Source organism: Rhea pennata, chromosome 9 (assembly GCF_028389875.1).
Source record: "Rhea pennata isolate bPtePen1 chromosome 9, bPtePen1.pri, whole genome shotgun sequence".
Classification (NCBI taxonomy): Eukaryota; Metazoa; Chordata; class Aves; order Rheiformes; family Rheidae; genus Rhea; species Rhea pennata.
In genome coordinates this window covers 27,803,647-28,092,004 of record NC_084671.1, presented here as the reverse complement: position 1 = coordinate 28,092,004, position 288,358 = coordinate 27,803,647, and the positions used below count along the sequence as shown (strand labels likewise).

The 288,358-nt window shown below is 44.7% G+C and overlaps 3 protein-coding genes across 7 annotated transcripts; 1 reads left to right on the top strand and 2 right to left on the bottom strand.

The window, feature by feature from the left end:
• The first annotated feature begins 53,350 nt into the window (after positions 1 to 53,350).
• CLDN18 (claudin 18) lies at positions 53,351 to 71,824 on the top strand. 2 transcript variants are annotated; one of them, XM_062582974.1, is made up of 5 exons: positions 53,351 to 53,570; positions 68,404 to 68,568; positions 70,336 to 70,441; positions 70,899 to 71,009; positions 71,647 to 71,824. In XM_062582974.1, exons 1-5 carry the CDS (start codon positions 53,351 to 53,353, stop codon positions 71,822 to 71,824), a joined length of 780 nt encoding a protein of 259 aa, XP_062438958.1. The 2 variants fall into 2 exon arrangements, with proteins under 2 accessions (XP_062438958.1, XP_062438957.1); XM_062582973.1 differs by lacking the exon at positions 53,351 to 53,570 and adding an exon at positions 62,966 to 63,185.
• Positions 71,825 to 80,299: 8,475 nt separating this feature from the next.
• Positions 80,300 to 97,823, bottom strand: DZIP1L (DAZ interacting zinc finger protein 1 like). 4 transcript variants are annotated; one of them, XM_062582640.1, is made up of 16 exons: positions 97,799 to 97,823; positions 92,850 to 93,404; positions 91,878 to 91,962; positions 91,492 to 91,622; positions 90,912 to 91,073; positions 90,447 to 90,584; positions 89,790 to 89,852; positions 89,180 to 89,320; positions 87,856 to 87,886; positions 86,925 to 86,975; positions 86,665 to 86,798; positions 85,169 to 85,328; positions 84,202 to 84,427; positions 83,225 to 83,400; positions 82,635 to 82,774; positions 80,300 to 81,552 (listed from the first exon to the last, which is right to left on the bottom strand). In XM_062582640.1, exons 2-16 carry the CDS (start codon positions 93,351 to 93,353, stop codon positions 81,382 to 81,384), a joined length of 2,313 nt encoding a protein of 770 aa, XP_062438624.1. In that variant the 5' UTR covers positions 93,354 to 93,404; positions 97,799 to 97,823; the 3' UTR covers positions 80,300 to 81,381. The 4 variants fall into 4 exon arrangements, with proteins under 4 accessions (XP_062438624.1, XP_062438621.1, XP_062438623.1 ...); XM_062582637.1 differs by lacking the exon at positions 97,799 to 97,823 and adding an exon at positions 94,442 to 94,587; XM_062582639.1 differs by lacking the exon at positions 97,799 to 97,823 and adding an exon at positions 94,442 to 94,587 and having other exon boundaries at positions 85,184 to 85,328.
• Positions 97,824 to 99,719: 1,896 nt separating this feature from the next.
• A4GNT (alpha-1,4-N-acetylglucosaminyltransferase) lies at positions 99,720 to 273,458 on the bottom strand. The gene is given in 7 exon segments (XM_062583090.1): positions 99,720 to 100,331; positions 101,315 to 101,764; positions 102,197 to 102,372; positions 102,471 to 102,536; positions 102,693 to 102,765; positions 102,767 to 102,789; positions 273,419 to 273,458. Coding segments are annotated over 7 exon segments (1,440 nt in total).
• Positions 273,459 to 288,358: the final 14,900 nt, after the last annotated feature.

Below are 288,358 nucleotides of genomic sequence, written 5' to 3'. Positions count from 1 at the left end.
GGATTTCCAGGGTGTATTGCTGCTTGCCCAGCAAGTATTGCCATGATGGCTGGAGGCCATGTCCACCCTCTTTCAAACAATAAGATGGGATTGCAGAGATGGAGGCAGATCTATAGCTTCTGTGGGTTAGCTGAACAAAAGGGAGGGAAGACTTGTGCTTCTAGGTGAATTCCACCACAGCAAGATGTGTTTTATTATCTATAGCTATTGAAAAGTGCCTACATGACACTAGTTGTCTAGGCTCCTTCTGTACTCCACTGAGGGACAAAAACAGCTTCAGCTTTACTCTTTCAGGGGACTGCAAACCTCAGGGGAGGACAAACCACCGCTGGTAGCACCAGTATCCCCTGTTGCTGAAGCAAGAAGTCTAGATGATAAGTTTGGGTGAAACACCTCATTTTTTAAATGGCTACAACAGGTAAAATGACTTTGCACTTCTGTGTTATTTGGTTGACTAAAAATGTAAAATTTCAGTGGTGTTCTTGGTTAAAAAGATGGTGCGCAGAGAGAAACAATAAGAAAGATTAGATACTTGCTTTTGACTTTTTTTGTTCTTTATTCTGATAAAACATTTCAGAATTGTATTACAAACACTAGCTTGTGAAATTACAAGCAAAAGAAAAGAAAATCTCTACCTGCTAATGAGAAAGCTTGACCAAAATTGTGGAGTGAGTAGGCGTCCTTTCAGCAGGAATACAAAACTATTTCAATTTGGAGCTGGTTAAAAAACCCAAAACCAAACAAACCAACCAACCAAACAAAAGCAATTAAATCAAGAAGAAGCACTTCATGCCGGTCTGTTACAAGTGGAGCCTGGGAATTGTCCAGGATGGAGGTGACATGCCAGCCATCTTACAGTATGTTAGTTAAGAAATACAGTTTAAGAAAGGTTTTTATGTCTGTCAGGGAGACTTTGAGGAAGTTCCAAGTTAGTCTTCAAATCGTGCCCGGAGGGAGCTGCTTGTTATGTCATTGTCCCAGAGAAGAGTCTGCTGCCCAGGTGAATGTGTTTGGTTTAGTGGAGCTTTTAAACTGCAAGCAACTGAATATCTGCAACTTAGATAACTACTAAAAAGACATTTGAAGAGGTGCAAGGTGCAAGAGTTAAGAGATCTTGACTTGGAGTTAAAGACAGATCCCATAATATCATTCCTGAGTTATCTCTTTGTATCTTTTCTTTGAGTCTTCTATCTTTGTCATCATTTGTTTAAAGTAAGGTAGAGGAGATTGCTCTAAATCGTGTAACATTATCAGTACATTACTATTACATTTTCCTGGACAGAGAACTAAAAATTAAGTCTACTTGTTTCTGACAGCAGAAGTAAGTGAAATGTTCCTGATCCAGTCTTTTATTTAACAAAAATATGGCCTATGAACTGGAGAGGTCCCTAGCTGCCGTGTGAAACCTGGGCAACCACCTTCAGCAAGACCTGGAGCACTGCTGGGTGCTGGAGAAGTCCGGCACTCACAGCTCCATGGTCAAGACCTTACAAGGGGCTATGGGAGGATGCTTCCTGAGGCCATCTTGCCAAGTCTTTACACTTATCCATAAGTTACTCAGGGGGATGAAGCTAATGGAAGGACACTGATTTCTACTCAGATCATGGCTGACCAAGTAGAGTAGAGATAGAATATTTCCTAATTACAAAACTGTAGAGATATTAGCACCAGAGAATATTAGTTAGTACCTATTTCATTCCTGATGTGAAGAGGGACTTGACTTTTTTTTAAGAATCATGTGTTGGGCTTTTCTTCAAACACTGTGGACAGCATTTGTTGTCCCATCATCACAGGAAAGCTGTTGCAGGATGGACAGAGGTTCCAGAAAAATATCATGTGGAGGCAGAGTGCAAAGGGTGGGAGTGAAACAATCCCTTTGTGAAAGGGACCAGATATGGATGGGTGACCGAAATATATAAAATAACAAAAGGCCTAGGGGAGAGACGACTTCATTTCCTAATGCAAAAACTAGTGGAGAATCAATGAAATCTGAAAGGTGGGTAATTCAGAAACAATCGGAGAAAATAGCTTTGTGCAATGACAGTCAAACCAGGGGTGTCCTTTGCACAAAGAGCTACTGAGGACAAGAATTGAGGAAGATCTGAAAGGCGATGCAATAATTGTATGCAGATTAAGAACTATCAATGCTTGCAACAATAATTGATTTAGGAAGGTGAAGGTGAGGATGTACTAAGGCCCCAGTCTCCCTAATTATTGGAGACCTTTAACTATACCCTCACATTGAGGCTATGAAATCAGGGTCTGGAGAGGAGATAAACACAGCACTGCTGGGTCTCTTGCACTACCTCCTAAAACTAGCCTTTGGACAGGGTCCTCCATTCAGACAGGCAACATGACAACCTATATTTCAATAGCACCTTCCAGACATATCAGGATTTGCTTGAGGACTGTGCTCAGGTGGGAGGAAAGGGATATTTGCAATATTCCCCAACAAGACAAAGCCCTTGCAGAGATTTGCACAATACAGCCTTGCTTACAGACTGCTTTAGAGTCTGACAAAACTCTGTGGTTTAATTGAGAGACGTATGTATCTACCCAAGCACATGCAGCCAGGAAGGATGCTGGTTTTCATGCCATCCTAATCTGCATATTGAGCGTGCATAAATCCTCCTTGCATGCACACGGGAGACCTAACCGGGGGAACATCACAGAGAATCACAGCAAGTCACAGTCCTCTCCTGTCTCCCCAGCATGCACACACCCACACATATTTGAATGCAGGATTTTCTGCAGGTATTAAGTTCCTCTGGGTTTATCTGAGAGCAGACTGCTCTAGTTAAAATAACACTGTGCAGCAGAACAGAAAATAAGATGTCACGGCAAACTAAACATCTTCACTTTCGCAACATACTAAAAAGCTCTTGGGTGAGTAGAGATGGGCTGGCAGCAAAGGGACCATGCAGCTCTTCCTGGCCCCTTGATGTGTGGGTTTAAGCAGTTGTGCATTTCTATCTTGTCATCGTTCACAGGGAAGAGCTGGGTGAAATGGGTATAGGCCTATTATATCATCTAGGACATCTTTAATTTTTGTCACTAAATACTCTTCATTTGCAGTAACATCTTATTTTCTGTTCCACTGCACAATTTTATTCTAACTGAGGTGCTTTATTTCTGAATAAAGTTTGAAGAATGCTCTAGCTTGCTTTCTAATAAGAAAGGCTTTGGAAACTCTGATTTTATTTATTGGTTCATTTTATTTCCTGTTCTTTTTCTACCATGTTTAGTATGACTGAGTGACCAATTCAATAAAAAATGGAAAACTTGTTTGGCTTGTGTAATAAAGCAGATCAGGTTACTGAAGGCTCTGTATTATGTTTTCAATATTCTTTACAAAATACAGATTTGAAATAGAGATATGCTGAATAAGATGGGTTGCTGATATTTCATTTCACTTCATATTATTGCTATGAATAGGAACAGTCACTATATCTTCTGAGACATCCACAGGGAATATGCTCTTGGGAATAGCCGTGTCGTTCCCTGTTAATACAAAATAGAGCCTAGGAAGCTGTCCTTTCCGATCTCTGGAAGGCTCAGACATCTGGGGATGAGACCACAAGATATCTGGGGCAGCAGTTGCCATCTGCAACATGCTCTGTGCAATGCCTGGCATGATGGCCCCATCCTTCCTGCTCTTGGGATGGAATAACACTATTGCTGCCAACTGCAGCTCCCCTTACAGTATAGGATGCGGCTCATCCCATTTCCACTAATCCATTTCCACTACCAAGGAAGGAAACCCCATGATGTCTAAATAGCATACTTCGGCCAATAAATATCGCCTCTCTGCATGTGTGCATAATGCAGGCCCATACAAAACATATTTTGCTGAGAAGCCCATTCCAGCTTATCAAAGCTCCTGCATGCTCACAACTCTCCTTCCTTACACAACACTCAGGTTATTTTCCTTTTGTTGCACTAATGCTGAACATCGAGTGCAGCAGTCGCTTGTGTACAAGGGGGAAGGAAAGCACTGAGGAAAAACGGGAAGGACAGAGGGCTGTTATCTCCTTGTAAGAGGTTCTGCACCGAGATGCGCCTCTGCAGAAACGGTACCACCTTGGTAGTGGAGTGCTAGTGATACATAAGATAGCGAGGAGCCTGTTTTCATCTCCTTTTTCATGGGGTTTGGCTAAGGTGGAGCGTGGGTACGAAACAATCTTACTTCTGCACAAGAGTTTTGGGGGATTCATAGCCAGGAGTTTTCTGCCCCGCTCCGGTGGTAGTACGATGTAGCACTACTCTGTGCAGGTAAAAAGTTCAGCAGCTTGTGGAGAAAATGTTATCCCCCAGCAGCTGCTCATGAATTCTTATGTGCCAGCAGCAGTGCATGAACCACTCTTTGTTGTAAGATAAAATCTGACAGAAAAGCATAGCTGCTGACAGAAAAATCTGATGCAATTAAGTTTCTGTGCACAGCTCATAAACTTTGATATGGCAAATAATGGCTAAAATTGATCTTAAATCCAGTATTAAAAAAGAAATACCCAAACCCCCCACGTTCCACCAAATCGACTCCAGGTATCCCATCTAAGCCAACTTTGTACAGGCATGTCATGTTTTTCTTTCAAAAAGAAATACTAGTCAACACCGAAAAAATAGGACATTGTGGATAAATTCCAGGCAAAAGCAAATTTCTAATACTAGATATTAACAAAATTAATTCTGGAGAAAAAATGGAAGATGATATAGAGTAGTCCTGAGAAATTTTTTCTTGGAAAAGTCACGTAAATTAAAGGTAAAGCCAATACCATATGCTTGATTTTATCACCATTTTAGATCACAACTTTAACTGGGAAGTTGCTGCCAGACACCTTTATTTCTCTCCTGCCTTTGCATCTTTCCTTTGGAGGTAGATTAAGGGTTATTTAATACATATTAAAATTCCTACTCCTTTTCTTGTCAGCACAAACAGTACAAATTCCCATTGATACCGGTTGTCTCAAATGGGGTAGCACAGGTCTGGAGCCTACTATAGTCCTTTGCCCTGAGCAGCAGCTTCTAATACAATCCAGGTGAATGTCAGTATTTGTAGAATAAGCTACTCTAAAATTGAAGAGAGGCAACAAACAAAGGCAAAAATGAATAAAGGTGACCTTAAAGCATTAAAGTTGACTAAACTGCTAACAAAATGAAAGCAAAAAAAACAACGATAAAACCATATGCAGGAGCAATCTGAGCCAGAGAAGGAACACAAGACTCCTTGGCTCTGTGCATGCAAAATGTAGGAGAGTTTTATTTCGAGTCCAGCGTGCCTAGAGTCAAGCAATCGCCATATCACCCCATCGCTGAGAGGTAGAAACAGACACCTGAGCAAAATCTGCCTGCAAAGAGGAATTTCCTTAGACACTGCACTTTGGAGATGCCAAATGATCCTATTACAGACTTATCAAAGCAGTGGGGATTAGTAGAGATAAAACAACTTTCAGTACTGGTCTCTCCCTTTCTTTGCTCTTTTGTTTGTCTAAATAGCTGTTTTGGTGAGTGCAGAGAAATAATAGGAGGCAATTATTGCTTCATGTAATGTTCCATGTTTGGTTTTGTAATCCTTCAGTTCAGTTTATTTTCATTTTAAGCAAAAAAGTTCCCCCTGGAATATTATAATCGCCTTTTAGCTTTCCACTGTTCTCTTCCTCCGAAAGGGCTCCTGGCTTTGTATGCACCTGATGGCAACGCAAGGTTAGCGGCATCCCCAGGGCCCTGGGCATTGAATGCCCGTTGTCTGGGCTGCAGCACCGAGGAGATCTGTCGCTGCCTGACACAAAGCAGCAGGAACAAATCCACTCGGCAGGGCCAGCACAGCAAGCCCCTTGGCTGGCCTCCCCTCCTTGGTGTCCGTGGCTCCGCTCCTTTCACCTTCAGGAGCCCAGAGATGGATTTTGAAAGGTGTGGAAGAGCCCAGTGGAGCAGAGGCAACCAGAGGGCTTTTCAAAAGCAGCTTTTCAAAAGCAGGTTTTCAACGCCTTTGAAAATCTGACCTTATCTGAGCTTTTAATCAGCTTTTAGACCCTGAAAATTTCTATCCATCCTCTCCTTAGTAGGTGATCTTTTCTCAAATCTTCTTAGGCAGATCTAATGTGGGGTTCATTTACACTTTCCTCTGTGTTGTTGCCTTGTCCCTCCAGCCTCCCTTTAAAGAGAACATGGAAATCTCCAAAAAGTGTTGCAGTCCCCAGTACGCCACTAAGGGGGGCTACTGAAGTCCTGAGCTACAGGAGCTGCCCTGTACCCCGTAAACCTCTATCACACATTTCTGCAGGTAGCAGGAAAGATGAAAATGGCAGGGGGAAATCAGCTTTTTCTATTGAATGTTTCCCTGGAGGCTGAATCAGTCCCTTTACCAGGAGCCTCAGGAGGCAGGATGAAGCAGAAGGTATCCTAGTAGATTTAAATGCTGGTGCTATAACACGTTTCATATCTGTTGATAAAGCAGCCTGAGACAAGCCCACGAATGGAGCTACTGACTTCGGCATGATCAGTTTAGAGTGAATGTGAAAGAGCACAAAGCTTGCGAAAAAGTCAGGACTGACAAGAACAGACTTGGACCCTCATGAAATCTCATCTTCACTCCAGAGAGAAGTCATAACACACCTGCTGCCTCCTAGAAGCAGATGGTCCACATGTAGGAGAGCAGGCAGAGAGACAGCCCCGGCCTAGGTTAGTGTAAGGACTTGTTGAGTAATGCACACCATGGAAAGGGAAAAGCAGTTATGGGACAAACTAAGACAATGGGAGAAACTGCCAGAAGGGGAATATCAGGAGCTCCCACTGGGTGAGGAACATCAAAAGACTGAAAGGGAGTCACTGACCGAGCCCAAAGTTACCAAATATAGGTGTAAAGTCAGCAAAAATACGTTCAATAGGGAAAGAATAAATGGGGCAGATTATTTATTTGGGAAGCAGGGGCAAGGGCAACAAGAGAGTATAAGGTGACACAACTCATGCCATCAGGCTGTTGTGAGAGGTCCCTGCAGGCAGCTCCAGCTCTGCTCATTACAACAGGCAACCACCCTGCTGCTCAGACCCTACTGTGCATGTCTGAGAGGTGCCCAAGGTCAGGTCCTCTGGGATGCTCTCACTGATGCCAGTGAGAGCCACATCTCATAGGGGATGGGATGAGGACAGGCAGAACCATGCTAGCACCTCATGGTCAAGCTGGTCGTTACCCAGTCCAGATGAGGAGCACATTGTAATAACGAGCTGCAGGGAAATGTGACTCCTCTGAGGTTACTACCAGACTATGGCATAGAAAGGAGTCAGAAACTGTTGGAGCAGTGGACTTCCCAGAAAAGGAGAAGGCTGTTTTCTCCTTGCTGCTGTGGCAAGGCTACCTGTGAATCAAGGTATTTGGCATTACATGGGCTCTTCAGGCCATGCTCCCTCCTTGAACAAAACTGCCGCCTTAAGCGAAATTGTGTGAGTGTTAGAAAGCGTGAAAGAATTTAGCTAATGATACTGTCCAGGATAAGCAAACAAAATGGATCCAGACTTACACCAGTATTAACTGTACTAAACTATCTGCAAAAGAACATGATGAAATCTTCATCCTTCTCCTCAGGTCAGCACAAACTTGATCTAAAACAACCACAGAGAGCCCCTCCTGAACAGCAAAACTCCATATTTTTAAGGGCATTTTCCTAGACAGTGAGCAGATTTGGTCTTATCCCACTCTGATAAAACAGCAAAGCTTAAAGAGATATAGGCTTGTTTAAGAGCATGCTCAAGTATTTTGCCAAATACTGCAGGGAAGTATCTTGTAGGACACTCTCAAGGGGAACAGTTTCCAATGCACAATCCTCTTCTGAGTCACAGAGAAGATCCCAGTATGAGAGTAATCCCAATGTGTTGAGATGCTCCTAGCCCCAATCATCACTAAAAAAAAATGACTCAACATTCGCACAGCCAGAAACCATTTGTACAAATTATTGTGGATGTTTTCATGGATTTTCCAGGAAAATCTTTCTTCTAGTAAATACTTCCTGTGTTTTGGACTTGGTTATCTCTTTTTTTTTTTTGACTTGTTTGTTTTTTCCCTCCTCAGTCATTCCATTGTTTCCATCCCATTAGTTCCTATCCAAATTAATGTTCATTTTTTACTATAAATATATTTGCATATGTATGGAAAGTTTAATGTACTACTGTTGATTAGTAGTGCCTACAGAAATGTGGAGTCCTTTCTTTTTGCTTTGTTGATTGCCCAGGTATATACCAGTTAGGCTTTAATTCTTGATATTTCTCCAAAGCCACGCTCTGCTTTTAGAAACAGGGTAGATGCATCCTTTGTAGCTTCCCTTCTACAAATACGTTCCTAAGGGATGTTCTTTTGCTGATGCTGCCTGATAAAGTATATACTTTTGAAGTACATTACATTCTGAGAAATTGCTACTTTGGACCAAAATGGATAAAGTATCTCCTGTTTTATCTCTCCGTTTTTCAAGGCCCTAAAGAGGTGAAGTATCACTGAAGAGCTGTTCAGTGACCCTATAGTCAGAATTAGCAGATTGCAAGGTATATATTGCAAGGTATATTGCATATTTAGGTTTCTCTAGTGTCATACAGATGAATGATTGTAATCACAAGAATATTTGCATGACCTTGGGTTGTCAAGGTTTAAATATAAGGCCATGGGCAGTTTTGCAGAAGCCAGAAAGGAAGGACATGCTCTTTGCTGGCTCAAGGCCTTTTGAACAGAGATGGTAGGGATGGTGGACAGAGAACAAATGAAGGTGTCAAGGATGGAAGATGATACGTGGTCATGAGGGAAACAGAGATTTGTTTCTTGGTGCTCCTATTCACCTTCAAAGTAGTACAGTTCACTCTCCACACCCCTCTTGCAGCTTGGTCTTGGGAACGACCAAACCAAAAAAGTGCATCTGAGGAGACACGAGTTTTAGCAATTTGAGGGCTTCCTTTCTGTGCCTGCTCTCAGAGATGGGGTGCAGGCTGGATTTCCCCTTCGCTGCCACTCAGTCTATATTTGGCCTGATGCAAAGAGAGTCCAAGCACTTGTCCTACGAACACCAGGCCATTCCTACCTGCTTACACCACGATTTGAGAAAAGCATCACTCCTTAAGGAAAACCGCTTACAGACTGTAACTTCAGCGCGCAAATGCTCCAACAGACATAGAACGTAAGCGCGTGCTTCAGTGTTTTGCAGAGCTGAAAGGGAAAACTGCTCTTCCACTTCCTATTTTAAAATATGAATTGCAGCTTGCTTGTTAAGCCTGGAGTGTCATTGTTTCATTAACACAAGTTAGTTTGTCTGGCTCCTTAAATCCCGCACCTGTTATTGGGGAATTACATGCACTAGCACTTAGCGTTGGCTTGGTGGGCTTTCTCTTCTCTCTCGCGTGCGCTGACTGCAGTAAACGAACCCAGGCGCCTGGTGTAAGTGTTCATAGCGGATTAAACACCAAGCCTTAACCGATACTTACTGACGACGGCTTTCACAGAAAAGAGAGGACAGGTGACAATATTCCAGAAATATACATAATAAAGCTTTGGAGAAGTGTGCTTGGGAGATGGCGCGGGGGGGGAAGGGAGATGGACAAAATAATGCATAATTCACAAGGTAAATTAATCAGTCCTCTTTCCTCTGCCTGTTGCAATTATATTGAACATGAGTAATCGCCAGGTTACTATTTTTTATTATTATTATTTTTCCTACAGAAGGCTAAACAGTGGAGAAGGTGATATTTTAGTGGGGAAGAACTGAAAGCCGCAGCTACATTTAGAGTGGTGCCTAACCAAGATTTCTATCTTGTTGTGTTTTCATTGTGGAAAGGGCCTTTTTTATTTCTTTCTCTCTCTCTCTCTCTTTTTTTTTAATTCTTTCCCCTTTAGATTGGTGGAGAGTTGTGCAAAAGGAGGGCGGGGGTTGGTGCGCGTTAGAGCAGAGAGATTGGGTAAAATTATTTTCCTTCATGCTTGGCTAGGCCTCAGTGTGAAAAAGGGGACCCAGCTTAGGGCTGGTGGGAGATTGCAGATAAAAGCAGCTTCATTTCTGACTGACCTTCCATGCGTTCTGCCCTGCCGTGGGGAAGGCGGGGGAAGGAACAATGAGAGCCACCTCGAGAAAAGCCAGCGGCGAATACCTAGGCCTTGGGCTGGTGAAACGAAGTGGGAAAAACAAAAGCGCGAGGCAGGGAATCGCCTTGAAAGGCTTTCTATAGCCCGCAGAAGAAGAGAGCCCACTGAGTGGGCAGCAGACGGCTGCCGATAAGCGGACACCAGCGGGGATGTGGTGCCCCGGGGCAAGCGGAGAACCCCTGGGACTTATGTAAGCTCCATGCTGCTGTCTCTCCACCAGAGCCTTTGTCCCATGCCTGTTGAAGCAGTAGAATAATCCCAGGTTCTGGATTTAGCATAAGACTTTGTGTGACACCCAGCACCCATTAACAGGGATAGATGCAGGCTCGAAACACATGCGTGATCAACTTGCTCACCTGAACTCTGCACTCTGAGACCCTTGGGGAAACACATCTGTTTTATATCTTAGGAGAACACAGACTTCTTTGGATTGCATTGGATGTGGTTTGAATGGGACAAAGTGGCATTGAAGGATGCAGAGCACAGCTGGTCCTACTTGGCCCAGGTGGAGGGAGCTCACAGACAAGACAGTGCCCTAGCCAATGTGCTCAAATAGAGCCTTAGCAAGGCTAAGTCTTTGGACTGAGGGCATCATGGATGCTGGGTACAGGGGGAAACCTTTCCTGGGAGAAAGATGTTTTCTGTTGTGTGCCTGGGGGGGAGGGATGGGGGGTTTCTTGTAGACAGGCCTGAGGTAGTCACACATTTATATATATATATACATCTGACAACCTAATTTTCTCTTCTATTCATAGGTTAAGACTGATCTGAAAAACTTCTATGGGAGGGTGTGGTAGCTGTTATCTGAGCTGGATGATATTTTATTAGGTTGAACGGTCTGTACCAAAGATTGCTTGAGACAGGCTATAATTAACCTAAGGGTGAACAACCTGCTCACTACAAAAAATTGGCCTGGACCTTTTGGGTCCCAGCCTATTGTTGGCTTGAACAGTTTGGGAAACTGTTATAATCTCCTGCATTCAGATGAGTAGCCTGGGTACTCTGTGGTGTCAAATCTCAGCACTATATTTCTCCTCATATCCCTTGACCAGCTGGGGTGATGTTCCTAGTAGGAAAGGAGAGAAGGGCTACTAGGCAAAGAACAGGGCTGGCTGCAGGCTCCTGGATTGTAGCACCCTGATGATGAGGGCAAATCATATTGCTCTTGCTTTGCTCTTTTCCTCACTTCAGTAATTGCTGTGAACAACTCAAAACGCAGCTCTGCCCTTGCACTCTTGTGATAATTGTATGGTGGGACTCACTCAGTGATTTCCTTATCAAGTGCCTTTAGATTACATTGCAGAAAGCTCTTGCCCCCAATTCTAGGCTTGTTTTTCCATTTTGCATAATGCCCCCAGCACCTGGAGGCCCTGATAGCAATTTCAAGCCCTCACTGATGGTAGCATAGCCCTGAGATCAATGGCTGGCAGCATGCCTGCAAACTCAGTTAATTCTAATTAGACCAGTGCTAATAGTATTATTGAGCTCTTTAGCACCTCTCTCTGTAGGTTGCTTGTGTGCATCTGCAATTTTTAAAGGGAGCAAGAGGGGGAAGTTTCAGAGATTTGCATGGAGAAAGGTCTGGATCTTACAGGAAAGCTTAAAGGCAAGTACAAAATATATCAGCAGAGTGACTGTCCCTGTGCACCATCTCTAAAACAGAGTTGAGATAGTGACTGAAATTCCTCCTAATGTAAAATTAAATGCCCCCCCCCCCCGCCCACACACACACACACACTCCCCTGCTCCTTTTAGCTTACATTTCCACTGGCATAAGAGGCTCTTCAGATCTCAGATCTGCTTTGTGAAGTGTCTGTGCTCAGGTCTCAGTTTCACTGAACTGCTGAAGATATCTTCCAGGCTTCCAGTTGCCGGTGTAGTCATGCCAATAGGTGCTAGACAGCTGCAAAATTCCCCGCAACTTCTGCACTGCAATAGACTGGACAGCCAGCAGTGATGACTAGTTCAATTAGATCAGAAGGTCTCTAATTTGACAATGGACTTCTTCTTAGGTGACCCTGTGTTATGGGGGGAAGAGGAAAATACTTTTGCTTTGTTCGTAAATACGGCTGACAATCGGGAGCTTATTTCCTGATTTTTTCTTTGAAATGCCACTGGTAGTTGAGCAATTAGCTCCCTGGGAAACTTTGGGTTGTTGCTTCCATAACACTTGGTGAAATATTATAACTTTAAAGAAATAACATTAACATCAGATACATTTCAATTATAGTCCAAGCTGAAGCTTTTCCAAGAAACACTACTGTCTTTCCTTCAAAAGGCTTGTGTGTGAAAATAGCTAAATGATACGGGATCTCAGGCAAAAGGCCTCATACATGCTGTTTTCTGTACGCAGAATACAAAGTGTAACCTTCCTGCTGTTCCTCCTCAGTGCTTTTCCAGCAACCACCAGCCTTCTGACTGACTTCTTGTTTGACCATCACAAACTGGGTGTTCAGCTTGTAGGGGTCTTCTAAGCTGAAACAGGGTTTGGAGGAAGTTTGCCAAGCAACCTGCCCAATCACTTGGGGCTACAAGGAGGTCCAGATGTACAGCTAGATCTTCTTCCCCAAGGAGCTCTGTTCTGATGAGCTGGGAAGCCCTGGCGTATGAGCCCTCACGGTTGTTAGATGAGGGACTTGCTGTTTCTTGGCTCCTGGCTCTTTGACTCTGAAAGGCAGCCCTGAGTTCTACAAGCATCTCTTACTGCTTCAGAGCATCCTGTCCCTGACATCAGGAGAAGACAAGGACAGCCCAGTGAGTCCTCTGGAGATAGCAGGTGTGGAGTAAAAATGCTTCCTTTCCCTTTAAAAAAATAGAGTAGAGATTTATGCTTTTTCAGAGAGGAAATTCCACCTGCCAGTCTGCCTTCTCAGGCCTCCTCTCTGCAAAGTACTTCAGCACATCCCCAGTTTGAATCTCATGAGTTATCCTCCTGACTGACTTCAGTCAGATGACTCATATATTTTTGTGCTGGTCACATCCTTCAGGGTCCTGCTGAATTGAATGGAGTCTTTCCTTTCCATCAGCTCAAGGATGAAGAATCAGAGCTAGTGTCAAGTAAATGGCTGGTTCTTGAACATTTCACCATCCCACCCTTGATACCTGCCTGCTGCATAAGCTCATGTCAAAATGTTCTGTTTTGAAAGTTGCATTAGAGCTTTGTTTAACAGAGAGGTACACAGACATGCTAGGTACTTTATAATGTTTCAAAGGGAAAACAGTTTAAGTTCTTCTTTTGCTTAAAAAGAAATGTTTTCTCAATTTCTTGTTAACCTCTCCCTGCCTGGGTGGAGGAAATACTCCTACACCCTTGAGTTTACCTAAATCTTTACAGAGCACACTGTTTTTATTCCCAGACTTTAACTATGAGGAGCAGTGTTAAAAGAGAGCCTTGGTTTCAGTTTAGGTTATAGAGACAGACTCTTCTTTCTGTCTTGTGTTAAAGCTGATGGACTTCATCAGATACAGGACCCTGGTACAACCAGGAGCAAGCTGCAACACCAGGGCAAACCTATCTTGCCTTTTGCATTGTCAGCACCAGAAAAACATCAAATACACTGCTAGGGCCTAGACCTGTTTTTTATTAGACTATAAACTAGAATCAAAAACTCCTCAAGCTAGAGAACCTGTAGTGAGACAGAAGGTGATAAAAAAGATTTATACGTTCATGTACTCCTACCCACCTTCCTCCATGCTTTCTCTCTGTCCAGTTGCTTAGTGGCTTATTAGGCGGCATGAAACTCTTCACATGGGTTTTGGAAAAAAATCTTTATCACCTCTGAGTCTAGGTCTGTGTCTGCACCCTCAGTTTGCAAGAACATCCCTGCTGGGGGGTTGGACTAGATGATCTCCAGAGGTCCCTGCCAAACTCTACCATTCTGGGATCCCCATCTCATCCCAGGTACAGGTCTCTGCTGACTAGAGCCCACTCTCTCCCTGTGTGGCTGGGAGAAGTAAGGATGAATCTATATGTTCATGGTTCTTGCTTTCCTCTCCTGCCCTAAGCTTCATAAGGGATATTTTGGCTGTATTCTCTTCATTTTACTGTAGGTCTTTAGTATCCTCTAGGAAGCTTGGTGCACAACCTCACCCATCTCCTTGCAGACAGTATATTTTCCCCCTTATTCCTCTTGGGCTTGTCTTGGTTAAGGTCTCTGTGATCAAGGCTGCACATGAAATACTGAGCAGCCACAGACTAAATTTCCTTTACTGTTTCTACGTAAGGAAACTATGCAAATGTGTTCTCCTTACATCCCTTTCCACCAAAGGAAAGCACTGGACTCTAGATGTATCTAGGAGAGGGATTTTGCCGTATGTATCTGTTCCAGTCTTGTTTCTTTAAGGACCTGTAGACAAATAGGAGTTTGCCTCATGCCCTGTATAAGCTGAGCAGACCATGACAGGTTTTGAGACATGGCAGCAGGGCAAATGCTGTGGCCCTGCTCTTGTTCTCCCTTAGCTTTTGCCATCCTGTAAAGCTGGGCCCTCTCCTGCAACTGAAGTGTCCAAGACAACCTCTGAGAGCTCTGACGAGGAGCCTGCAGGATCACCATAGTTCATGGTGGGTTGTTACAGCCTCAGCTGACCCGTGTAGCAAGCTGACATGTTGCACTGACCCAAGTGCAGCCTGTATTTTGATGGAAGCAGTTTTCGAGATAGATACTCGGGCCTGAACTGTAGGCTTGACGATTCTCTTGACTAAAAGAAGACATCCAGACTTAATCTGGACACTTCCTGGACTGCAGATAGAGCACTGGAAATGCTTTCTGCTCCTAGGTAGCAGAAAGCTACAGGAGGTGACTGGACCTAAGCTAAACTGAGTGAAGGTTAACTAGGCTGTTGTGTTTTCCCATCATATTCCCTTTATTCTCTTTAATAACATTCTACTGCCCTGTTCCTATGCACCACAAGTCCTATCTAATATCAGGAAAGCCTTCTAGCTAACATAGTTTTCAAATTAAAAAAAAAAAATTACTTGTTATCCGTCCAATTTCTATGAGAGGAAATTCTATTAAATCCCCAGAAGAAAGTGCATTATAGCTGTACTTTCAGAAGCAGACCCTTGAATAAACTTTTTTAGTTATTTCACATAACTTCCATTATGACTGTCATTATGAAGCAGATGAACATTTTCTTGAACAATTAGATGCGGGTGTGTGGAATAAAGAGTATAGTTCGCCTGAGATCATTGAAACCTATCTGTTTGGGTGATTCATTTTCTTCCAACTAGGCTGCCCATAATAAGCTTTTCTTCTCTGGCTTTGTCTTGTTTCCCATTTCAGTCAGCCACAATGCCTGAAGAATTGAAAGAATGTCTTTCCCCATGTCCTTGTGCTGTGACTGAACTTGGAAAACAAAAAAATAAAATATTTTTTTAAAAAGCAGAAAAGAAGAGGAGGAAGAAGAGAAAGAACAGATTAAAAATAAAACAAGTACCATTCCTTATGGTGACAGTAACTTAGGGCACAAGGGCCTTGAGAAACAGTGTGGAGAAAAGAATGGAAGATGAACTCTTTCTATTCTGAATTGGAACTGAAAATGCATCTGGGCACATAAAAGACGGCAGAATATCAGTCATATCAGCCTAGCAGTCGTACTAGGTGGAGCCACATGCAGGCATGAGGGTATACAGAAAACCTCGTCTCCTACTTCTCTATTTCAGCAAGCTCATGTTTGGAAAGTGCTGCTGGTGACCTCGTGGAAAATCAAATCCAGCAATCCAGTACATGTGTATGCAACAATCACTTAACAACAGGTACTCAGGGCTGAGCCCGCGAAAAGAAAAACTAGAACAGGTCTATAAAGATCTGCATAAATGCAAGTCATCCTCTGTATATGTTTTCTGTGCCCCAACCTCACCATGTAATCTGAGCTCTCCAGGTGGGATTGCTCATAGTAGTATGAAGAGCTTGTAGACACAGCTAGGCTCCGAGGGCTGGGTATTCAGCTCAACACTTTGCTTAGACCATTATTTACTGGACAGCTTTTCTGTTGAGCTGATCACAGCATGGCTGAGATTCACCATCGGGATGGGAATGATCTCCGCCAAAGCCTTCACGAGAGCTGGACGGTGTTACCACCTTCCACTGGCAAGGAGGAGAAGCACAGAGAGCACTGAAAAATCACTCGTTAATTTGCAGTGCCCACCCTGTCGCTATCAGGACCCGACTTTAAAATTTTAGTAATGTTTTTTGATTTCTCCTGCTGAGTCAGCATGTGTGAACGTGCAAACTTGAAGCACAGCTCCCACAGCAGCCAGGAGCACTTCTGTAAGTCAGTGTGACATCTCTGCAAGCTCCTCTGAGTCTGCAGGTCAGCCGCTGAGCACTACAGGCTTCAGCCAGGGAGTGAGGCAGGGATGTGGATCCGTTAATATACATAGCACCGAGCTCCCTCAGCAGGCTCCGAAGTCTGTCCTGGTAAAGGTGTCAATAACCCCATCGCTTCCTCAACATGACTCCATCTTCCTAAGGGCAACAGCTTTATCCTGCATGAGTAAGTGCAGCTTGCTCCTCCTGTACCTCATAGACCCCTCTAGCATAGACCCCTTTATCCATGAATTTCAGGCGGATAAAGCCCGAGTTTCCCCACCTTGATCGCTATACGGCTGTGTCTTGCAGCACGCTGTTAAATCACAGCTGCATCTCACGCTGAATCTTGGCATGTTTCAGGAGTGGGCGTCATGATTCTCCCCTTTGGAGAGCTTGTAAAGCAGAAGATGTTTTGTCCTGCACAAATATGTCTGGATAATAAGAAACTACTGATAATACACACAGATTCGCTAAGGATGTAGTCACTTCATGAGCAAGTGGGTTCATAGAGGGCTAAAGCCTTGTTACCAGTGTTCATCCAAAATTCAACATAAGTCCACTAGGCAGTCTCTTACTGTTTTACCTCTTTTTGCAAGGAAGACAACAGCATTATGGCTAAAATTCATGTCTAGTGGACAAGTCTTTAAGAGTTCATTTCCTGCGGTGGTTATCACATAAGTCCCTACGCAGCAACCTGATATTTAGCCTGCACTGCTGCAAACGATATGGTAATCTCCTGGCCACCTTGAAGAATGCTTTGTATATCAGTTTGCAACTCAATAAATTGCTGAAGAGTCTAAGAAAATAAAAAGCATTCTTTAGTTCTTTTTAAGCAGCAGAAGCAGCTGACTTGGGGTCTGCCCTGGGCTTCTTGTGGATATATATTAGCAGGGAATGAATTGAATGGAAGCTACTGGAGAATGTGCGGCAGGGGAAAATGTTTTTATAAGAAAAAGAAATGGCAAAAACTTAGGGGAGAAAGCAGAGAATGTGAAACCTTGAACTGAGCCTCTTCAAGGGGGCGGGGGGGGGGGGGGGGATGAAAAAAGAAAAAAGTGCCCGCTTGAATAATAGACTAACTAGCAACCTTGAACATATATGGTGTGCATAATAAGAGTGAAACAAAAGAATCTCTGAATACGAGGCATTCTTAGACTAGAGAATAATAATCACAAGTGGCAAAAATTTTTTTAATGGAAGACATATAACATAATAGAAGTAATGAGGACCTGAACCAGCTTGAGATGGGAGACAAACGACTGAAGGGGTTTAGCAATAGCCTTGGCTAGTGAACGGCCTAGTTACAGCTTGCAGCAAATAGAAGAAAGCCAAGATTTTCTTTCTACTCCTGAAATATTTTCTTAATGTTTTGTTATTTTCTTTGTCTACCTGTAAACACAACTTCCTTTGCAGACTGCTGGCCAGATTTGAAAGGGGGATTTTTCACAGCTCTGTTATCTGCTATCTACCCATACAGTATTTTCTCTGTCCTCTTTATAACGGAGGCTGGCTCTAGCAAAGGGACCTGTGATGCTTTGGGCTATTCCTTGGCATTACTGGGTTGAAATCAATTAATGCTGGCTGGGGATGTGGTTCCACACTCACTCCTGGGCTAAATGGATCTGGAATGGTCAATGGGTGTAGCAGGTCCCACTGATGTGGACCGTGTCCCAGAGCTGAGGACTGGAGTCATGCCATTTTTTCACATGTCATTACAAACATCCGTGCCGAGGATCTTCACGAGGACACTACTCCAAATGTGGACACGAGGACTGACACCTCATGCCCAACTATGATCTCTTCGGAGTACCCAAATGCATGGTCTTTGAATGAAGGCCAGGACAAGGGAGAAAAATAATTACATTTTTTAAAATGTACTGCCCGGGACAGAAAAGTGGTAATGCTCCCAGTTCATTACTAGCACTCTCCATAGGTGGTGGGAACTAGTATGTATCACTTTGAAGTAGCAAGAGCTCCTGTACCGCTTTGCAGTCTGTTACTCTAGCTCATCTGAGAGGTGGCAACTCCTTAAGCTAGCTTGATGACTTGTGTGTTATCCATGTAGTGCTCTTTTTTTTTTTTTTTTTTTTTTTTCCTATTCTGAGCACACATTAACCCAGTGCACACCTAAAGGTAAAGTCTCTTCCCAGACAGTACTTTCTCAGCCTCTTTTTCACTTTGAATATGCACGTTGCAGAATATTTGACCCTAATAGTGCAATACCTTACATTTTTCTTGACCAGATCCTATTTTTGCCTGTACTGCTAGTGCTGTAGCCTCTTTGTCACAGTCATTCATGGCTGCTCCTGATTCATCCTGAATACTTCCAAAAGAAATGGCCTTTAGAGCTAGTTGCTCTGCTCAGGGCTTCCCTCGTCTCTGCAGAGCTTTTGTCCATGGCTTTCGTGCTAGACTTCCCCACTAGTAACTTGTCATGCCCTGTGCACCTCTCTGCTGCTCCCAGCACTAAGTGCTGCTCCCTGAGCCTTGGCTATAACATGGTCACTACCCAGCATCGTCACAAGTGAGCTGGCTCTGCTGCCTCCCAGCTCTTTCACTGCTCCCAGGATGAGAGCATCTGAGAACAAATGTTTGTGTCCATGCTGGGGGAGAAGGAACTTTTCTGGAGCTCTGTGCCATGGAAGTGGATGGCACCATTTATGTGCTTGCAGTTTGCTGCATTTCTGTCCAGACCTTGATGATGCAAACCTGCACTAGAAGCTGCTTATGAAGGAGTTCCTAGGACCAGCTATCTCTTCCCTTTCCAACCCTGGCTGAAGCCACTGATTAATGCCATGAGAACAGAAACCTCTCAGCCACACTGATACGGCTTCAGATGGAGCCTTGAGAAGCCAGGGGGGTTAGCTTTTTGGTGGGTTTCCATCCTACAAGGACGTCTTTTCAGTGCCAGATCCTTCTGACAGAGAATCCATTCCTTCACATAGCCCAGCAGGTCCTACCAGGTTCCTCTCTGCCTGGCTCCTACTGCTTTGTGGATCCTTGTGTTGTCCTCATTTTTCACACCACAAAAGATTAAAGATAATACTAATACTAATAACATAAAAACGCCCTTCTGAGAATGGCCTACCGGCTGGTATTATGCCGTATAAAGACTCTGTGAAATAGCTTGGGTAATTTACACTCATTAGGAGGAGAATGCAGTAGATTAAAGGTAGCAAGGGTGAATAGCTTCCCATTTTTGTCAAACTTGCCTAACCTTTTATTCACCTGCTGAAGCCATTATTTTATAATAATAAAAAAGAGGAGAAAGAGCCTTGCATGAACTTGGAGAGAAAGGGAGAGAGTGCAAGCTGGAAGCTATTTTCTCAAGAGAGAGAGAAATGCAGCACTATAGATTAAAGGTGAAAAGACAGCCCTCATTTAAATCAATCCACCTCTCCGAAGCATATTTATTCACAGATTAATTAGAGTTGCAAATGAAAATGATCTGGTTGGTGGGAACATTATTGAGGCCTTTAAAGTGCGGGAGTGAAGATTAAAAGGAAGCACACTTACCCTTTCCTTATGATCTAAAGAGGAGATCAAAAGAGTTGGTGTCAAATTAACAGCCCTGATGATTTCTCTCTTCTTCTAGTCCTTCGTTTATTATCTAAGGCTCATGTTGATACATGCAGGATGAAGACCTGCTTTCCTGAGCTGCTGGTGCATGAAGTGTGTAGGGTCCTTTTGACAATTCTGATCAGTTAGGAAGGTCCAGTGGTAGCTAAGCAGGGATGTAGGAAATATGTGTGTGTGCAGGAGAGGGAAGTATCAAAGATTTGGCTGTCAAATTAAATGGAAAGTGGAAAATTTTCATCTCACCTATTAGGATGCTGTAGGAAAATTTGGGGGCTGCAGTAACATTGGACAACTAAGCTGCAGATTAATTTACCCAACCTGTGGTTGAAATATGTTTAATTGAATGGCCCAGCCCCTTATGGAGCTGTGGGAATTGCTGTTATAGAAGGAAGTATGCTTTTATTTGGCATAAAAGGAGAGGAGGCAGATTCAGCCCTTGCAAGAGTCTACCAAGAGCAAGATGAATCCAGGAAAGGAAGGGAAAACCATTCAGCTCTTTTGGAAGAGGAAGTCAGAGGTGAATTAGCACCAGCAAAGACCATAGCCCTGTTGCTGAGTCTAAACATACGCTCACGGTGGCAGTGTTAAGAGACATATATGTACAGCAGCAGCAAAGCTGCTAGATGAGGAGCTTTGGCGAGACTCACCAAACAAATACCAAGAAACACATAAAGCCCTTCTGTGAGCAAGCAGAGGACCCCGGGAAAGCTGAGGAATACAATACCAGACCTCTCAGGAGCAGAGCTGGGTGACAACACAGGGCTCCTAGGGAGTATCCCAACATAGTCCATCACACCCAAACTTCTTGCCTGTTGCATTGCAGGTGCTTACTGATGGAAAAAGTCAACAACTGTGTTTGGTAGAAGAGGGAATGATTTGCTCTGCTGAAGACTTGGCACTAAGTTGAATATGTAGGAGAGGGAGATGCATTACTGAGTGTTGTATCATTAAAAAAAAAAAAAAAAGGAAAGAAGGTCCTAGTTCTTTCAAGTTGCAGCCACTAAAGTGTTGACAAAGCAAGGCAAATGCTTCCCTTACTTATTCTGTATCTTCTCAATACAGTTTACTGATGCACAGGATAGTGACTCTGAAATCTCCCATCACTTCCTGGATGGACAGACTGACTAGATTATGGCTAACTTATTAGATATTTGGCAGGGCGATACTCACTCTCAAGGAAAGATTTCATCTTCCTTCTCATTTTCTTAGTGCAAATGGGCCTTGTACTTTGCAGCAAGCACATGTGCCAGCTCTGTCTGAGATCATAAAGGTGAATTAAGGGACACCTGAAGATCGGAAAGTGAAGATCAGGAAATTTTCCTTTTCCTCTCCTCATCTGCTCCCTGGAGCATGTTATCAACTTGAAAAACTCCTAATACAAGAGCAAGCAAGTTTATACCCAGCTCTCTGCAACCACTGACTTGAAAATAGCTCAAGAATCATCTCAGAAGAACCAGAAAATAAATTCCCCTTTTGAAGATTTTCAGAGCAAAAGATATGTTCATTTTAATATCATATTAGAGAAAAACAAAGAATAAAAAAATTATGGCTTGTTCCACAGTTAACTTTAAAAATGAAGACAAAGGAGCAAGAAAGGTTATACTGAGAACATTTCCCCTAAGCATGTCACATCTATTTTCTGAATTTTGAAAGCTGAAAAAACAACATTGCCTATATTCTTGTTTTTTTACATGGTGACATCACCTGCTAGGCTCTCCCGCTATAGACTGGCTCTACTTTGATATTTTGGATTTGTCCCCACTTACCCAGTAGTGTAGACAAAGCTCAGGGTTGTCCAACGGGCTAGTCCCCAAATAACTGAGGTCTCTGTCACTCTACCAGCATGCCAAAATATTATAGATACTGCAGATGTAGCATAAATGTATTTATTATGGTACTGCATCATTTTTTCTAAGCCTTATTAAAAAGGACAAATGAGAAAGGGAAAACCAGCTGAATCTTCTGTTCGTCTGAAATCAGTGTGAGCATCACAGAATGGCCCTGAAGCACTTATAGGGAGGAGGAAAAGCAGCAGCCAGACGTATTTACTCTCTCTTTCTGAAGCCAGACAAAGGCTTTCATTAAGGACGGCTGTTTGAGCAGCTTCCTCACGCTCACTATCTAATAACTGGGCTGACCAGCACTCCAGGAGAAGACCACACATAAGATGAAGGGAGACACAGCCCAGCTGGCTCAGCTGTGCTGCAACAGCACATTGTGTCTTAGAGATTGGTCCTGCTTTTGGGTGCAAGAAGTTGAGTCCTTGCTTAGCTAGGAATGAGTGAGGTTTAGCTGGTGGTTCAACACCAGCTGCAAGGGTTGGTAGTCTTGTTGCACTGAGGGAAAGGATTCAAGCCAGCTATGTCCTTACACCGAGGTGCATCCAAATATGTCCAGATGTACTGGTTCATCATCCTTTTTTTTTTCTTTTGCTGGGGAAACATGCAGTCTCTCTTCTACAGTAAGAGGGGATGGCTGCTCTCTTGAAAACCAGCCCCGAGAGGTATTTGGTGACAGGCAAGTCAATCTCGCTCCGCTTCTAACAGTTGGGCCTATGTTCAGAGCATGTCATGCCCCGCACTCTTGAAGTTTAATGCTTTATCCTGATGCAATTTGAAGTGGGAGGCATGTAAGCTAGGAACGGGATGGCACATTTGACACTAGATAGCCAATGTGGCACTTGTCATGAACATTACAAATGGATGCACACAGATTATGCATTCAATAACCTCTGCTTTGACTCAGGGTCATAGCTAGCAGTGTCAACAGATGTGAGTAAGGCAGCACCAGGGAACAATCTTGCAACACAGTGGCACAGGACAGCTTATTTCTGCACAGTTGAGGTCTCCCTACTGTTCCCTGAGAGCAAAGCTGAGCATGCGTCCACTCTAGATGCACGTAATCCCTGGCTTGCTGCACACAAATGAGATGTCACAGTGATGTGCTCAAGATGGTCCTTAATGATAGCAAGAGAGTTGGTAGCATGCCGTGGGACAAAGCATGGGGCATGAGGCCTTCTGCAAACCTATCGCCTTTCTGCTTTTCCTTGAGCAAGCAGAGCTAGGTTATCCTGGGCTCCTGTCTACCCTGGGAGGACAAGTCCTGCTGAGGTGCTGGTGTCTGGAAGAGGATTTAGCTGGGAAGGAAATTGGGGAACAAAATACTGCAGGCAAGGGCTGACTCCACCGCAGGAGTCCTGGCTGCCCCGGGGCAGGCTGAGCGGTGAGCGATGCTCCAACCAGGCACGCGTCCTAGAAAGCAACCGACTCAGGCCGAGGGATTGTTCCACCTATTCCTCCGTTACCGTGCCTTTCGGTGTTAATTTGCCTGGGTTACCTCGGGGGGTTTGGCATGTCCACGTATACTCAGATTTTGCTTGCAATTGAGTCCTTCCGTCGCCACAGACGCTCTCATTCTCCCACTCTCCCTGGCGGGAACAATAAGGATTCGCTGCAGGGAGGGAGGGCTGACTCTAGGTTTTATTTAACCTCCTGCTTTATTTTCTGTTTCCCTGTCAATCTCTGTCCTCTCCTGCCTAGTCAGGAGAAGTACCACCTGCCTCTCACCCACCGTAAGTGTGGTATGCTCTGCTTCCCGTTGGCCACATCAAGCTGCAAATGCAAGCCAGGGGGGCTCGGGCACCGTGGGCCCTGCATATTTTGGAAACTGTGTTTTGGCCGTGCCAAAAGTTGGCTTGAAGAGTCTGAGAAAGGACTCGAGACGCCTGCCCCAGACTGCGTGGGTTCAGCCAGACTTCCTCCTCTCTATTGTAAGGCAAGCAGACACTGCAAGTGTTGTGACAAGCATTTTGCTAATGGAGCCAGATCCTTCTTGAACTCTTCCTCATGGCCAAAACCTTCTGTACGTTCAGAACAGTCCAGCCATGAAGATTTCTGTGGAAGGGGTCAACTCCGGCCAGAGTTAGCAACTTGGAAATCTTTCTGTAATGGCTGAAATAACATTTTCAATTTAAAATAGCCAATTTTCTCCTTGAAACAGAGTTTGCATTTGGATGCAAATGAGAAACTTAATGAGGATTTTTGTTTTACTCTAAATATTGTTTCTGGTTTGTGAAAACAAAGCACCTGTGAATGAAGCCAACATTTGTGTCAGTTTTTCTGTTCTTAGTTTGGTTGTGAGTTTGACCTGTCCTGGTAAGGCGAATATTTTGCATCTAAAATATGTAAATGGAAGGAGAGATTTGTTCTCGTCCCAGCTCTGCTGACAGGTTCCAGGGTGCTTTCAGATGCTCCCTTGAATTGATGATTTCTAGGTCAAGGAGAGTGTTATGGGTTTTTGACTCTGTCTGTCTTCTGCTAATCGCTGTCAGCCCAGAGATTTATGCACTGACACTGACAGTGGATGTGGTCTCTTTTATTAGGAATTTGCACACCAGATAGTGAATGGTATGTTGGGGTGTAACGCATGGGAGTTTTTATAGGATAGACTACAGATACTCTGTGAAGCTATGACAATATTTCTGTTTTTAATGGAAGCCCACAAAATGAAAAATTGTTATTTTTCTTTAAATAAATGCATTTACATAAATGTTTTCTTTTGGTATCTTTTATGAGAAGTTGTCCTGTTTATTGCCCAGCCTCTGTAGATGCATGTGTCTGCATATGTTCCTCATACATGTTCAGTGCACGTAACCTGGTCCTGTGTTGTGAATGGGGAGGGAACTTGCTAATTCAGGGGATCTCCAACTATACTGTAGTATGTTTGTATGTATGGTCATTCATGCGCTGCAGATCTCTAGACTTGAGCAGCAAAACATCTGTTTGCATCCTGTTTTCCTTTTCTATGATGGAGGGAAAACATACAGTCATAGAAGAAATACAACATTGTCGAGATAGCCAGAACAAACCACGGCACCCAAATGACATCTTTCACTAGACCAGGAGATGGTGGATCGCTTTGTAATCTTTAGGCTAACATTCAGGTATATTTAAAAACATAACCCCTAGGAAATCAAATGTCTTCATTTCTTTTGATTTTGTCATGACAAAGACCATATACATCGAATTTCATTTTTTCCTTTTTCTGTCTGACGAATGTGATGATTCAAAGGATCATAATAAACTTCCTGATTTTTGAAGTATGCTCAAACATAGAATTAGATCAGAGTTACAGAAATAAAATGACCCAGAAATGGAAAAGAATGCTCCTTATGCACCTGTCATGATTTTTTCTGTTTGTGAACTTCAAAGTAAATTATTTTCAAGGAGTATCCCATTTGTTGTTGTTAACAATGAAAAGTAGCAAAGACCTGTTCTTTTCTTTGCCCTTTGTGTATGCTCAGAGGTTTGAAACATATGCATGTGCCTCCCTTGGGCTAAGTTCCCATCTGGTAACTGGGATTTTCAAGTCTGCCTGGTTCCACGTGTCTCCCTCATCTCATCTTCTGCATCAACCAAATGCATCCTTGGACCCCAGATTGCTTCATCCTCTCCATTCCTTTCTCTCCTGTAATTTAGTACTGCTTGCTAGTAAAAACACGGGAGTGCAGGAGGCATTATCTGCAAGTTCTCTCTTTAAAATGGCCTGAACAAATCAAACTGAACCAATTTGTGTGCTTAAGGAAAACTTTCACAACGGTTTTGGACTAGGGAACTGTGACCTGGAGTAATGGAGTAACACAAAATGTGTGGTATGGGATTATAATGTTTGTACTCCTCTACTTTCTTGATAAAAACTCCACGTCATGCCTCAGCCAGCCTTGCTATGCGCTAGATTAAGAGTCCGTCCCAGAGAGGGGATCCTACAGCTTTACGCCTTTATTGGAGCTGCTTCTTTGCCTTTTGTGGTGGAAACCTGGTGCAGAGTATTGTCATCTTCAGCAGGTCGAAGGACATCGGAGAAAAAGGCTTTTACATGGCGCAAGCTCAGACAGACTCTTCCTTTACCTTGTGGGTCACAGATGTGCAGGATGAGCTCTCTCATGTCTTCTCTTCAATCAGAGGTCTCCTGGCTGTGATTTGCAGGCAGAACTGTTTGATTAAATTAAAGGGCGGCAGACTCCGTTTGCGGCACTGGAAGCTCTGTGCTCAAAGGCATGGGACACAAGCAAATTTTGCTGGCGTCTGCTGTTGGGCAAGTGACTTTCAACGATAAGTAGTTGCATGTGATGGTATGTGCTGGGAAAGAGTGTAGACAGGCATCGAGTGAGTCAAAACAACTCAATCATTAAGTCACCCCAGCTTGCTAGATTTATTATCAGATCCCTGAATTTTAAATTGGCTAAAACAACCAAACACAACGAGCAAACCCACAGTTCGTTAGTTTGCCACCACCGGCTGCCATCATTGTCTGCACGACATCTGAAAACATCCCATCCTGGTCTGGTGTGTTTGTGGGCCACAGGATGGACAGATGTAAAAAAAAAAAACCCACAGATTCCTCCAATCACCCTTTGAAAGCTCCTGAGCGTTGCAAGTATTGCAGAGCTTTGGTTAATGGACACTCCCTTAGTTTCTCCTCCCCCCACCCCATGTACCACAATTGATTGCAGCGAGATTACGATGCCATTAAAATTCACTCTGCCCATAAACTAACGCTGTGGAAAATGCTGACGTTTATAGCAGCTCCTACAAGAGACATATTTCAGGATGAAAGTGAGTCCTAATGCAAGAACTTTATTTAGGTAAAACAACATCCAGGAAGGGGGGAGAGGAGTAGGAGAGGTGGTGGCAATTGCAGAGAATTTTATTTCTTTCAACTAATGGGTATACGGATGCTAAATTTAAAAGACATTTTTAATAAATCTATTGGCCTTTGACAAAATCAATCCAAACCCCATAAACCAAGAAGTCACCCACTTGGTATTAATGAGGCTACATTTGCATTTATTTTTCCTTTACACTAGACAAACCATTAATTTCGTGTTTATGCTTCCTTTGAAGTCTGAATGCTTGTAGATAGATGGCCACATCAAGTCTCCTGCTGCTACATTAATATTTTGCTATAAATGATAAATTTGACCATTTTCTACAACACCCCTTTTTTCTTTAAGAAAGCTGAGAAAATGCGAGCAATAAGTCTTAAGCCCCTGAAAGCTTAGCTGTTTTTTTAAATACTCTGCAGTCATTGATTATTAAAGCAGTCATAGCTTTAACTTTGGTTGCATTTGATGGCATCCAGCATTTTGCTGCTGTAAATTGAGAGATGTTCATTAACCAATCAGGAATGCTCTTTTGGCAAATCATCTTTCATTTGACTGATGCAAAAACTGGGCAACCAAGTCACCTCTGCTTCACCCCATCTCTGGCCTCGGAAAGTCTCTCATTGCTTCTTCTGGTTGTTTCTGTGCAAGTAAAGCGCACTGCTGTCCCCGGCAGAAGGATAGCAAAGGTGCCGTCTGCCAATTTTGTGGTAGTTCACACTTATTTTGCGCTATTTCCTTGGGAGTGCTCTGTTGCCTGTGTATTTCTTTGGGACTGACCAGAACAAGCAGTTCTCTAAAACACTGGGTCCTAGAAAGAAAAGGAAAGCCTTTCTGAATAACCTATGTGAACCTAGGACAACCTATAGGAGGGAGCTTTAACTCCCACAAGAACCCTGGGAGTGCACAAGTCTCAGGAGTTTGGATCGTTCTCTCAAAACACAGTTCCAGATCCAGAGAAGGGCAGGTTTTGGTGATACTCCATGTCCCTGATCCCAAGGATGGTTTTCACAAACCCAGGATGGGCAAATTAGACCTCTCTCACATAGGGTGGAACAGCCAAGAGTGAAGGTCCCCACAGCCAGTACACGGGGTGGTGGTAGGGAAAGCCTGAATGAATCTATAGGAAACACCTAAGCAAGGTCTAGAGAGATGGTGACTCTCTAATGGAGGCATTTTCCTGTAGCCCAGAATAAGGATACTTATTCTGTTCTAAGAATGGTATTCGCATCCCAGACACCTTCCTGAGTACAGGTAGGTGGGCTGCTGAAACATTGCAGAAGGTACGTTCCTTTTTACACCGTTTCAATGGGACGGGTAGGGGTGTCCAGCTGTCCTCCACCCCACCACCCAGAAGGTTATGCCTTATTCTGAGAAACTTCTAGGAATCCGAGTCCTCTCAAACCTGAGAAGTGGGCTAGGCTTCCTTGATTGGTATGTGAAATGCAGGTGCTGCTAGCACTGAGTGGAGACAGCCACAGTTGCTGTGATTTGAGCTGAACTCAGTGTTATGTGTGTGGAGAAAGCACAGCCTAGATATGTCTGTGAGGCCAGCACATTGGAAAATATGCCCAAAAGGAGGCCAAACATGTGGCCCCCCAGCTGGCCAGTCCTTGTATGAGGGCAGAACTTCTGTGCACGTGCTATGGCACAGATTTAGGTGCTAGCAGACACTTGACTGCCCAAAGAGAGCTTTTGTGGTCTATGTTTCTTCATAAAGGTGCCTAAAGTCTTCTTCCTCATTAGCAGTTTTCAGGTCTGTCTTCCACCTGTCACTCCTTGCTCTTCAAGCAAAGCATCTAGCTGGGCAACTGCAGGGCGTATGGAAAGAGGCAGTGACGCGCTCCGGTGCTTTTGTCAGGCAGACAGAGCCCAGCATTTCAGGAAGTCCTACTGCCGCAATGACACTCAGTTTTCCCATGGGGTAGATTGTGAGAGGCAGGTTCAGGAGGCTGAGCCTTGTCTGGCTCCCAGCCTCGACTGGGCTGAGCAGCAGCAAACCTTAGAGTGAGGCATGATGCTTTCCTGTACTAACCTTCACCTTCATCATCAAACACAGAGGATGCCAAAAACTGCAGAAACCGTGTGCCTGCTGTGACCTGGGGGTTCTCTTCCCTTCCCAAGTCCTCCAGCAGCACATTCCTGGCACATGCTCCTTTTCAGCTCTACCCAAACTGCCAAAGCCCAGACAGACTTCCACTGCTGCTGTGTCCCCCAAAGGTCTGGGGATGCAAAAACCACTCTGGACACAGGGATGACTGGTGATACACAATCAGACTGTGGTGCTAAGGGCTCCTTGAATGCCTGACTATTCCCCTTTTCATAATGCACATATACAAAGATGCTATCTTCTGTGGGCGGTGTAATGTCCGCAGGTCTCCCAGCGCCTTACAGGGTGAAGGAAGCTGCTTGTTTCCCACGTTGACCTGATCATGAATGCTCTGGGTACATGATTTCTAAAAAAGAGGTGGAAACCTAAGCATAAATTAGTGAATTAAATATTACCTTTTTGTTTATTTTTTATGATGCATCATATATAGCCATGCTGGAGGTAGATTTCATATAACACATTTATTTTTTTTGCCAGAAGGAGTTCATGGAGGAGGGAAGAGATGTTATATCAATAGGGGAATGACTATCGACACTTGCTGCTACGAAGTGCCTTTATGTGCTTTCAGATATGCCCTGGGTAGCTTAGTGCCTGAGTCATCTCAAGCTCTACCAGTAGCCTGGGTATGGAGGTGTGAACTGATCTTTGGAGAGCAATAGTAAAAAGACCTACATGTTGGATGTGCAAGTTACACTCACCCTGGCCTTTTCTTTTTTTATTTTATTTTTTAATAAAAAAAATATTCTTACTTCTGCAGATATTGTAAAGTTCAGCCCATTAGGATTCAGACTTCCTTTCCTTACATACCTGGGAAGGATTTTATAGTCTAGGCCATGACTGGGAAGTAGGTAGACAGTAGGTGGCCACCTTAGGAGGAAAGTAATGAGTTCATTTAAATGACTGTACCTATTAGGAAGGAAGTGCAGGAGAGCCACTGAGCTGGATGGGCTCCTGCCTTGCTCTCCCCCACCAGCCTGTCTGCAACGGTAAATATTTTTCCATCTGGAGAAACCCATTCCCAGCTCCCATGTGCCACAGGTGGGTAAGGGGAGTCTGTCCTGCAGCCAGGAAGGATGTTTCTCCGTGCTTGCTGTGACGTTTTTCTTTTCCTGTCTCTTGTTTCTTGTTTTGTGGCTTACGCAGTATGGCAGTCTGACACATCCTTTCCTAAGTGTTAGCTTATTTAATTCAGGAAGTCTGCCTTAAAAACCTTGAGACATACTTTTCGCAGTTGTTTAATAATTTCTCGTCATTCAGCTTCAGTCATCATTCAGCCCAGTGTTTGGACTGGAAAGGTGCACAAGTCTAAGCTCCACCTCAAACCAGTTGAATGAGAAACATACTTAAAAAAGAAGTAATGCCTAGATTCAAGCCAGTAAAGGATATGATGTTTCAGAAATAACACTGATCTAATGAAATTTCTGTTTAAGTTTGCCATCTTGGGCAGCAGCCCTGATAAAAACAGCCCTAAGGCAGATTTTGTGCCATTGAATCTCTCCCAGCATTGGAAGAGTCATGCCCAGGAGAAGTTCAGCTTTGAGCCCTGCTCCAGCCCACCCTTCTCTTCTGCCTGCCACCCTGCCAGCTGCTTGCCTACTGAAAACAGTGGATGTCTTCTGGATATATCCATGGCATTATCCCTTCCCTGGCAAGTATGAGCAAGCGAATGTGGTAGGCACTTCTCATCAATAATTAGAAATGAAAGCAAGCGTGAAACAAGTGTGAGCTATTCTCATGAAAAACTGAAACCCAAATGGGCATTTCGGAAACTAGCATCCACTTTTAATTTCAAATTAATTTTTAACTAGCATCCGCTTTTAATTTCAAATTTTTGCCTGTTATTTTTCTTTGAAAAAAGGAAAGTGTATGTCTAGTACCTGAGGGGTGGGTTCTCCTATGCTGCACTTCTCACTGCCATTAATGTCTCCTCTTGTGCCACAGCGATGCCGATGTCAAAAAGCGGCTGAATGTGACAGGCAGTCTGAGCACTGGGGATCCCTCCTACCCCTTCCTGAAGAGCTGTGCTCACAGTCTGGGGAAGGGAGTTTAGATGAGGAGGAGAGATTTCCCCGTAGCCCTCAAAATCTGCCTCTGAGCCAGGCTAGGTTTGTAGCCACAAAACAAAGGAATGCTCCCAAGCCACAAAAACAAAAGCAAAGATAAAGCGCAGACAATTTTAATGGCGGTGGTTTATTAATTATGGTTTTAATGGTTTTGTTGCACCTTGGACCTGGTAACTTGTCTTGCCCAGGGGCAATTCAACATGCTTGGAATAACCAACCCTGCATGAGTAAATCGTTCATTTTTACCTCTGGCCATCCTCTCCAAGTTATCCCTGTCTACTACTCCTGCAAGTCTGTTTATAAAAGGATGTAGTTAGCAGCACTACCACAACTTTAAGCTTCTGCCAGAGCAATAACCTGTATTAGTCAGAGAAAAAGCAGATCCAGATTGGTGGCCATTGGTCCTCGATCAATATTCTACCCATTTAAAAAAATTTAAAAGAACTTAAATAGAACCTTAATAGAACCTAAAAAGGTGATCTACAGTATGACACAGAGGCCAATACTCACTAGGATAGGACACTGGAATATTACTTACTTCTTCGCAGATTATTTGCATGGAGAGGACATGACCGATAACCTTGTCATTACATGATTCACTATCAAATCTTGGGGCCTGGATTTAAGCTGCTTCATTGCCAAAGTAATCATTCATTTACTCCTTGATATACCAGTAACTGCTTTTCTTATTCCGTTTACCCCCTGTAGCCAGCATCTAGTTGCCTAAGGAAACTTAGAAATGGGGGAGCTTTAATGTAATTCAGGAGGACACAACGTCTTTGCCCTGCTTCCACCGCAAATCTCTGACACAAAGATAACAGAGAATTTCTAATAAGACCAAACCTTTATTCTCCTCGTTCATCAGATTAAATTCTCCTTGAATAAGCCAACGTCTCTTCTGCAGAACCTTTCACGCTAAAAGGCCCAGTGCTCCTGGGTCCTTGTCAGCTGGGGCTGCTCTTGTGAATCAAGTGAAGTGGCCTTGCAAAGCCAGAGGTGAAAATGGTTTTGAGATCCCACGTGTTGTATGCTTTCTTTGGTCTTGCCTTAGGATCCCTGCCCAAGAAAAAGCCACTTTCGGACTCTAGTGCCTCAAATTTTCCCATCTCATCGTGATTGCCACTAGCTTCTGGTGGCCTGGGCTTCCCACTATCTGTCCCAGATACATCTCCATGAGTTATTACGATGAATAACTCAGCACCATGGAGTTCTCTGGCTATTTCTGCTGGAGAGGAGACAAGCTGCCGTGTCCTGCCCTACCTTTCCAACAGGAGTAAGAGAGATGGAAATGAACGAGAAAAGGGAGAGAAGAAGAGGAAACAGAGACACAAAGACCGTCAGTTTGATAGAAAAGGAAAATAGTACAGCCTAGTTTAATAGCTGCCCTCTATTCTGCATTACAATATGCTGAGAGTTTCAGACTGGACACATTGTTGCTGGAATCAAGGCAGAAATTTATTTTCAGCCATTCATTCATAACTGTTATGTTTAAAAAAGAAAAGAAGAGAGAGAAGGTGGAGGAAACAAAAATAAATACAAAAAGAGAAATGTTAACATGTGTGGCTCAGAATGTATACAGCAGACAAAGCTCTGCTTGTTCTTCAACAATGTCTTTGAAAAGCAGGTGTCATAGCAGCTGTACAAGGTTAAAGCACAGGGACCATTATGTACAAAATGAGTGAGTCTTTATCCAGAGTCTGCTTCAGCTCTTAAGAATGTGCTTCCTATTGTGCCAGTGTTTGCTGGAAGGACTCCATATATACAATGGAGAAATTTTTCATTCTCACCTTCCCCCATCCAAATCTACAGTTATGGATATAATACAGACCTCTGGCATTCAAGGTCCTCATTGCCCTACGCTTCTGAAACAAAAGCTATTGTGCTACACCACGAAAGTCTGCCTGCGGCAGAATAAAGCTGTTCAGCAGTGGACCCTGAGAGAGTATTTGTGAGGCTCTCTCTAAAGTTAAAATCCTGGTGAAAACAAAACGCTTCCAATTAAAACTGTTTTTTTTTTTCATTTTGTTTTGTGTTTTTGGTTTCCTTTTCTCCCTCTCCCTCTCTTGGAGATATTCAGAGAGATGCTCATACAAAAAGGCAAGTGACCTGTCCTTGCTTTCATTCTCAAAGGAGAAGAGGCAGAAGAGGGAAAGAGAAGCAATGCAAAAAAAAAAAAAAAAAAAAAAAACAAAAAACAAAAAACAAAAAACAACAACAGACCAGGACATATCCCACTGCTTACTGGGAAGATGATAGGCTGACGTACTCTGAAATGCAGGACTTGAGGCTCAGCAGCTACCTTTTTGGGCAATAAGCACACTGTGTAATGGGAGAAGCATCCTGTTTTCAAAGCTTTTCAAGCATGTTTGCCATACAGCTCCAGTCTCTCACATCCAGCATGCCTCAGCTCTCCTACCTGGAAAATTATATATAGTCCCTATCTTAAATAAATCCTTGCCCAGGCCTATATTTTAGATATAACATTATAATTAGGTATAGAGAAGCAAAGAGCTGTTAGCTCTTCCTAATGCCTGAAGTTAAGAGCAAGTTTTCTACTCATGTCCCAGACTGACCTTGCCATAAAAGAAGCCGTCAAAATATGGGCAACTGAGCACATAGTGAAGCAGTAGAAGAGATATGTGTTTACAATGCTGGAACTACTGCTTGAGGCTATTGGGACAGACTCACTCCCTTACTTGAGAGACATTATCCCTGTTGGATTACCAAATTCCTCTTTCCATGGGACGTTTCCATGCTTGTGGCATTATACTCTATGAGTTGCATAGCCTTCTTGAATGCTGTAAGCATTGGTATGGAACAGGTAATCAAGATCTGTATCCTCCATGGCTCAAATTGCTGAGGTTTATAGAAGTATCCTGTTTTTTAGACTGGAGAGGGACACTAAAATGGAGGGAAAAATAGTTTGGTCTTGTTTTTTTCTGTATCTCATTATTTTCTACATTACGTTTTACACTCAGTCCATTCCTAATGAGGGCATCTGGTCCAAGGAGCTGGGCAAGAGAAGCTTTGACTTAATACTTTTTGCAAGCCAGTGCAAGCATATCTCTGTGTAAGCAATGTCTTCTCAAAATCACTGCCGAGTTTATTACTGACACCAGTGTGCAGCAGAAGTCATTACATCCAGGACACAAAAATGGCTGAACCGGAACCGAATTGAGCATCAGGACCCCAGTCCCCGCACTACTGGAGCTTACAAAGTCTGGAGTCACTCCTCTTCCATCCTTTGGCACTTAGTCTGCAGCTCAGATGCCAGCTGGGAGAAGTGACAGGATCCGCAGGGAAGCCTCCTGCTCTGGGCTTCTTTTCAGTGCAGTCCCCTCAGGTGACTTTCCCTACAATATCAATATGGTTTTCATCTGGATCTGCTCAAATTCCCTGCGCTGTCCCTGCTTACGATGTTGTTAGTGCTGAGAGGAGCACACTTGATCAGGCGCAGGTGTTGCACGCTAGTGCACGCTAGTGGCTAAGCTTTGTGCATGTGCGTTGCTGGGTATCATCCAGCTGATACCTAAATTAGCTATCATCTGCTCTTTTAGTTACTAGGCTGTGAAATTATAAACTAAAGGTAACAAGGGGAAGGGTAAAGAGATAGGGGAAGAAAGAGTGATTTAAAAGTCAATGGCCATCACTTTCCCCAAGATATCTGACATAACATACACCATAATATTTCTGTACCAACCAAAACAAGGCAGTGAGGGTAAGAGCGCTTGGGATGTCGGGGTAAATACACTGCCACAGCAGCCTCAGGGTGTGTAGATGAGCAGTTACAGCCCTGCAAGTGAAAGGCAAGCATCAAAACTGCAGTTGGGAGGGCCCTGAGCATTACACAGGTTACAGCACCCTGAAACATCACTTGACTTCTCTTATTCTCCGCTCTGTCTTCAACAGGGAGGAACCAAATGCAGGTCTTTGTCTCTGGACATGTTTTGTCTCCTGATCATCAGCAGACTGCTTTTTTTTGATATACCCTTGCACAGAGTAATCCATTCCAGTGTCCTAACTTTTCAAAGCAGTACCTGGCCTTTTAAAGTTTAAGAGTTTTGAATCTGTGTTTTTGAGTTTGTATTTGAGTTTATACTGAACATGTTCAAGAACTGATTTAATCACAAATCAATTTGTTTTAACACTTTGCCTTGCAAATGCTTTAGAAAATCCAGTGAAGGACCCTGCTTCCAAACCATTAGAAGCACTTGACCCTCCAGCTGTAAGTTCCTGAATGTGTTTTTTATATATTGCATTTCAATTACCTGGATGCTTATTAAATGTTACTTGTAGGAAGCAGCTTCATTCACTGCCCCTTTATGCAGTGCTCTTCAGAATGGCAGTTCTACTCCCACTTTGATTTTCCTTTGGCGCTGGTATTAGCTGTGATGTAAATAAGATTGTTTGTGAGTTAACAGAGTAAGTCAGCAGAGAGGCCGCTGGAGTGGGAATGGGGAAACCTAAGCTTCAGTCCTGCTCTGCACAAGCCACTGTGTTTTTTAGGGGGGGGCAATAAGCAAAGAGACACTCACTTGTAGAAGAGATTTGAAAGTCTGTGAAGAAAAATACTGCATAATACCATATATAAGTTCATTTTTCAAGCTTTCAAATTCACTGAGGTTATTAGGCACGATATAATAAAAATGCAGGCAGGAGACAGCCTTACGGCCGGCTTCACCTGGCATCTAGCTCCTTGAGTGGGGTGGGAGGCCAGAAGTGACAATAATAATAAATTTTGTGACATAAATAAAAAAAAGGAGGATGAGAGGAGAGAAAAGAAAGATCCCAAAAGGTCTTTCAAGCTGCAGCATGACCTCAGCAGCTGTCTACCGTTAGCCCATCAGCACAACAGCATTAGCTCAGGTCCAGCCGTGGTGCTTTCTGCCTCTTACCTGACCGTTAGGGGATGGAGGAGGGAGTGGGTGCAGTCTAGCGGGTGTTGTGGTAGGTGACAGGGGAGAAAGACAGAAGCGTTTGTGACGAGGTGGGTGGGCACAGGCGACTGATCTTCTTGCTTTGTCAATTCTGCTGAAATAACTTGATCATCACCTACTGAAATAACTTTAGAGTAGATAGAAGATGGTAATACACAATGAGAGGTTATAACAGAATGGAAATGATGGTAGACATCATGCTGTACCATCTGCACCCAGCGGGGTGTCACAAGTGGGTCAGTCCCACTGGAGAAGCAGAAAACAGCTCAAGAAAGACAAGGGAGTTGTCAGTTAGCTGATTAGTACTGAGCATGCCCTTGGGTGGTCTTGTCCATGCGTTTCAGCGATGAGCCCAGGGGATGAATTAATGGCAGGCTTGGGAGGTGGAGGGATGTCACAGCTCAGATGCCACACATGGAGATGTTCCAAGTAGGAGAAAAAATCTTTTGCACCAAGGTGCAGGGGCAGTAACTGTATTGCCCGTGTCTTCTTAAAGACAAACTTCCTCTCATCATTCCCCTTTCAAGGAAATGTTCATAATGAAATTATAACATGGAAGGGTTCACAAGCAGTGTTTTCTGCCTCTTTGGAAATAGTAGCTGGGCAGTATCACCTTTCTCATAAGATACTTAGATTCACTGTTCTTGTATGGCTTGAAGGCAAAGGGAGAAATGGAGCTAGAAAAGCAAGCTGATGTAAGGAAATGAGCTAATGAAGTGAGATCACAAAGTGTGCAACCCCAGCCAGTTATATCTTTCTCTCTAGTTACCTTGGTAACTGTGTAATGATATAATGTTGCTTAGTTCTGTATCCTTCAAGTAAAAGAAGCTCGAAGTACGCACCAATGGCAAAAATATTGGTAAGATGTCGTATTCATCTGCAAAACATAACAATTAACTTACAGACTCACACGATACTGCATCTGAGGGGAAACTGCATCTCCCCTAAAGCCTGGATAAAATGACTTCCGTATGTCTATGAGCCAGCAATTTGGTACATCTTTTGATGGGATTTCTTAGGGCCAAATCAAAGGTATCACAGTAGGACCACTTTTTTCAGTGACGCAGTTCGTAGAATCTCTGTATCCTTTTAGTCTTAGGCCTTTCTGCTGGAGATAATGTTGGTTAGAGATAGATATGGACTCCTGTTTAGTAGAAACAGGACTTAAATTACATTTGAATGGTGCTGGATTTCTGTGACAAGGAGTTGAAAAAATTACCAGCTCACAGTCATGTAGAAACCACTCTCACAGCTGATAAAATTGGCTTGACATCAATATTGAGTCTGCGCAGATTTGGATCCACTGGCTGCCTGTCACGCCATTGGCAAGGAGTGTTACTCACCAGTGGAAGCCTGAACGAGTTAGAGGCTGTGGTGGGTTTATTCTTTCTCCCGTGTCCTGCTATCGAGCAATTGCTTCTCTCAAAGGGAGAAGAAGAGAGCTACTGTGTTCTATCTACTTCCCCCATCATTCTTCTGGTTCCATGTCCACACAAGACCACTAGATAAGATGATCTGGGTGGTCAGTATGGGGGAACAGACCTCTGTGCGGCCACCCTACCTAACCAACTACCAGCTCTTGCCCTTGTGTCCCTCCTTCTTCTCAGTCTCATTTGTTTCCTTGGTGGCCCTGGACTTGGGGGTAACTTTGCCATAAACTGCTGCTGTACTGGACAAGCACAGTGTTTTTGGAGCACAGTGCTGCCCATACTAGATGGGACCACACTACTAACCACAACACAAAAGTCAAGCAGGAGTTTGCTCACTTCAGCAGGCATGAGTTACAAAGTGCAGGCCCTCCATCAGGTTGACAGATACTCCTCAGGAAGTGTACTAAAGCATTTGTTGTCTCCCTGCCTCTCCTCCCAGGCTCCAAAGGTGCTGCAGCTTGACATTTTCTGCCTGCTACAGCTACAGATCACTGGAGAGCATTGAGAAAGGAGGAGGTACAAAATTCTGCAGGTCCCAGGAAATGTGGCTTTCCAGCACCAGCTGTGCTCTCAGATTACACTTTCTTTGCTTGGCTTCTCTCTCAGCCCTGAGCTCAATGAGGACAATGTAGTCCCAGGAGTACTACGTACAGACGTACTGTCATTTATAGGCATGGGACATGGAAATTCCCCATCCCACTCAAGGTCTGGGGCTACTACTGTAACACAGCCCCCCACACCTGTGGGAGCATGACCCCCTGCCCCCAGCCTTGTGCAGAAGAAGCAGCCCTGTTTGCTGCTGGAGGCTTTCTGAAGAAGTTTTGCTCACAGGTGAATGCTAGTAACCTTCAGGGGGAAGCAGATTTCTTTTTTGCTAAAGAGACTAAGACACATGATGCACAAGAAGAGAAGGAAATAAAAAGGAGTATCAACGCTGTTAACCTAGAAGCATTCACGAGCGTATTAGGAAGCCGTCCCTCAAATCTGCTACAAAGCTTACACCAAGGTGGACTGTGGAGTCCAGCCAGTGGCAAATCCACAACCTAACAGTCCTGAAAAGTCCTGTCGGGATCCTTTGTCGATAAACTCTGCAGGTAGCCATTTGAACTCCTGTAATCCCCAGGACACTGAAACCGTAAGACAGTCCCAGAGCCTCATTCTCAAAAGGGAACAATTTCCTTGGTCTCTTTACAAAACCTGCAGCAAACAATTAAAATGAAAGGCACTGCTTAAGTCTAGACATAAGTCACAGCTTTAAACGATGCATTCTGCCAGTTGCCTGAATATCATCTACTCAAATTCACTGCCCAGACCTGCCTTTGCTAAGTATGCAGAGGAAAAGCTTTCCTCCCTCTGTACTCCTGCAGACCCACTTTGAAGACCGTTGGCTGCTTTTTGCATGCCACCTCATCCTAACCAGGATCCTCCCGGTCACTTCCAGATACCCTCTTACCCCATGGCAGCTCTGGGTGAGAAAACCCTTCCAGATTTGACTGGGGAAAAGCAATCATTGAATTGTCTTGTTTTTTATCACTCACATTAACGTTTGTCTCTTTTGGCCCATCTACTTGTTGCTCTCCGGGAGCAATGAATAAGGGCACTATTCCAAATTTCTAGCTCTTCTCGGCTAGGCAGTGGATGACATCTGGGTGCTGTTTCCTATCTGAGTAGAGAATAGGGATTGAACTGGAAGATGCAAAGGAGATAGGAAAAATGGGCCAAAGGAGTCCATTTATCTATCCTAAGCGTTATCTCCTCATACATTTAGGCAAAGTGTCAGGGGCCTCAAGGGGGATCACAGAGGACTTCACTGAGATGACCAAACCTGTCTTCAGAAAAAGCGCATGGTTTGCCTTTTTCAATACTGAGAAGCAGCTGAAAAAGAAAAGCCATCAAACAAACAAGCCAACTTTCTAGCTGCATGTTAGTTTAGGAGGTCACCGTGGGAGATCTGCATGTGTAATTTATATCTTAGTTCGCTGAGTGAACTATGAAAGTGAAATCAGGCAAAGAATTACCTCAGGCTCACCAAAACCATGGAAAAAATTAACAACTCAACAGTGTTTTTTTTCCCTAAACTATATATTATTTAAATTGCATGGAAGTAAATGTCAAGCTGAAATTTTGAAGTCAGATATAAAAATCAGAATATTTTGCTTTGCAAATATCTAAACAAAGCATTTCATTTTTTTTTTTGTAATGGGACTCATTAGCCCAGATTTCAGATATGTGAGTGCCTTAACTTTAAAGTTCCTAAATCACTGATGTTTGTGGTTTCCCCCCTTTAGAGCGGCAGCAGGCTTCATCTCTCAGGCTTGATCACATCGTCGCGAAGGGAGTATCCTCATTTCCGCACACTCCAGGACATTTGCATGGAGCTGCCCCTTTGAACTGTCCATAGAGCTTGTGAGTTTTGCAGCGCTCCTGACACCAATGATCTCTTTTTCAAAGGAAGGAAGGAGTAGTTTGACTTCTCCATCCATATAACTGGCTCAGACGACTCTTCTTAAACCAGGCTACAAAACTCCCAGGGCTACCAATCTCTGTGCTGAGCTGGTTGCCTGCGACTGCTGTCTGTCTTCAGATGAAAGCACTGTAAAGCAACAGCACATGGAAAGGAGCTCATGCGAATCAAGCACCGCTATTGCACTAATAAACTTGTGGCTGAAAGATGGTCCCTGCCTTTGAGAGCAGAGTCAAGGGACGTCAGAGAGAATAACGGGCAGGAGGAGCAGGAGGCTATTTTTATATTACAGTGCCCTGAGCAGGTTTTCAAGAGGCCCAGCTGTGTGTTCAGGTACTTTATAGCTAACCAGCCACCCAGCCATTTTTGACTAGCGGAGCCCTACATGTCAATAAAAAGGAGGGAATACAAAGAAGAGCAACAACGAACCTGAAATGAGCTGGAAAGACAGAAAAGCCTAAGTATGTAAAGCTTGGCTAACCAGTGCCTGAGGCAGATATGCCTCCTTGGGCCAGCAAAAAACAGCCAGCCATGATAGCCTGAGAGCCCTTGTCGAAGGCACTGGTGCTCCTCAAGCAAACCTGCCATCAATGACCCGAGGAACAGGCTTTGACGAGGGCCAGGACAGGAAAAAAAAAAAAAAAAAAAAAAAAAAAAAAAAAAAAAAAAAAGAAGAAGAAGAAGGAAAAAAAAGAAAGAAAAAGGGAAAATTCCCATTTGGGAGTCCAGATACCCAGGAACAACCTAGAGAAGAAAAACCAGCTGGTGAGGGGAGCAGCGAGAAGGAGAGGCGTGGACAAGGTGACCGAAAGGCCCTTATATGTATATGAATATATACATTTATTTATTTATTTTATCTGAGGTTAGTGACACTGCAGTGTCTCAGATGAGGTAGCAGAGTTCTCCTACCAATTAACCATCCAGCCCTTCGCAACGTGCCCTTGAGAGGTGTAGGAAACTCATGTGCCACGGGGCGCAGGACACGTGCATGGGCACTGCTGTCCTTTATGTTCATACCATCTCCTTGAAACACCAGAGCAGGCCTCTGCAGAAAATTCCTTCAGACAATAAAACGGTTCAATTTACTGCCTATAATAGAGAAAGTCCATCCCAGAAGCACAAAAATAATTCGGGACAGGACTGGAGCCGGAGGCCATCGGCGAGTTTCTGCTGCCATCCTGTGGTCACGGTACAAGTTGCTTGCCGTGTGAAATCTCTGTGTCAAAGCAGGAGTTGATGTGAACACGGTGGGAGGCAGGTGTTCCTCATGTCCCCCCCCAAGGTAGCAGTCTGCACCTGCGCCAGCATGGGGTTGGGTGCTGCTTCTTTTCGCCCTGCCACTGTGATCGCCCCACCATTCACACACCAGTGCTAAATGCTGGTTTCCCCAAGCGTGCGAGTTCCTAAAAACTTTTTTTTCCCTTTTTTCCTTTCCTTTTTTTTTTTTTTTTTTTTTTTTTTTTTTTTTTTTGTAGAAGTTGCCCTCTGGGTTTAGATCTGCATGGTTAATCTGTGCACTCTCTACCACCACGATGTTACTTTCTTCAAGCTAGATATGCTCCCATGGCTTCAAAAGCAGCAGATCTGTGAATGCCCCAATGATCACAGAGCTCCCTATAAAATAAAATAGGGTAAAACAGGGTCAGGGCTCTCTCAGGATAATGCAAGGACAGGTTAAAACACTCTAGTAAACCGCGTGTTTGAGGTCTGCTCTGAACCCCTTGTGCAGCATGTCCAGGTCCTCCGTCGTGCTGCAGACCTGCAGGGTGCAGGTTTGCCATGCTGAGCATCAGGAGCAGGGCTGGATGTGGCCCTGTGCCACCTGGACCAGTGTGCCGGTGAGTGCTGGCTGCCCAGAGGCTGGGGTCAAAGCAGGAGAAGGCTCTCCTGCAGACTGCGCATCACATAAAAATTAATAAGTCAAATGTCTATGCACTGCTGTGAAAACACAAAGCTTTGTAAATATGTTTGATATTGCCAGTAGAAATATTTATAGACCTTTCTTTCTCTTTAAAGTAATTGACTCACATTACACTAAACCTTTGTCACTGCTTTGAATGCGATCATTTTTAACAGCTTCACTACCTACTGTATCAGAAGCAGCTTGAGAAAGGCATGTACATGAGAAGGAGGAGAAGAAAACAGCTTCACTGATCAGTGGGAACGCCAAAGAGAAAACTGGAGCTTTACTCTGGTTTGCCTAAGCAAGAGGAGGAGGGGGGAGAAAGGCCACTTTGAAGAGAACAGGCCAATACTCTAGAAAAAACTTGAAATTCCTATTCGAGGGAGGAGATTCGGCCAATACAAAATGCAGTAATTTGGCACTCCTATCTTTTTCTGAAGAGTCCAGCCCCCACAGCACCCAGGAAAGCTGCGACGTATTTCAGCCCGTATTCTGCCAATAACACAGTTTGAGGCGTCCTCTCTTACTTGGATTACCAGAGCTTTGACTCACTGCCACCTGTCTGTCTTCTTATCATTGCTGCTTTCAGGAAAGGTGTTCTGCTTTCGTCTCCAGATAGCTTAAATCCTCTCTCACTTCGTGTATATTTGGAGGTGTCTTAATTTTCCAGAAGGTTGAGTCACAGAGTCTAGGTGAAACGCACCCCTGAGACCTTCCTGGTCTTTTCTAGAGCTCCCTGAGCTCTCCAGCGTGGAAACTCAGGACTTGCTTTCTCATAGTATCTTCGTTATGTCCTGTTAGAATAGGACTATGAGACAAGTCTAAATAATACTGAGCTCCTGCAGCCAGCTCCATTTTGGAGCACAGGTGAGAGTCACCAAAATGACTCTTTAACACATAGTGTCATTTTTGGAGAATGAAAGTGTACCAGAGATTCCTGAAACCAGTAAATCAGATGATACATATAATAAGCAATTCTCAAAGACTCCTTTTCCACTCCAAATTTTCTCCAGTTCTTCCAGAAAAAAAGTGCCTGAGCTGGCCTAGAGTGCTGAGAGAGCTATCAGAGAGCAGCCTTTTTTGCAGGAATCAAAACACCTTTAAAAATCTGCTTTACCACTTTTTAAAGGCCTAAAGCAGGATTTCAAACTCAAGGCTAAGGCAGAGTCGGAGCTAGCAAGCTAATTCACTAACTTTCAAGTAGGCACCTTCAGTGCTCTCAGAAAGGCAACCAATATATCACTTTACTTCTTAGGTCTTAAAGCCTCTCTTGCATTTTAGCAGTAGGCATGTATTAGACATTCCCTGACTCTGAAATGAGGGGTCGTACAGCTTTCCATTAATTACATTACTTAGAAATATCTATTCTTCATGCCAGAACTATATTCCAGCTCCGTTTCTACTGTTTTTTTCAACAAAGTCTACCTAAAAACTGACTTGAAAAAAGATCTATAAATAGAAAAATGGGTCTTTTTCAAAAAGAGAATGTCAACTTTCCTTGGAAGAGCAAGAGACAGCAGCAAAGGATACAGACAAGGCGAAAGTAAGGAGAAAAAAAGTTTTATTTTTCTCAAGTGAAACTGAACTTCGCGACTTCATCATTCAGCTACAGGTAAGGTCAACAGAGAAATCTGAAGACTTTTTTAGCAAAAAAATCATCAGTCATGCTGACTAATATATAAAAATGTGAGTCTTTGCCAGAAACTGAAGCAGTGGCAGTTGTTTTGGTCATGCAGGGAAAATGAAGGTCTTTTGTGCAGGGGATTGGGAAGCAAAGGATCTGCAAGTACTAATGGGCTGGAGACTTATTTTCCTTCCTTACAAGGAAGGTCCTGTGCCATATGGGCGCTTGCTAGCAACACAGCTATCCCTTCGGAGTTTCTGGACTGTGTAGAAAGCTGTCTCAAGGAGGGAGAAAAGAAAATCTGAAGTCTTAATGGCTATGCACAAGATGATATGACAGTTTATTAATCACACTTTCTCCCTAGCATTGCCTGGACTTTGCTGAAACCTTGCAGGGACATCTGTCCTTATTTCTTACATGCCGTGTCTTCCTCCTTTATTCAACGTAAAATCCAGGAGAAATCTCCTCCTTGATTCTTTCATTCTACCCAGAGCAATATAATATGGGACTGAAAGGCACCTTGAAAGGTCTTCTAGTCTGGCCCACATGGACTTTCTTGGAAGTAGGAAATAAACACAAGGAAAAAAAATAAAAGAGGATGATACAGAAGACTGTCCAAGGCACTTTCTGCTCCCAAATGTAGAGGAACATTGCCAAGGTAAATTTTGTCTTTCCAAAGAAATTGCAGACAGACACAATTGTTTTCCTCCAGTGCTAGGCTTTATGTCTTGGGAAAGCTGGGGCTGTATTATTTGCAAGCACAATTCCTGGATTTCCAGAGGGAATCTGTTGGTGTCAAAGCAATGAGAAGAAAACAAAGGCTTGGAGAAGAAAGACTTGAAATAGTGTTAGTGACAGATGTGTCTGAGCCTTTAGATTTTTGCCACAAAATCTGAGGCAGGAATTTACCATCTGTTTGGGCTTTAGATGTTAAAAATCTCCTCCCTTTCTCCCCCCTGTAAAATTAATTGCTGCTGGACTAGTGTTCTTATGTGTAAGAAGAGACAAGACTAGCATGTGCATGGATGGTAATTCAGTAAATCACCCACGTGTGCCTGTCCAGCTTCTGCTGAATAGCATCCAGCTGTATGACACCATACGATGCAGAAGTGATTGGAAATGGTGAGGGACGTCGGTCGGTATGGAGTTGGCACAGGAGTAGGTCAGAAGAGCTGGTGCATGTCATGCCAACACTGGTTTCCTTCAGATTACCTCGGGTCACCTGCCCAGTAACACCTCCACCTCTCCAGCCTTCTTACTTTGGAAAATGTCTGTGTTACGAAGGGTCACTTGGAGATAAAAGGGAGTTTACCAAGAAGGATTAAGACTGGAGTTGAAGTCTGAGAATATGATGGCTGACTGGGGCTAAGTGGAGTTTTGTCAGTGGTAGGAGTGATCAAGAGGGTGAAATACACTGTGCTTCTGTCAGACCACGAGGACCTATGGCAGAGAGACAGCTACTGCATCACTGGATCACACTAACGAAAACAGATACCATTAGATGGAGAGAAATGCTATCCTGTGCCTTCTGCGAAGAAGAGAGAAAGCCACTTTGCATCATACAACCATGGAACAGGAGCATCGTCCTTACAAGGACACTCAGTGTCAGCTCTGCTTATGCCATAGTGAGGGCAATAGGTCTCACCTAGGGCATAGGTGGAATAGGTCTGCTCAGGTTTCTCTGCAACCTCTGTGCAACCTGGTGCTCTCGACAGTGGGTCAATTAAACAGTGCAGCATTTGCTTCTATCGCTTTATACAGAGAAATCATTAATGACATCTTAAATATGTAAGTAAAGCTGATGATTGCTTTGTGGCTCAAAATAGTCTTTAAACTTGCCCTGGTTCATCAGGTGAATGGCGTTTGCACTGATTGCAGCCAATTTCACTGATTTGAACAGCAAATTTCTCTGAAGGATAAGGCTACCTTTCACAGGCTGAAAACCTTCTCATGGATTACTTTCAGCACAGAAATAAATGAAGGCAGCAGGATTCAGTACACTACATTGCCTTGGATTGTTTTGGAAGTAGTGTGCATCCTCACCTCTGAAGTCCTTGTGCATGTAGAATACTTATTGACCTTTTAAAAGAAGCACTCTTTGACTGAAGACTGTAGGAATTGTGTGTGTATCACAACATATATGCCAGAGATCATTGTTCTCTTCTGCTCTTAACCTTCACTCTTCCTGGCTTTTAAGTACCTCTATACACAACCTCACAACCTCAGCATTTTATCAGCATGGGGGAATGGATCTGCATCTAGTTATAAAAGAAAACATTGATGTACTGCAGAGGGAGTGCTGAAGTTGAGCAATAAATATGATGCAAGTATTAGAGGATATGATTCATGAAGTGAGATTAAGGAATAAGTCCCATATCACCCAAAAGAAAAATTACAAAAGAGAAACTTATGATAACTGTATACAAATGGTGGAATGGAAATAGCACAAAGTGATCAAGAAATTGCTTAAGGTGGGAAAAAAGGGGCTTAATGATCCAAACCTGGAAAAGAAAGGGAACCTAAGTTGGTTTTAAGAAAGAGCATCAATTTATAGAGAAGGATCTTATGAAATGGTGTTGTGTGTTTGTGGGAGCTCTTCCCCAGGAACCACTCCCACCTCTGTTATCAGGAATACCTCTGTGCCTTGGTTCATAACACTCAGCCATGCTGAGAAGGTTTCCATCACCACTCAGAGCCACCGTGTCAAGCCTAACTAGATCAATTGTTTCGGGCAAAGCTTAAATTCTTAGTTGTATGGCTCTAACTCCAGGAGAGCATCACTATGCAGGAAAGTATTTAATTGCACAGTTAACTTTAAGCACACACTTAGCCTGTATTTGTGTCAGTGAAACAAGCTATCCTGCATCTGCAATCTATTGCTTGGCCTTCCTTGCTCACAAAAGTCTCTGCCTGGGGTCCCAAACAAAGCTCACTGGGCCTTCTTCCTCCAGGGACTTGATTCAAGCCTATGCTCAATCTTTAACAAAATTACAGAAGAAGTATTAGCAAAAGACACTTGCCAGCTAGATTCATAAACGTATCTAGGTGCCAAATACCTATTTGGGTACCCCAGGTCCTGAGATGGGAGCTCACATAGTGCTCAGTTCACTCTTTCTCTAAACCCACTCCTGCGTTGCAGGGTGTCACTGCTTCATTCTGCAGTGACTTGTGAAAGGTGAAAATGCTTAACCTTTCTTCTAACCTTCATTTGCTTGGGCTGGCAGGCCTGAATCCTTCCCCTCACCTGTCCAGGGCCAGTCAGGATGGCGCTGGGTCAGAGGGTTCTGCTTTGCAGCTAGGCATCTCCAGTCTTCGTGTGCCTGGCTACAGCGAGGCACATGGGCTCCTCGTCAGAAACAACATCCATCCATCCATTACCATCAGTAGGTGATTCCTTCTCTTATAAAATCCACACACAGATACTTGTAAAAGCCACATTTACTAATGCAACAGGGTTATTGAGCATGATGAGTGTAGTTTCACTGCTTCTAGGAAACAGGGTTGAGAAGTTGCATGAAGTTCATCCTTCCTGAGAAGCTGGTCTCCTTGCTTAGCCACCTAGAAGGAAGCATGACAGCAGAGCCATGAACCTATGGAGGGAAACTGATCCTTGCTGCTCCTCTGAGTCTTTCCTTGAGGACACGGATAGTGCGAAGTTGCAGATGCTGCTCTCACCGTGGGGGAAAAAAAACAAAAACATACAGAGCAGCTCTACTGCCTGCATCCTGTTGGGCAGAGAATCCATTCTTATTCTTCTCCTCATGAGTCAGCTCCTCCCACCCAGTCCTCCCTAGCTATTTGGAAGAACGTACACTATGAAAAACTTCCTGCTGTGCCCAGCTTCTCTAGGATGAAGCCTACTACACTTTCGCACGTTATAGGCTATCCCTTAATAGAAGAAATTATTTCCTGATGTGGCTTATCTAAATCTGATGGTAGCTTTCTCTCTCACTTGGTGACTAACACTCCTGGGTCAAACTCAGCAGCAGTGGACATGGGCAAGTAGCAACATCTTGGATTTCTCTAACCTGCACCTGTATTCTTTTACAGGTAATGAAGTACCAAAATCTATTTTTCAGATATGTGGCTAAACTGAAAAATCAGGAAAAATCATTTTTGGCTGGGCTGATGCATTTCACCTCAATCTCAGGTGGTTATTTTTCAGGGGAGGGTTATTTTCTTTCCCTTTCTTTTCCTCTTTCTATTTTCTGTATTTCCCTGTAAGTAAACAGAGATGTCATTTTGAAGAGAAAAGTATAAAATTTTCACTTTGCAAAATCTGAATATGAAAACCTTGAATTCCTTCTCCCCAAACCACTACTGCTGAGGAAAGCTGTCCTGAGTTTGTCTGCAGTCTCACTCACCCGAATTCTGCATTTTCTTGGGAGATATTTTTTTTGCAAAAATCCACCCCCCCCCAAAAAAAAAAAATCCCTCCAGCTCCCCAAATCCAAACATATTTCTAAATGACACTTACACTGCTGCTGTGCCTAGCCCGGAAAACGGCTAACCCGCCTTTTTACTTGGCCATATCATGTTTCTAGGGAGCAGTGGAGGCCTGTACTACTTTTCAAGCTTGTTTTTATTGACCTCTGGCAAGTACTGCAAGCGCTGTGCCTGCCAGTTAATCTCCTTCACTATGCACCAGTTCAGTGAGGTTGAGATGGAGGGATACAAACAAACACATTATTAGCATGTTTTTTGCCTCTTAGTGGGTAGAAAAATGCAACATTCTTTTGGCACAGTGGTACTTTTTTCCTCTTAAAAAAAAAAGAGGAAAGAGGACTTTAATTGAAGCCTGCAATGTTGTATAAATGGAAGATCTAAGTTTTAATTGAAAAATAATTATAACCACTTAATCATTTTAAATGAGGGCTGTAATTGCAGTCAGTTCATAATAGCCAAATACAGACACTTAGATTCCTGCAATAAAGCAGGGATGGTACAGCTTGATTTGCTAATAGCTCTTCCACTTCTCTCCTCTTTTGTCTCAAAGATTAATTCAGGCAAGGGCTATTAGTGCCGTTAATTGGTTCTGCAATTTAGACCTTGTGCTTGTGAATGAGTGACTGATGCAGACCTATCAGCCAATAATGTGAACACTTTGTCAATGTGTTTCTCATTGTCCAGCTGCCTATAACTCCCTCGGCCGTTCTCCCGCCACCCAACCATGGCTCCCCAGGGGGATCAAGAAGAGTGGCCTCCTTTGGGGTGAGGGATTCACTTAGCTTTAGATAGGTCAACTAGATGTCTTTGAAATTACAGCTCGGCTTATGAATAAAATAATTAGTCATTCAAGGCGTCCTCCTTGGCAGGGACAAATCCTGTATTCGGGAGAAATCTACTCTTGCCGTGACGGAGGAGGGAGGTTCAGTGGGACTGTGAAGACTGGCAAGGGGACATGGAAGTTGGATTGTGAAACCTGGCAAGAGGACACAGAAGTCACAGTGTCAGACAAAGCACAGACCCTGCTGGGCTCAACTGTGCTGGCCGAAAAGGGGCTGATGGCCCTAGGTCAGCTGTGTATGGTCCCACAAGGAGTCTCCTTGCTTGGAACTGTAGTGATGACTAAAGCCTGCCAGAATAACCAGGACTTAGCAAGCCTGGTTTACTCTGCTCTGAAGCAGACAGTAACTTTCCCTCCAGCAGTTGTGGCATCTGAGATGGACAGTGGGAACAGGCGGCAGGCACAGCTGGGTGGACTTCAGCTCACAAGAGCAGCTTGTGGCATCATACATATTCAGGCCCTTAGGAGAAACACCTGGGAAAAGTCTTTGCCCAAGTTGTATCCATTTCATGGGAGATGAACTGACTGAGAAGAGACTTGACCATTTAGTCTTTACTGGAAATAGCCATAATTTTAGGCCCAACACAAGCTGGGCCCATAGGTCCCAGTGCCCTGCTCCCTTCAGCTTTCCTGCTCTGTTTATTTTTAAACTGATCTTCTTCCAAAAGTCTTTTTATCTTAAACTTTTATTTAGTTTACTCTTTTAATCATTATATAAATTATTATTAATTTATCACATTTTATTAATGCAAAACTGTAATATATATGTATTCCATTATTTATATTTACTACTTATTTATCTTTTTTATGGATATTGTGAGGTAGTTTCACAAAAAAATGACTGCCACGTAGACTAATTGAAAATCACATTGTTGAAGATAGTGTTGATACTATTTTCCTTTTGTGCTGATTTCTCAGTACAAGGAAAGTTTTCTTGGTTCCACTTCAAGCAGCAAGAAAAGAGGAGGAACTAGAGCCAGCCAGCTCCCTGCTGAGCGTATGGGCCAATGTCAGCCAGTAGTCATTAGACTCTCTTCCCAAGGTCCATCTGAGCGTACAGTCCTGAAAAGAGGCAACAACATGGCTGGAACCTCTCCATATGTCTCTTCATCTGATACCTTACATCACATCAGGGCCTTTAACTCCTGTAGAGAGACAAATTCTAGCTCACCCCCTCGCTGTAACATCTCCTTCAACTTCAGCATCTCTTATCCTTCCTCCTAAGCTATTACTGTGGAAATTTCACTTGGGTTGGATGCTCAGGGAAAGCTATGAAAATGGGGGTACCCCTACGCTGAGTACCATCCTGCCTGGCCTAGTCCCCTTCAGAGAAGGAGAGTGTAAACAAAATCAAACCATTGCTGAGATTTGGTAGTACCTGCAGAGTTAGTCCATGGATATTTATAGACATATCTTTATGCTTTAATTATATTTGTAGTATGTGTGTATATGTGTACAGCTATGTATTCATAAATTACGAATCTGTTGTAGTTCTTTTCATCCTGAGAGGAGTAAGGACACTGTGAGATCTTTGACCCTGTGGAGGTACTTTCATCTCCTCATGTTTTTTTCATATCAGAGGTTACAGCTCCTCAGAGGAGTTCAGACCACCATTTTAGTTTTTAGAAACCAAAATGTCTTGGTTTTATGGAAGAAATCCAGCAGGTGTAGGGGAAAGGTTAGCATGGACTTAATTTTTCTGGTTGAAGCTATAAAATTAAGTAACAAAAAAAAAAAAAAAAAAAAAAAAAAAAAAAAAAAGAAAAGAAAAAAAGAAAGAAAGAAAAGCCACTCTTAATCCTTTTTCCTTTCTTGCTTATTTAAATCTGCCCCTTCACAATGAAAAAATTCTGCTAATTAAAAGTACCTGTATTTCATAGCAAATCTCATTATACTGGTGTTCACTGGAGGGTGAACCAATCCTTTCTCCTGGACTCTGCTCTAGGAAAACCAAAATCCAGGGATAAGTTCTTATGGCAAACCTAAGTGGGATTATGTGTTTTGTTTCAATAGTGGGAAACCAAGTAGGAATCACTCCAATGAGAGGCACTGTAAAAGGTGGGCAGAGGAGGAGAAACAGCAAGAGGAAGAGCTGAGGCTGATGTTTGATTCTCCTAGAACGACCCAGAAGAGAACCGTGGATTGCACTTCAAGCGTGTGAAATAGCTGTTAAAGTTACTGGTGAATTTTCAATGGGGAAAGTAAGTGGTACTCTCATGTCAAGTTTGTAGGTTTAGGTGGTTGAAGGAGTTCAGTCCTTGATTCTTTTCACCGTGAAACACTGTCAGCAGATAAAACTGTCTTTTTGGTTACAGCTGTGAAATTTCTCTTTGTGAATGATGCTATCCACAGACTGGGCTTGATTCTTATGACTGCTTAAACTGGCAGAGTCACTGAAAGAAATGGAGCGATGATGTAGCTAAAATCTGTCCCTTAGCATGCACATAGCATTTTACACCCAGGGATCAAAACATATCGAGTGAACATGTTTTCTCAGGCCTCAAAGACTGATCAGATGCAAGGCAAATCCACCCTTTTACTTAATTTATACAAAATAATTCCCGGCTGTCATGAGTCTTTCCCGTCGCCAGGTAATCCTGGTTGTGACAAACACAGTTGAGTGTGTTTGCACTCTCATTTTAGGCTCTATATTTAGCTATGTGGTACCAGGAAAGCTTTCTGTGATTAAGCTATGTTGACTGATACCGAAAGTAATTACAGCCACAACGTGCAGACGGTGAGGTGTGTCACTGAGACTAGGTATCACTATGTCTATACAGGGTCCAGGAGTGAGAGTGAATTATGAAACTGAATGTGAATCAACAATACTGTTCCTTTGGGAAATAAAAAAGAGAAGAGAAAAAAAAAAAGGTAATATGATAAAATGTTTAAATAGGAAGACTTTTTATGAGGCATGCAAAGTCATCTTTTCTGTTTTATGTTTACTTTTCATGAACAATGTGGCTTAGTTAAAGTTCAAAAAATGAAGTATGAGAACAAAAGTTGAGAAACCGTGACCTGCCAGGAAAGACTAAAAGAAAGGATGTTGTTCTGCATGGAGGGAGAAAAGAAGGAAATGGGGACAGAATAATCTTCAGACAAGCAAAAGCCACTGCAGAGGTGTAAAGAAAAATCTCATCCTCCGCAGCATTTTATTAATCCTATACACAGAGGTCAATGACATAATGGGATAAATTGTCCTATACAAGGGTGGAATCTCTGTCGCTGACATTCTCCGAAGGCTGGTTAGGGTTTAATGAGAAATGGTGTTGCTCTTCTTTGGGTGTGGAAATGAACTGAATCACTTTACAAGATGCAACACAGAAACAAACCCGCTAGGACCCAACTACAATGTTCAAACATTAGTTTGGATCTTCTTCAAAGCAGTTGGCTTTGTAGAGAAGCCACACAATGCACAAGATCAGGCTTCTGAGAGGGACCTGATGTCCCTTGAGCAAGGGTGAATTTAGGCAGATGTAGCTAGTTGTCACTTTTTCATGCTTCTTGATGACTTTCTGCTACCCAAACCTCACCCCACTGGGCTCTACTTTTTCTGAAGGCCCCTGTCTAGACCATCCATGTGCACTGTGTGAGTCTGAAACAGTGCTTATCTCTGTTTATTCTCCAACTGCAGATAGGTGAACATCCATGGAAAGTTGGGATAGGAGGGAAGCACTGAGGGATGCAGCAGAACAATCAAGAAAGATATTCCACAAAGTGATGTTCTGGGACAAAATCAGGTCTCTTAGGTGTTCTTGTCTCACAGTAATATGTAGTCACATATCTGCCTTATCCTTACTGTTGCTGTCCACCTAAATCAAGTCTAAATTCATATTTGGACAAGGGAGAAAAAGTGAATGAAGATAGATTTTTGCACCTTCTTTTTTTTCCCTTGGGCTATCTGCCAGACTTGACCAGAGAGTAAAATAAACCCCCTAGGTTCTGTTCACAGCAAATCGCTGGGTCACATCATTCATTTGTTCACAACTGCTGCCCTTCCTGTGGCTTTCTAAGCTGAACTCACCAAGTAACAAGATCCACCTGCACGTTTACCCCTGCAGTGCACGATCCTTTGCTATGAACTATCCTTCATTATATGCTATCCTTTGCTTAAAGGTTTCAGTCAAGCTGGGTAGGAGAGGCAGCAAGAGTGAGTAATTTGGACCACAGTTGCCCAGGGTAATGCAACATGGAGCACAGGTCCCCAGGGAAAGCCAGGCTGGGCTGGGAGTGTGCCTAATTAGTTTGATGAGGTGCCACTCTTTTCTGGCCACGTTGAGCCTGGTCCTGGATTCAGTGCAATCGCTTGTAGCTCCAAAGAGGATGGTTTGTAAAACGTTTTGTCCTACATATTTGTAAATGTCCTCCAGATAGAGGCATGCTAATAAATGCCTCCCCAGTTGGCTCAAAAGCATCATCTCTGCTGAAAAAGGATTAGCCTCTTTGCAATTTTTGTCTGTTGCATCCGATTTAAGCCTTTCTGGGCTGGGCCTTCTGAAGCATGCAGTCTCTTCTGCAGAAGCTCTCCCCCGGCTGCTTTGGAGGAATCCATCGGTCTCCCTCTGCCCCTGAACCTGCTGCAGCTGGCTGCACCTCTGCGTTGAGGGAAAAGGTAAACAGAAAAGCAAGGCGTTCACGCCATGTGTGACAAACGGCTCTTGGTACCGAGCAAGAAAAATTATCTCACCGAAACAGATAAAGGGAACAGAGTAGGTTTGTACGGCACAGGCGAGACCTCTCCTAACTCCCGTCCATGACGTAGGCAGCACCTCTAGCTAAAAGTCCTTTCTGCCCTGGCCGCATGCCTCAGACCTGATTCGTGGAGTGGTTTGTGTGTGCCTAGGACCTGCCCAGACAGCAACCCACGGCCATGTCTGTGACGATATGCCAGTCCATGGGCTTCGTGGTGTCGGCTTTAGGAATAGGAGGCATGATAGCATCAACGTGCATGGACCAGTGGAGCACCCAAGATCTGTACAATAACCCAGTGACAGCTGTATTTAACTACCAGGGCCTGTGGCGCACGTGCGTCAGGGAGAGCTCCGGCTTCACCGAGTGCCGCGGTTACTTCACCATCCTTGGGCTGCCAGGTAGGCACTGTCGGACACAGTAAGGGCAAAGAGGTGGGAGGGCAGTCTGCTGGATGCCAAAGGCCTACTATCCCTCAATCTCTATCAAGAAAAAAAACATGTGTGCATGGTGGCAACGGGTGATTTTTGGTGCTGAGCTGGGAATCTGAGTTTTGACCAAGGGGACTTGCTGCTCAGGAGCAGGTACCCAACCTCTCTGAAGGACAAGCCGCTTAAAGGTGCCCTCATGTAGCCCGGCCTTTCCACTGCGATTCAGCGCAGATCATCAGAGCTGCTTAGGCGTTCAGTGTCCGAGCTGTTGTCTAGGCCCTCCGTACACCCAGAGGAGACAGATTGCTCCCTAAGAAGATTCATTCACCTTGCCACAGTAGAACAGCAATCTTGGGTGTCTGCTGTCACCCCAGCTACACGGCTGTATGTGGCTTTTTGGCAGAAGCCACTAGTATGCTGGGCATCACAGAGGATCCTTTTCAAAGAGGATGTGTCACAGTTCAGCTCGCTGTATTTCTGTATGGGCTAACAACACCAGACTGATTTCTCCCTAATTCTCCTTTGGTTCCAGTGTCTTTCCCATAGAAATAGTTCTAGCCTGGTTGTGCCTAGCGTATCTAGAGGTACAAACAATTAGGTTATAACAGGATTATCTGGACTCCTTTCTTGCTTTAATACACTGAGAAAAAGAGCTCATAGACTATCGTATCCATCTATTCTCTATGCTTTGACACAGCAAGAATGGAGGGAAGAAGTCAATTTTATCAGCAAATCAGTGCGTAACTTCTGAAAAATAGCATTTCCAGAGCACACAGAAATAGGCATTGTGCACAAAAATTGCTTCTCTCACAGGTAGTCTATCTCTGCACAAATCAAACCAGTATAACCCAAAGCAGGTGTCGCCTAAGACACCAGTACAAGGACTATCATATCCTGGGCAGTATTACCACATCAGTCATCTCTATATGCTCGCTCCCACCTGGCCTCTGGTGTTGGCTCTGCCGCAGCCTCCCCGGCAGGTGCCCTGCAGGGTTTGTCCCTGAGCATCTTCCATGCATTTGCAGGAGCTGTGGCTTTGAACGCTCTCGGTTGGTTCACACAAAGCCCTGGGACGAGGCTTGCGCTTCCCCTATCTCCTAGAAGGACATGGGCCTGATCCTGCCTGAGGGCCCACCTGTGCTATCTTTAGCAAAATCTAGGGGTTGTAACAGGTACAAGTGGATGCAGGGCACCACCTGAAGAGGAACAGGATGTTGCATTCACACACAGCTATGGCAATTAGCAAAGCTGACCAACTTCACAAAGGGAAAACGCGAGAGATGGTGGATAGGATAGATCAGCAAAACTGGACGCTAGCAGCTTAATTGCTTATTGATAAAGAGATTAAAGTTACCATATGAGTAAAGTACCGCAGTGTAAAGAGGAGATCTCCCCCCTGCCACACACACTCTCTCATCACGTATGGCAGGGCTTCCTGAGTTCTTGAGCTCTGAAAGCTTAAAATTAAGGCAAATTCAATTGTGCAGAAGGAGCAATTGTAACTTTTCAACTGCTCTTCTCTGGAAACTACTTCAGCCTTTGAAGAAACCAGGAGAATACCCGAGGGTTTTGTTCGCTTGTTTGTTTCAAAACACATCTGTCACTAGAGAAAAGACATTTTTTTGCAACTGCCAGTCCCCCTGACTACCCACCCCCAAGCTGGTGTCTGTATGGTGAGTATTCCTTTCTGAGAGTGGAAGTACACAGCAATTGCGCGTGGAAGGATCTCGTTCATCTATCAGACCTGTGGGAAGAGGTGGGTCTGTCCCACCTAGGCTCGGCAGAAAGCCGCCCACCGAAATCCAGCGCTCTCGGCGCCTTCCGTCTAGCCGGGGACAGAAACAGGCATCCCAAACTCGATGCCCGGATTTCTAATAAACTTGTCATCTTAGAGGGTCAAAAGATTTAACGGGTGAATTACTGCGTGCGATTTGCTGGGCTTGATGCGGTCGCCGACAAAAAGCCTGAAGAATAAAGAACAACTCTTTAAAATAACGGTGGGTGGGATCCTGCCCCCCTCACCCTGAGGCTGCTGTCAAAACCCCGGTAGCGTTGGAGGGCCGGTGCCTTCCCCACTGGTGTGTCTATATATGATTATTTATGTGCTTTTGTGCTGACCAGCTCAACGCTGTGGCCAGTGCTATCAGCACTGCCCTGTAAAGAGAGGTGGATTTTCTTCTTACAGGACTTGCTTTTTTTAAGTCACTCTGTTGCTATGCTTCCCCCCCTTTTCCCTCCTGTTATATATTGTCTGACACTTCCAGTCTCTGGAGAAACTGGTACAAAAGTAAGCTCCCCACTGCTGTGCCATCTAGATTGACTCAGTCTCCTCAATTCTTCTGCTCCTACAGGCATTCTCCCCCCCCTACTAGTGAAGGGCAACTACATCCCAACCAAAAAGGCAAAAAAGGTGCTAAAAATCAAATTATTAATTTGAAAAGATAGTATTTAAGCAGATCATCCCAGTGTTTATTTTAACCATGCCGCACCCTGATCTCCATTAAAACCCCCTTGCTAACCACATCATAGTTAATGGTTTGTCAGTTTTTCCATTATAAACTCCTATTTATTATTCTGACAATAGCAATTTATATTGGGAACAATAGTGCCGGAGTGAATAAAAATAATAGGAGTCTAGCAAAGCATCTAGGTGACCTGAGTACATCAATGAAGTTTTGGGTTCGGAGGGTTTGGTTTTTTTTTCTGCAGTCCCTCACTCCCATAGCAAAGATCAAATTTGCCTTGCCTATCATCTATCTTCAATTTAGTTGGGAATTTTAATTTCAAATAAATTGAGGAAAAATCAAGATAATAGATGAAAATGAGAAATAACACAGGTAGTTTATGGCTCTCACCTTAGCTGCTCAGCTATAAGCAGTCATTTGATGGTGAAATATATCACTTGAGAACTAGACCCACTTGTTCTGATTTTGCTCTCGCTTATTAATTTTTGTCGCTTGCTTTGGTGTGTAGGCAGACCTCACTCTGATTGTCTGGAGGACACGATCTGAATTTGAACATCCAAATAATAAAGAAATAGCAATAGCTAAGCAATGGCAAAGCTGGTAGTTTTACCTATTACTGAAGTCGCAAGACACTTTCTGTTAAAAGGAACATTTTTCAGTTGCTTATAACTTTGCTGAACTACAATAACATGGGCGATAATTTTCCTGTCATCTGCCTTGGTCTCTTTTTTCTTTTTTCAGACCTCTTCAGCTAGATCAGTTCATTCATTTTTGAAAGCGCCTTTTGTCCACAAACCAAAACCTCTTATAACCCTTTCAGAGAGGCTGAGGCATCTCCCAGTTCTAGGGCAAAAGGCTGGGGACTTAAAATATTAGAATATTTTAGCTATCGTAACAGCAAACTTATGAAAATCAGAGTGCACCGTGCTAAACTTCCATAATCGGTAACTCTCGGTGGCCGTACAAGCTTTCATGCTTTTCGCACGCTTGGGGAGTTCAGTGAAACTTGTGATAAACCCTATTTACACTCTGGTGGCTGCTTTGCAATCAGTCTGGGAAGGGTGGAAGAGGTATCGTGTCGCAGCAACACGGCAGTGTGTGTACAAGGGGTGTTGTGGGGTATGCGTTGCTAAAGGGGTCAGTGTTAAACAGGCCATGGAAATGCAGGCGTGAAGGTTCAGACGTTTGCAGAGGGCAATTGTTTTCACTTATGCTGGTGTAAGGTAGCAGAGCTGAGTACATCTTCTCAGAGGAGAAGCCATGTCTTGAAAGCCTCAGTGTACGATTCCCTGGATTTTCTTTCTGCTCTATTAATGATGCTCTGATGAAGCTTTTTCTTTGATGCAACTGATGCACGTTTTGCCGCGTAGCCGTAGTAAAACTCTCGGTCTGGGGATATGGGACATGAGATGGCCCCCTGGCCAAGGAAACGCATCATCTCTACTCCCTGGAACTGCTTTTTGCTAGAAGTATGTAAGGGCAGAGACTGGTAATTGCCGTGTCATGATCCCCAACAGGCCATGGCTGCGGCAGAGTTTCTTCAAAGCTCTGCTTGCTTGATGCTTAAAATCCTTTAACCTAGTCAGTTCAGCTCCTAGTTTTGAAATGTCTGCAGGCAACTGCTGTAACCTGCTTAAAATCTTTCAGGACTAGCCTTGCATATGGGCAGGTTTAGCGCCCAGGCAGGCTGGGGACCCAACACAACCTATCCTGGGAGGCCACATGGGGTTTGTACCTACAGTGGGAGCTGAAGGAGTTGTAGTGACAGGGCAAGAGACCCTTAGAGGAGCTCTATGGCTCTATTCTCAGTGGCCATGGAAAACTGGTGCTTGGGATGCAGAGAGGTGGCAGAGAATCCAGAGGCCACTGTCTCATGCATTTACACCATGAAAGGACTAGAGGTATGAAAGAATAATCCTAAAGAATGTGGCCTGAGGACCAGAAGACGAGCAAAGTGGAGGAAGTAGCAACAGACTGTGGAGATATGGGGCTGGGCTACAGCTCAAGGACACGTGGGGAAGGAAGCAGCTCTACACATTAAACCTCTGCCGAGGGAAACCCCTCTGGACTACCAGAGAACCAGTTATTGCCAAATCTGAAAGAGGACTTAAAAATACCAAAATATTCTGGATTTATTATGTGACTCTGAGCTGGCATACCATTAGGGCCATCACAATCTCTGTGCTCTATGAGCCCCCTAAAAAGGACCACCTTTGCTCTATAAAACTGCAACCCCTAAATTAACACTTTCTGGAGGTGAATAGGTTAGAGTAGGGCTGAGCTGGAACTGGGTGATACCATGATCCCTTTTCCCTGCAGAGTTTTATAAAGCCCAGCCAGTCCTATGGCTACTGTGGGCTGGTAGCTCTCCACGCTTTCCTGGAGGCTGTGATCATCATAGCAATGGAAAGAGAGAAAGAGAGGAGGGTGTACTTTATTTCAGTTTGGACAAGCTGGAAATGACTTGCAGGATGTGAGCTATATTTGCAATTTAGAAAGTAAATATGAGCAGTAGGTGATTTTTATGGGAGAGGCAGTGATAACATTCAGGAGCTGCAGTGGGCCCCATGAACAATTTTGAGATAATACAGAGTTGACGCCTGGGTAGATAATGCAGGTATGAGCTGAAATAAAGGTTGCAGAGGGGAGTAGTCACAAAATATCCTTCCTTTCTCCAATCTGGGCAAATCCCTAAAGATGTTCCTGTACAGAGTGGAACCAGCCCTGCTTTCTGCTCCTTGATGAGAAACCAAGGATGGTGTCTGTGGAAGCTTTGAGTCCCCAGTATTTACAAATATGATGCTAATCAGAGCATAAAAAATGGCAAGCAGCATTATGCTGGGCTAGCTGGATAGCACTTTTGACAATGCACTTAGGGATGAGCAAATATAAACTCCTACAAAATGCAATAATCCTTCAAAGACAGCAGTGCCTGGAGTGCTGAAGTCTGCTGGGTGTTCATTTGCTGCTTAGCTAAAGATCTGCCGCATGACCCTTATTACTAAAGATGCTTGCTCAGCTCCACTTTCTGAGGAAGCAAGAACAGCCATGTGGTTGGAGGTGAAGGAGGATAAATTAACCACTGGGTTAGTTAATCATGTTCAGAGACATGGTTAAATTTACCCCCCTAAAATCAAAGACGGATTGGTTCTTCTGTGCTTTCTCACAACCCTGGAGACTGTTGGTGGTATGTTTGGGTTCCTCTACCGTGCATGGGGATTTTTGATGCCCCTCAATAAGAGGGACACGGGGGAAGTGGGAAGCCCCATCAGCAGGAGGAAACTATACCCCTGAGGAAAGCAAGATAGCGCTGCCTAGATAGCAGACTGCTGGCTCAGGACATGATTAGAGATAGAAATGTTTCACATCTGTACCTTGTGTTGCTGGACGTGGCATATTTATGCTGCTGGGAAGTGTGGGAAGTTGGATAAATCTTTCATTCAAAATACTATTTATTGTCCAGTTTTGAGCCATTATGCTTGTATGGAGAAGTCACTGCTGATAGGGACCAACGTGAGTGCAGAGGGATGGAAGAGAGACTGCAAAAGCTCAAAAGACTAAGCCTGAGAAGGGAAGAAACACGTTGCTTTGCAAAGGGAAAAAAGAGGAGGAAGTTTAAAGGCAAGGAAGGAAAGCACTAGGGAAGGAAATAAGACACAGCAGTCAGACAGAGTGGAGAGGAGGCTTGCTGGGGGGCCAGGTTGATGCGGAGGGTGAGCAAGGGGGTGTGCAGAGGATTGCACCCAGATATGCAGATTTTTCATGACTCAGACAAAATATGTCATCTAGAGGATTATCCTGCTTCCAGGCCTGAATCAAGGAGCTTGAGAGTGTGAAAGCCTGGTGAAATGATGGTGGAGGGAAAAGAAGGAGAAGCGGATCTCTCTGTTGACTTGAAGAGCTGCTCCAGCTGATATCACATCTGATATCAGCAGAGGGTTCAAAGGAAAGAAGAAGTTATTCCCCTTCTGGCGAAGCAAACACCTGGGCAGAGTGCACAGGAAGGCCACTTCAGCAGGGAACAGGGGCCAGGACCCATACGTCAGGGGTTTCTTGCCTGAGTTAGTCCCAGATCATAGGTCTCATGGAGAAAGCACCATCCTCCTGAAATGTGCTGCTCCCCTGGGCCAAGACAAACAATCACCTCAACTTTCATTTCCTTTCCTACCTCCTCTCAGTCCAGTTATTATAATGGTTTGGTTTGGTTTGGTCACACCTGAAGAGGCCTGAACAACCTGAAGCAATTGTGGAGCATGTTTTCATACAATTTTCAAACTGTTCGATTTAGGAGAAAAACAGTAGTCATTTAAAAAGTGCCCTTACCTTTGAGGGATAAAGACTTTTTGGAAAATAATATGTTCGTTCTTTTCATTCCCCGCTCCCTTTATTTCCTCACGGTTTATTTTTAACTGTAACCAGTTCCTGGACCCATTTTTCGTGCAGCCCTGTGAGCAGTTGTATACAAATGCTGCGAGGTGAGACTAGCCCTGGAAGCTGGGGTTACATCCCAGAGGAATATCCCTGGGACAAGGTTTGAAGAAGTCTAGCCTGGTAACAGAGTAATGTGGTCTCTTGCCACTAGATGGCAAGAAGATAAGCCCTGGAGCATGGTTGAAGAAAGAAAGGAGTCCTTCAAAGTTGTTGGGGAGCTTTGTGGCTTGAGTGCAATCAGCCTTTCCGAACTGGAGGCTCTCCTTCCTCCCAGTACCAGAATCTCCATCTGCAACAGGCTGTTGGGCAGCAAAGTATGGGAGAGAGACTTGTCCATACTACCTATTCTAGGACTGGCTGCTCTCCAGGCTTCTCAGTCCTCCCCAATCCTGCTTCTTCAAAGTGAATCATCTGAGACATAGTATATTTATAAGTATGCCCTTTTCCTAGCCTAGCCTGTGCTTTAGCAGAGCAGCTGCTATCATCTCTGGGTTTTGAGGGCTCAATTCTCTACTTTTGTCCACATTATTAATTTTGCTAGTATCTTCTGACCTTTAGATATGTTGGAATTAGTCCTTCCGCTGGTGTGAACTTGCAAAAATCAATGGAATTGGGTAAATCTGATAAAATTACTGGAAGCAAAGACAATTAGTACCCGATCCAGGAGGACTTCTGTGGCTGTGATTTGTGGCCCTGCACTACACACTTGAATTGTCTTGGCTGCTACAGCAGGAGATTGCAGAGACTAGCATGAAGGGATTTCTGTTCGCTGCCTGTCAGCTCACTGCACAGCAGAAGCTGCCAAGTGTTGGGGCTTGGACCAGTGAAGCAAACTGTTCTCATCTTATAAATTTGGGCCTTGAAGGGGGTTAGTTTTCTCCAGTTTTGCCCTTCTGTATACCCAACCTTTGTCAAATACAGAATATATTATGCTTCAGTGCTATAGGACCCAGTAAGTCTTGAAGATATGTCCCAGGTGGTCATTCTCCAGAACATAGACAAAACAGTCAATACATAACTCTGCTGTAACTCATCCATCCGCAGAAATCAGCCTCACCTCCCTTCTTGGTAGCTTTCACACTGCTTCATAATAAGGTGATCGTATTGACTGTGTCTGTGGCACAGAAAGGTATCAGGATTGGATAAAGCAGGAATTTGTTTCTAGGTCAGGGTTGAAGTAAATCAGTTGGAACAGTGTATTAGATCAGAATTGATGAGCGTGAAGTATGGAAGGTCCTTGTAACTCACTGTACTGCACTGGCAGAGCAGCATGGCAAATTTATATTGCTCCCACAAGCTCAGCACTTCTCTGCTGTGAAAGAGATAATTAATTTCCTAATTCTTACAGCCCCCATCCTGTTTCACAGACCACAGCTGCCACCCCCAGACAGTGTAAGCAAACACCTGTAAAAAGGCATTTTCTGACCTGCCTCTGCACCCTCTCTTCCCTGCTCCCCTCTGCTATGCACACCACAAACATCTGCAGGTGCCTCTCCTCATGTTGCTGTGTGGGTTTCCCTGGGGCTGCGTGATGGATGACACGGACGTAGGTGGGAGGAGACGAGGTCTCCTGCTTAGCTGTGTGGGTGAGTTGGTAAAGGAGCAATTCCTTATCAGGAGGAGTCTCCACAGGGACTAACTTGGACCTCCAACCTGTTGTCCTCTGGCTATTGCTTTATCTTAGGTTGCGAGAGGTTTACTAGGTCATTTTGAGACTCTTGGATTAGTGCCTGGGGGTGTGCATCAAGGCAGCCTTGGCTGCACTTTCCCGGCAATGCTGGGGGCAGGAGCAAGAAGAGGGGAGGAATGGCCCCTGTTTGTTCCCTTGGGTGCTGTGAGGACTGAGCTGGTGCCCCTACAAAGCAAGGACTAGGGAGGTCCTCCCTCTCCTGGGGTTAGAAGTGTCCCCTGTCTTGGCCTCATGGCAGATTTGCTCCCACTTTGTGGAAGTGGTCGGAGAAGTGCCAGGGCCAAGGAAGTGGTGAGCTGGGTTAGAGCATTGGTGCCCTGAGGAAAGGAGGATGCTGCAGCAAAAAGTTGTGTCTGTGAAGATGGTGAGGAGTTCCCCTGTGAACAAAATGCTTTCCTCTCCTTCCACTCAGGAGCATTCGTAACATGCCAAGCATGCAGGCTAAGTCTAGCAGACATCTAAGTATTTGGAGAGGTGGGAAGGCGCATGTTCCAAGTGGGTTGCCCAACACTTGACCAAGTGTGGCTGTTTAGCTGGGGAAGGACAAGCACTTCTAAAGGACAAAGGCTCATATCTCTGGCCCAACCAGCACGAACCTACCCAGCGAGAGTGAAACTGGACTATCTTGCAAAAACACTTTGAGCAAACAAACTACTCAGTGGAAATGATCTGATAAGAGCTGCTGCATTTTCTGGTGGCTCAGTCAAGAGGACTTCAGTGTTCTCATTAGGTCTACAGCTTCATCAGGGCCGTCACCTCCTCTCTTTGGGGGAGACACCATGTCCACAACAGTCTGTCAGGTAATGGGGTTCATCGTGTCGTCGCTAGGCATTGCGGGGTGCATCGTGTCCACGGCCATGGATATGTGGAGCACGCAGGACTTGTATGACAACCCAGTCACAGCCGTCTTCCAATATCAGGGACTGTGGAGGAGCTGCGTGAAGCAGAGCTCTGGCTTTACAGAGTGCCGGCCTTATTTCACCATTCTCGGGCTGCCAGGTAGGGGCAAAAGATGCATCGGGTCGAACCCGGGAGCTCTCCTGTAATTCTGTACAGCTTTCATCAAAAAGCAGGAGCAGGTATCTTAAAGCACTTTGCAAGGAATAAAATTTCCAGGGCACTCAGTGTATGAGCGTAAAAATATGTGCATATTTGTTACCAAAATAATACCTTTACGCGGTAGAGATTACAACTTGGAGCATGTGTATGTGATCTCTGGATGAGTGTCACAGGTTCAGCTCCGTTGCTGGCATAAATCAGCACAGCTCCATTGATGTTGGGTGACTGAGGATGTTTAAAACCTGTAAATTCTGTCCCTTTGGATCTAAACACAAGGAAAACAGCTGCATGTAATTATTGTGTTGTTATTAGAATAATGGCTTCTACAGAAACCAGCTGAATTATTATATTCCCCAAAGAGAAAAAGATCTTCTTAATTTTTGCATTGAAGAAATCTGCTTTTGAACAGTGTGTGTAGGAAGGGCTGGAAGGATAAGAAATTTTCTTTCACTTTACATTACCCAGGGAGTTTTTGTGGTTGCAGTATTAGGTTGCGGAAGGGTTTTATTTTCTGGTTTGCTTACTATTTCCTGCAGCACTCTGTGAAGTAGCACCCGCTCTTTAGAAAAGAGCCATCTCTCCCACCCCATTGCACGTATTACCGGGGGTCCTAGGATGCTCTCTTGCTTGTGGGACCCCAGGGGTGAGGGCAATGCCCAGCCTGACTCGCCACGTCTCCCTCCAGCCTGCGCCATGCCAGCGAGCGAGAACCGCGGCTTAGAGAGCGTTTCTCACTCTTTGCGCGTAGGTGCCGCCACGTTCAAGCAACTGCTGGTGAACGGAGGCCTTTCGCCTCTGTTGATGGGTGCAGAGGGGAGCGCGGAGGTGGGTTTCCAGCTCCAGTGTCCTCACAGATGCTCACCTCTCTTGGCTCCCGCGAGGCACGTTGGGGGCTTTGCGGAAGACGAACATGTTGGCTGAGGTTTACGCTTTCGGGGAAAGGGCTGTGACCATCCTGAGGGGAGTGAAGGAATAAATGTGTTTGTGTGTAGCCGGCTTCAGGACTGCTAGGCAACTTTCTGCTCATTTTGAAGAATAAAAAAAATGTTTGAAGGCACCTCTCCTACAGTCCCTTTTGTTTTAAAGAAAAAATATGAATATATTTTAATGAATATATATATATATATATATATACACATGTCAATGAATATATATATATGTCCTTATAATGTTGTGTGTAGGTGACTGTATTTTAAAGGATCAATGAAGCAATGATTTGATGTCATTTTGATGTTAATTTATCACTATTAAGATTATGCTTTTTATGTTACTTCTAAGTTATATAGTAATACAGAAATACACAAAACATTGGGGGCAGGTTTAGCTCAGTTGGTTAGAGCATGGTGCTGCTAATGCCAAGGTCGCGGGTCCAATCCCTGTACGGGCTACACTGAGGGTTGGACTAGATGATCTCCAGAGGTCTCTTCCAACCTCACTATTCTATGATTCACAGACATTTTTTATTGTGTCATGGAGATGTTCTACCAGTTTTATTTTACTTACGTGTCCATTTAGTTGGTAAGTATCCTGAAAGATAAAGAGGGAATGTCCTAGCTTGAATTTCATAATTTAAAAAAAAATTGCCCTTTTTTACCCCTAAACTTTCTAAGTTCCATTAATCATGACTGGACATAAAGTTATATTTCCACCTTTGAATTTTGTATTAGCAACAGATACATGAGTGATGTTAGTTTAGATGAATTTATATTGCTTTATTTCACTCACCTCTCACTACTCACAGCAACACTGACGGAAAAGAGAGCTCTGCAGTTTCATTTAGGCCTCAAAAACATAGTGATGCAAACTATGGTTTCAGATCACTGAAGTTTATTTTGATGAATGTGATTGCACAGATACAGTTTTCCATGCACATCATCCCTTATGTGTATGGAAATCAGGTGTGCAAAATGAGCAGCCATATGAGTGCAGATATCGAGCGTAGACACACTTCATATCTCATGCAAAATATGCATGCAAAGATGTGCAGGCAGTTTCTGTGCTTGACTTTAATGATAGGGCTGTATACTACTCTGTGCTCCTAATGCAAATTTTTTTCCTTAGTAAAACTTCTCCTATTCTGCTGGTCTGAGACCTTCTACTCTTTCCTTCTAGGGCAGACTGCTGGCCTTTGAAAAGTAGCTCTGTTCAGAGGGCTTTTGATCACTGCCAAAATTCATTTCAAAACTGCAGTACTCCTTTTCCAAACTGCTCTCGCCTTCCGTTCCACAAGCCAGATGAAGAGCCGTTAAAGCCACAGGAGAGCTGGGAGCACTTTCCTCCACTCGCTTGTCTCTTCGTGGAGATGGCGCATAAGTTAGCCTTGGGGCATCGACGTCCCACGGCGTGCCAATGGCTACTTTGCACATTGTGCCCCACTGTCTCCCTCTCCTATTCCCCTGTCTGCAGAGGGCAGAGCCCTCCTTTTCCATGGAGAACTGCCATGCTTTGACTTTGGCACTCCAAGCGCTGGGAACATCTCTGTTCAGCAGCCCACAATATCTCTGTGAAGTCTTAAGGGTTGCTTCTTCTTGAACAAGACCATCATTGTGATGGCACCTAGGAACCCTAAGATCAGTGGGAAGCATCCCAGGAAAGAAAGATTGTCTTGGGGACAGATCCTGATAGCTACAGGACCTTCTATCCCAATCCATAGTATCTTACACTGCCCTGAAGTATCCCTCTCCTGCCCTCCCTGAAACCAAAGCAAATGGAAAGAAACTTAAGCAACTGTAACAGCAAATGTGAATTGTGATTTTTCTCCTCTTTGCAGGTTCCTATTTTGCATCAGGTGCAGCACAAACACCCTTTGAGGGCTGATAAGACATATCCGTCAGCTTCTTTTTCTCCGATGAAAAATAACTAATGAGCTTGCACCTGGGGGCTGATGAATGAGAGATTGAAAATCCCAGGCTCGTTAGCATTTGTTATCAGCTGATAAGGGCAAATTGAGTCATAAGAGTAGCAGCCCCGATGGGACTACCAGAGGGGAGAAAGCAGTGCAGTCCCAGCCTATGGGACAGTAAAATGTTGACTTCCCATGCGTCGTGGTGAGCAGCAGTGAGACCCCACATGGTTGCGGTTCTTGCAGTCACCCCATGGAGCAAGGACAGCCCACGCTGAGTGCTGGGTTCCCAGCCCCCACTCTTGCCCTCCTGAGGAAGGAGGGTTTATAAATGGTTCCTTTCTCCCTCCCCACGCAATGCCAGCGCAGCAGCCCTTGAAATACTTTTGACTGCCCCGTTCCCATCTCTGTGCCCGCGCCGCCGCCTTCCTGTCTCTGCGCAGGCCACGCGCATAGGCACGGATAAGAAGAGTCTGGAGACAACGTTAGGTTGCAGGCAAGATAGGATATGTGCCATCTTATTAAAAAACCACCTTGGTATTCAAATGCCTGGCCTGTTCGCTTCACTTTTTTCACATTTAAAAGGTGCAAGTTTCCCTTTGCTTTTTCTCCTACTGCTCTACTCCAGCTAAGAGGACTCTGGAGGGTTATTGCTACGTTAGGACTGATTGACAGCAGCACTCAGCTCCCGTGGGTGCTATCCACCAGCTTCACAACCCACCTCCAACCAGGCATTCCCGTCTTGTTGGCAGGCTGCTAAATAGATTCAGGGCTGGGATATTTGTATGTCATATTAGTGCACATGTACAGATGTATACCAGACTAATATTATAAATAGCCACACAAAGGACATGCAAAGCCTTTGCCGAAGCTTTGCTGATGCCCTTCAGCATATGCGCTGTGTTCAGCGAGGTGATTTCTCTTCTGCTCCATGTACTTTATTGTAAAGGAGGAACAGACAGGACTCCACTTCAAGTCACACAGCTGTTAGAAATTATATGGATAGCTGGGTGGCACTTTCTGCTTTCAGTGCCCAGTGGAAGAAAAGAAAATAGCAGCTTTCCCGGTCATTTCAGTTATAAAATAAATGATGCTTTTTTAAACCAATCAGCCCAGCAATAATGTAACGATAGTGTAAGGCTTATATCTCTGAGTAGTGAGGACACATCACACAGAATTTGTCTTCCACTGGAAATTCAGATGTTTCTAGAACGCAGTTTAGGAGCAACAGAATGATGGAGTCTGGCTTCCTCCGTATTTCTGTCACTTGGCTGAACTTTTTAATGAATTTTTATACGTTTCACTGTGAAACGTGTTTCTTTTCCACATGAGACTTTCTTCTCTTAGAGAAATCTGACACTGATATGCAAGCTGCCACCTTTGACTGCAGCCAAGTCAATAGGTTAGTATTAGTAACAAACTCCAGAGTTCGAAATGTTTCAGACTCGCTGTCTTTCCCTTTCTGAAGTTTGGTTGAAATCAGCCTGGGAACTGGAAGTTACGGGCGAAGCAGAGACGCACATGAATATAGAGACGGATGGAATGAACACACATACTTAAAAACAAAGCTAAAGAAAGCAAGTTTCTATTCCACTTGGAAGTGTAGAGAGAACACTTCAATATGTCCAGCAATAAGTACGTGTTTCATAGCCTGGGATATCTGAAATGTTTTAATGAAGAATTTGAAATACTCTTAAAATGTTAAATATCCCCTTTCACCCAGAGAATGAATCTGAATATCAGTATCTTAAGCTAACTTAGACTTTTACCTTAACTCACGCTCAATACGAAGAGTTCCAGCTTTTGCACATTATAAAAGTCACGACTCCTCCACTCCCATGAGAGTGATGCTGTTTCATTTTGAGAAGTGCCAGAGAAGGACCCACAAACATGGTTCACACTTCACACATCCACTTCCTCGGCTTTTGGCTGAGCAAATCATGGCTTGTGCTGATGAGCATTTACAAAAAATTACGTTTAAGCCTTGAAAGAAGGCAGCTTTTTGGGACGTTGAGACCAACAGTTGGTCTTGTGCAGGTGCCCCAGATAAGGCTGAGAGTAGGCCTGTTTTACATGGGATGGGCTCTGCCTTCAGTAAAACAAGTGCAAAGCTTTTTGGGGGATAGGAGATAAAAATACTTTTTCGCGAGAAATAATCTTTAAAAATCTGGAAAAAAATCCAGGGAAGAAGCATTGCCTTTGAAAAAACATCCTGAGGGGAAGTCCTCCAACAGCTGCGACTGTATTTCAGCCTTCCAGGCTCTGGTGAATCTCGGTTTAGTTGCTAAGCATGGCTCTTGTCACTTTGTTTTGCAGCAATGTTCCAGGCAGTGAGGGCCCTCATGATTGTGGGCATTGTCCTGGGTATCCTTGGCCTCCTTGTGTGCATTTTTGCTCTAAAATGCATCCGTATCGGCAACATGGAAGACTCTGCAAAAGCCAACATGACTCTGACCTCCGGCATCATGTTTATTGTTGCTGGTAAGTGAATGGTGTCCTGTCTCTCATGTACAATTGAACCGAGGAATTGAAGATTGGGCAAATCTTCATGTACTTCCTGTCATAGGTAGCAGATGCTCTGGAGCAACTCAAAGCAATGCTGCTTGGGTAAAGTTATTGGCCTTTACCTTAAAGCCTGGCTCCTGGGATCAAGTGATTCTATGAGAATTTCTACCTCTGTTTAGTAAAAGTAAACCAAAAGTTTGTAGTCTTCATTTCTGAGGGCTAAAAATGCAGAGGCCTGAAAAAACAAATTGCAGATAAAAAAGAAATTAGATCATTTTCTGTGTGTGTTATTATTAAGAATCATAGCATAATTTATTTATCCAAAATAGTTGTTTTATGAAGAGTGTCAGGATTTACTTATAATCATTTTATTAAGACTTTCAGGGTTTTAGTAGCCTAGTTTATAATTTTTTGGTACTTTGGGTTATCAGGGAGGGTATATGAACGCTCGGTATCTCCCAGCTACCTCTAAACTGCAAATGCTTAAGAACATCACTTACGGATTTTCCCAGAATTTATTTTAGATAAATAATCATACCCTCTTGTAGGCAAGTGGAATGTCCCTATTTAAAATCGTTGTATTTGAGCAGCACTTACCGGCGTTGGGTTATCAGACATACAACGCACAATTCAAGATGTACAAGCTAGACGGAAGGACACATATGCAGCGAAGCTTTGATTTTGCACTTAAAATCTATCATTTTACTGATTTGAATCAGTGAATAAGTTGGCCAACAAGAATATTTGAAAGTGCCATCCACACTTTCCCAGAAGGTGGCTGAAAACATAGATGACACTTGGGATGGGACATCCCTTGGCCAGCTTCACCTACTTCCAAATGAGGTCCTTAGTCTCAGCTAGGTGAGGAGTTAGGTACCTGGAAGTCTTGAGCAGGGTACCTACATGACATGACCTTTAGCTGTGTTTTGCACCTCCTGCCACACTTATGGTAGACCCACAGTTGACTTCAAATGTTCACAGGGACGTTTGGTTTCCTTCCTTTCAGCCCTAGCAGGCACACAGCACTTCACAGCACTGTTCTGCCCTTCACAAGAGTGACCCTGCTGCACTCTCTCATATCCATTCCTCTATGCATCAGTGACCTCCATGTGCATGATCACACAGCTAAATTGAGCAATAGTGAAATATCGAACAATAATGCTACTTTTACAGGCTTGTTATTGCAAGGAATTAAAGTGACCGTCTGTACAGATGGAAGGTAGAAGATCCTGCCTCTTAGATCTTTCAGCTGCCAGCAGACCCAGGCAGACTTTACTACTTCATTTAGCTTTCGAGTTGTGAACCAGAGATATCTCCTCTTCCCTGTGATGAGAAGTGTGCATTCATACTCAAAATATATATATATATTTCTGGATATGGAATCTTTCTTTCACATTTTTCACTGTGAAACAAATCTGGAGAACTCAACTATTAGGTTTTTCCAGCAGCTGAAAGACTCTACTTGCTAAACTCATTTTCTGTGACAAAATACATCACTAGAAAGACCTTTACTGGTCTGATTTGGGATTTTATAGTTTAACATTTTATTCTTGCTGCGGGAAAGTAAATGTATGGAAATCTAGGCAGAAACATGAATACACTGTTGCTTCCTGTTTTTCCTGAACATACCATGTCAGATCACAAAGCGGTGTATCACTCATCTTTTTCAGAGCTGTAACTTGCTTCCCCAAAGTTCAAGGTGGTTGTTTGTGGGTCTCAGACTGCCCTTCTCTCTGATCACAGGTCTGTGTGCCATCACTGGAGTGTCTGTGTTTGCCAACATGTTGGTGACAAACTTCTGGATGTCCACTGCCAACATGTACCAGGGAATGCAGAACATCCAGATGAGGTGGGTTATTCCTCTAGCTCATGGTAATCCACAGTGTGAGATTTCCCTTAGGGCTGGGGCAGGCTGCAGGCAAGGCTGGTGAAAGAAAAACAGACTTTGTGTGCAAACTAGTTTGGACAGAGGATTTGGGATATTTATGGAGTCACTTCCTTATCTGTGCTGGAGATAAAGACAAATTTTCCAACAAAATTGACTGAGATCTCTCTGTTCACACAGCTAAAGCAAGGAAATAGAGAACCTCTCTCCATCTAAGACAAATCCGTACATGGGCCTGCCCTCACAGGAACTTCTGCAGGGCCAGAGGGAGAGTGGGGGGAGAAATGTGCAGCAGAGAGGGCAGCATGGTGGAGCTAGAAACCCTTTGAAGTGCCAAGAGTGCCAATTTTCAAAGCATCTCAGATGAAACTTCCTGAAACCTTATCACGGCACTAACCAGACATATCTCCCTGTTTTACAGGTACACTTTTGGCTCAGCCTTGTTTGTTGGCTGGGTATCGGGAGGCCTGGCCCTCATCGGAGGTATTATGATGTGCCTTGCTTGCCGAGGGCTCATTCCAGAAGAATCCCAGTAAGTCCATCCATGCTAGACATCGAAAGGTGTTATGTGAAGCCATGGGCATCAGGAGCATAGACAGCATACAGCCACTGACCCATGCGTAATACCCAGGTTGCAAAAGTTATCATGATACCTGTGCGCCCAGAACGATACATCTGTTTCGGGGGTCATCAATGAGTGTTTCTCTTTCCTGACTTGCACAACAAATTGAGGGAGCACTTCTAAAATCTAGTGAATGATTCTAAAATTTACAGCCAGTGTGTTTGCTGGCTAAATCAAGCCTGTTAATTGCAGCTTAGATGATTGCAAATTGCGTAGCAGATCATCAGCGGGAGCAAGTTGCTGCAGCTGAACAATGACTTACATCAGCGAGGGCTTTGTACACCACCATATTTGATTATTGCAAGCGGGTGCTTCACTCAGCTCAGGATTTATTCGTGGCAAAATAAGTGGAAGTCTATGCACTACATTGAAAGACGCTGTTGCAGCCTGTCTATGGAGAGTTGGCTCTGAGGTCTTTCAGTGGTTCCAAGTGCTAACACAGTACAAACCTGCTTCAAATCCAGCAGCAAACAGGAACGCAGGGGCCAATGCTTCAGGCTGTTACAGAGCCCCCAGTAGCTGATGCCATTTTTTATTTCTCTTTCAGTTACAAGGCAGTGTCCTACAACGCGTCGGGAAGGAACATCTCCTACAGAACTGGACCATACAAGGTTGGGTCTGGTTACGAACCTGAGGTAAAGACTAGAAAAGGTGCAGGATATGAAGAAGCTGCTCGAAGCGAGGACGGAAGACGCTCATACCCTTCAAAATACGACTATGTTTAGTAGTCTTCCTAGGCTAGAGATGTGCTATCTTTTATAGAACATTTTTCAGTACTGAAACGAAAAGTGTATGCAAAGCAGCCTGTAAATAGGATTGTGTTTGCTGTTGTGTTTCCCTTACTCCAAAGCAATATTTTAACTGGTTATGAACACTGCTTTTACTTGACTGCTCACTGATATGCCCAGCATGAGGAAGTTTGTAACAAAAGTCACATCTTCTTGTGCTCTTAGGGTAGAACAGTTTGCTCATATTTCAAATATGAACTTCAATAGCCAGCGCCAGGATTCTGCCTTGTGTCATTTCCTAGTTCTTCTAATAGATTTGGATTCCCATTTCGTAACAGCTCAGAAGGAGTTAGTAGTTATATGGAAATCCATTGCAGACACTTAGATGTCTGTGACTGAAAACAAGAGAGTGAGATAGCGTATAAAAAAGAAGTTAAACCAAAATTATTGTGCTGCCTTGTTAAAATGGTCAAGTGCTTCTACAGCACAACAGATGATAAATACTTAAGACCAGTGTGTAAAAGCAATACTACCCCCACACCTTTTCATGCAATTGCGTAACGTCATCCTCTACTTTCTCGGAGCTTAGAGAGGTGAACACTCTCTTGTGACCTCGGTGTCCTTCGTTCATCAGAAAAAGCAATGCTTTGCTGAAATGGTGGTGTATCTTTGCTCTTGTTTTGCCATCTGATCTTATCACAGCAGGCTGAATAGCAAAAGTAATCATCAGGTAGTCTCCTCTATTATTTTCATGTGTATTTTAAGTAAATCCAGGTGTCTCCTGAGTGTGGCCAGTGCATATAGATCCTGTAGTGACAGGATTTTCTTCCCCAGCCACTATCTCTATGCAGATACATCTTTGCTTTGCTGGTTGTTGTATGACGCTCATCTGCTGTGATATTTAAGCTGATTTATGTTACTTAGACATTTGTTATTACCCGTGACACCAAAGTGTATTTATTTCTTCTGATCTCATCAGGGAATATACATAATCCATTGTTATTACTATGCTTGATATTTGCTGTAATAGCTGAAAACCTCTGTGTGCTACTGGTGTTCCTGCAGATGTCATCTTTAATGAAGCTAGAAGAATTTCTCATTTAGAATTAATTAGAGTTACATCTGGAGCAGAAATCCCGGGGAGCATTAGTTTTCTTGTGTTAATTCTTCCCCAAATTATGTGAATATTAACTCTTCAATGGCACACTGCCTCTTCTAGCCAATCCACCCAAGAAGATGTGTATTTGAAGGTGAAGGATGGGAGGGGCGTGCTGTGCACTGCATTAGCCAGCCCTCCCACCTAGTTCCAGGGCACATTCTAGTGAAGCTCTCAAAAATGCCTGTTTGCAGAGTGCTGGGTACTGAGGAATAAGATAAATAGAGAAAAAAAGTTCCAAAACCTCTGAAGTAGCCATTTTGATAGATGTATGCAAAGGATTTTTGCTTCTCTTGCTGTAGTAAGTTCCCTGCAGGATTTCACCAGTACTATTGGTCTGGAGAAACACTGATTTTCCCTTAAGTGCATTCACATTCTAGAGAGATCAGAAGTTAGAGATGAACATTTCCCCAGAGTTTGATCTTTGCTGCCTAGCAAGCATCTCCTGTGGCTTGTGTGAATAGCAGGGGCTGGCCGTCCTGCTCAACACCAGCGCTCTCAGTCAGCACCGAACTGCACCCACCAGCTGTACTGTACCCACCATCCATTGCCACCAGTTCTCCACCCGCAGGTGGAGATGCAGCTCCAGCATGAGTCCAGGAGATGAGGAGACTCTGTCCTGGGGCATGTCAGTGACAGGATGAAGGAACACATGGTGTGGAATAGCACAGGTGGCAAGCGGGCAATGCTGGGGGTCGATGGGTCAGAGAAGACAGCCACCATGTAGAGTTCTGTGAAGAGCTTCCTTTCTCACAAAGGGTTGGTCCCACCTTGGTCTGGCCACCCCAGTTGAATCACTACTGCTGTTGATGTGAGGGCCAGTCCCTCCCTTCAGGAGAACCTGACCATTTTATAAAAGACAACAGCTTAGTTGTGCAGTTCTAAATGATCTACAAAAAATAAAATAAATAAAAAAATCTATTCAATGGGTTTTTCCCCATTTCTCAGTAAAGATGTAGCTTTTCTGCCCTTTTTTTGCATGCTGGATTTACTTTATTTTGTTTTATTTTGGTCTTTTTGGTTTGTTTATTTTTTGTACTTGAATATTAAAAAAGGAAAAGTCTTTAAGACTCAAAATCACTGTTTTCATTTGTTCTTTCCTCGTCATCAACAGAAGCCACAAATTTGCCTGGATTCTGCAGTTTCTTGGGAGTGCTATGGACAAGCATGGGTGGCTGAGGGGAAGTTTTTTTTTCCCCCCTTTATAAACTATGAAAAACAATATAATTTATAATGTCAGATTTTTCCAGAATTTCTTTTCTGCTTCTTTGTTTTTCATTTTGCAAAGTCAGTTTTCTTTAGAGAGGGTGCTATGAATACTGTAAGAATACTGTCCAGGATCATCTTTATATTAGAAAGAGCTGGTATAGATCCTGGAGTGCGTATCAAAATCTGCCATCTCAGCTTCCAGAAGCTTAATAACTTAACGATTGGATCAGATCCCGGTAGGTGTCAGTTTAAAATCCAGAATAATGCTGCAAGAAATCTAAAAGTCTTAATGTAGCCCATCACCCGGACAATAAAACATGTTCATACCTTCTATTAAAAAGCAGTAAGTCATCTATTCATGGATGGCTCTTTCGCCCTGTAAGCACATGGAGATCCCGCAACACAAACCATGAGAGGTTTCTGCTGCTAGGGGAGCTGCAGATGGCTGCTAGGTCCCATTATGGCTTGGATTTTCCAGCTGAAAAATCAAGGAATTACCACCTATTATGCTGGAAATCGCAAGTTATAACCTCCAAATAATTAGTTTGACCCTTTCATCTGTCAATTACTGGTAAGGATCACCCTTTTTTAACTACTAGAAACAATCAAGCTCTCATTTTTCTACCATTAGTGATAATCTTAGACAGAAATAATATCAGAAGAGAAGTTAAATAAGCGTCAGGAGACCCCAACTCACTGAGGCAATGAAATCACAGATCCTTGCTCAGAAAACATTAAGTTTGTATTTAAAAATATGCAAGCAAACTTTTTCCCTGAGCTCGCTGGGCTTACTGAGAAGGAAAGTTAGGCAAGCATGTGGGCCTTTTGGGGTCTGGGGCCACTCTAGTTGGTTCAACATCTGCTTGACTTTCAAGGTAGTTATTAAATACTTCTAAATGCTTCACTGTTCTTAGGAGAGCAAAAAAAAAAAAAAAATCGCTGGTATGCTCTCACTCCTGCCAGCTTCCACTGGAAAGCGACTGAAAAGCATGGGAATGTTTAATTTAGATAGGAAACACATAAGTGGTGGTTATGTAGAGGTACACAGGTTAACGAATAATACAGAAAGCTAGAAAATTTTGAAATACGGGCTTCTGAGTGCATTAGAACAAAAGGGGACACGCACAAAATCACAAGGGAACATCTTTGAAAGTTATGTTTTCTTTTTATGCAGCAGAAACACTCTGACAAACTCGCTGAACTGACTCTCTCTCAGTTTCACTTAGGTGTGAGTGAGCGTAGAGATAACCAGACTGCAGGCCGGAACACTACGGAGAAAGGCAGGGAGCCGAAGCAGAGCTGTATCCAGGAATTTCACACGAGTGAATAAAAGCAAACAGGAGCAGAGGCCGTGGCCAAGCAAGGCCATTTGTAGAGATGAAAAGCTGCCCTGGAGATCAGAGTTATCTGAAGTTATTTCCTGGGTTCAGCTGCTGATTTGTACCGTGGTGAAGGGGTCCATCACCCGGAGGATGCCGTAGGGTTACGGTCCTTGCTGCGTCCAGAGCCCTGTGTTTAGTGCTAAGCACCCGCCGCATGGACACGAGAAACACCAGGACATACAAACTGCCAGGGGAGCGCCCCGAAGCCACCCACTCAAAACACAGCCTCAATACCCCGTGTTGTGCCTGGCTCCCTGACCAGGGCTGCAGGGAGGCACCACCTTGCCCCAGAGTGGGAATTTAGGCTCTGAAATCTGGCACTGATGCCAAACGGAGCTGCTCAGAGGAGAGCTGCACAGCTTTTACCCAGCCGCCCAGCGGGAAGCACACTCGCGGAGCATGCAGGGCCCCATCGAGGCACTGCAGAACAAACCTCTCACCACCCCGCTTTGCCGTCTGGTTCCACTTTGGGAGCGGTAGTTAGATATTTTCCGGGCCAAACTGCGGAGGGGGGCATGAGCAGGATGTGCTAGCTTGCTGGTTCGAGCATTTGTACAGCAATAATCAGCTCCTAGTCCCAGACTTTACTCAACCAAATGCTTCCATGGGCACAACTCTTCCAGATCCCTTGGCCGCTGATGATAAATCAGATGTTTCCTCCTAGGTTGTCACTAGTGAAGGAGGGAAGACCTCCTTCCAATTACTTTGCCTCTATAGGCATTGAACTGGAGGGCAAAAGACCAATTTGGTAGCTCCTGAAGGGCTGAGAGAGGAGAGTCAGGGAAATTTTGGTTAAACTTTCATGTGCACAGCCCTTCTGAAAGGGTTTTGTTTCCATAAATTTGATCATCCAGTGAAAATATATATACTGTTTCAGGGCAGCTAATTAAATATAGTCTTGTCTAATAAAACACATGGTGAAAAGCTTGAGTGCATTATCTCCCAGTAGAGCTCTATATATGTTCTTTCTGAGCTTCTGGAACATTTATAACTACTTGAGAGCATGGCAGATTTGCATGGACTTTGACCAAGGGAAGCAAAGACCCGTATCAGAAGCTACAAATTGGACTATGAGATAAGAACTCTCCTGAAATCTATATGCAATTAAAAGCCCAATCTTCCTTCCTATAGTGACAAGGTTATTGCTTTTATATAGCTGAACAGAGATGAATGAGTCTACGGATTAATAGCACTAAGATTTATGACACTGTGCTTGCCCCAAATATTATGGGAGAATAGCTTTCTGGGTGAGATATTCCAGCTGAATAAATTTGATAGGATTTTTCTTTTCCTTTTTTTTTCTTCAGCTGTGTATTATTTGGGAGAATCGTGCTCCATTCAGAGATCATTAGTGTTGTGCTTTGATTAGCTGCTAATTGTCCTACACACACTCATGCTTTATAAAAGTACAATCAATAGATCCAGTTTTACAAAGATAAATGTCATTGAGAAAAAAACAAAATGCAAAACACCTTCTTTTGAACTGCATTAGACTCCAGTGATACTGCACTCCGGGCAAAGGCTTGGCTCACCGATCTCGCTGGAGTTGTGCCGCTTTGTCCCCCATGGGAAATGGGTCGTTAATACATCCCATGTATATCCTAAATGGTAGGACCGTAGCTTACAATGTCTGTAATCTGGAAGCTAACTGAGCAGAGGTCAGCTAGATTAGCATTAGCCAGGCCTTAGGTTTCTCTTGGACCCTTTCATTTGTCATGGTAGTGCAAATAGGTACTCTGCAGATAGGAACCCGATTTCTGTGATTTCTCTTTCTTAAGTTGGCCAGTTCCTTATGTTTCTGATTCTGAACGTGTTTTCCTGTTCCCTCTGGAGAGGGGATGAAGCAAGGGGAGACATTTTTTTTAGTGAGAGACACTAGGTTTTAGGAAAAACTTCACAACATGGAAGAAATCTGGCCAGGCTTGTAGAGCCTTTATCAGGCCCACACTGCCCTTATGTGAAGAAGTATCATGTGGTAAGCTATGTCCAAAGTCAAATAAATCACCGTTCCATCATAGCTGTGATGGAGCAGTAAAAGAGAGTAGGGTCCTAGGTCCTATGGGCCAATATGGCAAGTAAGCAGCAGGATTTTGAACACCTGCTTGCAGATGTCTAGCAGAGCTGTGACTTCACTGAAGTGAAAACAAGGTCAAAAATTTAGGTGGTGAAAAATCAAGCCTTTTTAGTTTGCAGGAACCTAAGGGAGCAGTTTGGTAATGAGAGGAGCAGGATTGCATGACCAGGGGAGTCACAGGTCAGGGCAGAGAGGTGAGGACAGTGCTGCTTGCAGTGGAGGAAATATAAAACTGAGGCACGAGGCACGCCCTGGTTAAGGTACAGGTACTGACCGCACATATCCAGGCCCCGGTACACCAAATCATGCAGTGATGCTAGAGTTTTAATTTCCATCGTTTAATGAAACTATGTTTTTTTTAACCCTTCAGGAAAGGTCTCTGTGTGTTAAGGAACGTGGAGGAGTCTTTCCAAGCGCCAGCACCTGGGAGGGCTTCAGGTCTTTTCTGACAATTCAAGTAGGCATCTGAGTTTTGAGCATGGCTTAGTGCCTCCACCCTCATGCAACCAGCTGTATCCTGGTGCTGAGCCCTCCCCCCCCCCCCCCCCCAAAAAAAAAAAAATCTACTCTCTTTCATAGATTCAACCTAGCTCTCACCACTCTCACTGTGACCATCTAGCACGCAACAGCCATGGTGCACAGTAACTCCATGGCAGTGGGCAGGATTTGACCTACATCCAGCAGAAACGGTGGAGGAACAGGTGCAAAGGCACGAGAGAGCAGAGAGGTAGTTTCAGGCCCCGCGAGGTAGTGACGGACACAGCAGGGTAGGGGCAGGCCACGTGCATCACTGCTTCGTGGCACCCGTGGTTTGCACAGGCCGTCCCTGTTCATGGCAGCGCTGCCTTCTTGCCTCCGCATTGCTTTTGCTGTTAACAAAGTCACGTTGGCTCGTGTTGTTGCAGCATCTCGTCTTTACAGAGAGAAGCAAATTCATTTTGGACTCAGCTTTTGTTCGACAATGGGAGAACTCCCATGGGAGAAGCTGAATTTGTTTTCTTAATGCTGTTACAAATAAATCTTTGTGCAAAGGAATTATCAGGACACCTGTCTGTCTATTTACGCTCGACTCCAAGTGAGAGCCCCCCGCTTCTGACTTTCTCTTCCACTGCACACTTTAAACTGGCTTTGTTTTGTTTGGCTTTGTTTTTTAATTCCCTCGGACGCAGTAATCCGTCTGCTAGGGGAGCTTCCCTTCTGTTCTCCGCTGCTTCTTCATTGTGTAGCATGTCAAGAGCACTCAGCAATGCTAACGGGCACTAGCCTAGCGACGGGCACCCTGTGATGTAGCCCAATTTGGCATCATCAAGTAAAGGTTAAAAAACACAGCACCGTAAGGGATAAAAAAGAAGGTTCTTTTCTGGAGAAGGATTCCATAAAAAAAAAAAAAAAATTGTCTAAAATCTTCCTTTCTGACAGAGGGAAGGCAAGAGCACTTGATGCAAAAGCCCTGCTTCCCTGCTCATGGAGCTGGTGGCTTTGGAAGCTCTTCTCCCCCACCTCTTTTCCTCTCTGACACAATGTCTGGAGACATAGCCTGTCACCTGGGATAGCCCAAGCGCCTTACTGAATCTTTACGGCTCTCCTGCACCCACAGTGCATTTTCTGAGGTGTACCTAGCTGCAGCTTGTAGCACATGGGGAGCAAGTTTCTCCAGTTTGCTGGCTCAAAATGTCCTATTTGAAACAAAAATGACTTGTCAGTATATCTATTCATATATTCAGAGTTAATCACTTCCTGCTCAAATAAATTAAACTCAGTCAAAGCTTAGCAATATAAAATAAGCTGTGGCAGTCTCTGATATGCAGTGACCCTCTTCTAAATCTCCTAAAACCCACCAGACACTGGTGTTCATCTTTAGCCCAAAAACTCTGACCAGTTGCAGCTTTCAGGAAGAAAAACAGTAAAATCAGACTACCAGACTGTGCTTTTAAAGAGGCACCAGGCAATGCTTGCGGAGCTGGGTGTCGCTTCCCAAAGTCCCATACCATCATTCGGTCCCCGCTGAAGGACATTGCGACCTGTAGGCACGCTCAGTTAGCATAGCCCGAGCTCCCCCCCAGGGCTCATGGATTAACAGGAGACAGTGGAGGACGCAGGCGGCCGAGGGATGCAAGCGGGAGATGGGGCTGAGGCTCGTGCTTATCCTCATGCTGCCTCCCATGACACCAGCAACAAGTCCAGAGACAAAAATCAGCAATAGGGGAAACCCAGGCTCTGAACCTGGTAGGGCACTTGTTCTGCCTGTCTCTTAGCAGAAGGCTGACAGGCATTTTCAGAGTTTCCCCAAACTCAGGAGACGTTTTTCTTCACCTTTTTCTGGTGTTTTTTGCTCATATCTGGGCTCTCAGTTGAGTGCATGAAGCTGACTGCAGCAGCTAGCTTTTCGTCACCCCTACGCACAGAAGAGGTGAACACTCCTTCCCCCCCCAAGCCTGTACTATATATATATATATATATATATATATATATATATATATATATATCAGTACAAGGTCCAGATACCCCTTCCAGCAGCCTGAAGAGGGTGAACCATATTTTTTTTTTTTAAAAAAAAGAAAAGACATTGATGAATCAATCCAGTTTCAGTTAATTTCTTAAAATCAGTATTCGTTATGATCAACACTAACGAAAAAGAAAAATGTCTTTTAAATTATATTGTATTGTAAACTTAATGAATAACACAAATCAGTCAGAGTTCTTATTTAAAACTGAAAGACTGAAGTGGAAAGATTCCCTTTCAAAGTTTCGAGGTATGCAGTATATGGAGACATACTATATATACAGAGCACACACGTGGACGCATACATACACAGGGATGTGTGCATATACATTTATGCGTATCTGCAGTCACCTATCTGGAAGGCACTTTGGCCATTCAGTGAAGTGAAATGAATTCACTTTGCTGTTCTGCTCAGCAGTGGCTGGCCTTTCTGGCCCGTAACATTAAATTCCCCACAAACATGAAGTTTTAGCCAATGCTAGGGTGGGTTGTGAAGTGTCAGGAAAAAAAAAAAAATCGCACCGTTGTATTTTTCAAACTTACAAACTTTTGGCCTCTGTAAGGATCCAGATTGTCTCATGCACAGCTACAAATGTAAAAAATAGAGAGATTTAGGAAAACGCACTTCATTTATATGGATAAATGCTATAAGTAGAACCTGACTGATGTGATGCCTATAATCAAACAGGCAAATAATCAGCTTTTGGATAGGACTCTGCTTGATGGACGGTTTAAAAAAAATGAAATAGGCACATTCAAGGGTCAGGCTGTGACCACGGTGGAGAACAGGGACAGCAAGAGCTATCTCAACAGCCAGTGAGAGCTGCTGGTGCTCTCCAGGCTCGTGGCACCCTACGACGGGCTCTGTGCCGTGTTATAACTCATGCAGACACGTGCACAAGGGGAAGGCAGAAATCGCTGCTGCTCTCCTGGTCACAAAGCCCTTGGTTGGAACGACAGCACCTGGCCAGGGAGGATGCAAACCTTGTGTCTCTTGAGAAGCCCCAATATTGGGGTAATTTGCTTTCAACCTGGAAAGAGAAACTGCTGCAGCCCGGGCAGCAGCCGGCGGAGGCTGCCGAGCGGTGGCTGCCTGTTCCTGGTCTTGTGGCACCATCAAGTGGCTGCTGGCTCCTGCGGAGGACTGTCATTTCTCCTCCTGTGTCACCTTGCAGCGAGGCTCCCCAGGGCAATGGGGCAGTCCTGCCAGTGGGGCGGGGGGGGTGGAAATCACCAACCCCTGGTCCCCGCACTGCCCGAGCTCCAGGCGCTGGTGACGGGGGAACCTGCCGAATCGCAGCCGAGCCTCGCCGCCGGCCGTCGCCGGCCCTCCGGCGGCTCCCGGGGTGCCACGAGGTCCTCCAGGGAGGATGTATCCAGGTCAGTGATGTCCTCCACAACCTGGATGGGGAACGTGAGGGAGATGTGGTGAGGGGAACGGCAGTGTCAGGCCACACGTGGCATTTGCACCCAGAGCCCCGTACGAGTGAGTCGAAAGCAACTGGAATTTGTGCTGCCTTTTTTGCTGGGTTTTTTTTTTTTTTTTTTTTTTTTGCAGGTCAGAGGCTGCACAGAGCTGGCAGCTTGGGTGCCCAGGGATGGGCTGTGGGTGCAGGGGCCCAAGGGTGGACGCAGGAAGGGATGAGCTGCTTCACTGCTTTTCTGGGGCTATTTCCTGATTTATCTCATGATGCATCTGTGTGACAACCAGATGCACCAGGTTTAGTGCCCTTCATTCTAACTTTTCGTAATTCTTACATTGGTCAGACCCATTCTCTGTTTTTCTCTGAATTGCAACTTGTTCCACAAATGTCATGCTTTCTTTTCTCTTTTCTTTTCTTAAAAAGAAATTTGCTAGAGGAAGGCCCAAAATTTCATTCTCACTGCAATGAAAAAAAAAATTTTTTTGTTTTTGTACTGGGCCTTTCTTGGGTGAAGTCCTTCTCCTTTTTTTCCTCCCTAAAAAAGCAATTTGATTCCAACACTGCCATTACTTTAATTACATCAACTCTCCCCCATAAATTGAGGTTACATTTAAGTCCTGGTTTAGTAATTTAATAATTTCACCATTGCATCGCTCCAATTATCTCTGCATTTGTTCCAGAGACCTTTTCACATTTTGGTTCTCTAGCATTTACTGTTGTTCTTCCAATTGCATGAATCCTGATTTTTCCTGAAGGGGGTCACTGGACCCTCTTTGGCTAGGGGAAGGACATTTCTGTTGCTGGAGAAAGGGGCCAAGCATCACGTCTCTGTCACTGCCTGAACTCCTTGCTGCACAGACTGTGTCCTATGACACTATGCTAAGAAAGGGGAAAACATTTTTTTTTCTCTAAAATTGTGTTAAAAAGCATCACTGTGTCTAAATCTAAATCCAGATCTTCAAGGCTCATTGGGAAAGGGGGTGGTTGTGAAGGCAAGCATTTTACTATGGATGTCCTCAGGCTTTCCCCCCCGCCTCTCTCTGTTGTTTTGGGTAGTACCTGCAGTTTCTTGGTGGGCTGGCTGGCTTTGGGGGACCCAGAGCTTCTCTCAGGGAAGAGTTTCACACCCCCGGCTGGTTTCCGTGCTGTTGTGTCCAGGCGTCTCTCCAAGACCTTCACCACGGCAGACACAGTTGTCCCTGCACAGGGCACAGAAGGTTAAAATGGGAGCCCTGGAGCCAGACAATCACACAGCGAGTCCTGCTCAGCACAGTTCAGCTGCTACCCACCACCGCTGGTGGGAAGGGGTGGTGTCGCAGGCCTCCAGGCAGGGCCAGAAGTTGCCAAAGGATAAAGCTACCAGCACCTCTTCACCAGTCCTAGCACGAGGATAGAGAATTTAGACTTCTCCCTCTTCAGCCCCAGCAATAAAGTGACACAGTGGCACCAGAAGTACCATCCAGGCCTGTCCCTGCAGAGTTGTCCTGACATTAAAACAGCCACCCATCATGGGCCCAGAGTGCAGAGCACATTGAGACCACGTGCCCACAGCCATGGCACTGACCACAGCAGAGATGGCTGGAGGCGCCATTCAAATTAATGGGCAGTTATTAGGCATGACCTACAGCAGTTGCTATGACCAGCAGTACCTGGGCCAGCTGTTTCCTCTGGTGAATCCAGGGCAGACTCATCAGATTCGGTGTCATCATCTGGCATCATTTTTGAGGGCATTTGTTCTTTCTGCGTGCTCGTGGGAGGTCTCAGCTTCGTGGGGGACAGGCCAGCCTGCTCCCATCCCAGTGTCACTTCTGAGCGGGCACGTGGGCTGCAGCAGGGTGCACAGAGAGAGATGGGTCAGCTGGGGCTGTATCCCACACAGCTGGGGCTGGAGGGCTCAGACTCAAGGCAGGCAGGGCACCCAGCTCTTGGACACTGCACACAGCAGGAGACAAGTGCTCATCACCAGACCCACAACACAGAGGGGAAAAAAACTAGACCTGTTGCCTCTAGTACCTCCAGCCACCAGCTCCTGCACTGGATACGTGGAAGTCCTGTGACAGTCTGGGGGCTGTAATGATCTGTCCTCAAGCAGGGCATTGCATGGAGATGCATCCTGTTTCTTGCTGCCACGGACAAATCAGTCGCACCTGCCTACTGCAAGCTCTTTCCTTCTGGCCTCTCCAACAGATACTCAAACCCAAGTTCACATACCTGCCTTGTGTTTAGACCTTGCTTGGGTTGAGTTTAAGACCTATATCTGGCTTCCTCTTTCCTCCTGGAGTAAAGTAGTAATTCTTTCTTCACCTGTTCTCCCAAAACCCAAGAGAATTTCCTCATCCCCTCAAAGCCTAACACAAGCGTAAAACGCCCCATGTTTACCTCCAGCACTACAGGGTGGGATACAAAACTTAAGGTCTGACTTTACTGGGTTGCATGAGTCAGCCCAAAGGGGCAGGGAAACTCCTTTTCCAAACAGATCTTTCTAAGGTGTCACATCACCCACTAGTCAGCAGTTCCCGGGAACATTTGTGTTTGTATAGCACCTAGCACAGCTTGGGCCAGGCTTGTGACTAAGGGTCCTGGGCTCTCACACCCAAAGGAGACCAAAGGAGACAGTGGGACTCACCTTGGCTGTGGGACAGGTCCCAGGTGAGGGTTTGCTGGGTTGCTGGCCTTAAGGGTCTGGGTGGTCCTTGGGAGTGTCCCTGGAGAGCTGTGGGGGGTGCGGGCTCTGCTCCGAGGAGCCGGCCGGGGGGCTGCTGAGGCCCCAGGCTGTAGTGCAGCTAGCTTCACCACAGGCTGCGAAGATGGTGGTGACCAGCGAAGTGGCCAGGGGCTCTTTTGGCTTTTAACTGTAAGGTGATATTAAGAGCAAGAAAAAATCGTTACCTACCACCGGTCTTGTGCGTGCAGCTCCTGGGGGAGCCACGCTACCCACCTGGCCTGAGGAAGCAACACTGGGTAGGAAAAAGGGAGAAAAAAGGATATGCAGAACAACGCTGAAGAGGATCCCCTGGCTCAGAATCTCCTGGGGGCCCCTTGGGCAGGGCCACACCACCCCCCTGCCCTTGCAGGCTGACAGACTGACTCTCCCCAGAGACACGCAGACAGACAAAGCCCCTGCCCAAGCTATTCAAGCAGCTCAGAATGGGAAGGGAGAAAAAGCAGGCTTAGGTAGACCTTTCCCACCACTCAACAGTCTGCTGGTAATCCTTGCAAAGCATCCCGTTCTTACGGGACCAGTTGGACTCTGTGACTTTTTGTAACCTCATTTCTTAGTGGCAAAATGACTCTCATTAAGTGTGAGCTTTTGGGTAGGTTAGGGATCTTTTAGGGGTCATCTTTGGGAAAGATGATATCTTTTGACCATGAAAGGCCAGCCCAGGCAGGGTCAGTAATGCAAAGAGCAGTTGCAAAGACTTATATCACCCTAAATGCCCTTTGCTGCCCTTTCTCCATCTCACTGCCCCACTGGCTGAGGGAACGGCAGCCCGCAGCCATGGGTAGATGGGGTCATGCAGCCCCTCTCTACATTTCTAGAAAGAACAGGAGATCACTTCACCTGAGATGACAGAGCTGTGCAGTGAAATTACCGTTGGGCTTCTCACTTTGCCTGACTTTCCACATGACTGCTCGGATTAACTTGTCCCTCAAGTGGAGGAGCTCTGGAAACCTCTCAGCCTTCTGCTGCTGCTGAATTCTGACCAGAGTTTGGAGGTTTTTGTAGGTCTGAGTTGAGATCCCCTTGGCAACCTAAAGCAGAGGGTAGCTGAGGGGCTTGACGTTGTTCTCCCACAGCATTATACACTGAAACATGCCCTCACCACCACTTCCCCTATCACACGAGCTTTCTGCAAGCTCCAAGCCCACTGAACCCACCTGAGCTGAGAAAGGTTGCAACAGGCCCAATACCGACCCTGTCCTTAGTACAGATGCTCTTATCCCATGCAAACAGGCTACTAAGAGGCTTTAGTCCTCTGCTTGCAAAGCCCTCCTCTGCTTTGGTAAATGACCACTGAGCAGTAAATCCAGCTATTTCAGGCAATTTCTAGCCTACAGAGTAAGTGCAAGCATGTCCACTTGGGAGGTATTTATAGCTCCAGCAGGTTTTGCGACTGTGAATATCCTGGGGCAGTAGAGATGTGAAATGATGAGAAAGTGAAGGAGGGTTGTATGCCTCTGGATCTGTTTTAAGATGTTTTAAGATACCTCAGATGCTCCTGACTCTCACAAATGCCCACCTCAGCCTTCCCTAATAACATGCTAGGGGAAGGAGGGGAAAGCCAGGGCCACAGCCTGTGTAAAATGAACCCAGGAGCACTCAGTTTCACTCTGGTCTCCTGTCAGAGGCTTTCACTCCTTAAAAGCACCTGCAGGAAACTATCACACAAGGAGTCATTAATTCACTCCTTTTTCTTTGTGCCTTCAGGACCTGCAAATCCCAATGGACAGAACACAAGCGCTGCCTTGCTCAGAAACATTGTCTGAGGGAGCAAGGGGTAGACGCTTAGGTCTTCAGCAGAGGTGCAGCCATGCGTGCTCACTGCTTTTGCACCAGCTCTGCGAGGTGCTAGGTGGTGGTGTTGCATCGCTAGGAGCTCAGGGAGACTTGCAGGAGATACTATTTAATATACTCGGCATGAAAAGGGCTTGGACTGTAAAAGTCCCCTTGAAATCCCCATGATACAGACTACTGTGCCCTTACGAACCCTCGTTTTACAAGGCATTTTCCTGAAAGACAGCAAGGCCTGGTTTATTTAGCATATGAATAACTGCTTGCAAAAAGGACTTGCTGGAGAGAGAGCTGTAACTGGCTTGAGCAGGAGGCAAGGTGGTGATACAGTCACACTCCTTGAGCAGAGACAGGAGCACCACATTGTATTGCCTGTGCCGTTGCTGCGTGGTTTGAGTTCCACCTTGCTATTTGCCTGCAACTATTCCGGACAGGGATTGTTTTACTACCTATTAGTGCAGGAAAAAAAAAAAAAAAAAAAAAAAAAAAAAAAAAAAGGCAGTCCAGAGTAGTCTTTATCTCGATGTACCCACTCAGGCCTGGCATTTCAGGATTGCAGTGCAAAAGCAGGCTTACCTTCCTCACACCCATGCTCTCCAGCTTCTCCTCCAACATCTCCTCCAGGATGGGCCGAAACTGCTTCAGGAGGTTGGGGTTTCTCCGAAGAGCTTCCAGGAGCCTCTGCTTCCCATGCAGGATATCCTCTGTGTCTGCAGTAAAACAAGGCCTGGGGAGTCAAGTGCTGACACCAGTGCAGTGATGTGCCCCAGCCTGCCAGGGAGGAGGCTGATGGGTCCCTTCAGCCCTTTGAGGACAGGGGTCCCACCAGTACCCACCTTCTTCTGATGACTCTTTTGCAGTCGCCACTTTGGGTGCTTCCCGGGTCACTGCACAGACAGAAAGGAGTCAGTGAGGGCTGAGAGAGAAACCAAGGGCCTGATGTGGGAGCAGACTTGGATCTCCAGCTTGTTCTTCATATAAGCAAAGAGCAGACACAGCTGTATCTTGGGGACCCAGCACTGGCTCGGGCCTGGTTACAAGCCCTTGGAGAACGTCCCTGAGGGAAACCTATTGGTGCTCGCAAACAGCCCTCTGCCACCCCTTGGGTCTGGAACGAGCAATACACCTGTTGGGTATTTTCTGTTAGGAGGGAAAAAAAGAAAAAAGCCTTAGAGATGCTTTTTTTTTTTTTTTTTTTTTTTTTTTTTTCCTGAAAAGTAGCAGACAGCAGCATCACACATCTGGGTTTGCTGCTGTGCTGCAGACATCACGGAGCTGAGAAGTCCCTGGGTTCTTATCCTGGCTCTTGATTAGAGAAAGCCCAGATAAACGAAGAAACCACAGTGTGTTTTGACTCCCTATTTTCATGCAAATAACTACTGGCATCATTTTGAAGGAGGCAGCAAGGGAAGGAAGAGGTCATTCATTTGTTGCGAGCTCCTGATTGAAATCCAACTCCTTTGGGGTATGTCTACAATGCAAAAGGCACCCGAGAGAGTTAGTTTTCTGCTAGTGAGCCAATTCTGTGGTCTGTGCTGTCGCAGCTGATATTAAAGGGTCTGGAAGAAGCTGCTCCAGGGTCACGTGGGTAGACGTACAGCCAGCTCCCTGCAACAGACACAGCATGTTTTCCTCACTTACTTGCCTGAACCAGCGAAGATATTGTAGATGGACAGCAAGAAGACAGTGTCTTCTGAATGGCTAGTGGCAACTACGGAAAATTTATCTAGCCCCAAACCGATTCACCTTAAAATAAATCATCATTACCTTCAGGTTTGCTTGCAGACAGCAGCTTTATCTGTAAAGAAATAGGCTAGGCATCATTCAAAGATCAGTTCTTTGTAATCTGGGGGTAACTTATCCTCTCTCAGTGGAATATTGCTGTTAAAAGCACCACGAAAGGAGAAAAAAAATAGTTCTATGACAAACAGAAGCACCAGGATAAAAGACTTTTTTTTTTTTTTTTTTTTTTTTTTTTTTGCTGAGACCACAATATAGCTTGTTCCTAGACAGACTCCCTGTTACCAGTGAGAAAGACCAGCTTCAGCTCTGTCCAACTGGTCAAGCCGAGTCAAAGACAATCCCATCAGCAGCCACAGTATGGGCATATGCATGAGAGCAGAGGCCTAAATTGGTCAAATACATCCACCAAATAACTTTTTCCTTGCAAACGAAGCGTACCTCCAAGGGGTCAGCCTAGGTTCTTCCTTTTCCCATAATGCAAATACTAGCACAGTGGATGCCGTCCTGTTACACCCACACATTATTCACAGGTCGGATAAAGACTAAACTATGCTCCAAATCACAACATGAAGTGTTGCGCTGGTGATCCAGCACCCTGGCGGCATGGTTCCTTTTGGCCAATATTCAAGTAACGTTTTGTGCTTAATGAGTGGGAGATAGACCCCAAAGTAGCAGAACATTATGCAATGAGCTTGAAGTAAGGCATAGGCTTAACTAAGTGTTTTAAGCCTGCTTAGAGTTAAAGAAACAAGTTCTGCTTAAATATTCTGATGAATCAAAATTCCCCACTTCTAGCCCCCACTCTATTTTAGCCTGAGCATTTTCGGGCTGTGAAGAAACCTGCAGAAACCTTCTTTATCTGGCAGGAGACTGAGACAAAGAAAGGGAGGCACAAGGATGGCGAAAAAGGAGAGTCAAGAAACGGGAAGAGGGATAAGTAAGGTGTACAATCCAGGCACTGCCTGGGGGTCCCTGCTGGGAAGCCCAGCACTAAGTCAGGAAAATACATCCAACATGTTTTTTTCTGACCATACTACATGTGTTGAACCTGCTTTTAGGGTCAGGCAGACTGGGTGGGGAGTGGAGTGCATTTCCCCGCTGACGGAGACAGCCTGGATGGATGGATCAAGCATCCTGGTATCACCAAGTCAGAGCCCATTCCAGGCCTGCCAGTATATATAACTGCCCACCATTTCCTGACACGATCTCTCCACCTTTCATCACCTTTCATTTCTCCAAGTTATGTTCCCAGATGGATGTGAGCAGCTTACATGAACATAACACCCAGGTCCTACAGGCAGGAGACACCACATACTGTAGCCAGGGTTGGAGCAATATTGCTACATACCATTTTCTCCTGTGACTTAATGACCTCAGTCTGGTCTCTAAGCCGGGCGCTGAGCGTGTCCATTTCCTGACGGAAGTGGTCTGTAACTGCCTGGTGGTCCTGGAACAGTGTGGCACGGAGCTTCTCGTTCTCGTTCTTCAGCTGAGAGGAATGAAAAGGGAACAAGAAGAGTTTAAGATGCTGAAATTAGCATCTTAACTGGGGAAACCAGTTGGGAAAACTGGGGAAACTCTTTAGGTTTTTGTTCATTGTTGAATTGCTAAAGCAACCTGAGGCCTGTTGGCAGACTCCTAGTGCTCTCTTTTCCCTCTGGATCACAACTCAATGTAAGTCTGAGTAGAACCTGACCTACAACTGCTGTTAGGGGCAGCACCCAGCAGTTATGGGGACATGTCCTCCCAAAGGCAACCATGACCTTGCAGAAGATGTACAGCTGACCTTGTGTCAGCAAGCTTGTGTCTTCTCATCAGCTGCAATTGGATATAGGTCCTCTTTCTCTGAGGAGACCTAATATCTCTGGGGTTTGGAGCTAAGATGGAGAAAAAGCAGGGAAGAGTCCAAGCCTTAGAGACCAAGCCCAGGAGCTCACAAGGAGGCTCGTGGCACTTACCTGGGCCTCCTGAGCCAGGTGTTCCCTCCGCAGCTCCTTCAGCTTCTGCTTCCACTCATCCCTCTGCCAAATTAAACACAAAGCTGTTTCCCTTCTCAGTCCACAGGCTGTGGGCTCCTCACTAACGGGGGCACCCAAACATGTCCATGCTTTGAGAAATCTAACTTTCCTTCAGGTCCTGGAGGACCTTCTGGCACTGTAATGGCAGTGCTGGGGAGCCTCAGAGCTGTCGCAGGCTTTTCCCAACCTTTTTGGTGTTCAGAGGCACCAAATGTGTTGAAGCTCCTGCTGCTTTAGCCCTTATAGAGGGAGATAATCAATACACAGCGGAGGAAATTTTTTTTTCTCTGGTACTTGAAATGCTTTTCCACATGGTGAGCTTCTGTAGAGATGGATTTCCTTGCAGGAAGCAGGTTCACCTGGGACTGGATCATGCCCTCTATACTCTTCAGGTCCCATGTTTGGGCTCAGTATGTCAGGTGCTGTCATTTAGTAGGAACTCATATGCTGGTCCCTTTTGCTAGCTGAACCCAAGTCGAGACTTCTGCTGATGCACACACTAGCAGATGTGCACAGAGGTGCACGAACACAGGTCCATCACCATCGAAATGCACCCCTGAGGGAGCATAACGAAGACACCTGCAATCCACTCCTCACCTGCACGTCCATCTTCTCTCGTACGTCCCGTAGCTCTGCCTGGGTCACGGCCCAGTGATGCTTCTCCTTGTAGTCATCATCCTGCAGGGTCCCCAGGTTGGACACTGTCACGTTTCTGGCCTGCAGCTCCTGCAGTTTCTGTAGTAGGAAGAAGAAGCAGCTGTTGGTGCCTCAGTGGGCTAAGGAGGGGAAGCAGCACAAGTGCTGCTCCTCCCACTTTGGGCAACCACTGCCTCTTTCCCCAAATCCCAGCGATGCACCAGGAGCATGGAAGGGAGGTTTCTCTGGGCTGTGAAATTGAGAAGCTGAAGCGAGAGCCTGTGGGGACCAGGTAGGGCAGCAAGCTTAGATGTCCCCAATGCTCTGCACCTCTCAACAAGACATGCACGAGGCTGGGTCATGTGCCCTGAGGCAAACTACGTCTCTTCCTCTGCTGTAGGATCTCACACCAGCACACTTGCTCACCCCTTCCACGGCACTGCTCCTGCTGGCGATGTCCTTGAATTCGGTGAGGAACAGCTGCCTCAAGCCATCCAGCTCTTGGTGGAGCTTTGTCCTCTCCTCCTCTTTCCACCTTTCAAAATCTCTTCTGCCCTCCTCTTCTCTCTGACGAGCTTTCTCTGTTTCCTAAAGGGAATGGTGGGGAGGGGGGAGAATCAGAGTTGGACATTTCCTGGCTGCAGAGCAGAAGCAGCAAGGCTGGGACACGGTTTGGGGCTTCTGCCTCAGCTTCAGTGATAGGAGCACCGACAACCTCAATACCCCAGTCACTGCTCGGAACTTAGACCGTGCCTGCACACCAAAGGAAGGTTAAGGTAGTACATCCTTCCACGGGCAGGCACTCCTACCTGTGTGTAACAGTGCTTATTTCCACATAACATTTCCCACGGGAATTTTCTGGGCAATATTTCCAAAGAAAATGATTCCCACTATAAAAAAAATTTTCGCTATATTTTTCATTTGTGCTTTAAAATTGCCCCACGTTCTCTCTCATCTCCTTCCTCCTCCCTCCTTCTTTTCCAAACAGTCAGCAACGCCCGCGCACCCGTACGTGCTCCCGGCGCAGTTTCTCCGCGTCTCTCTCCGCTTCCAGGCGCTGCTGCGTCTCCCTCAGTTTCACTTTCAGCTCCTGAATCTCATCCTCCATTTGCTCCACCTGCTTCTTCTGCTGCCTCTCTGCAAAGCCGAGGGAAACAGGGGCATGCTGAAAAGGGCATGCTTGCAAGGTCCTACTGCTGCGATTTTGCTTTGAGGGGCAAGGAGGGAAAAAATAATCTAATAAATGTTCACGGAAATACAGAAATGGGAACAGCACGATGTAAGCAGCTGCATTTAAACCCCCACAGTCACTCTCTATTTTCCAGCATCCACATCCGATAGGGAAAACCCTCCCATTAACAAAGTGAAGGGAGAAATTCTGCCTGTGCTCACCAGCCTCACTGGCTTCAGCGTGTCTGCGCTGAACATGGGCTTGGAGGAAGGAGTAGTTCACGAAGGCTTTATCGCAGAGCTGGCACTGGGGAGAGAAAGCAAGCCAGTGAGAGGACTTGCATCTGCAGACAGAAGCACTCCTCATGTCCCTGACCTAAGGGAAACAGGATTATTCTGCTAGTTTAAAGCGAAAGGGGAGATCCTAAGAGACTCGCCTAACACAGTAGCGGTATATTAGATCGCAGCTGTTAAGAGTGGCTCCTTCCTAAAGTCTAAGGACCACCAAACCCAGGAGCTTCTGGAAATCTTTCATAGGGCTGGAGGGTGTTTAAAGTCTCCCTGCCACGAGATGGCCTCCAGGACACAAGAATGTTTTAAGATCTCCCTCTGCACCCTCCTTCCTCAGTGATCTGGGCTGTTCTGACTACCTGCAGCTGACTTAGCGCTTCCCCAAAAAAGGAAACTTCCCTCTTGGCCAGCAAGGACTTTGCAATCACCATGAAGCTGCCACAGAGCAAACCCAGAGCAGATGTGATAAACGGGGAACTGGGAAAGCAGCAGGGCTGGCCACATTTTTCCTGGGGTCAAGGTGACCCGTGAAAAGCCCCCTTCTTTGGGCAGCAGCAGGTGCTCAGCTGGTTGCAGGTTTCAGGCAAAGCAAGCCTCGAGTTACCTGCAACATTGCTGGGCAGGAGAGGTGGGGTCCTGACGTGAGTCAGTGCAGGTAGCCAGCAGCAACCTTTCCCAGTAACTGCTTTGGTACCGGACTGACTTTATGCTCCACTAGCTGTAGTTTTATGGCCCTTACTGTTCCGTACACTCAGCTGGGCCATGAAACTTGTCTGATCCTGGCAACCCTCTGAGAGTCCAAAGACACCAGTGGGTTACAGATGCAGTGAGGAGCCTTGGGATGAGTTTTACAGCGGCTTTCCAAGACCCACAGGGACCCACTATCCCTTTTCCGCCGTGCACCTTGTGGTAGCTGTTAGCCCCAGCTTGCAAGAGGAGCTGCTGGGTGGCGATCAGCTTCTTGCGCCTCCTACTCTCCTCCTTCACCCCCCTGAGCTCCTCCGCCTGCCTCGCTGCCTCCTGCTTTGCACGGGTCAGCTCGTCGAGGGCAGCCTGGAGGCGCCCAGCCTGCAGGGTCAGCGCGGCGCTCAGGCTCTCCTGGCAGTGCAGCAGGTACTCGATGCTCAGCTGGGCCATCTTGAGCACCTTCAGCAGGACGGGGTCGACGGGCTGCCCGCAGGACGGGCACCGCTCCGAGTCCAGGTTGCAGAAGGTGACGCCGGCAATGTGCTCCTGGAGCGTGGCCACATCCAGCTCCCGGGCCACGCGCTCCACGTCGATGGCGCTGAACCGCCGCCAGTCCACGCTGGCCCGCCGGGGCTGGAACTGGAAGGGGCGGACTCCCACCAGACCGGCCAACGCGGCACCATCGGTGGCAGAGGGCAGTGGGGTGCCACAGCCTGGCATTGCCGGGGTGCCAGGCGGATGTGGCGGGTGGAAAGTATCTGCAAAAAAGGGCTGGAAAGCAAGAAGGATGCATTACAGCAAGCTGACTCCACCAGCCTGCACACACCTGCAGCATCATAGAACTTCTCAGAGCACATCCTACGTGAGAAAAAAAAACCAAAAAAATACCCTTCCTTTTCCTTCTTTATTCCTTCTTCTAACTTTTTCTTCAAATGAACAGAAACACCCATATTCCCCTTAAAGTAAGTTCTTGTTTTGTCTGCAAATTAAAATACCTTTCAGCTAGCCCTGCTGATATCCAGTCTTACTGGCTTACCTGCCTGCGGTTATGTCTAAAGTTTGTACCAACCCTTCTGTATTCAGCACCTACGGAAAACATTGAGGTTTCTAAATACGCTGTTAGTAGCGTAATAAATTGAATAATATCAAATCTGCTGGCCTGCGAGCCATGTCTGCATGCATATCCACGCAACAAACAGAGATACGGAGCATCTGTTCAACTCATTTCCCGCCCCCACCCCGAAAAATGGCATGCATAGCCCCACACTAAAATTTTGGCACATACTTGGTGCATAAATGGGTCAGTCTGCACATGCATGTATATGCTACAGCTGTATTACATGCTAGAGATCTCCTTATGCAAAATGGTATCTATTGTTTTTGCCAAATTTGGGGGGAAAAAAAAACTCTACCAGTTTATTGGTGTATTGCAATCAGAAGAATAACTAGAAGTCAATGAATACTAGTGATACTGCTTCTACTTTTTGCTTGTTTCCCTAGCTGTGCCCGAAACCATAATTACATAAGCATATTTAAACTGTACCATTTTAAACCTCTAACTGGCTCTATATGTGTCGTAGGCTGTGTAATGAGGACGTTGTCTAGAGGACGCTGTGAAATGCAGTTCAACTGAGAGCAAGCATCAGGCTTCTCTGAGTTAGTCTAGCTCCCCGTTTGCAGCTGCCCACCACGTGCTGATTTTCTGGCTGCTACCCCTACCTTTAGGCAGCTTTTTAGAAAATGCATAGCTTTTTAAAAATGCTTAGCTTTATTTAAAAAAAAATGCTCTTTGCTGGAAGGCTGCTTACCATGCTTTCGGGCGAGCCCGGCCGGGGCGCGGAGCAGAGCGGCCGCGCGCGGCCGGGTGCGCAGGGCGTTACTAGGTGTGCTGTGTACCGCAGCAACGCGCCTCCCCCGCCGGCCCGCGGCCGCACACGCGCGCTTTCCAGCGCCTTTTAGCTCTCCGCCCAACTTCTTCCTTTGCCTTTGCTCTCTTCTTTCCTTGCCTCAGCCCTGCAGGATGCAAGAAAGCCTTGGCGCCGGGCTGCCCTGCAAATCGGTTGTAGCTGCGCCCACGCCGCAGGGATGCCCAGCGCAAACGCGCTGCGAGCCTTCGGGAGCAGCTGCGCATCAGGGGGACACCGAGCTTAACCCTGGCTTTGCTTTAGGCTTTGGTTCGTTTTTCATCTTTTCTTTTGTATACCTAGAAAACACCCCATCAACAAGATCCTTCCCCAGTTTAAAAAAAAAAAATACTCAGGATCAGAGCTTCTACTCATGGTAAGGACAGGTTCACAACCCTGAGCTTCAAAATCCTGTTTGAACTCCTCTTGTATAGCCAGTAATTCTATCCAGAAAGGTCATTATTATTAATATTGCAGGTGATACACCTTTAGCAGCACTGTACTGTCTAACAACTCAAGTCATTGCATCAGATAAAGTCAACTGCATATATATATATATATATATATATATATATATGCATATAAAATTTGGGTATGTACCTATGTATGTATATAGGTGCCCAAATACATACAGAGAGAGAGACTCGTGGCTACAGGTTGCATAAATCTGCTAGGTCCTGCCACTCCGGGCAGGAGGTTTCCCTTGCAGCGCTGGGACCCCGGAGCCCTGGCCGGCAGCCCAGGGTGAACCCGGTCCGGGCAGCAGGCTGCTACGCAGAGCGGTGCAGCACTCTGTTTACTCACACGCCGTGAAACAGAAACTTCCAGGGAAAGCCTCTACGCCAGGGTTATCAGCTTCCTGCTGCTGCAGCTGCCTAGGGAGGAAACGGGACGGTTCCCATCTGGCAGAGAGAGCCACGGGCCTCCAAAGCTGTCCAGGCTGCACAATACTGATTTGCTCTTTCATGGGAAAACCTTGAGGAGTATCATATATGCAAATGCATATGTACCTTCCTGATGGATAGGGACAGGATCCACTCAGAGCGTAAATCCAGCACATCAGGGCTGGGCTGAATTTGCCATAGGAGAATTTGTCATGTGAGTTAGCTGCTCTTGGAAGGGTTATCCTATGGGGCAGCCCACGAAGGGAGATCCCACATCCCACCTCTCTGCTGCTGTCTGGAGTCAGGTCCTTAGCCAGGATCCCAGAACTGCTAGGGGGATATGCAATTTTATAAACCCTGCCCTGGGCAGGGTTGCCAGCTGACCTTGGAGCACCTTCCAGCACAGATCCTTCCTGCCATGGGCTGGCAAAGCAGAGGAGGAATCTACCTTTTGGAATAAAGCAGGAGGCATAAGAGCTAAACCTTTAGGCAAGTCCTAGCTGGGGAACCAGCCCTGCTCTGGCTGCAGTTCCACCCCCCTCTCCCCCAAGCAACCACCTCGCTCTCTGCCAGAGCACAAATTAAAGTCCCCTAACGACTTACTGCATGCCCCCAGGGCAGGTGCCATTGCACAACCTCGTTAATATTAACAACTTCTTCATGCACCAAAGGCAGTGGCATTTACCTCAGCCATCATCGCAGCCTTGTGGCTTTGCAGCGTGGCAGAGAACATCCTGTTGCCTGGCGTGTTTTCCCCTCCATTTTCTTCCAACACTTTCATGCATGGTGCCATGTATAACACCTAAGTCAGTGCCACCACGGCTTCAGTAGGACTTTGGTTGACACAATAAAACCAAAGCATCAGACAACCTGGGAACCTAGTTCCAAAGTTTTATTTCTTCTCTTCAGTTCTTACTTGAATATGCTCAGCTGGTGTAAATCAGTAAATGCATTTTGACTTCCATGGTGCAATGTTAATTTACTTCAGCTGACATGAAGGAGCTGTTGGGAAAAGGCTTCCCCATCACAGACAAGGGAAATTTGGCTATGACCTTCACTAGGACTAAGATTTTACTCGTATATGGTGAGGGCAGCAGCTTTGAGGGATACAGAGTCCATCATAAAGGTAGCAACCAGTACCAGGCAGAGTAACCTAAAGTTCAGGGAGCTCAGATACAACATTTCCACCCCACTGTGCAAAAAATGAGCTCCATCAAAATGCTGATAGAGCTGGCTTTCAGAAACTGTGATGAGCTTTCGTATCCCAGACTGGCAAACAGGTTAGGGGGCTGAAATAGTGCATGTCCTCATGACGAAAAAGCTGAAGACCAGTGTTTTTCCTGGGCTCCCTAGGAAGTAAACTTCAGCCCTTTCTTTGCAAAGGAAACTGTTTTCTATAAGGGCGGTTGGCTGGCAAAAGGGTCACCCTAAAGCTCCAGCCCTGCACTCAGCAGGGAGCCATGCAGCACAGAGACTTGCTGCTCTGGTGCAGCAGTGCAGGCAATCGTCAGGTGGAGGAGACACAGGTGGGATGCCAACTTCTCAACATCCCCAGCAGAAACCAGGCAGCGGAGGGATGCCAGGACGTTTGCTCTACCAGTTAACAGCTGTCGCGTGGTCCTCTTCTTTGCGACTCACAGCCTCCGGCAGGGAAATCTCATCCCTTTCCCATTTTCTCCCACCCTTCTCCACCTCCACCTTGAGGCCTCCCTCGCCTGTTTGAACATTTCATGGACTTCTTCACTCCCTACAAAGTGCCTCAGTTCACCTCATTGCCAGCATCCTTCTGCTCCCTTGCTTATTTGGGAGTTTGCAAATGTTGGGAAACGCCCTACCATGGAGCAGAGAGGTGTCAGGAGACCTGGACTCCTTGTGCGCAAACTGCGTGGGCAGCTTCCCTAGCTCCTCCGCACCCTGAATGACAGCAGCCTTCACCTCTCCCCCTTTCTCGGCCTCTCCTCTCACCAAAATCTGGTGTTCCCGACAGCAACATCGCTTTCAGCCTGGCTGCTGGGACTCGCTCTGAGTAGCAATGTCTTTCTCAGACAGATGCAGGGAGAACCTCCTCGCTTGAGAGCAGCGCTGAGACCGGCTGTGCTTATTGCTGGAGTCACTGGCGTTTTACTGCACGTCCCCACCGCGTACGCAGCCAAGGGAGAGCAGGCAGCCTGGGCACGACCAGCCCGCTAGGCAGATGACAGAGGAGCTAATACGTAACCAAGCAGAGCCTCGGAAATGCTTCTCTGCTGAGCTAATGCGAAAAGAAACCTCAAACAGTTCAAGTCGAAACACTTCCCCCAGCACTGTCCCTCCCTTGCATAGACACTGCCTTCATTTTCCCAGCTCTAGCAGGAGCAGAAAAGATGAAAATACTTACTTCTTCCCAGAGGGAGCAACTGCAGAGAGTCTACAAGGACAAGACCGATGAACGTGGACGGTCAGAAGTGGCTCAAAGCAGCCAGAGGGGCTGTCCAGAGCTGTGTGCGCAGCAGGGAGGGCTCTCCAGGCTGTAACCCTACACTCCTTCCCGCTATCTCCCCCCTGCCCCGGGAAATTCAAAGCCGTCCAGAAAAAGCTGCTCACGAGGCCAGATTCAGGAGAAACCTGCCTTCCTGCTAACGTAGCGCGCAGCAAAACCAAACCTCCGCGGGCAGCACCCCGGGGGGAACCCACCCCCCTCCCCCCCCCCCAAGAGAGAAGGGGCAAAATCCTCCCCCTGCGCCACACTGTTGGTCTGACAACCTGAAACACTCGGCCGGGCCCCGGTTGCCCTCACGCCGTTGCAGTTCGACTGACTTTGGCGGGGTTACTCAGGCTGACGCGGGGCTGGAGGGAGAGTCGCGTCCCGGCGCGGCGTTCAGCGCTCGTGGACCCGCTGTGTGCAGAAGGCTTCCTTTTTCCAGTTAATCTTGCCGTAATTTCTAGCCGCAGAAAGGAGGCTGCGGATTGCAGCATGCTCATTAGCCGCTGTATTTACAAAAGATAGCATTGTGCAGATGGCAAACATTTGATGACGGACTACCAATCCACCCCCACCTTTCTGCTCCCAGCTCCAGGCTTATAAACAGCTGTCGAGACAGGCTCGGAAGGGATTCGTAAATTGAGCTTTTCAAGGGTTTAGGTGGATTTGCACTGCAACGCTGGAGCCAGCAGAAGCCTGCAGGAATGCTGACACTCAGCAAACTGTCCAGGACAGGCACCTTCTGGGTGTGGGAAAGGAAAATACCAGAGAGAGGGAAGGAGAATAGACGTAAAAAAGAAAACACAGGCAAGGAGTGGTGCGTCAGAGAACCCAAAAGGGAGATAAGAAGGCAGCATAGGTGGCACAGCCAGCTGAGGGTGACTGGGGCTGTTGCTGGGCTGTTGCACCGTATTTTCAAAGGTATTAGACATCCATTTATTGCACAGGGAACTTTGGAGGGTCAGTCCTGCCATCTTCTTGGTGTCTCAGCACTTCCTCTCCAACGGAGGGTAAAAAGGGAAATGTGACTCTTCATTTCTGTGCCAGGGAGGTCAGGAGATAACAGGAGACAGACAGGGCTGACTCCTGAGGATGGAGAAATGCAGGCCCTTCCTGGAAGAAGCTAAAGTCAAAGTGCAGGAGGAAAAGCTTTTTTAAAAATAACAATCATTTTCCAGAGGAAGGCAGGGGGAAGGAATTTCAGAGGCATGGTGGTTTATTAACCATATTATTTTTACTTACATTTGTAAGGTCCCTCTCAAAAACGTAGGGTGTAAAACAAGGTTTGTGTTAGAAAAAAAAAGAGCCTGTCTTAATGAAAAGACAGTAGCAGTTTGGGCTGTGTATGTCATCCAGACGCTGCTATACCCTTGCGTTACACTTGCATTATACTTGCATTGGAGTCCTCAGTTAAGCCCAAGGCTTGTTGTGTTTGGGACTTTTGATGAAATGCATAGCTGCCAATAGTGCAAAGGGGTGCAGTGGTGCTTCTGAATGTCCTGTCAGGAGATTGTGCATCTCCTTGGAACTTTTTCCTTTAAAAAGCTCACCAGAAATGCCTGTAAGTCCCTTTGATTCAGTAAGGGTTGGTCTACAAACAGCTATAAGAAAACAGAACTGAATTTCCAAAACCACTCAGGCAAAGGAGTCCTTAATGTGACGTCAGATGGATACCCACCACCATTCTGCGTATGCTCCTCAGCATCCTAAGGCAACAAGGAGAGAGGTTATGAAGGGTCTCTACCACTGAACAGGCTGCTGCTACCAATGGTCACAATGTGTTATCGCTCCAGGACGGGGGAGGGCTGGAAGGATCATCCTGCTTTCCTATGTCACATCAAGCAGAGGCTTTATACTGTGTGAACTCTCTCTCTTCTGTTCTTTGAATCAAATCCTTGTATGTTGTGGGGCAGTATGTTTTGTACAGTTTTTCTGCCAGTGTATTGCTCCCCGCAACTACTGCTTTCTGGTTATTGTTCATGAAGTTCCACAAGTGCAGTGCATAGGAGTGGTTGAAATTAGGGCTTTTGTCCCACACCTCATAGTACTTTCTCCAGGCTGGGTACGGGATGGGATAGAAACGTTGGGGATTTAAGAAGGAGATGTTCTGGCAGCTGTGATCCTCAAGGCCCACAAAATCTGTGAGATTACAGATGGCTTTCAGCATCCTTGTCATTAAAAAGGGCCCCTGGTTGCCCCAAATTTTCCCATTGTACTTTAGAACAAAATTCCTCATGCAGTTCCAAATAAATCTGTGATAGGAAGGAAAGCCAAAGATCCCATTGCTGGAGAACTGAGACTTCTGTGCTGCCAGGAAGCTTGCCTCTGGAATAGGCCTGATGGAGATGACATCCGTGTCCATGTAGATCCCCCCGTATTTCCAAATGAGTGCCAGTCTGCTGGCATCAGAACTGATGTGAACCCAGTTCTTCTCCTGCTCTGGGTTTATCTGCAAGAGTCGGAGATGTGAAATGGTGATGCTGCTGACAGAGAACTGCATCCTCCTGTCCAGTTAACTGCATTGTAAAACTGAACTGAACTGAATGCCTATAAATGTCAGCGGCAGCCTTTTCTTTTCACAGCTATTAAATTTTATTGGAATAAGATAATGGGAGAGCTCAGAACAATGATTTTGTAAATATAAATGAATGTAGGAACATTTAATGGTTTTTTGAGGAAACTCAAAATGTTAAATCAATAACGCTATGAATCATGGGCTGCTATTTCAGCGTGACACAACCCATTTAACACACTCACTGCCTCATCACTCACAGCTCTTTGAAACAGGCTGAAGGGCTTTCACTCGCTTTGTTTCTATCATCTGCTGCAAATTTTTCTTAGGAGTTGCAGGAGCTTGAAGAAAATACGCCTTCAGTGCTTGCTCTGCACAGAGATGGGGCAGAACAACCTTCCCAAACCGTTCTTGCAAGCAATTTGCAAAGAACTTATTTTCTAGGTGGAGCTTGAAAGCTCCCACCCCTGGTTTTGCCCATCGTCTTTGTGAAAATTGAAATCGCTCTTCCATCTAATCTAGTATAGGCTTTATCAGTGTGTGGCAGCATTAACAAGCACTCAGAGGACTTGGACAGCGCATTTTGTTAAACAAGTATCTGTTGAATAAGTGATTAATATGATGACTGATGTTTTATCAAAATATGTACGTAGTCTATTTTTACCAGTGTTGTGTTTGCCAAAGATTTGATTCTCCAGATAGTGGAGAATCAAAATACTGATATGAAAAAATACTGATAATGTGTTCAGCAAAAAGATATATGAGTGTATTGCAACATATGGCAAAAATGGTTCTATTCTGAACCAAATAAAATGAAAGCGACTGCAATTTAGTATAGCTGGGCAAACTCTCTATGTCTGTTCTCCTCCTTTCGCTTTAAGCCTGCTTCAGAGCCATTTTCCCCGAATTATAACTCTCACCTGGTTGTACCACTGGAGCAGAGGGGTGTCCTTGAAGAGAGTTTCCATCTGGAGGGGGAAAATGAAGACATTGTTCATAGATGATAAAAGCGAGAAGGCGGTGTAGCTGGAGTTTGAGTCCAACGCTGTTTCGTTATTAAGTCCTTTCATGAAAAGGATGATGGGCCTGTCAGGGTAAATCCTGGCAGCAGATTCCACAGAGCAGGAAACCAGTGGAGGGGGCTCCAGGCGCTCCGTGGTCTCCAGAAAGATGATGCTTTTACCAAGGCTCAGAACCTGCTCAGGTGTCAGGAAGTGCTTGGACAGAGGGATACAGGAGAAGATGCAGCCTGACAGCAAGGATATCTCATACAAAATGCCAGAGACGAAGAAGAAGCAGAGGCATATCTGGATTTTCTTCATCATTCTTGTTTTCCTTTGGCCTTTGAAGTTGTGCCTTAGACATGTATACTGCGGAGAGACAAGGAAGAGCAAAAAGCTGACATCAGTGTGACAGTTTATCAGGGCTGGGAAATGACAGGACAGGGTTTCAGACAACATAGTATGAAGGTGGAAGGTGGCTTTGCCTCCAAGCCAGCGCTGAGGCTCAAATCTTTCCTCCCCAGGACAAGGCTGGTGAGGGGGTCAAGGCACAGTGAAGCTAAGTCTCATGCAGGATGCAAGTGCTCGTGTCCCTCTTGTCTCCACCTCCTTATCCCGATCATGGGAAATAAAAGAGGGGAATAAAGAAGGCACTTGATGTGCCTTGAAGAAGGGACGCAGGCCTACGTCTAATGGCATAGCTACACCGTCATTGGTTTTGCAGAGACAAGAGGGTTAAGGGCAAGAGTGGGGAGAGCAAGGCAAGGCTGTCTAGTCACGTTCAGGCAAGGACCACCGTACCTTCTCCTGTGGCAAGCTGTTACAGCAAGTGGCTCCCAAATACCATGCCATTGCGTCCTCAGGTGCCCATCGAGGAGCAGGAGGTGTCCAGACGATTTCACTGCCAAATCGTGATGTGCTTACGGAATTATATGGCTCCAGAGCTGTGAGTGCTGATGAGGGGGAGGTAGCGATCGCTGTTTTGGATGTCTCAGCAAAAGGGAGCGTCAGCCTGTTGGCACCTACTTCTGTTTTTCTCAGTCCACCTCCAGTCTGCTCACACCTCAATCCTCACCCTGAAGGCTGAGAGGGACTCGGATCCTGCAGTTATGGGGGTTGCAGAAGTACCAGAAAGAGGCAGCTATAAGGACAGAAAGTGGCTTATGTGTTTTTGCACCAGTGAAGAATGTAGGCGGTACCTGGGTTGTACTTCTGACAAACGCACATTTCTAGCTCAATTTTTTGCCACCATGGTGGCAATTAGGTGGTCACAGAGGCTTCTTTGATGCCCAGCAACCCGATGAAGACGCTAAAACCCTTTGGAGCCCACAAAGGGACTTCTGAAGGTAAGAAGGACAGCTAGGAGACCAATGCACAGAGCAAAACTGGTTCTGCTGCAGTCAGATAGTCCCAGATAGGTTTTGCTCAGTCCCAGATAGGGTTTGAGACTAATGCAACTCACCTGAAGGGGTGAAGCAAGGAAAAGTTTTAGGCAAGATTCATCCAGCACATCCATTGGTCTGGCCCAGTTCGTCGCTCCTGGACTCGCCGTGACCCAAGACCTTATGGCACTAGGAAGTCAGGAGTTCCTGCAGGTGAGAGGCAGGATCAAGTCTTATCAGCATTATGCTCTTTGACAAGCTTGTAAGGAAAATCCTTCTTGAAATGTCACTTGGTTGCATTGCACCAGCCCATATTTGTTCCTCAGATTGGCCCGGTCTGGTGATCCAGGCTCCAAAAGCAGGGAGATGCTTTGAATGACAACCCAAAGTCCGAGTGACACCCTGAAAATGTTTAAAGCCTAGTTAATGGAAGGGAATGGAAGGCGCTACAGTTCTGTGTGCTCAGTTTTTTAATGAGACACATTGCCACGAAACCTGGTCAGAATACAGGTAAGTCGACAGCATAGCAGACCCCACGGACTGTCCCCTGGAAGTGCTTAGCATGTGCTTGAAACTGTGGCAGCTTCTGATCCATTTTTATGAGCCTGATCTCATTGAATTAAATATTAAAAGCAATGATTGTTCCCATCAGTACAGCTTTCCAAGCTGCATAGAAAATTTGGCTGTTTTCCGTTGCCACAGCATACAGATTTTCTCATTACGCCCCAGGCTCCTGTGATAGCATGGGAGAAAATGGCAGGGTTAATTTTTTTGTTTACTTCTCTTTTTTCTCATTTTTCCAACACTCTACAGAGGAGCCTCTGCCCTTGCTATAACAGCCAACCTCCTGTCACCAGGGCCTCCCTTCAGATATCGAATTTGGACAGAGAGCTGGAACAGAGAGCAAATACAAAGAGTTTGGAAATTACTTGTTCTTGGGCCTCCAGATAAAGCAGAACAGGCTGCAGAGCACAACAACCCTAGCAGCCTTTAGGTGCAATAGAAAGACCAGTTACTGAGCCTAATGGTGAGACTGAGCATAAGAGGGTACAGGAAACAGCAGAAGAAACAAAATTAAACTCAATTTCATTATTCGAAATGTAAAATTTTCTTCCAGGTTCCCTGTTTCTCTCTTTCTCAGTCACATGCCTCCAACATATTTCTGGTTCTTTTAAGATTAAATAAAAATAAAAAAGTTGCTTCCTTGTAGTCCCTCATCAATCTCAACTTGGCCAGTTCTTCATTATTATTTTTCCCAGATCCCAGCTCTGACCTATACTGGGTCCATCACTGCTCCTGTGTTGTTCCAGGGAAGCTACGGGACTGGAGCACCCTCCCTGTATTCCCTGCAGTTTTAAAACCTTGATGCCACGCTCTTGGCTCTATTTGCTTGAAGCAGAAAACCAAGGGTTTGCTTTCATTAGAAACAGAAACATTAGAATATTCCCATTACTGGATTAATATTTCTTCTTTGATGGCCTAAAGATCTGATGTCTCAATTCTTTATGAGGAGCTAGCCAAGCTGTGGTTGCAATAGTCGTTCAAATTTAAAACAGTCCAGAAGGCATTTTATTTGCAAATTGTGGAGAGAGAGTAAGTAGACACTCCAACAGATATCAGCTCTGTGTACGACATTGTGAAGAAAAACGTGAATCTTCATCGTCTTATTCTGGGAAATTGTTTTGCTTGGTTGGTTTTCCAAAACCACTACGTAGTGAGTTATGAATTCTCATCACATTTGACCTGGAGGCTGCTGTTATCAAAATGTTCACTTCCCTGCTCAAGTTAAAAGGACTGCAGAACTGCATGTTAAAAATAAATCCCAGGCATTGAATAGATTACCCTGCCGAGTGGGTTGCTTTTTGGATGCTGCAGACAGCATGCTGGCTTGATGGCCCTCCTTGTAAAGATATTTCTTTTCTCTGGGCAATTTCAGTATTTCAAGTGCAGTATGAAAATGGGTGGGAGACTACAAGCAAGATTACTACGAATGCCGGTGCGTTACAGCACTGTCAGTGCTGTGTGATAATTCCTCCGAGTCGCCCGCAAGACATGAGGTGAGGGAAGGTAGAGCAGGATTTTTTCAGCAAACGGCACTGGAGCATGTCGATGAGGCTGCTTGAGTGCTTTGTCAGGGTGCAAAGGGATCCAGCAGAGCAACCCGCATCTCGCCAGCCCCTCGATCCATGGAGGAATCTTCCCCAAGTCTGGCCAGACAAGACTCAGCTATCACCTAATCCTCATCTGCACGGTTCCTGGGCATCCCTCGAAAGTTCTTATTCAAAACAGAGATTCTCCCACTCTTGCCTGTCCCCGATAGCTTTCCTTTGAGAACAGAAACTTTGTGGAAAGAGCCTGAAAGATTCGGTGGGTTTTGCATTTGGGTTTGCATTCATCAGACTTGGTGGCTGTCCTTATTTCTCCCAGCAGAGCATGAGCCCAAGGCGGTCTCCATTTATAATGCGCATGGCACCACTTGAACCTGCACAGGCATACTTTCATGTCCTTACCGAAATTGCTCAAGTAAATTACAGCTACAATCAAGTTAGTGCACGTGCCTGTACTTCAAAGCCAGCTTCATTCCAGATTTAGCACCAGGCATATTTGGAAACCTTTGTCAAATGGGAAACCTCTAGACTATAACATATGCATCGCACAGTGTAATTAACGCAGCTGGTTAAACCACAGCAAAGAATGCAAGCGAAGGGGCTTCCTACTGCACCGTTTTTGTTTGCCTTCCGATTCTATAACCTGACACATTTATAGATAAATCAAAACTCACCTCTTGGCCAGAAAAGCCAGGCAAAGCGTGCAGTCTGTTGGGATGCAAAACCAAGCTGAACCGCACTGGAAAATATCCACAGCCAGCAGAGAGTCCTTTGCTAGTGCCTGAGAAGTGGCACTGCCTCTCCACTACCTTTTCATCTGCCAGGGCTTGGAGCAAACTCATGGCTTGCTCTCCACCAGCTCTGGTGTTTGCACTCGTGGTGTGCTGAGATAACGCCAAGGAAGCAGCTAGTGCTGCATTTCCAAAGGTGCAGGAATACAGAGGCACGCATGCCTCGACTGCAGCAAGGTCTTTCGGATCGGCAAGCACAAGCCCCAGCACTTTGCAAGTGTAACGAGATACTGGTGGGACTGAGCCAAGTGGGCATCACAAGGTGGACTGCTTGCAGCTTTTGGGGTGCTATTTTCCCTTGTGTCTGCAGGTATTTAAAGAGTATTTGGCCTTTTTGCTTTGTATCTAGAACTGAGCTTAGGGATGATGCTCTCTTTGCCCTACAGAAAGACTTTGGTGGAGCATCATGCAATGCTATCAATACTTCCAAGGAAGGCTTGGCAACAGGGCCTTCCACACAAATACATCCCAGATGACACATAACCTTAACAGACTAATGAGGTCAGATACCTGCCCAGCTCCTGGTTACAGATCATTCAGGCAGGCAGGTTCAGTGACAGGGCAGAGCCCCTGGCTGTTCCCACAGCCTGTCCTCAGTACATGGTGGAGGACACCCTAGGTGGCACAGGAGCATGATCAAGCACCCCAGGGCTGGGGCAAGCCACGTCAGATTGCCAGGATCCCCCCAGGGCTTTCCCAGCACTGTGATCTAGCAGGTTTGAGCTCATCTCTGTCAGCATGCTCAGAGTTTATTTAATCCAAGTGGCACTTTACTATTAGCCTAAAAGCGTTAACTGCCTGTATAGCTGGGCTTAATGAAGATTAATTCACTGTGGAAACATGAAGGATCAGCCAAACTACTTTTACTCTGAATGAAAAGGCTGTGGAGATTGGCATGTTTAACTCATTGCTGCTAAATAGACTCAGTTTGTTTGGACACTGAGCGTGTCTGTGTTGACATTTCAGGAGAGACCTCCGAAACCCTTCAGGAGGACAGCAGCAGCTCATTAACTTGCAGTAAGCGCCCAGTGCTGGGATAGCCCTGTTGGAAGCAGAAAGTGTAATGGAGATGTGGAGCTGCGGTGCCATGGTCCCCCTGCTCCACTGCACTTGCAATTCTGAATGGTCCCCATCTCCCCTCCACTGTCCTGGACTTGCAAGGGGAGGTCATCCGCTTCATAGCTGCTCCTGAGCGCTGCTTGCACCCTATGCCTTTAGCTGAGCTGCACTAGCACTGCAAGGTGCAAGGAGACCAGAGCACCCGTTGGGGCAGCGCTGCAAAACCCCTACTCGCGGTCACCCCCGGCATTTCTGGGCCAGCGCACAGCTCTGCTCTGGCTCTCTGCAGCTCCCCTCCAGCGCCTTTGCCTCTTCTCCTGCCGACTTGGGGAAAGGATGCGTGTCGGGGCAGATCTACTAGCAAGGCTGGAAGGTTTGTGCAGCCAAGCGGCTGCCAATGGCCCTGCACGTTGCACGAAAGGGTTTCAGCAGAACCAGCCACTCTGTGACACCAGAATCTTCCCCCAGCAAGGACCAAAACAGGGGTAGTGAAGCATGCAGGTAAGGATGGCCTATTTGCCACCCGGAATATCCATCTCTATCCACCACTAGCAATTGCATCTTGCCCAGCTGATCCTCTCCACAGTTGCTGGTGGTGCAACGACAGTGGAGGGGAAGGCAGCAAAACGTCGGTTTGCCTTAAAAATCAGCCACCTGATCTGCCGGGGTGTGCCCGTTTGCTCTGCTTCTCGCCAGCTCTCGGGCACCCCACCTTGCCCAGCCTCTGGGAGCAAAGCGTTGAGGGCCTGCCCCCAGCTTTGTTTGTGCTCCCAGGTACATGTTTCCTGCTGCAGAAAGCTCGCGGAGGATGTAAAACTGGTTAATGTTGCCGCAGCGAGGTAAAGCAAACAGTTCCCATGGAAAGCTATCTAGATATTCTAGGCCTAATCAGCAGATAATGTCCTGGGCAAAAATGCAAGGAGGGCTCGAATTACAAAAAAATTCCTCCGGCAATGACGTCGGCAAGGAGCCCTGACAGACACGCCTCAGTTCTCCTCTGGAAGGAATCAGAAATACCTAGGTGGGCATATTTGCTTCACCAAACGCTTCGCCAGGCCCATATTTTTCAATTTAATCTGCAAGGAAATAGGATGATATGCGTGCAGACCCTGGAGCAGCGAGTTCCTCCAGATATGAATACTGTCCTTTCTTGGTGCACATATGTAGTGTCTGCCCAGCCTACAGAATACATTTATATGGGGGCATGCACAGAAACAGATGGCATCTACTATTAAAAGTTTCATCTCAGCTTTTATCTTGCACAGCGCTGGCCAAAGATGAAAGCGTCCCCATACTACACCGATTCACTAATCACCTCGATGCGCCACTGAGCCACCTGGCCCCGGAGTTAGAAGAGGAATTTCTTATGCACCCCACCGCTGCAAGAAGGGACGATGTCAAATTATAGCCCGGAGCTTTGCATATCACCGGACTGATGAGGGAAACAGTTATTTCAGATTCGGATAAGTACGAGCACGCGAAGGCTTTTCCGCGAGCGCAGGTGCGTCAGCCAGCAGCACGCACGCAGCGGCAGCACGCCGGGCAGGTGCAGGTCCGTGCACAGCTGGAGTTAGCAGGACGGAGACGGCACCGTGGCCGCTACGAGACGGCACAGAGGATGGTGGGGGAGATGGAGCGGCCAGGACAACAGTCAACATGACCCCAATTAATTGCCACAGAAAAAACGAAATGCGCTCAGGGCTCAGCTTGCAGGAGAGAGACGAACACACTGAATGCGGTGGCTGCATAGGAATACATCCTACACTACCCATAATCTTGGGTAGGGAGCATTTAGGAAAACATTTTAAAGCAAAAATAGGGTTATTTGTCTCAGGTCATTCTTCTATCTACCCACTGCACCTCTCTGTAGACTTTATAGGCAGGATTTGTTAGGGCTCTGCTCTCTTAAATAGGGATCTTTGTACTAAAAATCTGCTTTTTCGGACTTGGTTCATCCTGTCGCTCAGCAAAATGCCACGCTAATTGAGGTAAACCTCTTTGCACCCCGTTCTCTACCTGCTGCTGTTAGGATCCTGTCAGCTTCCAGCATCTTGCTGTGCCTCTGCTCCTTTCTCCTACTCCAGGGTGCAACGGGGCAGAAACCGCTGCGATGGCCTGACCACCAACCCAGCACATGAACCCAAGGTTGGAAAGCCAGTCAGAAAGGCACTGGGATGATTGTGCGGGCCCGAGAGAGCTGGCATCCACACAGCAGGGAGCATGGTGCCTGCTGAGCTAGGGCTGCAGGCACCGAGATGCTCTGGAGGATGGTGCACCGCCAAGTTAGTCACGCTGAGATCCCTGCATGCCTCACACCCATGTGCACACACACACACACACAAAATAAATAAAGAAATAAAACGGAGTGTCTGAAATCCTGGTCCTGCTCTGCATTGCTCTCTAGAGAAGCCCATTTCTTGCTTCCCAGAGCAATGGGAATCCATGGGCTGACATTGGCTCAGGTCCCTCTGCCTCTCCAAGGTCTTGGCAGCTGAGCCAAGAGCGATAAAATCACCCCACAACCACCACCACGGGGCCATATAAACAGCCTGTAGCAAACCAGGGCCCCAGATCCAGAGGTTCCAGCCCCCAGCAAGGTGGACTAGCCCAAAAGTCATGCTTCCTCCTCACTCCTCCATGCATCCAGCAAATTCTAAGCAACATTTTAGCCATGTCGCATACTGCCTGGCAGGCATGGGAAACTCACCATAGTTATCAGAAGAACTTTTGCCCAGCTTTGCCCCATAGCCTACCTGCTCAGTTTTGGCTCAAATGCAATGTTGGTCACTTCTAGTAGTTTATCCAGCATCTTGCACTACACACATTCAGCATCTGATACATGATTCATTTTTATCCTGAGCTTGGCAATCAGCTTTGATTTTGCTCCACAAAATGCTAAACACATTTGCTCTGGAGATCTCCTCCAAAAAGAGAGGTGCATTGGTCTGTCTGCCTGAGGATGCTGCAGCAGTGGCTGAACACTGCTCTATGCAAACCCACCAGCCTTCGTTCTGGATTTGGGAGTAGTAACATTGGGCTTCATATTCAAAAGGATGATTTTTTCACCTGTTCAGAATGGAAAAGTCAGGGCCTGAATGCCCCACATGGGCACTGGCCTTCCCAGTTGCAGTTTAAAACAGAACATTTCTGTACATACTCTCAGCACTGCCAAGAACAGGTTATTAAATAGTATTAAATAACAGCTTGTTTCCTAACATTTACCAAAGGCATTGTACCTTCTAAGGTCTGTGCCTGTGACCACTGCCAAGTATAGAGGTTAGATAACTTCCTTAGCACCTTATCAGGCATTCACACTTCCCATGTCTTCTTGAACAAAGACAGTCTTTCAAAATGAGTCAACATATGCTGTCATTTGCGTAAATGGCAACAAAAACTTCTTTCTAGAAAATTTTAGCCCTACTGACAGCCATCTCGGGACGTTATGATACTTAAAATCTGGAAACGGTATTGTCATATTCCTGTAATATTGCCGAAGGCTCTCAAAGGCAGAGAGCCCAGCTGTGCAGGCAGCTGTTCCTGGATAGCCTCCCACTGCACAGCCAGCAGGCTGACCAGAGGAGATGCCAACGGGTGATTGGTTGTCCTCGTGCAGCTGAAGCCCTGGAGGGATCAGGGAGAGAGCACGATCCCTTTGAAACTGCTACACCATCCAAGTTCTGTTTTGAACAAGTGGGAGACGTGACTTAAGGCTCTTTAGCTGTATAACCACCTGATATTTCTTTACAGGCTTCTCCAGCTCTTGGGTTTGATGTTTCATGTAGGGAAAAAAAGACAACAATGCATATTGTTTCTTGGTTATGTCACTCCGGTGCCCTTCGTTTGGGAGCTGTGTTTGGTGGTCCACGGCCAGTAGAGCAGCAGGAAGTGAGAGCTCTTCTCCCTTATGAACTGGTGAAACCCTCCTTTCCTATTCTATCACTCTGACAATAGCATATGGTTTCACAGGGCACTAGTCTGCAATGAGCTTTCTATTCCACATAGTCCACAGCAGAACGAGGGCTTAAGGTTTAAAGGAACAACTGAAGGTGGAAGGGACCTCTGGAGGTCTCTCATTCAACCCTCTGCTCAAAGCTGGGCCAACGTTACCTTGCCCAACTGGGCTTTGACTAGTCCAATGGATTGAGATACCCTGACCTCTCTGAGTTCCTGCACCACAGCTTCACCACCCTCATGATTAATAGCTTTTCCTTATACCTGATGGGAGATTTCCTTGCTTTTCACCATGTTGTTGTGCACTTCTGAAAACAGTCTGTCTCTGTTTTCCCTATAAACTCCATTAAATAGTGGTAGATAGCTTTCCTTTTCTGGGCTGAACAAACTCAAGTCCCTCAGCCTCTCCTTGCACATCATGTGCTTCATAATCATCCTGGTGGCCTTCCACAATACCTTCTCTGGTTTGCAAACATCATTCTTTTACTTCGATGTGGGCCAAAACTGGATGCACTATCCAACTAGGGCTTCACAAGTGGTGAGAGAAGGAGAAGAAACAATTCCCCTGACTTGCTGGCAAGGTCTTGCTAATGCAGCCCCATACAAGGTTGTCCTTCTTTGCCCCTAGGTGCCTTTCTGTGAGTAAGGCCTCTGGAGGACCAGCGGGATTTTTCACTAATACAGAGAGAAATGCACATGGATTTGCTCTTATTCCCTTCAAACACTAATCTCGTTAAGCATCTCACTTGCTGTTGTGAATTGCTGGCATGCATAAACATTGCAATTTACTAAAAGCTTGACTTTTTTTTTAGAGTTATGCCAGTTTTGTAAAAATCACATTTGGTCCTTCTGAGCGACAGAGAAATTATGAAATAATGCTTTCTTAGTCTACCAAAAATCAATAGCTGTTGCTTCGGAAACATTAAACTGCTTATAGCTTATGAGCTTTTGGACAGCGAAGGAGTGAAGCTCGTATCACTTTGTCTGTAAACAGAGAGACTCAGAGTTACACCTCCCAGAGGTGAGCTTGTCGGTCAATTCAGTGGAAGGCAGGGCAGTAGGGACTGAAATACGGAGGAAAAAAAAATCGGAGAAAGGAATGCAGGGAGCTGAATTGTGCCAAGTCACAAGCTATTGTGAAGCAATGTATTTGTGCTTAAATGTTTCCATATTTATATTTCTAATGGTTGTAATGTTCATAGAGCTTTAGTGATAAAGTAAGCAGAATAATTAAAAAGGCAGTTGTCATATCTGCCGTAATAGAAGCGTTTACTTTTATATGCCCAGTTTTACTTTGTTAAGCTTTCTGGAACTCACCAGCTCCTGATGATATCACGCTCTGCAAATGCATGTGCATTATTATAGCCTTCCTTCATTTTAATTTAAACAGCCTATACGTTATTAATTTATATATCTTAAGTTAGTTCCCTAAAATCCTGATACGATTTTAACTGCTTTTCAGTATTGGAAAGCCTTTTTTAAAAAAAACCCAAAATTATTCACTGAAGAAATGCTATTGTCAGCTCTGCATAGAACAGGACAGTTTTGTTAGAGGCCACACAGCCTCATCTGGATCCCTGGAAAAGTGATGGGGCAGCTCACCCTGAAAGCCATTTCCAAGCATATGAAGGATAAGAAGGCAATCAGTAGTAGTCAGCATGGATCCACAAAAGGGAAAGCTGGGTAGGTGACAGAGATGAGGGAGAGCAATGCCTGTTTTTTGTCAAAAGCCTTCAGGAAGGCTTTTGACACTGTCTCCCATAACATCATCATAGGCAAGATGAAGAAGTACAAGTTAAATAAGCAGACAGTGGAGTGGATTAAGAGGTGACTGAATGGTAGAGCTCAGAGGGTTGGGATCAGTGGCACAAAGTGTAGTTGGAGGTCAGTAGCTAGCACTATCCCCCAGCCCCCAAATACTGTTCAACGTACTCATCAATGACCTGGATGAAGGGACAGAGTGCACCCTCAGCAAGTTTGCTGATACACAACTGGGAGGAGTGGCTGATACAGCAGAGGGCTGTGCTGCCGTTCAGATGGACTTCAACAGGCTGGAGAGCTGGGCAGAGAGGAACCTCGCAAAGTTCAACAAAGGCAAGTGCAGAGTCCTGCACCTGGAGAGGACTAACCTCAAGCACCAGTACAGGCTGGGGGCTGACCCGCCAGAAAGCAGCTGTGCAGTGAAGGACCTGGGGGTCCTGGTGAATGACAAGTGACCATGAGCCAGCAATGTGCCCCTGTGGCAGAGAAGGCCAGCAGTATCCTGGGCTGCATTATGAAGAACGTTGCAAGTAGGATGAGGGAGGTGATCCTTCCCCTCTCCTCAGCCCTGCTGAGGCCACCCCTGGAGTGGGTCCAGTTCTGTGCTCCCCAATATAAGAGAGAGACAGGGAGTTACTGAAGTGAGGCCAGAGAAGGGCTACTAAGGTGATGAAGGGACTGGAGCACTTCTCCTGTGGGGAAGGGCTGAGAGAGGAGGGACTGTGCAGCCTGAAGAAGAGAAGATGGAGGGGGGGATCTTATCAATGTGTATAAATATCCGAAGGGAGAGCATAAACAGGACGAGGCCAGATTCTTTTAAGTGGCCCCAGTGACAGGACGAGAGGCAAAGGGCACAAACTGAAAGCAGTTCCATCTGAGCATAAGGATAGACTTTCTGAGCATCCCCTATCTAAGGATAGACTGAGCTTTGGAACAGCTTGACCAAAGAGGTTGTGGAGTCTTGCTCCTTAGAGATATTCAAAAATTGTCCGGATGAGATCCTGGGCAAAGTGCTCTAGGTGACCCTGCTTGAGCAGGAGGGTTGGACTAGATGATCTCCAAAGGTCTCTTCCAACCTTAACCATTCTGCGATTCTTTGCTTTTAAGTCTGGCATTACATAGTACAGGGTTTTTAAAAAGCTGTATCGGAAGGCAAACACCATTAGACCTTTTAGGCCTCACTTGGCAAAAATCATTTTCTAAAAATCTCCCTCCCATTAAAACCAGTTCCATTACCTCTAACCAGAACCAGTGTAAACTACCAGTTTAACACACTACAAATGATATTTTAGTCACTGCAGTTCAGGTTATGCCAATCCTGCAGTCCCTGCAAGGCAGAAGTCCCTAAGAAACAGAGTCCATCAGCTCCTCACACGCCATTAGTATCCAAGCAGGGTAACCGAGAGCAAATCCCTCCAGGTCCTACCATTACTGCACGCATTATTTTGCTGGATGTCAAGGTTTCTATACCCAAACATCTCCCCTGCTCTGGCCTTGAAGAGACATGTTGGAGAACAGTAGAACTCCAGGCAAGAGATCGCTGGGCCTCCAAGAAAACCTCCTCTCCTGTGTCACAAGCCAGCTCAAATTCCCACAGCTTTTTATAATAGGATAACAAAATTCCTAAATGCTCTGCCAGCACAGCAGCCTGAGCAGGCTGATCTGCCCGGAGCTGAACCCCCGCTCTGCCGTGACCTCCAAGTGCTCTGCTCCATAAGGGATGGAGTAGCTGAAGCTATCTCCTGAATAACATCAGCAAGACAACACTGCCTGCACACTGTGAGTAGGCATGCCTGATCTAACTGCTGTCACTGCTACAGGGTGGATCAAAAGGCACAGCAGGGACAGACTCTGCAATGTGCCCCTGGCATATAAACCGTTCCCGACATGATGCAGTTACTGCCTAGGGCTTATATTTGCTTCCAGCAGTCTCCTCTCCAAACTCCTAGGATGACCCAGGCACCAGGAGCTGAACAGTGATGGATGCACTTTTGGAATAAGTGCATTTGAAATTCGCAGCAGAAGTCTATCAGAAAATCACACTTGATTTTATTACCATTTTGCAGAGAGACAGCTTCTGCATTCATCAGACTTATATTTCAAAAATAATAAATGTTGTTATTATTATTATTGGAATGAATTTCTCCATTATGTACTGAGTGATTGTAAGTACTTGTGCCTCCAGCACAGGCACCACCTAAAGAATAATGCAAGCAAATAATATTTTTGTTGTTGTTGCCACAGGGCTTTTTTTTAAGTGAGAAAGGTAATAACCAGAACAACAGCAACAATCATAATAGAAATAAAGTCATTATGAGGTTGTGTACAACACTACTAGTTTCTTCAGGTACATTTAGTTTTGGGTGTATGACTCACGCTTCTCTCTCAGAGTTTTCTTGATTGCTTGGAGCTCTGCCTCTAATAACAGCTTCACACTTTCTGCCTGCTTTATCCTATGTACAGAGGCAGGAAAGCAAAACAAATCTCAGGAGAATGGCCTCCTGATCCAAAGATTGCAAAGGAGGATGACAAAGTTATTTGCTTCAGATCCTGGAAACTTCCACTACAAAGCCCTTATCGATGACTATTTGCCTATTCATTGCTATGCTGTGTTTGTGCCTTTTTGACTAGTTAGCTATAACACGTACTACTTCGGAGGTGAGGCTTTCGCTGCTCCTGAGTGACTTCAGTACTGTAGCTTTTATTCTCACACCAGGTCCATAAAATGCTATGCACTGACATAGAGCAGAAGAGACAAGATGAACCAACTACCCATAAACTATGCACTTGCAAGCTAAATCTAGGCAGCTTGTGGATAGAGTTGATCAGCCATGAGAGATGGCTTTCTTCCAACTAACTGAAGGCCTGATCACCATCTGATAATGACAGAAAAGAAGGCAGAGGGGGATGCAGAGCTGCTCAGGAAGCTGGGGAGGCACTTTGAGAACCCCATGGTGCCATAGCTGCTGGCCTAGCAGAGCCCAGGTATCCCCTACCATCTGAGCAAGGCTTGTGGCAGAAGTAACTAATCGTTCTTCATCCCAGTCACTTGCTCCCCATTGCAACTGGTGAGTCCCGGCACTCTGTCCCTGCTAGCCACCATTCTGACTTCTCTTTTTTCCTGGGAACAACACAGTGCCCCCCTCCAAGGAGCTGCCACAGCACTGTATACAGAAAGTTAGTAAAATGCAAGAGTTTCCCAGAGGGCATATCTAGCTATCAGCAAATTTTGACATTCGTCCAATGGGAAGGATTAAAAAAAGAGGGGATCCCACCATGCCAAAATGCAACATTTGGTTGAGAATCTGCCAGAGCCTAACTAGGTGACAGCTGGGATAGCTGCATTCTCCAGTTTTTTTAAGCATTCACAGTGCCAAAGAGGATGCCAAGATGATGCCATCATTGTGAGCATCTTTAGCTCCCCAGCCTATGAGACCAAATATACATCAATGGCTGAGTCAGTCAGAGAGCACATATATCGCAAGTGCTGGGTAAGATCTAAATTTATAGCCCCAGTATGATGGCAAGTTAGTCTACTGCCACGGTACAATACCCTCAGCATATTACTATTCAAAATTCAGGATTTTTCCCCTCAATATTTTGTAATAATTCTGCAAGGAATATTTGCTGGAACCAGTCATTTCCATTTTACCTTAACTCCAGTCATATCATGTCATTATCTGATGGGAAAAATTAGAATTACATTTTGACAGATAAAATTCATGGGGCACTTGCCCTCATTTCTCTCTTCTGGTGACCTGCGGGTCCATGAGGTCAGAAACAGTACGACACGTTTCCGTGAGCAGTACTCTGTGCTAGCATGTTTATAGGACCACTCCCAAGGATAAGAATGTTTTTTCCAACTACCTGGGAGCTGCAGAGGTGTAGCTCAGACCCTATCTGTCCTGCATACAGCTTGCACCACCTGCTTTTGTGTTCTGCCCCTAACATACGGAGACAGCATGAGATATCTATAGGAGTCCACTGGCCTGCAGTAACTCCGGCCAGTCATCCTTTTTCTGAAGATTATGCTTAGACTCAGAAGCCCTTGATTTGCTGAAGCTGAAGGCTAACAAGTGGTTCATGGATTAGAATGAGAAGAGTGGCTTTGGGACGGAAAGAGGATTCCTCACAAGAGAAAGGGACTCCACGTGTTTCCCAAAGGATGCACCTTTTGGGTTTGAGGCTGGCACAACATCAGGACAAGCTCTAAGCTAAGAAATCCAGGGGAAAGTCTGGGAGAACCTCATGTAATCTCCTTTCTTGAAGTTAGCACGTAATAAGAGGCGAGCCCTGGAGGAATGCCAGATGTGGGCTGATAGACCATGAAAAAGAAAGTGCTGACATGGATAAGAGCAATAATTGAGCAAAAGGAAAAATTAGTGAAAAGCTCTCTCTAATGAAGTGAAGAAACCAGATATAATCAATATGATATAGCTGAAAGGCTGCCTGCTAAAATTGTCAAACTTCACCAGATCTCGTGCCGTTCTCTCAAGCTAGGCCCAGCTTTCTCTGAACTCAGCACTTCTTAAAGGTCTTGCTTGCCCCAGGCTGCCAGTTACTCCATCAATCCTAAACAGCTTCTCCAAGCTTCCCAGAAAACTGTGGCCAGAGGCTTCACTTACCCAATCCCATTTACCAGGTTGCTGTGTCACAAGGAGGACTGTGAAAGGGGAGAGGATGTTGCTTTCAACTTGCTTTTAATAGAAGAGCTGGCCATAAAAAATAACTAGTGGGGGCACAATGTCCCAAGGGGAAAGCAGAGACTTCTAATGAATCTTTTGGATTGGATGACACTGACTGGCCAAAAAGCAAACAGATTATAAGGAAAGCAAGGGAAGGCAAGGAAGGTAAAAAAACACGAGCTAGCCAGCTACGGATGTGTTAACCTATCTTTAGTTATACATAAGATTGTAGGACAAATTCTGAAGGAAACATTAATTAAAGGCACTGAGAAAAATAAGATAAAGTGCAACATAGGTTTACCAAAGGCAGGTTGTGCCAGACTATGCTGACATCTTCCTTTGATAAGATAATTGGTTTTCCAGACAAGGGAAATTTGGTAGATCTAATCTATCTAGAGTTCAATAAAGCATTTGATATGGTGCCGCATGGGAAATTATTAGTGAAGCTGGAGAAAATGAGAATTAGCAGAAGAACTCTAAAGTGGAGAAAATAGCGGCTAGTAGAGAGGCAGCAACAGGATCATCACAGGAAAGCAGGAACTGGGGAGATATTTATGATGGGTGCCTCAAAAACTCCGATTTGACCAATTAAGGGCCTTCCACCTCTGGCCTTGGCACAACATTGGGAGCAGATGTTTGCTGACTTTCTTTTGAAGGGCTGGGATTTTCTGCAGGGTGACTCACGAGCCTTTGGAGCTTGCGACCTTGAACACTGTTTGTGGGAGCATCAGTGCAGACTTTGTAGAGATTCACCTGCACCATGAGGTGGCAATGTTGTTCCACCAAAGAGCATCTCATTTTCTCTTCACATCTTCCAGCACCAGTTCGCAGTGTCTGGACACATTTTAGTACGTAGTCTGAGAAATATCAGTGACTGCAACTGTGAACCGCCACTGCCAGAAGAAGCGAAGTCGGTTCCCGCATGGCTCAGGACAGGCAGTCATTTCTGGAAAGTGAAAAGATGCAGGTGACACAGGAAGGGAATATGTTTAAATATGTCGGGTGAGAAACAAAACATTGTTATTTTCATCACATACCCAGTCCAAACAACCTTTCCTGGTTTGCAAAAAAAGGAGGAGACATTATTTTATACAGTAATAAAATCTGTTTATGCCTCCCCTAAATTTTTAGCTTAGATTACAACCAAATACCACCTGATCTATTCAAACTGAAATCAGCCTTTAATCTTAATAATTCTTTATCATCTTTTCAAACCTTAAGAAACAGTAGGCAATGTGTTTGTGCTAAGTATTAACCAGCTGGATTTAGATTTCTCTGGAATGTATCTAACTTTAAAAAATGTAAAATGCAATGTAAAACAAGAAATTGGATAGGGCCAAGAAATGCTTTGGATTGCATTCTCTCCCCACACATCACTGCTAATCGCTCCAGCTCCACCTTCTTTCTCAAAATGAAAGCTAAAGAATGTACAATAAATCTTTGCTTAAAAAATTTGCAAAATTCGGTACCTACACAGAGGTGACCTTCCCTGTCTGCTCTAGGCTAAACATTTCTAGTGGCTCTGGAAGGGTGGACTGATACAAACTGGTTGCAAAACTCTTCTAACTGGCCTATTAGACAAGATTTCAAAGCTGGTTTCACACCAGCAAAGCAACACAAAGCAGATGGTTTGAGGCTCTTTCTATGTACTGTAAACATTTTAATTCAAAGTAGAGCAGAGAAGATCCAGCAGTCGAGACAGGACACCTAATAGGAAAACCATCCAATACCAGTTTGTACCTGCGGTGTGATGGAGAACTAGCCAAGGGTAGGCCTGCCACAGAAATTCCTTCTTCTGTTTAATCCCTTAAAAAGAATTTGAAAGAGCTCATTATTCCTCAAAATTACAACAAATCTGTTAGCTTTAATAGGTTTTCAGAGTTTTTTTTAAGTTTTGAAGTTGTCAAACGACCTCTTTCAGAGAAAGGTGAGCTTTCGCAGCCCGCTGCAACCCTTTGCTCAATTATTAGCCATTATGATGGCTCCTAAATATGGAAATTGATGTATTATTATTTTCTACACTTGTTTCCTTTGTTAGTACTGCTGAAATCACTTCTTTGCCATTATTAGCCTACATAGTGAAATGGCTTCTCTCTCCCTTTCACTTTATAGATACCCAGGATTTTTTTTTTTAAGGTCATCTATTACTAAATTATGGATTAGAGTTGTGAGAGGAAGGGCTGGTAGTCCCAATCTCTTTTTATAGTAGTCTTGCAAAAGGCTGGCACCAGCTGGTCTAAATTAGTGTGGATCCAGTGGTGTAAATCAGGGTGTATTCATTTGAACACAGCTGTGATTATTTTTCCCAGCTGAGTGTTTGACAGTGGCTTTTTCTGGTAGAAGGTCTTGCCCTGCTAATCATCTTTTGGGCTTATCAGGAAACCTGTGGTGCTGAGCCCTCTGGGCTTGCAGGATGCAAGCTTCTTCCCCTGTACTGAGAAGAAAGGAAAGGTGCGGGGGGGATCCTGAAGGTGGTAGTATTTCCACTGCTAACCATGAGCAAGCCTACTGCTAGCAGTAAAGAAAAATCATCTAAGAAAAAGGACAGTGCAGACCTGGAGGTGCGAAGCCAAGGTGGATCACTGAGCTGGGGAGGTGACATTTTTTTTCAGGTTCATAGTTTGTAAGGGAAGATCAGAGGAGACTGGGTCTTGGTTCGGCATAAGAGATCTTTTTCAGTCCCAGATGTGGGTGAGGGCTGCAGTGGGGTATTTCAGAGAGCGCTCCTCCACGAGGCTGTAGGAAGCTGCAGACCCAGCTTGCCTGGGCTGAGTTCACCCACAGGCCGTCCTCAAGGACAGTGGTGTTGCTCTGAGGAGGTATCAGTGCTCCTCTCCTGAGGAGATGGGGCTCCAACAGGAAGCAGGAATCCCTTGCACATCTTGCAGTTCTGAGCCTGCTGACTTGGGGGGTGGGGAGGGCTGAGCATCATCTAGCAGCAGGGTGAGCCCCAAGAAAATGAGGACCATTAGACTGCAGGGTCTGTTGCCACCAGAGAGTTTCTGAAAGGACTCGATTTTGTTTTGTCCAACCTTGCCAGGGCCATAGCCCAGCAAGCAAGTCTCTTTGGTGAGGTGTTCCATTTGTGTGCCTTCTTGTAAACACTTTTCCCCTCTTGTAATCTACCTGAAAGATGAACCTTTGGCAGCATAGGCTTGACTGATCCTTGAGCAATGGGAGTCTTTGTGAGCATTTGGTCTCTGCCTTCCACGTGTTCTCCTGTAGGAGCAAATATTGGCTTTGTAAACCCTTTGGAGCTGGCTCTATACACCCTGCAGCACCTCCTTACACCTGGAGCGCTGGGCAAATCACAAATGCGGTTGTGCTCATATCACTTCTGTTGTCAGCATGTTCCATACTGGGGCCCTGCTGCAACTAAACACAGTTTTAGAGCTCCTCTCCTATATAATCATAATAAAAGGAGTGAGATCTTGACCCCTGACAACTTTCTGTGACCTCATCATTGAGAAACCATGCCCAAAACACTGTATTAAACTAGAAGGGAACATAAATCTAGGAGGAAGTAATGAAGACCCTTAGGGCCACAGTTCTCCATAGCTGTCTTGTTAACGTGATCTAGGAAAGACAGAAGGCCTTTAAAAGAAAAAAAAAGTAGAGGTAATAAATGACTCATCAAAGAGGGAGACAGAATATTGTCAAGGAAGATCTTCAGCATGGGCTAAAGTATTAAAGAGCATTATGTCGATCACAACTAAGCACCAGTATTAAGCAGACCAGGGGGCCAGTTACCCCTCCAAAACTCTAGTGACCTTCGAGGCCCATCCAAAATCGGAAGCTTCATTAAGGCAATGAAATGTCCTATCCTGTGATCCATCCCTCTTCTCCATGTCAAAAATAGAGCAGAAATGAAAGCCCTTTTGTTTTTGTTTTCATGCCAGAAGGGAATGAACAGCTTGTGAGCAGTGTGATATCACGGTCTCTCACTCATTTAAAAGGCCTGAGATCAATATTTTATGAGAGACAGGAGAACTTTCAAAGGCTCCCAAGATGGTTAGAACAGAGGGCTGAGGTGTGAAAAGCTGCCTGTGGGGTTTGTATACCCAGTTCTGATTCAAATGGTTGGAAATCTGGAATCAAATACAACTGATAGCAGAGACATCATGGCTCTTGCTGCCTCCCCAGATATTTTGGTGTTAGAACCTTCAAGGGCAACAAAAAAGGTCAGGGTGTTCTGTAGATAAAACTAGGCTCTGCCTAGTCCAGGCTTTTCCTGAAGCTGGAGAAGTGGCTCAAAAACTTTTGGTGAGGAAGGTTACCACGGCACTTCAGCTTTGGATTCACCTGTCACCTCTGTACCTGGGCTATTCTCAGGATCGGGATGGTCTGCTCAGGAAGTCTGGGTGACCATGGCCATCTGCTCATGGATCACAGCAAAACAGTATTAGACGCAGCATTGAGTCTCAGGATCCCAAACTTACATGTCCTTGCTCTTGACCATACAAAATGACTGGCAGATGGATGGAAACATTGTGTGGGAGGATAGAGAGACAGGTAATGACTTTTAAAACAGTTTCCCAGCCTGCTGCTTTGTCACTGTTCTCAGATGTTAGAGGACACGATTTAGCTTTCTAGGTAACACAGGCACTAATTCCCTCTAGAATTGTATTTTGGCCGTTTACAATGACATCTCTGTCCCCTCTCCCACCAAAGATCCCGCACGTACCAGGAACCAGGTGAGTTCCCGTTCTGTTCGCATGCCAGTTAGGACTAAGTACCAAGAATGGATTAAATCTCAACACCAGCGACCTCAGGAGCCCTGGCACCAGGCTGTGTCCCTCGCTAATCCTGTTCACTATTAATTTGTTATCCCATTAACACCTTGCATGTGTCTTTCGCTCACCGGTGTGCTATCCTGCGAGACTTCTGGGGATCTTGTAATATGGTATTTTGCTGTTAAGAGTGTAAGCCGCAAACTCTTCTCATCTTTGCCTAGAAATCCCTTGATAGAAAAAAAAAAGAAAAAGAAAAACACTGCTTTGTTTCTTTCAGTCAATACTATCCATTAAGATCTGTGTCTAACAGCTCCGAGTCCAAGTGAATAACTGAATGAGCTGCCTCCTGCTCTCTTAAACCTCTGGAAACAGTAAATGCTCTTCTAAAAAGAACAATTTGGTATTTCTGCCCTGTCTAGACGAGGTGGGGGGGGCAGTTTTCTTCTCTGATGTATGAAAACAAAATTGCTCATGATTTTCATAGAGCGTGACAAAGGGCAAAAGGAAAGATGCCCCCACTTCTTTAGTGAGCTGAACAGCAGCGGGAAGTCATCACCTGGTGTAAATCTCCCCTCCCTGGTTTTCGTGCTCTGGCTTGTCGTACTTTGTGGGAAGCGCGAGGTGTAAAATCTCATGGATCAGGCCGTCGGTGGGGGAAATCTGTGCAGTTTCCCGTGCTTTGGAGGGGACTGTCGGTGGAGCCTAGCCGTGCCACGCTGCCCGGGAGGTGTGAATCGTGGCGCTGCAGGGGAATTACAGGAACGTCGTTCCCCGTGTACCTCCGGGAACGTTTCTCCGAGCGCAGTCACCTCCTGGCAGTCTACAGGGGCTATCCCAGCAGTGCCCAGAGCCCCAGAAGTGGGCCAGGATCCTGCTGTGCTGTACCCACATGGAAGGGAAAAGGTTTCTGACCCCAGATCAGCTCAGCTGAAGCCTCAGGAGCATTTTCCCAGGAGCACTGCTAGGCTACATAGGCACAGCAGTAACAGACAGCAACAAGCTCCAGGCACCTGCGATACCAACGCATAACCTCATGCTCACAGTGATCAGACCTACCTTACTCTGGTTCAGGCTTCCCCTCATTAGCCCCACTTTCAGAGCCTCACAATTAGAAACATTTTTCAGATTTCCATGTTACATCTATGCAAGTCCAGTTTATACACAATTGTACCAATTAGTACAGGTGCAATCAATACTGTGCAATCAAAAGTAGTATCAGCATCAACACCCCTCTTCTTTTGGGAACCCAGAGCCAAAATATCTGCCTTAAGCAGGGAACCTGACAGCAGACCAGGTTTTTAGTCTAGGATAACAAATCTTTGATGTGATCCTACCACGAAACCACAAATGCAATCCTCAAATATACTAGAAGAGGAATTTCTGATAGAGGTAGGCAAATGTTCAAACACTGGACAGACAGGACACCCTCTGAAATGGAGTGTGTTTCCCTGCCAACATTTGAGAAACTCCATCTAGAACAGGCTTGGAAAGGGCTATGAGAGTGATGAGAGAAACGCAGAGAGTGTTTGAAGAGAAGAGCTTGGGGCCTAGAGAAACGTATTTGCTCAGCAGTACCTGCTGCAGTGTTTCTCAAAACATGCGGAGATACAAAATGGTTTTGCCTTCCCATCTGCCGTGCCAAAGAGCGTGCCACCGAGTTAACAGTAACTGAATGTGCTTGTGAAAGTGATCTGTGTTTATTATTGATTTGAAGGTTCATCGGTTAGCGTTAACGTGATCAAAACTTTATTATTCCAGCAATCGATCCCTGCTTTGTTTGTGAACTTTACCCAATTGATATACATTAAAAAGTTTAGTAGCATTGATGAGGTTTAAATCAGGAGCTGTAGATGGAGAAGAAAAAGAGGCTGCTTATAATACAAAGCTTCTGGCACTGCAGTGTCTCAGCAGCATCTAGCAGGGGGACCTTGCAGGCAGGTACTGCTCTAATGACCTTGGGTGCTTCCCTGTCTGCTGTGCCAAGACCTGGGGCAGGGCTTTGGCCTCCAGCCCTCATGCATTTAGCACACCGTGGGAAGCCCAGCTGCATGCAGCCTTCACAGGCCAGGCAGTTTAGGACTTATAGCCTGGACAGGCTAATGATCTCCTGGGCTCGTGAAGCGCCCTAATCAGGGCCCCCTAATCCGCCTCTCTTTCACCAAGTCAGATTGGCACAAGCCAGGTTTCCCGTTGAACATGTACAACTGCCAGCCAGTCAAGACTCTTGCTTCATGTTATCCCAGTGTATCTCTCCTGCTTGAGTCCAAAATGTCATCAGCTTAGGGGTGATCCTGGCTGACACAGCCTGACATAAGGAGGAGGAAGTCTGCTAGTGAGCCACAGCTGAAATCATTTGTAGTCCTACAGAAATCCTAGCCACCATAGTGGCTTAGGACTAAGATCAACAAGCTCTTGGCTACTTTGCCTCCATGAGAAGGTCCCCACTCCTCTGTCTGACGTTTTCCTAGTCATCCTGGAGCAGAAAAAACCCTTGGAGAAGACACAGATCTGAAACAAAATCCGGTAGTTCATCTTACGGCTAGATGCAAACTGAAAAGGGACACCAAAAATTTCATTACTTCAAGATGAGAAGTCCTGAAACCCTTTCCATGGCAATGAAACCAAAGTGGCTTTTGGGGGTTTTGTGGGTCATTTTCACATTTCTTACTATTCCCTCTGCAAAGCCGGCTTCAGCTGTTGTTTTAGTCTCATTTGGTCTTCTTGTTTTGGTTTCACATGGGCTATTCTAGGCTGGTTCTGGCTACACATCCATCTGCTGCTTGTTTAAAACACTCCCTCATCTGCAGCTACTGGAGAGGGTTGAACATGGGAATTTTGGTGCTGAAGGTTGGCCAAGACGGCCTGAGGTGAAGGGCCCCTACTAGGTATTTATCCTCTGGGCACACAAACCTGGAAATGCTGTGCTCCAGCTGCCGCCCTGACAAAATCAAGGGCCACAAATGGCCCCCTTCCTACAGGTGCTATTTAGAAATGATTCTCCCTCTTTACATCCAGGCACACGTTTTCCCTTAGATCCGATGAAGATGCACGTACCCGCTCCGCACAGCCCTTTCCTGGCTTCGAAGGGTCTGCAGGTGGGCAGAGCCTGCCCTCATCGCATGGCATCCTGATACACAACATTGGCCTAGCATTTCTCAAATCTGAGCCTGCGTCATCCTCAGGCAGAGGACTTCATCTTCTGGAGTAACCCCTTCGCTTTGTCTCTGATGGGTGTCCAGGCAGGAGTAAAAAAATATTAAATGGCTTTAGGGAAAAAAAAAGTCATACATATGTATATGTGTGTGTGTGTGTGTGTGTGTATACACATATATATTACCAAAAAGCATCCTGATTAAAACCGATTTTATAGCAGGATGTGAGCTGCAGCTGGAGTCAGCATCTGATTTGCTGGCCCCTGCTCTCACCAAACTACTTGTATATTACTCACAGTTGTAAATTGCTTTGAGATTTCTGGAAGACATTACAGAGGATAAAACCCCATTTCTATGCACTCCTTTTAAATGCCCCCATGTAAAATCTATTAACATTCAGAGGGATGCATGGGGATGAAAGGCAGCGAAAAAAAAAATATCGCTGAGTGTATGCAGTACCCCAAGCTCCATGCAATTTTACCTGAAAATGAAGCTTTTGTCAGACTCTTTTCTCCACGGGGCTTTTCCATTCCCTGATGTAATCTGAACATTTTACTATTTGTGTCATTACTGAACAAAGGGGTGAAAATGTGATTTTTTTTTTAAATTAAAGGGTCTTCTCCCTCCCCCCCCCCCCCCGAAACGGTGAAGGAATATCAAATTATGGCCTGACAAGGTACACTTATGAAAGAGAATCACCACAATACAGCAGATCTATATCTTATCTCTCTATGAAACTGCATGTCTGTGCAGCAGCATTGTAACAGATTTCAGCCTAGCATAAATTCGTAGCATTGCGGAGTCTAAATAGGAAGCTTATTGGAGCCTAAATTGCAAGTGAACTATGTATGAACCAATTTCAATACTAATGAGCTGTTAGCCACGCAGCCACCGAATATTAGCAAGAGGTTGCCGTTCAGATTATGGGGTGCCGCTCTTCCTTCAATGCAAGCACCAAAACTGCGTTAACCTTTAGCCGGAGCGGGGATGGGACGGAAGGGAGACGCGGTTCACCTGCTCACCGCGGCCAGAGCCGTCCCGAGGCAGCGGGAGAAGCAGGCGACGGGTCCCTGACAGCAAAGAGCGGCCAAAGTTGGATCGTCCGCTGCTGCTGTCCATCCTCACCCCATGAAGAAGCAACAGGCTGCCGGGCATGCTCTTCCACTTCTTGTGTTCTTTGGTCTGAAATCTAAGAATTAAATTCTCAACAGAAGGGAAGAGGGTTGCCGCACTGCTTGAAAACCCAATTTTCTCATCAAAATTTGTTTTGACAGAACTTTTTCTTTTTGCTCTGATGTTATGGAGGATCTTCAAAGTCTCAGGCATGCACCTGAGGAGTGCGGCTAGCTAAGGGCACTGCTCTTATTTAATATGAAATACATGTTTCTCCTTCCTAATGCTGTCTCCTTGAGCCTCAAGTCTTTGCATATTTTTAATTGGTGGGTTTTATTTTTATGTTGCTTTCATGATATATCCTTCGAGTGATTCTTTCCGATAGGAAATATTTTTAACAAATATTTTTTCAGACGACAGTTGGATTACTTGCTCTAGTGTTCATAAATAGCATTTCTCGATAATAAGGTTGCATATATGGTTTAACAGAGAGAGATGTTGATTTATGATAACATTAACCGTGTACGTGAACTTACATTTGAGACTGATAAATACAAGTCTTTAATATGCGCATGCATCATTTTTATGTTTCTTTTACAAAGAGGCTTTGAGTTGTGTGCATATTATAAAATTATACTGAAAAGAATGTCTGTAGTCTGGATGGGAGTTAAGACTGTTGAGCGGTAATGAAATACGCATTTTCTTGTATATCGTGTGCAGGTTTGTTATGGGAGCAGTATAAAATTTATGATATCCTGAACTATTCGTTTTCATGGTTTTCGAGAACTTGAGCCTTGCAAATGCTGTTACCGATAACTATCTAAGCAGTTGTTAGTTTGCAACTTTAACTGTTTCTTTTTTAATGGTTGAGTTTTATTGCTATTGTAATTAGTAAATTAGAATATTTTCCAATTTTGTGTTGTTTCTCCCTCATGTTTTTAGCCTAGATTCTTAAGAAAATGAGGTTGGCTCCGTCACACTGGCTGGTTCTCTCTCAGTTATCTCCCCTAGCCCTTTCTAAGCTGTGGCCTATTCCAACCAATTTGTGATGTGCAGAGGACGTCTCTAAGATAAGCAAGGTCCTGCAAGCTTTGGGAAAACTGGCAACTGGGTAGAGGAGAGATTTCAACAACTGCCACCAGTAGAAGGGAGGCAGAATTTGGCCCCCATGCGCTGGATTTGGTAGCAGCTGGCTGGCCAAAGCAGCCTGAAAGAACTGGTCAGCAAAATTACTTCTGCAGCTGCTTTCTAATTAAGACATTTAGGAGAGAATAAAAATGAAGTCCTCTTTCAAGTCACAACAAAGCTGCAAACAATGTTAATGGAGAAAGTTTGTGCTAGTATCGGGGAAAGAGCAATTAAATTAGGGGCGATCAAATGTTTAAGTGCAATCATTCTTCATCCGCCCATGCAATCTGCTCCTCTCTGAAACCCTATTTTTGCTTTTTGCTTCCACTCCTTTTTGCCTCTCTTTCTCTTTCTTCCTGGCTTTGTCTCTATCCTTTCTTTTCTCCCTCTATTTTTGTTCAGTGACCTGCAGTCCCTCCTCACTTCTTACTTTGAGCATCTCATCCACTTCTCTTCATACGACCACATTTAGTCTAGCAACAGAGAGCTTAGGGGGACGTTTAAGCATCGTTCTGCTTAGGAGTTGGTACTTCCAAGTGACTGGCCGATGAAGACCGCTCACGTGTGAGCGTTATCATTTCAGACTCTCTGCAAACTCAGACAGGCAGCCCTGCCACAAATACGTGCTGCTTCCAGCTGAGCATGGGCCCCATGGAGTGCTGGTGGAAAAGACAAATGAGAGCTGAGCACCTGCAAAGCCTGCCTGGGCAATCACAGTGTGATTTGTTCTGGATACAGCTGGTGGGACAAACATCCCACTAAATGCCTTCTTAAAAGGCATTATTTTAAAATAAGTGCTTAGTGGGGCTGCTACATCATGAAAGCAAAGAGGCAGCTCATTCGCAGTGCTCAGAATGGCTTTAGTGCCAGCATGCTTCACTCCTGGTGCGTCTGACACAGCCACATCCAGCCACACAACCATCACGCTGGTCCCTCAGCAGATATCCTCATCCCAGCTCAGTAGGTGGACCCCTTTCAGCCTTGAAGATCTCACTTGGGAAGGGAGCAAACGGGCAACACTCATTTCTGTTCCACATCATGAGTTAGGGCCCAGATGCAAGGGCTCAGGACTTTGAACTCGGCCTCCCTGAGGAGACATTAAGGAGCCTATCAACATGGCTTGGTACTTCAAACCGTTGCCCTCATAAGCCCTCAGCATTTTCACAGGGAGAGGAATGACTAATGAGCTGCATAACCGCCAAGAGGCACAGCAGCAGGAGGGAGAGGAGGTTTCTCCAGGTGCAGGGAGGTGGGAAGACCCAAATCACCATGTTTTCTGATACCATTTTTGGTGGGCACAGAAGGATGCTTTCACATTATAACCAAGGCCCTTCTAGAGAGCCCCAAGGTGTGTTCAGATACAAGTAACATCTGATGCAGTACCACATTAAAAAAAAAAATCTTTAAAAAAAAATGTATAAATACTAAGAGGTAAAAATATTATAGCATGAGTCAGACCTTTACTGCTAAACAGGAAACCAAGTACTCATTACTGCTAAAGCCTTTCAGATGAAAGCAGCATCCCTGTGGCACTGCAGGGTTGGATGTAGATATATGGTCAAACCCAGAAAGCTGAGAATTGAAAAATCAGCGGAGAAAGGTCAGGCTGGGAGAGAGGCGAGGTGAGGTGCTAGAAGCACTGGGATTTGGTAAGTCTTTCTTCTGTTGCCATTCTCAATAAAAACTAATAAAACCATGCAAAAAGCTGCACAGTTTTGCTTAGGATGTTTAGGTTCGTATTACTCAGTAAGATTGCTCTTTACTTAAGAGGGCGAACCACCGATTCCCTTCTAGTTTAGGGTGAAAGTTTCCATAAGCTATCTGCATGCTTGCTACTTAAAGACAAATTTCCTTAAGCATTCATCAGATATGATGATTTATTAGTTTAAGGAGAAATTAAACTATTTTCTAGGTCAACTTTTACACTAGTTTCTTACGTGCTGTGGGTCATATGCACATACGTAGCTTCAGCTCTCCATAGTCTGCTCATTGAATGTACCATTGGGGATATTTTTGATGATGAACTATCCCACTCTAAAATGAGAGGACATTAGACAGGTAAGAAATCACCCATGAGAGGCACTAATCTTTCACAACCCTACGGTGCCTAGGCCTCCACCCAAACCGAAATACCTCTTTCAGAAGGAAGGCTTATGAATACATCTTCCCCTAAGCCCAGTTTGCAGCAGCACTGACCTCCCAAAGGCCTGTTGAAGAGCTGCCACGGGCTCTAGCACAAGTTAGAATGGAAAGTAAATTGATACCTGTGGTCTGGAGCTGGCTCAGAGATAAGAAAGCCTTTCCTGGCTGTCCTGGAGAACGGATGCTCTAGTAGCGTGCCTATTGCACTCTCTCACACTCCAGTTACATCTGCGTTTCTTGCCAGGAGCACAGTTGTCTGTTCTTCTTCTCTACTCTAATCCTCCATCTTATTTTTTAAATTATTCCCAAGTGGTATAACTGGGGAACATCCTCTGCTCAAGGGGCACCCTCTGTATACACTGGCCTTGTTTTTGATATGCTGCTCCAGGCAACATGGAAGTACCTGTGAAATGCAACTGGTAAGTAGGTTTTTCAGATACTTTTTTAGAAGCACATTAATCCAAGAAGAAAATTTGGGATTTTATTTATTTATTTATTTTTAACTAATCACTGGGTTCCAGCTCCCAAAATATACCACAACTTGTCATTTGAAGAGGGTTGGGAAATGAATGGAGCACTGATCACAATTAGTACAAAGTAATTTAAAATTATTTGAAGGGCTTTCATAACATGAAGTGTTCCAATAATTTGTAATTACTTAATGTTTCACCTGCTCTGAATCCCATTTACTTCCCAAATCAAGCCCTTGAAGGGATTTGAAGTGGCACATTTCAAAATGAACAGGGCAACCTGGAGTAGCTGCTAATTCTAGAAGCACTTGTGGTGCTCCTGCATATCAACTAGGGTTTTTTTTTTGGATGCAATCCCCAAATGGTCACTTAAAGATTACCTCCCAAGGTGGGTGGGAAAGAGTTAGGAAATGCTTGGGGAATGTGAATGCAAGCAGGATCAACGTCTCATCGCACAGTGGCCGTGGAAGCAGCAGCAAGCATGGGAGATGTGCTCTCAGGACCACCTCAAAAGAAGGTGGTGCATGTTGAGCTTGTGAAAGCTGGAGGAAAGCCACCAGAAGAACAGAAGAGTCCAGGTAGTGATTTGTCAGACCAGTGTGAACATTATGCAGTCACCCATCCGCAGATGGGGATATTCCTTCTCCAGGACTCCCACATCTACCACTACCAGACCAATGTACAAACAGTGGTGCCTCGTGTTTTTGGCCACAGTAACTCCAGGGTGCCACAGCTGACACCAGAGATCATAGGCAGCCCTTGGAAACTTTCTTATGCATCTGAAGAAACCTCTTTGTTGATTTCTTCTCCCATTTGTGCCTGTCTCCAGCGCTCAGGAGAGTGGGACTTAGAGATTTTTATCTTGAAGAGTTTTCACTCTCATTGTAAGCATAATCAAAAGGTGAAGCACATTTAATGCAGCCAACTGTTACACAGCAATGCTTCAGTCTACAGATTAAGATCACCTTCACAGAGCACAACCCAAGTCCTTCCAGACGGCCTGTGCTGCAGAGGACAGACCCGTGCGAGCTCCCAGTTTTAGCCTTTTGTCTTAGAGATGGCCCCAAAACAAGCAGAAAATTCTGACTTGAGCCAGTCACAAGCCATAAATCTCAGGACATGAAAGATAACCCAAAGATCACAGACTGAGGGAAAGAGCAGTCATGTACTCACGATACAAGCTGACCAGCTCTGAAAACACCCCTATGTAGTGCTTTCTCTGGAGAATGGAGACTATTCTGTCAGGTTCAACGTAGCATTCGTGGAAGATGCCATTTCCAACGTGGCAGACTCTTCAGAGACATTTTAGCAGCAGGACTAACAGAAGAATATTGTTTTTCCTCCAGGATCACCTAGAGTACGGACAAAAGCTTGAAGGGATGCCCAGCCACTGAAGACGTCAGGCTGCAACCTGAACAAACCATCAGATCAGAGGGCTCCGTCTGAAGAGCTCCCCGACATTTACAAAGAAAAGATGTTCTGCCTTTACTTCAGCCTGGTAAACAACGCAGAATTAGCTACTGTAGCTGCTTTCCTGAAAACGCTTCTTTTTACCTTAAAGGCAAAAAGTGCCTTTGAACAAGGAGGAAAGAGGGGGCAAGAAAGGTTCTACAGGGACCTGTGACAAAAGAGCTAAATCACAGACACTAGCAGCCCTGAGGGTGCTAATGAAGGGGCTCGTTAGCTCCCCAGTTACGCCTAAGTAGCTAATTAGGAAGAGCTGCTATAAAAGCTTGCAGCCCAGGGCTAGGTGGTTCTGGGAGAAGTGAGCAGCAGGAGAGGTGCTTAGGAGGCCTTTGGGCAGGGATTTGGGGTCTTAGGGGAAGGGTTTTTTTAATTAGCCTTTGTCTAATTAGCATGGGGGGTTGGGAGGGGCCTTGTTGTGGGTGAGCACTTTCCAGGCACCCTATCCATCAGAGGTGCAGCTCTGAGCAGGGGGCCTTGGCCTAATGTGGCCCTAGGTAGAGAGAGCTGAAGTTGGGGTTGGGTGAAAGGGGCTGCACGAGGGGACTATCCTGAGCCATGCAGAGGGAAGCTGCCACCATGCTGGTCTGGTCTCATTGCAGGCTATAAAACCCTTTGAACAGACCTGACGTGATGAAAAAACCTGGTGGGGACAAGGTGCGGGCTCCCCAAGGTGGATGTGAGAGTAGTGGGCAGAGAGGCAGCTCCGTAAGGACAAATTGTTCCTGTAGATTCACCAAGAGCAAAAACTTCCCCAGAAGCATTAGCACTGATGGCAAATATTCAGAACGATAAATAAAAGGGCCCATAGATGCTGAAATCCTCTAAAAAGGGGGGGCAAACCAAGGAGAAAAGGGGACTGCAGGTCGTATCACGTGCATTTGTCTGGTCAAGTGGGAACAAATGCTCTGCAGCCTGGTGTGAGCCCTCCTGGGGAAGGAAAACCAGAGTCACCAGGTTTAGGAAAGGGGGGGGGGCAAGTATGGAAAATCTGGAGGTGTGGAGCTGAGAGCGAGGCCAGGGAGGGACTGCGGAGAAATCAGACAAATAACGCGCGGGCTACGTGAGCAGCATGCGGACGAAGTCAGGTGGTGGCTCCAGACGCTGCCGTAGAGGAGACGGGGAGAGGGAAGGAGTCCGCCTCGCGCCGTGCATGCACAGAGTCAGCAGATGTGCAGCGGAGGGGAGTGGATGCACTCGTCTGCCTACCCTCTCTGCGTTTTAATGGTGCTGTTATCGCTTAGTTCACCTTCTGAAATGATATTAGCAGTATTTCTTCTCTAAGTGATGTTGCTGAGGTCAGGGAGTGCACAGCACTGATTTGTTCCAGCGTGGCAGACGCACCCACTGACAGCGAGGGAACGGGCGGCGGGGGCTGCCTTGTAGCAGGCTCCCTTGCAAAATGTTTATGCACACCATCATGAGAAGAAAGCCATAAAGGGATTAAATGAATACACACTTAAAACTTTATATGGGATATATTAATGTTATAGCTTGCTATTGTGCTTTGGTTTTGCTAAAGTGAAAAAAAAAAGGATTAAAAAAAAAAGCTATTCAGCTTCAAAGTATCCTCTGAGTCAAACTTCTTGCCTCATAAATTATTCTTAGCTAAACCTCACATCAAAGAAAGGAATACACGTTTGTAGCTTGAATGGGAGGTGGAAAAAAAATCCTCTAAATTTTTCTCAGCTAAACTTCAGCACTAGAGAGAGAATTAACGTTTTTCAGTGAGCTCCACAATCTTGCCTGTCTGGACTTAGGGTTGAAACAGCTGCTCGGAGGTATCAGAAAGTCCCTTGTATCCTGTATTGCCTTAGACCTATGCTGGCCCAGACCCTGTGGGGGAAATAGACTCTATCTTCAAAGTGCAACTGGTTCTTTAAAAAATCTGGGTTGAGAAATGACACCTTTGGGAACACTCTGCTACAGACTAGTTGTACTTATTACAGCAAGTTAGCGGCCCAGGAGAGAAAATTTCCTCCTATGACGTTGGCTATTTTTACCAGCTCTGTGAACACACCTGGGCTTAGACTTCCTACAATTTGCACCAAAGGTGACTTATGGCTTTTAGGTAGCATCTGCAGGCTGCAAAATCTCCTGGGGAGAGAAAGATGGACAGAAACTTGGCCATGGAGCCATGCAAGGTGGCCTGGCCTTGTGCTGACCACAGGACTTGTTTTGAGGGGAAGAGATCCTGCCATGCTAGCTGGGAAGGTGGGAGGGATGTGGCGTCTGGTATCTAAGGAGGGAAGCGTTGGTTGTTTTGCACCAGGGAGGTGTTTTGAAAGCTGGGTATAAGAATCAATGTGCTGCAGTGCAGCATGAAAGGCACCTCAGCTCTTGATGGTTTCATGCGAAGAGCCGGCCGCCCATGCAGGCTGCGTCTGGGACATCCATCTGTCTCCTTCACGCTCAGAGGCAACGGGACTGGCACATACAGCCGCAGCCCATAAAACAACTGGAAGCAGCTGTGGCATTTAAATAGTCTCTTGTGCTTGCAGTGACAGTGCTGGTGCCTCTTTGGCCTTTGGAGAAGAAGGATGTGATGCTGCAGTTGCTTCTGCACACACCTCCTCCCCCCCTCCCCAGCAAAAAGTTTGGAGTTTGGAGTAGGGATATGAAATGCTTCAGGGGAGGAGAAGTGTAAAGGATTTAGAGCGAAGACTTTCTCCTTCCTCTGCAAGAATAACACAAGACCTACCCAGCAGAGAAATGCCAAGGCTTTATAGCAGCCTGAATTTCACTCTGCCTTCGGGTGATATTCGGACTGGCTTTCTACCTTCCTGCACATACCAGGAAAAGGGAAATGGCTTCAGTCATGTTTCATTAAACTCAAATTTAGGTTCTGCTCCCTTCATGGCCTTCTGGGAGAGCTCAGCCGCCTCAGCAGGCTCCCGCGCCTCTCACCAAATCCGCTTTGTTTGGAAAGACTAGGGAAGTTAGGTCCACACTGAAGCCATGCATGGCCCTGCGCACTCTTGGTGTGATGAGACCTGAACGTGTCTGCAAATGCAGCAAAGCGACAAAGCAAACGAGGAATCTGGTCCCACCGCGCAGCCCGGCTCGCGGGAACGCAAAGCCGCCGCTCGGCCGAACAGCTCCGCAAACGCGGCACGAACCGAGGGCCGGGCAAACGGATCCTGCGCAAACAAACACGAACTGTGGCATGTGCACAGAAGAAAATCGCCTCCTCTCGTTTCCAGATGAAATGCAAAAGCTTTAATGAGTGTGACGAGAGAGGGCAAATATTTGCGCTGATGAGCTCAAGTAGGCAAATAAGCCAGGCATTTAACAAATGAGGCAAACATCATGCGCAAGCTCTAATTCAAAAGCAAGATTGTATTTTGGGTCTGGGTCTCCCAAAACTGCTCTGTTCATTCTGCAAACTTGTGCAAAACGTATGCTTTTCCAAAGAGCAAGGACATTCAATTAAGTCTGTACAAACACCCATGGCATTAGCAACCCGAAATTGGGATGGAAAAAGAAACGAGTTCTCATTAGATCTGCAGTCACATTAGATTAATTTTTGCCTCTTTGGTAAGCTGAGACCAACTTTCCCGTTCTCATGCTGCGGAAGTTGCATATTTCAGCAGCAGCTCAATGCCCTTCAGCCCATGGTAACTACCTCTGTGATCAGCCTCTCATGACAAAAAAGTACTTTTGAAACAGCAAAAGTCCTTACAAAAGGTCGAGTAAACAGGGCTTGATCTTTTTATACGTTCCACAGGTTCAGCTGGAGCAGAGGAGGATTGCTGGTGCACGGGCTGGGGGAGTTGCACCCAGTCGAAGCCTTTGCACTGCTCTCATTTGTCTTCCTGCCCTGTCCTTCTCCTTGCCAGGCTTTCCTCTCCCCCGTGGAGGTCTGGGAAGGGGCTCATGTCCTGCCAAGGATGCCCTAAAGCCAATGGGTGCTGTTGGTTGGGGCTATCTGCAAGGGTTTTGGCCCTTGGGCAGTTAACGAAGCTTTGCTGCCCCGTCGGAGCACGGCACAGCCGCACAGGGAAGTCCAACGTGGGCAGGAAGCGAGTCGTAACCAGGTGCGGGGGTCAAGCCCCAGGCTAACCAGCAATTCGGTCAAGAGACCCGTCCTCGGGCTCTCCCCCTGCCGTCCCACGGCTCCCAGCGAGCCACAGCGCCCACTGCTCCCTGCAGAATCACTTTGAGCAGCCCGGGAATGAGAACTATTGATTAGCGGGCATTACAAGCTCATTTAAACAGATGGGCTTTTAGGAGTGAATTAAAGGAAGTGTGGAACTAGGAAAGCATGAAAAATGTATATGATTCCTTGAGCTAATCACAGCAATAACGCATGTTTACTGACAAGGCTTTCTTCACATAAAGAACAACCCCCATTTATCCAATTTATCCATTTATCTGGAAAGCAGATATCACAGTAAACAACGACTTGCAGGCAAGTCCACAGCAATAAATCAGCATTTTTCTGAGCGGTAAGTAGAACGACAGGCCTCAGCGTAACAGCTTCGTATCTCGAGCAGAAATTACTCAACGATGAAATATAAAAGGGTGCTAGCAGCCCTTGCTCCTGGTGGGCACTGAATTTTACTTAGGTTTCTTCCTCATTATCCATGCCAACACCAGGCTCCGAGTTAAAAATATTATCTTCACTTTGTTTTAACTGAAGATCTTACTCCAGCTGAATATCCCCATTGCTTATAAGAAATAACAGTATATTCTTATTACTTTTCATGATATCCTTCACAATCAAATCACTTCTCGTTCTTCTCTCTAGGCTAAACAACTTTAGTGCGTGTGATGCCTCTCTGCATCGTATTGTTCCGGTTAATTATTTTTTCTGGCTGCCAAGAAACTAGCAAACAGAAAGGGAGCAAGTGAGTGGAAAAAAAAAAAAGAGTGAAAATTTGACATGGTTGCAAAAATATTTACTCTCTTTTCATAAGAGATAGCTAGTGTGTTTTAGTATTTCTATGTTCAGTAGAGGAAAGCAATTTCTGCTTATAATTAAACGCTTAGATAGAGTCTGCATTCGAGTTTGCCTTCCATAAAATGGGAAGGCAATTAATGGCTTGCATTAATGCTATTTGTCTCTCTCTTCTTGCACATCCACCTGACAGGATAACAGTCTATTACTAGGAGGAGATACCTGTTTAGGTCAAAAGGATATGTTTTTAGGAAAATAAGTTTCGAGTCCAAGCCTGTTGGTGATCTATATTTGCTGTCCCTATCATATACTGGAAGATTCATTAACAGGAGATAGGAAAGGGAGAACCAGGGTGGGAGAAGCAGTAAAAAGACTATTTATTATCTCAGCAACGTGAAAAACATCTCAATAGATTGGTTTCCATTAGAAAGAGCAAAGAAAATTCATCAGTTCTTGTTTTTAATAGTGGTGTCCATTGCATTGCTGGAGACAGCCAACAATTTCCTCTCCTCATCAATTTTGATTATGAATTCTCATCTGGATTTAGAGGCCAATTTTTGAAAGAAATGTTTGCCCACAGGACAGGAAATGTCGGTTTGACCTGAGAGCTGTTCTTCACTGGCTGTCCTTCGGGTGCTCTTTGCTTCAGCTAGCTGGAACCAGTCTTTTCAAATTAATTACAACACCATATATCATCCGCTCCCACTTTTTTTCTATCACAAACATCATACTGCCATATGCCAATGAGCAGCACACACCTTCTGGTGAGCTTTTTGGCAGTTTGGGGGCCTCTTAAGCAGAACACATGAGAGCATTTAGCAAGCTCCATTTCACCATAAAGGGTGTTCTTGGGTAGCATTTGTACATAAGCATGTTGTTGATGCTCCCAAAGTGCCAGTCTTGCCAGATGTGTAATGGGGAAAGCTTCTGCTAATGCTCCAGCTTCCCATCAGGATGCTATTTTGGCTCAGGAGGTGAGTGACTGAGGGTATGTATCAGTCCTTTGAGCGTGCGCAACCAAAATGCTTGCTGGCCTGCCTGGGAGGTCTAGGAGCACAAGAAAGTCTTAATGCTGATGAGAAAACCACAGCTCCCAAGCCACGAGCACTTCCTCAGCTAGATGACCTAGTGAAAGCTTAAACAGTTGTAATGAGTGGATTAGAGCAATTTCCTGAGAAATACAAGTAGGTATTGCTGAAAACCTCATAGTATGGGCTCCGTGACAGGTCCCAGCTAAATAAGAGGCTGACTAGCTAGAAAGATTTTTGGGGTAGAAATCAAAGGGCAGTTCTGACGGAGGAAATACCACCACTGGGAGGGTGTCCTCCTTCATGGCAGCAGAGAAAACTCGTGGGAGAGTGCCTTGAACATGTCTGCATCCTGGAGCTCGGAATATGTAAACATTTGAAGTGCCTTGGGTTAGGATCTGGACACTGTGTGGTAAACATATCTTGGAGCTATCTGCTGAACAGGAAGGATAAACCAAATAAAGGGCAAAGGATCAGCCAGAGAAAGCAAAGCCAGGATTTTCACAAGTGTCTGTCCACCTGGGTGTCTTAGGTATCAGATCTCTCTGCAATTTCAGTGCGACTGGTTCAAAGCACAGCTCCAGCAGACCTCATTTAAAATTGGAAAAGCTCAGCATTTCGGTGGGCACAGAGGTGGATATCCTCATGCTGCATGCACAGCTGGAGCCCTCTGAAAGCTGAATATCCAATTACAGGTAGTTTTCTGTGGAGAAAAGCCTGTTCACATCTAGAAAGTAAGAAGATGGCTTTGTAGGACGAGTCCCTCCAGAAATGCTTCTCTCACATTGTGCTGGCTAAGGAAGGAGCCTAGATAACTTCATTTCTTACTTCTGAATATTTTGTTATATCACTCTCTCTTCAGGTAGCATGTGTGCTTAGGAAGTCAGCAAATAGGAGGTGGGAAGAGCAGCTTCTAATGCATAGAGCTATGCCCCCTTTCCAATGCATCCCCCTGAGCCAACAGAAAGAAAACAGGAGAAGGTAATTTTTCTTCCCTGCAGACCAGTCCCTGGAGGAAGAGAGAGAGATTTCTCTGCCAGGTCTCCCCAGTCCTTGCAATGGCGGAGGGATCCCAAGCTCAGGTCCATCCTCGCAGCGTGAGGCCCAGTGTGCTGCCCCATCCTGTTTCTCCCATATTCCTTCATTCCATCCCAGCTTCTGTCTGTGCTATGGAAAATGCTCTTCATCCCCAGCTGTGCTCTTTGACTTCCTTCTCCCCTCTCCAACCTCATGCCCCGCTGCCGTCTCCCAAACCACCTCTGAACCCTTTCCACCTCCAACCCACCTCGAATCCTTCATCCTTCAGCCCCTTCTCCCTCATTCTGGTTCTTGCATCGTTTTTCTTCTCCGGGTATAACCCAGCCGCTGAAGTTTTAGCTTCCCATCTCCAACAACTCTATACAATGGGCATTTAAAACTGACATCTTCAGTAGCTATTGATTTTGACTAAATTTGTGTGAATTTCCCTGGGGACACCAAGAGACTTTCCTTGACTTCAACTGTTCTGCCAAAATATCATGTTTTTTTCTTTTCACCTGGGAGCATAGAAACTTCTCAAGGTTGTAAAATTGTTTAAATATGACAGACAAAAAACCAAGTTTTTGCTTACTTCATTTTTCAAGAGAAGTTGAATCCTGCTAGGAACCCAGCCAAAGAAGTTTCAGTCCAAAGAATTAAAATCCAGCAAAATTATAGGCAAATTTTTATAAAGGAGAAAACTGTAACTAGAAGTACTGGTTCCTGCCCTATGTAAGGAGCAGTAATGATAGCGTTCCAGATATTGCTCTCATTAGCTTTTTGTCTCTCAGAAATAAGCATATAAAATTATTTGTTATGAAGATACATTTAGAAACTAAGAATTCTGAATTTACTATTATTATTATATATTATTCATATTATGACAACACCCTAAGTTTGCTCGGCACTGTACAGAAAGAGAGGGAGATAAAGCCTCTAACCCAAAGAGACTTCTAAATAAATGGAAATAAGGTTTGAATCTGTGCATGTGTGGCATGTGTGTGTGTGTAGTTTTTAAGTATTACTGAAGAAATTGTGGGAGAAAAATTGAATTATACATCAGCTTATGCACCAACAGAAAAAAATGGGTAAGTCTGCATGCTCTTGATAACATTTTAATAATTTACAAACTCGGATTTCACCCTAGGAGTGACTTTCATTAGCAGTAAGAAATCCTGTGACTGTAAACACAGCTGGAAGTAAGGAGGAAATAACAGCTAAGATTCAGTACAGGGAGAGGGAGCCAGTCTGAGCGTGTTATAGTTTGGGGGCCAAATTTGCCTTTGGCAAAAGCAGGGTGATAGTGATGATGGACTTGCACCATCACATGTAACATGGTGGGTCCAACCCAGAGCCCAGGGCTCCTGCCCGGGGCTCCTGCCCATGGTGAGGAGGATCTAGTGGAGGATTATTCGTGACTCTTACACCTGAGTCATATTTTGCAGCATGAGCAGCACTGTCTTCTGCAGAGCTGGAGAAGGTGACAGTGGTTCCCTGCAAGAGCCACAGAGCCAGAGTTCCTGAGATATCTGGGAGGGCTTATTGCTAGATGCCATGAACTTAAGCAAAGCGTTGATCTGACTAAAGTCCTCGCTGCCTGCTGTAGAGTGGGATGCGCTTTCTTGTCCCTGTTGACTTTGAGATCCCTTTCTCACCACTGATCTCCTTGGCACAACTTCCTGAGAGCTCTCCTGAACGGACAGCACAGGGCAAGAGCCAATCTCCAGGCTTCCTGGATGGGCAGCAGCATAGTACAACCTCGTCTGCAAGCTGCTGAAAGCACCTTGAAACTTCAGCATTGTGCCTTTCCTGCATCACTGCAAACTTCAGTGCCAGCAGGGAAAACGGTGACAAAAACAACGTCATACTTCTAGCTTTCCACTGGCTGCATGCTTGTAATATTGCGGTGCTTGGAAGTACCATGGGAACTGTGAAAACAACACCAACCCTCATGAATCTCTCTGTGATTATTTTTCACTTTTTTTTGTCTTTCAAACCACTTTTGTATGAATTCCTTGGCCCAGGGGAGACTGTGGGACCTACATTTCTGCTTGTCAGAGGACAAAGAGGGGCTGTGAACTTGGGAAGCTGTGTGAAAAAAAACAGCCCTGCCACAAAGTTAACCTTACTGCTTCTTTTTCTGGGCTGTTTCTACCCTTGCAAGTGGTTTCCAGCTCACCTTAGGGCAGTGGCATTGAGGGACACCACCAGGGTTTGGGGAACCTGGCAACGCCTGGGCGCAGGATTTGAAAAGCCAGCAGGGCAGCCCGGCCAGAAGATTTGGATGCCAAAGGCAGAGCATGCCGAGACATGGCAGTGTGCTCTCGTCTTGCCTGACTACCTGCAAGACAGCGTCCAGATCGCCTGGGCCCTCCGAAAGACACATCCTGCTGAGAGCAGACAGCAGGTATTTTTATTCAGACAATGCTTTGTTATAGAATACCTTCTGTAAAAGCCACCTTGGCAGCGTGAGCAGGGCGCCAGGGCCTGCTTTCAGGTTTACCAAGGGTTTCTTTCTGCCTCTATATTAATATGCTCAGGGGTCACACCGAAATTCATTTGTTTATCCTGCTTGATAGTTCCTTATGCTTGTTCCAGGAACGTCACTGGAGCTCTTCCAGGAATGGGAGGCTGCTCAGGTGGTTGCCAAATGAAACCCACTGTCCCTTACTTTGTCTTCCCAAGGAGGCTATGGAAAAGCATCCCTTGGACAAGTAGGGACCAATAGCGTCCCTTGGAAATGGGGCTTTTCATGCCCAGCAGAAAGGCTGTTTGTTGCACTCATTCAAAATGGCCCCTGCAATGAGGCCCTAATATCCCAGTAGGCAGAGTTGCCCTCCTGGGTGATGGACTCAGAGACTGGGGCCCCAAACTCAGGAGAGTGCTGGGAGATGGGAAAGATGAAGACAACTTGGAGAAGGAGCTGGTGGGAGCCCAGCTAGGAGAGGAGACAACACCAGGGAAGGAACAAAAAGGGTAGCAAGGAAGAGCATCACCACGGTGGGAGAAGGGTGTCTTTTGGGGATGACCCTGCCTTGGAGACTCCTGCCTGTGCCTCCTGCTCCAGCCCTCATGGCTCACTCTCCCCTGGGCTGATCGGCTTGACAGTGTGCAGGATTTCAGGCTGTGGAAGCCACTAGATGTCAGGGTTACTCTGCCACAGCCATGACGCATGCCAGATGTGTGCACAGTTGGCCTCACCTGGGAGGAAGCTGGAAAAGAGGTCCTGTGCCTGAGTCCCCGACCCCCTCCTCCCCGAAAGGGCGGCAAGGTCAAGGCAAAATGCAGGAGCAGGAGGGCACACCAGGAGTGAGGGGAAAACCTGTAGGAAAGGGGCATGAAGACATTGTCCCCTTGCTTGCTTAGGCATTTGCATCCTCCGGCAGCTATTTGCTGGGTGCTTCTTGAACCACAAGGCATGGTTTGGTTCATTCAGTGAATGTCGGACCATTGACATTGCTGAAACAGCCTCCCCAAGCAGTCAAAAGCCTGTCCCTGGAGTCATCAGTACCTTAAAAATTGGCTGCCAGTGATTTCCTGGACAGATAAAACCATTTACAGCCAGCCTTGATTTGGATTAGCTGATGGCCATATGTCAAGCCATCACTTGAATCCCACCTCTGCATTGACTGAGACTGTGAACGTGTTAACTGCTCAGTCCCCAACTCTCCTGTCCTGATCCTTGGCCAGAAACATGTTTCAATTCAGTATCACTCAGCCCTTAAAATCACCCTCCTTCTCCCTAAAAGTTTCAACACCAAAATCTACTTTTTGGAGGGAGAAAAATTTGGAAACAGCTCATATTTTATTAAGATCACCAAGTTTTTTTAGCCTAAAATAATGTAAAATATGGCTTTTAGGTGAAACTGCACAATTTTCTGAAAAGTGAAAGTTGTTTTAGTAGATTTATTCTAATATTGTAAGCCGAGTTTGTCTCATAAATAGGGATTACAAAAACTCATTTTAATGTATTAGAAACTAAGGGTAGTTAGTTCTTCATTATAAACAGGAGAATGCAGCAGTGGCAGCTTAAATGATTGAGACTTTTTTTCCCTGTGGAAATCTGTTTGCCAAAATTGCAGTTAAATAGCGGATATATGAATATCCAAGCTTCAGTAGATCAGATGCTCAGCTAGTTCTTGACCTTGCTTCTCACAACCATTAGGAACCAGATACTTTAGAAAATGGTACCAGACCCTCAATATTTAGATATTCTGCTGCCCCACCTTAAGGTTCATCCTAACCTATGCAAGAGTAGCAAACTGGGGGTATGCGGTATCATATCACTTCCAAAACCTTTTCAGCCATAACTATTATAACTGTGGACTTGTAACTATCCATTTAACGCCTGAACTTTCTTAATCTTGTAGCGTTCTTGGGCTGAATGATTTTCTGTGGGAAGAAATCCCACAAACTAATTGTGCTGTATATGAACATTTATTTTCCTTTATCAGTCTGAATTTTCTACCTTTATGGGAAAGAGGATTATTTATTAGGGAAAAATAACTCTATAGCTTTTTGTAGTTATAGCTTCTAAGATCACCTTCGCACTGAAGAAATCAACAATTAAAGTCAGCTCTGAGTTACATCACTACTTAGTCATGATAGATATGCAATTTCATAGTTTTCATTATAGCAAATAGGCACCAAAGTACATCAATAAAGTATATAATGTGAAGGCATACTGATAAAAGTACGCTATTAGATTCATTAGTGCTAATCAGAAGAAAAGCATCTATGGTTATTCATTAATAATATTCAGTAAAAAAAAGCAGTTTCTTAGGGTGAATGATTTTCAGTGATATGGGATCACTGAAAAAGAGTTTAAAAGCAAATATCAGACCTGCCTCATTCACTGAGCACTGCCACTAAAGGGAAAAAAAAAAAAAAACTTTGGATGAGATCATACAATTAATATTTCTATTACGGATAAGGGCAAGGAAGAGAATATATTGGCAGCAGAGGAGATAGTGTAAGCAACAGAGAAGACAGCAAAGATATAGATGAACATTTCTTTTAGTGAGTACATGATATGCACTGTTTTACAACTACAGCATTGACCAGTGGATCTCTTGAGCAAAAAGACGTGGATGCTGGAGATGCAGACATTGATGGAGGAAAGACCTGGGACCTCCTGGTACGTGGAAGAAAATGAAGGTTAAGAGAACAACTCCAGATATGTGGATAGGACTTGGGGACAGCAGCTCTCCTCTCCCCCATGAATGACAAGCCTGTGAGAACAAAGCATTACTCCTAAAAGAAGACTTTATATAAGTCCCTCCCACCTCCCCTTTCCATTTCTTGCCTTTATCTCCATGCTCGCCTTTAGTGCACAGAGGAGAAAGCCAGGTGGGTGAAGATATGGCAAGTGGCAGAAGAAAAGCAGGGGAGATGAACAGTGAGGAGGTGCTACAGATGAGTACTGATAAGCAGAGCACTTCAGTAAATGAGGTAGGTGGTAAAAGAATTTCACCTGACCCAGTAAGAATATTGCACAGATGGCCAGGAATAAGCAGCTGAAATCTCTGCGTGCTATTCCAAGGAAAATAAAATAAAGCATCCTGAAATCTTGATGCAGGGTTTGATGGGGAACGTGAATGAGGCATCAAACATCATAGGATGGGAACACAGGTATCAAGGAACTGGTATCGTTTAGGAGAGACAGATTAAGGGTGAGAGGGCAATAGGAGTGCCACCAGGAACCACCATTGTGGGAGACCAGTTTCTCAGGTCTTGGCTAGAGGTCAGATGAGGTCATCAGTAAAGCCAGATATCTGTGGATGTGACAAGACGGTTTCATCAAATAGGCTTTGATTCAACTGTTCATTAATATTTTAGACTTGGCTTCTGTTAATGAATTAATTTTAGAAGATAATGTGGTGACTTACTATGAGAAAGTATTTTGAAATTGAAGGGAAAGAAAATAAAGGTAGATATCTCTCAAATTCGCAAGGGCAAACTTGGGGAACTCCAGGAAACTTGTTAGCAACTTGCTGAAAACTATGGGGGCCTAAAAGTTAGAAGGCAGTCGAAAGATATCTGACAAGTAAAGGGGAAAATATGTCTGTAAAAAAAATTAAATATGAAAGGATGGCTAACTATCTCTAAAAATACATTAGCAATAATACATTAGCAATAAGCTGAGAACATACGTAAGGGATAGAGTAAAGACTGGCCATCAAAGAGAGGTATTATATAGAGTTCAGGAAATGAAGAGAGAAAATGAAAACTGTGAAATTCAAACTGAACTGGAACTTAGAAAATATATTAAAACCTCTAACAAAAGGCTCTCTCTAGAGCCTCAACTCTTCCTTGTTCTTTCCTTGTGTAGCTGGAGATTGTAGCTAATCCAGTTTTGACCAAAATGAAAATGAATGTGTTTCTAGGGATTATGTTGAAGACTGGGATAAATGTAGAATGGCTAACAGGGACGCAGGAGCAGAAATGAGATGGGAGCAGAATCAAAACTCATTCAGAGTGGGTGAAGGTGGGAGAGGGGACTGTGACACTGCGAACAGTCTCCAGCCTGAATCCTCCTGGATCCTTCCCACAGTTTTGCAGGTCTCCCAGTAAGGACTGGCTGTCCACCTGGTGGGAGTATCACCTAAAGATGCAAAGACAGTTTCTGTGTGTAAGAAAGAGAAAATTGCAACTACAGGCGCGATATTCTGAACACACTCGTATGCAAGATTGTAGAACAGGTAAGGAAGTAAAATTGAAGATTTTGAACACATGGAAAATCAAGGATAAAAAGATCAAGCCATGAGTCTATTCAAGCTAGGATGTCTTCTAAACATAAGGGATTTTCTAAGTAGATCAAAGTAAGCCGGGCACTGGTGCAAGATTAGAGGTAATACTGCATGTGGAGTTGCTGCTCATGAAGGAGAGCATACAAGATTGGATAATGTGGCAGCAATGACTATCCATAACCCCCACACATGGCTTGCTTTTGAACTCTCCATTTGTAATGACAGCCGGCTGTGTCTGACATGGCAGTGAGTCACTAGCAGCCGAGGACTTCCACTAGATTTTGGGCTTTAGCATTTCTATGCAGTACATGATACCTTTTGGCATCGTAAGGGAGGACACCACACGTTCCTATGTTTACAGGCAAATTGCCTTATCCTCCAGGGCATTACTTTTTCTAATAGTATGGGTCTGAACATAGCAAAACGTACCCCTGAAATTAAAGTGGGATTTCATTTGTATCTTCTCAGAATGGCAACAAAGGTCTATTCTCCTGCTTCTGCTCTGACATGGGCCCCCAACAAGGAGACGGGGGTCTACATGCAATGCTCAGCTCTGCCATCCAGCTTGGCTGCCCTTTGGCAAATCGGCCCATAGCTCTGCTTTCCAGGGGAGAGTAACACTACTTCATCTGCACAGATCACAGGAAGGTATTACCTTGCTCTGCGTGTACATGTGTCATCTGGCATCATGGTGATTTGATCTTGGAGCCTGTTGGCCTAATCACAATGAGACAAGTAGATGTTGGCAGAAGCAAGGCAGCTCTGATCAAAAGAGCATACAGAATTTAGCCAGACTGCAGGATTTTTTGTGGTATGGACAAATATTGACTGAGGTTGCTTCCAGCAGCCTCCTTTCTTAATAGATGCTCTAAAATTGAACACTAGCAGTGACAAACTGGTGCAATTACTCACCATGTTACTAATCACACCATTTCCCTCCCTCCGTTATTGATTTTGGAAACATTATTTGAAAAGGAAAAAAAAAAAAATCCTTCATTGCCTTTAATACCTAAATGGAAATCTAATCCTTCTTCCATCTACCATCCTCTCTCTGCATTTATTTTCAAGACACATTTTGATTGTTTTGTTTACTACTGACTGTGTTTATGATTATTTTAATAGAAAGTGTTATGTGATACATTTTGTATGAAGGTCACTGCTTAGATATTCTCAATAGATGCTTTATTCTAGCAGCACTAATTTAAAACGAATTCATGCCAGCCTCTTGCAGGGGGTTCTCTCCATTTCCAGATGGGGGTCCCGTTGTAATCCGACATTAGCAATGTGCTGAATAAATAACATTATCTGCTGCAGTATTTAGCAGTCACTGCAAATAGTATAAAGGCCACTGTGAAGTTGCTGAGGCCTATCATTTCACCCAGAGGTTAATATACTGTCAATAAACAGGGACACAAACAATGCTTGTGAGCAGTTGGCTCACCAGAAGCCTGAGATGCAGTAAATGGAAGATTTCATCTTTTCTGCAGCTGCATAAATACTCATGTGCGCCTTAGGCGTTCCCCTTCTCCCTGTGCCAAGTGCTGAACAACCTCCACAACATCGGACCTTGCTAATAGAGGATCTAATCTGGCTTTCTGAAGTACTCATTTCTCCCAAAAGAATCACTCTTGTTTTGCTGAAATCATCGTGTATTTACTTGTGTGTTGTGCAGGTCTTTCGCAGCTGTGAAGATAACAGCCAGAGAAGAGCTAACCAATCTCCACAGGAGTTTCAATAGACTTTGTGAGGACCCGGGCCAACCAGGAAAAGGGAGAAAGTCTGTACAGGCAGAATCTTCTCCTTACATCTTAGCATATCATAGTCTGTTTGGATGAAGGATCTATTTTAAAGAGAAATTCTGAGCCAGGTAATGCTCTCTCCAGTCACTCCCCCAGATTCCAACTACAGAAATTTCATGGTCTGTATACAATTTCTCTCTATTTAGCAGCCCTTCATGGGTTCATCAACCATAAGCTTGCCCCTCTGTCCTTGAGTCCATGCAGACCCTTAGCAGTCACCATATCCTATGATGCTGACAACATGCAGGGGAAACCATGTCCTTCTGTTCGTCTGAACCACCTTCTACTATCTTCTTTTGGTATCTACTTGTTCCTCTATGGCAACGGGGGCTTTTCCAGGCAAATCAGTGACTTTGTGGCTCAAGCTGTTGTGGAAAACTTTGCACAGTCTTTTCTCTGCTCCAGCATAACTCTCTTGTTCATTACTCTAGATATGCAATAGGAGGAATCTTGATGGTAGCTGTCTCGCAGGTGTGTATGTCTTTGATTCCTGTTGGAAATGGCTGAATCCAAACTGCCTTTGGACATTTCGTGATGTTTTTCTTTCTTTCTTTCTGGGAACTGGCCATTGAAGGGCTCTGGGCTTGGTTCCCAACTCCTGGTTATGATTAGATGCTCTGCAGCTCAACATTGGCAAAGGAAGAGATCCCTCCAGCTTCCCTCTCCCCTCCCCCCCCCCAGCTATTATTGTTTGGTTTAGAATGGTCTGGGATCCATTACATGAAGAAAAAATCACAGATAATAAAAAAACAGCTCCTAATTATTTTTATGCAGCCTGGCTTCCCTTTCAACAAAACACAACCAGAACTATTTTTCCAAAAATTCCAGGGGAACAGACAAACATAAATGCTTGACTTTTCTATAGACTGCATGCTTTGTTCTCAATGTATCAGGAGACATCACAATTGTCTCTGCATTCATCATCTTTTATTCTTACCACCTGCTAATACATGCAGCCATACCTGGACTGAATTTTTGGCTGTTGAGTAATTTTCTTTTTTCCTGTTATTCTGTTCTATAGCTCCATGCTATGCTTTGTGGTTCATTTTCTCCAAGAAGGACATTCTCATTTCAATATTCTGCAACACGGCCTCTAGAATGTAAGCAGTCTTTAAAACCAAAGGAAAAAGGAGCTGGGAAAAGCAAACCTTCCAATTTATCTTAGCCATACCAGAATTTGTTCCTCCTCTAATACATAGCCAGTAAGGTTGGCAGATGTCAGAGGCACTTCCTCCCAAAGAAAAGATGTACATAGATACAACTGGGAAGGAAAAGCATCCCTAGGACTCTTCAGAAATTAGCTGCCAAAACTAGCATTTTATAATTTTTTATGCGAACAATAGAAGCACGTAGAGTAAAAATGTATCTGCTATATGATCCTATTCTATCATGTTTGGGGCAGGATGGGGAAAAGAGAAGCCCAATATTCACAGCAGAAAAGGTCCCTCTGGCACTTGGCACTTCACCCAGGAATGAGAAGATGCAACTCTCAGCATGCAATCTTGGCTGAAGCATCTAGTTACAGCCCCTCCATTTTTTTTCCTCTATAATGGAGATAATAAATGACTCATGCTTCCTCATCCTTCATAAAGGCTTTGGATGAGGGACTGCCACTATCTAGCATTTAACTTTTCATGCCCAAACTGACAGGTGAATCTCTTCAGACTTTGTCTCGAGCCAGTAGTAAGGGGAGTCTCTTTTTGACTCCAGCTCTGAGCCATTCCCAGGAAGACTCCATCTCTCTCCAATGAGCAGAGGTCCAACTCAGGCACTTCAGGTTGGATATCCAAAGTAAACTTTGTGAATGCATTCATGGGCAATTGGCAAAGAGGGCTCCAGACACTGCTTCAATCTTGGAAGCGGAAAAGACCATTTCTTACACCATTCCTACAAGCACAGATGGGATCTGCAACCTGAAATCTAGATTTCACTGACCTTAACTTGAATCATCCAGATTGACATTTTGCATACTACGATTCCTCCTATCAACTGCTCACATTCCAAAAAAACTGTGCTTTTTAGAACAGCCAGATGATGCTTTTGAAAACAGGAGCACAAGCTACACCTCTAACATGAAAACATACTTTTCGTGTGTGTATGTGTGTGTGTGCGTGTGGCTTCTCAGGGACCACCCATCCCTGGGAGGTGTTAATGCTTGTTCCGGTGCAGGGCAGCTGGTTCTCAGCCTTCCCCTGTGTTAACAGACTAATGGCAGAATCTGAAGGACCACACAATACGTTATGAACACATTGTGCAGAGCATCTCATCTCAGGTGCAAAATTCACTCTCTCAGGTACACTCCTGCTGTGACTTACATATGACTTTCTTCACAGCCTGTGAAGGCTAGGAATAAGTGAGTCAAAGCAAGTCTTTGTCCCAGAAGCCTTGGAGGAGACACCAAACAAAAAATGAGACTCACCCCAAGAACCTACAAGTGTGAGCAAGCATTCAATGAACACACTAACATCATTCCCAAAGCCATACTCACCTCTCCCCAACTGCAACAGCCAGCACATGAGCCTGCATCCAAGGGGAAAAGGAATCCACAGTGGGACAAATCTGCCTTTGGAAGCAGGATGATATTCTTTGTTACTTGTGACATGTCCAACATTAAGAGCTTTGAGAAAGAGACTCACTGTATGTGTTCAGTGTCTGATATTAAAACTCAAGGACCTGATGCAAATGAACTAATCAACTGCAGTCCACTCTGTGAGGATAAAGATGTTGGTCCATAATCCCTCACACTGTCTCCTGTCCTTTCAGTTGGACTCATCCTTGCTGCCAACCCGTGACTAAAGCTGAGTCTCACAGAAGCAGTCCGCGCATCAGGCAGTGGTTGCAATTGGCCAAGCACATGAATGTGGCAGGCTCTAGCTCAGCCCCTCTGCACCAGCCCTTCTCCATAGGCATGCCTCCTCAAGAAGAATGATTATGCCTGCTGCCTGGGTGAGCAGCTGTGTTCCTAATGCCAATTATGCTATCTCGTATTTCCACAAATAAAGCAAGCTATTATCTCATTTGTTTGGTTTCCCTTCCAGATAAATGTATTTGTTCCACATCCTGAAAAGACTTGAGAGTTTGCAGATGCACCTGCAAACACAAATTGAGCCTATTCTGACTTCTGGGCGAGCCTGGTTATATAAGAGGACTTCAGAACAAACTGTGCTCAGTCTTTCTTTGTCATTGACACATGGCAAAACTGCTAAAAAATAGAGAAGGTAAATACCACGGTGAGAAACTGTCTCTGCGCAGTTTTCAAACTGGACATAAAAAGTGCTTATTTTTAAGCATGGTTGAGGAAACACTATTTTAAAATGAAAAATCCTAGTTTCACTAGGAAGGTTTCACTAGATTTCTGTTTTCCATGGAAATCTATGTAAAAGGCATTAGGTGCTTTGTCTTTTGCTTGGAGCAAAGTGCCCCTTGGAAGACCCCTTAAGTACCAATTGTGAAAATGCCCTAGCTCTGTTTGGTTTGCCCTTTCAGGAGTTTTATTCGGTGGAAGATAAAGCAAAAATTGGTTATATGAAACTGTACCCTTATTTCTGTATATACAAATGATTTCCTGGAGAACTCATTCATTAGCTATCAGTGAATGCTACCACTGCAGATTTTGTTCTCTACTCTAGCCACAGCCTTGTGCCGTATACAGTACATACTGTTTTGATACCTGATTTAAATAGGTCAGGTATGCCTTAGAAGACCATTTTCAAGCAGATATTCACAGATCAAATCTGTGTTCTCTTATGCATGGACCTCTTATGCTTATTGAGAAAGCTCCTTTCTTAAATAGTTACAGTAAAATTGAAGCATCTGTAGATTTTTTTTTTTGGTATAAAATAGCTTTTTTTTCCAGAAGAGAGAAATACAGCTCCCTTTGAAAATAAGGGGATGTGCATGTAAAAGGTTGAACTATTCAGGAAACTATTTAGATTTAATAACAATTAGTTAAAGACATGAAGAAAGACTTAATACTGTTTAATCTTGCAGGCACAGCAAGCTCTTTTCTAAGACTGGTATCTATCACTCTGGATTTCTAACTATTTATATGGTCCCAGTTATTATACTAAGATGAAGACCCACACAGATCTGAGTATTTGTACATTCAAGCTGTCAATAGTAATGTAGGCGAGATTTATCACTGACAGGTGCCTGAAAAATAGAGCCTCAGAGAGTCCAAGAAAACATAAGGAGCTTGTCATAGGACAGTTTGTCTCTTGATTTCTGCTCTAGCAATCAACTCATTCTAGGAGGACAAGAAGATCTGGGATCATCTCCTTCCAACCTGTGAGCACCAACAAAGCTCTCTGTAAGCATAATCCCACTGACAGAGTAAGAGAAACTGTTTGAGTATGGCAATGTGGAGCCGCAAGCTTCTTAAACAAAATAGTAGTTCAGAAAGCTTTACAGAAGCTCATTCTAATGATTTACAAACAAAATAAAAAACCATTTCCTACCATCTGTACTCTTTCTAATCCAAAGTACTTTTCTTGATTTACGTCATAGCCAAATTCTTTCAGCAACCTGTATTTCACACTCCTCCTTGAGCTCAGCTCCCTAATCAGGAGGCTGCCAGGAGCCTTTGATGATGTGCTTCCTTCTCACAATCCTTTGCAAGATAGAGAAGTCTCTCCCTGCCCATCCAAGACAGTAGCATTAGCTACTTCTGAAACGGCAAGCTACCATGACGTTGACACCGCCACCCAGTAGAAGTACTGTCCTGTGCTGAAGAGTGCAGAGGTTTTTTTCTGTGGGCCAGCTCCAGCTTTCTGTCCACTCAGCACATGGTGCTTTAGCTTTACCTATCCTCCACAGGGAACCATCATTCAATCCTCACCATGGATTTTCCCCAGCCTAACTCATCACTTAGCTAACAACATTGGCCTTCGTAGTTCTGGGCATCGGGGTGCTATTTCATGTTTTTCTCACTTCTGCCTTTTAAGCTGCACCTACTGGCCTGTCTGGTGAAAGGCCTTAAACGACTGCTGCCTCAAGTATTTGCTAAACAGAGGCTCTTCCCTTCCAAAGCTACTATGGTACTTGGAAAACTCAGAGAGATGTTAAATGAAGGTCTCTCATCACCTCTGTGTCATGCTGAGTTCTCTGCAACTGAACTGCTCCAGATGAGTTATCTAGGGAGTGAATTACCAAAGCATCCACATGTATATTTGGTCACTAGGGCACTGGCAACAGGAAGCCTCTTTTTTTTGGCATCTGGACTGTAACTCATGCTGGCATAGATTCAGAAAGCTTTTCTTTTTGACATTATCTTCATAACATTCACGGAAGATTAAATCCTTTATAAACTTCAGTCAACTTCCCAAATTCTAATTGCTCCTTCTTTAAGGCCTCTATGTACTGTTTTGCCTGCAAGATACTTAGCACACAATAAATTGAAAACAGTACTTAAAGTCAAGGTTAAGTCATCATCAGATAAACTTATTGTTAGATAATCATACATCTTGTATTGTTAGAAGAATATATATACAGATATATTCATGCTTCATATCCTGCACTTCATGTCATGACATTTACAGTCATTTCAACTAGGGCCATTAAAAGAGAGCCCATGTGAGTAGTATTTCTTTACAAAAGACCATCAATGAAAAGGAAAAACACAGGAAATCAAAATCAAACATTCTCTCCACAAGAATGATAAAACAAACATGAGAAAGAGCAAGAAGAAAGTCCCTTTGATTTACAGGACTCTGCCCTTGAGAAATGAACAGATAAACTTTATCAATGGCTACAGCCTGTTATGTGGCTTTAAAGGAGATTTTAAAGATAACTGGAAATGCAACATATTCTTCAGTAAGACTCATTCCAGCTACTTCAATTCTCTTTTGAAAGTAATTCATACAGCTAAAATATGCATAAAATATTAGGATTGTCCACTGAGGACTGCAGGCTTTTGGCAATTACACAACTCACTATCCCCTTGCAGCCTCACATTGGCCTTCAGCTTGAATTCACCAAACACAATCTTTGCTCAGTGACCGAGTCCTTCCTCCTTTTGTCAGCTCCTTCTTCAGATACTTCTCCATTGAATGAATGTTAAGGTTGGCTCCCACTTGCCTTTCCTCAGAGTAGCTGATTTCAAGGACAGATGGTCAGTGGTTTTGAATATTTTACATCTTTCTTTGTGTTATTTGCTGCAGATTCTTTTCTGCCTTTTCTGTGGAGGTTTTCACAATGGACAAGGGCTGTTGGAGTTATCTCTACAAGTCCTAGCACAACTTGGAGGGATTAGAGGTAGGGAATAAAAAGTAGATGAAAACCAGCTCAGCTTTGAGCTCATTTGAGATGCCATTTTCAGGCAGCAAAGAAACTAAGATGGAGGGTTTCCATTTCCCATAGAGATGCCCAGGGTCATTTGAAGAGTATCTGGCTTGAGTATCCACCCTGGCTGATGAAAGCCACTCTAGAAGGGCGTATGTCTTTCATAAGTCCTGTATCATATTTCCCAACCCTGTGTGGACATCTCAGGTATGCTCAGGTATCTCCTATAGCACTGGGAGATGTGGCTGAGGGTAGAATATCAAAGGAAGAAGTTGTGTGGGATGGGAACTATCCTCTGCAAATGTCTACAGCAGGATTCAAATCCGGAACCTCTGGTCGCACCACACAGGTGTTTTCACCTGCAGTGCAGTTATTAGGTCCCACTGGAATATGTTGTTACCCTGTTCTGCCTGAGAAGACACCTGGTATAGGGTTCAACTCACAAATTTAAACTCTTACATTAGGTGCTCACATGTGAACAAAGCATCCAAGTTCATACTGAAGTCAATGGAGATAGAGGTCTCAACTCACATGCCTGCCTGTTGGCACCCCATGAGATGCACAAGGGCAGCATGGGCTGACAGATATGGCCCAGGACCTCTGAAAACCTATGCCCTTCTGGAGCTGCTGCTGGAGGTCAGGCAGGGTGTTGTCACAGATCTCAGTGCTGAAGGCACTACATCTAACCCAGTAAAACTCAGGGAGTCTAGAAAGCCCTCTGTTCCCCCCGAGGTAAGTATGTGATTAGCAGATTTGCTCTCCAGACTAATCTTTAGTATTTACCACAACTCCTTTGATTGCGATGAGCGCTCAGCTTCCCATCCACACTGCTTTTGCACCAAGCCACACTGCTTTTGCGCTGAAAATCCAATGCTCTGCATTTCTGTACGTGGATATTTGTAGTATGTCTCAAGGTGGCCACGCACAGAGTAGAGTACAGTTCAAGCTTTGTGCCCAGGAGCTCTGTTCTTGGCTCCTGATGTCTTCACAGACATTACTGGAGAACTTTTCCCACTAGTATCCTTCTAGCAACAGCTTCTTGTCCTTTTTTTGCCCACCTTTTCAAAAGGATTCTAGTTACATGCATTCCTGAGTCATTAAAATACAGAAAAAGACATTTACAAAGATGGAATCATGAAAAGAAATGCAGTCAATGCTGAAGCGTTTGTGCAGTGGCGTACAGCCAAAGGCAATTAGTAAGCGACATGAATCTTTCTTGCTCGCCACTCAACCATGTGCAAATGGTGCTTCTTGTCCTGTGGGTTAAGGAATGGCAGTTTAGTCTGTCAAGTTGTGCTAAAGTTTGCTGATTGAAGGGGTTTGGGGCTGCACTATTACAAAAACTATGTTTTAAAAAAATGTTCTTAATCCCTATTTTATGAGGCACGCACTAAAAAAGGCAAAGCCATTTCTTTTTGGAGAAGTAGCAGAATCAGCAGCTAGTGACAGGAACACATTTGTACCCTCCAGTTTGAACAAAGTCAAATTGGAAACTACAAATAAAGGTGTTTATGAACTTGTGAGGGCCCCTAGGAATGATCTTGGGCTTTCACCAGAACTAAAATAAAAGCACAATGAGGTATTGATTTCCTCTCCTGCCCCCAGCCCCATTTCTTTCTCTCTTACGCTTTTTTATTATTTTAACCCAGTGATGTGGTTTTACACCACAATTTGTACAATGCTCTTGGACATCAAGTCCCATGGTGGGCAGCAGAATGGCCAAGGGATCAGGTCCAAAAGCATGACTGAAACTACACATTGAGGACCTACTTTTTAATTACAGTGGAGAGAAGCTATTACTCTGGTGTTACTAATAGACCACTTGCTTGTTTAATAGACTCCAGCCAATATCATGCTCTTAATGTATTCATAAAACACTTACACTCCATATGACCCATTGATCTCAGCTGTGTGGGGATGAGGTGCTGAACTGGGCCCATTAAACTGATAGTGGGCAAACCTCCAGGTACTCAGAGGTCTGCTTTGTCTCTGTGAAGAAGCTGAATATTTTTACTAGCGGCAAGGGATCCTATGCATCATTTCAAGGCCCTTATCTCCTCTCCCTGCCCTCTACAGGCCTCCTCCTCTGACTTGCTGTCTTCTGCTCTCGGGTATTTTTTCAGCCAGAACCTGGCATTCCTCCTCTCTCTGAGCTTAGGCAGGCACACGACCACTCACATCCCTGTAACCCTTCCACTTTTTGCAGAAGCAAAGCTTACAATATCTTTCTTCACCTAGGAACTTGTTAGCCTGTTGGCCAGTTTTAACCTAAGTTCATAGAAGTGAGCAGCCTCCAAAACACTAAAACTTCTAAAATTTTCAAGGGTGAAGGAAGAAAGAGGCATGCTAGCACTACTGTCATTGATAGCAGAGCTATAATTTGAGCTGGCAGGATCTTAGACATCACAGAATCCACATATAGGAGGAAAAAAAGACATGTATCTGACCCAAAGCAATGCAGGTCATTCAGACATGGCTGAGGTTAAAACACTGAGCCACATTTTTGACATTTTTTCAAGTCAAAACTATGCTCAAGGAGCACATACATCCCCAAGTGCCTAGAAAAATTTATATGAGAAATGAACAAGCAAATGGGAAAGCAAAACAGGAAATGCACACAGAAAATTAAATCTTTTAATCGTTGGGACTTTTCAAGCTACCTACTGATTTTCTCCATGCTGAACAGTATGGCAATGTGCAGCATAGAGAAACTAATTACCAACTTGTGACACAGATAGACTGAGAAAGAGGATTCATTTTACATTTTTCTATCCTCTAAAGGTTAATTTCTATGTTCTAGCTTGCTTGAATTGTTTTCTTTACACTACTCATTTATCCTGTCTCACTGCTATCCAGCAAGTTTCACTGGCAGACACTAAACACTTCTTCCTTCCTTCCAGTTACAAAAGCCTGCTAATGGTGGGGGAACCACAGCAAGGTTAAAAATGAGGATGTGGTTTTGATCTAGCCTCATAGCTTTCATGGTTTCTGTAAAGCCTGTAGGAGTAGTCCAGGGACCAGCCAGTTGAAAGGAGGGCTCCAAAAGACAGGCCTGGGGAGCAGTTGAACAGCAAACAGCCACTCACCTGGCACTTAAGGACTGGCAGGATCCATGGCAGTAAATCCTGCAGCTGAGACAGCATGGAAGGAAACTTTAGTTCTGTAGGAAGTTCTCAATTTTTCCTGAAATTGTTTTTGTTCTTATTTTGGACTGAACAAAATCAACATTTTTGAGCAATGGCTCTCTTCCGCTCCTGTACCTTCCCCAGAAGAAGTCATTTGGGAAATACTGAAATGTTTCCTTTTTGGTATTTTGAAGCTTACAAGCTTCTATTCATGTTTTTCATGACAAAATACAATGTTTTCACGTAAAGTGAAAGTCAGAACTAAACTAAGACAGAAATTCAAACCCAAATGTTTTTACCTCATGGAAATGAAACATTTTGATACTGTCAAAACAAAATGAGAAAGTTGAAGCAATCTGTTTTGATACTTTCCAGTCAAAATCAACACATTTCCTTCAAAATGTTTTGATTTCAATCTGACTGCATTTTCCTATGGGGGAAAAGAAAACATTCTTCCAAAATGTTTTCGACCATCTCCAGTTTTGAACTAATTATAAGAACACTGTAGCAGATCTGGAGCCCTGATTAGAGAAGGTTCCATCAGATCAGATACTGAAGACGCATCCAATGTAGTCAATAGAATAGGAGAGTGGCCAGAGTGGCAAGGGTGATGGTGGCATCTCAGTCTTTTTGACCATCAGGTCAAAAGTGCTATCATGCAGAAGCTATAGTTCTTGAATTCAGTGCAGGGATAATGTGATGACACTGTATGGATAAAGGACCTCAGACCAGGAATTCCCATGGATATATGATTCTTTGAATTAGAAAATGACTAAAGAAGGAACCAAAGAAAGTGAATAAATAACTACCAAAGTCTTCTAGGTCCTTAAGGAAAGAAAGAAAACGAAGAAGAAAAGTAGAAGACAAAATTTAAATGGTAGGATTTGAAATAAACTTCCAAGAACTTATGTTCAGCGTATCACAGCAGTGACCAGATTTATAACCTCAGCTTTAATCCCAGACCACCCCTGGAGGGAGGGAAGAGCTCCCTGGGACAGAAAAGTGACTTGCAGAGAGATTTGGAAGTATTCCTCTCCTTTTACCCAGGCTGTATAGACCACCCAGTGCAGAGCCACAGCCCCTGCCAGCAAGTGAGCCATGCCATGCTGGGGAAGGTGCCAGCCATGGTACAGAGTGACCTCTGGCCCATCAGCCTGCCCAGTCTCCTCGGGCCACAGCAGCACTGACACCACCGTTGTGGCTAAGCACCTCCCAGGTAGCCAGGGTTGAGGAGACACACTGCAAGTGCATGCCCAGCGCCAGAAAGATTGACAGTGGGAAAGATGTGGTTTAAGAGCAGGCCCACTGAGACCTGAGATGGAGCTAGTGCTCCTCTCACTGCACCTCTCTCCTTCTATACATCCTTCTTCCCATTCAGTTCGAACAAAAAAGCTTTGACAAAGTGAAAAGGCTTCATTTCTCATAATGATCATCACAGCAAGTCCTATCCTTCAGTGACTAGCCCTACTGTTTAGTTTCTTCAGTGATTAAAAACCTGCCACTGCCCCCACCTGCTCAGAGCAGAGGTTTCCTTCTCCATTGACCTCTCTCTGAAACTTGCCAGCACCATGCCCCTCAGAGGAAGGTGCCAAAGCCCCCCAGTTCACTAATAAAACCCATCCCAAAAGCTGAGGAGCTGTCTTAATTTCTATTTCTATCTCTAGGCATTTCAAGTTAGCAAAAAAAACACAACCCAGCTCTCTCTGGTCTTTTCTGCAACTTCTCCACTGCACTGTGAGCTGAGTGCAGGCATGTACTTTGCGCCCAGGGAAATAAGTGGGGTTGGAGAGGTCAGGACTGTAAATCAATCTGAGGACTTCTGATGGGCTCCAAAACGGCAAGAGCACAGACCCCATGCCCTGCCACAACCTCATGTTGTTTTAAAACTGTATCTTCCCTGTGTCCCCAGCTGCTATGGTCCGATCATCCAAGAACAAAAGACAAAGTTTTCTCTACTTTTAACTCTGTTTTTTGACAGACCAGATGACTCCGATACTAACTTCTTAGCACATGACTGCTACTGTACATGGAAACAGGCATGTACTTCATGACTTTTTGTATTATCTCTTGATCTACTGATTAGAATGGATAATTCCATTTCTGAGAGGTCTACTCATCCACAGTCACCCACATTCCCATTAGGAAAGTTAATTTCACAAACATATTGAACACGCAGAAATGACTGAGCTGTTCTGAGGTCACAAAATTAAAACAGCCTCCTGTGATGGTGCAAGAGGAATGTTATTACCTCCACAGCAAGGTCAGACCTTTTTTCTGTGTTAATTAATCAGTAAAATTAAATCATTTGTTCAGTTAATATGCATCCCTGAGAAACCAAGCCACTTAAGAAAATGAAGCAGTCAGGCAGAATCTGACATGCCTCCACCAAGAACTGTCAGTACTTTCCGATCTCACTTTTTGGCACCAGCCAGACTATTTCAGCCAGGCATTTCTCTTCAGTTAAGTGGATATTTCCACTCCATGATATATTACACTGGAGAAACAAGAATTAGCTGGAGCCTCCAAGGTCTTAGATACAGCTTGGACAAGTCTATAGAAAGACCCTTATTGATATTAAAAGGCTTTGAATCAGGCCTAAGAGCCTACGGTATTCCTGATCGCTTGAAACGATAGTTTTAGATTTGGTAAGCACACAGGTTAATCCCAGCACGGAGAGGGGACCAGGCCTGGGAGCTATAATGCAGCTTAGACATAACTGCGGGGCTAGGGTTGGGACTGGCCTCCCGTGGGCTGGACATGGGTTCCACAGGGAAAGCATCTGCCAGGAGCTAGTCCTGGCAGACAGCTATATCATCTGCCAAATCTGCGTTGGGATTCATCATTTCCCAAAATAGAAAAAAAAAAAAAAAACAACTCGACTTACATTAGGTTGGATAAATCCCTCTCTAGCTCCATTAACTTTATTGACTAGACTCCACTGAGTAGAAAGGGAGACAAGCTCTCCTGAAGACACCTACATCATAGATATTTAAGTCAGGTATGATGAAGCTGACACTAGGAGACTTATTTTGTGACTGGAAAGACTTTGGGCCCCAGTTTGCCCTATGGGTAAGGGGATGGGCTGTTGTGCTCCTTGTGGTGTCCTTGGTTTTAGCCACTGTGGTTTAGTATTTCATTCAAACTCAGTAGCTGACACAATTTAAAGTCTTCAGCACCAGACTGGTAGCACAGTCATCTAGGCTGTGCAGAAAGTGTGGCCCTAACAGTCGCCAGAAAGACAACTAGATCCCATGTGCTAAGGACAGTTTGATTCTGAGAAGCTCTTGGTGCTGAAGATTTCCTTTTTTTATCACTTTTCAGGAAACCCCAGGTCAAATCTGCTTAGTTATAAATGTAAAGAAAGCAGGAGGAAAGGAGGTCTGTCCTGCCATCTAACCAGATGTGGCAAATACCTAGATGCGATGAACTAATTTTCATCCAAAACATGGCCTGCAAAGTCTCCCAGCTAGCCAGGGATGGGAGGGAGGTGTTTCTCTGCATGGGAGGTTTGTGTGTGACATCGAAAGCAGATTACCAGGAAAACAGAGAAGAGCTGCCCTCCATGGACAGTGAAACTCTGACTATCACAGCAGGATTTGCTGGAAAGAGAGGATAAGATATTCAAACCTGTCAATACAAAGGTCCGATCAAATGAAGTTTATCTATGCCTTTCCTGACTATGGGAGTTGATGGGGGAGCTGCAAAGACAAGAGAACTAGAAGGGACAAGGCTGCAGAATGCCATCAGGATTTTGATTCACAAAATATAAAAATAAAGTCTTAATCAAATTAACCATAAATAACAATTAAAGACACACTCTGTTAACAAGGACATCACTCAACAAGGGGGTGGCACACAACAAGGGGTTGCTGAGGGACTGCAAGACAGCAGCTCTTGGGGGCATTTTGGCTGATTAACTTGAATTTGCTCACACCACAGTAGCTGCTTCAACTGGGCAAGCTGAACTCCCGGCCAAAGAATATAATGGGATTTCTTCAAAACTTCCTCTTCAGGCAGGAGGACCACAAAATGCGCTTTTTCATCTAAAACAACAAGGCATGGGATGGCTTTGCCACAGCTTGCAAAGCATTTCAACTAGTTAGTTACCTTTGCTGCTGAAATGTTGTGCCGTACTTCTACTCTAACTCTTTCCCGCTTCCAATTACCAGGCTCTCATTATGCTTTTTAATGTGAAGTTACAGATCTGTTTCTCAGCCAGAAACCTCCCCATGTCAGGCCATATTAGATCCTCAGTGAGTCACCTCTTAACTTGCTCTTTGATAGAAGAAACCGTCTGAGTTTCTCCACATGCCAACATTTGCTCGCCGCCCGCCCAGAGCTGTTAACCACAGAGCCTGCAGTGCTGAGGAGCTGAGCCCCCACGTGCTCTTTCTGGCATGAACATTTTGGGACGAGACCACTCTGCCTCACCAGAGGCACAGTGCAACCCCGACCTGAGCAAGACTTAGCTGAGTCTTGAGTCTCATCCATTTAACCAGGGCTGACTTTGGCCATCGTTTCCAAAGATTGGCTCTGATAGCTCCAGGTTATTATAATTCAACTCTGAATGACACAGCAAAGTCATAGACACGTATTGATACAGCTGGCTGGAAAAGCCCACAACTTTTCTGCAGAGAATTCTAGGAGAGAAAGAAAAAAGGGATTAGTTTCACTTTTCCTAGAAAATGCAGCAACTTTAATTATTTTCATTTACGAAGACCATTTTCCCCAAAACTGGCATTTACGGCAAATCTTCCCTCCACTCAAAATTCCACATTTAGTTCATTTAATTTCAAAACAGAAAATATCAATGAGAATGCATGTTTGTCCACAGAGCTGAATTTCCTTTAACCTATTGTGCATAATGATAACATGATTTATCATGCAGTGTGGAGTGGATTATTCAGTGATTTACTTGGAAATGAGCTGTCTTGATGTTCTAGATATGATATTTTTTGTCGGAAAATTTCAGCTGTTCTTCAGCGATTTAAATCTCTTTCCTCTGATACACTACAAGGTTACTGTATAATCCGCTGCATACTTCATAGTTAGACAGCAATTATTGGCAGATATAAATAGATGTTTTCATGAGCAATATTGTTTAGTATGCTAAATGTTGCTTTAATTTGCTGGTTCAATTTAAAGTGAATTCCTGTCATGCACAGAACAAAATAGATCAATTATATTACTACTAATTATTGTTATTATTTTAAACTGTGCTTCTCAAGCAGATTTAACAAATTTGTCAATCCAGCTCGTTCACCTTCTTGAAACTGAACCTAGGAGTCTTGCATGCAAATTACTGTAGATTTTCAATAAGCAACAATGATAATTGTTTTATAATTATCTCACCCTAGACAGTTGTCTCAATTTATCACAACTAGTCCTAAAGGCTCCAGCATCTTCATCTTCCAAAAGTATTGATACACATTGCGATGGATTAAGAATAAATTTTGCATTGCATAGCAATCATTATTGTGAGTATCAGAAGAAAAAGAGGAAAAAATATAGACATTTTGAAAGAAAAAATATTTACAAGATGGTCAGAAATTTCTTGCTGGAAAGTCAAGCTTTCTCAGCAATATTGAGGTAATGTGTTAAAGTTATCAGAAAGTATTTTCATTTTCTGCCCAGCTCTGATAAACAGCCATTTATATACATGTTTCTAGTAACAAAATAAACGTTCAGAATGTATAAACTATGTGACATCTCTCCTGCCTACCTGCAAGTATATCATTTTTTCCACCAGGATATCTTTATTAAAGGCCATAGCCTTTCACATTACAGAATGATGATTCTGAAAAGGCTCCGCTAAAGAATGTTTCATCTTAAGACATTCACTGTTGTAATTCACTATTGCATTATTTACTTTTTTTGCTGCTGTAATCCATCCAAGATCATATATATGTACATATAAACCAACTCAATATGGCAAAATAATAGCTGCGCGTTACTGTGTTGGGTGGACAGCAATTTTGTGTTTTTGAGGGATTTTGAGGTTTCTGAATGTTTTGCTTTCATCCTGACTTGGAACAAAGCTACACTACCAAGCCATGAGGAGGCTATTAGAGGTAAAAAGTAAGAAAGAAGAGAAAAGCAGAGGCTGTTTCCAAACATGGAAGATGAAGACGAGCAAACAGCCTGCCAGGGTAAACGTGAAACCCTGCGACAGATGGAGCAGGCATGGTAAAAGCATGAAAACTAAAACCACAGAACTTTCCAAACACAGCAGAAACAGGAAGCCTGCAGAGAAGGAACAGGGGTAATCAAGAAAGACCAAAAAGAGAAACAGATTTTTTTTATTCTTTGTTTCATGAGCAACACATCTCCAGAAGCCCTACCCCTGAGCTGTTGCCAGCTGCTTCATTCAGCCTTGGTACCACGGAGATGGGCAAAGGCAAATCTTTAAAACAAGCTCAGGACAATCAGTGGAAACACAGACCAGCAAGACTGGCCTTTGCATTCATCAGTGGAAAACATGATTAAGGAAAGAATTAGCACCTATGGATAAATGAGATATTCTAGGGAAGGGTCCCCATCTTCTATAACTGGCACTCATGTCTCACAGATCTGTGCAAATACGCAGAGGAGAGCAGCTGCCTAATGTATGCTCCTGAAATTTCCTAAAGCTTTTGGCTGCATCCTACACCAAAAAACCTCATCTGTCACAGAGAGAGGTCAGTCAGTAGGGGGCTAGGAGCTGAGGAGGGAAAGGGTAGGAAGAAACAACCAGTTCCTGCAGCAGGAGAATTTGGCCAGTTATGACCCAAAGAGGGACTCTGCTGCAACCTGAGGGGCTCTGCAGAAGTGGAAATGACAGGGAAATGGGAAGCGTGGAGAGCACCAGGGTTTTCTCCATTAGCCTGCAACAAAGATGACAGCGGAGGGGACATGACAGATGCATGTGAAACCATTCGTAGCATGAACGGAACAGTTATTCCTGATTTCTCACAGGAGCCAGATGCTAAGAAGCATCTTTACAAGGATGGGCCTGATGAGAAAGACCAGGATATTTCTTCATTAACTGCAGATTCAATCACATATAAATAAATACACCTGTAGGCATACATATATATGTATAGCAAAAATCCATCAAACTCATAAAGCACGAAGATATAACCCCTGGCCCAGAAAGTGTTGGAGCCACCAGCATGGTGTGTCAGGGAGCAAAATCCTGTTTGCTCTTACCCTCCTCTAAGGCATCCACTGCTTAAACCAGGAATGGCAATCCTGGTTTAAAATCAGACCCAGCATGGCCACACTCACATTTTTAAGGGTGCCACTGAGCTGGAAGAGAAATTGCCTGTCTGCCATGCCCCAGCAGCTGTGTTCTGCCTCTGACCAAAGGGGACAGTAAGGAAAAAAAAAAACTCTAAAAACCTCTAAGAAGAAATGCAACTAGGTGTGCGAAGTGTGGAAGACCCAAAAGACCAGGGCAAGAACTGTAGCCAAGCTCAGGCTTCCCACCAAGGCACAGAAGCACAGAAAAGCAAGAGACTTGCTAGAGGTGCCGAGGAGAGCTCATGAGGTTTCTTCAGCACATGCAGATGCTCCTGGGAAGACCCAGGAGAAAGACCCATCCTCCAAGAAAGGAGTGATAAGTCCTTTTCCCAACCTTTTTGCATAATCTGTCTCATCTGGCTTCTCCATGCTCTCTGTGCAGTTACCTTGCTCAGATGCATTATGTTTGCATTCAGTTAAATACAGCTTTAACCATTGGTGGGTGCTTTGGAAGAAAAGGGGAAGCAGTTCTGCCTCGCAGCTCGGCTGGCTGCATGTCCCATCGCCTTGTGATACAGAGTTATTTGGCATAATCAAGTCCACAGCCAACTGCAAAGCGCTGCAGTCAAGGCTGAGAAGATACTCATGGTGCTGAGTAAGACCAGTAAAATGGCTGATGACATTCACTGTTGTTAAAAGCAAAGAAATGTACATAACGGGAAAATAACTGGCTCTGCATTCACCACAAAAGGAAGTAAATCAGCTATCACCACAGAAAAGAGATCTCAGAGCTGGTTTAGATGCTTCTCCGAAGCTGTCAGCCCAACATGCAGCAGCAGTCAGCAAAGGGGCTACGGTGGCAGGAATTAGCAGAGAAGGGACGGAGGGCAGCATAGAAAGTGCAGTGTTCCCACATCAGTCCACAGTCTGCTTTCATCTGGGTATTGAGTGCAATGATGGTCACCCTATTTCAGAGGATATAGCAGAACAAGCAAAGATTCAGAAAGGGTGGTAAAGGCAATCGCGGGAGTGAAACAACATCCTTGCCAGCCCATGTCTATTTAGTGGAAGGTATTTCCTTAGTTTGGAAAAGAGCTGCTAGAGCGTGGCTGGGCCACAGCATTTAATATTCTGAGTAGGTCGAGGAGGGCGCAGAGGGAATGATCATTCACCTCACGAAATTACAGGGCAGCACATTCACTCAGCCCGCAGCTCAGCAGCGAAACCCCGGGCCACATGATATTGTGCCGCTTGACGTACAAGCAAAGGGATGGGACACGTTCATGGAGGACAAGTTGGTGAGAGGCTACGAAACATGACTGCCCGGACAGTGCTCTGGCTCAGGAACTCTCTAAGCTGACCAGGTATAAAGAGGCTGTTGGGAAAGAGAAGGATGGTGTATAGATACATGGTGTTCTCAACCACTTTTGGTAAGAGAAGGTCACGATGGGAGGCAGGGCACTCAGTTGCCAGGCTCTTGGACAGGGTGCTTGAGGCAATCCGGGTGTTTTTACACATGCAAGACTGGAAACAGTGTCATGTTATCAGTTGGCACACATCCAGAAGGTGCAGCAGGATCCGTCCCTGGCTAGGAAAGCGTTCGTCACATCCTCTTCTCCAGCTGAGACCCCAGGCCAGTTTTGCTGGGGACTGTGCTGTCATGGGCACAGCGGTGCGGAAGAAGTCGTTGAACCTTTCCTTCTGCTTTCCACATCTCTCCCTTCCTCCCATAATTTCTTTTATCTGGAATTTCACTGACCCCTATTTGAGTCCGAAGGAGTAAACCACTCTGACTTTTCACCCACACAGACAGCAGCCTTTGAACCTCCTAGGAGGGCAAGTTCTTGGGTGGGTGTAAGCAGATTACACACGTGTGTTCAGACAATACATAAACAGTTTGCATCCTCAGTGTGACACAGACTGAAAGCAGGAGGATGTTGCACAACAGATGTGAACAACACAACACACATGTTACTGCAACATACTGCTAGGGAAAGACGGGTGCTTGGCGTGCTGCCAGCCGGTGCAATCGGCTGCAGAGAGCTGAACGCAGGATGAGTGTACATTGTGTTTCGCTACAGCAGATTGCCAATTTTACACATTTCCATATCTCAAAACCCATGTAATGAAGGGAAGACGGTTAAAGCAACAAAAATACGGGAAATGTAATAAATGCAAAGGAGAATTATGCGAAAAATATATTGAAAAAGTGTGTTTCTCGCTGTTGAGCTGCTTGCAGTTTCTTTGCTTCATGAATATTTAGAAACAAGAAGGTTGGCTCCAAATGTCAGTCTAAATGTATACAGTTTTCCTCTTTATAAATATTACATTTTATTCCAAGACAGCAGAATGCAGAAAAGTAACAGATAAGACCTCTAGAGCCCCCTTCTCGTGCTCCTTGAAATTGGCTCATTTGGACTGTAAATTCTTATATGTTATGTGATAAAGATACTTTGCTTTCATCTTTTTTTAAGCTTTCCAAATCTGAATGACTATGTTGGCCTGGAAAATAAAAGGAGCATTGTTGTAAATATTTTGTACTCTTTTTCTTTTTGGAGCCAAGACTAACAAGACTAACTCCTGCTGTTGCTGGAGTGAAGCGAAATACAGTGACTGGCAGTATCAGAGAGTGACTACCATGTAGAAGACGAGCTCATTTTTTCAGCATCTTAGCAATTGAAGATTTTGTCCCTGGAAACAAATGCTCTCTGAGGACAAAATACACCAGATTTGTAGTGGAATTGTAAATTATATGTGAAATCAAATAGCATGCTATTGGTCTTCTTGTCCTGTTCCCAGGGGGTGGGAGGGCTAAATTTGGGGATTTGTCACTCCAAAAGAGTGTCAGGGTGGCTGGGCCAGGGTTTCACATAACCAAGTGGTGCTTTGCTGGTATTTACCATTTGAGAAGCTGGCATTTTGATGGACAGGTTCCATAAATGGAAATTAAACTGTTCCAATATGTTTCTGTTAAGTACTATGCATGACAGGCAAACGGGAGTCAGATGCCTCAATCCAGGCAAGATGGAAGCATTGCTAGAGGAAATAAGGGGCATATTCTGCATTCGCTCTCTCGAGAACATATGTCTGCTGACTTTTAATGAGATTTACAGTCTTCCCGAAACCCTGTCTGTTCCTAGATTCTGATGATACACAGTAGCCAATAGCAAAGAGCTAAGAATTCATTATAAATCACTTATATGATGAATTAATGCCTTTTTTCTGGTTTGTAAAATGTCTGTGAGCACTGTACTGATATTCTCATGCAGCCTTGCAGCTCCAAACACTTGCTGACTTATTTCTACACATCATAGCTGGCCATTAGACTTCTTTCCCAGGTGGTTTCCTTGACAGGGTGGCAGTTCCACTTGGTGCTCAGCTAGCCTGGCATTGTATCCATAGCACATAAGGTGGGATTCGTCTGAGACTAGACATTGCCTAGTCTCAGCCAGTCAACTAGGCTTAGCTAATGGAGAGAGATTGGCTCTTATGGGGGCTACAGTTCCCCTGGGGCTCTCTCACACTAAGCCTCTTCCCCTATAGCTAGAATCCATAAAAACCTGGGAAAAAAGGGCACAAAATGTTTTGCCTGGCCTTGTAAATTCATCAGATGGGAAGGTGGCAATGCTCCTTCCCTTCTCTTGTATTGCTGAATTCCAAAATCTCATTAAAAATAAAGGCTAACTTTTTGTAACTATTCTTCTTAAGGTGACTACTTCAGCTAGCACTTCCATTCTTCCCTAAGTCTTGGGAAAGAGCCTGGGTGCTTCTTCAGGTATGACAGGATCCTGTCATTTTCTGTTGTCTTGCCTTTTAGTATTTCACAGAAAACACAGCTGTCTAGAGGTGGATTGCCTCTAGCCCATGTCATTACTTCTGCGCTGAGCATACACATCCCAAATAAAGAAAAAACAGTCAGTAAGAAAGGTTGGTAATTACAGCTCAGACAGGTCTTCTCATTCTAGGAGTAGTCTCTGGCTTGATGTGACTCACTTTCTTGGCATCTTGGATTGCAGATACCTCAGGCAAAGGTATCCAAACGGTGAGCTCTAAGAAGGACTTGCTTGAGAAGTGTTGAGGGCTCCCACCTCATGTTTGGTTTACTTATAAAAACAATACACCTGTGCAAATATCAAGGTACAGAAAATAGCTAGCAGTCTTACAAGTCTTGTTTCCTGATGGCTTCATCAAGAAAATCACTGCTGTCTTCTGAACTTGACCAAGATCGAACTCCACAGAACTGAAAAATGCAAGACTGTGAGCCATTTCAGAAAATGTAGGCCATAACTTTGGCTCCACAGTGTTGCAGTCTTTAGTCAAAAAAGTTGGGTTTTTATAAAGGGTTCTCAAAAGAATGTGCACAGACATATTCTCAGTAAATGAAAATTGGGATTTTGTTCTATTTATACTTTTAGCAAATCCACAGACAATAAAAATGAATCTGAAATACAAAATGGAACGTATTATCCGGACTAGTGAGAGATAGTTACATATCCTTAATACAGCAGTACACAGTAATCCAGCCAAAATATTTCAGAACTAATTACTGTACATCCTCCTAATCCCTAGTAGAGAAAAAAAATCTTATATTTTTGGAAGTTCATTGGAAACATCTGTTTAAGATGTTGTTAATCCTTTATTCCAAAATCATTGGCTGGATGTTAATGAAAAAGTCCTGTTTGTGCTGTCAGTGTGTTAAGACCTAAACCTCATCTTGGTTAAAGCTGATTATTTTGTATAAAGGAACTTAACTCAATTCCTTCTCTTTTTGTTTTGTGGCTTTTTTTTTTTTTTTTTTTTTTTTGGTGAGAATTTTTCATTCCTACTTTGGTGTTTTAGATGGCAGCTGGCACTAGAAAATGATGTTCTTTAATCTCAAATTTCAGAATCAATACAGTGCGGGTACTATTGATTTTGGCATACAGGTATGACCCTGGGGGTTCTCAGCAACGGAAGAGAATTTTTGATGTTTCTGGGTCTTCTTCAATTAGAATTGCTAAAAATCTCCCACACTCCTAAAAATCTGTAGCACCAGAATAACCTTGCTTTGCCGCTGTGGCCTGAGCAGTTCATCCTGTAGCAGTACAGCAGTGTGGTGGCATGGGGCACCCACAAATCCAATGAGCAAGACATTCCTCCCAAATGCAGTCATAGGGGCCTTCCCTCCGTGCAAGGTATACTCGTTGTGTACTTTAAATGTTAATGTTTTCATCAAATAATTGACAAAAGCAGGTGACAACAAGCTACCTTTGCTCCTCTGCTGGCAGGCAGATTAACCCATAACTTCATTTAAAAAGAAGGGACAAACATAATCGATCCCATTTCAGATTTCAAAAGGAGCCAGTTATACTGGTTCAAAATTATTTTGCAATTCCAAAGGCAAATTCCTATTTTCAGATGTTTGTGAGTGTACTAGCCTTTCACTGTTCAATCTCATTTTTTCTATGTCACATACATTGCTGAGGCTGATATTTTTTCTGAAAAAAAAATCAGCACAAATAATGCAACTCTACCTCAGAGTAAGGGAATGGGAAAACATGTCATCTTGCCTAAGACAGGTTAAAAGAAAAGCTTTCAGAAATTATCTTTCCTTCAGAAATACCCATGTACTGGTATTTAAGTGTAGCAAGGTGTGGTTTTTGTGTTGAGTTCTGGTTTTTCCCATTCCTATTGAAAATGCATTTGCAGACAACCTTAAATCTCAGACTTCCTAACTTTTGAGTGTTTCACTCTGTGACTTTAATACTCTGTAAGCATATGGGTTTCTCTGTAATTTTAAATGATTTTTAGAAAGGTCTGGATTCAATTTCTCTAATAGCCTAAGAGTTTTCAGGCCAGCTAGGATCACTCCTGCAGTTTGGTGTGATTTTGGGACATTGCCCAGAGCAAACAAAAGAGAAGCTGTGAGGTTTTATTTCTTTTTTAGTTTTTCTTTTTTTCCTATAAATTGTAGGAATTTCAGATTGATGTTAGTGCAGTTTATACATTCTATCTATTAAGGATGGCTGCAGGTCTGAAATAGCTTGCTTAGAGCTGCTAAGAAAACACTGAGTATTGGGCTGCACTGCCTTCCAGTAGAGTGACTGTCTCTTCCTCCAGACTACCAACAGCTTACAAAAAACTAAACGATAGTCCTTTCAGTGCTCAGTTTGTTCCATCTATCAAAGACACATACACTAGGATCATATAAGTCATGAGGTCAAAGGGTCTGCCTCTTCCTCTAGCTCCCATAGCAGCTAGGTGACTGCCCTGAAGATGGCTGAGATTGATATACATCCCACCACATCTCTCTGAGAGTCAGATATTCACGTAAAAAATGAGCCATTTCCTTACCTCTGAGAAGTGTTCCAAGAAGCTAAAAATGAGGTTTTACACCTGGTCCTGCTGAACATTTTTGTTCATGCTCTGCGTGATGGAGAATATCCTTCCAAAATGTGAGGATTGTTCTGAGTTGGGAGGGACTGTGGATGCACTGGAGGACAGGGTTTGAACTCAGAATGATGCTGATAATGTAATAAAAAGGTCTGAAAAATAGAAACAGAACAGAATTTAATGAGGACAAGGGCAAAGCATTACACTCAGACAGGAGAAGGCAATTCCTTTTATATAGCCTGGGGAGCATCTCCTGCCCAGCACTGTCAAGAAAGGTCTAGGTGGACTGTCATCCCACATAACATGGCCCTGGGTCAGCAATGTCCCACTGCTATGAGCAGGGGCCAGACTCCCACAGAGATGTACAACAAGGAGGCAAAAACCACGAAGTAATCTTGCTGGGCAGAGGTCCCAACCAGAACACTGCCCCATCTGAATCTAGCATTTCATTAGGGAGGTGGATAAGCTGGAGGGAGTCCAGAAGGAGGCAAATGGAGTGGTCAGAGATCTAGAAAATACAAGGAAAAGTGAGAGAATTTGGGCTGTTTAGTTCACAGAAGAGTATACTAAAGGGAAACCACAACACAGCCAGGGAATAAATTCATACTTCAACAAAGAGGAAGAGAATATTTTGTTTGCTGAATTCACAGAGGATAAGACAAGAAAGTATCCACTGCTGCAGACTAAAGTAAGAGATCATGAGAAGAAGGAGAAAGGCATCTCTGCCAAGCCATAGGAAGAGGTTATACAGCCTCCATCACGGGAGGCTTTGAAGAGGAATCTGGGATTCTTCCAGGGGAGATATGGATATAGTAGGTGACCTTTGAGGTCAGCTTCCCTTCTGCCCTAACTTTCTGCTATCCCACATTTTCCTAAGTGAGCTCTTTACTCTTCAAACATGATGAAAGAAAAAAATTGCGCTGTCTCTTACAGAATAACCCCAGAGTTGATACTCAGCGTCAGGAAGCAGAAAGCCTTAGGATTAACCACTTCAGTCTGCCCAGGAGGGTCTGAAAACAAATCTGCCATGAGGACACAGGAAATTCTGCACGGCCTGGTAGTCCCAGCAGCTGCTGCTGCTGCAAGTTATTCCATTGTGCAGAAATTTCTGCATCCTGCAGAAATTCAGGATACTCTGCTCTGGGAAGCAAGAATGTGAGGGAGCTAGATGCCGTACAGAAAACCTGCATTTAATTTCTGAGCATAGGGTAGGATAGGATGGAAGAGGGGATACCTATTATAGAATGTAGTATCTTCCAAAGTTGCTTTGAAATTTAGAAAATATCCCCATTCCACATGCGGTTGAGTGAAACAGGAAAATTTGGGAAGCAATAGAAACAATAAATAATTTTTAGGAATAATGGTCAAAAATAAAACTTTTTGCAAAACCGGCTTATGTATTTTCTGATTTTCCTGATATATCACTTTTTCTTTTAAAAAAGAAAAACAAGCCCAAACTGTGAAAATATTGTATCATGACACACAGAGCATGCAAACGCTGTTTCCTGTGTTCAGACCAGCATACTTCTGGAACAAAAATAAAATAAAATGATGCTGAGAGGGAGTGTCCTTTTTTAACTATTGAAATCCAAGATGAAGCATATCCCCTTGCCTAAGCAACCCCAACAACAAATGTTTCATATTCTCTGCTTACTGAAGTGTGCTCAAACTTAGCCAGCCTCCTGCTGTCCCAGCTTGGGGTACAGATGGAGGGGGAGAAAGGAGAAGAGCAAATCTGCATCTTGAAACTCATCATAGGGTAGAAGAGTTACTCCTGGGCCAACTTTTGAGTTCCACAGAAGTATGAAACTCTGCTTCCTTGCAAACTTTTTTTTGGTGTGTATTTTGAAGTTAGCAAGAACTGTGAAGTGTATGAAAGCTTCTGAGCAGAAAGAAGACCTTTAAGCAGTTACTTTCTGAGAGAAGCTACCATGCATGGATGGCAGAGAGAGTTTCAGCTCTTATCACACCTCTCAAAGCTCTTTCAAATGTTTGGACAAAGAGGTCTTCGAATGTCTTGGCACTGACAGAGGAAGCTTAGCTGCTAACAACCAGGTGCAGAACACCATGTTTATGTTTAAGAGTAAAACTGATCTGAAAACCCTGAGCTCTGGAGAGGTAGAAGATGTGTGAAATTAGAAATTCACATTATATTCATACAATTACTTTTCAGCTCTTTAAACTTTTTAGACAACAAAAAAGATCTCTTTGGAGGAGGTGAAAAGATAACAAACTATTCCCTTTTAAAAGTAGAACAATAAAGGCTATTTTTCATCATTTGAATTTCTTGCCTAATGAAATTAGATACAGTCTGAAATCCCCCCTTAGCTAAAAGCTAATTCATTTCCGCATTTGAAATGCGTGTTATCAATTACTGACTGTAGATCTAATGATTTCCATAGCTGTTTTTTATTCTGATACAAGTGGCTTTGAGGATTTATTGATGACGGATATATAAAAAGTCAATTCAGAAATATATACTGAATTCATCTCTACACTGTACATGCAGTTATTGAGGCTTTGAAACACAGTTCAGTCATGCAGATAAATATCTATTTCTTCTCATCAATAAACTTTAAAGACAACCTAAATGTAAAAGTTCCTCTTGAATTCTTCAAGTCTCCTGCAGGACTGAGTCCTGCTGGAGGACTAGCAACCAGGACCGAATGTGATGCAGGAATGTCACAGGGAAGGTTATCAACCTCTGTTACCTGGTTTGGAAGTCAGAAATAATCAGTGGTAAGTCAGTAATCAGTGATAAGATTATTACACAACACCTTTTCAATATGGGCAAAATGCTAAGTTTCTCCCTAGCTTTGCTCTCAGAAACAGGTGGACTCTGTAAACTGCAGCATTAAAATACCACCCCTACCTGATGTAAACAGTAATTTTTAGTCCCAACATTATGGTTTTGCAGGCTAAAAATAAGCAACAGAGACAGCTCTGTTATCACAAGAAGCCCTACAAAGTCGCAGATGTACGATGAGAATGATGCATGCTGGCCCAATGCCCTCCACTCCTCCCTCGCTCTGCAGGCACCGGTCCTCAGCCCGGCCGTGTCACCTGCAATTCTTCCTCCACATCTTTATAAATTCCTTTTGGGAAAGAATTTTCTTTTTTTTTTTCTAACTTGCCAGAGCCACATTCACAGGCAGAAAACCCAGCTGGGTCTCCCCCTGTCCCAATGTTTGGGACAGTGAAGCTGGGTTTTTGCCTGCCCTCCCCATAGACGAGTGTCCCTCTGTGCACCTGGAGGAAGGAGACAGTCAGAGTGGCCATGGATGGCTCCCATTTTCCAGGTGACTCTTGAGTCTGACTCTCCCAGTGTCATGGGAGAAACTGGAGAGGTTTTTCCTCTTTTCCCTTCTTATTAGCTTGAGGATTTGGGGGGCGGTTTGCTTTTTGTTACTCAGAAACTCACTCTGTCCTTAGCTTTTTTGTAAAACTTGCACGCATGCATGATTTATCTTCAACAGCCTCTGTTTTTTGGGTTTTGTGTTTTTTTTTTTTTTTTTTGATTCCTCCATTTGTATTTGGTTAATATATTGGATTTACCTTCAGCTCTCAACCAGGAGAAGGCCGCTAATGACAAGACTTCTCTCTGACTCCTAGCAAGCAACGGGATCATGATTTATGAGGCTTCTCCAAAGGCAAGTTAGAGTTCGCTTGAGAGCGTGACGGTAATGCAAGTAAGGGAGGGCTGCGAGTCTCATCGTCCCAGCGGGATGAAGAGATGCTCACTGCTGGTTAACGAGGACCTGGGACCAAGCCCACGGCCTTGCATCTCTCTCATCTAGCCAGACCCCAGAGGCCTGTCTTTTCCCTGCCGTTAACATGGCACGCTGAAAATGGTGGCCTTGAAACGGTGCCAGTTTTGTAAGTTGTGTTCTACCTGAAGGGCTCTGAACGGATGGATTTTCCTCAGGGTAGATACCCCAAGCAGGGGCAGGTCAGCTGCTCCGCGCAACATGGGTCAGCAGTGTAGGAGGCCCCATGGGGTAGGGCCAGTGGGCTCCTGCTGAAGTAATGAAATGCTGATGCAGTCATGAGAATGGCTTTATCGAGTTTTACCAAAGATCGGATCCCACTTGCATTCTCATGTCCAATCATGGCAGCATGGATTTTTTTTCTCTTTTAATGCGTATTATAAAAATGGTTTAATATCTTTTAAGTAGAGAAAATTTATAGGGGCCAAGTTCCAATCATTAAAAATCAAGCAGAATGCAAAAACATAAGACGTGAAAAGTTAAACAGTGCATTGCAAATCACTGAGTGTCAATAATCTGGGTTGTTATTTGTAGCCAGCAAAGGAAATCGGACTTTTTAATATGTAACACATTAACCTAACAGTGTCTGCTTAAAAGGAGCTGGGCTTTTAATGAGTTGACGTATTAACACAAGTACTCTTTCTCTAATTCCCCCAACCTTAACATAATAATAATATTGTTAAATCATTAGCAGTCTTTTAGCAAAATATTAATTCTCCCTAATAGAATGCTGATTAATTTTGCTCTTTGTTGTTGCTTGGTCACATCAAATAAGCAGTATTCACCTGATTAGACCTGCTACTACTTAGATTTTACAGCAATAGAAAGCATAGGCTTACGTATTTCAAGTTGAGGCTTACTTTGCCTTAGTTAGCTTTGAGATCTGAGACTTTTAAGATGTGCTGAAATTTTATCGGGGTTCTGTCCCTCTCCCTCCTGCCCTCACATTTCTGCTACATTTCGCATTTTGTTTAGTCCCCAATTTTTACACGATTTGATCTGATGCACACACCCTGTTGCCCCAGTGTAGGACTACATCAAAGGAGAGCTGCTGTTTCAGCTGCTTAGCACTTCTCCCCCACAAGTTTTCTGCATGCAGAGGTATTGACAGTGCTGCTTCTCATCTGATCTGAGGAAGCCTTCCTCTCCCTTTTTGCTTTCACTCCCTAGAGAGATGCAGTGAACTACATCTAGAAATCTGAATGTGTTGTCTCTAAAGTGCCTGCAGCACCTGGGAATGGCAAAACTGGAATACCAATGATCTGTGGTTTTATAGTGGGCAGACCTGGTGCTGACAGGAAAAGTACTGGACATACATTGACACTGATAAGGACTTATACATGCAGATCTGTGTGAAGCAAAAGAGCTTTTATATGATGAATGCTACAGCCACAGAAGTCTTAATAAGTACATTTTCCAGTTATGTTCATAGCAAGGAAAGAGAGATGCAAACTTTTCAGCAATCATTCTGAGTATGAGCAGGCAAAGATCACAGAGGGTAGGAGAGCTGAATTCCTACTAATACAAGGGTTTTTTTCTTTCCTTCATTAAAAATTCTGCATAAGTAAGAATATTTAAGCCTGGAGCTAGGGCTTCCAAAAGACATGAATTAACTAGTAGTCTTTGGTAGAATGCTGTGCGATCAGTCTGGCTTTGCAGATGGAGAGCCAGACTGAAGCTGCCTGCTCCAGGCTGAGCAGGGTGAGAGTGTGCCCGGGAGCTGGAGCCACTGCCGCCTTGTGAGGCGTGGAACGGGGACAACTGAGCAGATGCTGAGGTTTATTACGAGTGCGGAGGAGGTGCGGCCAAGGACGCACCTGACACCTTCTCCGTGCTATCACCTTGAGCTCCCTGAGGACACAGGCCGTGACCTTGCTGGTCTTCCCCATACCGAAGACGGGCAAAATGCCCCTTGCAAGAATCTCTGAGATTCACGGAAGGGAAGGGGGAAATCTGGGAGTCAGGCAGGGTCTGATCCTGCTCTGTGAGGTTCAGCGGAGTAAGATACAGCCCTGGACACAGAAGGACATAAAAAACTGACACCACATGAACTGTATGCTCTAACACTGAAGACTGGAAAATTACTCCCCTGAATAACACTGGAGAAGTGGACAATGGTTAGCTTTGCTCGTCAATCTTCCTCCTCCTCCCACCATGGCGCCCCTTATTTTGAAACATTTTTTTCTTGTGTAATATGGTATTTTTATGGGCAGAGTGTGCTCAGGATGGTGTATAATGGGACCAACTGTGCAGAAATGTCATGCATGCGAAATCTATGCAAAGCTCTGCTATGCTTTTGCCTGAATCAATTTAAAGAAGACGCTCCATAAAACAGGATAAAGCCAGATTAAGTGCATACAAATGAGGCAGCCCAGCCAAGGTTTTCAAAATTTGTTGAAGGCAGATGGAATACAAATGGAGAAATAGATTGCACTGGTGCATGTGTAAAATACACTTGACAGATATATCCAGAGAGGTTGGAGGTGAAAGGAGGGAAACAGTCTAACAAGAACACCCCCCCTGCAAAGGTCATACAAAGACAGAGAGAACAATTTGCCAGACACGAGGCCCATCTTACTTCACAGCTACCCGGTCTTCAGTTTTCGAGCCAAGTCCCCGGATACCAGCACAGGCCGGTGCGGCAGACAAAAAATTCTGTGGCAGCTTCATGAGAAATAGAGGTGTTAAATAAATTCAACAGAGGGAAAACCCCATCAGTATTGCTGTCCCAATGCTGTTTGCTTTGCTTTTACATTTATTTGATATTCTCCTATCATTCTCAGTTTTCAACCTGCTGCAGATTTTCATACCGACAATGCAAGACAGCCTCCACAGGATCGTAATACCATACATGGTAACGCTGGTATGCAAAATATACTGTGAAATAAAGAAAGCAGATTGGGAACTTCTGTTCTCGTAATCTAAGAACGAAGGCAGCACATTAAAAATTGATGAAAGGAAATACTTTTTTTCACACAATTAGCTGGTGGAAATCATTGCCAGGAGATTTTGCTGAGGTTGAAAGCTTGGCAGGCTTCAAAAATGAATTGGACATTTATGTAGATAGCAAGAACACCTAGTGACAGAGCTTTAGCAGATCTGCGACAGGTTACTCTAGCCCCATAGACTTATCTCCGTAAGGATTTTCCAGCCTGGCTTCCTAAAGAAATGCGGCCAGCTGAATCCCACTACAGGTGCGTGGGTGTGTCAGCCTGCCGGCTCTTCCTCCGTCTGGTAACTTGTGAACCCTCTGGCTGTTTCCCACTGGAGTTGGCCAAGGGAGAGGTAACTCCAAGATGATTCACTTCCTGGAAGAACTGTAAAATATGAGTGATCAGGTAGAGATGAAAAATGCTCTTTCATTATATCTCCTGTGAATATCTCAATCGGAGGCAAATTTTCCATCAGTTTTCATAGCTGCTTGGATACTACTGTTGATAAATCAGGAGGCAGACTCATCCAGTACCAGAGCTCAGGCATTACAGTCCTTACGGAGCCACTCCGTTATTTATTCATAGCTACTTAGGAAAACTATGTGTCCTCAGGCTGGGGAAAAACTCACCATGAAGTAGAGTGCAAGGTCTCCAAACCATTTGGGGTCAGGAGGAAATACCCATGCAAGGAGAAGCAAATGCTGTGGTTTTGCACGTCTTTAGGAAGTACAGACTATCAGAGACAGAGGGTGCTTCCTGTATTCGAGTATACCACACACGGCACTGAAACCCATCTGTTGTTTTGTTTTGGGGCATATTTTAGAGAAAATTTATTCAGAATCTATTTAGACCATCCTAAATATTTCACTGGCACTGTTTAAGATATTCCCACAACTTCAAACCAACATATGGCTCTAGGAGGAAAAGAATTGAAACTAATGACTATCAAACTCCGAAAATGATCTGCAGTCCCCTTTCAACAAAAAGGGGCATTTAATGCCTATTATTTCAAAAAGTTAAGCAAACACAGAAACCTACATATCTGGAAAATTTGGACTTACTTTTTTTTAAGTGGTTGTTAGCAGAAGACTATGTTTCTTGTCAGGCTGCTTGGTATTCAACTGTTCAACTGTTTGATAGGAACCTCATGTGGTCAATGGACACCTGAAAATGTTGCGCAGGGCGAGAGCTTGCCCCCTGACATTAAAAAACATGTGACCAAAGGATTGGACACATATTTCATTTAGATTAAAAACTGGAAGTTTTCAGAAAGCTTGACTTCTTGAGTGTGAAATGCTGTCACTGCTCTTCAAAAAGTCACTTTTCATAAGCAAAACCTTGAGATAAAGCATTGCAGCCTGCATAAATACACATACTACTTTTTATTTTTGTTTGTCTCTACATATTCCCTTGAATAGCTGTGCTGTGCTAGGGAAACGTCAGTGTGTTTTCCCGGCCGAGGAGAGAAGGCTCCCAAGGGTCTGCCACGCCGGCTCTGTGAGCCACAGGGCTGTGAGGAGCTGCATTTGGGAGGAGAAAGGAGAAAACACTTCTGCCTCTGCTATGGCTCTCACTGTTTCTGGCTGAATAATTTAAGTTTTCAAATTTACTTCAGGTGTCTCTGAAGCTGACAATTTCACTGCCTTCTGAAAAACAACAAGTCCTTCATTTAATCATGAGATTAGTTTTGGCTGCGAGCCTGAAATGCTGTTTGTTGATTTGAGGAGTATTCATAAATGCTGAAGGGTGACCAGACGAACTCCTGTGATCTTCTTGGAGCAATCTGAGGCGACACCTCTGCCAGGCCCCAGCTATTTCCCTTTACTTTTTGCTTCCACCCCTAGAGTAGACTTATTTTGTGCCGGTGGGAAGCAGCCTGGGACACTCATTGAAGCATCCCATGCCCCCTGGTAAAGATGCAACCTGGCTTGCTGGTCCTCAGCCCGCAAAGGCATCTGCTTCCTTTGAATCAGAGGTCCCAAATGTTGAAAGATAAAGAGTATGCCAGCAGAAATTTGGCTTCTGATAAACACCTTGCAATTTATTATGAATTCTTGCCTGGTTTTAGTCAAGACCCAAACCACTTAGTTTCTTCACAGCAGAGGAGTTTGGTGAAGTAAGTTTGACATCTGACAGGAGGTTTGTGAGGTTTTAGACCTCCAAAACACTGGTTTGAGACTGAGTTTTCCTTAACCTAGACCATAGTTAGCTTCAGAAGGAACAAACCTTATATTAGGAGGGGGGAAAACTGCTGTTTCAGTATCTAAAAATACATAATGGGTAGCTTAGCCCACTGCAAGTGGTGGTTGGGCTCAAAAAACAAACACGAGCTTGGAATAATACATCTGTGTTCAGTCCTTCCCAAAGGCCATGGAGCTGGGTCTTATACAGTATCCTTCCTACGCATGTGTTTTTCTAAATTTCTAACACATTAACAGTTTGGTTTCTAATGGACATTGAGAAATGTGTCTGTGTGCTATTTCACAGCACAGTTGGCTTTGTATTCCATGGGTGATATGGGAAGCTAACACCTATCCACTCCTTCCATGGCTTCCCATGTGAACCTCAGCACCTTGGTATATATGGGCAATAGAGGCATTCCACACACAAGTAATTTTTCCTAAAATCTTTGCTTTGTCTGTCTTTTCTCCACAAAGACTAGGAACATTTCCAGACCTCCTCTTCTGCCCCCCTACCCATGGATACCTGCCCTTCTTATCTCCACAGTGAAACACTCTCCTCTCATTGCTCCACCAAGGGAGACTGTTCTTCAGTGATTATCTTCTCTAACTTTAGTAGAAGTATTACCTTCTACATAGAGCTGGCAGAGATGTTTTCATTGGAAGTATACTTTCCCTTTTTTGCACCCTCCTCAAAACAAAGGCCTGACACAGAGACTTGGACTACACTTGACAAACTGTTTTCTTGCCAAAAAAAAAAAAAAAAAAAAAAAGAGAGAGGGAGAGAGAGAAGAGGGAAAAGGAAGGGACAGATTTTGAATGTGCAAAAAATACTGCTTCAGGATTTTCTTTGTGTGACATTGTTCCCTTAGGAAATACTTTGCCAACATTTCCATGTTTTCAGTACTCAGCCTTTCAAAATAACATTTTTTTAATGAAAATTTGACCAGCTAGGAACACAAATCCAAGGTCATTCTTGGTATCTGACACTTGATCTACATCAGCTTTTATTCAAGTAATGCCTGTGCTCTAGACTTGTGCTGCCTCTGTGTAAAAGCAGAGAAGGACTTCGGGATTCCCTTAGAAAGAAAGAATATGAAAAACAGAAAACCAAGCAGACAAGAAACATTTTTTCCTGCCTTTTGATTGGGCCCCAGTACAGTAGGGCTGGGGAACATGCATCATGTGAAATGTCCCCATAGAACTGGAACTGGAGCAGAAAAAAGTCAGTCCAGCCACAGCTAGGCATCCCACGGGAGAAATATCCTATGAAACAGCAATTACGAAGGAAAGGAGCAGACATCCCATGCAAGACATTCCACAAGACTTTATACATCCCTAGGGAGAGATAATTAAGAGCTTTCCTACCAGCCCAGCGAACTGGTGCATTGCCAGACGACGAAATCGAAGGACGGCTTCCACGTCAAACACCATGTTCCTTCCTTGATGTCTGTCTCCGGTGTCTAATTCCATCAAACAGCCAGCTCAAAATTAGGACCATGGGTTGATTGGAACTGATAAGGCACAAAGGCTCAGGGCCTTCAGTGAAATGTGCAAAATTCTTGTGGCTCTTTGTCAGCTGCAGAGTCTTGGCAAAAAACTGCCAGTCTGTTTATAAAAGCCCTGTTCCTACTTCTACTATGGGAAACGGCAGTTAGGCACCATAGGTATGGCTACAGAAAAGGAAATACTATAGGAGCCCCTCGAGCCTCTTTGAGGGCTACACAGCAGACAGGAACATAGTAACCAGCGGCCTCTGCTTCAAAGGGCTGAAGAGAGGAACATGCAAGGGATGTTTCATAAATTGCATTTTATCAGCTATATATCAATGCTTAGAGGGTTAATGTTGGATCTAACCACATGTAGAAAGCACAGGTAGCACTGTGCTTGATCACGGCTTTTCTGAGTGTAGACATGCTGCTTGAACTGCTACATCTTCCTCTCGCCTTTGAATGGCTTGGACCTGAGAAGGACAGTGCCATTGACTTCCCATTGCAGTAGACACAAGTTGCCCTACTGAGCATGGACCAATCATCTCTAAACTGCGTTCCCCATGAGGAAGAAATTCCTGCTCCCTACTGTGTCTAACACACGGCATTTCTATTTATTATATTCTCCTTCTTTAAATTACCTTTAAAAAATGAGAAGTCTAAATAAAACCTTCCAAGCTTCTGTTAGTTTAATAAAGGGTATCATCCCCCCCTGCCCTGAAGATGACAGAAATCTCCACCTTAGAGCTCCTCTAACCCTAGGACAGCTCAAGGCAAGGCATCCTTGTATAGCCATGAGATGCCTGGGGTGACTGTAGTTGTATTCACAGCAGCTAGACTGACTTTTGTGTAAGGTGAATTAGAGGAAGAACATAAACCATTTTAGGAGACGGGGCAGAGAAGGAAGGGAAGCCTTATTTTCTTCCTACAGCAACAGCTGTTTACTGCTCATTTGTATGCTGTTCATTTGCAAAGCTATCCTTGGTCATTTATTTAGAAACCTGCCTGGGAGCAGATGCTCCAGAAAGAAATGTACTGCATGGTGAATCCTCTGAGGAGCCTCCTTTCGCTCTGTGCAGGGGATTTTTGGCAATTAGAAGGAAGAGGTGAGGGTGACAGAAGCTCTGTGGGTCCTGGTGTTTTTGTGCAGAGAACAGCCACAAGGCCCAGTGTATGGCTACCACTAGAGCTTTGTACAGGGGTTGTGTTTGGAGACTCGGTTGAGCCAAGTGCAGCTCTTTTCAGGCACATCCTGCACTAAGTGAATTTAGTAAGTTTGCTGCTGCCTGTCTGTGTGGAACTACATCTTTTTAGTTCAGATGGTAGTATCTTGTGCTCTGCTACATAGAGACTGCAGGTTGAACAGCCTGCAAATGGTCTAGTCAAAACCATCATTCCAGTCAAGTCACTGTGGTTCAGTGTCCACTATCTAGCCAGTTACACTGGCTTTCCAAAGAGGTACCTGAGGACTCAAGAAAACTTTCTTTGAAAGGAGAGAGGAAATAGAGAAGCTCCTGTGAGAAAGTGCAGTACCTTGCAAGAACACACAAGCCATGCATGGAAAGGGACCAAACACCCTGAGCAGGGTTGAGGACCTTATTAGACATCTGGAGTAGGAGAGTAATTCCCATTGAAGTTCATGAGTTGGAATAACCCTGTGATTTAAGTGTACAATGGTATTTGTATACCTTCAGTCCAGCTGGACCAAAGTTTGGCTTGGAAGGACCTGGTTCCATGGCTGTGGTTGCTCTTTGTTTGCAGTAAGTGTCATTGAAGATCGTGAGGTTTTCAATAACTAATAGTGATAAAGAGAAAGCTAAAAGGTCTGGCAGGATGGGTGTGGGAACTGAGATCTACAGAGGTCCTAAGCAATTCAAATGACGTTCCCAACCACAGCTAAATCATGCAACAACCAGTATGCCTCTCCTGGACTGGGAGCCACTGATCTTTGGTCTGAAACTCTGACTAGGAGTCAGGTAAGCAGAAGATGCGGTGACCTGTATGGCTCTGGGAAACGGCTTTGTAGCCTGCCACATCATCCTGTGATACAAAGAGATGCTGGGATGTGGGTCCTTGCTATCTCCAGCTGCCTCTCATGAAGGTCAGCATTAGGTTCACTGGACCTCCTTCTAGCAAGCAATGCAAGAGCTCATGTCTTGCTGCCTCTCCAAATCCCCCTGCACAGCCCTGAGATCCTTCCAGAGGTACTGCTGGAAATGGCTGCAGCACTGGCTGTGAAAATAGCTCCAAAATTGGATATAAAACTCCATTATAAGGAGTGTAGGGGGAAAGCACAGAGGCAAAGCAGATAAAGATTTGCAGTAACAAAGGAGTTATTTTTTTCTGTTCTGATTTTTTTGTTCCAAAAACAAAGGAGAGACTGAAGAGCGCCTGTTTAATCTGTGAATTTCACAGATTCAGCTCGCACAGGAGGGTGGGGGGAGAATTAACAAAAAGCCCAACAACAGGCATGGAAAGAGCCCCAAGTATTAATGGCAGCTGATCAATAACTAATCCGCAGTGTTCCAGTTACCAACTTGATGGAGAAAATTCACGGTGCTTAAGTAATTCCAACTAATCTTAATGAATGCCTCCATGCCTACATGCCTGCAGAGCTGTGTGAAATTTATAGAAAAATGTCATTTCGGCTCTCTGAATATTTTTTTTTCTCACAGTCATCAAAGGAGCATAAAAAATGCTCTTAGAAATCTGCTATCTCTCTCTGCCAGATGAGGGCTTCAAAAGGCAAGCACTCATTTTTTGTCGTAAGCAGGGAAGATTATGAATACATTATCTAGTTAACATTAAAAAAAAATCAAAATACCCAATTTTACATTCTTACTTATTTATCCCGTGTGTCTGTCCCCTTTGTGTACCTCACCCTCTTCCCTGTTGAAGAATATAAAGCCAAGTAGACAAATCAGCTACAACTAGAAAATGTTGATACATATTTTTGCTCTATTTTTATTTGGTGCTACTTAGAAAAATTTCAAAGGAAAAGATCAATATGGTGGTTTCAAGCCTTCTCTGTCTTTTCCCAGTAAAAGCTGATGAGTTCCTCTTAAGTTTCTTAGCAGCCTGCAGGAGAGAAGAGTCTGCAAACTTGTCACTGAGCTCGCAACGAACTAGCTGGGGTTAGCAGAAGTGCTGACAGCGAGAAGAATGAGCTTTTATAAAGAAGGCAAGAGAGACATAGAAACAGAGTGGGCTGGAAAATCCCCAGTGGAACTTTTATTTTCCCCTGGAAAGTGTAAAGGGGTCACTCTGCATGGCAATGAATGGAGTAGTGTCAACACAGACAGGATTTCTGGTGAAGGTAAGAGGAAATCCCTGCACTGGCATGGTCAAGAGCACCGAGTTAAGGACGTATGGGATCAGGACAGACACAAGTTCAAGCCCCTGCCCCACAGATTCAGTCTCCCCTGTCCTAGATGAACACTCCAGTCCTATAGCCCCACAGCACTGGGATGAAGGCTTTCACACCCTTGTCAGCTGGAGCTGGTTTGGGAAATATCATCCACACACTGAGTCAGAGGGGATTTGAGCTAGTGCACACAGCCACACTGCTCCACACAAACTTGAATCCTGTAGGAGCACTGGGCCCTTGCAGTGCTCATGGAGCTGGACTTCCAAAACCTGAGTAAGGCCTCAAAAGACACAGCAAATGGCTGGGAAGAGGATGAGTCATTTCTCCCCTTAGGAAGCCTGGGCTCAGCCCTTAGGAACCTCATGGAGAGTTACCAAACACAAGCCACAGCTTCACGCATGAGTCCCACGCACAGAGCTGTGGACGTGTGGCCAGGGCTCAGTACCAAGCACATGCAGAGGGACAGGTTTTGAAGATATGGCCCTAGGAAATATTCAGCATAATTCATTTAGGTCTCTTCATCCTCCCAGTCCAGAAACCAGTTTCAGCTTCCTAGTAAGGCTGCCTTTCCTCGGCGGACAGTTTTGTCCATGCAACTCTTATTACTCACTGAAAATGCCTGACATCAAAAGGGTCCCTTTTTCTCCTCCTTTTCCCCCAGGGTCTAGCTATGACTCTGCCATAAATTGATGTACAAAGTATGAACAGGATGATTTTTTTCGAACAACTTCAGCAATCATTGTAGTTCATAACTAAGCATGCAGGGTTTTTATTAATTTAACAGTGTTATTCCCCTTATGAAATATTCATCCCATAGGATTTCTGTGCACATGAAGGTTTTGAAAAAATTGATCTGCAATGCAGTTACTCCTTTAAAAGAATGATTTCTTTATTATCTCTCTCTTTCAGCGATATTGTATATATGAATGGTGACTGATGAAATGTGTGATCAATCCCGTGAATCCAAACAGATATGATGTTAATTGCAAGCGAATTTACTGTTTGGGAGAGTGAGTTTTGAGAGCCCAGCACAGCAGCTGCACTTACAGTGCAAACGTCCACTGTATTGCTGTAGCTGCTCCTCTCTTCTGGCTTTCAGCATCCCAGCAGATCCAGCCTTGACCTCCTCTCAGCCTCAGAAGTACCCTCACCCCACCTAGCACTACCGTGCTCACTCAGCTCGGCTGACACCCTGTCATCCTGTCAAATGACACCCGGCTGTTCCCGCGCCGGTGTCTGGAAGGTATCACAATTGTGCTGAACTGTGCAGCGGTTTTGTGGCAGGGAGAGATAACCGCTCTTGGGGCCATACTGAGACAAACATGCTCATTCACACGAGGCCCTGATCCAGCAAAGCAGTTAAGCATGTGCTTTTCTTTCAGCATAAGCTGAGCCCTGTTGACTTCAATTTCACTGTTATCTCCCCTCATTCCCGTGCTGTTTTACAAATAGTCATGTAATCCGCTGACAAATGCTGTCATATCCTTTATGGGCTGGCTCAGGTGGGTAATGATAGCCAGCTTCCATCTGGCTACGAATATAGCACCGAGAGATGAAACGTTTCCTACGACGCTGAGCATGTTTCCCATAAGGTGAATGATAGCATGGGGTTATGTAATTAAAGACCAGAACTTAAAGGCTATGTAAAGGGGAGAGATGGGAGCTGTTCTGATACTCCTCAAAGCGGATCCTTAGAATAGCTGATACAGCAAGGTGCTGGACTAAAATGCTGCTGGAAATGTCTCAAAGGGAAAACAGTAGCTCTTCTCCAAGTGGATGACCATTTCGGTCGCTTTTTGCCCACGCTTGATTTCCAAAGAATGGTTTAAAGATAAAATACATGATCATGTTTGTGAATGATGCACTGATGAGATCTTTTTGCCATAAATAGAGATGTCAAGCTAAGCTCATACCCACATCCCCTTACGCTGTCCTGCTGAGACCCTCTGCTACAAGCCATTTGCTCAGCCACCCCGTAATGGCAGGCCTCACTCAGGAGGCTCCCGAGTCCTCTTTTCTGCTTCCTTCTTTCCTCCTAGGCCACTGCTTGTTTTGGCAGCTTCTGCCACTCTCCCACACTTGCAACTACCAGGCTGTAATTCTGGGACACCTTGCCCGTGGGATCCCAGCACAAGAGGGGGTCTGATGTATTGCCTAGAAGCAGGGAAGGGTACATAACCCAGCCATCCCCCTTGTTTCCTCTTCATGTGGCTCACTCTGTGGGATCTCACCCAAAGAGACAGAGAAATGTCCCCTAGTCTTACAGCCCTGCTTTTATCCTATTTCCTCACCTCCTCTCTTTGTTCAGAGATATTTTGAACTGATATTGCCAAGTCACAAAGAAGGTAAGTGTAGGGGCTTTAGGAGCCATCACAGCTATTTCCATGGGGATGTGAAGTAGCAGATACTGTTGATGCAGACACTAGCCCGGTCACTGCTCAGTCTTGCCTTGCCCCTGGTATTTGAAGACATCAGTTCAAAGTAGCTGAAGCTGCAGTGTTCACCATGGAGTTAGACGGCTGGGAATGTTACCCCATAAACATTGCATCAGTGAAAATCTGGACCAACAGCACAGGAATCCTTCTGCCTTCCTTGCCAAAATGATTCCGTACCCAAAGACATCCCTGGTAACACTGTGTTCCCTCAAAAGATACTGAGTAGAATATTTTCAAAACAACCCATCTCAGAACTGATACAAAAACTCAATGTAAGACTATACAGAAATTCCTTCCTCAGAAGGAACTGGAGAAATCTGCCTTCTAACTTGGTCTCCAATGAATATAAGGTGTTGTGACCACACTGTGCCTGACTGCCTTCTCCTGATAAAGTTTAAACAAGTTCAAAGTATTCAAAGGAACTGCTTAAAGATAGGGAATTTCTAACCAACAGAATGATTTAATAGAGAAATGACACCCTGGAAATCAAAGAAATTTAAAAACAGTCTGGCTACAAAGGGAATTGAAGACATTTGTAACATATTAATGTCATTTTTTGGATATTGATGGAAGCTGCAGAGTGACAAGTGCCCCGTGCAGATTCAGTAGCAGCTATCCCAGCCAGGTACTCATGCTCAGGACAGCTGAAATGGCAGTAATTCATGGGATCTCATAGCTTGCCAAACCCCACAGACAACCTCCTAAGGAGTCCCTCAGCTGTGCCTTCACTTGCCCTGTGCTTGCTTAAGGCCCAAACCAAGCTGAACTGTCTCCCATTTCCCCAGACTGAGTGCACACACAGATACAGTAAGTATAACTTATTGAACAGTGGTTATGAGTCCTCAGAAGAAAACAATGTGGGATGCACCAAGGGAACTGAAGAACCAAGTCCTGGGGGGTAGCCTCGGACCTTGGAGTTTACCCCTTTCCAGAGCTGAGATGGAACAGGCATGTGCTTGTCTTTCCGAGAGTCTTTCTGTTTAGGTTACTGAAGCCTTCTCATTCTAGAGAAGAAGAGTACATATATTAAGGGGTTTAAATGAGAAATACTACCTCACATTTCTCCTCTGTGAGTCAAGGATATTGCTGCAAGAATGCCCTGAGCTCCAAGCTTAAGCAATATACATACATACATACATACATACATATATATATATATTCACATACTTTCTTGGTGGTTAAATTAGTCCCTTTACACCAAATTCTGAAAACCTCCAGTGACTAGATTTCACAGAGTTGCTTTAAAATTTGTATATCCTTACTCCCAAGGAGAATTGACTTATGATAAATATATTAGAGATTCTAGAGAACTGTGACATGATAATTATAATGAGAATGCAGGTGAATTGTGTTTATCTACTATGGCTGCCTGACCTCACCACTCCTTATGTCTACTGCCTGCAAGACAGCACTGTACTTAAAAAATGCACCCAAGGACTTTGCTTCCTGAAGCTAGTAAATAAAACTGTCTGACTGAATAGATATGGGAGGCTTGGTGAGCTAAAACTGCTTGAGTGCTCATGGACAAACTTAGCATCCAAGTCTAAAGAGATTATCCATGGTAAAATTTCAATTGAAACAAAGTTGATGTTAAACACCGTCAGCTCAAATAAAAGATGTTAATCACTGAAATGGTATTCCAGTATTTACCGGACTGGCAGAACTAGTTTGTTACTTCTTAGCTTCAAGAGTTACTGGCACTTCAACAAAATAGTACCATTTATTTCTATTCTTATTTTTACCTTTTTTGAGCCAGAGGTGATTTATTACTGTGTTTGTGTAAAAACTAATATAGACTTTAGTTAGATTCCTAAGCATTAGTTTTCTAACACAAATCACTCACATCCAAATCTTGCCTCATTCACTAAAATCATACACAAATCTAGCCACATGGATATCTTATTTGATTTCATTAATTCTCTGTGCTTTAGCTAAATTCTCATAATACATTCTCATATATATGTACATACTACATAAAAAGAAAAAGACTTGGGGAAAGCACCTATATTTAGTAGTCTCTCTGGCACTGTTAAAATCCTGTTCTGTTTCTCTGTAAAGAAAGACAGACTAACAAAGAGGGAGAAAAGAACAACAGTGGTGAGAAGACACAGCCCCAATGTCTGATCATTGCAACGTAGGGGTTGGAAATCCAACCAGACACAGGCTAAGGTTTGTGCAAGTTCCCCACTATTCCAGAACCTGGAGAGCTTTTCACCAGACTCTTAAATGTCTCCAGTAATTCCCTTTCGTAGTGAGAGGCACTGCAGCAATTGCAGATTCTTCCAGGAGGTGGCATAACACTTTTTGCAGAGGAGGAAAATAGACAGAGATGAAGAATTAAAGTAGAAGGAAAGAATACACCTGGTGAGGAGTAAGCTGAAAACCTTTTTAATTCTCCCATGCTGAGTGTGGGGTGGCTCTTTACACAGTCTGGCCTCTGGGAAGCTATTAACTATTCTAGTCTCATGGGTAGGTCCTTTCCAGGAACATGGGGCATGAGCTGTCTGAATGTCACAATTTTTGAAAGAGGGGTTATAAAGAAATACAATCACCTTTGCTAATGAGTAGGCAAGGGAAGAGGATGGTATGGAGCTAGAAAGAGGGGTCATTGTGCCTGCTACCAGGCAAGGAGGAAGCAAGGAGAGAAGAGGGAGACCTATCCTCGCCTAAGGTTTTGTCTTGGTGGCCTTGTCTCTGCATAAGCTGCAATTCTGTGGGGGCTTCATGGAGGGAATGAAGTAGGGATCTTCCTACCTGAGGTGGCCACCTGCAGATGTTTAGTTAGTGTTATGAGTAACAGCCACGCCAGGAAGTCATAAACTTTCTATTATAACAGGGTAGTTACGGGTTAAAAAATAACTAGGTATGGTAACATACTGCTTAATAGTAAGGTCTAGTTATGCTGGAAATAATAGTGAGGAAATAGCTGGTATTCAGTAGAAGGTGAACCTGTTCAGAGGTTATCATCAGAGATCCCTGTTCACAAGGGCAGTGCTACTGTGCACAAGGCAGTTGGAAGATTTCTAAGGAGGGGATCTGGGTGCTGAAAATTTCCTGATCTTCACCGCTGCATCCACTGGCCCCATAAAGGAGACTGCACATCCTGCATCTCCCAAATATGATCACCCCAAGGCAGATAAGTGCATCAAAATCCTGCTCTGCAAAAGCATGTATTTTTGCTTTGAATTTAGAGAGAGTAATATGCCTTGCTAATATTATCTTTCTTAGTGATGTATCAGCATCAGGTGTTGCTGCAACCGATCAGGACTTTGTCCTCAAAAACAGAACGCTATTCAGGAGTCTCATCCCCACAGTCTCACACTCCAAACATATAACTTGAATGCTCCTGAAGCCCCAGGGCTTGTAGGATGTCCTCTGAACTCACCCTCTTGAGACAACCTGTCATTAGAACAGCAGATATATTTTCTAAAGAAAGAGCATTCTGTTCAGAAATTGATTTTTGGCTCACTTTTGTGGGACATTATTGAAACCATTCATAAAATTGCTATTCTCTATTCATATCGTATCATGTAAGAATTGGAGCAATAATGTAGAAATGAAACATTTCAATCTCAGTTAGCATAGATTGTTTCAGTCTTATTAAAACATTCCAAGGTCAAAGGAAAATATTGTCTGAATATTTTTCTTGGTGAGGAAAAAATGGAGATTTGTCTTTGGCCTGATTTGGGTGAACTCTGCTTTTGAAATCTTGGATGTAAATGGGTAAAGTAAATCCAAATTTTGACCCATTTTAATCACACATCCTACCCTTGGACAAGTAATGTAAGCTGGCTAAGGTAGTAAAGCAGAGACTGTTCTCGGACTTCAGTACAGCTTGGATTGTGGTCAGCAATCACAGCTTCCAACTGAGACATAGATGGCTGTGAGGGTAGCAGAGGGACTACCTGGTTAATAAATTAGGAGTTCCATTATGCTTAACGGAAAGATTAGGGTGATATTCATGTCACCTCATGTTAGCTCATCTAATAGCTGCTGTCCAGTCACAGTTGTCTTGGCTCCTGCTATAGTATCAATACCTTTAGAGAGCAACTTGTTAAGTCCCAAGTGAGGAAGCTACCATTGGAAATAATGTGTGTTGCGTGGCCTGAATGACGGGTTTGGATTAGAAAACTAACTTTCAGCTGGTCATATGTAAATGTGATGATTCCCCCAACAACAGACGACTTGTATGTGCTCCTGCAAAGCCTCTCACTAAAAAACTGTCTCACAGAGTAGGGTCAGTAGTCTTAATCTGAAGTTGCTGAGCTAAAAATTCCCTGAAATGCAGCATCTTGTAATTCTGACTGTGCTAAAATGAAGTATTTTTTACTGACACATGAGACCCAAATAGTTTCTCCATCCCATTGAAGCTGCTCTTTCTCCTCCAGGTGGGTTCTCTCCGGGCCTGGCTACCACTGCACAAGTTATTTGGACTGAAGTTGGATCTCTGGTGTGCACTGATCAAGACACTGAGCCAAAAATTTCATTTGTACCTATGTGTGTGCATGTACCTGTGCAAAACCTGGGCTTTGTCAGTAGTCCAAAGTGTTTGTAGGTCGATTTCAGAGCATGTGGGTTGCCTAAGGGGACTGATATGAGCGGTGGATCTGACCAGGGTTGCTTTGCAGGACACTGCCGTAGGCTTCTTTCAAGGCAGGTGTCTTGTACACATCAGGTATATTCTATAGGGACTCCTTTAGACACAAGTTTCTGCTTTAAGAGTTGATATATCAAAATGCTTTGAAACCTGGAGATGGACTCAGATTCTACTTCTGCTGATACTTTCAAGAAAACAGCATGAATTAAATCAAGGACAGATGGAAAATCTCTACTAAGCACTTGCCTTGAAATAATGTAACTTCATTTTGTGCTCATCCCTCAGGGCAGATGTCTACTTTAATTCCTGGATTTCCACAGCACTTACTTTCCAGAGGTGTTGCTCCTGAAAATCTACCAGTTGTTGAGAATCCTTACTCCTGTTTTTAAGAAGCTGTGGGCCACATATCTACCTTTGGGACTAAGAAAGGGACGGAAGAAAATGAGGGAGAGAGAAAGGCATCTTGATGCAAGCTTTCTTGAACAGTGTTCCATTGATGGGTTGTCGCATTCAGAGCGTGGTTCGCACACTGTGGACCCCTGATATGGAAGACACACACGAATAATTTCCAACAGAAGCAACACTTAGCCTCTACAGAAGTAGTGCTATTGCTTTCCCTGTGACCTTGATGTGCAAACTAGTCTCTTCCCCTTACTTATAAAATTTGTGCCTTCCACTTCCAAATTTAAGACTATCTGTCAGGACCAATCACTGACCTTTCTTTCTTCATCTTGTTTAACTTGCTTGTAGTAAACTCATCGCTTGTACTGGAAAAATATGAGGTTTTTTCTCCACTTTATCTTCCTTCCCATGTTAATCACCTTGTTGTCTTCTACCCTCATCTGTAAGAATGAGAAAAAACGTCTTTTAATTATTTAGCATAAAATTAGCATTACATTTCTATGTTTTCTTTTGCAGAAGCCACTGGAACTTCCTTCAAAATGACAGCATATATCTGTAGCCAGACTTTGCATTTCTATATCATTAACAAACACAGCTTTATGAAAGTCTGGCAGTTTGTCATCTCTTTATCACTGAACAGAGAGTAAAAACCAGAAAACCCTTGTGCTCTTGTCTCCTTTGAAAGATTCTAATACTGTTTCATCTTAGTTTCTCACCAGTTCATGCCAAGAAAAGATTCCGGCAAGGTCAGGTCTGCTGAGAGGCATAATGAAATGTTGGACCTCAACAGAATTATGGGATCATCTGGGCAGGCAGTATCGGCCTTAGGAAAGAGCATCTCTCTGTGAATTCACACCACTGGCTCCGGACAACATGTTTTTAAATAAATGGAATAAAACAAAGTCTTTGAAGGGCCTTATCTTTAACTTGCACTCAGTGGCTTAAGTCTAACAGACTTTAGGCTACTCTGTTTTCTTTTCATTCTCCTGCCTGGTTTCTGAGGCCACCTAACCTTGCTGATTGGTTTCCCTTTCCTGGGAAGAGGGAGGAAGGGGGAGCTTTGTCTCTGGAGTGGCAGAAAAACTTTCTTCCCAAACAGAACCACATGGTCTCACTGAAGGATGTCACAGGGGGATGAGCAGGTCCTGGCAGGAACAGATAACACTTTCCTCTCTGTTGGATGCTATGAAGTTATTTGTAATTCTCAGAGTTCATATATATAACCACAAGACCTAAGATTGAATATTAAAACCTTTCCTTTTCTCCTGGATTCTGGCTTTCCACTGTAGTCTCCCAGACTAGAAACATCCAGAACTATCCAGTAAGATAAGGAAGCTGACATGGATCAGGATATGAGTCTTAATAATTTGTTTCCTTTGTATGTGAACCAAGACCCCAAATGACATTTCAAAGAACAGTAAGCAGTGACATCTTTCAAACGAGCATCTTGGCTTCTCAGTCATTCCTAGCTGCAGGTCACAAAAGCACAGCAGAGCCTACACAAGTGACACCATCTCTCCTTAACAGATGTGGAAACTGAGTAATGGAAGGCTTGCATGGCTGCCTGATTTTTACATCTTGATCTGTGATTGCTAAGGACAAAAGGGGTGAGAACAGTTGAAAAGGGTTTCATACAGATTTCACCCAAAAACAAAGAAAAGCCCCACATTCACTCAGCAACTGCTTAACTCTCCAGCACTGAGGAATCATTCAAGCCTAGGAGCAGAGCATGCTGGGGAGCAATTTGAAGGCTCTTTCACTGAGGAGTCTTCCAGGGGAATACTAAAAGAGAGCTTTCATCAGAAAAGCAGCAGCAGCTTTAGAAAGGAATATCCTGGCTTATAAATTCTGGGAAAGAGTTTTGCCTACCTGAGCTAAGCATGGAAGCCATGACTAGCATATCAGCACCCTGATGGAAATGCCCACTCAGGGTTTGACTACCAAGTAATGAATTAGTGACCCAATATCTGGCTGTGATCCTAGGCCATGTGTAATAATTCCATTAAATTAAAAGAATATGGACCACACATTCTCATGACAATGCAGTACAATACCAAAATATCCAAACAATAACAATACTATGGAGATTTGAATGGGTGTAAGTTTTTTCAGAAATTGTTTTTCTTACATGTGTTGGGAGGCAAAATGGCAATCACCTGGTACGGCACGCAGGGGGTATCTGATCATGCAGACAAGGCAGGAAAACAGCTTTTCCTGTCCCACTTTTCCAGAGAGTATCTGCTTTTCTGCTGCCTTCACAGCATCTATCCTGTAGCAACAAGCAACGCATACATTCTGGTATGCTGGGCTCTGTTTCTCAACCCAAGCGTGGAGTTCATTTTGTTTTGACTGTCTCTCTCTGCATCTCCCTCCCTTGGTTCTCCTTTATTCACTGCAGCAGAGTGAAGCTTTGTGTTTTCCTTCTTCTTTACATATCTCCCCCTTGACCTCCCATCTCTCACTTATAAATTGCATGGCCCAGGTAGCCTGAGAGACAAGTCTCTCTTGTGAGTTTTTCAAGAAGCAGCTTCATTCCTCCTACTTTACGCTTGTGAAAAGGTCCCAAAAAATATTTGCAGAACCCTTCTGGTATGCCTCCTCCCATTAAAATTCTTCTCTGTTTGTAAAAAAATGACTAAAATCATAAAATTGTAGAATAATTCAACTTGGAAGGAACCCCTAAAGCTAGCCAGGCTGGCAAGAGCTCTGGGACTTCAGTTAGAAGTGAGTTGTAAGTAGGAAACTCAGCTTGGTCCTTGGTTACAGCTGTGGCCTGGCTGGAGCTAACGGCGGTGCCTGTGCGCACACCTGCAGCCCTTCGCTTCCCGGGGCCCGGGAACTCTCCCGCTCAGCACCTGCGGCAGGGAGGTAACACGCATCCGAGCCAGCGGACCGCTCTGAGGGCAGGATGGGCTCCCGCAGGCAGCGAGGCGTCGGCGCCGCGCTTCTTCCCGCCTCCCTCTGCGCGGGCGCGGCCCCAGGGCGCCCCCTGGCGGCGGCGGCGACGGCGACCACAGCGCGGGGCCGGGCGGCGGCGAGCGACGCTCCCGGCCGGGGGCTGCGAGGCGGCCGGAGCCGGGCCGCGAGGCGGCGCCGCGGGTGAGTGCGGCGGCGGCGCCGCGGGGCCTCGGCGAGCCGGTCGTGCCCGCGTCACGTGGCCAGTATCGGCCGCGCCGCGCGGCGGGTAACGGCCGCGCCACGTGACCGGTAACGGTTCTGCCGCGCGAGCCTCGGGCGCGCTGGAAGCAGCCAGCCCTGTGGAGAGGCAGGGCTGGGCTGGGGTGTCTCTGCCTGGGGCAGCCGCGGCCGTGGGGAGGTGGGTTCAGAGAGCTGGGGTAGCCGCCAGCCCCCACCTCGGTAGTGCCCAGTGTACCAATAAACTAGTTGGGCTTTTCGTTTGTGTCTGCAATAACTGCTCTGGGAGTGTCGGTGCATTGGTGAGAAGCCAGATGCCTCTTTTCAGGCTGTTTTAAACAGCTGTGATGCTGTACCATGCCTTAAATGCAGTTCTGTAATAATAGATCTAGATTTGTTCAGTATCTTTTATTTAAGAGAGAGCATTAGCATTTGTGGAGGAGGTTAAGGAAGGCTTTTGTGGGCAGGTTGTATCAGATGAAGGTGTGACAGGTCACAGTCTTTGCAGCAGAAGCTGGGTGTCTTCAGCCTTTATTGATTATCTGTGTGTGTCTGGGTTGATACAGAGAGTCTATCTGGTTGGTTGCAAATAAGTGCCGCTATTTATATTTTCATAAGTAGGCTTTTGAGTTAATGCTCTGTTGAGATGAATAGAGCAATTCACGTCTTTGTTAGTGTTTCTTTTCCACCCCAGAAAACATCCGTCAGCCAGACAGGTTTTTTGCCTGTTGCCGTGATGAGTGTTGTGATACTGTAGTGTTACCAGCAAAGGAGTTTGTCTTGCTGGAACAGAAAGGTTTTGCTACACCAGTAAAAGGTGCGTTGCTGATAGGATAAAGGAAGGCACATTTAGAGGAGGCGTAGCCTCAGGCACATACTGCTGAATCAGTTGTATTGTTTAACAATGTTAAATGTGACTTCAATTTGCATTTTTTAAAGGAAACCTTAGATGGTCTGGTGCAGGAAGCTTTGGTGCTCTTTATGAGTTTGTTGAACCTAGTTCCCCGTGGCAAGTTACAGCTGCCTGGAGGCCTCTGTGCTTGGTGGTGAGAGAATCGTGCAGGCTCTTGGAGAGCATCAGGGTGCACGTGTAGGCATCCCCTTCTTTGACCGAGTTCTGCACGTGGCCTCAAAAGGCAGGGCAAATGTTACTACCCCCTGGAACAAGTAATTCTCAGGTAGCGGTTAAGGGAAGGTCTTTCCACTGATTTCTGTGAGTGTTGGATAATCAGATCAGTGGTCGTTCTGGGGGGTGGAGGGGGATCATTCTTCATAAAAACGTAGTGCATAGGGACTGGTAAGGCAAAGCTGCCTCTATGAGGTAACTTAAGAAACTTGCATTTATTTAGAAAGAGTATTTCTCTGATTAATTGTGTGGGTGTATATGTATGCTGGGAAAGGCAATAATGTTTACTGGAATCATACTGTAAATGGTTGCTAACTTCTCATTCGCTGTGTGGCAAATATTATAATTGATACTACAATATGTTAACATTCAGAACTCAGTCTCCTCTTTCATATGGGTTTATTTTTGTGCACAAGAAGCTCAAAAGGTTTGAAGATACCTTCTTTCAAAGATCTTTCTCTGAAGCTCTGCATTAGGATGAGAAAAAGGCATATCTTAAAGAGAAATTACTGGGCTTTCATATACAGAAATTCCTTAAAAATTGTTAGATGCTTTATTTATTTATTTAGAGAGCTGAGCAGAACAACTTGTATGTGTATTAAATTTGTCCAGCTGATTAATTTTGAGTTGGTCAACCAACTGAATACTTGATGGTGGAACAGTGGAAACTTAACAGCACATGGCAAAATATGGGCAACTCCTTCTTCTTAAACTATATAACTCACAGAGAAAATATGGTTATAGCTGTATGTGAAGCTACAGGACAAAAATAGAATAGTGCAGTAATGAGGTATTACAGCAGTATTATACCTACCTTTATCAAATAACTAATATTATGCGTGAATTTTAAATGTTCTTCTGCAGTATATTTTTATGCTTAAACTCTCAGGTTCAGACACTCAAATTTTATTTTAGGTGATGGATTTCTAACTGAAATCAGTAGACATTTAGCACCAAAGTAAAATTGAAATACAAGTCCAACTGCTATAGGGCTGTTTTCATTTTGTGCGTGGAACCTGGCATTGTGAGACCCATTATTAACCCTTGCACAGGTTTTCTGATTCATAAATATCTTGGAGTAGTACTTTGGTACAGCTTTCATTTGCTTTTAAATTAGAGATTGACTTAAGTAGAGAATCCTGGAGGGGATTCTACAGATGTTTAAACTTACTGTTAAGTCACCTTAATTAGCAGATGGTCCTTATTACTATGTTAATTTCTTTTTAATGCAGGGTTTTCAGTAATAGAGAGGTCTCTTGCAGTATTTCCTCAAAGCAGAACAGGCTTTGCATGTGGACAGCTTTTTCCTTTCCTGCTTTTCCTGGGATTTTGTTTTCAGCTTTTGGAGGTCTGAGGTTTACAGCTGTGTGTCTGTATCTGCAGGGCTTGTGCCCTACAGACATTACAAAGAAATAAACAGTTGTGTCTTTAAAATAAAGAAGCAAAACCTACACCCCACATTATTTCATGTGTAGGCTCAATATCCTATTGAGGAAACTAGTAGTAAAATAAGATTAGGCAAGATTTCCCAAAGAAAATAACTATTTTTCATATTCTGGCTTTTTACCTTCATAGAGTGTGAATATCTATAGTCCTCTGAGGTGAAGTTCTCTTCTTAGAGCGAAGTATATGCCTAACATTACCTCTGACTTTGGGAGGATTGCCATATATCCAATCTGTTCTTGTGTATTAATTACATATCTTTTCTCATATTCAAATTATCCATATTGCACAAAACTGAGATGTTATCCTGTTGTTCCCTGCTGAAGAAATACCATAGCACAGAAGCTGTTAGAATGGTTATATTCATATACAGAGGCTATGGGTTTTACTTCTGTATGAGATCACAATGTCTGGAAGGGCTATTGGTTTTATTTTGATCTCTACTGTCTTGTTTTTCTCTTCAGAGACTTCTGTTATCCACTTAAAAAGAACGTGTTTGCTTTAATTTCTTTTGGGTTGGTGGTTCCTGTGTAGTTGGCAAAACATTTTACATTATGTAGCATCAAAAGATGGCGTGTACTGTTGGACTGGCAGGATCCTGGCTACCTGGAAACCTTTACAAGCCCATGTTCTGCAGAGATGTCACCTTGTTAGCCCTGTACATCCCACCCACTTGATCCAGGTGTTTCAGGAAGAAAGCTGTCTCCAGAGGCTAGACTGCAGGTGGCAGCAACAATCTTTCCCTGCAGCAGCTGGAGATGCTGTGGCAGCCTTCGTTGATTCCAGTGCATAATTTAGCTCCTTACAGAACCAGCTTAGTGGTAAAACAGAAAACTGTAAGCGGAGAGTGCAAAGATTATCGTTTGACAACTGAGATGTGGGGACACTGTTGGCTTTCTCCTCCCTTCTCCTCTCCTTAAGAGGAATTCAGACTATTGGAAGGGGGGGAGGAAGGGTTCTCTGCATTGCACAATACCAGACGTACATGAGAAATCATTTATGTGCAGTGATTGGTTAGTCTGGCTGGGTTTTGTCTGAGTCCTTTGTTGAGCAGCTCTGGGCTTTCCTTCCTGTGCTTTTTGGGTGTGTGTTTTGTGGGGTTTTTTTTTCTGTACTTTCTATGCTTTACTGTGATAACAGGGAGCTGTTATTTCATGATACCAGTAACCAAAGGCAGCAAGTCATTTTTGTGCATCGTTATTCCAGGCAGAGAGACAGATCTCAGAGCTCTGGGGATTTCGGTGCTTCTTACATGAACTTTCTGACTGAAGGAGGGTATCAGTTTCTGAAACTTCTGGTGCTGGCTGTTTTACCTGTCCATGTGTTACATGGTATGTGCCCAGTAGCCTACCTGCAGGTGCTACTTTGATCATTTATGTTTGGTCTTTGTTGCTTGCTACAGTTCTTGAATTCTTCTGGGCTCTGTCACTTGGGCAGTCTTCTCCAGACTGAAGTGTGTTTCCTTAGGGGATGCAGTATGGGTAGGGAAATCCCATTTGTAGATGAATAGCAGATTTTTGGAAGGTGCTTTGAACTAAATGCTACAGACGTTGTCCAGTAGCTGGGCTCATACTGCCAGGCCTGGTGTTAGTGTCTCTGTTGAAGACCTGTAGGACTTCATTAAAGTAGTATTGTGTGAATTCCTGGTTGACCACAATGTTCTACGATGTGCTGAGCATATAACTGCCCTGTGTGCCCCAGCTGGTGACATCCAGTAGAAGGGATGATGGTGTCTGTCATCTTCTTTGGCAGAAGGTGTTGCTGCCATCAAATTAGAGGGAAAAGTGGACTGGAGGACCTGCCACCTCCTACTGCTGCCAAAGGCCCTCTACTAGGTCTGCACACTAAAACTTCCAGACTGGGTGTGTGGTAATGAGGCAAGGTGCAAGGATTCTGGGGTTCTGCCTCCTGTGGATCTGTCTCATATCATAACAAGGTTATGACAATACCCCTTAGAATTCCTGCAAATCTGAATTGCTCAGTTTAAGGCTAATAGGCTAATTAGCACAGATTGTCTCATATTGAACACACCTGAGAAGTTTCTGCTGCAAGCTCAACTGCAGCCAGCTACAGAATTAGCACTTCAGCACAAGCTATAGAAATACTATTGGTGATGCAACAGTGATAATGTTGTTGTGCCAACAGTTCACACTGTGTGTAAAACAGCAGTGATATATGCAAATCAGGTGCTCCAGTGCTACAGAAAATACATGGGCTAGTTTAACACCTTCCAACTACAAAGGATAGGTAGATGTGCAGTGGTGAATATAAAGATTACATGGTTTTAGGGGAGAAAGGTCTACAAAACCTCTTCAGGTCTAAAGTTGGAGTGAATTTAGATCTGAATTTCTGTAAGCGTCCTGCAGGTTGTCTATGGTCCAGAAGATGTGTGGCCATTCTAGTGTGGCAACGTGACAAATAGGACTCCCTGAGAGACAAAGGATTGCTAAGTTTGTAGGTATAGGACTCGTCTCTCTTTCCATGAGATGTGTGGGCAAGGGAGCTCAACTTTGCTGTGTTCCAGAAATGTACCCAATTTAGCACCTTGTTTCAAGTCCCAGCATCTTAGGATCTCCAGAGGCTGGTGTAGTCTCCTTATGAATGGATGGCAGTGCTGCCATCTAAGTGCTGCTGTGCCCAATGGGCCTGTGTTGTCCTAAAAAATGTATGTGGGAGAAAGGGAGAAACCTGTGGAGCCCTGTCACTCCTGTTCCTTTTTCTCTACCAATCTGCCCCAGCCCTCCCAAGGGAGAACTGGCTCTCTGTAAAGCCACAGGTGGTGTCTGGAGTGTTTTAAGGAAGCTGATTTTCTGCTGATGCAGAGCTGAGCTGTTGTATTTGCATACATACTGTCTGGGAGACCTTTTTAATGCGTTTTGTTTTTGCACAAAATGAAGATTTGTTAACACTGATGCTAATCATAGCTCTTTACTGATTTGACTAGATGATTTCAGAACAAAGACTCTTGGGGAGAAAAATCCAAATACTTTCTGTTGACATTTTTCCAAATGTTATTTTTTGTTGTTCTACTTCTTTGAACTGACTTTTCATTTCAGACCTGTATTTAACTTTAAGAAGTTCAAAAATGTTCTAAAAAGACTTTTTCAATTTTGTCTAAGCGGATATTGTAGTCAGCCTAGAATAGGCTTCCTTTTGCTCTCTTCCTCTCACCACCAACTTTCACAATGTGCAAATCAATCAAAGAAAAAAAATATATTGTTTGCCTGGAACTTCTCATCCAGTAACAATTGGGTAGGGCAAAGTGATTGGGTTTGTGACCCCTTAGTTCAAAATACCTGGTTGACAACATTCTTTTTCTTTTTCCCTGCTGAGAGGAAGGACAAGATCCTGAATCTGTCCCTGCTTTAGGTGTGAATCAATCCAGAAAGATTTTTATTTCTGTCTCTACATTGAGAGATCCTTGGCATCTCTAATGCCGGCAGAGATGAGTTAGTGGTCAGAGTGCAGGTGAAATTGCCAGTGCAGAATGATCGATACGCATTAGCCCCAGAAATAGTGATTGGTGATATGTTAAGGTATGCTGTCTTGGGTTTGAGCAGTGCAATAATACCACACTTTAATTACTGTTTGTGTGTCCTGAGATACTTCTATTTCTGTTTCTTCCGTCATCCTTTGCAACAGCTCTGAATGCTCCAGATGCAAAATTGAGAGCTGTATCGATATGTACTACTAGAAGTTCCTGGCTATTCAGGGTACAGGACCCCCTTAGAGTAGGAGTTAATTTTGATTTGTAAGGTTTCAGTGTTGGAGAGGGGCAAACTAAATTGGAGTGTCTATCTTTATGCTATAAGCAGAAGCCTTTTTTAGTGGAAGTCTTTCACCAGTTCTTAAGGATGGCTAATTTCTTTACAATTTTCTCCTAGCAGTTGTGTAACAAGTGACCTCCAGGGCCAAATCATAGCTGCTGTTAAAAGTACGATGAACTTCCATTGCAACACAGCAGAACGGGCCTGATCCTTTGCTGAAGCTTTTGACCATTGAACTCGGCAGAATGGTAGGAGCATAAAGCTGCAGTAATGCAGTACAGAGAACAGCCAACACCAGAAAACAGATACAAAAATAATAGATGCATTCAACCTACTCTGCTAGAGATTATCCAAATGGATAATGCAGCCAATGAAACTGCTAAGAAATAATTGAGTGAAGCAATGTAAATCCTGTTTTCTTTAATCCTAAACAGGAAAAACTTGCCCAAAGACTTTGCTGGGTCATGTTTTTAGTTTAGTGGGATGCGTGGAGGGTTGGGGGAGGTTGTTTTTTGGTTTTTTTTTTTTTTTTGAATGGAAATCACGGACAGGAGCTGGGAAAGCCCTAATCCTTTGAATTAGGGCATGCAAGCAGACACTTGCAGATTGAGAGCTAAAGGGATCATGTGCAAATAGACAAATTGCTAGTGGCATAATTTCTTGGAAAGAAACCTAGCAAATTAGACTTGTTAAAGCAACTGCTGAAATGGCTAATGCCATTGAATTGTCAGATAGAGAACTGCAATGATTCTTTGTAATTTACATATCACCAAAGCAAAAATAATGGGAAAATAATGAGCAATTATTGTCTCTGGCTCTATTCACTCTTGCAAGTTAAGACATTTATCAATATGAAATTAAGATGGCAAAATATGCATGTGGCACAAAATTATATAAGTCATTCAAGACCAGAAGAGATGAGGAATTTTAGTGAAACCCATTAAAGAATGGTAAATGGACAATACCAGTGAAATTCATTGTTGCAAGAAAACGTGAAAAGAGCAGTCAGAACTCTCCAACTCTTTTAGAAGGGTCTAGATCATTTGAAAGGATGAATGATTTATTCTGGGAAGAGGCACAATTAAATCTGTTTTAGGTGCATGGCAAGTCATGTCCAAATATTGAAGAGCAAAGCAAAGCATTAGTATAGTGGCTGAGTTGGGTATGTATCAATGATACTGAAGTATCAACAGTTCTTGCCGGTTTATGGCTGATGTTCAGCATCCTGTTTATTCTGTAAGCGCTCCACAAACTGTTGTAGCTGGAAGGAACACCCTGCCGAAGTACACCAACTGCAAAAGCTGCTGACAGTGGGGAAAACCCTCAGCTGGAGGACATCTTTTCTTGAACAGAGCATGGAAGGAATTTACTTTGGGGTGGAAATTTGAGACCACTCCATTTCCTCCTATCCTTGTGCTTGACCCCAGGAGAAAATAATTGGTATTAGGATAAGAACTATTGGAAGCTGGGCTGCCTTTGGCTGCAGGCCACCTCTGAACTGTGGGTGTAATAGCCCTGAAGGCAGGAAAGGCTGCTTCTGTTCCTTTGCTCTTGCCAGGAATGGTTCATCTGACCTTTAAACCCACCCACCACTGCCTTGATGATTACTGCTGGAGCCAGTAAAGCAATTCACAGGGCTAAGCGTGGTTTGACTAGCAGAATTCCTAGCTCTGCAATGAGGTTTGACAGATGCTATCAGTGTATCTCCCCATAAATAAATATGTAATCGGGCTGCGTGCTACACTTTCACATCTTGAGGAAGAAATTTTGACACTGCTGTCCTTTTATCTCTCACATCCCTCAGCAGCTGTGAAAAAGTCTCTGACCTCAGATGCTCATTTTTATCATTTCATTTCAGCAGGAGTTGGTGCCTGTGGAGTTTTGTTACTCCACCTTATGATGGAGGAAGAGAGCAGCAGGCGTTTCGTTTAAATTCTTAATTGCAGGCACAGCAGGATTATGGAAATGTCAAGAGGAAAGTGACAGGGAAGACCTGACAAACACACGGGGGTTGGTTGATTCACTGCTTTCTCTTTTCCTCCGGGGTGGTGGGTGGGTTACTAGTAAAACGGATCTCCTAGTCTCCCCGACCAGTACTTCCATATGCCAGATCGGACTGCGAGGTGTGCAGTCTGTTGCATTTGGCAGCCCTTCTTCAAGCAGAAGGTACTACAGAACTGGTGTACCCAGCAGAGCTAGGAGGAGTACCAGAGGAGAGGAGAGCAGCAAGGGTATGGTCTGTTTAGGCTGAATACACATTGATGGAGCCAGGTCTGAGAAGCTGGCTTAGGACCTGCCTGTGCTGAGCCAGATTTGCTTCTCTTGCTCAGACTTACTGATGGATATTGGGGCAGGAGAAACCCAAGAGAAGGCTGGCTTTTAAACTACTTGTCAATGGCTGACAAATGGCTGCCTCATAGTGGTTTGGAGGATGTTGCTCTTCCAGTCCCCTCTCTCCTTCAGTTAAACTTTGGCCCAAGGTTTTGTTCATTGTCTTCAGGAGCCTGTTGATTGCATTCTCTTTTTTTTGTGGGTATGCACTGGTGCTGTGCATGAGTTGCTGTCCTCCCTGGTCCTTGGAAGTGCAGTCTCTGCTGCCCCCCTCCTCTCCCCCCTGCCCCCCAGCTTTCCACACTGAAGAAGAAGCAGATAAACTCTTCTACTGCTGGTGTGGATGCCCAGGTACCAGAGTCTAGCAAGTGGGCATGGATGAGGTAATGGCTCGAAGCTTTTGCAGAAATGGGAATTTGTACAACCTCAAGGGGTGATGTGCTGCCTGCTCCTGAGCACACAGTTTGCTATGTTCATATGGCTCTTTCCAAAGCAGACTCAGTGGCTTTATTTACCTGCCAGGTAGGAGCAAACCTATCCAAAGCATATCAGTCTTTTCTGCATTACATGCCTTACTCTGTTGTTCTCACAGTTGCCTGTCGGCCACTGTAAAGGCAGGGCACAAAGTCCAAGTCAGCACACCAAGGTTTATCATCCTTTCCCAAAGAGAGGAGCTGCCTTCAGCTGGTCCTTTAGCTGCTAGTAGAGTTGCATGGAGAAGCAGAGGAAGAATGCACTAGGTCACTGCTAGCCCAGGTAGTCTGAGGTAGTAGTGTCGTCGTTTTTAGCGTGAGGAGAGCCTGGTTCTAGCACAGTCCTAAAACTGAGAGCTGAGAGAGAAGAGTGTGTGTGTGTGTGTGCGCGTGAAGGATGGTGGTGCTGTTTCACTGACCAGAGCACACCTGGACCAAGCCACTAACAAGCCACAAGAGTCAATGCATGGAGCACTGGTACACTGAAATACCCCTAAACCTTTCTTTTCTGTGGCCACAGGGATTTAAACTAGTTTCCAGCTCCAGCACAGAGTTGTCCCTGTAAATAAAGGTAATGAGATGTTTTCTTTCCTCCTTTGTTTCTATAGCCAGGTGCTCCACATGTAGCTGACAACTGTTTTCCTGTGAATCTGAATGGAATATGTCAGGCTTGACTAATGGGTTAGAAGAAGGCGAAGCCCATGATTCTTAGCTGAAAGCAGTATCTCTTTAGCATTTTGGGGTACCATAAAAGGGAAACCAGAAGTGTTTGTTCTACAGAAAGCTCCTGGAAAGACTGACATAGCTTAGAGGGGAAGACAGTTAGCCTGTAAGGGTCAAAATAGGTGGCTGGGTATCAGGGAGCAAAGTTAGATGATAGGAGAGAGGAGGATTGGCAGAGTGATAAGGAGAAAAGCTGTCCTTGAAGGGCATATTGGGAGTGTGCCAGACACTTGCAGAAAATGGGGAGATGGGACCAGGAATATTTCTGTGCTGTCTACTTTCTAATCACGTCACTTCTTGGTGAAGGCTGTGCTGCCTGATCATATTACTATGTTACTTAATACGGGTGCTCCAGAGCTAGTGCTCCTTGTTAGGCATCTCTGACTTTGTAGCCTGAGTAATTGCTGTGTGTGTCTGTCCCTCTGAGCAGCCTCTGCATATCAGCAGGGCTTGGAAGTCCTGTAGGCATTTAACTATTTTCCAGCCTGATGAATAGTGCAGCACTTTTCCATGCAGCAGGCAAGATGATAAAGGCTTTGGCTTGGGCCTTTGCAATCTGCGAGCCATCATATCTCCTTCTCACTCTGAGAATTGGTGTTTGACTCCTGTCCTGTACATCCCTCTTCCCTCCCATCAGCAGTGCCACAGTCTTTGTGCTCTGCCCTGACCTGTGGGACAGATGCAGATTAAGTCTGATCTGTGACCCACTCGGACAAGATGTTTGAGGGCAGGTTAGCTTCCCCTGGCCCTTGCCCTCTGATGGCAGCTTACACTTATTTCATGACTTGGCCTGTGTGGGTTTTGTATGAACTAGTATTAAGGGTACAGATCCCGTGCTTCGGCACAGTAGCACGGGCAACATCTGGATTCTGGGCCTATGTTGGTAGTGTCAAAATCAACATGGAGCATTTAAGGGGGATGTTGGAGAAATACATAGTCGCAGTGAGTTGTTCACAGCCATGTTGTGCGGACTCTGTTCCCAGTGATTGAGCTCAAGTAAATGCTTAGGGACAGATTCTGATATAATTTCTTACATGAATCCTGCTCCAAAGCTACCTGAAATCAGTAGGAATCTTCCTGTTGGCTTTGCAGTCATTACATCAGGTCTGCGAAGCATGACCAAACTCATTTTGGTACCGTTCGCATTGGGAGACTCGATAACGTGTCTGTACATCTGAATGTGACCCAAACCAAATGTCTGAGGAAGACATGGCAAAGAGACAGGGGCCTGCATTGTGCCTGTGAGTATACATTCAATGTCAAGATCTTGAAAGGGCCCAAAATTTATTGTGCTGCTGTTGTCATCTCCCATTCACCGACCTGACTGAATAAAGGAACGCTGCACAACTTCTTTGACTTTAAGAGTCAGTAAATGATAGATGTCTGTATCCTTGGATGAGGATAATCCAGTTCTATAGCCTAGCCAGATTTCAGCTGTCTCTGAAAAAGGAGTAGAGGAGTGAAATATTTACTTTTGGTACTTTTTCACAAATAAAATTGACAGAGCATGGGAAAATAAAAGCTAGCTTTGGACAAGGGTTTTGGGGGGAAGGCTGTGGAGAAAATCTAATATGCTTTCTGATAGAAAAGGACATAACGGGGCTTGGCAAGAAAAGACCCATTCTTTTGATTTCTCAGAGGCAAAAAATGAAGGCAGCATATTCAATGAACATAACTCCACAGTTGTCAGTGCAATCAGGTCTGTTTATGCCAACCAGTCAATTTGACCCAGAGCTTTGATTAAAAATATCAGGATCCCCAAATGTTTCAATAAAAAAAGGTGATGAAGAAACTTGTGCTTTGGTTAAAGAGCACCAAGCTCCAGTCATTTATAACAGCTGAAAGGATTAAATGTCATCAGGAAAACCAAAAAGAAAATGAATCTGTAATTAATTGTTTAGCCCAGCCAAGACGGTTCAGCATTGCCAGTCTGAATAATGTATAGAGGAAACATCCCAAGACCTGTGCTTGCTTTTGATTTTTTTCATTAACTGAATCTATATTAATGCAGAACAAGATAGCTGGGTGATTTTTAACATACTCTGAATTTGTTAGCATTTTGATGATACCCAAACTCTGAAGCTTCAGTTGACATCAGTGCCAGCTTATGCTTGGAGATGTGCAAACATATAGAAGGATCAGATACCTGCCAGGAAGAGCAAACACAAGAGCAAGTGAAAACAAATAGTGATATATTTATCAACTCATCCCCTGACAATGGTAGAATTGTGTCTAGAAAGCAGGCCTGTGAAATCCCTGGCCAGGGCATTCTTTCCTTGACCAGGCCTGTCTGTGCAAATCTGTACAAACTGCTTAAGAATTGGGAGCAGATTTGAGATTTCTTTTATACATAGTGTTATTAACTAAATACAATTTAAAGGTGGTTGGCTGGGTAACGAAGAGCTAAATATATGACGTTCTTTTACCTTGGGCACATCAAAGGATATTAGAAATTAATCATGAAATTCAACATATAATGCATAGCAATCAAAATGGTGCAAAAAAGGTCATTTAACTTAACTTGATTGTATGTTACGATTCTGAGAAGACTTTTTTTTTTTTTTTTTTTTTTTGCCCAAGTAGGGAGGCTTAGTGCCAATGAAGAAGTCTAATCAAGCTTACCAATTAGTAGAGAAGTTTTCTGTGACGATTGTCAATTAACCTCAAGGTCAGAAATTCAGGATAACCTGAAGCTTAAGCTTAAGCTCATCTCGGAGTCAAAATAATACTCCATAGTATTAAAATAAGCCTTCATCGAGGTTTTACATACATGGCTAGGTGACATGCCACAAACCCCTAATGTAGCTGCTACATCTTTTCAAAACTATTTTCCATTTTTTTTGAAACTTAAATTTGTTGCAGCTAAATGGTGGTATTAACCTTCAGAGCTTGCTGTCCTACTTCTGCTGATCAAACCAGCAGTAACTGATTTTGTTAGATCATTCATTATTCTGTCTCCAAATCAAGTTACTTCTTCTGCCTTTGGCCCCCAACTCTCATTCTTTTTCTGGCAGTATGAAACCTTGCAAGTATTTAACACTTTTACCTGCTCATTCACTTTGTTTTTGCTGTAGTTAGAAAGCACTTACCTGAGCTTTAGAATCAAGCAGCCCGAGTACTTTAGTTAGGGATTGTAGTTGGGCTCCCTTTCCCTCCTTCTACCCATAGTCTCACTTTCCATATGAACAGCTAAGACATAGCGCATGTTAAATGATAAATGTCACAAACCTCATTGGGGAACCAAGGTTAGAACCTTGGTTTCACTGGGAGTTGAGGCAGAAGCTCTTTCCATAGGTGCATCCTTCTTCCCCAAAGAGAGGAATCCAGTTAGAGTGAATTTTTCCTTTGAATCAAAGGACTGGAGAGACATTGCTCCTGTACTCATCTTCTGGACTGTCTTTGGCACATCAGTATGCCATCCTGCTCCTGTAGCTGAATGTGTTCCCCAGGTACTCGTGCTACTAAGTTCTTGAACAAGCCCTTATCAAAGTGTTGCAAATGCAGGTAGCAAGAGCTGTCTTTGTAGATCCTGTTGCCTTGTTGTGATCTGGTAGACCTGTAATTCATACTGCTAGTTTGCGTTCTGATGGGCAAGAAGAGTTATTTCCTGTTCTGGTGAATTTATCCATTAACTTCAGTATAATCAGCTAATGAAGTTTTGCACAGACTGAGCATGAAACTTAAACTATCATATTACACTAAAATAGTATATTATGAAAAACTACCTGCATGAAAATGTACAGTAATCAAACTTCTTGATCTGATTTTATGAACAGGAAAAGGACTCCAGAACAGCACAGGTCTAGCCCGTGGGCTATCAGTAAGGTAGTTAACTCGGGGCCTTAGCAAAACAGTTTAATGAGACAGAACATGAGAGGTGATGTATTATGAAGAGATAGTGTCCTTTATGCTAAAGGCCACCTTCCTGAGCACACTCCTGCTAAACCAGATATCTCTGACTCTGAGACAGGTGTCTACTCTGGGAAACATTGTTAAAGGCAACGTTATGTTAAATGTGTGCTGCGTAAATCTAGAATTACTTCAGGAGAAGACCCTTGTATTCCTAGTAAGGTTGAATTCTTGATATAGGAGAAAAAAGTCTCCTTTGAAATCTAAACAGCATTGCCTTAGAAAAAGGATAGCCTTCAGTTCCAAGACATTAAAAGAACCATTTAGATGTGATTTGTGTGAAAGCCTCTGCTAGATGACTGGCCAGATGCCAAGGGTCAGGTATGGGGAAGAATCAGTTCAGGATGGTGGTAGCCTGCCACAATTTATCTTACACAAGCATCAAGCTTTTGTGCATCTCTCCTCTGACAGAGAGCTCACCATGTGTGATCTTAGGTGAAGATGTTCTGGTGGTTGTAGGTCTCCAGTCAATGTGACCAGAAGTGAGAGTGTCTGTACGCTAAGTGTCTCTGATGAAGGCAAGCTGCATCATTGAGATGTTGCACTTTATTTTGGTGACCCTGGGTTACAAGGAGAATTTTAATGGACTTGGGGTTACATCTTGAGAATTCTGCAACAATTTCAGGTTAATAACACTGACACGTCTTATCGGTCCTTCACCATTGGCGCTGTAATGGGGGAAAACCCAGCATATTGTTACGAGTTTTAAAACTGCCTTGAAATCTGTCAAGGGAGATAAACTATCTTTATATCAGAAAATAGCTTCCTCCTTGCTATCTTATGAAACAACACGTAGTTTCAGAAAAATGTGCTCCTGCCTAATAACTTATTAGGAGGAGGCTGACTCCCGGGGTAAAAGGTGTAAGAGCTGAGGAGCTTTTTGTACACCACTTGAAGAGGGGAGACTGATTTCAGAGAGATGAGGTTGCAGGAGCATGAAAAGACTTCTGGAAAGAGCAAAAACATATGTTCATGCTATACATAATTAGTGCATACTATTGCAGTGTAGCCTTTCAGTTGGTGAAGCACCACCTGCAAATGGAGCTGAAGTGATGGGAGATGGGATGCTCTTGAATTGAGGTTGTAGATAAGTTCCCTGAATTAGAGGATACAGTTCCGCTCATAGTCGTGATGGCAGGAGGGAGAAACCGGATGATCTGTTTCACTGAAAACCTTATTGTTTCGCGGAAAGGTTTGATGGTACCTTTTTGGCCCCAAATTGATGGAAGATAAACTGAACTACCTATTTCAGCACACACATCTGAACGTATTTTTGATATGGTTTAGACTGAGTGGAGCTTTTTGATAGGTTGGAAGGTGTTTCATTTTGATCACTTAAAATTTTTTACGCAAGAACTTCTTTCCAGAAAGAAATCTTTTTTTTAGATGAAAAGCCAAAATATTCCATCTGCAAAAAAGCCAAATGAAACATTACCAAAATCAGCATCTAAATTACTTCTCTTGTATGTGTCACTTCATTGAATAAAAACAAATGAAATGGTAACAAAACCTACCCGAAGCCATTCCAGTGATGGGAACGCTTATGACAGTGGTGACATATAACCAAATGTCCAAAATAAACTCATGCTCTCAAAGAGTATTCAGCTGAAAATCCTATCAGGAGCAGAGATGCCCACTCAAATGGAACAGTTTGAGTAATCCCTTCTTCCTCCTCAGTGATTCAGTTCACAGGGCATCCTGTGAGAGGAAGCTCGTCTGGAAAGCCTAATTTTTGGGAGGAAAATAAGTGAACAAAGCAGCTGAAATGCTGCTGATGGGAGGCACCTTTGTAAGAGACATTAACCAAAAGATTTCAGAGCTTGAGTTTTTCAATGAAAGTTAATTCTCCACCATCACCCCTCCCCCCCCCCCAAAAAAAAAGTGAAATCAAAACTGAAAAGCAGGTCTTTGCTCACAAAATATCTTTTTGTCAGAAGGCAAATTTTCTGTCAAAAGCAATGTGCTAAAGAATTCCCTGGTCGCTTATTCAGAGAGCGAAAGCCATTCATTCTTGGCTGGTGTTCGCTGCAGAAAGTTCCTCTAGGAAATCCCATGTTTATTCCCACTCTGTTTTTTCCAGCTTTTACCTTGGCACCGAATGTGTTTGGAGGGGGGGGGTGGAATCACTTTATTTCCTTAACAGACCTCCCCTTTCTGCTAAAAGCAGAATTAGGGTGGAGTTGAAGGCCAATGGGATACTTCTGGTCTTGGATTGCTTAGGTGCATGATTGTATCTGATCATTAGCACTTGCCAGCAGACAAGTGAAACTTTTGTGAGAATTTTTTTTATGACTTTTCTGTGAAATGTGGGTTGGCAGTAGAGGCAGCGGAGACTTGGGTACCATTCATCCTTAGGAAGTAAAATACTTCCTGCTCTTGCAGTTTCTGTATATTGTCAGACCTACAGGACATGGCATTCCCATTGCCAGTTTTTACCTCTGTTTCTCAGCCTTGATCCCATTCCCTTCTAGAAACCTTCTTCTATCGCTCGGTAGGATACAGTCCACTCACTTGCTGGGATTGCTTCCCTGGCATAGACTTGCATCTTCAGTGTGTGCTTCTCTCAGACCTTTTTCCTATCCATTTGGAAAATACGGTTTGATTGTCTTCCCCGTCCACCGTGCCTTGATTCTAGTCTGCCACCTAGAGGCTTACATGACCCTGTTAGCTCATTAGTAGAGAGCTACTGAATCTTCATTAGGCCTTAATCAACCCTTGGTATGCTTGGAGGAGCTAATATCCCCCTTCATGTATGGAGAGACGGGTCTAAGTCAGCATGTCTCTGCTGACTGCAAATGATTTCTCAAGAAACAAGGCCAACATGAAGATGCTCAAAATCCCACTTCAGCAGATATCCCCATTTTGGGGTAAATCAGACACTGACCCGCCTTTGGCCTGAGGCTGCAGAGATGTACGGGGTCAAATCTCCAGCAGAGTTCTGTAATGAAGTTTTTTTTTTTTTTTTTTTTTTTCCTCCTCTCTCTCCTTTTTCAATGCTGAGCCAGATCTGGCAAGCATACCTGCACATCAAGACTTGCATAAAGCCAGCAGCTATGAAATAGGATATAGCTCTCCCCTATTCTCTGTAGGTGCAATATTCTAGTGATTAGAGCTTTCCCCTGGGATGTGGCATCTCTTCTTTTCAGTTCTGAACTCAGATTTCTATCTTCTGCTTCTCAGCAGCCTTTGGATATTCTCAGCTTCACAATTTGATGCAACTGCTTTGTTCTTTGGCACAGATGGAGAGATGCCTCAGGCTCCTGCCTGATGTTCGAGATCTCTTGTGGGAGACCAATGTGCAGTCCCTGTTCTTTGTGCACAGAGGAATCTTGCATCAGAAGAAGGTCTGTGGCTGTGGCACAGGCAGCAGCAGACTCGGTCCAAGAATAACGCACTAGATTGTCTCATGCTAGTGAAGAAGTTGAGATCTCCTTTGGGTGACTCTGCCACATCCTGAGGGCAACCATATGAAGACAGGTATGTAGGGCTCCTGGAGAGTAAGGGAGCTTTGTGAAAACGAAATTGAGGGCTGGTAGGGAAGTTTGACATTGACAAAAGTAACACTGATACTGCTAATAATCTTTGGCTTTTAGGAGAGGCCTTTTCCAGCACCAGCTTTTTGTTCTGAATCCACGTTCTGGGTGTCAGCTTTTTGGGGGAGGGAGTTTGGCTCCTCTTTCCTCCAGATGGCTCATCAGAAGACTTTCTTAGGGTACTCACTTCCATAGGGAGGAAGCGTACAAAAGCAGACAAGATAAAAACAGCAAAGCTGAAGGTCAATTTCTAAACAGTGTTGGTTTTTACTGCCATGAGCCAGTGCTGAGCCAGGAGGTGCAGCCGTGTTTGTGCTCATAAATTGGCTAGTGTAGGAGGCGAGGCAGTAGGAAGGATGGGGGAAGCACTGTTTTTAAATAGATATTTATGGAGGATATCAACATTTGGCATTTCCCGATTTCAGAACAGTGGAGGAGGAACCAAGAGCTCCATCTCGCCTCCTCCTTCACTACATGCCAATTAGGACCACAGTCTGCTGTGCTTGATCGCATAGAACAGCCACTTATTAACTTCTGTCAAGCAGCACCTTCTTTCATGAGTGGTTCCCTTCCTTCCAGTGGTGAAGAGTAACAAAACCCTTTCCCTGTGGCTCTTCCTGTATGTTGGGTATGTACATAATGGCTGTTTCAATGAATTCATATCTAGTTTCATGGGATTCCCTCCTCTGCTGCCTTTCCCTTAGGTATCTCTTGCCCTGTACCTTTGAAGAGATCTGGCAGGCAATCACATGCTTGACACTTCAGATTTTCTCTTCCTTGGAAAGCAGGTAGGGCGATCGGCACATCTGATTAGGACATTAGTTCTCTGTATAGTCAAGCATGGGGACATTTCCCAAACAGCTTAGGAACGCTCTAATGATTAGATAAAGTATCACATGGTACCTCCCCCCACCTTCCTGCTACCTCCCAGGTGATTGCTGAAAGTCCCTTGATAATCTGCAATTCTTTGAGCTGCCTCCTGCAGCTTTTAGGTTCCAAGTCTCAAATAGCCCTTTTCTCTCTTTTGGGCTAGTCTCCCAAATATTTGCATTTCTTCTTTCTCCCATATCCTGCCATCACCTGCTGCTGCCTCACTGTGTCTTGGCAGCCCACTCTTGTCAGAGGGACTGAGCCAAAAACATTGCAAGGTGTTAGAAAATCTTAACTGCAGTTAAATGAAAAGCTGTTGTTTTAGCAGCATCTGGAGTTTTCAGCTCTGCTCTTTGTTTGTTGCTGATGGTTTCAATCACTGCTCCTTGGCCAGGGTGCAACATCCCTGGGAAGCTCTCTTCCCTTATAGTCTGGTGGCTGTGCTGAATATAGGAGTCTTCAAATCATGCACTCTTCTTGGCCTAAAAAAATTAATCTGTTCTCTACCAAATCTCATCACGTTATGGGGAAAATAAACAGTCCTTTTCCACAGAGCACTGATTTCTCCCGAGTGCCTTTTACTGATGTGTGCAGGATGCAAGGGTTGCAGTAATTTATGCTCCTGATTTTATTTACTTATTTTGGGGGGGGGGATCTCATTTGCCCGAAACAATTTGTGACCCCAGCCCAGAAGAGCTTAAAGTATTCTAGCTGCCCCTCATTCCAAGTGCCACCTGCCCTGGGGCACTGAGGGTGTTTACAGCATGGAGCTGAGATCGCAAAGGCTTTATGGCCAGAAGAGCTAGGGAAGGCACCTGGCAGACTTGATCTACTGCCCCTACATCCACCCAACCCTAAGGGATGAAGGGCTTAAGAGATGCTTTCCAAGGGTAAGCTGCTGCAGATAAATAAAATGAAGGAGGTTGTGCAGAGGAGGCGCAAGGAGAAATGTCTAGTTCTCATTGCTGCTTTTAACTAATGTAAGATGGAAGATGAAGAGGGTAGATGGCATAGAACAGTCAAGAAAACAAGCCTCTTCTGACTCTTGCTTTCATGAAGAAGATGTTTTTTTCACTGATGTTCTCAAACTTGTCTTTATTCCTCTCAGAGCTCAAGCTTAAATTGTTCTTCCTTTCCCTTGTTTCAATTTCTGCCTCTCCTAGCTACAAGAAAGGACCATCTATCTGTGAGGTGCGCAGGTAAATTCCCTTCCTGAAACCCAAAGCAAACTGAAGCTGTTCCCAGTCAGGAACAACTACTCCGGAGAGGACAGTTCAGAGCATGGAGATGACATGTTCCCCTGCGTTTTGGATGTTAGCAGTGCAGGTGAGATCAATGTGAACTTTCAAAGTAAGGTTTTCTTTCACAGCAAAGTTTTCTGGGAAATTATGGTGTTCTTCTCCTTACCAAAAAAAAAAAAAAAAAAAAAGACAAATTGTTAGGTCTTTCGTTTACTTTGAAAAGAGCTGAAGCAAACAGGGTTTTGCAACAAAACACACACACAAAAAGTGCTGTTCTGGGGGGCTTCACTGTCTTGACTTTTAGGTAGATGACTTGCAAATTTTGTGCAGACTGAGGTTTTGTTTCAGATGCTTTCATGTTACTGAGAAACAGTGTGTAAATTTTCCAATTTAATCCTTTGTTTAGAAGGGGATGAGTCTAACAGCAGGGCATTTTTGAAGAAAGGTATGCCCTCGGTTTGGGTTGCATTTGAGTCTATTATAAATATCTAAGCCCTAAGGAATTCAGGATCAAACACTGCTTTTGAAATCAGAAACAAAACCTACAAAAAAAAATCCCTGTTAATTGCTGCCTACTGGTTCTGTATGCATCACCAGAGCTGCTTGGAAAGAAGTAGAAGCAGGATTTTATCCCTTAAATTTTTATGTGATCATTAATGTCAGTGTAAATGTCCTGCTGATGAGTACCATGGTGTCAGCTGGGAGCTGTCTTTCGCCAGCACAGATGCACAAGACAGCCCAGCCAGCACGGCATGGAGGTTTTGATTTTGTGATGATTAAAGAATTTGGTTGTGTTTATGTTTGCACAGGTTAGTACTAAGCCCATGCTGTCCTGAATCAGCAGTGAAGGATCATCTGCATTTCTAATTGAAGTGCCTTTGATTACCTTCAGGCCCCTTTAGTGATTGCTTGCTGCAAGTTCCCCCATTGGCACAAGCTGCCCTGAAAAAGTCAGCTCACTGTGGAGCTGGAATAGCAGGGAATTTTGACTTTTGTCATAACAACTGAGTAACCTGTAGCTCAGGGAACAGGACTGGCACTTTGGAGAGCACAGCCCAAGCCTGGCCTTGCTGCATGACTCTTCACAGCTCTCTGTCAGCTTTTTTTGCTTCAGCTTGCAGTTCCTGGGGATCCTGTCACTCCTGCAGGCAGTATCATCACAAAGGCATTTTAGCCTGTGAGATTCTGTGGGTCCAGCTGAGTCACGAATGAAAACATGATGCAGATTCAAATCCCTGTATTTCCTGCCTCCCAAGAATTGGAGCAATTTTTCTCTCTTTTAAAGAACAGTTGGCTCCCTAGAAAAGTTCTAGGACTCAGTGAGTGGACGCAGTGGATGGAAGTCTAGCCCAGAATAGGGGAGATACAGATTTGAGTCCTCACTCCAAACCAAGCAGGTCATGTTGTCATTGCCATATTCTTCTTGTTACCAGCTAGCACTGGAGCAGGTTGCCCAGAGAGGTTGTGGAGTCTCCTTCTCTGGAGATGCTCAGAACCTGCCTGGATGCAACCCTGTCTAACTTGCTCTAGGTGACCCTTCTTGAGCAGGGGAGGTTGGACTAGATAATCTCCAGAGGTCCCTTCCAACCTCAACTGTTCTGTGATTCTGTGATTTGAATTTATAATTGTTTTGTCTTGGGAATGGAGCCCTGACTTCCAGGCCTTATCTGCAAAACCTGGCATTGATTTGAGGCTCTGCTCTCTGGCAGAGTGACAATATTTTGTGGCCTCTCAGAGGCTGACAGACATGTTCCAGGAGAGCGGAAACAAACAGGGAGACAGTTTGTACCAGGTCAGTTAATTGCTCTAGCTGGCAGATTGCTTCCACTTAAACCTCTGAGGAGGGAGCAGAGGGAAATGGTCATAGACAGGAAGTGGTAAAAGCGGTGGATCTCCTGAAATACACTCCAGTGATTAGTATTTTACTGCTAAGGTGTGTTGCATGCATGGTAGAATAGGTGTTTCTGAGAGGGTTTGGCAGCTGTCGTTCCTCTGAAGGCAGTAGATGCCAGAGCCCTGCCCCAGCCTTAAGAATGTGATGTTCATGGTTGTTTTTAGTGGCGTGAGCTTTTGCTGTGCTCAGGTGGCCATCTCTATAATGGAGCAGTGATGATGTCTCGCTGTTTTGCAACTCAGGCTGACCTTGCTGAGCTCACCTTCTGTGCCCAGTTCATCAAAACTCAAAACATAGAGCCAGTGTCTGTTCCAGAGGTCCAGCTCTCAGAGTTTCCGGCTGAATAGCTGCTTCCCTTAGAAGGCACCTGAGAGAGGCACTGTAAACTCGCTATTTCATTCTCTGATTGCTAATAGGTTCCTAGAATTAAAGGAGGGGAGATGGCCATGCCCTGTCCTCCTGAGCTAAAGAGTGGGATTCAGCTGGTCCACAAAGGTCAGTGCTAAGGGTTGTGATGAGCCAGAGTTTGGTTTGCACAAACACTCTCAAACACTTGCAGTGACCAAAAATCATTTGATTCAGTTCTGGCCCAGTAGACATTCAGTAACAAGAAGCTGAGAAAGGATCGTTGTCCTCCCTGGGCAGAAGAAGGATGGACAACAAACTCAGCTGTTCATAGTTCCTTATCTCTGATGTAGTTGGAGACTGTATCATACAAAGGGTGCAGGGGCAGGACGCGGGAGGAGAGGCCTATGGTTTGTCTTGTTTGTTGGCCTTGGAAGCGGATCCAGAAGGGACCAAAGATGGAGCCAAGGGTGAATGACAGGGAGTGTTCGATCGAGGCGTCTGACGCTGCTTGTCTTTATGTGGCATTTGAGACAGTGTGGGCTGTTTGTTCAATTTTTCTCTGTAGATGCTGCTTTGTTTGGAAGGTTGTAGACACATGTCAGCGGTGATGGATAGATTTGTTTGACTTCCTGTCAAAGCAATGATTACTCATAGAAATCTCTTTTATTAGTTTATCATAGGAAGTTCTCTGTCATTTATCCCAGCGGAGGCTTGGCTATCTAGTGTCAGTGAGCACTGCTGGTGAGAATTATTGCTGGTTTTATTGTGCTGCTGCTTCATTTTACTTTTTGACACAGTATTTATTTTTGTCTTAGTTTTTATGCTGGGAAAGGCTTGCTCCTCTTTTTTCCTCTGATTGCAAATGGAGTGTTCTTTCCTTTCCTATCTCAGTCTGGTCATGTGGAAATTTATAGGGAATATTAAGGAGTTGCCCTAAGTACTCAAGTTTGTCCTCACCCTCTACTAAAGTTTGACAAAAGTTTTGCTGTGCCTTGGCATTTCTGACCTAATGAAGGTCTCAACTTCATAGGAGTTGAAACTTATGGGTATGAATCAGCAGAAGATGGATGATTGAGTTTTATGAAAAAGTCATGGTTATGCATTTTCCCATGTCTTCTACACTTGGTTTCGATTTGTTTCTTGCTCAGAGGAGGTGGAGCTCCCTATCCCTGATGTTTTCATGCTACATCCCAAAGGATGGACCTCTGTTGCTCAAGCAGATGGGGTGGTTACACCCCTGGATGCTGTTCGTGACTATAGAAGATTTGGAAACAGTAACCCTGGGCCTCACGTGCAGCTGGCTGCACAACTTCCCTGCAGTCTTTTCTTGATGTAGCTGAGTTGCATTTGTAACTCTGTGCCTGCTCAGGGTTTGGGATGGCGTCCCTGCTTGCTGCATTGCAATCTTCTCAGTGACTCACCCTGCAGAACTGACTGACCTCTGCCTGCCCTCCTTCCCTGGAGGGCAACAAAGTTCCCAAAGGCTGGCTGGGGTAGAAAATGAAGCACTTACACGTGGGCCTTCAGGTGGAAAAGCTGGAGCACAGCTTTGGGATGTTCTGGGTGTGGCAGCTGTGTTAACCATATCCTAACATTTCTTTAAAATCTTAAGTAGGGACAGAGACTTTTTCTGGCGTACAAATATTGGCAGCTTTGGCTCATTGTCTCTGTTGAAAAACTTAAGGAATCATTTCACATCAATCCAAGCAATATTTTTGCGTGAGAGATTTTGAAAAAGCTGAGGAAAAAAAATCTGAAAGATTTGGGAGCATTATGGATCTTCAAGAGAATGTTTTTAAAAATAAAACCTCAGATTTAAAGTATTCAAAATAAGTTTCATCTGTGCTTTTCTGAAGTTTTTCACCTGTGATATAAATCCATAGAAATCAGAGTAAGTCCTCAATTTGCCATGTCCAGAATGATTTCTCCCAGTGTCAGGCTGCTGTAGCTCTTCCCCACCTCTCTAATGGTTGAGCATACACACAGAGCACTGGAGACTGCTTTCTCCTACCAAGCTAATAATGTTGACCTTTGAGTTCAAGTAGGGGAGAGTTATGTTTTTCAGGTCAAGAGATCCTTGGCTCAGTCCCTACAGATAAACCACGCAGGGAGATGACTCTGTGAGAGCAGAGATTCACTCTCTGAGCATACAAAAATCATTTCAACCACCACTAAAGCGAAACAGCTGGGGGAATTGAGGTGGGTATGATGTAGTTATGTTGACTCTGGTATAGTCTCCTTATTCCCCTCCCAGGCCTTAAGATTTCAGTATGCTTGAGAGAAACAGTTGCCCTGTTACTCCAGGATCTCCTAAGTCAGACTGGGCTATGCTTTAATATACTGGTCTTTTGCCTTTCATGGGCAGAGAAGGATCTGCAGTCTTTTGTCTGAGAAGCGGTGTAGTTAGGTGACAGGGAAGGCATTTCTTCACTGGGCTCGAGGGTGACTTTGAGCCTTGCTTTAGGTTTGACCTGAATAGTGCAGCTAGCTTTAGATGGACACCTGCTCATCAAGGCTGGAGCACTTGAAGTAAATGGATACTCCACCAAATGCTTCTCATACTTGTGTTCATGTTGGTGGTCCTTTGTCCCATCTTGGTTCTGGTTATCTGTTGACCTTGAGCTCTGCACAGCTAGACTGCTGGGATTTGTGCCCAGTGAATCACACCTTTAGGGAGAACAATATCCAGCTGATATACTGTGTCATGGTAGTGGACAGGCTTGATATAAATCAAGCTGCGGAGAGAGAGGGAGTTGTGGAAGTCTTCAGTGCAAAGATAAAAGACTTTCTCTTAGATCAAAGACAGTGTGGGAGAGGTATAAACTTCCTGAAAGCAAATAACGAACCCAAACATTAGGCTTGGATTTATCTCCCTCACTGAACTGAGGGCATATCATATCCCTCCATCAGTAGCTAATCACTTGCTCAGAAACAGTATCCTGGTAAGAAACAGCAATTGCCTCTGCTCTGATGGGTTACTAGAACTCTGTATGGTAAGAAAGCAATGGCCTGTCACCCTTCCCAGTGAAGGAATCTGTTCCTTCTCTGATGCCAAGTATGACCAGAGAGAGAAATCAATTTGTGCTGTTATCAGGCTTTTCTACCCAGCCGTTAATGGGACCTTACATCTAATTTAATTTGCAGACAGTTCACAAATTAGTGAGAAATGCAGGATGTAGAAGAGTTCATCTGGAGAAGGAACAGAGGTGTGGAGAAATCCTCAGGAGAGGTGTGCAGCGTTTCCCAGCCCGAGGGAGGCCATTAGTTTTGCCAGCATGTAATGCAGAATGCGATGATTGTTCCAAACAGAAATGATTTAACCTTGAATGAGAGAAACATAACCAAACAGCAACATTAGAACAATAAAGAAATTCCATCTCTGATCTCTTGTGACCCACGTTCTGCTCAAACGGTTCAGATGTCACCGATACATTATTTTCATGAGTGATTGTAAGTGCATTATGCATGAGTGTGTGGCCACTGGTGAATAAACTGAGCCTTCTTCAAGGAAGCGTGTATAATCTATTTGATTTCACAGGACTGGACTGTGCTCTCTTATTTTGAAGAATTGTTACTGCTTGGCAGAAGAGGGTGATTTGCCTTTCTGTGTTTGGTACAGAAAGGGATTTGTCATGTGGTCCCCTGTGGGTATGAATTGTTACAGCCCCCAACAAGAGGCTTTGCTCTTCAGCGTATGTGGGTAGCAGCAGTTTGGCTGTCTACCAAGTTTGTTTTTGGTGCATCAGTTCAGATTGAAGCTGTCAAACACATACATCTCTAGCTCTTGGCGCGTACTTAGGCAGCATGTCAGGTGGTGGCTGTGGCTATTGCTACCCAGCTGTTAGAGTAGAAATGAGAGGGTAGATCACACACTAAAATAGGATAGTGCAGTGCATCTTACATATCTGAAAAGACCGTGTATGCTCCTACCACACTGATTTGGGAAAGCGAGACATCTTGCAAGGTAGGGATAGGAGAAGAATGGCCTCAGTGACAGCCTGAACTTGAACTGGAATCTCCTTTTATGCTGTTTGGCTTTCTGAGCGTGCTGTTGAACATTTCTGAGTTTCAAACTCCTGCCCTGCGGGGCAGTCACCATAGCTTTGTGACTTGTTGCTGTTTGGAAGGAGTGGGTGGTGGAGAGGTGGCCCTGTTCATTGCTTTATTACATCCTTCTAGGACAACAAAGGATCCAAGCAGCTGTATTTACCTAGGAACAGGCTTAGAGGCTCAGCAGCACTGGTTGCAACATCTGCATAGATTTACTTCAGGGTTCCACTGCCCAAAGAGGAGCTGGGTGTGGGATACTGAGCCAAGGAGACCTGGAGTAAGGCTTGATGGCCATTAAATAGGCGTGTGTTGAAGTGCAGGGGTTTTAGGACCTGTATTTGCGGTGGAGAGGGGTTCAGTGAGAAACAAGGATTCATCAGGCTCTTTCAGCGTTGTTGGAAGATGGATGTGATTTTGCCCATGTAAACAGTTCAGGTTTCTTCCACCCCCTGTGAGGGGGGTTAAGGTACTCTCAAGTCATTGAATTTGTCATTTAAACTTATGTTGTTTGGTGGGGGGGGGAGGTTCACGACAAAGCTTTTGTTTAATTCTTAGTGCTCAAATGTCTGCTCTTCATGGTGGCATATATATATATATATATATATATATATATTTTTTTTTTTTTTTTTTTTTTACAGTGGTCACCTGCTGGCTATGCTCCCATAAAAACATGGGCCTGCCACAACGATGCTTATGTTATCAGCCACGCTGCCTGGGCGTGCTCTGAGGGCTGCTGAAGCGTTTTTTGCACTGGTAATGCAAAGATGATCATCTTATTAGCCCTTATTAACATCTAGATGTTACCTCATGTAGAACTAGTGGCTTCCCCCCCCCCACCCCTTTTTTTTTGGTACTTCTCCCTCTGGCTTCTACCTATCTCATGACCAGAACATAGTGCCCAAGAGTCTTTGTCTGCATTCCTGGGCTCTGGACACCTGCATTACTGCCCTGTGGGAGCTCTGATACGCGCAGTAGGATCAGTCTCCTTGAAATAAAGCATGTTTGTTCATTAGGTGAAACAATACATCAGAGAGAAAGGGAATTTCAAACAACAAAAGGCTGACAGCATGTTTTACCTCATCTAATCTTACAAGCTACATTTGATAGGCTTTTCTCTTCCCTTAGAGCTTACATTCTCCTAACAAAGCTGAAATTTTCCTCCTGGGCTTTTTTTTTCTGCTTTCCCTGATCCCTTCCTCATTTGGCTGTAGTGCTTCCTAGGAGCACCTAGGCAATGTCGGGCCAAACGACTGTCTAGCATTGGGGAAATGAAAAGATCAAATGGGTCTGTGTTTGGCCAGGGATCTCAGGAACCAGGCAACACATCGACATCTCTGTAGTTTGTAGATCCAAAGGACTTCCCCCCTCTCCTCCACAAAATTAGCTTTTTTTTTTTTTTTTTTTTTTTTTTTTTATGTGGACTTCAGGCTACCAAAGGAAAAATAAGCCAAGGATCTAGAATTGTTTGGCTTGGCGCTCTCTTTCTACTGCACTGAAGCGGACCCCGATAGGCAGCATTTGTGAAGAGCATGTCCTCTCCTCAAGGTAGGACCTGTTTGGAGGTGAACTTTGCATTTGGAAGATAGGCAAACGTGGGAAGCGGCAGTCCCGTAGGCGGTCTGAATTCTCCCACAGCCCCACTGCACAGACTCATTGCTCCGTGACATGTAGTCCCCAAGCACAGCTCTGTTTAAAGCCAACAGCAAATGTTTCACAGATGGCTATCCATAAAAGCGCAGGATGCCCTTGCCTGCCTTCAGATTGGAAGTACCTACAAATTCACTGGATGCCACTGTTACAAAGCTATGGAAAGAAGCATATTTCAATCTATGCTTAGCAGAAGGCCTGATCCTTTAGTCCAAAGGGCAAAGCACAGCATCAGATAATGCAAATCAGCACTGCTCCAGCCATTTCAAGGAACTTTGTGGCTTTAGAACTGATTTGCACTCTGTGGGCAAATCAGTCCCAGAGTGTTTTCATGAGAGGTTTGTGCTGAATATTAACTAGAGAGCTGAACTTTCTAGAGTTTTTTTTTTTCTCCATTATCTAAAAAGCCTGCCCTGTGCCTTTGGGGTGTATCATAAGTAACAAACAGTCTCTCTAGTAGAGGCCTCAAAGCAGAGCACTCCTTTGGTTAAGTAAAAAATAAATCAGTAAGTAAACATATGTTCTTGAGTCACAACTGCAGTGAATTGGGGGTTGCGACCCAGAGGCAGATGGAATGGAAGACTGGGTTCTATTAAGAAAGAGTATTTTGGTAAGTTATCTTGTTGGTCCATCCTGCAGAGAAGTCAGAGGAATACACACAACTAGACTGTAAGATTTTAGATTGCCAAGGGACACTGAGCAGCATCCACTCTTGATCCATTTTTTTTTTTTTTTTTTTTTTTTTTTTTAGGAACAGAGACTTGGTGGGGGGAAGAGATGTTTCTGCACATCTGATTCCTTCCACCAACTTTAGGTTCTACTAAATTAGTTTCTGCTCATGAAACTGGGGGAAAAAATGAGCATTTTCTGGCCCCCCCTCCCCCCCCAAAAAAAGCAAGAAAACAAGGGTTTTCTCCCCTTACCTGAAAAAATGCTGCTTTGACTTTCCAAAATCTGGTAACGTGGCTGCATTTACGTTTCTGCTGAAAAGCAACAGATTGTTACAGAGAATTGGGAGAATTATTCTGTAGGTATGTAGAATATTTGCAAATCCAAAATGTCACACATCATCCTGATGTCAGAAAGTGTGAAGCTCTGATGCCGGATACTCTATCAGCTTCTGTCTGCAGTCCCCCTGGAGCTTGTATTCGTGAACAACGCAGTAGGATTTGCAGCAGTTTGTGCCAGGCAGGGCTCTGAAATAAAGGCCAGGTGACAGGTCCACCTTTTAATTCATAACCCCAAGCCATGTCATTGCTATCCAGTAGATGCTAGATTTCCAGAACAAGCAAGCAGGGTGGCATTCCTCAGCAGTTTGTGCTATTTCACAGCAAGCTTTTACATTTTTAGGGCATTTTATGTTCACTTTGTGGGATAGAAACACAGGACTAATTAAGTCTGGATCCTGTGCAATATTGCATCTGTGTGTTGGAGTCTGCTAGTGGTGAATGATAGTCTTTCACCCCTGAGACTGCAAAGTGCTGATCGAGAACAAAGTCAGAGCTATGGTATTCCCATATCATCACAGGAAAAACAAAACAGCTCGCTGAAATGCTGCGCATCCAGCGTGCAGAGCACTGGGCAAAGCGCTGCCATTTGCTATCTGACCTGCGACAACTCCCTTCTTCCACTTCTTTTCCCCTCTCAGCTTTTGTTTCATCTGGCCGCTTCTACATGCTCTGGGGTAGGAATTATCTCTTTATTATGCATGTGCATGCAGAACGATGAGTCTTTGATCTCTGCAGCTACACCCTGTATTACAGCAGTAGGAGTATTTAATAATAATAGCAAGAATCGGATTATTAATTTTAAACTTCTATACATATGTGCTTTTTTCTAAGGTGCATCCAATCTGTGTCTGGTTCCTGAGATGGTACGTTTGCACTCAGCAAATGAGTCTCTTGTCCTGTTTAAAAAGTCCATGTCTCACTGGATCGACTAGCTAAAGCTACAGAAATTGAGTTCCTTCTGCTTTCCCCCCACCCTCGCCACCCTAAATTCATTTAGTCTCCTGCACAGTCCTTTAGCAACCTACTGCAACTAGGGGACAAGTGACTATGTCTGGAGGATGGGAGCCCTCTAAGCTAGCCTTGCTGTTGAGGAGGAACATGGCGTTAAGTTCCTACACCATGGCTGAGTTGGAGGCAGTCTTGATCCATAAGATGCTTTAAGGATGCAGATACTGTGTACGTTGGGCATAGTCTTGGGAGCCTTGTTTTTTTTCAGGGGCATGGATAGAAATGTCAGTCAATGTTGTCCTTCACAAGCCTTAATTAATGCAGGAGCTACCTCCCCATTCATATTGAGATGAAGGGCTGTCTGGCCTGGCAAGAATGGAGGGGAGGCGACGGGGGAGGAGAAACAGCTTTTTTTTCATGCGATGAAGTCAGAGTATACTTGCATTTCTCTTTCACAAAAGCTGAAATCCCTCGCCTTGCTCGCTGAGCTGAGCACCTATAGTGTTATATTCTCTCCTTGATTCTTTTCAGCTAATGTTTCATTGGGCTCGGAGGTGTTACCTGGTTCACCTGAATGCCTGGTGCAGTGCTCGGGAGCCCAGAGGACTTGTGGCTTTGTTTTCCTTGTGAAAGAAATCATCTGCATCTTGTACTGCTCATTTTTATGAGCCTGACACCACTCATTTTCTCACTGTGCCTTTGCCTTTTAATTTTGGGGGATGTACCTTTTCCAGACATCATTTCAAATTCGGTTCGTTACGTACCTCTGTAGGGATAGAGGACAAAGAGGGGTGCTCAGAGGGTTTGCTACGTGTATTATAAATTGTCCTCAATTCAAAGCATTGTAGTCTCTTTGTGCCTAATGTTCCTGTTTTTCCTAACTCACGCTGGATGCAGATTTGAAAAAGGTTTGTGTTTGAAACAATGTGGATTTCCTTGTAGTATTTTAGAGTTAGAAAACGACGTTCAGTCTGTTTTTTGCAGCTTAAACGGCATGATATTATAATCCTCAGGCAGTTGAAGTTTGTGCTGTAGACCCATGGATTAATGAAGTTGCATGTATTTCTTGAGCTGGTTAAAACATTGCCCAGAAGATCCTGTATCAGAACCTGTCCTCCACACATCATTAAACCCGAACCGCCGAAGCGGGAAAATGCTTCTGCACATAGATGAACAGGGTTGGGTCATTCCCGGCTCTTTCTCCATTGATCCTATTATAAGGCAAGCGTGGTCCTGGATACTGAGCAGTATTTCACGCTGGGGCTATGTGGTCTAGCATATTGATTCTCAAGGCTGTCAGCTCATGCTCCCTCTGAGCTTAAGGTCCTAAGTGGAATGCGTTTTGTGATTTCAGCTCCATTCCTAATGGATGCTGGCTCATAGCAGGATAAAAGCATATTCTCAACATAGTGGAACATGAATCAAGTTTCATGTTTTTAAAGCTGTTTAGATAAATGAAGCACTTTGGTCCAAAGGAAGCTGAAACAGTCTTTTGACAGCAGTCCTGGGGTCAGAGCAAGAGTCCTGTTCCATCTGAGCCGCATCCTTGCAAGTGAAACAACACATTTCCCAGAGAAAATAACTAACCTGTTAATGACTCAGAAAGGAACAGTGGGAGATTGTTCTGTTTGATGCACAAGTTTGGTTCCTTTTTTCCCCCCCTCCTTTCCCCTCCAGCAATTTTCATCTGTTCTTGTGATTGTTCTCAAGGCATTTGCGTGTTCAATGATTCTTGGGCCCAACAACTGGACTCTGGTTGACTGCTCTTTCATTTTAGGTGAAAGTGGATGGGAAAACAGTGTCTGCCTGGAGCCAAGCGCCTCTCTGACATAAAGACACTCAGAAAAAGTACACCCGTTCTTCATCGAGTGCCATCCTGGAGAGAGTAGCTGTTTCAACATGAGAGTGTGCCTGTTAGCAGAAGACTTGACAGCTCAAAGCAGGATTCTCACAATCCCTCAACTCAAGGATTAGGAGAGAGAGACTTGCCCCCAGGCTGCTATGCTTTGAGCTGCTCCCTGGCTCTTGTTTTTTGTGAACTGTCCCCATCTCCCAGCTTAATAGCTGGCAAGGTTTGGTAACTCCTAAGCTGCAATGAGTGGGCTAGTAAGGGAGGAGTTGAGAACTCTGTCCCACCAGAGGTACATCTAAAATAGCTGCTTTTGGTCACTGTGGGCCAAGGCTAGTGTTCACACCACCCCCAATGCTACTGACATCTTGCCAAGCTCAAGTTTTCCTGCTAGATACCTATAGTTCTCCCCCAAGAACATACAGAGCCTGCATGTTGAATCTCATTCCTCCTTGTACTGGTTAGCCCTGACCTAAATCTGACCTCCTCCTTGCTCTAGTCTAGACATCCACCACAGGGAGCAGCTCTGCTCAGCCCTTGCTTGCATCACTTCTAGCTGTTGTTTCTTTGGCTTGCCTTGAACCATTGAAACAGGATTGCGCCCTCTCTTCTGGCCCAAATGAGACCCTCTGAGTCGAACCCCCTTCCACGCTGCAGTGCAGTCGACTGTTTCCGCAGCATGTGCCTCTGAGCCGCGGTGGAATCCAGCCATGCTCTTGCTACAAAGGCAAACATCTAAAGCCCATCGGAGCACGTCCAATAGGATTTGTGGTGTTTCCAACACCCATATGTTATTGACTCCCCCTTCTTTCAAGTGTGGCCAAGGCTTTATCTGTTGGTAATAGGGAGAATTAATAATTTCCCTTTTTAAAAAAAAAAAAAAACTCTTCTTTTTATTTATTTTTTTACACAAAAAGGCAAGTAAAAGACATAACAACTTTGTTAAAAGTTCAAAAGAAATGCTAATCCCTGTAATGTGGACTAATCAACTTTTATCCAGACAATCCCCTTGTATCTCAGGCCTTACTGCGGTTAAGGATTCCCACAGGCACCGGCTGGACTTTAACTCCCTCAGAACTGCCTTACTGCCTGGAGTGATACTGTCTCATCCTCACTCTGAAATCCTCTTGATGTGCTGTTGGACTCAGAACAACTTCGAATGCGCTTGCACTTTCCTGGTTAATTTTTAAAATAGATGTGGAAACACAAAGTCCTTTTCTCTTAGAGGGCTGAACCATCACATATGAAGGGCTTTAGTGAAGCTGCTCCAAATTTAGTGGCATTAATGACTGAGGACAGAAGTACATGGGTCTAGGCAGGGTATGTACAAACGAGCAATTTCTCTGTTCAGTAGCCCTAGGAATCTCCTGCTACAGATCCCTGGTGTATAGGATATACCTGGCCAGTGGTGTCAGCCACCTTGAGCCTGTCTTTGCTGGGTGCCTGTTTCTACCTTCTGGACATAAGTCCTGCTTCTGTCCACATCCTGAGGAAGGATAGATGCTGTTCTCCAAGCCATAAATGTTTATTTCCCTTTGGCAGCGACTATGATATTTGAAGAGCTCATCTCCACACAGCTATCCCAAGGTATTGGTTGTGCCTTACATTAATCAGTGTTCAGGTTCTGTTGATCTCAGGCCTACAAAATCAAGTAGGTCCTGACTTCAAAAAAAAAAACGAGGGAAAGTTTTTAGCAGTCTTAGATCTTGGAGTAGTAAGTGTTGACTGGGCTTTGCAAGTGATTCTTTGGTGCTTTCAATACTGTATTAGTATCTCAGGATGATTTGTGTATTGGAAACAGACTTCTGCAGCTGCAGAGCTAAAAACAGGAGATGGTCTCATTTGGAAGGGAGAAGCCATGAAGAACGGCAGCTGCAGGGCCAGATGTGTTGTGCTCACTAAATTGCTGCCAAAGGTAGACAGAGCGCTGCACTTTTAGGCATATTAGCAGTTGTTACAGTAAAGCATTCTGCTTCATTTTCATTTTGGGGAGTAGGATGTAATTTAATTATTTTTTACTGACATAGGAACTTAGAGATTTACCTTGCCAAATCCCCTTCATCATTCTCATAATTACACTGGTCAAACCCAAAGTTATGAGAGTCAGCTACTGCAGCCTAAATGAAATTTGCCATGTTTCTTCTGAAATCGGAGTCTACTTAGCATAATGAATAATAAATCATACTTCCACCAGGGTGGTAGCCAAAGCTGCGGGCATTTCTGAGCTGTCCAGTTTTCCCTGGTAACATCCAGACCCTAGTTTGGGGTTTTGCTTGTTTGTCAGGGTTTGCTGGGCCCATATAATTAGCGGTGTGCAGACAAAAGTACTTAAGGAGCTTGTGTGCGTAAACCTGGTGCTTGGCTTCCAAAAATGAGCAACTTGTTCCTCTTTGTCTTAAGCTGGGTGGTAGTGGGGAGTGGTGGTTTCTGCTGCCCAGAAATCTGCAGCTGCTGGAGAAGAAAGGATGTGTTAGGGATGTGTGGACAGAGGAGCAGCTGAGCTGACCTCTGTGAAACCACGAACATCCAGTGATATTCCAGCCTTTGGCTTCAGGATTGGCTGGGAATGGAGTTTCCCACTATGTCTCCGCAGTGTACTGAGCTGTTTGTGATTCACTGCTGTTAGCTGCATGCAACTGTAGTCCAGTGGTACAGTGTGCAACACCAAAGGTGTGTTTTCACCCTGACTCAAATCCAGCACCTGGATTCCAGCAGGTGTAGCCATGCTTCTTCCAAAGAAGAGAAGAAGGTTGTCATGGAATGAAACTCAAATCCCATTTCACATGCAACCAGCAAGATCTGCCAGATTGTAGGAGGCATCTTTCATCTCCCTGGGGGCAAGGAGGCTGCTTGGGTTGTGTTTGCCTTTGGAAGCATGTCATCTCAAATCAAAATGGACAAAAGAAGGAAGAGAACAGAAGGATGAAAGAGAGGAGGGTCAGATGCTACCTCTGACCAGACGAGCTGCATGTCACCAGCAAGTAGGTTGCCATTAAACAGCCCCTCCCTACTCTGCAGTCATCCCAGCCCCAAAACATCTTAAAATTTCATGGTGGCTTCTCCAAACAAACTGTGACAGAAATCCAGTCAGGAGCTAAGCAGCTTCCCTTGAAAGCCGGGATACACTGAAAGAAATGGAGCTTTCTCAATTAAAAGCTTAAAAAAAAAAAAAAAAAAAAAAAAAAAAAAAAAAAAAGATGATGATTTTCTGATTTAATGGTTCTTTAAATAATTTGTAAATAGTTTTGGAAAACACTCAAAGTGATATTTTATGGGTATGTTGAACTGCACTTTCTGAAGTAATTTTAGAGTTTTTAAATCTCCTCTTTGAAGATGTCTGGGCATTTTCTAAAACGATTTCAACTGCCTGAAGTGATTTAGGGGTTAACAGGTTAATTAAATGTTGGAGCAACTCACTGAGGTGTGAGTTTGGCTTTTCCATCACTTGGTCTTTGAAAATCAAGATCGGAAATCGTGCGGGAGTCCCTGGATAGCCTTCTCTGGCTTGTGCAGCGTGGAGGAGATGGAGAGGAGGATTATACAGGATTATTGCAGTGGACACTTCTCGCCTTGCGCTCTCTGGAAGTATTCTCAGGGGAGATGCCTAGATACTTATTAATTGCCATTCCCTCCTTGAATGTATTCTCCCTCTTGGGTGAAACCTCGGTGCTGATGCTTATAGACAAAGCTCCGCATCGATCTGTTCTGCACAGTATTGCCATCCGTGTGCACTCTTGCACATGGACCTCATCGGAGGAGAAACCTGCCTTCGGTGACATTGCCTTTGTCTTCACGCTTTGCACCCCATCACCACGAAACGCTGTAGTGACAGTGGGTAGCAGGAAGGCAGAAGATGCTTGCTAGAAAACTCCATATTCTGCGATCTAGAGAAACTGGCACTATTTGGGGTGGTCAAGGCCACATGTGAGCCTCGTAAACCCCCATGCGGAAAGTCAAGATGGAGAAAAATCTTTTAATTTGTTCTTGACTGTGAATGACTCAAATATGCCACATCTATCATTGTATCTCCTTAACTAAATGGATTAATTTTTTTGTCCTCTTCACAAGCTTAATTAGCAATCTGCAACACAAATTAAATCACTATCAACTAATTTCAACTATCCCTTCAGAGATAGCCATTAGCTTGCTAAATAATCTGGTTAGCATTGAAATGAGCCTGTATCTGACCCTAGAAACATAATCATGATTTCACAAAACTGCTTTTCTTGTTGCTTTTTTTTTCCCCTCTCTCCCTTGAATGCTGATAACACTTTGTCCTTCCTAATGAGGGCAGCAGTTACTTGTGCTTAGCATGTGCTGGTTTGCAGCCATTTAAACAGAGTTCAGGAATTTTTTCTTTGTTGCTGTGTTTTAGAGAGCTGGTCTGTAACGAGGGTTTCTGTCCTTCCAGGAAGAGAGAAGCCTGAAATTGCTGAATTAAAAAAAAAATAATACAGCATGCCTCTTTCTGAAAAGATGTGCTAAGACTCTGTTCGTGGTCTGTGCAGCCTGTCCCTGAAATGTTACAGGCCATAAAAATAGTGGTTTGTTGTTGGGATCGCAGCCCAGTGACCAGCTGTTTTTGTGTGAGTTGTTCATATGAAACATTCCAGTTTGAGTTATCTTTTTCCAGTTATAAACTAACTTGAATGTGAGTTTTCTTTTGTGCATTTGTAGGTAAACATAGGGTTGTCTTGGGGCAGAGGCAGCCTCTCACATGCCTGCGGGGGTGCCTTGGCCTAAATATGTGATCAAGCATTCAGAATCTCTTGGAGGCATCCGGAAAGTGGATAAGGCTTCAGGTAAACAGCCAAAGCCTCGCAGACTGCACTGCACCAACCTCCTTTGCCTTGTCTCTTCTGTAGTCAATGCCATCAGCAAAATTTAGATGTAAAAGGGCAGTTTGGATCTGATATTGTTGTACAGGGAACCGAAAGATCTGCTGAAAGCTGTGGGACAGTTCTGTCCGAAGGCTTGTCGGCACTGTGGACTGCTCCATTTTGTCTCCGACTGGAAGGAAGCTCAGACATCAGCTGTGACAGTGCAAGGGGCTAGGCAGCGTATCACCAGACGCTTACTAGCCACAGTAATAAACCTGCTGGCCAGAGTTAAGCACAAAGGATGGTGGCAGGGGCATGGCCCAGAAAATGGTCAGGTTCCTCTTAAATCTCTAAAAATTGGGAAACTAGAAGGTGCTGAGGTTGTTACTGAGATGTCTTGCTGAATTTGTGCTTACATGTGTTCCACCAACTGCTAGTTAGTGTGAAATGCTGCCTTATCTTCAGTGGTTAGAGCAAAAGGAAGGAGGACAACTCCTCCTCCTCCGGTCCTCCTAGATATGTGCCTTCACTCTTTTGCTGTGTATCAGAATGCAAGCTGTTCGGACATGTGGCAGCACTTCATTAAATATAGATAGATCCCAATCTCGAGGTCCCTTTTGCAATAATGGTTATTATCAACAATCAGTCTTTACTGTGTTCTTCCACAGTTCTCTTGGCTACTGGAGAAGAAAGGGGGGGGATGATGCTGAGGAGTGGAAGTGGTCTTGACTATCCAGACTCTAATGTGAATTTATGTATTGATGCTCATCCTTTTGACAAGGAGCAGCAACAGCAGCTTTCCGATTCATAAGGTTCTGCAGAGATGGAGCAAACTGGTCAAAACAGTGCTGGCAGCTTTTTGACAGCACTGCAAAAATCAGTGGGGAAATGTCTGTCTGTAGATTCAGTGAGACAGTTTTACTACAGCCAAGTATTTATTAAGTTTCTTAACTATTTCCATGTAAATCATTTTGCTGACTGCTTTGGGTTTCAGGAGTTGAGATGGAGTAGCTTTTTCTTCTGGACAGAGGAAATGCAAGTCCCTAGTCCACTACAAATACTTCTTGACATGGCATGCAGCTTGTAGCAGATACTGTTGCTTCTTGCAACAATAGCATGCATTTGTTTGTTAAGGAGTAATAGAAGGAGAAGATGGCTGCTCGTATTTTGTAGATGTGCTCAGGAGGTGCCAAGGAGTCAAAGTCATTATGTCAAGTTTCCCTAGTGGATTATGTGAAGGACTGGATTTAGGTTTTTCTTTTTCTTCTCCTAGAATTTAAATATGGAAATGTAATTCAAGTAGAAGGTACAGTAAATCCTCAAAGGTTCGTGCCTTTGAATAATATTGTGTACGAGAGAGATGGTGGGATGGAGGATGGCTGAGACCAGGCAAGAAGGTTCCTCTCCATTTTTCTCAGTCTAGAGTTGTACCAGCACTCTGTGCCTGACCATCCTGGGGGCTCTGAGAGCTGCCTAACGCTCACTTTTCACCAAAATTTGTCTCCTCTTCTTTCCCTGGGGGGTAAGATTGCATGTGAGTCTTCCGTTATATCTTCATCTCTGGCTGCTGTGCTGTGTACTTTATTAAGAGGTGACAGTGCTGCAATCACCAGCATTTGGAAAGGAAAGCAGTGACCAAGCCAGCTGGTTGCTTCTGTTTAACTGGAGCTGTAGAGTTATCTGCAATCTAGCAAATGGGTCAGTGCAACAGGTTAAAGGATAAAAGCACAGGAACTGCTTTCTCCTTGCAGTAAGCCCAGTGTAAAACCTTATTCCTAAATCTAGGTGTATATTTAAATGCAGGAACTTACTCTGTTGCAGACAAAGCACTTGAATAGCTCTGGGGGAAGCCAGAGGGCTTTGAGAAAGCCTTTTCACTCCTTTTGCCTCACTTTCTCCACCGGGATTGTGGGGCTGGTAACACTGGTTTCCTTCATTGATTATCCAGAGACCTTGGGGCATGGGAGGCAAGGGAAGTGTAGTGGAGGGTGTCACTTTTGTCTTTACTCAAAACCCAAAGTTCCTGCAAGGGAAAACAACCATCACAGTGGCTGCAGAGATTGCTGGAGCAGCAGCAGATGCTGGGTTTGAAGCCCTCCAGAATGAGAAAATAGCTACCCGGTGACTGCATAAGGGACTAGCCACAGAAACTGGTAAGACAGCTTAGATGGGAACATACAAAAGGCAGAGTCTACTGCTAATTGAAGTATTTTTTTTTTTTAATGTAGGAGACATGCTCACAAATTTCTTCCAAAGGATAATAAAGATGAGATACTGGCAGGGAGGAAGGTAGCAAACCAAGAGGACATTCTTGAACAAATTAATTAATTACTGGCTGGTTGGGAAGCAGCTGTGAGTTAAACAGCAAAGAGCAAAAACAAAAGATCAATTTTCAGTGTGGCAATCAGTCAAGAGGAGGGTATCTGGAAGACCTACCTTGGACTCAGCTTTTTTAAAGTGTAGTCCAGAATTGGATGGGAAGAAGAGGGGAGAAAATGGCAGCTGCCCGTAGTTATTTAGTGAAAGCTGGTGCAGGCTCTATAAAGAGCTGCGAATAGCTCTATCCAGGCAGGTGAACAGGCAAGCCAATGGCAGATGAAATTAAATGTTGACAAATGCAAGGTAATGTGCATTCGAAGGCATAATATGACCTACTTGTACACATTGCTGCATTTTAAATTAACTGTAACCACTCAGGGAAAAGACCTAGGGGTTATTGTGAACCGCTCAATGAAAACATCTGTTAAATGAACAGAAGCAGTCAGAAAAGCAAACAAAACACTGGGCTGTACAAGGGAGATTTGAGATTATCATTTGTATTACGGTAATGCGGCAGGACACCGACAACTGCCCGGGAGCTTTCTGTTGCACCGATCTCTGTCTGAGCAGAGAGCTGGAAGGCATCTGAGAGCCTCAGAGAGCAATTCACCCTGAACGCGACCAAATACCCATAAACACGGCGTATTCCTTCGCTGAGCCAGCCTTGAACGGCGGCTTGCCGTCAAACGCGGAGAGACCTGGACTGCAGCAATTCCTGGGGTGAAGGACGCTTGGGCAATGTGGCATACGCACCTTCCTGGCACTGTGTGCAGCTCTCCTAAAACACATGGATGGCTAAAAGCAGCCAGACTTGTCAGAGGGTGTGATTATTAGCTACAGGTCCCAAGCTTGTGATACTTGAGGATGGGCTTTCACTTAGCGTGCTTGTGGTTAGGGCCGTCATCAGGTGCTGAGGGAGGTGTTGATGGCCTGGGTGCTGCTTTTCCTTCCGCTGTTGTTCTGGCTGGTTCGGAGACCCTTCGCTGTTGCAGGTTGGGCGCGGGGCTCAGCTTATTGAGGTCTCCAAGTTTCTTCAGCACAAGCAAGAAAGTCATTGTTTTTTCTTCTATAAGCAGCAGATCCTGCTCCCAGAAGAGATGTGCATCTTCGTCCACTCCTTTCTCTACCCAGAGCATCGCTGGCAACATTTCATTTGCACTGTGAGCTGCGGAGGCTGTGCAGGAGTCTATCGCTTTCCCTGGTCAGAGCGATGAAGGATTTTGCCAGTCAACATTGCTGCCCTATTAGAAGTGACCTGTAACACAGGCCCAGGTGGCGTATTCATTACATGCCTCATGCAGCTATTGGTATGCAAACAGAGCTTATTCTTTATCCTTAATAGCAAGCGCATTCAGAGTTATACCTGTTGTGCTCTCGCTCTGCCTATGGCTTTATTATGAAACATGGCCCTTGGTTTCATGACAGTGTTTAAATTTTCCCCCAAGCCATGTCCTGAGCTGAGCTTCCTATTTTAAAAATAGCATATATTTTTATATACATTATAAATATTTAACCCACGCTGGCCCTCTGGCCTTTGAAATGTAAAGTAAACCTTACCGAGTGTGTAAGGATGTCTGTATCAGTTTTCCTCTGTTCAAAACAGCCTCTCAGGCTATTGATGCTGAAAGGATGAATAAAATCAAAGCTAGCGATCATCATTTAGGCTGAATTTACTATTGGAGGAAAGAGTTTTATTAATCTTTTTGTGTGTGTGTGGTTCATGCAAACTGTGGTCCTGTGTACCTCTGAGAAGCTCAGCTACAAATACACATACATACACATGCATGAACATAAATATATAGATGTTGAAATAGCATTAAAATCATTCTGCCTTCTGCTCCATTACCCCTGTGATAAGTGGCGAGATAAAAGCCCTCAAGGTTAAACTTTTCAAATTTCATTTTCTCATTCCTTGCTAATTTCTAAATGCCTGGACCAGTAGTGAAACCGAGCTATTAAGATGGTGAATTAAATTAGACTTTCAGGGCTGCATGAAAACAACAACCGACGGAGAAGGGGAAATTTACTGAAAAGTTAGACAAGAGGACAAGAGGCAAACTGGGGAAAATCTTTTTAAAATCTAAGTATAGTGTGTGTTGCTTCCTGCACTTTAATGCACATAAATTAAGACAATAATTCTAGGAGCTGAAGGCTCTAGTTTAACACTTGTGGTTTATGGTGGCCCTTGAGTCTCTCTGTGGAACTGCAACTTCATTACGTACAGCTGAGGAGACATTATTCCTTACATTATCTACTGTGCTAACACAGTTACCACCGATGCTCTAACACTATTTAGATTTTCAAATGTAATGGGCAGATATGTGCCGCAACCATTTGTGTGGCTTTTCTGCCAATTTGCACCTGAAATGACTTTTTCTTTGTTGAGAAATGTGTATTCACTGCATTTTAATTCCTCCACTTTTCTAGGTTAACTCAGCGCTCCAATTTGAGAGGAGGCTGTAGGCTGGTCTAGTTACGGGTTGGGTGCCCATGAGCTATTTCGTAGGGCGGAAAAAAGGGAGAGGTGTAGTGTTTTGCAAAGCTGACACGTTGTGGTTGTTGGAGATGCTTTCCACCTAGCTTGTGCTTTTCCTTTTCCTTTTTTTTTTTTTTTTTTTTTTGGTTAATACTGTGCAGAATATTTCCCTTCTCCCCCTCCTCTTGTTTGCAAGATTAAAGCACAAATCGAAAAGAGACTGCATTTTTGTGCCTTTTGAGAAGACTTAAATGTGCAGGTTAAGCAAATAGGTTCTTGTACTTTCATTTAGGGGAAATTTTAGGTCAGAAAGAGGCCACTGAGCTCATGTTAATTGAAAACAGTGTCTCGCACGTCCTTTGTGGAAAAATACCAACATTCTGTACTGGAACGTTGTAGCATTCAGCAGAGCATAGCTTGATGGTTTTCAGAGAAATTCTGTTGAGTAGTAGTGGCTTCTTTTCCTCTTTGTTTTCAGCAGCTCATTTCTGTTAAAGAGAAACTTAATGGCATATTTCTCTAAAATTGTATTAAGCTGAAGTCAATGCTAAGGGTGTTGTACAGCAGCTGAACTGGGGTGCTGCGTTTCAGATGGCAAAGTGGAACTTGGAAAGTTCTCGGTGGAGATTTAAAATGCCCCAAGTGGGAGGCTAGAGAGCTTGGAAACCCCCAGGAGGCTAATCTGGAGGAAAATTTGAGGCAGGTGTATCAGAGGTTCAAATCATTCCTAGTCATCCTGCTGCTGGATTACCTGTGCTGAAGGAGAGCTGGAGCTGGAGGCAGTGGTTGTCCCAGAAGCATTGTCAGCGGTGGTCTGTCCTGCTTCCCTTGTGGGCTCCTCTGGGTGCTGGTGTCTCAAGCTCTGGAGAAGTCTCCTGTCATGTCAAGGATCTGGAAATTCCTGGAAGGCTCCAAGTATGCCAGGATCCCAGGGGCCTTGCTAAGAAGGAAAATGTCACATGGTGTGTCCCAGGGCTGCCGGAGTACGATGGTCTGGGATGGGGAGGGTCACATAGGAGGCTATTTCAGTGTAGAGAGCTGCAATATGTCAGATCCCTGTGACTTTATTTCCATTTTGAAATGTTTGTTTGCTTTTAAAGCCCCAACTGTTGGAGTCACGGGATCACACGAGCAAATCAGGTCTCCTCTCTTAAACAAACAAACAGAACAGGCTTTACCAGAGAAAAACATGAAAGTGCAAATCCCAAGGGCTATAAACCCTCCGGAAGACAAAAGCTGCAACATTTATTAATTTGTTGAGTAACCTGTTGGAGCCTGACTTGATTTTCAAATATACAGAATTAGAATATCAGTAGCAGAATGCCAAGTTTCTAAAATATTTGGAAGTGGCTTCCTTTTATGTAGTGCCTTTCATGAAAGCTGCATCATAAGGTGATTTGCAGTGCTAAATAATAAATAATAACACACACGCATACACACATAGAAATTAACAGCTGTGGCCAAGGGAGAAAAGATATATTTTCAGATGAGATGTAGAAAGAAATGGAGAGTCAATGAGGCAGAGAGATACAAGAGAGGTTGGATCTGGGTCAGCTGTTTAATTTTGACCTTGGCTATTATTAGTCATTTGAGATAAAATATAGCTAGTGCCTCTGGAGTGTTCTCCATTTACTTTGAATTACAAGAACCAGGAAACATGGAGGGGGAAAAAAGAATCCAGCTGGATTCTGAGTAGGGAAGCATAAAAAAGGGAAAGGTTTTACTGTTTCCAAAAGGTACCTTGTGTTGGAAGACCCGTGCTGGCATTTCAGTTTGAATTCACGCGCACACAGATATTTGCCAATTAAAAAAGGATCATGTTAACTCTTAAGTTGCAAAACCTTCCAACACTCACAGAAGACCAGACTGATGACAGTGTGTTGCCTTTGAAAGAAAGAAGCAGGAAATCACCTTCCGTGTCAGAGCTTGGCCCTTGAACAGTTTCCCCTATAGTGGTAGATGTTTGCCCGGTTCCCCTTTCCTACCCCACCTTGCTGCTTTTGGTGCTGAATGCCATTTCCTTGGAAAATTCCTGCTTTTTACTGGGAGAATCCCAGTGCAAAGCTAGCAGATCATGCCTGCCCTTTGATACCTCTTTTAGCCTGAACACTTAGCTTTTGGGTTTATGTAGGGCTGAAAAATGATCCATCCCATGCCAGCCCTGGAGCAGGACATAGCCTGAATTTTCCTAGTGCTTAACTTGATATGTGCAGTCAGCTGCACTGGCTTTATAGCACTATAAGAGCAGCAGTTTCATGGGAAGTTAAGATAAATTATGAAGTTGAAGCAGGAGTCGTGTCCATGGTGAGCTCCAAAATCTTCAGCAGGCAGCAGTTTTTAGTCCTTTATTTCCCCTTCTATGAATGGGGGACATGAGTGATTCCCTACTCTCACAAGTGTACTGGAGCAGGATATTAAGAGACTTTGAGGCCTGTACCCATACATGTGAGCAGAGAAGTTCATCTTTCCTTACTCTTTGTTAATTCTGGACTTGCAACCAGGAATTTCAGCATAACTAGACCCAAAATGTGGGTTGATGCGTACAACACTGCACCTCATACATCATCGACGGGATTCATCTTACGTAACCTTAGCTGTTTATCTGAAAGTGAGAGGTTTACCATGAGCTAACCTAATCTAAACTGTATTTGGTGAAGAGGGACAGGAATGTGTCAGCTATCTTCTTTGGCTTGGTTCTTCTTTACAAGTGCTATAAAATACAGGGAGGGGTTTATTTTGTTTTAATAGAAAGTCATCTTGTGAAGCTGACAGAGCAGCTCTGGTATCATATTTGGTGGAGAGGGATAGCAATGTGTTTGGGATTAATCCTATTCTAAGAGAGGATCTTCTATGGGAAGCTGAAGGTAGGCAGCAGAAGTTAGGAAACATGAAGTGCCCCCTGTGATAGGAGTGCTGCATTGCAAGTGTGTCCGTTATTACATAGTTCTCCTGTTTTTCATAGGGCTCCTTGTTGTTTCACTCCACTGAAACATGGGAGCTTTGAATTTTGGGTTTCTTGGAATTCAAAACCCCCAAGTGAAGTATAAGAGAAACAGTCCCTGAAATTGTTCTGTAGGTTATAGCAGCGCTCCAGAAAGGGCCGTGTTTGAAACAGAGATCATGCTGTGTTTGCAACAAGTGCTGTAAAATACAGGGAGGGGTTTATTTTGTTTTATTAAAACCGTCTTGTGAAGCTGATGGAGCGGCTCTGGTATCGTGTTTTGGAAAAAAAAATGTGATCTCTTACCCCTCAGATGCCTTAGTTCTGGCTTGGTTCTTCAAGCAGGAACTGTCTCAGCCACAGGTATCTTTGTTTCTTCTTTCCCTAGCGGGTCGTATTAGTGGAATAGGTTTCTCATCCCCAGTTCTTTCTGTGCTACAGGACTGACTAACTTGCAAAAGTGTAATCATTGTCACTAACACCTCTTTCTCAGCTAACCGTGCGTGTGGCTTTAGGTTACTCTTACACCTTTGTGTGCTGTGAAAGAACCTGGGATCTACTTCACGAAGAGAACAAACATCTTTAAATGCAGAGAATATGTGGAAATGGAATGAAACACCGAACCAAAATGTTGGCCCTAAATCTGCATCATGCGTTATCCTATTTTCTGAACTTTATCCTCTTATCTACTTAGCAGGAGTCTTATTCCATTTAAATGTGCTACTTAGCAATTGCTTGCAACATTTAGGTCTTTAGATGATTTCTGTGCTTGAAGAATTGCTGTTTCTGCTATAACACTGTGCAAATTCTCCTCAGGAATCGTTGCTGTGGTTTACAGATAGTCCCATTCATTATGCCCCTTAGTAGTAAAATACCGCAGTAGGAAGCAATACTGCAGTCCAGGATTTTAGTTGTCTCTGCATGATCTACCATGGTAGCAGCCACACCAGAGCCAGGGACCATTGCTCGGTGGCTCCAGGATGGACTAGCCAGAACACAGTAAGTGAGCAGGGATTCTTCCCTCTCAGCTAGCCATTGCCCATAATGGCAAGGCACAGGCAAAACTGCCCTGGGACCTAAACCTTGGTCACTGGGAGCATCTCAGAATGAAAATCTGCTGGAAAAAAAGTTGAAATGGCTTTAGCATCCTGTGACACCCACTCGAGCTGATTCTCCTCCTGTCTCAGAGACGCAAGAGCCCCAAAGCCAAGGTCAAGCCTACCCCAGCGGTTTCTGCTCCTGTTTGTTGTGGTGTTCTGGCTTGGTCTGCTAGAAAAACATTTCACTGCTTTACTTCTTTATTTCAGTCTTGCAGTGTATTTTACACACAGGTTTACAGGGGCCTGCTCGTATCCTTGTGGAGTCCAGCTTGTCTTAGCCTGCACTGTCCCCGCTAACGTGGTGATCTGACCGACCATCAAGTCCTTCCAGTGTGCATAGAGCCTCTTAGGAGGCACGAAGCAGGTTTACCACTGCAGATTAGCTTATAAGCCATATCCCAAGGAACTGGAAGTGGATATCATTTTCTATTGAATCCTAATGGGGTGGCCGAGTTGCAGTCCTGTCTTAATATTCAGCACACAGCACCTTTCAGATGTACGTTCTGGGTTTTTGTTGACTTCTGGCTGGCACCAGCTGAAACCTGTACTCTGTCTCAAGCTGGACGAGTCACGTGCAGTTCTGGCTTCCAGTCCTTGAAACCCTTCCACATGCAAAATGGTTCAAAGACATGCAGTCAAAAGACTTACCCAAGTCAATAAAAGCTGTTTGTAGGCAGAAGGGTTGTAGGAGCAGGTCCCTGCTGGGCAATTTTGTTCTAAACAAATGCTTTATTTTTCTTTTTATACTTCCTTAAAAATACGAGTGCCCATAAGACAGCACTCCTGAGCCAGCTAGCGATAACACGCTGCCCAAACTACTATTCAGTGTATATAGTGGTAGGAAAAGGCTCCAGCAGGAAAGAAGATTTCATTATCAAACATCTGAAAACCTTTTATAGTTGTTTTAAGAAACCGCTGCTCTTGCCTTTTGGTGAAACAATTACCATGAAGCAGTCCGTCGCTGGAGCTGGCTTAGAGTTGTTCCGCGTAGTTGAGTGATCTGATTTGAAGTAAAGCTCGAAGTCCTCGATCTTTATTTCCCTGCTCTGTCTCCTTTCTCATCACCGGCAGCTTTGGGATTTTCCCCCCTCCCGCCCTGCAGCTTGGGTAACTCCCTGCAAGGGGATTACACTTCTGGCATGTTCGCAACTGTGTGTTTGCTCAGAGCAAGTGCCTCCTGCTATTGCCCGATTGTGGAGTTTCACTCAAGTGGAACAAGTAATAACAGAAATATGCCGCGCTTGCTGCCTTCGTTTGGCTTCTTAGGTGGCAGGGCGCAGGCTGCGTGCCTTTCTCCTGCAAAATGGTTAACTAGGATTTCATACAGCATCAAATCCAAATAAATCATCCCCTCTAGCCCTTTGAACTTGCCGTTGCTTCCTGTAGCTGCTGGGAAGGGGAAGCGTTGGAAGGGAGCTGACAGAGTGATGTTGACAGGACAGCTCTCGCTGTGCCTGGCTGGTCTGTACTGGTGTCTGGAGACAAGCGTATGAGCCTGGCACTGGGAAGAGGGAAGGCAGCGATGTTGCCTGCCCAGCTCCATGCAGAGCTCATTCTGGGTCACTCTTTGCTAGTGCTGTGTCCCTTTCCTCTGTCCCATGCCCAGGGCAGAGCCCTGTTACTGCTGGGCCAGGCTGGATGGTTTCAGCACCAGGCTGAAGAAGGTGACGTGACATGATCAATGACCACTGTCACGAGGGCTGCTGCTCTAGCGGACTATGTGACAGTCCTTCTCTTGGACATTGGAGAGTGGCCTATGAGTGGAGGTTGGTTAGAGCTCTGTGCTAGGCTGACTTTGCCCTTTCCTTTCTTGGAGAATCACTTAGTGGCTTCTGCTACTCACAAGTTGGAGGCTAGGTTGAGCAGGCTTAGAAAAATACCCTGGACGAGCTCAGAATCCATAGTCAGTAAGTTTGTGTCTCCCGTTCACCTTGTCTCGTGGCCCTGGGTTGTTCTCGCCCTGTCGATTTTTCTGCTCCGTGCAGGTGGTTGGCCAATTCCATCGGTAGCACAGAGCCTGCGCCGTCCTGCCCACCACCGGAGAGGGACAGCTTTAGCACGATGCTCTGTGAGACAAGAAACATCATGTGAGACATAAAGAACAGCAATTTGGCTGTTGTGCTCACTCGTTTCTGAAGGAAAAAGACCCCTTTGGGGCAGAGAGGGGCAGCAATTTCCTCCTCCACTACTACCTGCAGTGGGAAGAGGAGGAGGAAAAAAAAAAAAAACACTCCTGGGGAAGGTGAAAAGCTACTGCTGTGATTTGCAGGAGCCACTTCTTGTGGCCATTGCAGACCCTTGTTTGCAGCAAACGGGTGCTCTGCCCAGCCGAGGCCCTACCATGGGCAAGTGACTCCCCTCCCACAGCACATGAGGATGGAAGAAGCTTCAGCAACTCTCTCTGTTTCGCAGGGAAGCATAAATAACAAAATTGCACGCAGTGATGTTGTTGCTTTGAATTGCTGTTTGATGCCCTTGGGCTCAAAACAGGCTAGCTGGGATTGGGAGGGGCGAGAGGACAGCTTGTGCAAGCTGCATTCCGGTGATAGTGTTTTAATTTCTTCCTCTTCCGTGCCTGGTTTACACTTTAACGTAGTTTAATTTTAAAGTCTCCTGGTCCCCCCCCCCTTCTTTTTTTTTTTCTTTTTTCTTTTTTTTTTTAAGATGAATGTCGAGCAGTAATGTAATGAAAAGTTGACAGGCAGAGATCTTTTTTAATAACTCTTATGTTGTGTAGCTTAAATTGGTTTAACTATAGCTGAGCTGAATAATAAGCAGAAAGGAATTCATCTCATGAACCATGAATATTTCTAAGCCTTCTCTAAGAAGGGTTCAGTAGTTCTGCCTCTGATTCCAGGAGAGGGGACCACGGCTTGTTATCCACTTATGGTCTCAGTGTACAATCTCAGTGTACAGTCTCAGTGTTGGAGCCGGGAGGAGCGTTAGGGATGGGACTATGTATCCTGAAGTTGAAGTGAGATGATAAAGCAAGTCTGTTCGCCTCCAGATAATTCATTTTTCTTTTGCGCTGTGGGTAGCATGGAGCTCAGTCAGCCCATCTCAGTGAACAGCCTTGGATTTGGAGGGGCTTTTCAGAGGTTTTGAGGACCTAGCTGTTTTCCAGGCTTTCACCCTTTTTCCCTCAATACCCAAGCTGTGTGCATAAATGAGATCTAAAGCCAGGACAGGCAAAGAAGCTGAGAGATGGAACTAAACTGGACAACCACAGACAAGCAACGGTTAGTAGGAGTCGGAGGGAAAAACGGAGGCTTCTCATCAGTAACGTGCAGGAGCTAGGCTAACAGCAGATGCGGTGGCAGCAGGTTGAGGACCCCTTGGTGGTCCCTTGGGGGAAGGATGGTGCAGATCCCAAATGGAGGAGAAGGCTCTGGAGAGCTGAGAAAGGACACCTTGGGCGAAGGCTGCGTGTTGTCGTATATCCAGCTACAGTGCAGACGAAAGAGCTTTCTGGAGCAGCCGGGAGGGCTGGAGACTGAGGGACAAAAGCCATCGGTCCTTAGGTAAAAGCTGGGGAATGTTTTCAGCTTTTTCAGCGCGGTACCCACAAATCCCCCATTAAATTAAACCTTTCAGGCTCTAGTGAAAAGCCAGTCTTACAAGACGAAAGCTGTTGCCATATTCTGTCTCTAGGTGCTTCCTCTTCTTTCATCTTCTTGCTGATAGCGCAATTCATCTTTCTCTCAGTCTTGTTTTGTTTGCTGGGATGTTCTTTTTGCTTTCCTCAATTTTTTAGCCTCTTCTGAATGTTTTGTTTACATTTACTTCATTTTATCCTTCTCTGTCATCATGACAGCAGCAACGCAATGAATCATCCTTGTGACCCTCTGCTACAAACAGAAATTATGTTTGAAACTGGTTCTCTCTGGAGGCCAGGAGAAGAGAGAGGCCAGTTACTGCAGTAAAATGCCGAGACTCTCCTCTGTGGATAGGACTGCAGCGAGTCTGCGACCCATGCAGCATGATCCCAGCTAGGGAATTCCCAGCTTTTCAGGATTGCTTCTTGACTGCAGTGTAGAAAGGTTTTGGCAAACTCCAAAGAAAAGCAACCTCCTTGACCAAAAAAAAAAAAAAAAAGCATAAGGTTGCCATGTCGTATATTTAAAATGTGTCAGTTTAGGGACAGCTGTGAAACTTTGGTTCTTCCCCCCATGCAGACGTTTTGTCACACCTTTAATAACGTGGTTGCCCATTGCTTATTCTGCATAATTCTGCCTTGCTCCGTGTGCGTGGTTGGAAATCTTTCATCCCGCTGATTGCCACTGTAAAACATAGCGATGATTAAATGGGTTTTCTTTTCCTTCGTGGAACTGTATTCATGTCAACAAAATGTCTTTAACACTGGAAGCACCCGGTTCTTAACATTAACGTTTTGCATTTGCTCCCAGAGTTCATTTTCCTTTGAATTGGAATGAATTTTACATTAAAAAGTTTGAAACAAAGAGGGTTCATACAAAAACGAGACCTTTCTTTTGACCCCCAGCAGTTTTTTTCACCCTGAGTTCATTTTGCAACCAATTTCAGCATTGCGCCTTTCTTATTCAATTTGGCCTGGAAATGTGAAATTGTGCCTCTTTTTTGGTCTTATTTTTTTCTTTTTTTTTCGTTCTCATCCGTCAAACTCCCGTCGTCAGACGAGCTCTGTGCAGTTGGGGTCTGGCTTGCTGATGGCTTTGCGCTGCGCGTGAGACGGGTGTCCCTTAGGAATGCTCTCCTGGCTCGTGCAGCGTTTGGCAGGGCATGCAGCAGAGGCTGCAGGGAGGGAGGGAGAACAGTGTCACGAAATAAAGTCGTTAAGCCAAGCTGGAAGATGGGAATCTGTAACCGTGCATCTTTTGTGATGAAGTAGCTGAAAACATCAGCCACTGAGCCCCTCATTTTCTGAATGCAGATCTTAAAGCTGATGTGCAGAAATGCAGATAGCTTCAGTCAAAAGGTGATAGATGTAAGCTCACGTATTAAAGTCAGTAAGATGCTAAATTCTCTGGAGTTCATCAGAGTCGCAATGGCTGAAGTCTCCCCAAACTATTTGTTACATTAGGTCGTTTTTGCTTTAATCTCCCTATGCCTCAGTTTCTTGGCTTTAATGTGAAATCACTAATGCAGAGATACATTGTGCTGAGAAATGAATCATTTCTGGAGCCTTCGGCTACTTTGGTTGGAAAACTTGAGCCAGGTTCAAGAGGAAATGAGCAGTTTCGATTTGGATGTTGTATACTAAATAATAATTAAGGTTATGAAAGTCTGCAGTGAACAGTTATCCATCCTCCAAACAAAGCAGGTGTCTTTAGGAAAAAAATTGGAGGCAATTGGGTAATTAGACCGTACCATAACGTGTGAGCACAAGTGGGCCTAATAAAATTTGCACAGGCAATTTTAAATCTGGCATGCCCTACCCTCCGAGCACCAGACTTGGAAACCCGAATAACTTTTTCAACGTCGTTTTTGATGTAACACCACATTACAGATATCCTCGCACAGAATTGCTTAGCGCTTTCTGGCCAGAGCGCAGGTGCGGTACCAATCCAAGCTACGGAATAAGCAGAACGGCACCGATGTTTATTTTGTTTTAAAGGGAGGGGTGGAAACAGCTGAATTGGCTGAGCAAGGGGAGAGTTGGCTATTGCGTGTCTGCAGCAGCCGCTAATTCTGAGCTGCTCCCTTTGAAAGTCCATCTCCCCCGCCCCAGAGGAAGAAAAGAAAAAGCAACTTGGGGATGATGCGCTGCAGCTTTGCGAGCGGTTCACTACGGCTTCAGCGGCGGAGTGCCCGTGCCGCGATGAGGCTTTGCTCGCACCCCTGCCCGAACGGAGCCCACTCCCCATCTCTGCCGCAGTTTTCACGGGGAGGGGAGGCAGAAGCGCCTGCCTGCCTGCTGCTGGAGCGCAGCGCAGAGCCGGCGCGCGGAGCAGCTGCTCGCCGCAGATGCCTCCGCGTGCCCCTGCGGTGGGGACGGCGCGGCGATAGCCTGGCTCCTTCCCCGGGTGAAAACGCTTTGTCTCAAATAAACCCACATCTCGTTATCTAGCCGTGCTAGGTTTGCGCTATCTGGTTACTGCCTGGGTTGGAGACACCTGCTCTGTGTCCAAGCGTTTTAGAGGAAAAACTATCCAAAGCTGTCAACAGCCATCGAAGACCTGCCTGTTTCCATGGGAACACGCTCCGCCGAGCCCCGTTCCCCGCGTCGCGGAGCTGCCGGCCGCTGCTTGCCGAGCTGGGGAATCGTTCGCCGCCGTAGCTTCAGAGACGCGATTCCCATAGGCGGCTGTCCCGTTGGAGCGGTGTTGAAAGAGGAGGTACGGCAGTCAGCGGGAAGGCATCGCTGTTTGCCGGCAGTGCTCCCGGAGAGGGAGCCCGGGCCAGCGATGGAGGGGTACTGGTGCTGGAGGATTCACTGCACGTGCTGGCCGCCTCTCTGCTGCTCCCAGCACGCTTGCTTCCAATGCACCTTGGCACTTCCAGCTTCTCCAAAGCGCTGTGCGTCAGAAATGAGAAAGTCATGGATGAAACAGCGTCACGTGCTAAAAGAATCATTCTGGTAAGACTCGTTTAGCCATGGCCTATATATCCCTTTTCAATGAAGAAGAATTGGGAGACCTCTTGTGCTATGGCATTAAATGTGTATTATATCTCTTTTGAGTTTGCTGCCCCCCTCTACTTCCTTCCACTACTGAGCTGTTTGGGGCAGAGGCAGGGGACACAGCTGAGGGCTCTGCAGGTCCGGTTATAGTACATCCTTTGCCGGAGAGGTTTGTCTTCAGCCCATGTTCTAGTCACCTATGTTTTTCAGCTCTTGAAGAGTCCGGATCAATTCATGGTGTCTCAGCTAAGAGAACAGACTTTATGCTAAGTATCTACTGACGCCTTAACATGTTCTCAAAGAAGGGATGTGCAAACTGTCTTCCAAGTGAAAAAATGACTAGGAATCTGTTCAAAGTCTCTGTTGGTGTGCTGCGAGCCCTTACTCAAGGATGGAAGAGCTGAACTACTGACTGCAATGGGCAACCTTTCAGTTAAAACTGCCTTCTCATCAGAGATGGTTTTGAGGAAGGCAGGTTATGTAATGTCAGTTCTAAAAAGGGCGGCTGGGAAGTCTGGAGGACTGCAAACCTTAACTGGGATAATGGGAAAAAGAAAGAACAGAGTTAGCAGGCACACTAGTAAGATAGCACATCTTTCTGAAAGGATGTTAGGATTCACAAATCTCCCAAAGATCTCTGAAGGCATCAGCAAGCATATAGACAAGGTAAATACAGTTGATAAAATCCACTTAGGTTTCTAGAAGGCTTTTGATCGGTTTTCTCAAAGAAGGATCTTAAACTGAGCTGCCATGGGCTAAGAGGAAAGGTCACCTGATGGGTAACTGCTTGAAAGATAGGAACCAAAGGGAAGGAAGAAATGCTTCTGCCACGGAGAGAGGTCACCAGGGAAGCTCTGCAGGGATCTGTGCTGGCAGCTGCCCTGTTCAGTATATTCAAAAAGGATTTGGAAAAGGAGTCAGCAGTGAATGTAAAGACTGATGATGGTATGGAGAGTGGTAAAAAAAAGAAAGCCAACTTGTGTGACTGAGTGACTAGGCGATACACAGCAGGTGAAATTCAGTGCAGGTGAACGTGAAGTGATGCACATGGGGAAAGACAATTGCTGCTTTACCTACAAGCTGATGAGTTCTGAGCTGGGATCTCATTCCTCAGCGACTTGGGAGATGCCATAAATTATTTTATGGAAATGGCATCGCAGAGCCCAGCAACTGTCAAAATGCAGTAAGATTGGTAGGAAAGGACCAAGGAACATTGTTAGGGCACCGTGTCTCGGCTACTGAGTGCAATTCTAGGCTCCTCATCTTAAAACTGACTTACTGGAACTGGAAAAAGTACAGAGATGAGACGGAGGCGTGAACGGCAGGTGAAATGCATGTGAGGAATGATTAAACAGTTACAGAGCCTAGTTAAGAATCTATGAAAAGGGTGAGTGCAGGCCAGCAGTCATACAGTAGTTGCCTAAAAAAGTGCAAGAGGCAGGAGAATTGGAGAAGGGAGTTGTTGACTGTCACTTCCAGCATGAGAAGAGGGGGCCATCAGACAAAACTAGCAGATGAAGGTTCAAATGAAAGGAGGTACTTTCTCATACGACACATAATTAGGTTGCTGCTGGCTTCTTGTGGCTACTTTAAGCACTAAAAGTTTACGGAAGTTTGAACAGTATTTGTATAAATTCATGGAGGAGAAGTCCTTTAAGAGGTACTAGGACAACTCTGCAGTGTCCTAATTGCTGGAGGCTGGAGAAAGGTATTCAGGTAGTATTGGTGGAATTACCCTTCCCAAGGTATATTCAGACCATTTCTTCAGGTTGATAGAACTCTCATGTGATACAATATGGCCATTCTTCTGTAAATGCAGGGAAAAAAAAAAGACAAAAATGTTATTTTCAAGTTATTGGGTTTCCAGTTCATACCGTAGTGTCTGACTGTTAACCTAAATATTGCACAAGCTGCAGATACCACCTTGTGTTCATCATCAATTATCTAAGAGTTCACAACCCTTTAAAGACTTAAGAAAACAAGTTCCCCTCCCCAGGAGTCGTGCGGTTTTGTTAAGTAAGATTAGACAGCCTGTGAAGGCATCAGACCTTTCTGCAAAGATGAGAACAGCGCAGTGTTAAGCAGGGAAAGAAGGAAAGCCTCTCTTGGGAGCACTTGTCACTTCTATCTGTTTTGCACATCAATGTAAAGTTATTTCAGGTGTCTCAGGCTCCTGTCAGGAGCAGTTTATTCTGTTTATTTGAAGTTCTATACCAAAGGAAAAGAAGGTCAAGTGAGAGGGTGAGCATTTACGTTGGATGGCCATGATCCCACAGGAGGAGGGAAAAATCACGCTAACTGCTGGTGGTTGACTCTTCTAAGACCAGGTCCCAGCACAGAATCCAGATCAAAGGTGGGTTTAGCCCAAAATGAAGCCAGCAGGAGCCAAAGGCCAGTGTAGTGCTCAAGCCTGTAGCTGAAGTGCTGTAGGGATGATTGTGCAGATCATCAGTGATCTTCATTAGCAGTACTTCTGCTTTAATACCTAGGAGCCAGTACTGTGCGCTGCAATGCTCTTGTGTTAGCTGCTGTAGCAGAATGACAGCAAAAAAAGTCTAACTGGAGTGAGTCATCAGAATGACAGAGATACTTAGTATAAGTATCCTACTGATGGGGTAGATGCAGTTAGCACTAGGGTGGCAATATGTATGATCACAGACCAGCAGGCTGCTGCGTGCGTAATGTTGAGAAGGTGCTTCAGTGCACTGCAAAGTCAGGGCCTGATAATTTATCCCTCTTAACATCTCTGCAGGCCCCTGGCAGTGCTGGCGCTAGGTGTTCTGCAGCCTCTGTGAAGTTTTGATGCTCCTTTGGAGCCCCTGAGGCCTGGCCACGGTTGTGGATGGAGGAGGGAGAGTCAGTAGGAATCAGTGCGTCACGTAGTGCCAAACCCTGGCTCAAAGGAGGAGCCTGATGGCAAGATCTGTTATCCTAGGCAGCTCTTAAAAAAAGAGAGAAAATTTAAATATAATAATGAAAAAACATGTAATAAAAAGTTAGTTTTGCAAGAAGCTGACAGGGTTGGCGGAGTGTTCATTATAAGCTGTATCAGTAAGTATATGAAATGTCAGTGTGAAGGGAATTCATTTCCCAGTAACAAGCATGACAGACTATTGAATTGAACTGAGAGGGTGTCTGCAGGCAGCAGGGTGATGAAGCCCTAATCAGAATTTCACTTCACCAGAGTTTACTTGAAGAGTGTTTTCGTTTTAGGTTTCGAAAGTCCAATTTTTTGCCTAAAGCAGAGTCTATGGTCAGGGCTCTGCGCACAGACGTGCAATTTAGTAGAGGCTCGGGCAGCACGGCTTGGGAGATGCCCCAGCCTCCCTGCTTGGCCGCAGGGAGATAGCTCCATTCTTTTTCCCATTCTGTTCTTTCTCCCGCTTGCGTTTTTCTATCACATTTTACTTCTCCTTGACTTAGAAATGGAACATAATTTCAATATATGCTGAGCACTAGGGGACAGGACAGTGGGATTCAAAGAGTCTTAGAACAGCAACGAGGAAGCTAGCTGAACCAGGGGGATGTGTGCTTAAAGGGAGTTGGCAGGCAAGACCTGAAATCTGGATTATGTACAGAAACCTTGGTCTTATCCAAAACCTACTCAGCAGGGTCAGGCTGAAGGTGAGGAATGTGCAGGCTGGGGAGATCAGTGAACACAAAAGCAAATACGCACGCGTGTACTGCTTCTCAGTAGATGGCCCTGCCAAAGTAGATTCACACGCAGAGCGGAAAGTGTGATCCTACTTGTAATTAGAGGTTGCTCCATCCCACAGCGCAGTGCATGTTGAACACTGGGAGACAGCAAAGAGCTCTGGCTCACGAGCGAGGACGGTGGGCTTTGGAAGCCTGGGGTTGCTCCCTGCCCCTTGCCTTCATCTCCAAGGCTCCTGACATGCTGCAGGAGTCACTCATCTGAGCGTGAAGCTTCTACCAAACCACAGCAGTTTTCAACCCAGAATAAAACTCGCTTTCGCTTTGCCTTAAAGCCAGTCTACAGCCTGTAGCAGCTCAGCAGTGTTGCCTGAGCAGCTGACACTTCTTTTCAGTGGGGAAAGAGATCCTTAGGAGAGCAGGATGTTGGAGGGGAATAACCCCAACAGGCATTGCCTGCAGGTTGGTGGGTTTGGTATTATTCATGGAAGGCCTTTAGGTCAGCTGAAATTCCTGCTGAATCCTCCCCTGTAATAGTCACGCTCTCCTTCTTGAACCCTGCGCTCTCAAATCTTCTACTGTCAGTAAGTACAACTGAACCTGCAGTGTCAGAGGTTTCCAAGCAGAGGCCCCTTCGGAGTTATGTCTTTCCCATAGTTTTCTTCATTAAAACTATTCTGGAACCCCAGCCTCCTGGTTTCCATTAGTGCTGTGCCTTTTTTTTTTTTTGTCCTCCTGAGGTCTTTCAGGGCGAACATGACTGCACTGCTGGGAAACCTTCTTTATGTGGACGCAAGCTGAGCTCAGTAGACAGCAGAGTGGATGAAATTCAATGTTCTGTGTTAGATAAGAAGTCAGACCAAGGGACCATTGGATCTGGCATTCCTCAGACTGAATATATAGCTCCAGGATGAATGCTCCAAGAATAAGAATTGTATTAGGTTTTAAAAAACTAATGAGGAACTGAGAGGTAGGAATATAAAGATGGAAGTCCTCCAAAAAGAGACATTTATTACACCATGACTTAGAAAGTAAGACTTAGTATATTTTTTTTATTGCTACAAGAGTCTGCTCAGTAATTGGTGCTGCCCTATTATTGCAACAGAATTAATTGCACAGTGGCTCTTACTAAGCACTAGGGATCTTCACCAGGCGGTGATGGACGAAATAGCTGAACGTTCGTAACTCTCAAATCTGGACCAGCGTGGGAGTTCTTGGTCGTGAGATTCTTTCCTTGTTATTGAACAAGAAAATGGAAGACCTGAGAATTAAAGACTGAAACAAATGACAGTATTCAAATCTTAAAATGATGATTTTCAAATTAATACCTCCATCCCCTCTGGGCTACCTTCATAGACAGTACTTGACTTTCTCATTCACTGTTCATACCTGGGGCTGGAGCATCTTCACTTTGCTTTTAAGTCCTTTGATCTAGCAAACAAGGCACGCTGATTAAAAAATGGAAAAAATGGAAAAAAGTAAGCAGTAAAACCCTGGCCCCATGAAGTGTCTGTGGGAGTTCTGCCAGCGATGCTAGTGCAGCACACGTGTCAGTGCTGATACCGCCTTTCTCAGCGGCTGGTGTCAGCAAGTGGCTCCATCATGCACGGTTTCTCCGAGATGAGGAGGTCTGGTAGCTGTGTAGGCTCCCCAGCTACCAGACAGTGCCGGAAACAGAAGCAGGAGAATTTTTAGCTAGATTTAGTCTGGAATTTGGGCAAGATAAAATGCACTCAGCCATTTGAACAGTTTATGTTATGAGCTGTAGAGGATTCTGCCAAACACAGTTGTCTTTGTAAAAGACACATCTTTGCTCTTTAGATACAGGAGTTCCTTGCTCAGTACTTTCCAGAAAATATATATTATTGGTATGGCCTTGATTACCCTAAATTGCTTAATCTGGGAGGATCTTTGTAATCTTTGGTGGGAAGAGGTTGTGGGAGGTGATGGTTAGATTGGCCTCTCAAGGCTGATGCCTGCCTGCATTTTTCTTGGTTGCCTGGATGCTATTGAGCGCTGTTCCCTCAGCTGATGTACACCAGGACTCCCTTTGCACCTACTGGGTGCTAAGCTGAATTAGGTTGAATTTCTGTTTAGATCCCTTTTTTAAAAAATGTAAGAAAAAAACACAGCAAGCTGGGTTGCTACAGACAGCATCTTGCAAGATCAGAGCTGTGATGACATTTTTTGTTTTGGTCCTTCCCTCTCCTGCGCAATGGGAATCAAAGGGTACAGCACTGAGCCTGATGCATCTGGCTGATGCAGTGCAGCATCTTGCACTCGTCACAGGAAGAGCCCAGAAGCAGTGTAACTGCAATAGCTTGGCTCCACGTTTGCTGTAGTGATCCTTGTTAGGGAAACGAGCTGCCGCTTTCTGGGGAGGTGCGCCTGCACTGCTTCCCACCGCTCTCGGGTCAGTGGTTGGTGGGTCCAGAGCCTGATGCTGGGGTCCCACACCTGCATCTTCTTGTCCTTTCCCCTGTATTTTTTCTTCCTGTTGGGTAAATCAAATAGTATATTAGGAACCCTAATACATATTCAGATCCGCTGTCTTTCTCACAGGGGCCTTCCCGGTATCCTCTGTGTCTAGAGCAGGGCTGCATTTGTCCTAGTCTTAGCAGTTGACTAGGCTGTTGGTAAGAGCATCTCTGTTTCACTTGCTGGGCAAAGAGAGGCTCATTCTCCCCGCGGTTTATTTTCCTATTCCGTATTATACATACCCTTAACAGCACTTAATCATTCATTCTTCCTTTTTCCTAGTGTGTAAAGCCAGGCAGCATTTCTAATTTTTTAAATTTAAAATTACGCTTTTGCATGACAGCATGATTTCAGAATGTCTCGTACAGGCTGCCAGGAGAGCATCCCTGCTCCATGCTGACGTGTCTGTTGGCGTTTAAAAGGTAGAGGCGATTGCTGTAAAAAAAAAGTGACCTGGCCCCGACGGAGCAGCTTAATAGCATCGCCTTGAGCGTGGTAACAGCTTGCACCCTTTCCTCCGGCTGCACAGTCCGGGGGCCGGTTTAAGATCAATGTCTTGGCCCAACTTGCAAAGGAATAAGCAGGGAATTAGCCTCGTTCCCATTGGGCTCATGTTTCCATTAATTGTTTCAATCGAGCTCGCACCAGAAGTCTCTCGTCACGCTCTTCTCCCCAGACCTACAACTGTCAACAGCGTTTCAGCCGTTTCCCTGGAGTCCGGACTGCTTCCCAGGCTCCCCCCGCGCGCTCCGCTATCATTTTCCGGTTGGAGCGGCCCGGCTCGCCGAGATGGGCGAGACGACGCTCGGATGCAGCCGGAGGGAGGCCGCCCACCTGGGATGCGTGACCCTGGCTGCGGAGGCGGGAAGGGTGCCTGCGACGCGTTAGGTTTCGCGGATTGCCTCTTATCTGGCACGGGGGCCGAGCAGCTCGGCGGGGGCCCGGGCAGCCAGCGCGACCTGCAACAAATCAAGGGGCCGTCGGCTGCTCCGTTGTGTTTCTGGCTGGGGGATTCGGCTAGTTGCTGCCTTCGCTCCTCTCCTGCTCCTGGCTAGCTCGCGGCGGGGCTGCGGCAGCAAGCAGAAAGGCAGCCGTGCGCTTGCTGGGGAGCAGAGGAGGAGGAAACCTGCAGCTCCCTTCGACTACCGTCTCCCTCCCCGCGCCGTCATCTTTGCAGGCAAGCACAGGAGCGTGTTTCAACTGGCTTTGGCCGCGAGCAGAATTCACCCTGTGGCGGGCCATGCAGGGCCGGGATGCTCTGCAGGGTGAAACGCTTCCTTGCACGCAAGCCGGTACACGCGCACAGTGTGTTTTCCAACGGTATCTGTGATGTTTTCAAAGATACAAGATAATTTAGGTCTAATTAGATCATTCAAACTGCTGGGGATGAGTGAGCTACAAAATCATCTTGTGGGTACCAGTGGCTGCCTCAGGGCTGGCTGGGAGCTGCTCCCTGGGAATGGTGGGCTGCTAACCACGATCAGAGGGTCAGCTAAACCCCCAAAGCCATGGCAGGGATATTTTTTAAAGTTTCTTCCATTGAAGAGAGCTGTTATATTGCCCCTGTTTTGTGTTTTTTTTTTCCTGAAGTCCGGAACTCCATCTGTGATCTCTGGTGTGCTAAACAGGTTTTGGATATGTGTTTAGACTCGGAGACAACGAAACTAAGTGTGGTTTGGAGCAAGCTGAGCCTCCAAGGTAGCGCTGATGCCGTGTAGAAGGAGTTTGGGGTTCTTCTGAGCCAGTCAGTGAGGTCTTGGTGCAAGAAGGTGAAATACAGGGGCAAATACAGGGGCAGGTCATTTAAGAGGAGCAAGGACCTGGAGACTCTGATATCTGCATCGTCTTAATCACCGTGCACTGCCAAGGGGCTTCCTCCTTGGTGTAGCACCATACTAGGACAAATAAAACTGAAACAAGTAGAAACCACCGTGGTTTTCTGTTCCCTTGGAAGAATAACCAAAGGGAAACTGAGATCTTGTTCTTTCCTAGTGTTTTAAACAGTATCACAACGTACTTGAAGTGTGGCATTTTAGGAATATTACCTTCTGTGTCAGACATGACGAATTTTGTATGTTCATTGAACAGAAACAGAAATACGTGCTATAAGCACCCTGTCACGTAACCAGCATCAAGGGAAAAGAATGTCCCAGACCAGGGAACATGCCCTTTTGGACTTACAGGCTTTTTGAGGACGGTCATGGGCAGTCTGTCTTACTTTAGGGCATGAGGAGCTGTTCCGTATTTTTGCAGCTGTAACACAAAGTGGTAAAGAAGTATCTGTAGCTATTGTACTTCTGCTCTTCAGAACGCTAAGCGCAGACCCACTTCTCACGGGCTTGCTCAGAGTAAGTCCTAGGGTGCAAAGAAATAGCTGCTTGTCCCCATGACAGTGGCACGGCCATAACGTTTCTGTTGTGGGGAGCAAGCGCATCCTGGGGGAGAGCTGTGGGACTTGCCCAAGCAGGAGCTCGCTTGCGAAGCAGAGAACAGCCCCCAAAACCTGATCTCGCTTTCAAGAGTTCAGCGTGTCATCCAAGCTTTCATACGCTACTTTGGTTGCGCTTAGAGGCTTTGGATGACAGAGAACCGGGTGGGCGGATGGGGTGATGGCTTTACTGTGAGCTGGAGGCCCCAGCTTCGAGGACTCTGCACGCTTCTCCAGCTACGCTTTGTGTGGCAAAAGAAGACTGATGGAAATCCGTTGCAAAACTGATTCTGCACACCAGGGATGCTTTCCTTAAGGTACTCAGGGTGAAAGACATTCATGCTAAATGTAATAAGTTAATACAAATGATGCAGATTAGATATTCTGCCTCAGGATCAGTCAAAGAGTTAGTTGCTTTTGTCACTGAGCCATGCTGCATTAGGTCTTCACCTTAAGGCTAGAGATTTACCCAAGGGAATGTGTCGCTAGTGTGCAAGAATTAGTTTCCGTTGAGGATTTGGGGGGTTTTATTGAAAACAGGACAGCATTTTGCTGTGTGATTACTGAGTCTTTGGAAGAAAAATTAGCCCAAGATGAAAATATTTTTTAAAAAATGTGCTGGGAAAACGTGATTTCACCACAATTTCTGCATCACTATGTCAGAATAGGTAAGGAGGGAGATTTTTAATGCCTAATGCTACTGTTACACGTCGCTTTTTAAAGTTGAAACGGAGTTTACCTAAAGCTATAGTGGCATATGCTCTGCATACACCGCAATCGCTCTGCACACAGGAATATATGTTTGCAAATTGGAGACTAATCATGCCAGGTTTACCAGCATCTCTCTTTGGAATACGTAATGTAATAACGCAGACAAAAGTTACTTTGAATAGAATAACTTTATCAGCACTGCTCCTAGGGTGCTCATCACAGGCTCATCATAGGATGACGTGACAGTAATGCCACGCGGAAATGCTCCGCTGTCCTTCCCAACAGAAATGAGGAGCTGAGATACGGGGACCTGTCAGCTCTTGACAGGACATGTATAATATCTGGTGACAGTGCGGTAATTAACTTGCATCACCAGCGAGCACTAACAATGTTGCGTGCACATGGTGTGTAAGAACAGGGATTAATTTTGGATATCAGTTATTTATTTATTTATTAGGAATCAGAGCACCCTTCTGGAAGTGCTGTACCGCTGTCAGGGAGAAATTAAGCTTTGTAGACTTGTCCTTTAATACTGCCGGCCTCACTGGTTCCCATGTGTATTAGGATCCAGTTGGTAGGACAGAAACGAAACAGAAAGCGTCAAATTAAATGAGTTCCTGGTAATTTGCTCTTCTTCCTTCAGCTTCCCCGTAGTTTAACATTGCCTGATGCTTCTGCATAGAAACATCGCTCTACCACGGTGTTGCGTCAGTGGGGGTAGATCACCACCGTGCAAAGAGGAAGAGACAAACCTGAATTTGCAGTAAGCTCAGGGCCATAGCTGTTGCTTCCAGAAGTGACTTTCAGGGAGTCTTAATTAAAGATCATGAAACATCCCAGTTTATCCCAGTTGAGATTCTGACCTCAAAGGACAGTAAGGACTCTGCTAATGGCACCATGGGTTTTTAAGCATGAAAAGTTAAACCTGTGATGCCCTTCAAATTCCTCTCTCTTCCCTTTGATTTATATCGATGTTATTCCAGTGGAGCTATCCTAGTACAGAATAGCTCAGGCTACTGTCTCTGGCAGGGAGAAGGTGGATCTTCCCCATGATCTCTCCAGGCCACTGCATTTTGGAGAATGATTTTCTACTGCATTGCTTCATCTCGCATTCCTTGCCCCCTAAGCGTGTCTTGGAGGAAGAGACACGCTGCTGCTAGGAACGTCCTGCTCCATCTCCTCTCTCCCAAGCCAAAGGTTTGCTGGGGAGGTTGGCATATATTCTCTCCTTCCTCCTGGTCGGCTGAGGCATGCAGAAAGCTTCTCATTGAACAGTTCGGCAGCAGCTCGTATGCATGGCCTCATTCCCAGTCCGTAATGGATTCTGCCTAATATATATTCTCCTTCTCTCTAATTAAGTGGTAACACCTTGGTGGCAGAGCGAGCCTGTAAAATAATAAAGGGTTTTGCACTTAGAGGCACGGGAAGGCAGGCCCTGGGGAGTGATCCTCCCCAAGATACAGAAATTATTGCAATTACAGAGCAATTGTATGGAAGGAGAATGGAACAGCAGACTTTTCAGACACACTTTTCTAGCATTAATATTTTTAATTAAGGTTACTGGCAGTGAGTTATGACTTTGGCATAACAGACGGCACAACTTCCACTGGCAATGCACGTGTGTTGTACCAGCTTTCCCTGCAGTGGGTGAGAAAGGGCAAACGTGTTTCTGCAAATATTACCTCGTTGCCTTGCAGATTGTTCCCATCCACTGGTATGGGGGCACTGCGAGAGCAGTGCAGTTCCTTCGTAAGTCATGGAGCAATTTTATTAATGTCAGATAATCCTGACTAAGAACATCACCTTAGTACCTGATCTCCTCACTGACTTCTGCTCAAGGAAATAAGAATACTGATGTTTTGCAGAAGGGGCAGCTGGGACCCATAGTGACGTGGAGAGCCAGATGATCAAAGGCATTTATATCTCTGAAAATGTCATTCAGCACCTACAAGAATTTAAAAATCAACCTGTGTTAGGCACTTCTGAAAACTCTTCTCCACACCCATCCTCTCAGGTACCTAGTCATATTTTTAAGAGCTTAAGTATCTTTGAATATCACCCTGTAAGCGATTTGCCCAAGGTCACATGGAAAGCAGAAGTCAGATCAAGGAGCTAAAGTTGGGTCTTGGAGATCATTATTCCCATTCATCACCCCAAACCCTGAGGGCAAAGAATTCTGCTTGGAAGGGTTTTTTTGTTGTGGGTGCTATGGAAGTACTCAGTGCCCATGAAGGGCTACCTCCCACCTGCTGCCCTTTTGCCTTCCCCAACTTCCTCAGCTTAGAAATGTTATGGTTTGATTATCCTCCCAAAAATGTCGAAGTCCTCAGCCAAGACTCTGAAAGCAGATAGTTGCCGTAAGGATGTTGTTGACCTGTACCGAGGTTCCTTCAGCTCCTATGTAAAGGACATAAGGTTATTATGGTGGTTTGACTTTGAAGACCCAAAGGCAGCAGTACCCAAGAAAGCAAATATTCGTGTTATATTCATCAGAATCGTTCAGTTTTTTGGAGAGTCTACCACTGCATATACACAAAATCAGGAAGTGTGACGTACTGGGTACTTGGGCAATAGTCTCCTCAGATCACACTGAATTGTAGGGTTTGCAGTTCAGTTCTGTGGTCATTGAATTTAAGATTAACCACTTGCCCCTTGTGACTGTGACTAAGTGACTTTGGTTCTCTCAGCTGTAAAACGGGGCTAATAACATGTCACCTTATACAATGCTATAATGCCTTTTTTTTTTTTTCCTGCCTGGCACTGTAATCTAAAGCTGGCCAGAGCTTCTTTGCCACGCTGTGAACTGACTGGAGGCCAACCAAGAGCAGTGGAGGCCAACCAAGAGCAGTGTATTCGTTAATGCACCCTTTCAGTTTTTTTGATAGCTGGATACGACTCTCGGCCTAGCCAGAAAACATGAACCTATTTGCCTGGGCCGTTTTATTTTGTGGGCTGCAAGGCCAGTAAGCTGAATCCGTCACCAACAGTCGCTGTGACCCTGAGCAAGACATTCAACCTCTTTGTGTCTCTTTGTGTTTATCATTAAAGCTGAGGAACGAGGTGCCACCTCAAGAGGGAACATATGGATGCAGAAATCGAAGAAGAGGTGATAAGTCACGGAGATGTGGAAAGGGACAAAGAGATCTTGAGTTTCTCTGAAGTCTGTGACAGACCTTGCAGTTCACTCCTAGACGGGGGAGAGGGCAGGTTTCCTCAAGGTTTCCCGAAACGATATCCATGCAATGAGAGTGTTGGTGTGTTTTAGCTTTTTCAGGTTATTTGTGGGCATTTTCAGTAGTCAGGTAGGATGCTGTCAGTACAAATATGTGCAGTGTTGCTAGAGTGATTGGGGGTTTCAGACTTCACTGCATTTAAGACTGCATTTTCTGGGGCTTAAATAAAGGTCAACTCCACACAATGATGCCATATTTCAAAGTTAATACCTTTTTTTTTTTACACTTTGGGAAAAATTCGCTTCTGTCTTTGTCAAAGCTAACTGAAAAAGTTTTGTCCAAACTTTCCAAGAATATTCACCTTGGAGCAGAATGAAATGTGGGAAAGAGAAGTTGAAAAAGGCAACTTTCTGAGCCCTAGAAATTATGATAGAAATTGTTCTGAATCATACTGACAGTAATGACAGTTGAAACCCAGCTTTTTGCAAGAGTCATCCACAATGCATATTTCTGAGCCGTTAGATTTTGATATCATAAACCAATATTCATTTTAATTATATAGACACCAGGCAACTCTGCATGTCTATATGATTTTGCTTTCCCTTTGGACATAGACGCAGTCTATCAATGAGCAGTAGTTGTTTATTGCATTAATTTACAAACTGTTTCTCAGGAACACACTCAAGAGGATTTTACCAGCAGTATAAATTCCCTAAGATTTCTTATTTTCCTCTGCCCATTAGTCTAGATGCTAATGTAATCATTTAGATTTCCCATATGACCTATCTTTAGACTTCTAAAGTAAACTTCAAACCGTGGCTCCACACCCTATTGGATACTTTAAGCACTGGAACAGCTTTGCTGTATTTCCCCAGGAGGATTTTGTGCATGGGATATTTCAGTATATTGCCCCTTTGAAAGGCCAGAGCACATGGGTCAATTCTGACTTTTCTTTGACCATCAAGCTTCTTGAATCTAGACAGCCAGGCAAGGTCTCCCGTCTTTCTCAGTAGCCATGGAAGGTGTCAGGTCAATCTCTTCCTGCCTGTGCTCCAAAATAATCCGGTCAGCTGCCAGGAAGATGACCACTCTCCCAGCCAGGTAGGAGGTCATCAGAGTTACTCCATTGCTCTCTTCCTTGGACTTTGCTCAGTGCCTCCTGAGAAGCTGCGAGTCCGGGGTAGAGGAGTCAAGAACTACTGGACACAGCTGTGCTTTGTCCTTGGGGGGCAAAGGCCCAGGAGAAAATGAAGCCGACCTGCACCCTTTTCACATCCGTCGGCGACTGGGGTGAGCAACAGAAGAAAAGCACTAATCTCGTCTCTGAGTTTTGCCAGGGCTCCTGCGCTCTGAAGCCATGTACTGCCTTGAGCCCAGCGCTGAGTTGCAGAATGTATCATGCCCAAAGTAATTTCCAGGCGAAATTGCTGTAAAGAAAAAATTGACTTTTGACATAGGCTGATAAGCACTGATGTTTGTTTTCAAGAGTTTGTATTTTATGCAATTTAATGCTTAACAATGACTGACAACAGTGGTGTTGGGGAAAAACATTAAAAATGAGGAAACTGCAGTCATTTCAGTCTGCTACAAGTTTCTCTCCTGGTGGGTTTTCCACTGCGGGTTTCAGCATGAAGCCTGGTCTTTCATATGGCATTGGGTTTGCAAGCACAAGGTTGTATCCCCAAATATCAAAGTGAATATCAGTGTTCCGGCTGAATGAAAAGCCGTAACTCTACACCAGGGATACACTGGATGTTGTCCAGTCTTTAAAGGGGAAACGTCTTTTTTCTCTGTAATTAGATTATCTTTATGAGTGGGAAAATGAAATGAGCACTAATGTAGGTTTTCTGCTTCTAAGAAAATCCTTGTATTGTCTTGTATCCTTCTAAGCAACACCCTTAATTGGTGTTCTTGCTGAAAGCCCAGTTTTGAAGAAAAGAAAGAGTCAGTTAAGCTTGGAATTATAGGTCATCCATCATTTCTGTTTTGATCAATACCTCCGTTAGGACAAATATAACAAGGATTCGGAGGTGGAGGACCAGAGGCAAGGTAGAAAGGAATAGACAGTCTCAGTCTCTCATTCTCCTTTACTGGTGGATAACATGATATGAGACACCCTGGGAGTCTCAGGACATCTTTTCAGTGTTTTTGGTTGGGGTACTTTCTACCCATTCCCTGCTCCATATTTTTTAGCACTAGAAGAGCTACTCACTCTGCTTCAGTCTGTCATGCAGCTGTGGCAGTGAGGAGATGGAAGAGCATCTGTTCCCAAGGTGGGGCACACTGAGAGTTCACTGGGGATGGAACAAAACAAGGGTGTGGAAGGCAGAATAGATTGAAACATCCTCAGAGGGAGTCATGGACATCTCAGATAGGATTTTCTCCAAAATATATGGACCTAGCCAGTGTCTGAAATGTCATCTCCAGGAGCCATGAATGCTTATTGATTTGCCAGGGGAGTGGAGATGCAGGACGGAGAGCACAGGCTAGATATAGTGCCCAGAAGCTTTGTATGAAGATCTGACTAAAGCATTTCTCCAAATAAACCTTCTTAGGGGCAGCAGCTGGCTGTGTCAGATCAAAGTTGAATATTATAACTGGTGGCTCAATGTACTCTCTTTTTTGTTTCTGTACATTTCTGGGTCATCGTCATGGCAGATATTGACCCAGTGGCCAAGTTTGTCTGGATTGTTGACCCAACGATCCTCAGTCATAGTCTTTTCCCATGTCTTAACTTAGAAATATTAGTCCTGATTTTGTCCAACGCACGTATATAGTCTTATAGCTACCAGCAGCTTCCAGGGTGGCTACTGAGAAAGCAGGGAAGTCCTGTGCAGTGACGGGCGAGTCAGCACAAGTAGTCTGTTGAGACCCTGAAGCATCAATGCTTCTTGCCAGCTATAGAGCCCCTTTGTTTATTTCCATCTTTATTCATCATCATCATCATCATTTATTAATTAGCTTTGTTTACCGAGCCAACAGTGTGAGCTCATGTCTGGACTCCAGTGCATCTATAATTAATTGGTAACTGTTGCTTTATGCTGTTGTGAACAAAGAAGTGGTGAGTCATAACGTAAAGCTGCTGGGGATTCAGCGATGATGAGCCACAGTCTGACTCCTCTTTGAGCAGGAGGAAAATCTGGAGTGAACTGGGTTGTCCAGATTCCTTTAAGAGCTATACCTTTGGACTACACCTCCAGAAATGAATGATCCGATGTCACACTGTCAGAAATCTTCCTTAACAGCCTGAAGTCTACTGTAAATCAAATAAAGCTTTTCCTTTTAATAACAGCTTTACTTCCTCCGCTCTGCTGACCTTAAAATGAGAATCAAAGGGAAAAAGATATCATACATAAAACAAAAAGAAAGAAAAACACAAAGAAGCGAATTGAATTCCACCTAAATGTCACCTTGCAAGTTGGGCTTTATTATTTTGATAGCAAGGCAATTTCGCTGACAAATCTGTTATCGGCTGCATGTTGTACAAAAGCAAAGGAAGGCATGTTATAGGTCATTGAAAAGTCATTTTTAAATAACACTGGTCTAAGTAGTGCGTTGCAGCGCTTGTTAGGGACTATGTATATAAATGCATTCAGAGCATACGGGCGCACTGGAGAACACCGGAGAGGGGGCATAAATCAATCCTGTTTAAGCCGTACCGTTCCCTGAGAAGTGCAGGCATTTGGATGCATTACAGCAAAGCAAGCGCCAGTTCCTCTGGGCAAGGGACAGAGAGGCAGCAGCCTCCCGTTCCCGATAAGCGGATTTTATGCTAAACTGCAGCAGGGTGCCCTTCCCTCCCTCCGAGATAGAGCACCGTGGTGAGAAATTTCCATCATTAATGTGAGATCAGGGGAGGGGAAGGAGAAAAAACTCAGTCCTCCCTCCCCCCCCCCCTTTCTAATTTTATTGACTGTGCCTTAAGCCCTGTTATTGATTTATATGTAAAGGTGCTTTTCTCCCCTTGGGATGAAGACGTTGCCTGACCACCTGCTGGTAATGGTAACACGGGCGCTTGTAGGGCTCTGCTGCTTGCATCAAGGATGGTACAAGCGACGGGTCGGGTTCTCGCTTCGTACTGCCTCCCCTCCTCGCTTGGGCACCATCGCACACCCATTTGTCCAGAAGATTTTCAGTGCTGAGAAAAGGAGCGGTTTTTTTAAGAGCTGGAAGCGGAGGCAGACCCAGGTCACGAGAGCTTGCATGTGAGCAAGCCGACGTGCACTAATTCAGTTGAGTTTTGGTAATTCACTCTTCACCTCTTATTGACTGCCACGGTATTGATTTATATGCTGATGCTCTCCTTCTCCCGGTCTTTGTAGGCTTTCTTCCATGCTCCTACTTTCTAGTAGTCGTACAGGTAGCTTCCGACTGTTTGGACGAAAGAATTTAAAGGTATGCCGAGCAATAATTTATGCTCAAAGACAAGAGTAAACCTTCAGCTTCATCCGTTTTACATGTTTGTCTCTTTCTCTTTTTAAGAGAGGCATGACAAGCCACCATGTAAAATCTAAAGACGTGGTGATAATTACATGTGGTAATTACAGGCTAGACAAATAAGAAACATTGCATTTGTCTTTAGGCAGTCATGGGATCGCACAGGCTGTGCTTTTCTGCATGTGTGGAGCTCCTAAGGCACCAAATCGATTTATTCGGGTAACTTCATAGCTACTTTGCTGCAATTTTTGGTAATGAAACACTTGTGAAATTGATGGGCAAAGCTGAAGCAAAATGAGCTGTTTAGGACTCGAGCCCATTACCGTGTGCTCCCAGGCTTAATTTAGCACACATATAATCCCGTAACTCCATGCTGTTGTGTTATGTTTGATGTTCTCTTGCAAGGGCGAAGTTAGAACGTAGCATGCGCCGCGTTCAGGAAGGAGGAGGAATTGCCCAAGCGTTTTGCGTGCCCTTCTCAAACGGCTCCGGGCCTTTGCGGTTTTGGGGGGCCGTACGTCGAACAGGAACGGATGAGAATTGCACCTCGCTGGAGGCACCAGCAGAACCACAGGGCTGAGGATCTGCAGTGATTATCTACGACAGTCTGGTTTCCCTTATATGCGTAGCTGTGAATTTATTCATTTTTTAGCTTCAACAAGGTCATTCACACTGCTAAGCATAATCCCGACACGTTAGCAGGAGCGCTGTCCGATTCATTCTCACTCCATTAAGCAACACGCTAGTCAGGTTTTCCTCCTCTCTCCTAGTTCTTTTTCCCCCTGTCGTATACACTGTATCATCTATCAGAAGCCTGGTTACCCTTGGGTAGAACAGATCATATTTTGCCGTGTTTACAGCCCTGTTTCTGGAATGATTATAAAGTTTGAGTTTCCGGAGTAATCCACTCCGGTGGAGTGACTGGGAATGCCAACATGGTAACTTCAGCTTAAGCAACGTCACTGACGTGACAAGCATCCACGTTGTCAACGTTTTCATCTTCGCCAGAAAAAGGTGGCAAGCTAATTTTGCTTCTGCCTCGACCTGAGTTTTGCAGCAATCTTTGCTACAGACCCATACTTACATTTCTAATCTCCTTCCTGGTAAAAATACAAGCGTGGGTTTTTGCCGGAAACGCTTTCACTGCATTTGAAAGATGCTTTTTGGGTTCGTTTCGCTGACCTGATTTTCTGACAAAGCTCAAGGAAAATCGCGCGCTCTCTTCCTGCTAGGATAGATGTCAGTTCTGCATGATTTAGGCCAACTCGAGAGGTTTTGAGAAGGAAATACGCCCTGTGGATTAGACTGTAGAAAGCGTAAGGAGGAGAGGGGGGAGTGAACCAGTCTTCTCTGAGAGCTTTCCTCTTAGGAGATCAGGTCCTTCTCCTTTGTAAGCCAGCAGTCCATGTACTACTTGTCCATTCAGATGTGCTCACAGCTGGAGCACAGCTGGATTTGCCAGTAGGCATGTTCCCGGTATCTTAAAGTTTCCTTCAGTTTTCTTCTGCCTTCCCAACAGTGGCTCTCTGCAATCTCTTCTTAGAGATGCTCCTTATTTTCTTTTAGACCAGGGAGTGCTGCTTCAGCCCGCAGGCAGCCCCTCCTTAGCGCTCACAGCGACACACTCCTGGTTCAAATCCCCAAGTTTGACTGAAGCCTCAGTAGAATAATGCAAGTCCATGGAAATCAATGGAGAAGAGTTGAAAACAATTGATTTGAATCAAAACACACCACAATCAAATTTGGAGGGATTGAACTAATGGATCGTAAGGTGGCTGGTGAATGGGTCTGATTGAATTGAACTGAAAGGTCCTGCATCTTCATTACAGCTAACTGAAACGAGTATAAATGAAGAATTTTCTAACAATGTTTAGTGTCTTTTTCTGTACTTATAACTGGATTGCAAATCTAGCGCTTGGGAATTAACCCACATACGTAGTGCTGGGGGAAGCAAAGGATGGAATTCGCTGGTCACAGGTAGCTCCATGGATTCAGACAGGCCATCGACTAGATTTTATTCTTATCCTTCCAGTATAGTCCTTTATTTTGTCCCACCTGGCACTCGTGGAATTAGCAGTCTGTTTCTCCTGCATTTCGGTTTCCAACCAGACGATCTGCATTCCAGCAAAATTTCAACCAAGGTGACTTTATTAATATTACATTTTTTAATTTTGACAGCAGTGATTTGGAATATCACTTCTTATTCCATCGCAACTTTCAAATTCTTTGAAATTTGCCTTATCCTATTGAAACTCCCTCCTGTATCACAGAAATAGTCAGGAAGGTGAATGATCCACTAGTTTTTACACAATTTGATTTTTTGGTGAGATTAAGCTTAGACACTGCCTGTACTTTTAAGGTGTGAATTATAACGACAATGATTAAGGGACGTTGTTGATATATCTGAAGATTCTCTTTCAGAGTCGAAGGCTTGCCTGCAAGTCAGAGACGGCAGAAATATATGAGTAGCTGGGCATGTAATGGAGCGTTTGAAATTTCCTATTAAGAAGCAGCTCATATTTGTTTCATGCTCCCAAGGATAGGTGTAGTGAATCAGGAGCCAAGCTGTCGAACTGCACTTCTTCTGTGAGAAGTTTTGATACACCTGTGAAAGGAAGATGTTTGCTCATGCACTGAGCACCTTGATTTATCTCATGACAGCCTTAAATTAGTAGTCTCTGCTCCTGTTATTGCGCTTGCCTACTAACTTTTCTTCTGGTTGGGTTTAGCCTAGCATTGGGGCACACTCCTTGGTCCTTAAACCCCTTCTCACACCCTCAGGGATGAGGATGGAGTTGGATGTGTTGCTCTACTTAGTTGGCCAAGCGTTGTAACTGGTTGATGGTCAGGTAACAAAAAATAAAATTGTGGGGTATAAAACAGTGGGACCCTTCACTGTTAGTCACCTGCTCCCAGGAGCAGACCTTGGGCTCTGAACGGAGTCACCTTATTCTCAGCCCACAATCACCTCTCTTTGCTAAGGGTGAGGGTGCAGACCTCCTTCTGAACATCTGATGTTGACAGCTGATGAGTACTGGCAGACTCTAATCCCTGCAGGGCTTTGGGGGGTTTTGGCTCACCACTTGAAGGCACCTACCCGTCATCTATTCTTTGGCAGAGTTCAGCTTGGAATGCCTTTTCCAAACCCTTCTGCAACCGATTAGCCTCCCACATGTTTTTTCCACAACAGAGAAAATGAAAAGCCCTTTGGGAAGGCTGTCAGCACTCTGGCATCCCCATCATTTCATAGCAAGGCAATACCCTGTGCTCCCCAGTGCAAGCAATAGTACTGCACATAGGTATCTGTCGATGCAGTGACAGAAGGGGAATAGATGCTCGGCTGCACCAAAGCGATGCTTTTCCTTAGTACGAGCAATGTATGTATAAGCACTTCTGAACCTACCACTCCATATCATATGCAGATGGAGCTCTTTGGTTATGCCTGTCAGGTATAAGTGGATAGTTGATTTTTTTTTAGCGTGTTTATCAGACCTAATAGAAAATGAAGTTTCTTCAGGTTGATGAGCAATGTGAATCTCTGTCTCTTACCTTGTCTACCCACCTGAAAGATGCATTTAATAGCCATTGATTGTCTGAGAGGAGAAAGAATGTGGCAGTAAATGTACCTTTCCACCCTTACAAGGTGTCTGATTAAAGAGCAGAGGTAGCAACAGATCGATGGGAATGGTAGGCAAAGGACTGATACAGGGGGTCCTGGTGGTTCTCATTAACGTCCTGTATGCTGCTCATGTATCTCAACTATAAAGGACTGCCGTGGGATTTGCAGACAGCTCAAGACACAGATGAGTTTGCACAGCGTGCCGGGAATCACTGGGAGGCTGAAGAGAAGAGCAATTAAAAATTGGCAGGCCCAGTGAGAGAGATCTGGCCGATGTGTCGATGAACGTGCACACCCTGGGGAGCAGCAGATTGACACTCTGGGATTTCAGCTCAAGTGCAGAGAGTTAAGGGGAGTTAGTTGCTTTGACGCATCACGGTCCACAGTCCGCCTTGCCATTTTGAAGAGTCATTCTCTTGGTGACAAAGCATGATTCTCTAGGCCACACCTCTAAAATCCCACTGATGTGTCTCTTAATCTGTTAGCCATCAGCCTAAGCCAAAGACTGCAAGGAGACCTGGTAGGTGATTTCAAGACAGAGCTGACCAAGCCCTCTCTGAGCACAGCAACACAGCCCATGAGATTTGGCATGGACTCAATTGTTTTGGTTAGTCAGGACCAGAGGAGAACCTAAAACGACAGAGAGAGTTTGTGAATGAGGGGAGTGGAGAGTTATGATCAGATCCTGTTTTGGAGGACCAAGGTGCTGGGTGTTGGGTTACCACAAAATAATGAAGTGTAAAAGAGACTTCCTTTCTGAGTACGATGTTCTACAGTCATCATAAAGCACTCTGGGGTCCTCTGAAGGCTCTTTTGTATGTCTCTGGCTGTAGTTGCTATCAGGAGCAGGATTTTAATTCACAGAGATTGTAGTTCCCAGGAGGCAAACGGCTCCTTTTGATTGAGTTTCTCCTTGGCACTAGCTAGAGTGAAGTAAAGTAGCTAAAGGAAGAAAAGTAAGAAAAAGTAGCTCAGTTTTTCTCATGTTTAGCAAAATTACAGCTCAGGATCAGTTTTGGTTTAATAATGTTAGCAGGTCAAGCTAGTGCTAGGTTTGGGGCTTCTCTAGTTTCCTATGCAGTTCTCTGAGGTTCTTCTATACTGTATCTGCTTATCACATGCATCTCTTGCAGGGCACCAGAAAGCTTGGTAGCTTGATTGCTTGGGTGAAGGGTTCAAAGTGAGAAAACAGAAAGAAAAAAATGCAGAGAGCTAAATGTTTAGGAAGTAAGTCCAAAGTGAGCCTCGTCTTCTAACTAAACTCTAGAGGCTTTGTTTTCCCTCTAATTCAGAAGTTAGGTTTAAATTTAAAAGTTACTCCTGAATACGAGCAAATCTGTTCATTCCAGATCAAAGTGAATTTGTCCATTCCAAAGCAGTCCTGCACAAGAGAAAATGTGAGTGTTGCAAGCGTATCTCCCTATTTTTTTAATACAATTTTTCATTTCCTTATGTGATCAGCAGGCTGGCAAGGAGACCAGAACATCACGTTTTGGTACAGTTCAAGATTCTCCCATGAGTTATGAGGACAAACAGAGCCAAGACAGCCTGCTCTCTAATATCTAGACTTGAGTTATTCCCAATTTCTCTCTTCCTTCAGTTTGCCTTTCTCCAATTCTGGGATGGATTTTTAGGGATTGAGGTCTGACTTTGATCACTGCTTTTTTTTTTTTTTCCGTTGTGCCATTTTGCAACAAACCCGTATTTATAAGAAACTAGATTTTCACTTTGAAGGGGGAACTGAGGTCCTTGTAAGTACCTTTGAAATCTGTATCTATCAACAGAACATCACACATACTGACAAAGGACTGTACAAGGCAAGAAAAGGGACTGTAGCAGAGACATCTCTGTTGTTTGGCACTGACAAATATCATCCTCAAAGTTCGTCACAGTATTTGCTCTGTTTGAGGACATTGTATTTGAGGCCACAGAGTCCTGCTCACCTGTTCCTTATTTAAAAACAAAAAGAGGAGAAGAAGAAAGAAGAACAATCAAGCTTTTGAAGCATGGCAAATGACCACTATCACAAGCTGAGAGGATTTGTAGCAAAGAGCCTAGCAGAGGTATATTTGCATAACAATTCAAATCAGTATCAATCACCTCCCAGAGCAGGCTGTCAGCTGCTCGTAAACATGTCCATACTGTGACAGATTAGCTCATCTGTGAATGAGTGCTCTGTCTGCAATCATGGACTGTCAGGACTAGCTCCAAGACAACACACCCTTCAGAGGGCATCTCAAAGAAAGAGAGCTATGGTTTGACATGACCCATTACCACATTCCCTTGGGTCACTTTTCAGGGTTTTGTGGTCAGGGAGGTTGGCTGAAGCTCTTTCTGAGCTCTCGAGCTTCAGGGTCCAAGCAGCTGACCCCCGATTGCTGTTTCTCTTTCTTTGAGTTCATACTTCTGATGTTTTTTCCTGGCACTCATGCAGTTATTGTTTTTGAGAGTCCTTCCTAGCGCCTAGGGAAGGGGCTAGAGAAGATTGCCTACATCAGCTGTAAATCCAACACCAAACCAGGCCTAGTTTACTGTACACCTTGCAAATCCAAAATGAAAAGCCAAACTGATCCAGCTCAAGCCTTCTGTAGTAAGTGATGTTATTTGAGCACATACTAGCTGCCTGATCACTCTGCAATTGGGAGAGCTCTCCTCTGCCACACCACATGCTTACGAATTCTGCCAGTCAGTATCACAGTAACTTCTCTGCTAGAGAGTGTGTGACTCTTAAAAGTCCTGTTGTGAACAGGCTCAGAGGTATTCCCAGCAGTTGCAAGCTCTTATGACAAGACTCTAAGTATTAGAGTGGAGGGTCACAGCTGTCACAAACACATTTGAAAAATAAGGAAACCATGTACTAGACAGAAATTTGGTATTTCTGGTTTCTGAGGGTTGCAGCAATCACATGGACGTAAGTCCTTTTGGATTGAGTGAAACTTGCAACAACCAGGAAGAAGATCCTGTTGGACTCATGCTCATGGTAGTCAGGTTGAGTGTTCAATGGGCAGGTTCCTGGATAGCAACTAGTTGGTTGATAGTCTGACTCCACGTTCTGCCATGTCCTGGAAGGGGCACACGGTTGAATAAGTACAAAAGCTCTATGCATGGGCTGCCAACGATCTTGTGCAAACACTACTAGGCAGCCAGCAAAGCTTCTGCTTGGTTCACCTCATGGCTAAACAGTCAGCACCAAGCTTTGTCAGGTAGCTTAATTCACTCAGAGGTTAGATCTAACGCTCAGTAGCTCTGGAGTTGTCTCAGGTGACTGTATGTCTCATGGTGGTGGTGGCTCGTGCTTTTTAGATGATAGCTTTCCCACTCTCCATAGGTCCCATTGTCCATCCTGAGAAATGCAGCTGATGTGCCAGCAAGGTCTATGCCATTCACCAGGTGCCTGACAAAACACATCATGTCTGTGGCTTCTGTGATTTGGAGGAGGAAAGCAGTTATCTGAGTGACTGGTGGAAGAGGTTTCACTTGCCTGCAATTGTCTCACAGCAGTAGCAAGTGTCAGGACCATAAAGGACTCCTCACCTATCAGGTCATGCACCGTATTATTCAGGTTCTTCCAAATTTTCTGCAGGCTTATAAAATGAAGGGGAACAGAAGCTAAATAAATCATGTCTCATTTTCTAAGGGTGCAAAATGTCATATCTGCATGTAGTAGCCTTATGTGGATGTAGCCTCACACAAAACTGAGTTTCTTCAGCTAAACGCTCCTGTGCAGCTTGTTGTTTCTGAGGAGCATGAATACTGGTCTGGGTTTGCAGCAGCCACTCTCTGAAGGAGACAAAGAATTTGCCAGATGTTAGCCCAGTGTTTCTGCAAGCTGTTGGTGGATGTTGCTCTTGAGAAAGAAGCTCAGCATCTTTTCCTTCCTATTAGCGGGGCCTGGAGAGGAGTCTCTCCTGATGCTTTGGTGGAAAACACAGAAATAGCTCAGACAGCCCCTTCTGTTCCATCAGCAGAGCAGCAGAGTTGGACTTCCAAAAGCAAAGGATCAGGATAAGAGGCCTGTGGAATCACAGAGCTTGAAGGGAAAGTACCCTCTGTTGCCCTCTTTCCCTCAGAGGAGGTATCATAATATGCGCCTGCAGAGCATTCTTGGACCAGTGGCATGTTTTCATCACGGCCACAGGGCAGGACATCATAGCCATAGGGCAGAGTAGTACAGCATGTCTGGGAGACGCGCGGCAAGAGCTTTCCACATAAATCTGCTTATTTGAGGATAATTTAATCAGAAATACATAAACACCCAGGTCTCCCGAACATGAATTACCAATTGTTATTCAGCCACCTGTAAAGCTTGTGAAATAAGTCATAAAATGTATTCAAATAACCAGAAATTTGTTAGACAGTAAGGGCAGAACTCATTCGGCTAAACACATCTCATCTCACTAAAAGTTAGACGTCTGTCTCAAGCCAGTTATGTGAGCTACTTCCAGAGGCGTCTGATCCCATCATGAGTTAGATGTGATAGAACTGGCCCTATGGCCAAATCCCCCATTTTGGGAGCTGTGGAGGCAGGTCATATGTATTCCCTCATGGAGGGAGGTCCTTAACTGCTCACGGTGGCTCCATCTCTACTCACACTACTGAGTGTTGTCCAGCTTCTTATTTCAAGACCAGATTTGCTGCAGAATGAATCTCTGTTATTTGCACAGTGCCAGTCTCGGTCGCCTGGAGTTATAAGCATGGGTCCAGGTTAGTACTCTTTCCCTTTTTACGTGTCCTGTGGTCCTCCGCTCTGCTTGTGAACCTCGCAGCCCTCAGGAGGATTCCTGTGGCAGAGGGGCAGTCCGCAATCACGGTTCCCCTTTTTTAGAAGCACTCCTGTATTTAGTGCTACTCTGCTGCTTTTTTTTCAGAGATCCTTTTGGCAGTGACTTTCAAGCGTGTCAGTTGACCTCAGTGGGGCTGTGTCACTTTGTGCCGGCGGAGGATCTAGAGGACAGTGCTTGAACTTAAGCTCTTCTCATTTACCACTAGCGGTATTACTTGCATGGGAGGGGAAGGGGAGCGTTGCATTTCTCAGCGGTGACTGTTAAAGCCAAACCTGAAGATCCTTTTCTGTGTACATCCATCCTCCTTCCACTAATTGCTTGGCTTTGGAGTACTGCTGTGGGTTATTGGGCTCCACACTTCAAACCTCACCCTGGGAAATTTAGCATAGAATAAAGCACAGCATTCAGGTGAACGCTTGAATTGTTCAGAAAGCCCAGCGGGTTTTCAACCCTACCTTAGAATGATTTTTTTTTAGGGGTGATTTTTTTTTCTAATAAATCAACAAGGAGTATAACATTGAAGAATAGGTTTCTCTAAATATCCCATTATTTTTTTCATTTAGTTTGTGCCAGGCGAATATCCTCTCCTTTTGTGATAAGTAAAATGGAAGCTGCAACACAAAGTATTCAGGGCAACAGTACCGCCTATTGGGTCCTTGAAATACTTCTGCTTATTCGTCCCTTTTGAAACTAGGAGGTAGCTTTTTTTCCTTTGTAAAATATACTCGGTTTTATTGTTGATCTAGAGAAAAAGGGAAAAGAAGGTCTTGATGTGCTAAGAGTTGATACTCTTCCTTGTGTATTGAAGATCAGCCCATGGACCACGCTCACCTTCAGAGCTCAGAACTACCACTTGACTCATGTCATTTGAAGACCAAGAAACTTCTGTTGCTTTGACCAAATGCCAGCATATTACATTTTTAAATTTTGCTGAGGTTTCTGTTTTGCAACAGACGTTAATACTACAGCAGTTTGTTTCATTTTGGTACAGAACACATCTTCAGAGTATCAACCTTTTCTACACCTTCAGGCAGGTATTGTATTGTATTAAAATTCTATAAACATTGTCCAAAATAGCCATTATATTTAAATCGGTAATCTCAAAATACAGCACACCACAAATTTTTATTATATAGCAATCTTTACCTGACAATATATTATATAGCCCACGTTAGTGGAATATATTAACTTCAGATGTTGGCCTTTGTACATTAATAATGCAACCATGAATTTCTGCCAGCCATTTTCTGTTCTAAATTGCATAAGCAACAGTGACCTGAAGAAAAACATAAAAAAGCTTTGTTGCGTCTATTGAATAAGAAATACACAATTTTGTAATATTTTGTGTTAATGAAAGAGCTTCAAAACGTTCATGTTTTGGAACAACTGAAACCTAAACAAGAAGCAAAGCAGCTGAGCAGCAATCCGTTGGTCAAGGTTAAGACACTTCTGTCGTAGTGATAGATGCGTTCCTTTGAGCTTACCGTGGGCAATGGGTTTGTTCATTATATGGGAAGCGGAAGCCCGGTGTCCTTTCATTTGCTGGCTTTTAACTGCTTGTGCTTTTGAAAATGAGATGATGGGTAATTGTAATATAATTGCCACTTAGTGGTCTTTATTAGCCTTTGGCATGATGGCCTTTTTGTGTGATATCGGAGGCTTTTAGCATGGTGGCCTGAGGACATTTGTTATACTTAAGACAGGGACTCTTTGGCATATATGTTCAGATGCTTGTCTGTAGTGCAACTTCTAGATAGATGTGTTTTTCTTTGCCAGGAGACAGAAGAAGACAGTGTGAACAAGTCACAACCACCCAGTTGTAAATACCTGGTCTTGACATCAGCTATCTGCTCAAAATCAGCTCACACAGAGAAAAAGAAATACTCAAAATCACCAGCCAGCGTGTTGAATAATTTTCAACAAAAAGAAGGCACAATTAGTTCATGCGCATTCCAGGAGCAGAAGGAGAGACTAAATTTGTCAAGTAAATGGTGTCTTGTAAATTATTCACTCTGTCTTACTCCAGGTACTGGCAAGGCAGGAAGTTTTCCCTGGGAATCAATAACCAAACGTTAGAATAAGGAAAAAATACATTTATCCAATACCTCAGAAATTCGCTGGTTTTCTCAAACGTGGGTAGGGTAAAGTGAAGTTTCCAGCATCAGCTGAGGACAAGCCAATAATTCTGTTGGGTTTGAATTGTTTCTCACAGATGCACCCTAGTTACATATATTCTCTTATGCCAAAATTACTGTGTCCAGTTATCTGCTTGTGTGCATCTGTCTAGAACTGATACCTCGGCAGGGCTGGCTGTGTGGCGTAACGGGTATGGTTAAGGGATGGCATTGGCCTACTCGGTGCAGTCTCGGTCCTGTTCTGTGATCCCAGTCCCTGCGACTATGGGAAGGAGGTTATCGCCACAGGTAAGTGCATTGCATACTTGTAGGGACGTAACATAAATACTGATGGCTGATGGCCCCTCTCCTTCCCCGCTGCCACTTGCAACCCGGGATCTCTCTGCTGAGCACACCAGCCCGGCCCAAGAGAAAGCTTGACTGCAGGGGATGGTGCAGAGCTGAGCCACATACTTGTCCCGTGAATACCCCAGTCACACAGCACCTTCGACATGTCGGCCATCCCTAAGCTGCAGCTGTGTCTCGCCTGTCTCCAAAAGAAGCTCTCTTTGGTTTGCACAGGGCCTCCCGGTGGGACTTTGGTCTTATTTTGGTTCTCCAAGCACTGCCATGAAATAAATAAATCATAATCAAGGAGTAATGGGGGTGCTGAATGAAGATACAGCTAATATAGCAGCAGTAATTAGAGGTATACAGCTGGCACTAATACATCATCTCTGCTAGTGCTGGAGGAATTTGCATCTGTTGATTAGCAAGCTCCAGAAGCAACGATTGCTAGATAAACTGTGGGCTGGTGCTGAGAGCCCATCTCAGTGGATGGTGACGGCCTGCAGTGGCTTAGGTCTGCCTGCCTCTCCAAGGGGCACTGCTGGCAGCTATGGAGTGAAGTTGGTGGGTCTTCCAGGTAGAAAGGGGTGAAGAAAGTGCTGGATTGGGATCCTTTCCTTGCTACTGGATGGCAAACTCTTCTGCTTGTAGGAGAAGACTCTGAAGAGCCTGTCCATGTCTGTGCATTTAAATTGGGTTTCTCTTAATACTTATTTGTCATAGGAGGAGAAAATGGAAACAGAGCTGGATTTTCTTTAGAAAGTGTGAGTCCTTCCCTTCCATCTGTGGGTGACCTTCCTTCTCATGGTGCACAGCCCCAGCTACCTGGTTGCTCAGCCCTAGCCCTGGCCTGGCCTCACCCTCAAGCTTTTGACACCCCTGCCTCTGCCCAGCTCTAGGAATGGTTAACAGCAAGCGGAGGAGGAGGAGGACAGCTGTCTAAGAGAGAAACCCCTCCTCTGTGCTCCGAGAGCGATCGCCAAAGCAGGAACCTGTAGGAGCACAAGAAGACCTTCTGCTGCCCAGGGCTGCTCCCGGCCGGAGCCAACCGTCTGAGGCCGGAGCCGAGGGAATTGCTGTCAGTCCGTTGCGCGGCGAGCCGTGGAGAGCCGTCTGTCCGGGCCGTGGCTTCGGAGAGAGCGCTGCCGTCCTTTCCCCTCCCGTCCTCTCCCCGGCAGGCAGCTCACGGGCCAGAGGGAGGGAGGCAGCAAGGCAGCAAGTCACCCTTCTTGCATCGCCAAATTAGCGTGGCCCGGTGTGCTCCGTGTGCACATTAAAAGGACAGCTGGAGCTAATAACTCTGCTCCCGACTCTCTCTCTGACACCGTCTATGCCCCTACCGCAGCTCTCGATTTTTATTTATAGGGCTCATCAGCTATAACCTCTCCAACAGCATGTAAGAGGCTGGCAAAATAATTGGGCCGAGTGGGAAATGCAGCCAAACCATTCCTAAATCTACCCGAGTCTTCTGGGAGCAAAGAGCAGACGTTGGCCCCGACCGGGAGAGCTGCGAGTCGCTAACGGCAGCGGCGGCGCAGGAACGCCGGGCCTGCAGCTGCCGCGATTGCACCCGGGGTGCTCGGAGAGCGGCTGCCGCTGTGCAACACCGGCTCCCTGACCTCAATTTTCTCAACGGAGAAAAGAGCAGGTCAAGTGGAAAGCGCTTAAGGAGGAAATTTGTTTCCTCGCCGACAGGGAGTCAGGGAAGATAGGCGGCTATCGCCTGGGCTGGAATAAAGCAAATTAATTTTATGCCGCGCGGCGAGTCAAGGAGCTCGGGGGCAAGAGGGAGAAGAAAAGAGAACGTGGGGAAGATAATGGGCTCGGATGTTTTACTCGAACCCAACGAAACACCTGGCGAGAAGCAGGGATGCTACGCCGCGCCAGCTCGCAGCGCTCCGAACCCAGGCGCCTGCTCCCCTTTTGTTTGCTTTCTTTACAATCTCATCCCGACCGTTAGCCGCAGAGGCTTGTATTGCCAGCGTAATGAAAAGCACGTTGTGAAGGGCAGATGGAGACAAGAGGCTTTAATAACTTCCCTTGCTCCCTCCGCCCCGAAGGGCTCATGCCATCCAACTCTTGCAACACCAAACCCCAGGCAATGTCCACATGCGAGAGGAGGGATTGGATGTTTTCCTTCCTCTGCACAAGCCTCTCCGCTTCGTGTCCAGATCCCTTGTACCCACTTTCCAGGCTCAGCCTGGATGAATTTTTTTCCTCTTTTGTCCATAGGTATCTATCAGACCTCTGCTTGCCGTCATTCCCTGGTTTGGGGACTGCAACAGATGCAGACTCTTCCATATCTTCCCATGAAACCAGCTTTAAAGTCAGATTGGAACGAAATGGGTCAGGCGTCCTCCTCGTGCGAGCTTCTGAAAATGCCCCGTGTGATTGATAATAGAGCACAAGATTAAGGGGAAGGCTCAAATCCAAGTAGGAGCTGCCTTTTTCAGACAAAATCCCATCCCACCCAACCGCTGCCTCGCTTGTGAAGTGTCATTGCAAATCAATATTGCCTGGAAATCTTAAATTGTGGTGAACTCCAGAGAGAAGTGATTTAACAGGAGAATTCTCCATCAGCTGTAACTAGAAGCGTGGTCCTTTCCCCAGCTACAGTTCAGGCTTCCTATCCTTGTGGTCGTCTGGCCTCCTGGACACAGGTCTCTCCCCGGTGCCCTGCCAAAGCCCCAACAAGGAGCTGCTGAAGGAGGAATGCTAGCTACATAGATTTCCCACTGTTTCAAGAAAAAAAGATCCTTTGCTCATCGGAGACTCAGTGTGGACCTGTTGATGGGTCATGTTTAAGAAACACCTTCCCAAGCAAAAGGCGCGCTGTATTTTTTTTGATTGCTGAACCTAAGTGTTCTGGATGATCATATAAATCGGTGGCTATAACAAGGGCTTTCAGGATACCTCTTCATCATTATTTACTGATCTGTAAATCAGTAAAGCATGTTATTCTGATAAAACTCATTTACTAACCCCAAACGGTTTCTGTCCGAGTTATCACCTCATTCCAATGCATATATATTTATGTGCTTGGTTGCAAGTGGGAAGGGTGAGCTCATTAGCTTTAGATTTCCTTACACAGTGGTATTTTGCAGCCTACCAATAAAATGCTGTTACACAAAATGATGGGGATTAGGTAGTGCTGTGACTTTTCATTTTCTTGTAAAAGATCAACTTTTTATCCTTTCCTTTCTTCCAAGTAACTGTTTTGAAAGCGCTGATCAAGACTATAGGCTTTTGAGTGAGTTCATGGGCTAGCTGATTTGGGAAGCGTTTCTTCTAGTGAGAATTTCCTCTCACCCTGTGCCATGATAAATATAACATGGAAAGTTTGGTTTTACTCATGTCTGCTTTATTTTTTGCTAGTGCCAAAAAAACTGCAAGAGAAGCTGGTCCAGAGACATGTCCTCCCAGCAGTGAGCAGGGTCTGATTTTGCAAGGAGCCCTAAAGAAATTAGTGGGAGGAAGGATGACACCTTTTTGCCCACAGACAGCATGCAAGCAGTTTCTTTTGTAATTTTTTTTATACCTGTAAGGCCAATTGATCTGTCTGGGGGTTTTTTGGGGGGAGAAAGGAGGAGGTTTTCTTGTATTCAGTAGGTTTCAGGGGTCTGAAGGCCAGGAGCAGGATTTCTCTAGAACATACAAATAACAAAGAAACAAATTCTCACTGCAAGTCAGTGGGATTTATTCTCCAAAATGTCTTTTGAATATGAATGGGTCCAGATCAAGCAGGCCAGAGCAAGCTGCAAAAGACAAACCTGTTTTGAATCTTGCACTGCCATCACGCAAGCTGGGAGTCCATTCCCATTTTCTATGTGACTTTAATAATGATTTCGAAGGCGATCGTAGCTCTGCATCCCACCACATAAATCCTCAGCAAGAGTTCATCCCGCTGAACCTTAAAGCTGACTGTTTCACTTTATGGAGTTCTCTCACATTTTTCATTGCCTTTGCATCAGACCTCGTCGGTCCAGCTCGTCTGCAGAATATCAAGTGCCATGAAAAATCAGATCTCTTGGAAAATGACATTAAATTATGGCAGATAAATGAGTCGTTTCAGTGCTGGGTTAGCTGTCCGCAGTGTTCCAGTGCACAGTACGAAAATATCATCTAAATATGTAACTATTCATCTGACCTCCATCGTCATTATCCATAAGCTTTTTTTAAAAAAGAATACTGGCCTTTCCCTGGGGAATTCTTTTTCTCTCCTAAGGAGATTTGCTATATCTTATCATGCCTCTGCGCATATGTCTGCTTACGTCTGTGTATGGAAACCCCCCTAACACATTCCTAGAGCCATAGCTGATAAGGCCAAGTGGTCATTATAATAATCTAGTCTAACGTAAATGAAAAGCAAGGAAGGCCTCCTGGCTCCCAGGCCAAGCAGCTGGGCCACACATTTTTAAATAGCAGCGTTCCCACAGACTGCAGCAGGAGCAGGCGTTCACCCATCCTTTTCATCTACAGATTTGCTGGACCAGTTTCCATCCTGCACTTTTTTTCTCCTGTTCAATCCTCCAAAGACTCTCAACTGGTTCTCCTGTTATGAGTTGTCCTACTTGCAAGCACCTACTTGTGGCCTTTTCCAAACAGGAACGCTTGGGCACACTGGTATTAGTGCTAGAAACAGGAATGGGTAGGGCTTGCAGAGCTGAACATCTTTATGCAAGGCCAAGCAATGAAGAAGCAAACAGAGCCTCCACTCTGGAAAGAGATGGCTTGCAAAATCCTTTCTGCAGCTTTTTTTGATAGGTATGTACGTTTGTTGTTCTTAAAATTTCTATCTATCGTGGCACCAACACAACAGCCTCCTGCTAATCACTTTGGCCTGGTGTGTAATCTGCTGGGAGAGCCTAGAGGTCTTTTAATTATTTAATTAAAAAGGAAAAAGAGCATGAGATGTGGAGTTGGCAGCTCACACTCGGAGCTGGGAATCCTGAGCAGAAAGGGAAAATCTCTGAGCCTAATAGGAAGCAGCTTTGAACCTTCCAGAGCCATTGAAACTGAAATATTGGCATCAATATGCCAAAGACTGATTTTGTGCTCTCTGCATGTCTGAGGAAAAGTGGAAATGGGAGATTACAACGGCGTGATTTTTGTCATTTTGTTGATGCTGGATAGATAGATCAGCAGTAAGCCAGACAATTCTACAGAGAGAGGCAAGTACTAGTCCCATTGCGACAGCAGCAGATAAAGAAAGTATATTGTAATGCTCTGAAAGAGCCGAGCCTGGCTTTGATGTTTTATGCTTGGTTAATGGTGCATTTCCCTGTATCTGGGCATCTGACACGAGTACGTTGTAACCAGACCTCTCATGTTGCTAATGCTGCATCTATAAAACCACTGTTTTAGGCTGGTTAGCTTTTGTCAAGAAGCCAGGCTGGCAAAAGGACTGAGACCTGCGTTAGCGATGCTGTGGCTCACCACACCCCAGGCTCGGTACCTGGCTCTCAGAGGGAAACTCACAGTGCTGGGGCTGAGGCCAGCGTTCCCTACTCTCTCCGTGGGTGGAAATTACGCGCCCGGCACTTAGGGAGTAGCAGCTGGGATGCTCAGCACTAAGTCTCCAAAGCTGTGCAGCAAGAAACCCCTGCAAGGAGCAGGACTGCTTGAAATGTTGCCTCCCACCGAGGTTTAGGCACCTCTGTGACCTGGGATTCAGCCACAGAGCAGCCTTTGCCTCCCTTGGGTTGCTGTCACCAGTCCTGATTGCTTTCTCTTCCTGACCGATCCTGTCTTGGGACTTGCCTTCCTAACCGGTGATTCCCAACAGCTTTCCTCCTGGCCGGGCCTGTTCTGGCTGTGTCTATACTGTCAGCTAAGAGAATGAGCTCCTTTCCTAGCAGCATCTGTTATCCAAGAGCCTGTGCTGCATCCCCTTTCCACCTAACTGCAGACACAGGGCTGTCCACGTAGGAGAGTGCTGAGGAAGACCTGACCTCAGAAGGGGTCTGACTCTACACACACTGAAGACCACGTGAGCACATACGTGAGGGAGAGTTTCTGTGAGTGCTCTGCATCATGAAATTTAATGGCAAATGCATACAACTGCATTTCCAAGCAAAGATGAGCAGAGAGTTTGTGTGGGTACACGTGCGCTAAAACTGCTTGAAGACCCTGCATGGACGTGCTTTCTCTCCTCAAAAGGGAGGCAGCCTAAAACAGACACAGTATGTCTGGAAGATGCGTTTGGGGCAGGAGTTGTGTGTGTTACTGGCATGCATAGGTCCTAATTTTGTCTTTGAGCTTACTCCAGAAAGCACTCAAGGTGGGGGTCACACAGCAATCTTTGAGGCCTTCTTCACAGAAGAAGGACCCATGTCTTGCAAAGGTTTTCTTGCAAACCTACGCTTTTTTTGGTTTGGGGTTACAGAACTCTACTTTTCATCATTACCCGTGAAATTGGTGTTGCTCCAGTACTCCCATGCAGATCAGACCCCTTTACAGAAGGAGTGAGCTCCCTCTTAATTTTCATGGATGCTGGAGTTGTGCATTAAGGTGCAGTGTATTTCCTCTGTCATCTTACCCATCAGGGCACAGCTCACGAGGTGGCTTTCTCTAGCATTCCTAAGCACCAGCACGTGGATCGATGCCTCTTCTAGTGCCGTTGCATAGAAATGTAGTGCTATTGATTTCTCAGGGCTTTCCTTTCTCTTGCAGCCCCTGAAACATCACCTTTTTGTCAGCTTCCAGGAGCCGTTCTCAGGAGAGAAGAGCCAGCAGAATGGCCATTGTTATGAGAAATCTTGCTGCATTTCCTTCTATGAAAGAAATTTGCCCCTTTTATCATCTATATGTGGTGTCTAAGCCATGCTGTTTTCTTGGTACTTTGTTTATAAACAAAACCCTAGAGTACTCCTGAAAACAATTATTTACCTCCTTTGCCACAGTCCACGTAATCATGAAAACTGGTAAGGACACTGGCTGGGAATGCATCTGGGGGCATATTGAAATTCGCAGGGCAAACACAGTAGGAGGAACAAAAATTATGCTTGTAGTAACGCTTAGCGTAATCCTCTTAAATCTTCCGCATAATAATGAATATTAAGAAATGTGTCTTCTTGAGCCTTGTTTTTTTTTTTTTTTCCTAAAAAGGAAGCAGAGCATTCTAATATGTATAGATCATGCTGAGCTCCTTACAGTTTTGGTTAGGATAAGGGCTATTTTCCTAGCCTTGTGTTGTGTGCAAGCAAACCGCGGGGATTTGGGTTCTGTGCCAGTTCTGAAATGACCCGAGAGAGGAGGAAGAGACTTGCAGAAGCAGCAAGCGTTAGTGTAAGTGGGATGCCAGCAACGGCAGGGGGATGAAATGCAGGTGTGGGAAGAGGCTGTGGAGGAGACAGATGGACGAGGGAATTGGGACCGGTCCTGAGAGAACCCTGCTGGGGTTTTGGCAGCCCTGCCGAAACCTGTATTTCCTCAAGATACTTTGGTCTTGAGGAAACGCTTGATATCAGCGTGTGAGAAAGAGTAGGAGGAGATGGAGGGGCAGGATTGTACGGCGAGTCAAGGTTCACGTACTTGCTTGCCGCTTGCTTTTATCAGCAGTTCCTTGCAGGCTCCTTTACAGCACTCGCTCTCGTGCTGTATTTTATTATGAACTTGGTTGTTGTTCCGGGGGAACCAAGCTGGGAGCGCTGCCTCTGTTCTCGGCAGTGGGCGAGTGACGAACAACAGTCGTTTCTGATGTGTGTCAGGTGTATTTCGGAAACGCGGGAAGAAAGGAGTCAGATTCTGTCGTCTGACTAGCCACCTTGCTTGTGCCTGGCAAAAAGACAGGCGTTTTCTTCCCCGCAGACAGGTAGTACATTAATGTGAAGATAAGGTGGCCAGGCAGGCAGGTAGGCAGGCGTATGATTTGCAGCTTCAGTTTGAAACCCCTACAGAGTGTAGTTCAGGCTTTATAAAATAAAAGCTAATAAGAATCATAACAATTTTGCTTTCTCTCTATAGCCTGCGGCAAGCCAGACGCAACATGGGAATTGAAGAATAAAGGCCATCAGCTTCCCGTGGCTCCCCTCCTACTACCTTCCTCTTCTTGCTCCAAATTGTTTTGAAAACATTGCTTCTCCAGTGCCTATTTCATTTTGGCAATGAAGTCATCAAACAAGATGACAGGGACTTTCCGAGAGTGAAATCAATCAGCAAGTTTCTCTTTTGCTTTTTCTGCTCAGGCAGGAAATAGAGGAATAAATTTTAAGAGAGTCGGAGAGAGGAGTAGATGGGCTGGATTCAGCATGAGGAGGTGCAGGGGCCTCTGGACTACATCCAGCCCATCAAAAATAAGTAAACCTGTAGCATGTGTCTGTTCTGATGTGAGAAGTTTGAGGAAGTCACGATGGGCTTCAGTTGTCCTCCTGAAAATCAAAGAGATGTTCTCCATATATCCAGTCCCCTGCCAGAGCCGTTTTGCTTGAAAGGGAGTTGTGGTTTCTCCAGAGGACTCCTGCCAACAGCCCAGATGAATGTCCGACTTTTGCTACTGAAGAAGGCATTCATATCGTGCCAAGTTCAAAACTTTCCTGTTCGTATCTCTAAGCGAAGTCCTTGTGCGCACCGTGCTGTGATGCTGCAGGGACAGTACCCCGACACTGGCAGGCTGGGGAGGCCCCGTCCGATCTGCGTGCCTGTGGCGAATGGGTGAATCGTCCTCTGTGGGTGTTTATCTCTGATGGCTTCTGCAGGGACTCTTGAATCCGGCAGGTAATTTATGGAGCTACCTGGAGCTACTGGAAAGAGCTCATTCAACAGGATCACCACACTGTGATTTCTTTCATCATTAGGTAGAATAATATGAGGCTTAGTAGTTGTCTCAGCTCGGGTCATGGCTACGTTAGGAGTAGTTTTCCATGGCCAGCAAGGGAGTGGAGGGCTGGGTAGTCACATTTTCAACATACAGAGGTAGGAAAAAGCATCATCATTTCTTAATAGTGATTTTTCCACTGCCTTGTTATTCCTATCCTCTGTTCAGTGTCGACAGGCTGGGCACGGGACGGGAGGTCTCTGTCACTGCAGCCTTTTCCTCCAAAGACAATCTGAATGCAATCAGAAAGAGTAATTGGCTTGTACGTTATGCAAGGAGAATGCTAACCTAGTAACACAAACACAACAAAATCACAATCTCAAACCAACCGATTTTACTGGAAAAGCATTCAGTTTCAGCAAAAGGTGTGAGGTTTTGCATTAAAACTTGACAGTTTGCACAAAAATGACTTCTTCCTTTTACCATACTTGCTTCATTGAGAACATCTGTGTTCTTGTTTTCTTCCAAAAGCAAACAAGCAAATGAAAGGCAAAAACCGCAACACTGACCAAGCCTCTTCAATAATACCATTTCTCATTGGGAACTTATTTCAGGACAGGCTTAGCTCAGCTTCACTTTACTAACAAACATTGGTCAAGCTGGTCACAAAACAGCTTTTCTTGCAAGACTCTTTAAGTCCTCTAAAATAAGCATGTTTGTTAGGGAAAGAATCTTCTGCACGATTTTATTTCTTGCCTATAAAAATACACACTTATGGCCAAACCATTATCTCAAGTATTACCAAATGTTTGCTCTCTTTATTGTTATTTGTAACATATGCTCAGCTAGTCCGACCAAGCCAGAGCGTTCTCAGTACTTGGGCCCTGCATTTAGTCTGGGATAGGGGAGGTTTCTGAGGTGGGAGCCATGGGCTGCCCAGCCTGTGTCAGAGCTCGGCTTGTCCTCCAGGCTCATGGAACAAGTGCTTCAGGACAGGGCATGCCAAGCGATAGGATTTTGGCTAACAGTTAGGATCCTCTGGAAGGTCCCGTGGAGAAAACATGAAGTGATAGGTCTTACTGGAGGGAAATTACTGTTTCAGATAAGATGAAGGAGACTGGGAGGATTCAGAAGCACAGTTCCAGGGGCAGGTAGGCATTCAAGCTTGCACCTTCACTTCTTGTTCCTCATGTCCAGTGATCACACAGTCTTGAGAGCTGGACTAGATTATCTCCAGAGGTCCCTTCCAACCTCAAGCATTTGGTGATTACCTTGTATTTCATTAATGTGCCTAGTCTTTGGGGATGCTTGATGACTAGAACACAGCAGAAGTACTGATTCCGCTGGGAGTCTGAGAGCGCCATGGTCCCAAATTGCCCCATGTACTGCAAAGATGGTTCATTCCACATCTTCGAGTTGGAGGTGCTTCCAGGACGCTTTCCATAAGGGTCTTTCTGCGTGAGGAGAGCCGAGCTCAGTCTGTTTAGTGTAATCCCTGATGGCAGTGATCTTGGGATGAGGAGCACAGCACCGCCTCAGCTTGATACCTCATGGCAGAAGCGAGCTAAAACAGACAACATTAGGCCATGGTGATACCTTTTATGTGTAGCAGCACCAGTACAGAGTGCAAGTTCAGTGTTAATATGGAAATATGGATAGGAGCTTATTCTGTGACAATGATATACTGCTTTGGTAACTACAGCTGATAACATAAATTTATCTTGGCCTCTCCACTTCAATTATATTTTTTCAAATATGTGTTTTGAAATACAGATTCTACCTGGACACATGAATTTATGGGGCCAACAGTGTGACTCAGAGAATTCAAATCAATATGGAAGCATTTTTTTGTATTATGCACCACTGTCTTCCCATGTATATTATACCTTGCAGTGTAATAGTCTAATAGCTATTTTTGCACGCTCTAGTTAAAAAATACAAATACCAAACTGACTCAGACAGCGTCTAGGGGATATGGAGGGCATCATTTCTGAATGTCTTGCTGGAATTTGGCAGCTACTGAGGGCAGCTAGATGGGTCTGCTCAGCGCTTACAGCCTGAGTGGATGAAATTTGTTTGTGTCCCGATGCGGCTGAGATTGAGAGGGGGCAGCCTGCAAGCCCCAAACTGCCTGCAGTGCATCTCTGGTGGAGACACAGCAGCCACAGGGCTCTGCTTTCCTCTCCACTTGCGGGCTGACAGTTGGCTGACCCCAATACCTCCTCCCCATGATATGGCCTGGGAGGAGATTCTGCAAGGGAGCGTGCATGTATATGAAATATGTATTTTGCAAGTGTTTCTCTCCCTGTGACTTAATCTTTGCTCCTGGAAGAAAGCACTTAATAAGTTGCTGCCTTATGTTGGTGGTAGCAGCAGACATCTGAACATCAACACTCTGCTGTCCCAAAAAGGAGCAAACCCCTGGTGGCTTTTTCATGCCTTTCTAATGATGTAGCAGAGAAACCAGTCTGGTGCCAAGCAGTGTTATAAGTAGCCATTAATCTCTAATGAATATGTTAGGCAAGGAACTATACCAGGCAGCTGCGGCAGCCAGAAATATGTTCCTGCCACACAGTAGTAACCGAGGTCACTTTTCAGTTTACTTTAAAATACAGTTTGTGCCAGTGGTTTGAATGCTGGACACGAGAAAGCAGATCTGACCCCAGTGGCTTGAGTGGGAGTGAGAGCCAGCGGTGCATTTGATCCATAAATAATAAGTGTTGATTTTTTTGCTATGACAAATTGTTAGTCCACTTGCTTACATTTACCAACTGATAGCCAGCTATTATTCTTAGTCATTCCCCAAATCGCCACAAAGAGAAACAGTCTGCTATTTTCTGCAAGGCTGCCATTGCTATCGTGGTCCTGCTACTGCTGCTCTTTTCTGAAATGAGTTCCTTCCCCATGCACTTCTGTGGCAAGCAGAGCAGCTCTCTGCAATGGTACTGTGTGGGGAAAGGATATGTGAGAGAAAATACCAGGAACTGGCAAGGCTGGTGCAAGATGTCCCACGGCAGTTTCAGCTGAGGGATAGACAGATATCTTCTGGATCATCTTTTGGAGAGTATTTTTTCTCCTCCAAGTCCTAGTGCATATCTCTCCGTCATGTGTGGAGCCTCTGATGCCATGTACTTCATTTTGATATGATGGTTCAATGCTGTTAAATAGAGATATTGCTAGTCTTGTATCAGTCTCATGTTTTCTTTCTTCTGGGAGCTGTGCTGTCCCCTCCTGGATATGGCTGCCAGAAATCTAGCTGTGATGCCCAGGGACTCGGCATGGATTTGCGCATTCTGTTTGTGCTAGCAGCAAATATTCACAGTCCTGTAGGCACAGGGAATCTACTGCAAAACTTTCATCGGTGGCATCGTGTAGGCTGTCCTAAGATGAGAATCTTGGACAGTTACAGAGCTCCACATCGTTTGTGTCCCTTCCCAGGGTCTATATTTGAAGAGCTTGTTGGAGTAGTCATCCTTTAGAGAAACGTTGATTTTCAGAAAGGTTTGACTTTTTTTTTTTTTTTTCATTTCCTTTTTCTGTTTTGTCTTTCTTAGTTTCTCAGCAAAGCAAGCTAAGGAAGGCTGTCCTGTTTCTACAGAGGCTAAACACCTCACTGGAATGGTACACATTCACAAGGATATTGGAGACTAAACAGGCAATGCTCTCCAGTCATAATGATATTCGAAATTATGTTCAGAAGAGCTTCTGATGGACATTAGTGAAACAACATAGCATAGTGATTTCTGTTTCTGTAAAGTCAACAGTAAATAAGTTGTCTCCCTTGAGCAGATGAAAAGTGGAGAGCTATGAAAAGCTTTTTCAGTCTTCCCCCTTCCCTCCCCCCATCCCAGGATAAGCGGCCTAACCAGGTGTCATTATTGACAAGTACTATGTTTCTGCCTGAAAATTATGCCTTTCCATTATCTACACACTTATCTTTCATATTGCTAATGGTTATCTATATAGTAGTAGAAGTGATTCCAGTATAGAAAAAGATCTGTAGAGTGCATGGAAATATTCGGATGGATAGAACCATATAAAATGAAGACATCACCACCATCATTATTATTACTACTGTTAGATACATCAGTGATATATAAGTCATTCTGTAAAAATAACTCTTTCTAAGTGTAAGTACGTCAAGAGTCAAGGAAGATGCAAATTCTCAATATTTGCTGGTGTTGCTAGAGATGTGTTGCAGTGCTCAGTGAGTCATGGTTACACTCAACTGAACAGTGTAAATAAAGTATTCACAAATGGTTGCCAATTCCAACTCAAGATTCAATTCAACCATGTCCGTGCAAATATTTTTTTGTTTGCACAAATGTACAGAGAGGAACTTTTGTTCTTGCAAGCATGTAGAGCCTGGAAAAGCTTTCTGTGCTAGTGAATTCCTTGGCATGCAGATAGATAGAGCCAGCTGCAGGGTACTCTCCTTCCTCTTTGTATGGGATGACAAATGTGTGGAGGGTAGTGAGGTGAAGGAGTTGGGTCCTGGGAGAGGAGAGGTCCTGGGCTGTACTCCCTGCTCTAGGGATCACTGCTGTATTTTATGGCATGGCTATTTTATAACATATGCGTAATGCAGCTTCAAAACAGAGACCAGACCTTCTCTTGGGATCCCTCCAACCACTGGGCTAGGGAGCCACATTTTCCTGATGTAGAGACTTTTCTTCCTTCTCTCTCCTTTAGGGATCTTGACTTTTTCATTGTATAGTAGCCTGGCTTGAACAGAAGTCAGAGCTACAATCCTTCTCTTCTCCAAGCACGTGCTCCAAAAAGCTTAGCTCTTGGGGCATTTCAGTGGAGGCAGAAGATGTAGTTTTGCTCAGGCTGAAGAAGGAGTTAAATCTCTATCTTCCCCTTCCAGCTGAAGGTGGAAGAGATGAGAACTGTAGGTGCTTTCTCCTCGCTACGATTTGTGTGGAGAAGGGGCTGCTCAAAGCATTCAGACAGCAGAGGTAGAGGGACACGGGCAGGCTTACGCAGGACCTGGACACTGAGTTGGCGGCCCTGGTGGACTTTGGAACATGCTGGGAAGTCCTCTCTGTTCCTCAGCTCCGCTCAAGTTCCTCTGAGGGTGCTTGTGTTCTTGTGGGGAAGGAGGAGAAAGAAGAAACAGACCCTTCATGCATTAGGTAAATTAATCGAAGTTAGTTTAATTGAAATGTGGGCCTCAGAGCCATGGGTGAAAATGGGCCTTTGGCTCCAAAAGTTGCTAAGGTAGCAAGGAAGAAAATTGCACCATGTGCTTCAGGTCTCTGGTTGTAGGAAAATAGTTTGTAGCCCTTGCCCATCACATGTGGTGTTGTACCAGAAATGTGTTAAAGACCTCACTGTATCCAGACATGCCTGCAATGGGAATTGCATGGGTACCTTAGATAAAAAGAGTAATTTGAATGTAAATCCTGCCCGACAGCCAATAACTCTAGCTTATGTTCTTTCTTTTTCCCTTCAGACAGGAAAAAGCCCTGGGATCACTATAACCAAATACAGCAGTCCTCACTGGGGGGAACGGGGGGGTGAAGAAAGACCCGAGAAGTTTTAGGGTGAGATTTGGAGCAGATTTGGGGAAAAAAATGCAACTTTATGTTGTGCAGAAATCCATTAGACCATTTTAAACAGAGGTCAAAGTTTGCTAGATTTAGCCGTACTTTTTTAAGGTTGTGGGTTTGCTTGGTGTTCACCTAGCTCCAGCCTCCGCTGTTGGCCAACTCTTCAAAGGGAACTAGGGAAAACAGGACAAAGGAGTTCGTTAGCATGAGGTGTAATGTTGGTATGGATCCGACTTTAAGCATTCGTTCGTCCTTTACTTCGTCTTTGCTTCTACCCCCTAATAACATTAGAGGGGAGACCCCCTAATAACATTAGAGGGGAGGAGGAACAGAGGTGTTTATTTGCATCTCTCTAAATTCTGTCCTGCGGGAATGGGAACAAGGCTCCATTTATCCTTCAGTGCAGTGATGGTGAAATACAATTATTCCAGCTAATATATCAAGTTAAATTATTTTCTTGTAGTAGTTTGGGGAAAGAAGCCTGCCTGCTATCAGCCTGGCTTCAACTTGACGTGAAAACCTGCGTGCAAACAGTCCGTGCGCGGGCGTGAGAGGCCCTGTTAACGTCAGGAATTTCACAGAGCTTTTCTCCTAACTCGCTCCCGCTTTTCTCTTGGGTGCCAGTACCCGCTGCTTGAATCTCTGCTCGGATGGATGAGACTTTCTTTCTATGCATTTTTTAAAAAACACTCTTGTTTTTTAAAGGCGATGTAGGGTTATATGATGTGGTTACGTGTCCCTGGAAGTTCCTGCAAC

Excerpts from the sequence above, each read along its gene's own strand:
- CLDN18 (XM_062582974.1), top strand. The coding sequence starts at position 53,351 with ATGTCTGTGACGATATGCCAGTCCATGGGCTTCGTGGTGTCGGCTTTA. Across the intron at positions 53,571-68,403 it reads CACCATCCTTGGGCTGCCAG|CAATGTTCCAGGCAGTGAGG; the intron begins GTAGGCACTGTC and ends TTTGTTTTGCAG. Across the intron at positions 68,569-70,335 it reads CATCATGTTTATTGTTGCTG|GTCTGTGTGCCATCACTGGA; the intron begins GTAAGTGAATGG and ends CTCTGATCACAG.
- DZIP1L (XM_062582637.1), bottom strand. Across the intron at positions 91,623-91,877 it reads CGCTGAAGCCAGTGAGGCTG|AGAGGCAGCAGAAGAAGCAG; the intron begins GTGAGCACAGGC and ends TCGGCTTTGCAG. Across the intron at positions 86,799-86,924 it reads AAAAGAGTCATCAGAAGAAG|ACACAGAGGATATCCTGCAT; the intron begins GTGGGTACTGGT and ends GTTTTACTGCAG.